The sequence below is a fragment of the Amphiura filiformis genome, chromosome 1 (genome assembly GCF_039555335.1).
Source record: "Amphiura filiformis chromosome 1, Afil_fr2py, whole genome shotgun sequence".
NCBI classification, from domain to species: domain Eukaryota; kingdom Metazoa; phylum Echinodermata; class Ophiuroidea; order Amphilepidida; family Amphiuridae; genus Amphiura; species Amphiura filiformis.
Genome location: NC_092628.1, coordinates 44,116,534 through 44,404,891, shown reverse-complemented (window position 1 = coordinate 44,404,891; position 288,358 = coordinate 44,116,534). Strand labels below are relative to the sequence as shown.

Here is a 288,358-nt window from a genome sequence, read left to right as displayed (position 1 = left end):
AAGTGTTGGATTTGGTCTTAATTAAATTGATTTGATCTTTGTCAAGAATTTTGACCCCAAATATTTTTGTTAAAAAATGATGAAATTACAACTTTCAGGAGTTATATAGTTTTGTGGCTTGGCAGATCAATCATCACATTAGTTTTCATAAATAGATAAATATCAGGTTCAACTGTTCCGGGTACTTTATTTGTTTTGCCTTGAAACATAATTAATTAGCATTAATGCAAATTAGCTAATTATGCAATTATACAAATTAGAGGGCTTTGACCAAGTTTCAAGGCAAAAATATGCAAAATAAAAGTACCCTGAACATTTATGCATGGATTTTTAGGAAAATATTGGCAAAAATTACATATTAATGAGACTTTACCGTCATTTGAGCTCACTAACTACATTGATTATTGATAAAAACAATAAGATACAAAGAAAATATAAATTGATGTATTATGAAAACCGTATGTCCGATTTGCTTCAAACAAAAGGCACATTGATCAATGTACTTTGCCCTACTCAATTAATTTATTGAAAACATGCTCAGAGCATTTCCTCTGAGTTTGAATGAATTTAAACCACTTAGTCTCACCCTGTAACATTGAAAATTGCAATAACACGATTTCTTTGTGGCTTTTGGTTCCACCTTGATAGAAATATAAAGCAACATAATAAAGTAGTCTAAGAAATTGCTCGTATTTCTTCCTCTATCAGCCAACTTATGACGTACAATTTCAACACATACCAGAAAAAATATTTTGTCACCTGTTCAATTTTTATATTATTTTTCGTCTTTTATCAAATATTTGATGTCATCAATACTTCCATACATGCTATATATGTTAACATTCATTGCTGTGAGGAATTGTTCAATTGTTAGATGAGAATATGTGTAATTTGATCAAATCTAGTTCAGAATGCAACTTTATTTTAAGAAAAGTATCTCAAAAGGTGGCAGGTGGTATCAAACTGAGGTGATCAAATCTTACGGTTTATTCTGAAAATCCCAACCTAGCACAGAGAAAAAATTGGTGTAAAAACTTGTTCAAAAAGTTCAGACTGTTGTTTAAAAGTATTAACAGTTGTTAAATGGGTGAACTAAACAACTCAACAGGTAAACTGAAAACTAAAGATTGTGCAGTTCATCTGGGTTTTTTTTGGGGGGGGGGGGTGAAAAATAATGTGAAAGAAAAAGACCTAAACATTTTAAACCATTTAGTTCTTTTAACACCGTAACATTGAAAATTGCAATAACACGATTCCTTTGTGGCTTTTGGTTCCAACTTGATAGAAATATAAAGCAACATAATAAAGTAGTCTAAAAAATTGCTCGTATTTCTTCCTCTATCAGCTAACTTATGACGTACAATTTCAACACATACCAAAAAAAATATTTTGTCACCTGTTCAATTTTTATATTATTTTTTGTCTTTTATCAAATATTTGATGTCATCAATACTTCCATACATGCTATGTATATTAACATTCATTGCTGTGAGGAATTGCTCAATTGTTAGATGAGAATATGTGTAATTTGATCAAATCTAGTTCAGAATGCGACTTTATTTTAAGAAAAGTATCTCAAAAGGTGGCAGGTGGTATCAAACTGAGGTGATCAAATCTAAGATTTATTCTGAAAATCCCAACCTAGCAGAGAGAAAATGGTTTCAAAAGTTATTTTAAAAAGGTTTACTGTTGTTTCAAAGTACACTGCAAAATTTCCTGGCTAACACTTTTTTTAACACTTCAATATGTTTATTTCCATACTTAACACAAGTATAAGAGGCATTGTTTATGATTAACACTACAATGCATTTACAGGGGTATTTTTCATATCAATTATTAACACACCAGCATATATATTGTTGATATTCGCTGACGTAGTGCATGTTAGTATCCATTGGTTACTGGTTCAAACCTAAGCTCATACACCTATTCCAAATTATACCATAAACGTTTGCCTAATGGCGCACTTGGGCTCCTTTGCCTTGGAGTAAATTTCATGTATAAATAGAAAGCTCCCTCCTCTAAAAATCTCAACAAGAATTAAAGGTATGTGCCCTTATTTGCTGGTGGGATTTTTATGGGAGGCCTAGGCACTTTTAGTTTGTGTCTAAAAATTCCAGTTATGTCAAGGGAGCCTATAGGTCAACTGACATTGCGTACAAATTGTGCCCTTATTTGCTGGTGGGATTTTTATGGGAGGCCTACACTGCAAATAATGTTGGTCAAAAAATGACCAACAGTTTGGTCTATATACAACACATGAAACAGTTGGTCAAAATTTGACCAACAAGAGTTGTACAAAAATTATGACCAACAGTTGGTTTACAAAAACTTGCTCAAATATTGGGCAAAGTATTTACCCAACACAGTTGGGCAATTTGTTTTACCAATTATTGTTCAAAATTTGAACAAACTCTTGGGCATTTTTACACGGTATTGGTTTATATGTTGGTTTATTTTTGCATAACTGTTAAGCAAAATATTTGACCAACATAGTTGGGTAAATATTTTCACTAATTGTTGGGCAATATTTAATAAAACTGTTGGGCAAATAGTTGATTGTACCAATTGTTGGACAAAATTTGATTAAACTGTTGGGCATTTTACACATTATTGGTTCATATGTTGGTTTATTTTTTGCTTAATTATTAAGCAAAATATTTGCCAAATTAGTTGGGCAAATATTTTTCAATTGTGAGGTGAGTTTTCTCTAAATTAATTATAAATACATACAATATTACACGGTGTTACTTGCCTCATTTCATTCTGACCACTGTGTATGAAAAAATACTGAGAAATTTAGTGAAGTTATTTTCAAATACTTGATTGATTAATAAAAACTGATACGTAAGCTTATTAACTGCTCAGTACAGACTGCCATCATGCATGCATGGCTATGCGTGCATATCACGAGTGTCTGACTCGTACATGTCGTAAAACAACTCTGCCAGCACCCATGTCATCCGCCATTTTACGATAAGATCGAAAATGTGCTTTCCAGAACCGAACCGCGCGAATGTTGACCAACTGCTGTTCAATGAAAAGACAACAGTGCGCATGATCGAAAACTTTGCTCAACATTTTACATCTTTTTGCCCAACAACTTGTAATTCACGCAATTTACTACAAAGTTGCCCAACTGATGTGATTTATTTTGCACAACAGTCGTATATAAATTACGTGGCCAAAAACTTAACCAACTTTACTCCTCTCGTAGTAAAATAAAGATAAATAAATGGTCAAAATGAGAGGTTGCCCAATAAGAATTTAGATTTAACTATTATTGGGCAAGCCGTGACCAACAAATAAGTAAAAGAGTTTGCCCAACCAAATAGGTAGAAAGATTTGACCAACTTTTTTGCAGTGTAGGCACTTTTAGTTTGTGTCTAAAATTCCAGTTATGTCAAGGGAGCCTATAGGTCAACTGACATTGCTTACAAATTTTGCTCATTAATTAAAAATGGTGATATTAGCTCCAGCGTTGGGTAATATTTGTCCTTTTTTGTGGTGTATTTATGCTTGTTGAACATTTCTTCAAGCAGTATAAGGCCAATGTTTTTCATGGAACATTTCAAATTGCTCCTTTAATGTGTTGACTGATTGACTGTAGCTGACAAGTGGAACAATGTTAATTCAGAATAACATTTCTTGGAGCTTCTTGGTCTTCACTGTTTAAGGTGGGTCGGAGGGCGCATGACCTAATGGTGTTCGGACTCAAATATTGAGACAAATAACAGAAAGAGTGGTATGGGTTTCATATGGAAGATAAAGGTGTCATTTCTACCCTATGTGCACAATTTTGTTTTCAGGAGGGGGAAAATGCCCAAAACTTTGTTTTAGTATATATATTATTGGCCTTAACTCAAGAAACTACGGTACAAGACCTGATGAAATATAGAAATATAAATGCAATAAATTGGCTTTCTTGGTTCATTTCTTCTTCCTCTTCTTCCTTATTAGTGCTGGCCTTCATATGTATGAGTATTACGCACTGCGTACAGCAGCCCTCGAATTAAGGATCTGAAGGGGCACAGCAACTTTTTTAGGGCCAAGTTGAAATTTGCCTTGGATTTTCACTGAAAAGGCAAGGCAGCACGGCAGTTTGTAATATTTCAAGAGGGCATCATGGCAACTGTTGAAAATTTGAGGAGGACATCAAGACAATTTCTCAAAAGTGAAGAAAACACACACAAACATAGATAGATGATTTTATAATGAAGGGGCAGGGTTGGGGCACCGACGGCAACTTCATTAGAGGGCACGGCAAGTGACTGCCTTGGGTAAAGGACATTACGGCAGTGGGGATGGGCACCCACGGCAAAATGCCATGGGTGCCGTGGGTTAATTCGAGGGCTGGCGTACAGACAAGCTGTACTTATTTTTACTCTGGAACCTAGAGTAGATGAGTGTATTTTTGAAGTACAGTCAACAGTACCAGGATGATCCCCTGCTTTTTCAAATAGCCTGTGACATTCTTTAACGTGCCATACTGCAGTTACTGTCCGTTTTCCTATACACAATACACAGTGCTCTCACCATTGACGTGTGACCTCAACAAATGATGTATGTTGGGAGAATGGACACTTGCCTAGTTAACATCACTGTGTGAAAAATAACCAGCCAATATTTTATTTATTCTCCAAAACTTCTAGCAAATATATTTTTCTAACATGACCTAAAATTACAGCTAGGTTAGATGTTCAGAAATGGTCGCACTTTTGTAAAATATGAGTGAGGGCAAGGCATAGCTAGCCAACTCCCAGTGTTAATTGAATGGAGATTTGACCGAAAATATTGGTATCGGACCGCTCACTTCTGAAGGATGCCACAAAAAAACGGTAAAAGCTACATTTAAATTATTCTAAATAGGTTCTAGAAAATAAAGTTTTGTAACATGTCCTAAATTTTTAGCTAATTTAGATGTTTGGAGAGGGTCGCACTTTTGTGTTTTAGGAAGGATATGTAAACGACAGATAACACCAAAAATATGAAGACATTATTTCCAAACAGTGTTAAGTCAACAATCATTATGTTGCTCATTTTGAAGAATGCTGGTAAACAAAAAGCAGGTCTTTGTCTCATTTCGTGAACAATGGTACACATACCATTGTTTCCTTTCGTTTCCTTTATAATCGGTTACCCAACTGAAGCTGTAATACCAGCTTTATTGCGATGTCGCACATTGAAAACAGACACTTGTACACAACCAGAGAAGATCTGATTTAATCAGTTGAGCTGCTTCAATGAGTGTTATCTTGGTTTAATAGCTTTTAATGGGGTTTAAGTCCTGCAAAGGTCGAGATGAATTCTACTGTAGACATGACTGCATCATGCCCTCTGAAGCACTAAGCAAGACAGTATAGAGTGAAGTGCCTTGCTCAAGGACACAAAGAGCCAGCTGAGCTCAGGCGGACCTCGGATTCGAACCCGTGACCCTTGGATTCACAGTCCAACGCCTTAATCGCTAGGCCACACTCCCCTCCTCAAAGACCAATGTATATTAAGAAGTACACTACAGTTTTTTAGTTAATGGCTTAAACGGGCCATCTGGCTCACCTTAATTCACTTTAATACATTGTTTTAATGAACAACCACAAGATCAGTGAGATGTTAATAAATAAACATGCTTATCAACGTAATGAATGTTACCTGTATAGACATCATATGTTGCATTTTTTGCTGTGCATCTCAGATGCATCAGAACTTTTTAGGTTATACTTGCCTGTTGCTCGTTTAAGGGATGGGGTGTGAACTTTTGGAGAGTATTTATTCAGGTATTTATTGTGGGACATTAGAGCACATCAAACATATCGTATTTATTGTGGGACATTAGAGCACATCAAACATATCAAATTGCATTCTGATACGAAGAATGTCCTTCTGATATCAAATAATTTTGATTTTTGAAATTGAATGTAATACACATTTTATGGCAAATGATTAAAATTGATATTTAACAGTACTAAAGTAAACTTTATAAATCTGATGATTTATACTTAAAGTGTATGTAGGTGGGATGAAAAGCCGATGATCAATTGAAAATTTTGACCTTTCGTATTGAAGATATGGATTTTTCCCAAAACACCAAAACAAAAATAGGTCTTTTTGGGAAAAAAATCCATATCTTCAATATGAAAGGTCAAAATTTTCAATTGATCATCGGCTTTTCCTCCCAGCTACATACACTTTAAGAATATATCATTAGATTTATAAAATTTACTCAGTTCGAGGACTGTTATATATCAAAATGTGAAAAATATCAAATTTTAATAATTTGTCATAAAATTTGTATTATATCGTGAATTTCAAAAAATGAAAATTATTTGATATCAGAAAGACATTCTTCGTATTCAGAATGCAATTCGATGTCTGATGTGCTCTCATGTCCACAAAAAATACTGTCGAAAATGCTCATTCCAGACCCCTTAATAAGGCTGGAGCTGATTACATACTCTTCTGCTTAGTATGGTAGGCCAAGAGAGACTAATTGACCTATTTATGCTCATTGATCAATTCTTAGAGCAGTTTGGCAAAAAAGGCTATTCCAGTTAAAATCTAAAATCCATACACTCCCTATGAAAGACATAACCTTCATCTTCTGCACAGGGGTGTAGATTTTAAATGGCATCACCAATTCATGGAACTCCATTTGAAATTCACACTCCTTGTGTGGAAGATTAAGGTCATGTCTTCCATAGGCAGGTGACAGGGGGCGTATGCATTTCAACTGGAACAGTCCAGCAATTTTGTATAGAATATAGTTTTCTGCGTGCCCCTTTGCATATGTATTACCCAGTTTCATCAACTGATCAATGAATTAAGCATTTACTAAAGAATTTTGAGAAGCATTAATCATTTATTTAAATAAGTTTATCTGTATTGGTAAAACATTTGATTTCAGTAGCAATAAGAACAGGAAACTGGTGGGAAGACAGAAAAAAAAACCAGATGGAGGGATGACATCATTATGATGTATACCGGATGACGTGGAGCAGACAAGACCCAACATAACAATCAGCAAGGTAAAGTATTACTCCATCCATGGATGGATCAACACAGGATTGGCAAAGTAAAGGTTTTGGAAAGAAGATTTGTATAATGATTTAATTGAGAAAAATAGCAGTGGTATATCAAAGACACAGTGCCGGTGTAAGCCTGCTTAATGCTCTGAATGCTAGCCATAGGCTTCAACATAAGAAGTCAAAGTTTTGAGATATTTTCTCAAAATATCAAGAGTTATCTTAAGAACCACTGAATCAATACTAGGCTTGTTTGTACTCATTTTAATGCATTTTTCATGCTGATTTCAAATATGGTGACAAAAATTTATATTTCTGAAATTTCCGAATTAACAAAAATGTAAAACTTGTCGTCTGCAGTCGACACCTGCATGGTGAGAGTTAAACTTTTTATATAAAAATATAGTAACAGTAGCCATGAACACTACTGAATGAAATGACAGTCATGTGCAAGGTTAATGCTGTTTTTAAAAAGATGCTAATATACAAGTCAGTCTGATCCGTTAATTTCTTCGAGTAGCATAATGTTAAAGCTTACAATACAGGGAATTTGTATGCAGCCATAATTCAACATGAAAATTTGCAATCTATCTTCACACAGTAACAGGTCTAACATAACTTGTACGCAAATCTCTAAAAGCACGGAAATCTTGTCAACCCACTCAAACTTGAATTATCAGATAAACTTATTCAGCATTTATACTTCTTATCATAGAATTTTGTACCTTATAACAAAGACACTTCTTGTTTTATATATGATGATTAAATTCACATGCATGTCTAATACAATGGTATAGCTGTGGGTGTATTTCTGCAATGTGCAGAGAGATTTAGTGGAATTTGTTACTTTTGAAAGATGATAATTGAAGCCACATATCGTACTTGTTCAGCAATTTGTGTAAGAATCTGTGATTTCTATTTTTCTAGGTAAAAAAAGTGTGACACATTCAAGGTAATTGTGTCAGTCTTTTTTCGAAAAAAAAAAAGACAAAGAAAAAAAAAGAATACATAGAAAATCTGTAAAGATACAGTGAAAATGGATGATTTTTACTTCCAGAAGGTACACTCCCTGGGCTCCCCAGAATAGCCATTGGTCAATCAACATTTTTTGGACTGCCTCTCTTTGAAAACCAGGATCTTTATCAAGTGAAAAAGTTCATTACAAAATAGTGAATTATTCATTCTTCAAAGAGCAATATTAAGGACCACTCCAAAAAGAGAATGTCCCTTTCCCTTATATCATACCTACAAATAGTGGAAATTTCATTCTTTTGGAGTGAAAAATAACTATACATATGTGTTGAAGTGCAATTTTACCGTATGCCGGCAACGACTTTGCGTAAATGCATTGATTTGAAATCTGCCATTGTGAAATCCAACATATCATTACTCTCAACTCTCAATCTTGTTATTTTACCTTCTTTGATCTACCTTGATTGTTCTAATGGCACTAACCAAAATGTTTTTCAGTACTTGGTAGTGCAAATGGCCATTTTCTAAACATTACTAGCATGAAATGACAGTCATGTGATTTACAAGGTTAATGCTGTTTTTAAAAAGATGCTAATAAACAAGTCTGATCCATTAATTTCTTTGAGTAGCATAATGTTAAAGCTTACAATACAGGGAATTTGTATGCAGCCATAATTTAACATGAAAATTTGCAATCTATCTTTACACAGTAACAGGTCTAACATAACTTGTACACAAATCTCTAAAAGCACGGAAATCTTGTCAACCCACTCAAACTTGAATTATCAGATAAACTTATTCAACATTTATACTTCTTATCACAGAATTTTGTACCTTATAACAAAGACACTTCTTGTTTTATATATGATGAGTAAATTCACATGCATGTCTAATACAATGGTATAGCTGTGGGTGTATTTCTGCAATGTGCAGAGAGATTTAGTGAAATGTGTTACTTTGAAAGATGATAATTGAAGCCACATATCGTACTTGTTCTGCAATTTGTGGAAAGAATCTGTGCTTTTTTATTTTAAAAGTGTGGCACATTCAAAGTAATTGTCCAGGAAAATTACATACACCCAATATCATGATGACTGATATTTGTTGTAATTCTGTTGAAGTCAAACCTTTTATTTTAATAGCATTTTTTTTATATCACTAAGGATATCATTACAGACAGTAGCAGATCCAGAGGCTTTCCCCCACCAGTCTAAGAAAGGGGAAAAAGGAAAAAAGATTTTTAAAATCTGTTCAGATACATTGAGAATTTGATCTTCTTACTTGTAACATTTTTTCAACTTTCAGGAGGTATCCCACTTGGGCTCCCCAGAATGGCCACCATATGGTTCAACCAACATATTTTGAACCCCCTTCAAAAACTGCATTTGCCTGATTACCGCAATATGGTGAACAACATATGTGACCCGGCAGCACAAACGAGCCGTAAATTCCCTAAATTGTATTCTGTGTTATGGTGTAAAATGTGTACGAAGGTCGTATTCATCGATAACTTAAGCTGGCCCGACATCCGTCTTATTTTGATAGTCAAAAACTAATCAATAATCCTATTGTTGAAGTGGATAATAAGCTTCTACCTTAGATGGCTGGCTATAGAACTATTAATAGCTCTGGTCTTTGTTTGCTTTTGCTAAATCCTGTTCAAGTGGTGGGTTACCAGGCATTGTATTTTGTACAGGTATGCATAACCAACAATTAACAATGAGAGAACTTTCTTAAACCTTGTTGACTTGGGGATGATTTGAAATGACCGCCAATTATTACTGTTTGATATATATTGCCAGCAATGTGGAAAAAGAGACACACGTAAAAACATAAAAAGCTATAATTTTGTTGAAGGAGCAAAGTTTAACAAACCATAACCCGCTTCTGGATATCGTTTGAAGTCAAATGATATACCATTTTTAAGTTTATGATGTTTATTTTTAAACACGAAATAAAACAAAATTGACCGGGGAGGAATTTACGGCTCATTCGCCGTGGGACGGTCACATATTAGAATGAAGGTATGCAAAAATCAACAGGGTTCTCCTTTAACAAGCAGGCACAGATCCAGAAAGGTAATTTGCTGGGGTGGAAGAGTAATTGACGGGGATTAGCACTGGTAATTCTAGGGAACCCAAGGGGGGTTCCTTCCCTCTGAGGTGGAAAATTACAATTGCCCCTGCTTTCTGACTACCGTATCTCAGATGCAACCGTCATTGCAACCCTCTCAGCGGTGGTAATTCTGGGGGAGGGCAGGGGGTTCCCTGTGCGGGATGGAAAAAGGGTCAAACCTACCAGTTTTCTGGATATCTCAGATCTCATCACCAAACTCATGATCAACCACTCAATTATGGCGGTGTACCTCCTTATCCCTCTCCTACATGCTCTCCCTCTTGCTTCTTCTTCAGTCAAAATTAATAGGTAAATTTTCACGGGAAAATTTTCTGGACATGTGAGCATTAGCATTATGGAATGTGACCCCGAGCACAGCGGGTGGCCTACCAATGTATTTGAATAGGAAGAATTCCTCCTTTGATGCAAAATAAGTTACTTGTCGCAAGTTAATAATATTATGGTAAGAGTTTCCGTAGATAAATATTTTTTTTAGGTAGATATTTTTAATGATATTGTGAAGAAATTAAATTTGCATGAATTTCTACCGAAATTGAGAATTACTAAGACTTGAATAGCGAGGTCACCGCCGTGGGTCAGGGATCAGGCTAGAGGTTACACTCACATTGAAACGCATTGGTCATGTGTCCAGAAAATTTTCCCGTGAAAATATACCTGTTGACTGTTCTTTGCTCTTCTTTCTTCTCCCTTCTCTCTCTTCTCATCTCACTCTTCCTCTTTTTTGTTGCTGAGTTTGCCGGGTCTGCTTGCCCTTATTGCCCCCCCCCAATCCGTGCCTGACAAGTGTACAAGTTTTTAATTGACAATCATAATAAGCAGTGCACATATATAATCTGAAACTGATGGGTCAATTTGACAGAGGAAATAAAGTGACCTTATATAATTTCCTGAACAGATTCAGTAACCTCTGTACTAGGTTCATGTTTGTGGCACTCTTTTATAGAGAAGAACATGTTTAATAATCAATTCTGAGGTTCATTAAATTAAATTTGGTTGAGCATTCCTGAAAAGTGATATGAAGCTAAGTGGGCAATTTTGCCTAATTTTCCCTGATGATACCCCTAGAAATTAAATTTACCATTTTGCTAACACATAAGCACATTTCGGTTTAAATTACACTGACCAAGTTGCCAGAATGAAAAACTGTTGCTGAAATATAAATGACAGTGGACCAGTTGCTGAAATATAAATGACACTGGAACAATTTGCCGAAATATAAATGACACTGGACCAAGTTGCTGAAATTTAAATGACACTGGACCATGTTGCCAAAATTTAAATGACACTGGACCAAGTTGCCAAAATTTAAATGACACTGGACCAAGTTGCCAAAATTTAAATGACACTGGACCAAGTTGCCGAAATTTAATTGATACTGGACCAAGTTGCCGAAAATGAAAATGACACTGGACCAAGTTGCGAAATTTAGATGACACCCAGCAAACACAAAAACGCTTTTAAAACGTTTTAAATAAGTTATATTTTGGCTTTTGGTTTAGGTAAAAACGTTTTAATAACATTAAAATGTCGGGTTATATAAAGGTCATGATAATGTTTTAAAACGTTTTGTATGAAAACACACTACAGCAATATTTTAAAATGTTTTCAAAAAAAGTTATTGTAAACAATTTTTGCAAACATTTTTGCCAAATATTGTGTCAATACTTAAATAACATTATGTTAAAATATTTGAACCCAGCAAACACAGAAATGTTCTTAAAATGTTTTTTAATACCTTTAAATAACATTTAAATGTCGGATTATATAAAGGTTATGAAAACGTTTTAAGGCGTCATTGAAAATATTTTGGGCAAACATTTTTCGCATAAAATATTTTTTCAACCCCAAAATAACATTCTGTTTAGAATGTTTTGTATCAAGTTTTCAAGAATGTTTTTGGAATGTTATTAAAACGTTTTTATACCCTTTATATAACCCGACATTTAAACGTTTTCAGTAAAACATTTTTGTTTGCTGAGTAGTAGATTATCAAAAAATATTTTTTAAGATTATAAAACGTTTTATACTCTTAATATACCCTTTATATAACCCGACATTTTAACGTTTTCTGACAACCTTTCATAACCTTTTGCGAATGACGTCGAAACTGGACCAAATTGCCGAAAATATAAATGACAATGGACCAAGTTGCCGAAATATAAATGACACTGGACCAAATTGCCGAAATGTAAATGAAACTGGACCAAGTTGCCGAAACGTAAATGACACTGGACCAAGTTGCCGAAACATAAATGACACTGGACCAAGTTGCCGAAATATAAATGACACTGGACCAAGTTGCCAAAATATAAATGACACTGGACCAAGTTGCCAAAATATAAATGACACTGGACCAAGTTGCCGAAACGTAAATGACACTGGACCAACCCAGCAAACACAAAACATTTTAGATATCATTCAAAGGCTATTAAAAGTTGTCAGAAAACGTTTTAAATGTCTTTTAACCACCTTGAATTTAAAGACTCGGAAAGACACACACACAACACAAAATAAATAGATATTTGCTTTCATTTATTTTTCTACTGCACATTCAAACATATCATTTTTGCATTACAAAGATAAAACCATATTATTTCAAAGCTTATTTTCCCCTTATATATTATCATCCTCAAATGATAGATAATTACTTGTGTCCCATGATCTTGTGTTGTGGGATTTTATTAAAAATCTCAGATTTTGTCACAAATACAACACCTGTGTAAAAATAAGGGCAAATGTAAAAATGAGTGCATAACTTGAATTTTGGGGTTTATCAACCATCTAATAGCATAAGTCCCTCAGTAGGGCCCCTCACTAATTGAGATGTCATTCACCTGTTCCATTTTGGCCACCTACCCAGTCCCCTATTTCCCAGGGTTTTGTTGTTAATAGTTGCAGGCAGGAAAGGCTACTCCTGATTTCAATCACAAAGTTATTGAGATATGCTGAAAATGGACTTATCTGGTTTTTGACCACTCAGAATCAATGCATTTGACAAAGCCATAAAAATTGTTGTGTTGCCCTTAACATGAAAATTTTGGATTGGTCGTGAGGATTTTAATTTTAAACTGCAAAAGCGAGAAAGCAAATTTTTGGCTGCATTTTCTATTCAGGTTGGTTTCAGCAACAAATCTAATAAACGTTTGATCAGATGTTGACTTTTTTTAAACTTCATTTAATTTTCTTATATCTAAAAATAAAACAAAAAATGCAAATAATAATAATAATAATGGAGCGTATTTATACCGCGCAAAAGCAAACATGGGTCAGACCAGCAAAACCAATACAGCAATTTTTGAGGGCCTGATCTTTTGCATAGGGCTACTGATGAAATACAATACAACAGTATTGAAGTTTTGGTACCACAGCAATGCCCATAACAACAAATACCGTAAAACAATATCTCCACCAAACATGTCAAATCTGTAGCATTTAAAGGGTGCACCAAATTGAAGGGCAATGTCCCTTGCCTATGCTTTTTACAAGAATTTGTAGCAAATGTTACAATTGGGGTGGGTTTTCCTGTATGTATAAGCCTAAACCACATTGGCATCAACAATCCTACTTTATACGGAAGTTACTGAGCTCTGGAGTGAGTTTGTGTCAAACCCCATCCACGTGGGTGTACAATAATTGTATACAATTTGTGACAGTATTAATGTGGCATAAAGGTAACAAACTGACTAAATTTTTGAGTAATAGTGGGTATGTATTGAAAGTGGCACAAAACTTATTATATTAAAATCACACACTACCCCTTTAAATATCAATGCAATAATTTTACTTCAGTCCCATTAAGCTCAAACTTCCACTTCGCAAGACCTTGAGACTTTCATAGGGATTAAACATGTACAAGTTTATATCCTGTCTGACTGCAGAATTCCACACCCTATATGCTGAGTGAGAGATCTGTCAATTTTTGACATTGAACTGTAGAAAGTGATACTTGGTATACCTTTGACTTTGAGTGTGGGCTTTATTTTTCTCAATATCTAAAAGGGCATTTTGTGATCCACAGCATCATCCCCCCACTTTTCTAAAAAAAAGTTGAGATTAATTCGTTTATCAAAAATATTGTGAAATTTGAATTAAGTTCTGGTACACCAGAACGAAATTACAACACATTGTCTACGGAGCAGTATAATACACAATATAATGCCTAAATCGGAATCAACTGAATTTTTTAGAATAAGCTTTTTTCATGGCTATATGCTGAATAAAAATTCCCTTTAAAAGGGAAAGCCAGCCTCAATGTAGAAGAGGTCTTGTAATTAGTTTTGGTCAATGTGAAAGGCATTTTTAGGATCACGCTTACATCTACATGACAGTCCACCAAACCATCAACGATGAGAACATGCACACTGAAACAGCAGGAAACATTAATTCCTAATCTCATGTCAACTCTTTTAATTCATTACATGTACTCCAAATTGTTCTGGTCTGTTTGTTTTGTTGTTTATTTATTTCAACTTTCTTTATACAGGGTAGCTCCTTCAGTGTAAAAGCACTGCTATTCTTGGAGGCCCTGTTGTTGTTGTTGTTGTTGTTGTCGTTGTTTTTTTTGTCTTTTCAGCTTTTTACCCACGATATCTCAATTTCCAATTTTGTAATACCAGAACTTAGGAACTCAATATCTTCGCTTAGGAATGTCCGATTTCACTGCTTTCGATATATACACTGCCGGTTTGAGTTAACTTACATGTACATTTAATTTTAAAATAACTTAATTAATTCGCAATGTATAGTTTAAGCCTACTATATTATAATAGATAGTGGCCAGCACATTTATAAAGGACTGGTTACTCACTACAATCTTCACTCTTAAACTGTGTTTTTCTGAATGTGCTGATCATGTTGATTGCTAGTCGGAAACTCCCATGAAGCTATGGACATGGCATCTTACATACTCCATTCTATAACAGTCTGCCTAGTGCCTTGTGTGTTTTCTCTTCAATCATTTTGTTGAATGTAATTTTATGAATCAAATAGTTATGTGTCATTTTATTTATAATAAAGAAGTTATTAAATTAATAAAGTAAGACAATTTATTTATCTATAAGTGCATGTCAAATGGGGTACATTGTTCAATACTATATGCATAAATTATGCCCATATTATAGCTAGGCCCTAAAAACTTTATTTTGCATCGGATTTTTCCGTTGAAAAGACAAAACTGATGTTTATGATAGCAACCATTTCATCAATAACATTTTGAGTCATTTTTATCCATAAAACGACACAGGATATGATAGATAACTACTTTCACATCAATATGGTCCATATGATCACAGATTGTTGAGAATCTGTGATATGATCCGGGGATATGATGAAGATTTTGATTCTATAGATCTGTTATCAACATGATATCACGCTGTTCAGTGGTCAAGGAGTAAGGACCCCGGTCAAGGACACTGATATGACATCATAGGTGATGTCAGATTTTCTTCTGCTGACCATATGATGCTATATATATTAACTATTATTGTTACATTTAGGCCTTTAAACTTTTAAAGTCATAATTAATTAGTTCAAACATAACTTTGGTAATACTCACTCGTTTTTCGTTCGTTGAAACGGCAAAACATACTTACTTTTCCTAACAAATCGAATTAAAATATTTTTAAAATAATTTAACCACAAAAAGTAATCAAAAAAAATCATTCCAATACCACTAAAATATAATCTCTTGAGTAAACTGACCCTAAACCTGAAACAGGTACCAGCCCCGAATGGGCTGGCGAAAATTACATAAAAAGAGGATGCTAGGATCACAAAATACTCCTTTAAGCACAAATAACACCAGCTCAGGTACTACTCCAGCTCACCTTAAGGGGGTACTACACCCCTGTGGTAAATTTGTTACTATTTTTGTATTTTTCTCAAAAAATAATAACACACTGGTAACAAAAGTTATGTATATTATTGAGGCAAGGAATCCAATTACTACACTGAAATGTCAGTGATTCAAGACAAGCGGTTCGTTATTTATGATAAGAAATGAGGTACATCCTATCGGTACCTTATTTCTTATCATAAATAATGAACCGCTTGACTTGGGTCACTGAAATTCCAGTGTAGTAATTGGATTCCTTGCCCCAATAATATACATAAATTTTGTTACCACTGTCTTATTAGGTTTTGAGAAATATGCAAAAATAGACACAAATTTATCGAGGGGTGTAGTACCCCCTTAAGGCACAGAAAATTACTTAACATGAATAACATGAAACAATAACATCATATGACATGGGGACAAGAACTTACACTATATACACCTTCCGCAGAGTTATCTCTGGGAGTTCTGGCAAATATCAACTATCAAGCTTCAAAATTGATTCCAAAACTGATTGCAAATGTCCAGAAAGTGCATTGAAACTTTTGGAATACACAATCTTGTTTGACACATATCGACTGCTTGGAACACAAAAATGTTAACTGCTAAGACTGCTTACATAACTGCCTATGTTTAACCTTAGCAGTTACACTTTTTGTGCTCCAAAGTCCAAACAGTGCATATAAGAATAGACCTACATAGGAAAACGTACTGTCTTCTGAACATGTTGAAAATAATATATCCTTTTAGGATGCCAACTCTGTGTTGTTGTTGTTTTTCAAAATTGCATGATACCTTTGCTCATTGACCCATTTATTTTTCTGGTTAAACTCCAGGCATGAAAATAAAAATTAGTAAAAATAATAAATGTGAATCAAAATTAAATATTTTTTGTGAAAGAGATAACAAGAGTTATGGACTAGAGGAACTTATTTTCGGAATGAAGACTATTTTGAATAGCACCCTGATTTTCTTTTAATTTGTTTGTACATCAGCAGTAAGGAAATGCGCATTCACTGCCCCATTTATTTTCTTGTGCATAAAAATAAAAATTGCACAAAAATAAGATTATAAATCAAATTTTGAAATATGAAAATATTTTGTCTGAGCTAATAAACAGGAAATTAAGCGATGCCCTGGATGGTTTCGATAAAACTGCTGATTTCCAGACATCAAGTTGATAGCAAGTTGTCAGGCCTAAGTCCAAGATTTCAGCTAAAATAACTGAATTTTAAAAAGGACATCCCACCTGCAGCCCATTCATCACACAAGCATGGCAGGAAGTAGTGAGATTTTGCCCTTTTTGAATGACTTGGGAAGAAAGCCAATTTTTGATGCATTTATAAAATATACATGTGATTTAGTTTCCTTGAAATTCATGGCAAAAATAGTAACAAAAAGACTTTATACGGTGCCTTATCCCAAAGCCTCAAGCGCCTAACACAATCATGAGCAAATCTAGAAATATATTAGCAAGAAAATATTTTCAAATAAGTAAAAATGACATACATCACAAATATTGCATTACCTATATACGAGAGATTAGAGAAACTAAATTTTAAAAAGGTGATCATTAATTAGCGCACCCAAATGTAAAGATTAAAAAGTACTTTAGATTAACTCGAAGATTCTGTATTAAAAAAACAGAATAATGAACAAAATTAAAACCATTATTTTTGTCATTCCTGCTGATATATTTTTGACAGCGTTTATAAATACACAATATGATTAAAGTAAAAATGTAAGATATTATTATAACTCATATGCCTTTAACTTAGATAAATCTAAGATAAGTTTAAGGATAGTTAACAATGATTTTTAGATTTTAAAAAACCCTATGATTCCATTGTCTAAATGGCTTATGTTAAAACTATAATAGCTTTTACAAAGGTTAATGTACTTTAATACATTTATCTTAAATGTTAAATACATAAACTAACAAGTAACATGATAAACATTTGAATATTTTATGCTACAGACTAAGCTGTATATTTTGATGTTACTAATAAAAAAATTATTCGATACCGTGGCTTACTTTTTTTTTTTTCAAAAATGAGGTCATTGCAGTTTACTCATAATTTCTGCAGATATATATTTGATACAAATGTTTATAAATAGCAATTACATCTTATAAAAAATTATACTTTAAATTCATATGCCTCCAAGATAAGTTTCTAATGATAGTTAATAATAATTTAAATCAAAACTGTGTGATTCCATTGTTTTAATGGCATCTTTTAAGACTATTTTTAACACTTAACAGTATTTTAATGACAATCAAAAAATAATTTTAAATCACTTATTTCCATTTATTGTGCCTGTCATCTAACCATCTTCTTATACCATTTTTAAGCGCACCACTATATTTTTAATCAGTCGGCACCGTCAAAGCGACACATCCGCTCATTTAAGCCTCACATCAAAATGTCGCTATACCAACGGTTTCAAGACACATGCTAAGTTTTCATCATCAGCGATTGTGTACTTCAAATTAACTCCGATGTAGTCTTATTCCAGTTTATAGCAGCGATGGAATTTGCGCAGCATGCTAATTTCCTTTTGCGAGAGTTTGTGATTCATGCAGAGTAGAATCGCGTCCTTTGATCTCATTAACAGGTTCGAACAGCCCTGGGACAATAGCGCATGTATTCTCTATACAGGCGCAAAGATCTACGCAAATCTTTTGCCCAAAAGGCTTGAAATTTCAATCAAATTTCAATTTCCCAATAAAACAACTTGATGTACAAACACATAGGAGATGTTGTGAGCACAACTTGTTACTTATACACAGTAAAACAGGATATTTTTGTGCCGTAAATTTTTTTGCGCATCAGCAATCAAAGATGTCTGTCTCTGATTTTAATCTTGCTAATTCCTGAATTACAGCAGACCTACATTTTAGATGGTGTATTTTCCCATGAGCAATTTTGCATTACTATAAAGATGTATTAAAAGCACAACAATTAATGTGGCGTGAAATATTCCATTTTCACATCTTTTTTTACATTTTTTACATTATTATAATTTCACACCTGTGTGATTTCTTATAAATTTACTTATTAAACTTGATTATTTTGTATGGCTTATTTTGATTATCATACTTTATATTTTTTAACAATAAAATGTTTTGTTTGAAATTTTGCACCAGCTGGGATGTGTACAAAAGCATAAAATAAGGAAACAAAAAAGTTGACTTAAGCAGCAGATTACTATCTGACTGTCAATGTGTATATCTGTGCACTTCAACAAGTATTTAAGTGACATGTGCCCTGCTTGACTTTAGTTTCAGACAGAGAAATGTGCCACCATTTTCATGAAAAAAATATCCTCGGAATACTGATTTTGTTTCTTAAACTTAATTCACCAGCGAAGTGTTATCCAATCATCACTATGTCAACGTGATCATGCTTTAGAGTCCTGAACCATGATCAAAATGATCGCTATACAAAGTCTACCACATGTATATCATTCCAAAATAGAACAATCTTGTTACCAAAGGAGTTACGTAACCACTTCGCTGGTGAATAGCATGGCAAAATGTTGTTATATACCCAGCAAACACAAACACAAATTTAAAACGTTTATTCAAAACGTTTTAATAACATTTAAATGTTGGGTTATATAAAGATCATTAATACATTTTTAAAACGCTTTTGTAAAATATTTTGGGCAAACATTTTTACAAAATATTTTGTCAACAGTTTAAACATTCAAATGCGATGCAAAACCTTTTAACAGAACGTTATTGATTTGAACTATTGACAAAATATATTTCAATAACGTTTTTTATAACGTATTCATGATCTTAATATTATCCGACATTTAAATGTTATTAAAACATTTTGAATAAACATTTTAAGAATATTTTTGTGTTTGCTGGGGTGATTGCCTAGTTCGATTGACTTATATTAGCTATTATATTCACTATACATTCAGTGGAGTTGAATGTATCATTTCACTATGGCAAAGCTGATATGATCAATTTCATATATCTTGGTGATTGAAACAACATAAAGCATTTCAATATTTATTACATGATACATATTTACAAAAATAAGAAATTTTAGATTTAATGATGATTTACACTCAAATAACAGAGATAAACATCCAGACAGATAGTCTGGCAGAGACTCAGACAGATTTGCAAAAAAATCCCATCATATTCACCAAAGCTTGAAATAAATGTGGAAGTTTGACAAGATTTTCCAGTTCCTATGTCTGCATAATTTTCATTGTGAAAATGTGCTTTATCATGTTTATTTATTTGAAAAATGCAACACAAGTCTGTTTGTAAGGACCAGTATCAGCCTGTAGCAACTTCTGGTAGCAAAGAAGACAACCTATGGGCTAAATGGGCTATTCCAGTTGAAATCCTTACACCCTCTATGAAAGACATGACCTTAATCTCCAACACAGGGGTGTAGATTTCAAATGGAGTCACCCATTCAGGTAACTTCATTTGAAATTCACACTCCCTGTGTGGAAGATTAAGGTCATGTCTTCCATTAGGGGTATATGGATTTCAACCAGAAGAGCCAATAGTTAGTGCCAGGTTGTAGTTGACATGCGCTTTCATTTCGTAAAAAAAAAGCCCACAATTTTATTAAAAAACATCAGCTTACATGTGTAAGCCATGGCATCAGGGATCCTCTTATATTGTAGCAAATGTTTAATATCACAGGGAAATTGTGTGTGTGTGTAAGGGGAAGGGTTGCATTCTTCCCATTTCACCTTCTTATTTTGCATACACATTTCTTCATTAATGTTCTTTTTTTTTGTGATACCAGGTTTTGAAAGGATATATCATACTTTTGGTACCCATGATGAATTTTGAATTGCAACAGATATTTGAACCGCAATTTGCAATGGTGCACCAGACTTTCATAAAGAAAGGATAAAATAGGGTCTGAGAGATCATACCACCAATCAGTGGTGGTGCCAGGGAGGGGGAAATGCCCCCAGTCAGAGCTCCTGCCCTCCCTTTTTCCCCCAGTAAAAACCCAGAATTACTCAAATTTCCACTTTTTACAGCAATTTTGCGAAAAATTTGTTGCCCCCCCCCCACCCCTGAAATTCACTTTGCCCCCACGAAAAAATTCCTGGTGCTGCCACTGCAACCAATCTGACTGAAATTTTATTTTTTAAAGCGCAGTGATTTATAGTGCACTACGCACGGGCACAATGCTTAGACGTTGATCCACAAGCCTCAGCACACTTTCTGACCACTACAGCCCACATCATTCCATAAACCATTTAACAACAACACAGGAACTTTGCAGCTTCAAGAGCGCACACCCTAGACATTACACAAATAACCTTCGCAAATCAGCTCCCCAAGTTTCATACTGGTTATACAAGAGACAATTAGCAGTAAGTTCTTTGTCTAGGGGGATTTCAAGCTAACACGAGAGTATATACTAACCACCAGGGTTCAAATCAGTGGCGTAGCCAGTGGGGGAAGTCTAGGGGCCAGTGTCCCCCCAGCGCTTTGCCATGGCCATCGGTAGAGCGGAAGGCGTTGGTGAAAAAAAAAGGTTAACAAAAGACTATTTTTTACCCAGGGTGACAGAAAAAAAGGGGAGAATTATAAAAAAATGATGAAAAATTGAAAAAAATGTTTTGTTTTTATGTTGGTACCGCTTATAATCCTTTTTTTTTTTTTTTTTTTTTTTTTTTTGCTGTTCACTTTTTCCACCACAGTCGAATGCCTAATCGATTGAACTTGACTGCTAATAACAACATTGTTTCCATTTGCAGAACCACGCCTTTTGATCTAAATGTTGTTTTTTTTGTTTTGTTCATCCAAAGCCAGGCAAAACCCAATTGCAATGGAAGAATAAAAGTTTGGAATAAAGGCTTATGTACCATACGGTACATCAGTCACTTGCATATAAACCACCATTTAACTTAAAAAAATGATAGGTACACCCATACACTGAACATGTTTGTAATCACTTAAATAGATTTTCTTTCCCAACTTCATGGCCATGACAAGTTACAATTTTGAAATCCTCTCTAATCTGTGTATAAGATTTTAAGACTTTTATTCTCTGGGTGCAGTTTCCAGCTGACATGCACCATCCATAGGTTAATGCCCTATGCTTACAGCATTACCCATAGCACTGTGAACACATAATGCGGAAGCTGTGTGATGCTAAGTAGATGACAAGTTATTTTTGAAACATCTTTATTCGTATAAAAATACTTCATATTGGGTGAACATAAACTATTTGGGTTTTAAATTATGGTTTTAGTTTCCAAAACAATCATTGTCTGATACATGTATACTCACAAAATTGAATAAATTTGAGAGTATATTAAGGGAGGTCTAATGAGCGTGAACCTGGTTTGGATGCAGAGGGAGTGTGCCTGTAACAGACACAGCCACCAGAAAAGGACCAGCTCAGATCATGGCCAAATAAGTTTGCAGTCCAGAAATTTCATTTTTCTCAGCCTTGCAAAAAATAGGCAGAGGTGGGAATCGAACCGGGACCTCGGTGTTGTAAAACCTACTGCGTTACCACTGAGCCAACTGACAATCAGCTATGAGAAGTTTGATAGTAATCCTTGATATTGCTGAATAGAATAAATCAATACTGATAGGTCTATTTATCTAATGCGATGTTATTCAAATTGGCCTATAAACTAGGAATATAATGTGAAATGACTATCAATCGATCAATCAATCATGTTGTCAAGTTATCAACAATCAATAATAAACCGACGTAGGCCTATCATGGAATATTACTAACTAGGCCTACTAACTAATATACCAAATAAATAAAATAAATAAATAAGTCAGTAAATAAATAAATAGGCATAGGCCTAAATAAATAAATAAATACATAATGCAGAATGCAGTTAGTATTTTAGTTGCAAAATTCAAACATTCTATTCACACATTCTATTATAATTTTCTGCTATACACGCAAAGGACCTGTGCCTTTAATATGTCGCGCCTAATCAATAATGAGTCTTTCACCATGCTCACACACCATGTTAAACTATTGTATCCCTGCAAGTATTATACTGACCAAGTCCTAACACCTCAGTGAAATGGATGCTATAACGTACCCAATCAAGCGAACATATCAAGGTCATATCAGGGCGTTATACAAAGAATGGTCAAAGGTCAACGTTTCCAAAGAAGTATAGTAATAGATGTAGACACAAGCTTTCGTGCGGGAAACATAAACACATAGTCGTCAGTTGTGTGGTTTTTATGAGATTTGATACGGCGCTGAAGTCTATTGGCTGTCCCAAAATCAGTACCAGACCCGGTTTCCAGACGGCAATGTGTGTGTTGTTACAAGGAATGCAAACTCATTTTATCAATGAGTGAACCACATAGAGGAATCGACATCTATCGTGAGCCAATCTGCATTCTGTTGCCTGCAAAAGCCGACGATCAGGTAAAAATTCTAAAAGCAGCGTGACTAGATATTTGCGTTAATTTCATGATACGTGTAAAACGCATTGAACACGCCACATTGCAGTCACAAAATATATAATATTATTCCATCACCCAATCGAATGTTAACGTAGGTATGTGGAAAAGAACTGCAATAACAATAACAAACTATGTGCCCAAAGAGTTGTCTTTGGCATGTCGCTTTTTGAAATATGACCAAAAATATCAAATTTTGGAAAAACGCCCCAAAATTTAAAACAAACACGAACCTTCCAAAATAAATATATATTAGCACTTTCGGTATTGCCCAGTCACTACCTGCCGCTGTGATTTGAGGTAACTCATTGCTTCCCCTCTCCAGATACCGGAACTTCAAGGTCGCTCATACCCCAGCCCTTAAGAGTATGGTTATGTATTATAACATCAGATCACAAATTCTTTTATATACATCCATTGGGCTATTCCATTTAAAATCCACACTACCCCTGTGGAAGATTTATCTAATGTCTTCCACAAAGGGAGTATGAGTTTTGAATAGAATAGATAAATGGGTAACTTCCATTTGAAATACTCACTCCAGTTGTGGAAAATATAGGTAAAGCCATAACACAAGGGGAGTATGAGTTTCAAAATGATTAACCCTGGTCAATTACATTTGAAAAACATACTCCCTCTATGGAAGATATTTCCAGAATCTTCCACAGGGGGTGTGTAGATTTCAACTGGAATAGCCCAATTGACTCAGATATTAAATCTCACTGAAAAAGTCACATTTCATTCAAATTTTTATATTCCTCTAAACTTGAGCAGAATTAAATACATAAAAATTATATTTTTGTTGGTAACAGGCATATGTACAAATTTACAAACAAAGCAAACAAAAATGATTGAACATGTTTCTGCACACAAATGAATTGTGAAGAGTTTTGAAATATGCATTACACAACTATTATATACAAGTGCGCCAGAAATTTGGTGTCATTTTTTAAATCAGAGAACAGCATTAGCTTCTCTTTTGATGATCACTGATGTATGTAAGTGCGCCCTTCAACACACTTCCTGTCTGCAAGCTGTAATGACAGTGCCCATCTGGTCATGTGAGCATTAAATAAATTGTCTTTTATAAAATAGCCTAAGCTTGCTGGTAATGCTTTAGGAAGTCAGCCATTTTGAATGTTGTTATGCATGGCTGCCAAAAAGAATAGGGGTCTACCTGTTGCTTTGTGGGTAGATCATAAATCAAGTACCGTATTCGTTCCAATAAACGCCCATACCCCAATAAGTGCCCACCCAAGGTATTTTCAATTTGCTAAACACACTTAAAACTACGGGGTCAAAAAAATGACCCAAACGGGGTCATTTTTGACCCCAGCATAGTTATCAACTAAACACCATACCACTAACGGGGTCATTTTGACCCTATTGGTCGGGTCATTGCAATGACTACGTATTTGGGTCAAATAGTAACCCCATGGGGGTCAAAATATTACCACATTTCGGGGTCAAATGAAATGACCCCTTCAACAGGGTTGCCTTATTGGGTTACTTAATGACCTCATTTCGGGGGCAAATGAAATGACCCATTTGAAAGGGTTGTTTTATAGGGTTACTCAATAACCACATTTAGGGGTTGTTTGGATTTTTTAGTAGGCCTATGGTCATGCTGGTCCCACCAGGACATAAGTGTGTTTCTGCACAGAGAAAGCATTACATAAACAGCAAACTGCAAAATGCATCTGTGTATCACACTCACACACAGTCAGTCATCGCCTATGACAGTTCACGTATTATAAGCTTACATGATATAAGCTTATAACAACTGCAGCCAAGACACCAGCCACGACAGCATGAAATTGGAATGAATCTGCGTGCATAGACAAGGGTCTATGCATCCTTGCAGTCTCACTTTTCAACTAACTTTTCATATTCCATCATGCAGACAAGCACACACGACAATCCGCTGAGCTGCACAATCAGAACAAATATGGCGCTGATGTGACCACGTGAGCCGATGCACACCGTGTGTGCAAATAGTTCCGAAATGCAAGTCATTTTAAAGTTGACAAATTGGGTAACTTCGGTCAAAAAATTAGGTTTATTTATTAATCAACAAACATTAATTGCAGCTCATGTTTAAACTCATTTATGAATTGAGATTTTCAAAGCGGAAGATTGAAACTGATATCAATGCGCGACGGTATCGGCAAAATGACCACTAAGTTTTTGACCACGTTCCTCGTGGCTAAAATGACCTCGTGAATGTGGTCAAATTAAAACAGTACAACCCCTTGAAGGGTCAAAACAACCCCAAACGTGGTCAATTCAAAATGACCACGGAAAATATAACCCCGTAGTTTTTAGTGTGAAGGGTACCATTAATGTTGAAGTGACTGATAGATGTTGATACAGTGAAATAGCTTGAGGATTTGAAGTCCTGTGTAAACTTGCAATACATTTACTGCATCAGAAAAGCTACTAGAGGGTCTCGGGACCCTATTATAAGACTTCATGGGCTCTTCGTCCATTTTTCCTCCATTTTGAATAGGCTAGTATTGACAAATGCTTGATCATTTTACATTAAAAAAATTGTGTGTTTTTGGACAGATATTAAATGGAAATACTTCTCATTTTTAATCAAATATGCATTTAATTAATGAAATGAGTGAAAAACAAATATAAAATGTCCTTGATACTGTCCAAATTTAAGGTTTCTTCTAAAAAAAGGGTGATGAAAAAAAACACCCCGACCCAAGATTTCTGATTTTTGGGTCGGTCTTTGAGGGCAACCAAACTTTTTTTTTTGCCTAACGTAGGTCTCCAATAAACGGCCCTTACAAAAAAATTAGGTAAACCAGGTAAAAAATAAGCACCTACCCAAAATGACTTTATAAAGCGCCCTGGGCACTTATTGGAATGAATATGGTATATACAATTTAATAACATTTGTTTCTGCCACTTGTGAATTACAATTTTTGTGCAAAATCTGTAGTTCTTCACTTTTTCAACAAATTGTATAATAACACACAGGATGCACTCTAATTTTACACAACCACACACTGGAAATGAAGTTTGATGGGTAGTACAGGTGAGGCATTCCACTCCATGGGGACATGTAATGATGCATGCACAGGATCTCATCTCCTGTTTAATTTACTGTAAGGCTAGCTTCAGACTCCATATTGTACGTACAATATTGTATGTACAATACTTTTCGTGACGTCAAAAATTATTGCACGTGCAATAAATATACGTGCTACGACTAGTTGAATCAGATTAAATAACGCGCTATAACCCTGACGGTTCATTGTTTGCTAAATCCAGCGAGGACACCAGAAAATCTATGCAAGATAAATTTCTACTGCTGCTGATGAAAAAACCTAGAGTGCGTTTAGAGTTTTTTACTGCACTTTACCAGTAGGCCTAATAAATTCATAAAAAAATAAAAATCAAATAAAGATTTAGGGTGAATGTTTTTAATCACTGCTCATCTGATCCACTTTCCCAGGAAACTAAAAACCGATACTCCTTAGTTTTTCCCTGACTTTCCAGACATAATTATGAGTAAACATCAAATTTAATGTTTACAAAACAATAAAATATATATACATTCGTTTGCATTTTGTACATAAATATTAATATTAATAATGTACAAACATTAAAAAAGGGGGCCTAAGAGTATGTAAATTTTTAATCATATACTAATTCCGCCATGCCCAAACATATTTTATATAATATGAAATACCCAAATTCCAATCAAAAATAAAAACAAATTTGTTATCAAATACACTAGGCCTATGTTGTATTACAGGAATTTAATAGATGGTGCATTTTAATAAATAAATAGATTAACACGGGTAATTAACGATAAATATTTGGCAATACCGGATTTACCACAGAGCCAGTGGATAAAGAAATCAATTACAATTAAAACAAATTAAATGAGAAAATGAAAGCAAGGACATTTTGGTGTTCAAAGTTCCGGTTCAAAGTATTGTTTTAGAATGCGAAGGAGTCCTAAATGTTATCCTGGCCCAGGACACTGATTAATGTAAATTCGACCCATAGTTATTTTATCTCCTTTTGCCACCATTCAACCTGTTCAATGTGATTTGTGCCTATTTTTAATACAATTCCGAAATCTGACGTATCAACGTTGTATCGGTCCACAAACTATGATCCGAGACTATTTCATTTGACACGGTTGTATGGATTTCAAAAGATCGGTCCTATAATAGATATCGATTAGAGAATTACAGCATGAGGCTTTGAGGATGCCGTAAACCTCTTGACAATCAACCAATCAGAGAGACATATTTCAGATATATGTTTGTATAATTGAAACTCCTTCAACTCTGAAATATATATTTCAAGTAATCTCGTTTCACGTTTATGGATGTATTGGGATGATCATAAGTACAGCGCGGATTCAGGGGGGCCCGGGTCTGAGGCCCCCTCCTCCCAAAAAAAAAGAGGAAAGGAGAGAAGCGAAGAGAAAGAGGAGAAAAGGAGAAAAAAAGAAGAAAAAAGGGAGAAAAGGAGAAGGGAAAAGGTTAAATTGCACGTATAGTAGGCCCATGCCTAAATCGCAGTCGGGTCAGTCTATATAGGTATGTGATTATTTTGCTTGAAGGCGGGTCCTCTGCCTAAAAGCATGTGAAAATACAGCGGGCCCACCGATATGTAGGGCCCGTCACATTTTGTCACCAAAGTCAGTAGGCCTATTAAGACGGACTCGAGCCGACTTCAATTCAACACCATGCATGCTTTAATTGCGAATCTCAAGTCTTAGGCCTATAAAGTGTCAGTGTTACATTTAAAATTTTACAAACCTTTTTTTGTTTTAAAACGCATAATGATAGTGTAAAAATGGTCCACCAAATGGCTTCAATTAGGTCTTCATTTTGCAAAAGTTTCTCACTTCTGAGGGGGCATATCCCCTCAGACACCCTCATGTTCGCAAATTTTCGGCCTTTTGAAACATAAAATTTTTACAATAAATAGTGCAAAATAGTCCACCAAATGGCTTCAATAGGCCTTCATTTTACAAATTTTTCTCACTTCTGGGGGAACATCCCCTCAGACACCCCCTCGTCTTTAACTTTATTGGTACATAATTATAAAGCAATAATTCACACAATAAAAGTCAAAACTTGTCCACACTAATGGCTTCAATTGGGCTGTTTTTCTCAAATTTTAGGCTTTTTCAAACCAAAATTTTACACAATAATAGTGACAAAATGGTCCACCAAATGGCTTCAAATGGGTCTACATTTTCCAAAAGTTTCTAACTTCTGAGGGGGCACATCCCCCTCAGACACCTCGTCGGCATAAGCGCTCCGGGATAGCCACTTGCATGCCATTACTTACATTTCTTTTTTCAAAATTGGGCCCCCCCCCCCTCTGACTGCTCTGGATCCGCCACTGCATAAGTAGGTCTATAACATACACCATCATAACATGCCTCAACGATATCAACATGTAAAAAGCTGTTGCAAATTCATAACACAACGTGTTATAATGTATAATGTTATATGCCAAAACTTTAAAAAACAATAAAAATATCGGTATCAATCAAATCAAAACCAGAATAAATACATAGGCCTACAAATGATACTTAAGAAACTGACTAAATCAATATATGACTAAATGTCGGTATAAATGAATCGCTAAATCAATTAATCAATCAGTAATCAATCAATCAATCAATCAATCAACCAATAAATAAATAAATAAATAAATAAATAAATAAATAAATAAATAAATAAATAAATAAATAAATAAATAAATAAATAAATAAATAAACAAATAGGCCTAAATAAATAAATCTATAAATAAATAAATAAAAACTGAATGTGCCATTTATATTATTATTACAATTTTAATATTATTATTAGTAGTAGTATTAATAGGCCTTTTAATATTAAGTACAGTTGAATACAAGAAGACATAAAAAGATGTTCATCATTCCGTGCACGAACCTTCACTAAATTTACCACTCTTAGAAATTTGGCAACTCCGTATCAATTAAGCAACCAATGATTGTAGCAAAATATATATTTTCCCGGTACATACTATTTATTGCACGTGTAATACTTTTTGACGTCACGAAAAGTATTGTACATACAATATTGCACGTACAATACGAAGTCTGAAGCGCGCTTAACACATTAGCATACAATACTCTATTATGACCCATTGTTAGATGTATATTTTTACAAAAATAGCGATTGGAATTCAGATAAATATTTTTTCATTTTCCATTAGTAAACAGTATGACAATATTGGGGGAAGGGGTATGACCAGCCAGGGCCCCTGGATCTGGCATGATGGGGGGCCTGTGGCTAAGTGAAGCAAATGCCCAAAGTTAACTCATTAGTCTTTTTTAGAGAACCACTTCAGTGGAAAAAATGCTTTCCCTCCTAATAAAAAAAAAGAGATATTCCAATTGAAATCCATACACCTTAGTGGAAGACATGAACTTAATCTACTACACAGGGGGTGTAGATGTCAAATGGAGTCAACCATTCAGGTAACCCCATTTGAAATTCCCACTCCCTGTATGGAAGATTAAGGTCATGTCTTCCACAGAGCTTGTATGTATTTCAACTGGAATAGCCCAATAGGGCATAGGTCCTCATCTTATATTATAAGTCTCATCTGGATCAACCTCCTCTTTCTTACATCTTCTCTGGTTTGCATCTATCCTCCGGGCCTGGACCAGATCTTGGCAGCCTTGTTACTGTTAGTATGAGTAGAAGCATGTTCCATATAGAACAATTAATAAGAAACATATACTTCACATCTCTTAATTTGAAGATGAATTTAATGAAAAATAAATAAATAAACATTCACATAAAAAAAACCAGAAATAAACCCAAACCTAAGCAATTATTTTCACAACTAACATTTTTCCTGCTCTCTTTCTGCACATCAACCTACTATTTGCTAATCTTATACCCATTTCACAAAATATGTTACATCGGAATGAATCCCTGATCCGGGATGACAATGTGCTTTCTCAGGATTTTCGAACACATTTATGATTTTCCCATCAGCCTTAGGGTAAGTCTATGTGGTTAAGTGGTTGTTCACATGAAGGTATTTGGATTTACATCGATCTAGACTGATGCCCCAATCCTGATTAAGTCAGTATGCCTAGCAGGGTAGTACAATAGTGTTACATCATAGGGGGGATTTGAAATGGATGAACCAAGTTGGGCACATCAGTACTTGAATATAAAATGTAAACATTCCAGAGGAAAATTTCCTCAATGGCTAGTATCACTACATGTATTATACTCAGTACCCCCACCCAGTGGCAGCACCAGGATTTTTTTTTTTGTTTCATTGGGGGGGGGCAAAGTGAATTTCAGGGGGGGGCACAAACGTTTGTGGACAATTGCCGCAAAAAGTGGAAATTCACATAATTTGGGGCGTTTTGCCTCAAAACTGGGGGGGGGCAAAGTGGGGAAAGAATATTTGCCCCCCCCATAGTCACACTGCCCCCACCCCTGCCATACCTTTGGAAAAGATGCCAAGTCAAAATTTCAAGATTTTCAAGTTACCCCACTTGACAAGCATTGAATTTTTTTTTAGACATGAGCCAGGGGTGGATCCAGGATTGTCAATTATGAGCGGTGGGAGTACAGATGCCAGAATTGGCTGAAATCAGGTAGATTTTGAATCATTTTTCTTGATTTTAGCTTAGTTTCCTACGTTTTTTTTTTTTTGAATTTTAGGTGGGCGTTGTCGGGGGCACAATGTTACAATTGGCTGAAATTGAGCTGATTTGGCATGATTTTTCTTGCTTTTGGCGTAATTTCCTTTATTTTGGGGGCAACTTTACAGGGGCATATGTCGGGGAGCACAAATGCTATACAATTGTCTCAAATTGTTCTGATTTGGGATGATTTTCTTGATTTTGGTTTAATTTCCAATGTTTTTGGGAATATTAGGGGGATGTATGCCGGATTTTCTCCTATATGGATTCACCCCTGTGAGCACACATCAAAATGGTGCACGAATTTGGTGAATTTGCTCTAAATTGGTGAATAATATGTTAAATTTGACAGTTTTACTTTTTTTTTTCATTTTTTTTACATTTTTGTCTATTTTTCACAACACCCTCCAAGACCTTCACTTCTTACCAATTGCCATCTTTTTATGGGGTTTCAAATTACCAATAGCCAGGGCAACAGCAAAGGTAAAAAATACAATATAGGAGCTGACATTGACATCTAAAGGTTGGCCAAAATTTTGTGTCAAATTTGGTATGAAGTTAAATAGGAAACAGACATATTACTCAAACAAAAGTGGGGCAGCCATCGCATCCCCTTCTGCCCTATATGCAGCCCGCAGGCTACCACATCCCTGTTACTTCCTGACTTGAGTACCTATGCCTGAGTTCCCTCCCAGTGTACATCCATGGCTTAATCAGATCAAAGTGTGCCCTCAGAGTTTTGGAAGGGGGTCCACATCCACACACGAGTAACCTAAACCAATCTAGATCTGAAGTGCCCTATAGATATAGGATTAGCTCCGGCAATGTTACGTCCTATATGCGTGCATGTCAGGACCTGCTTGTATTGGTGCCTGACTCTGAACTTGAATTACTGTACGAGGCACAATGCATCACAAGAGTATGAATTTGCGATACTGATGTTGCGAATATGTTCCCACAATGCAATGCACATCCCTATAGGTTTTTCCTATTACACCACTTTGAGAACAATGTAGCAAGAGGGTTATTGAAATTGACAAAAATTAAAAGACTCTACTACAGAAATTATCATAAAAAGGATTGAATATTTCAACAACAAAATGTATCTTTCCCTCAACATAGCCTTTAAATTTAAAAGTCAATCTTTAAAAGTCAATACGGTGCATTCAGGCTCCTTTGACATAAATGCGTAAGGCAAAGGTGCCCAAGTGCGCCATTAGGCAAATCTTTACATTATATTATGTGAATGACATCATCTGCAAAATTCATCGGCCAAATTTCATATAAAATGCCCAAAAACCCAATGCATTGTGGTCTAGCGTCAACTCCTCCTCCGCTATTTGTAGGTCGATAGCGGGTGATGTATTATAAGGCTTTTGTGTAGGATTACAATAGATTCAACAATGTCATTCTTGTCCATTATTTCTTTTCATGTACCGCTATTTATAGCATCAACGACAGGTGGCAGTGTGGGGCTAATAGTTTACAAATGGGGGTAAAAAGATATGGTATTAACCTGTTTTGGAAACCATAATCCTTTCCTACCAACACGGTAACCTGTAGCCTATTTACAGGTTAGGACAAGATAAGATGATGGCATTTTCAGTAAGAAAACTTCAACCCTCTTCACTGCTACATCTTTATATTTATCTCATTAGCTGTAAAGGGTCTTTCATGTACCGTTCATCTCAAATCTAAGTGCAGACATGATCTGCAGTAAGTCTGCACTTGTACGCATGAAGGAAGTGAACTGACTATGATATTCAACATCCAAACAGTGCGAGGGCCAATCTAGCACCACTTCCGGGCTCTGTTGATTGATAGTGCAGTGTACTGTCCACAAAAGCATGCTTCAAGCTCGGTCTAGCCCTATGGGCTGGCCTCAGTTCACATTCGTCAAGTCTGTGAGGGTCACAGACTGTGGCTTATCAGGAGTTAACACCAGTGGCGTAGCCAGCCAGCACTTTTTCAGAGGGGGGGGGGCAAGACAAATTTTAAGGGGGGCACCTTTTGGCGACAAAATCAGTTAATGTTACAAATGCACACATAGCGCACGCAAAATTTTGCCATATTGAAGCTAAACTGGTGAAATATGGTACAGAAAGGGAATAAATTTGCGCGAGTGGCACTTTTTAGGTTAAAATGGCAACATATAATGTCAATTTGGTCAGAAACACAAAAAAGTCTCAAATGTCGGGGCGGCCACCATCCCACAAGGGGGGCAAGAGGGGGAAGACTTTTCACAGGGGGCAGCTGCCCCCCCCCCCCTTGGCTACACCACTGGTTAACACCCTGCTCTTTCAAAACTGACTGTGAGTTACATAATTATGTATACAGGCATGGCTCTCAGTACAAGAAACCAGTGGCTTGACATCCCCTGCAAAGGACAGATTCTTCTCATCCAATTTTTAATGTATCATGGTGAGAGTGTTGTTACTTATAGATTTAATAGATGTGAATACTTGAATACTTTATATATCCTAATAAGTGGCCCTAACAAGATTGAATTTGACATCATGCAATAGAAGAACTAATGCTACTAGAACCAAGCCCTCTACACATAACATCAAGCAACAATAATGATAACTGACATGCTACATGTTAGTATTATCTTTCAGAGTCAAACAAAGTTTTGGTATAAATATGTCTCTGCACCTGTCACAGTTGATGTATAAATGCTATGGTAACAAATGACTATTTACTTGCCTCACCAAATCAAGATGCACATTAATGATCTGCATGCTGGCCATAGGCTTCAACATAAAAAGTCCTAGTTTTGAGATATTTTCTCACAATATCAAGAGCTATCTCAAGAACCAGAGAACCCATAATAGGCTTGTTTGTACTCATTTTAATGCATTTTTCATGATGATTCCAAATATGGTCATGAAAATTAATAATTATGAAATTTTTGAATTTGTAAAAAAAAAATTGAAATTTGTCATCTGCAGTCGACACCCGCGTGGTTAACACATATGTATATCTGTCAATGACACAAACGTTTGTGGACAAATTAGATATTATTGTATGCATAAAAACAAATACAGTAAATAAAACTATTACCTTCCTAATTGCCTAGCGAAATCTAACCACAATTGATGCTATACGTTACAAAATACGTATTCTAGTTTCCCCAACCTACCCTAATTCTCTCTCATCTCTTGTTGAGCGTCTTTCGACATCATCCGTAAGATTACCATACACAATGGAACCCAGGTGTTCACGCATCCCTTGCCAATGAGACGCAAGACATTATCACATTGTTATAAGATGTATTATCCAAGTTGGACATCCGGTGTCGTCGTGTGCATGTGGGTGGTGATGCCATTAGGCTGTTACGTCTGTTGCACTTACACCACCTGTAAGTTACAAAAGAGGAAACATTACACTAATTATAATTGATGTGGGTTTAAGTGAGACCTTCAGATGTTTCAAGTTGCATCATTTATTATACAAACAAAATTTATGGTATGAAACATAAGAAATATTAACATGTTAATGCAAATAAAGGCATCATACATATTTTGCTATCTACTGAAGATAGCATTAATGCTTCCTTCACTATGGTGCATAAATGTATCAAAATAACATCCCACTTTTTGCTCAAGACGCATAAATGCGCTAATGGCATAAGTTCATGGTAGCCATCTTGGATATGGGAGTGAAGGAAAGCATGTATTACAATAGAATTACTTCATAAACATTTCATATGATTATTCATCATGAATAGTATTAAAATTCACCTCCCTGCACATCCAAGATGGCCGCTCATGTCATGGCGGCCATCTTGGTTGTATGGGGAAGTGAATATTCCTATTTATGAGTTGTGCACAAGAAGCCATCATTAATATACATCTTGCTATCTACTGAAGATAGCAGTAACACTTTATTCGCTTTGGTGCATAAATGCACCAACAAATAAATCCTACTTCTTGCTCAAGGCGCATAAATGCGCCATTGGCACAAGCTGAGAGAAAACATGCACTACAATTTAATTCATAAACATTTCAAATGGTTATTCCTTATAAAAAAATTTAGATTAACCTTCACTGCACATCCAAGATGGCTGCTCATGTCATGGCGGCCACTTTGGATGTGCAGAGAAGTGAATATTCCTACTTGTGAGTTGTGCACAAGAAGCCATCATTAATATACATCTTGATATCTACTGAAGATAGCATTTGTGTCATCATGCACATCTTTATATCTGCCAAGGACCTATTTCTGTGACGTGGCTTGAAAGTTTATTATTTTGAAATTGCCATCATAATAATGTTCACAATGATGAAGATGATGCCAATGGCAATGATGATGACATTGTTTTAAGTTGCATAATTTATTACTGGAGCAATTTGTATGGTATGAAACAAAAAAAACCACCATGTTGACAAAAATAGCAAAGAGCAGTATGATGGGTGCAGATGAAGATGAAGATGAAGATGAAGATGAAGATGAAGATGAAGATAATGATGAAGATGAAGATGAAGATGATGCTGATGACGAAGATGAAGATGAAGATGATGATAAAGATGAAGATGAAGATGGAGATGGAGATGGAGATGATGAAGGTGAAGATGAGGATGAGGATGAGGATGAGGATGAAGATGAAGGTGAAGATGAAGATGAAAATGAAGATGAAGATGATGATATCCATGATGATAAAGATGAAGATGAAGAAGATAAAGGTGAAGATGAAAATGAAAATTGAAGAAGAAGATGAAGATGAAAATGAAAATGAAAATGAAAATGAAAATGAAAATGAAGATGACGATGATCATAATGATGAAAGTGAAGATGCTGAATTTGCAAATATCAAATATCTTTAGCAAAAATCAAATCACTTTTCTTCCTTTTTTAAAATTAATTCTGATCCAAAATAATATTCATAAGTGCACAATACAAGCATTAAATGCTACACCACCCAAGGGACCAGATGGTTTCCAATGAATACCTCTCTACAACCTACAACTAGAAATTTAAAAAAATTACACAAAAATTTACATCCAGACAGAAACAAAAGAATAAATGAAGAGAAACAGGACCAAATGTATCTGGTAGTAATAAAAAGATGCAGTATCATTAATGCCATAATGATTAAACATCCCCGTTAATTAAAGACCACGCTTCAGCAGGTCAATTAAGCACGCATGCCACGTCCACCTTGACGAGTAGTTTCCATAGTAGAAATGTACATGGAAATAGTCCCAGCAGGGTCAGTGTTATAAATCTATGATTAGCTTGCCATGGGTAAAGCGTCCGTCCGATATAATGACTATTTGTGTCGCCTTAAGGGGTGCATGGCTAGGTGTGATCTGTTATTGTGTTAGACGAATACTAATCAGGTTGTTATGATTGACTTCAAACATAATCAGTGCTTGGAGCGAGTTTTGTCTCTCTCTCTCTCTCTCCGTTCTGTAAATTTTCTGCCGTTCTCTCAATTCTTCTTATCAATCTCTATTTTCCTTCTACTTTCGTAACTTCTTTCTGTTTCCTTTCCTAATTTGAATTTCTTGTCTGTCTGGGTGTCTGTCTGTCTGTGGGGGTGGGGGTGTCTGTCTGTCTGTCTGTCTGTCTCTCTCTCTCTTATTTCCTCTTACCTCTTCCATTGCTTCATTCCTTTTTCCCATTCCTTACGTTATTCATTACCTCCCTCTTTGTCAAAAATTCATTTTTCTGCGAAAGTTGTTTTGGGCTTAAGCTTATAAATTGAGTAATATTTTTAAATTCTTTCACTCTTGCTAACAAAGAAATAACTTGAACAGATTAATTCAGCAATTTTCAGGATTTTGTGAATAGTTGCTAACAATTCAATGCTACTCATCAATGTTTATAATACCCGCAGATTGACACTGAGTTATGGCAAGGTCGGTCAATGATATTTTGCATTCACCCTGGCATACTCAAAAGTGCATTTTAATTTCAATTATTTTAAGAGGAGAAAGTTTTCATAATCAGCCTAAAATCCATTGTCAGTTATTGTAATTATACTGCAAATATAAAGCACATGACTTAAATTTGTGAAATAATTTTAACTTATCACAAAATATTGCGCTTCTCCACATTTGTGAAAATAAACCTTGCAACAAACAAAAGTGTTTGCAAAATTCAGTGGCAGATTGTTGAGTTGATAGGCCTTTTATTCTGACATTGGCTGCTGCAACGATCAATGTACTTGCTTCTAACCACAGTGTCATCGGTTCGATTCTTGGCATAGTAATAAGTCAGCATGGTTGCTGAACCAGACCTCTTCACATGTCCCTTTCACATCTCATCCAGTTTTCTTTGTTACGTTGTCAGGTGTGTGCCCAGCAGGTTGCTTTAGGTGTTTCATTCCTCCCCAGATTCACACCAAAAACAAGAAAAATTTGTATTTTTAGGCACATTCAATTGCTCAGTAATGCCAAGTATACTTCCACCTCCCCGTGGTGACAGAAAGTGTGAAACTTAAATAGGGTTACCTGAATGGGTGACTCCATTTGAAATCTACACTCCCTCTGTGGAAGAGTAAGATCATGTCTTCCATTGGGGTTGTATGGATGCCCATTACATCATTCCTTACAACAGCATTTTGACTCATCTCAGATAAAGGCAATGAAAAAAAAAATCAAAAAATGTAAAAAAATGTCAAATTTTTTCAGGTTTTTCAAGCTTTTGGTGAATTTTTAAGGGAAAAAATCATGACCAACAGACCCCACTTGACAAGTCCGTACAGTTGTGGTTTTTTTTTCCTAACACATGACCCTATTAAAATCTTAGCTCTACCACTGGTATCATCTGTCTGTGTTGCTTGCATCAGCATCTCTATGTAAGCCCTCCAACCTGCTTGCATCAGCATCTCTATGTAAGCCCTCCAACCTGGATTTGAAGAGGAACATATTGTCACCTACTCCCCTATGCAATTCTTTGCACTCGTTGGTTGTAATTCAGTATGATGGCCCATGTCAAAACAGTCACATATGATGGACGCATGAGAGTTGCCAACGATATGTGATGCAGTCATGCTATATGAGTCTGATGTCGATCAAAATCAAAATTCAGTTTTCAATGTCATTACATGAGCCAGACTTTATTTTGCTGAAAACCACATCATAATTAAGCTTACGGTTCCAAAGATATGGCCATTTTAGTGTTGCTCAGAACAATGAAATACAAAGGAAGTTGAATACTATTATTGGCTTTATCTCAAAATTAATATTCCCGACATCCGACTCATTTTGTTTGATCACTTCACATATTCACCAGCAAGAAAATGTTTGGTATCTGCTCACAGTGTGGCTATCAGTACCTATTCACTCTATGACTTTGTTTGGGACTGTGAGGAGTTGGTATGTGTAAAGGCTGCTGTGACACAAACTTTCCAGTGCTGAGGTGTAGCAAGAGTCTCTGGGGCCCATGGTGCAGGCCCTTTTAACATCTCCTCAGCCCTATCCCAAACCCATTTCATTTTTGTTTTTGCTCAGGCCCTGAACCCTCTGGGCCCCTGGACTTTGTCCACCCTGTCCAACCGCTCCCTATGTCCCTGTTTAGATGGCATCTACAGTGCATGCAGTTTAACCCTTTTTAATGTTGTCATTCGTAACTGTAATTTCACTAATTTGAACATGACTATATTATATTGCTATATCCAATGCTAGAAGTTGTTAAAAGTAAGTAGTGTTGCTTGATTTGAATCATGATTTTTGTTTTAAAAAATATCCTTGATTTAAATTTTTACTATATTTGATAAATGTAAGTCAATTTCTTTCTTAAATTGACTGTTTTACTGCATTCTTAATGCCTCTACATATGATGTCATTTTATATATTGCTAAAAATTCATCTTCAAGGTGCAAAATTCAACAGGTTTTTTCCCATAATTTTACCAAATTTTGTCTTTGAAATTTTCACATGTAATTGTAAAAACATGTTTTGATTTTTTTCTAAATACCTGATAGGATTGTGCATATATCTAGCATTCCACTGGTCTCTTTTGATTTTATCATGGGGTATAGCAGTTCTTGGAATTAAAACATTGATTTAAATAAAAATTTTAAAAAGCTGATTTGTTACAAAATAAGAAGCTGATTTGTTACAAAATAAGAAATAAAAAAGCAGCCCTGATTAAACAGGTAATTAACATTAACAGTATTAAACAAGAAATCACTCTAAGGGCCATTACATTTCAATATTTTCATGATTATAGATAGCAATAAAATAACTAATGATAAATTGCATTCAATATTCTACACATTCTTATAGAATCATTAATCATTTTCAAGGGCTTTAAAAATGTTTATTGAAAAATAGAAGCGATGAGTAAATCAAAATGTGCATAGAGAATGTGTCCTTGACTCTCTTCAGGGTGTGGTGATTAATTAATGCTATCAGCAGTAGATAGCAATAAAATAATAGTATAGGTAAATTGACAGAAAGTAAACTCAATTTATTAAATGATTATTGCATAATCTGAGCACTGTCTGGTGTATTAAAGTAGTCAATAGTTGAGAAAAATAATGTTACTCTGTATTGTTTTACCAGGTAACTTCAAATTCAAGACATTCTTATCTAAAGACTATTTTGTAGCTATATAATGTTCATTTTGCTGTTAACATTGCAGGTAAATACCTTCAATAGCAACAGATATTACGTATTCAATTAAAATTAGCTTAAATCTAGTTTAACATAACCTGAGATGGTCAGCAATGCCTTCATAATATCATGTGGGAGCTACTCAACTTAGCAACTTCTTTGTTTTCCTCACGTTACCAGGGTAATTTAAACATCTGGTATACATAGCCTATCCATATGCACTAAGATTGTAAAATGCCACAGCATGCTATACCTTATACTTGGGTTGGCACTTACCAGTTCATTGGCAGTACTCAATGTATATATTTTGTTGCAGTCCAAGTTTTTGACATCACACAATTGAAAATGTTGGGTACAAGCCACCGCAATAGAAGTAGGAATGCGTCAAAATCTGGTCTAATATGTAGATACAAGGAAAAAAGAGAAGAAAAATTAAAAATGAAAATGACATGGAGTTTCAGATCTGGAGAACTTGGGTAGTGCCAGTCTTTTTGCACTTTGGGTTGGGGGTGAGTATGTACAAAACTTTTGCATTCCAAAAAGGTGTTCAGTTTTTCATAAACTAGAAAAAAATAGGGGCCTACCAATTTTATAAAGTGAAGCAAGCCATATATTTTTTGAGTAGACCCCACCTTTCAAAATCAATTGGGATTTCTAATGATAACAAAGATTTATATAAGTCCATTTCTAATCCCAATAAAAGCACTGACCATCGTGAAACATTTCCAACAGGCATAAGTTGCTACTACAACATAGACTCAAGTGGAACATGAGGCCAAAATGAGCCAGTGTTGCACTTACAGTGTATTCTAGTAGATAGCCAAATTGAAGACTAAGCTTCATCACAAAACTTGTGGAAGTTAGCTTGAGTACAAGCTTCAGACCCTTTTGAATACTTATGATAGTTAACTTGAATACAAGCTTCAGACATTTTTGAATACTTACGATGGTTAACATGAATACAACATTTTTGAACACTTTTAATTAGCTTGAATTGAATACTTATGGTGAATATAAGTTGCAGACACTTTTGAATACTTGTGGTATAGTTTAACTGACACTTTTCTTAACCTCCTCAAAACTCATCGTATTTGATCAAGGAGACATCTATCTCTATTATTTGAATGAAACTTGCATTATTGATGTTGCAACATGGTGAATCTGCAGGATATCTGCACCATGAACTTGTTTTTACACATTTCCTGTTTCTACTTCATGTGATGTGAAAACATAACTGTATAGAGGATTTGTGGCATTCTTTGCAGTAAACTTGGAAAACATTTGGTCCCCTAAATGAGAAGGTACTAAAATTGATTGACACACTATTGGCAAACTTGTCTAAATACTTCCATCGCACCCATACACATGCAGAAACAATCTGACGATTGTTGGACCTACAGCAGCATATAAGGTATTAATGGTCGTCCCCAGATGGCACTGCAACAGACATTGACAGCTTTGGGATCGAATGAGGTGATGATGAATGCCACTTGACCTACCTTCCATGACATCAGCAACTTCCTCTATGCTCAGCTATGTCTGAGATTGTGTTGGTCCTTATCAAGGCCTCAGCTCACCCCTGATGTGACTGCAAAAAAGGTCAAAGGTTAAGGATGGGTGTTGATAACTTTGTTGATGGTTTGCCGTCATAATTTACTAATGAGTGTTAGATTGATTGGAGTATGGTGATAGTTGTTCAGACAGAACTAAACCAATACCTTCTATATATCATCTGAATGAAGAGATTTATATATGTTGGGAATAGACCTCAAATGTACTGAGTTTTTAAAACGGGTCAACAACACTCACTTTTTGAACCAAATATTTCAGAGAAACCATTCTCCATCATCAGTGGTGTAATGCTGTTGGTAGATTGACTGATGATTCTGTAGTGTTTCTAAATGTGACAATGTCCTTTTTGTCTTTTGTGATGGTATTTCTAGAAGAGAATCATTAGCTCAAGCTTTGTATGTTACAATTTTGCCCGTTTTCTTTTTTAATCACCCTTGGTTGGTAATTACACTCACTATCATATCCAGATTATTCTCAGGACTTTGTTTCCCAGTTACAAAATCTTAAACTTGTTGAAGTGGAAGTCTTAACATCTTATGATGTGACCAATCTGTTCACCAGTGTTCCGGTCGATGATGGTGCTTTGGAAATAGTAACAAATAATTGGTTGATAAAGACAAAAGCTGGACAAAAAGAACAGATCTCAATAAAACAGAAATAATCAAGCTCCTCAAATTATACCAACCAGTGGCGTACTGTGGCCACTCCTACTCTGGGGGCTGAAGAAAATTCAATTTTGCCGCCCCTTCCTCAACAGCCTGAAAAGGTTGACCCAATTTTTTTTCGGTGGTTTGAAAAAGTGAAGAGCAATAAAAAAAAAAGGATTATAGGCGCTAGCGCCCTAAAAGCAACACATTTTGATGTATAGCACCATTTTTTCACAATTTTTTATACTTTTTTCCGCCCTATTTTCTTTACTTCTTCTTTTGCCACCCCTTCTTCTTCCGCCGCCCCTTCGTTTTGGCCGCCCTCTGCTTTTACCCAGGGAGCTCGTGCCCCCAAAGCCCCCCAAAATGTGCATGCCAACACGATCATGGATGCGTAATGGGCTTCCAGTTCAGCCCGATCATCACCAACTTATACATGCAATGTTTTGAAAACATAGTGCTAACACCCAATACTGACCCCCCTCCCCAAGATTTTGGCTTGGTTATGTGGATGATACCTTTGTGGTAATCAATAAAGAGAAAGTCCAGCAATTCACTGACCATGTTAACAGTCAAAATGAGCATGGAATCTTCAACAGGGGGAGTGTGAAATTTAAATGGAATCTTCCATTCCCACACACATCCTGTCCAAGAAAATGATGGTTTGTAATTTTGATATTATAGTGTCCATAGTTGTGACAAGACTCCGATTGATTACAGAAAACCATACCACAATTCTGATTATATACAAAATAGATGACATTTTTACATGTCTGGTATGAAACAACAATTTCATCCATGGAATGAAAAGAACATATTAAATTACATGATGTCTAAAAAAAATGAGGATGGCAGTCCCAGATATGTTGTCCGAAGATATGGGTAGTGGACACCATGCAGAGTAAATATTCATGTGAAACTTTTGTTTTTATTTGTGTGAAACACTTTTTTTTAAACTTTCAAATGACTTTTGACCTCAGTGACCTTGAACACCACCACATCAAAGTTCCCATGCATAATGCAGCTGTGGTTCAAGTTTGGCTGCAACTGGATTTGAACTGTTCATGTCAGACCAGATTTTGTATTTTCAGCCTATTTACATGTTGACCTCAAATAACCTTTGACTCCTACCCCCCACCCCCACTTTTTAGATCCTTGAGCGCCGTCCTGGCTAAAAAAAAATTTGGGTCTACAATTTACAAAATATTTCCGTCGGCAAAACATGCTGTACACCCCCCGAATCATATTGGTCTAGCGACGCCCCTGAGTATATGACCTTGAACAACACAAGTATAAGGGATTTCATAGTGCAGCTATGACCCAAGTTTGGTTGCAATATTAAGATTTGAACTGTTCATATGAGACCAAATTTTAACAAAAAGCCTTACACAATCTTGTTCTCAAAATACTGGCTCTCAAAAACCAAGGCTTTAAAAAGTGCTGAATATGTGACAACATCTGATATTTGTTAAAAATAAATATCGGGATTTCAATCAATAATATTCGCTGATACATACATCAAACTCTGCAACCAGGATCATTATTGTACCAAAAATAAGAAACATCTCTTTAAAATGCTTGGGGTGTGGTAGTTTTGAGATGAATCAAATTTTTTGGAGGTCTTGAGGAGGCAATCTGAATTTCTTAAAGCCATATTATAACATTTTCAAACAAAATAGATTAGCATTTCTTTGCCACAAAATGTTAGCTTTTACTGTCAGATATATCCCTTTTATTTTTGAGCGAACAACTACGGCAAAGCAAAGAAAATGGGAATGGCTTTTATGTCGCCAATCGAACCACTCCTTCGGTCATGTTGTGGTACGACTCTTTGTTGTGTATATCACCGTCCCGCACGCCATGTGCGTACTGTGTGTTATGAACATTGTGTATGCGTTCGACTAATAATTCTATCGTAATAATAAAGCGCCGGTTCCGGTGTTTTATTCAAAATCTCGGATTTTGACAAAACTACAGCACCTAGAGTCTTGATTTTTGCAGGGTATATTGCTTTAATAAAGTACAATTTAATCGTGTAAAAAAAAGAATTTGGAAAATTCAGTTGAGGGCGTCCTTCCTCAGCAAATGTTATAATATGGCTTTAATTGAACCACAAGGAGGAATGTTAAGTTTTTTAACAATTAACATTTTATCCATTTAAAAATGGAGAAAAGGGGAAAAACAAGGGAGCACAAGGGAGGAGCGCAAAATTTATTGTTGATTTCTTGTTTGTCAAAACTCCCACTCCCCCTGCCATAAATATTGAATGGTCCACACGAACAATACATAATGCAATTTGATTTAATTACAAAATTGTTACTATTACGAAATGACCTGAAAAAAGAGAGAACTGTTTTTTTTCTAAATATAATTTTCAAATAATATATCAAGAAAACTCAAAATTCATTTCATATTAAGCCTAGTATTATAGAGATTACCGGTGATTTATCGCTTCTGTCTTTTAAATACTATACATTTCCACCAGAATATTTCTAATGGGAAAACAATTTACCTACTGATAAAAATGTGTTAATCCTTTAATTTTTTTGTAATCTTCAATTTCCCCCATGAATAAAGATTCATCATATATATACAATCTAAGTTTTTTCCTGATCATATTTTAGTAATATTGAAACATGAATGTTAAAACCTATCCATATAAATCCCAGAATTATGTTCCAGTCCCTATATACAATGACTCACATTGTTATTATCAAGCATACGTATCTAGCAACAGTTTTTACACATAGTCCACAAGGGGCTTCCATAAACCGACCTAGCTTTCTCGTGACTACGCCAGACTGAACGCTTCGATTTTGATCGCTACAGGGTTCGCTGGGAGTGGGCGACAATTTTTCTTCAATTACCATGGCAATTTGTTTGTACTAATTGGCATTCACAACTATTGTTCGAAGGATCCAATATGGGTTGGGAAGCGGGCTGGCTTGAAGGCTATCATCAAATTTACATCGGTTACTTTTTTTTTCATTCTTTGTTTTCTTCATTGTTTATGTTTGGCAATTATCCCATTACTTACTAGTCTTTGTCACAGACCCAGATCTGTATAATCCATGAAAGTGAGAGCTAATGCACATGAGAAGTCTACTTACTGTGGAGGAATTTGGTACTAAATTGGTGCGAAAGTACCAGGAACAAGTCCTGGAAAGAGCATGTTGAGTAGGGAATTGGGTTCTTTAAGACCCAGATCTGCATAATTCATGAAACTGAGAGCTAACATACATGAGAAGTTCAAAAGTTTCAAAAAATAATCAAAATTCTGTTCTACATAGGCCTACATGAGAAGTTCAAAAGTTAAAAAAAATAATCAAAATTTCTTTCTGCAGAAGTCCCACAAGGGTTAGAAACTGGGCTCTTATCAGGCATCTTTATACATGTGCATATTTTTTTTTTTTTTTTTTTTGGGGGGGCTTTTGGGGCGAGCCCCAGGGTAAAAGCAGGGCGGCCAAAAGAAAGGCGGCCAAAAAGAATTAGGGCGGCAAAAAGAATTAGGGCGGCAAAAAGAATTAGTAAATAAAAAGTAGAAAAAATTGTGAAAAAATTGTGAAAAAATACCATACATCTAAATGTGTTGCTTTTAGGCGCTAGCGCCTATAAACCTTTTTTTTTTTCTTTTTTTTTTTGCTCTTCACTGTGTTCAAACCACCGAAAAAAAAAATTGGGTCAACCTTTTCGGGCTGTTGAGGAAGGAGCGGCAAAATTTAATTTTCTTCAGCCCCCGGGGTAGGAGCGGCCACTGTACGCCACTGTTATAGGTCCTTCTCTCTGCTTTAGGTCAGTCGTGCAACCAAGTGGGCAGCTTCCCCTGTGTGAAGCCAGAGGAGAAAAGGGGGAAGCTGCCCCTGTAAGAAGTCTTGCCCTCCTTGTCCCCCTGTAGGAAGTTGGCCACCCTGATAGTTAAGATTGTTAGGCCTTTTATGTACTTTTTAGCCCATTTGTGACCATTTTTATCAAATTTGTCCCCCTTAAGTTGCCTTTCCCCCATACCTATGAAAAAAGTCCTGGAATGGACCCATTGCTGATAGTACCTCAGAAATGTTCAGGCAAACATGTGTTGTGATTTGTTTCTTTGAGTTGTTCAAAATGCTATTTACATAGCCTAATTTTGTTTTTTTCATTTCAAGTGTACATGTAAATTTAATAAAAGTCCTTCAACATAAGATATCGTGGAAAAGGCTTGCCAAAAAAAAAGAAAGAAAAAAAAAAGAACATGAACAAACTTGTACTCACAAGAAAATGTTCAATTGTCATCGGTAGACTTCTCTCATTGAAAACTATATAAGCTGTGCAGGAAAACTGATACAGCATGCACTTAATGCAAATACCCAAGTGGTGAGTCTCACATTGAATAAATCCTCGATATGTGATACCTGAAAGATTGGCAGGATATTCTTCCCAATCTTGTTGATTTTTTGATGTCTAAAATACACATGAAACATGTAGATTTAGTTGCGATAGTTTATGATATGCCCTAGTTATTAGTGCCCTTAGTCACCCATTCTATTTATTGCTACATGTAGTTTATTTTCAGAGACTAGGGCATAGTGAGAAGAAATACATGTACAAGAGGTGCATCTGGTAGTGAGAGAAAAGAGGAAGTGAGAAGATAGGACAGATTCAGAGATGCATATTGGTTGGTAGATAAAGATCAGTTGAAATATAGGAAGATGTGAGGCAAATAAAGAGATAGGTAGGCAGAAAAGACTAGAGTAAGAGAGAGAGAGAGAGAGAAAGTGTGTGTGAAAAAGAGAGATGGAACAAGAGAAGATAGGACATACTTTTTAGCCCATTTGTGACCATTTTCGTCAATTCCCCCCCTTGAAAGTTGCCTTTCCTCCTCCTCTGAAAAAGTCCTAGCTAGGCCACTGCAGATTGTGCCTCAGAAACATTCAGGCAAGCAAGTGTTGTGATTTTTTCTCTGAGTTGTTCAAAAATTTATTTACATAGCCTTTTTTTTTTTTTCATTTCGAATTACATGTAATAGAAGTCCTTCAACATTAGATATCATGGAAAAGGCTTGCCAAAAAAAAAAAAAAAAAAAAAAAGAACCTGAACAAACTTGTGCTAACAAGAAAATGTTCAATTGTCATCGGTAGACTTCTCTCATTGAAAACTATAAGCTGTGCAGGAAAACTGATACAGCATGCACTTAATGCAAATACCCAAGTGGTGAGTCCCACATTGAATAAATCCTCGATATGTGATACCTGAAAGATTGGCAGGATATTCTTTCCAATCTTGTTGATTTTTTGATGTCTAAAATACACCTGAAACATGTAGATTTAGTTGAGATAGTTTATGATATGCCCTAGTTATTAGTGCCCTTAGTCACCCATTCTATTTATTGCTACATGTAGTTTATTTTCAGAGACTAGGGCATTGAGAGAAGAAATACATTAAGAGGTGCATCTGGTAGTTAGAGAAAAGAGAAAGTGAGTTTCAGAGATGCATATCGGTAGATATAGATAAAGATCAATTGAAATATAGGAAGATGTGATGTGACTAAAGCGATAGATAGGGTGAAAAAGACTGGAGTAAGAGAGAGAGAAAGTGTGTGTGAGAAAGAGAGATGGAACAAGAGAAGATAGGACATACTTTTTAGCCCATTTGTGACCATTTTAGTCAATTTCCCCCCTTGAAAGTTGCCTTTCCTCCTCCTCTGAAAAAGTCCTAGCTAGGCCACTGCAGATTGTGCCTCAGAAACATTCAGGCAAGCAAGTGTTGTGATTTTTTCTCTGAGTTGTTCAAAAATTTATTTACATAGCCTTTTTTTTTCATTTCGAATTACATGTAATAGAAGTCCTTCAACATTAGATATCATGGAAAAGGCTTGCCAAAAAAAAAAGAAAAAAAAAAGAACATGAACAAACTTGTGCTCACAAGAAAATGTTCAATTGTCATCGGTAGACTTCTCTCATTGAAAACTATAAGCTCTGCAGGAAAACTGATACAGCATGCACTTAATGCTAATACCCAAGTGGTGAGTCCCACATTGAATAAATCCTCGATATGTGATACCTGAAAGATTGGCAGGATATTCTTTCCAATCTTGTTGATTTTTTGATGTCTAAAATACACATGAAACATGTAGATTTAGTTGAGATAGTTTATGATATGCCCTAGTTATTAGTGCCCTTAGTCACCCATTCTATTTATTGCTACATGTAGTTTATTTTCAGAGACTAGGGCATTGAGAGAAGAAATACATTAAGAGGTGCATCTGATAGTGAGAGAAAAGAGGAAGTGAGAAGATAGGACAGTTTCAGAGATGCATATCGGTAGATAGATAAAGATCAGTTGAAATATAGGAAGATGTGATGTGACTAAAACAATAGATAGGGTGAAAAAGACTGGAGTAAGAGAGAGAGAAAGTGTGTGTGAGAAAGAGAGATGGAACAAGAGAAGATAGGACATACTTTTTAGCCCATTTGTGACCATTTTCGTCAATTCCCCCCCTTGAAAGTTGCCTTTCCTCCTCCTCTGAAAAGGTCCTAGCTAGGCCACTGCAGATTGTGCCTCAGAAACATTCAGGCAAGCAAGTGTTGTGATTTTTTCTCTGAGTTGTTCTAAAATTTATTTACATAGCCTTTTTTTTTTTTTTCGAATTACATGTATTCTGAATAGAAGTCCTTCAACATTAGATATCATGAAAAAGGCTTGTAAAAAAAAAAAAAAGAACATGAACAAACTTGTACTCACAAGAAAATGTTCAATTGTCATCGGTAGACTTCTCTCATTGAAAACTATAAGCTCTGCAGGAAAACTGATACAGCATGCACTTAATGCTAATACCCAAGTGGTGAGTCCCACATTGAATAAATCCTCGATATGTGATACCTGAAAGATTGACAGGATATTCTTCCCAATCTTGTTGATTTTTGATGTCTAAAATACACATGAAACATGTAGATTTAGTTGCGATAGTTTATGATATGCCCCAGTTATTAGTGCCCTTAGTCACCCATTCTATTTATTGCTACATGTAGTTTATTTTAAGAGACTAGGGCATAGTGAGAAGAAATACATGTACAAGAGGTGCATCTGATAGTGAGAGAAAAGAGGAAGTGAGAAGATAGGACAGTTTCAGAGATGCATATCGGTAGATATAGATAAAGATCAGTTGAATTATAGGAAGATGTGATGTGGATAAAGAGATAAATAGATGGAAAAGACTAGAGTAAGAGAGAGAGAGTGTGTGTGTGTAAGAAAGAGATGGAACAAGGAAAATGGAGGTATGGATCAAGAGACTGAAACAAAGTGATGCAAATTACAGTAGCATGATTGATGTATTGATTAATGCATAAATTGATGTATTGATTGATGTATCAATTAATGCATCAATTAATGTAGCAATAGATGCATGAATGCATGATTGATTGATTGATTGATTGATTGATTGATTGATTGTCAATTGATCAATTGATTGGTTGGTTGGTTAGTTAGTTGGTTGGTTGGTTGGTTGGTAGATTGATTGTTGATTGATTGATTAATTTTCTAACAGAACATTGATTGATTGATTGGTTGATTCTTTGCTCACCTACTGATTAAGTGCCAAATTGATTGACTGAATAACGGAGAGCCGTCACCATATAGAGAAAGAGGGAGGGAAAAGATAAGAGTAAGAGAGTTGAGTGAGATAATAAAGAATAGAGAGCAGATGAAGACAACTAATAAATCCTTGTTTGACATTGCTATTTACAGCCTGCGAGCCAATCAAGACATTGCCCATGCAATAATCAACAAATACCTTCCACCTTGCACTGAGATCCTCAGATATAACTGATAGAGACATCTGACCTCATTTTGGACACACATACACACACCTACTGACATCATGCCTCAAGCGTCGCTCTAAGGAAAACCATCAAATCGCAATCAGTTCCCCGGTTACTCGTTGGGCCTAATTTGTATTCAACCGATCATATTGGCTCTCGCAGGTGACGCTGTACAGAGGGTAAGAGTGTTTAAGCTTCTAACTGGTCCATAACAATGCCTTTCACCCGGTCCTAGTTCTTCCCTCTTCTCGCTGACACCAACCTACATTGTTAAGAACTTCAAAACTAGGACCTCTCTGAATGCGCAATCTTCTACAACTTCTTTTCAGCTTATTTTGCACCTTTTGGCTTTAATTTTGCTGTTGCTAGAAGTCAAATAATCATGCTAGTACTTTTTCATGCTCCCTCCAATTTGTCACAAAGGTAACTTGTTTTCTTATTAACTTCAGTACTATAGCTGTATTTAATACTTCAGCGCTGAGTGACGAGCGATTTGTATTTTGGTCAATGAGGTAGCAGGCTTTTCCCAATGCAGCAAAAAGCACACTACCTCATTGGCTAGGAAGCAGTCGCTTGTCGTTCAGCGATGGAGTATAAATTTAGCTTACGTCACAAAATCAAAATCATGACAAATTTCCAGGATTGACACTTAATCAATAAGTGCTGTTTTTTGTATTGACAAATAAGAGGAAATGCAAATAAGGAGGAACAAAAGGAAGATGCTACAGGGAAAAGGAAGAAAGGGAAGAGATAATTGAGGATGTTGCTATTTGATGACTTAATTTGTATCGAATAAAACAGGTTTAGTGTAAATAAACACCAAAAGGAGTGAATCAGGGTAGAAAAATGTTGAAATGCCAAAATTCCGATAAAATCCATGTTTTTTAGTGAGTTTTCCACAAATCACGCACTCTGTGAGTCCCTCGTTTAAACCCACTTCAATCACATGTCATTTGCTGGGTTTTTATTTGCAACCAACCCTTACCAATCAACCAATGAAAGAAGTTGAACATAGATGTAGTCTTGAAATCATACTTGGTAATTGATTCATTGTCTATCAGATGCTTGAATGTAACTTGAATTCTCAAGGCTTTTGAAATTGCGATATAACTGTTTACAAAAGCATGTTGAAATTGCTCTGATCACGTCTCAACTTCATACATATACATATATATATACAATTGTGTGTGTACAGGAAAGAATTAGGTCTACAATAGAAATACAATGGCTGCTCTGTGTATACACTCTAAAAAGCATGGATCCAATTTGATCTGGTTCAGAATCACAAAATTAAGTTCATCAGGAATGTCAGTTCAAATTATAGTTTAAAGCAGGGGTTCTCAATACATGTAGGTGGCCTGTGGGCCAGACCTGTCCCGCAGGCCAGATCCAGCCTGTTGATGTGGCCCAGATCCAGCCCCTGATGATTGTGGCCCAGATTCAGCCCCCTGATGATTGTGGCCCTCTCTTAGCCTTTGATGTAATGGCAAACAGTTGAGAACAGTCTTATATTTTTGCACTTTTTACCTTCTCCATTGAGCATGCTATCTACTGGGCTACTCCAGTTGAAATCTATCATACACCCCCTAAGAAACACATGACCTTAATCTTCCACACTGGGAGTGTGAATTTCAAATGGGGTTACTTGAATGGGTGCTTCCATTTGAAATTTGCACCCCCTGTGTGGGAAATCAAGGTCATGTCTATAAGGGGAGAGTGGATTTTAAATGGAATAGCCCAGCTATTTTTATATCCATCAGATTTTCTTTCTTTCCCTTTTTGCCAATTTTTTGCCAACCCACAAAATTGGCCACCCTAGATGGTGGATTAATTCACCTCAATGGTTACAGCAGCACTGTTGTGCTGTAAGAATGATACAATTTCCTTAAGGTAGCTATAATTTTTTCAGAAATATATGTCTTTTTTGTCAAACATGAGGACATTTTAGCCAGACATTGGGAATGAATCATAGGAATATGCTATAGTTTGTTTCAAAGAAAACAGAAATGTGCAAATATGGAACTCTGTATCAGTATTAAGGACTCTGGTAACAATGTTTGCACAGTATTTTTTGTGAGACATGTAAGCACATCAGACATAGAATTGCATTCTGAATACGAGGAATGTCCTTCTGATATCAAATAATTTTGATTTTTTGAAATTGGCGATATAATACAAATTTTATGGCAAACTATTAAATATTGATATTTTGTTTATTTTTCATATTTAACAGTCCTCAAAGTAAAATTTACAAATCTAATGATACGTACTTAAAGTGTATATAGCTGGGAGGAAAACTCAACAATCAAAATTTTGACATTTAGCATTGAAGATTTTTTTTGGAAAAAATCTAGAACTTCAATTTCCAAATGATTGTCAGCTTTTCCTCCCAGCTACATACACTTTGAGTACATATCATTAGATCTATAAAGTTTACTTCAAGGACTGTTTCATATCAAAATATCAATTTTTAATCATTTGCCATAAAATGTGTATTATATCGCAAATATCAAAAAATCAAACGTTGCTACCAGAGCCCTTAACTAAATATACATGTACTTTGTTAAGAAAAGTGTCAAATTTGACTTGACCTACTTATGGTATGAGGGAGTTATCAGATTTCCTCAGAGGGAAATATTAAGCCTTGATATTAAAGGTCCTTTCCTCCCATCGACACCTGCAAGAAATGTGAACCTCTTTTATAGGGACATTGTGGATGGCAATAGAGCCCGGTGACGCAAATTGTTATCTTCAATGGCCTGAAACTTCCCCATGATGTCAACAGCGGGTGGGGGGGGCAAACACACCCACCCCTAACAAAAATGTGGTATTTGGGCCCACCCCTCCTTGCAGTTGTAGAGCTGTTTTTATGTGACTTTTGTGTCTAAAACTATATGTGATTTGTTTTTGCTTTTCCCTTGCTGGCAGATCAAATAGAAAAACTCACCTCCTTCATTTTGGGCTAAAATAGTCTGAAATTGAAGATTTTTCATTTGTTCATGTCCTAGTAAATCTAGAATAAAATATGCTCGTCCTCCCTTGGGTTTTAAAGTTTCCGCTGCCACTAGTGGACAGAACCAGACTGCGGGGTTGACATTAGTTTTTTTTAGCGCACCCATTTTTTTTCTCCTTTTCAGCTGAAACTTCATTTTTTCTCTTCTTTTTTTTATAGTTTTTTGCTGTAAAATCATGAAATTCTGAGAAATACTTTAAAAACATTTACTTGATTGATTTGTGTCAAATTTATTTGTAAAAAAAATGCATTCCGGATTCATTTTTCAAACTGCATGGGCTTTGAGACATAACTATTTTTTATCCTTACTTTTGTATTTTTAGTCACAATTATACTGATTCCTATCCTGCCATAAACAAATGACCTAAGCTTTTTTTATTTACAGCTACTTGTAACCCAATACAACAATATTTTAGAAATAAGTCAGGTGATCCCTTTTCTTCTGATTTTCAATATTTAGCTCAAGCACAGTGGAATTTTACCCGAACCTTTATTTGAAAATCCAGATCTTCCATTATTTTCGATATCAATTTCATCATATAAATTGAAGTTCATTCACGTCATCTCTAGCTTAAAAGAACCATTACTTCTTACATAATGCACAGTTGTTATTAAAGGAAAGGTCTGGCTCCATTCTGTTAATGACACTGCCCGTCACTAGGATCCACAACATGCTCATCTATCAGGGCACAGTTCTTTAACCCCAATACATTTGTGCATGCATTGAATGACCTTTGAAAATTTGGGTACAAAAACTCATACTCTGCAACTTGAGGTCAAATTTTGTTCTATGATTGTTTAATTGAGGTTATTGAACTATGCAATTGGGATGAGGACATTATGTAGTCCATAGCCCGTGTATTCTTATTTACTTTCTCATCTTTGAGACTGAATCCTTGTAACCCGATATTCAATGGTAGGTATACGCACAAGCTATCCTTTTCTATGAGAATATCGATGGGGTTGGACATTTTTATGAAATTTTTTAAAATCATCAGAATTTATCTCTTTTATAGCCTTAATTGAAAACTACATGAAAAATGCGTTAAAATGAGTACAAACATGCCTGGTATTGGTTCAGCAGTTTTTAAGATTTGTCTTCAATTTGTAAGAAATCTAGTAACGTTTTCTTGATTTTGTACGTTCGATACAGTGATACTCTGTGATAAATAAGTACTCAGCTCAGTCCAGCAGACTAAAAAAAAATGGGCTATTCAAGAAAAATCCAAATACCCCCTCTGGAAGACATGACCTTAATCTTCTACACAGAGAGTGTGAATTTCAAATGGGGATTACCGGAATTGAGTGACTCCATTTGATATCTACACCCCCTGTGTGAGAGATTAAGGTCATGTCTTCCATAGGGGATGTATGGATTTCCACTGGAATAGCCAAATACAGCTGCTCCCAGTAAAACTCTTCTCATTTGTAACTAATACTGTAAAAGTCAATATTTTCGCGAGAAGATATTTTCGCGATTTTGAAGATTTTGTCAATTGCGCGAGAATTAAATTTCGCGGTTTTGATATTGATACAATAGAAACCTAATGCAGAAGGTTATTTTCACGAGTTTTTATTTTCGCAATTTTATGTCCACTCGCGAAATTCGCGAAAATAAAAACCTCGCAAAAATGTCTACTTTTACAGTAGTCAGGAAACACACACTATGGAGATAATTTGGAGGCTTTTGTCTTAAGCTGAATACACACATGAGTTACCGATGACTAGCGATTTGATTTTTGACCAATAAAATGGATAATTTTTTTTCAATGTAAAGAGCAATAATCCTGGTCATTGGGGTAAGATCTCAACTGCTCATTTGCACTACGTCGCTAGGCAGGGGAAAAAATCTCCTATGTGTTATTGGCCCCTGAACATGTTTAAAGCAAAACCTCCTACATGTATGTAACCTGTTGGCAGTTTTGTTTTAAACATGTTCAGGGGCCACAAGCACATAGGAGGTTTTTCCTGCCCAACGATGATTCTTGCATTTTTCTATGCATAGTGTATACAAAATATCAGGGCTGTGGCAAGTGTGACAGCAGGCAGGGACAGCCATGACCACACCAAGAGTAATTTTGTATGGATTTCTTTATTACATCATATCAATTTTGACAGAAACCTCGATTCCTGATGGTCATCCACAATATTTCTGATCTTATACGGCTCCGCAAAACAGCAACAGGACAGGTCAAACCTCATTTTGGCCACCCCAATTCCTCATATCCACTCCATTATTTTGACCTTACTATACAGCTTTGCAAAACATGCAAGATGCAGGCAGTCCAATTATTTCTTTTTATATGTGTGATCATTATAAGGTTACATGTTCCCAGCAAAACACAAAAACGTTTTAAAAACGTTTAAAATTGGTTATATTTTGGCTTTTGGTTTAGGTAAAAACATTTTAATAACATTAAAATGTTGGGTTATATAAAGGTCATAAAAATGTTTTAAAATGTTTTGTATGAAAACACACTGCATGCAAGAATATTTCTAAAATGTTTTCAAAATGTTATTGTAAACTAATTTTGCAAACATTTTTTGCCAAATATTTTGTCAACACTTAAATAACATTATGTTAAAATATTTGCACCCAGTAAACACAGAAATGTTCTTAAAATGTGTTTTCAAAACGTTTTAATAACATTTAAATGTCAGGTTATATAAAAGTCCTGAAAACGTTTTTAAAGCGTTATTGCAAATATTTTGGGCAAACATTTTTCATAAAATATTTTTTCAACCCCAAAATAACATTCTGTTTAGAATGTTTTGTATCAAGTTTTCAAAAATGTTTTTGGAATGTTATTAAAATGTTTTTATACCCTTTATATAACCCGACATTTTTACGTTTTCTGTAAAACATTTTGTGTTTGCTGGCAGTAGATTATCATAAAATGTTTATTAATGTTATAAAAATGTTTTATACCCTTAATATACCCTTTATATAACCCGACATTTAAACGTTTTCTGACAACCTTTTATAACCTTTTGCGAATGATGCCAAAAACGTTTTGTGTTTGCTGGGTTGTTGTGGATATCTCATACCGATGAACAACAATTAGCTATAAACAGTCCCTTTGCATTGTAGTAACTCTAGAGGGCCACATTTGCATTTTTTACAAATGTTACAAAAATCTGTAAACCTTATCTGCTATGAACTCCAGACAATTTATTTTTCAGATATCCTGTCCAGTATGGAAAAAAAACATTCAATTTCAATCCTTTCCCACAAATCTAGTAATGTGTATAAGAAATTTTGTCTGAAACACACTGTAAAGCAACTTTGCAGACTTCACATGGTGAACATCATCCTTCTTAAGTAAATTGCTAAAATACCCATAACACATCGCATCGTGACGGCAGTCTCAGTCAGTCACGATCATCGTCGTGGTAACACAGACATAATTACCAAGATTAATTTCATGCCCTACTTGTCCTGTATCCTTCTCCTTATTTAACAGGGTGTAACAAAAAGGTCTTTTTTTTCAATCAGGGTGTTACAAAATCAAATTAATTTCTTAATTAATGTTCAGGGTGTCGCAGAAAAATATATTTCCTAAGCCGATGCGAAATACTACTTTAACTCTTTATGGTGCTGCTACAATTTAAAACTTAGGATCACCCTATATCAAATTAAATCTTCTTTAATGACCGATATTCACCAATTTTTGGATCACCCTATACCAAAATGACTTCTTCTATACAATATGAGTGTTTCAAATTAAATTAACCATGCTAACCACTTACATTTAACAATAAACAACAGAAATAAACCAATCTATATACTAATTTAAGATCACCCTGTTCTAGAAATGGCTCGGTTACATTCAAGAGGATGATTAATGCGATTCAAATGGCTAAGGATTTTGTTTCATACAAAATTCATGATATTTAAACATTTTTACCAAAAAATAAAATATTCTCCAAAGAACCGTTGAGTCCAATATAGGGATATTTGTATTAATATGAATGCATTTTACATTGATAACTTCAAAATTATCATACAATGTAAAATTTGTATCCTTTATTAAAAAAATTGTGTCAAATTTGTGATCCTGTCGCTAGCAGACAGCACTTTTTATATCTGCATTAGAGGGTTATTCGGGCTATCCCATTCAGAACCACTTGGGATAGGATTTGATCATTTCCTGTATAAAGTATGCCTAAATTCACTAAACAAGCAATGGGCTATTCCAGTTGAAATCCATACACCCTCTATGGAAGACATGACCTTAATGTTCCACACAGGGAGTGTGAATTTCAAAAAGGGGTTATCTGAATGGATGACTCCATTTGCAATCTATACTCCCTGTGTGGAAGATTAAGGTCATGTTTTCAACAGGGGGTGTATGGATTTCAACTGGAATAGCCCGATGTGATCGTGCACTGGTATGACATGAATCTACTGTAAAAGTGGTTATTTTTGCAGGTGTAAATTTTTGCGCTTTGCCGATTTTAAACCATTTCACTCGTTTTTAAATTCGCAATTTTGAGTTTTCTTACATAGACCTATACATAAAAAGAACATATTTGTGTGTGTTTTATTTTCGCGGGAGCTGCATTGAGCGCGAAGAGTGTGAAAATTAATGTACCGTGAAAATTTCCACTTTTACAGTACATGGTGAATGATGAAATTGTGGCCAAAACTGTAAGGATGCACTTGCAAACATGTACATGCACTAACACTTATGTGTATGGAAACAAGGTAAAAAAGAAGAGATACAAGTACTGAAATTGAATCCTTATATTTAATTTAATGGATTTTAGCAAAATGTGTCAAGTTCCAATTTCTGCTCTGTTAAGAATAACAGAACTCTACATGGCAGAAAAAAATGGGTTTCCATTTAAAAAAAAGTTGTGAAAATAGCATAAGTCATGCAAAATTTAGTAAGCAGATGGATGCAATGATGCGATGTGATGCTCACTTTTTATAAACAAATACGACCAAAAATCCCACAATTTATTTATGCAATATTTCTTGCTGAGATTTTATATAAACCCAGAAAATTTCTCACACAAGCCTAACATATTTTTGTACAATGTTGTGCAATGCGTCAACTTTGTGTATCCCATTTTGGCTGAATATATTTTGTGCAAAACATCTATATAGTTTCTTGATTTGTTTGTAGTACCAATTGTGAAATTTTCAAAGAAAAACATGTGATGGATATGGATTGCCTCAAATATCTCCTCAAATTTGCTAAAAGTACCCCCAACCCCAATCACCAACATTCACCCAAGATTACACTAAATTTTCCTCAAATTTATTAAACCTCCCTAATAATGCCCCCCCGAAGACCAGTTTTTCAAAAAGCTGCTCAAAAAAGCTTTACTTTTTCAAAACTCCTTAATAAAATAATTTCTGGTTACAGACCCTCTTTTTTGCTCTTTCCTCAAAATGAATATACTTTGATATGTAACGCATATTGCTTTATTGCATCATATATGTGACACAATCTGATCCATTCAGCCCAAAGTCAGAATTTATTTTACAATTATTTATTACCAATACTAACCTGCTCACTACTTATTCTGATGTTGAAATCTGTAAATCCCTGGCATATATAATTGCAAAGTTAAAGAGGAAGCCCCGCTAGAGCAGTTCTCCTGGGGTGAACCAAACCTGCCTTGTTCTCAAATTAATCAGTGATAAGGATATCTTTAAATTTCACAGGTGCTAATTAATGCAATAACATCAATTAGCACCTGTCAAATTCAGAAATATCCTTGTAACTGATTAATTTGATAACCAGGCAGGTTTGGTTCACCCAGAAGAATTGCTCTGGCAGGGCTTCCTCTTTAAGAACTTCTTATATTTTTGTGTGTCTTTATTGTTTCCCCTTATATTTGCCCATAGTTCAATTTCAAAGTTGCCAACTTCGGTCTGACTGGATCAGACCATGTCACATAGGTCCTATCATTGCTATATGTTACACTATACCGGGTTTGTTAAAACCAGTGCTAACATGCATGCTCTGATCCCTGAAGAATAGTGCCTTTTCATGCGCTACATTCACCCACACATACACAAATTACACACGTATACACATTGGACTATTCCAGTTGAGACCCACACCCCCTATGGAAGACATGACCATAATCTCCCACACAGGGGGTGTAGATTTTCAACAGGAATCACCCATTCTGGTAACCCATTTGAGGTCGACACTCCCTGTGTGGGACTTTTAAGATTATGTCTTCCACAGGGGGTTATGGATTTCAACAGGAATAGCCCATTTTATGGCTTTCATGCTTTATTTGCATACGACCTGCGGTGGTGATTAATATTCTAACAGACGTGAGTTTATACGCAGCCTCTTTTATTAATGCTAGCGCACAGGGATTAATTTCTCGGGATTATACATTTTTAATCGCTTGCTAATTTACACCTCCATGATTCTACCAAGCACACTGTTCATTCCCAGTGTGTAATACTGATACTCCCACTCATATACAATGTTCAACATCACTACATTTCCAAAGCTTTCAAACCCGGGGGAACTCACCCTCAAAATAGATATGCCCATTCAATCGAAAAACTTTGTTCCAAGAATGAGGCATGCACAGTAGCCAGCAAGGCATTGTCCCCCTGACAAAAAATAAAAGAGAAAATCAGGAAGGCAAAGGAAAAGAAAAGGATAAAGGAGCTTGTTTTCCCCCAAAATTCACCCCAATTATGGGCAAAATAGTATAAAATACCAAAATTTTGCGGGCTGCTCACACATATTGTCCCGATAAATCCACTTTTGAAAGCCTGAAGACTTTATATGTACAATGTCTCTTAAAAACCTGGCACATGTATATATTCCACCGATAATACAGGTTGAAAATGATACAACCAGGAATAAACTCATTAATATTCATAAATATCAAATAACCTGACACAAAACTATACAGTACAAGAAGTGATCATAGTTTATATCATCCTGGCAAATAAGAAGTTAATCAGTTATTGCATGCTATGTAGGCTTTAGAATGGATTAATGGAATTTCTGACAATATATGCAAATAAGCTCATTAATATTCATAAATATAAAAATAACTTCACATAAACCTATACAGCACAAGAGGTGATCATAGACACAAAAGCCTATACAGCACAAGAGGTGATCATAGTCTATCATCCTACCAAATAAGAAGTTAATCGGTTATTGCATGCTATGCAGGCTTTATAATGGATTAATGGAATTTCCGGCAAAATATGCAAATAAGCTCATTAATATTCATAAATATAAAATAACTTCACATAAAACTATACAGCACAGGAAGTGATTGTACTCTCATTCTAGCAAGTTATAAGTTAATTGGTTATTGTGTGTAGGCTGAAGAGTGGACTAATGGAATGTCAAGCAAAATATGCAAATAAGCTCATTAATATTCATAAGTATGCAAACAACTTCAAACAAACCTATACAGCATATAGGGTTATCATACTCTAGCTGAAGCAAGAGCACACTAAAATTTGGAAACAAATTCTTCAAAATCTTTTTGCATTCACAACCCAGCTGAAGACTGGAGGTTTCAGTCGAAACGTTGGTTCGTCCGTCAAAAATAGGTATGTCTGCATGGTTGACCCTTCCCCATGTTGAAAATCTTCCTAAGCCATTGCTTTACCTGTTAGGCTGTCAAGCAACTGTACAACAGATATAAGAGATTAAAAATCATTGGATTGTAAAATTAAACATTTCAAATTTACGGTAAACTCGTATCAAAATACTACCAGAATAAAAACAAATGACACATTTACATCCCAGGAGGAGAGGTATGTTCACAGATGATGGTCAGATTATTTGCTTAGGTATCAAATTATGTGATGCTGTGATGTCATCTAGCAACATGATACATTTGTTGACCAAACTCATGTTGTATAGAGTAGAAAATGCTGGATGGGAAGCCCACAGATTAAAACTAAAAAATGTTAGTCAATACGGGCCTGTTTCTCAAAGCATGGCTAGTGGTCAGGCTTCCTAAGCCATCAGGCTTAAGCTCCATTAAGTCCTATATACCAGTGCTTACAATTTCACATTGCATCATCTAGAAAGATAAATCAATAAAATGAATCCACATTGGTAGTGGTAGCCTGCTGTCTTAGGAAGCCTGACCACTGCTTTGAGAAATCGGACCTACATGTTTATCTTTAGGCCTATATACCACGTGTAATACACAGCTGAGTTTTCTCTAACATGATATTTCATGGTTTGAAAAGAACTGAAGTGTAAAAGCCCTCAATGTTAAGAATTATTATATGCACAACTGATTTGTCTACTTTCAAAATATACTTTTGACCTAAATATGAACATTAAACAATGATACAATATTAAGACCCGTATAGTCAGGGGAGGGGCAAAATGGGCACCCACTAAGGTTCAAAACATTCTCTCAAATCTGCCCAAAAATACCACAAAAACTTCAGCCCCAAATCACCAATATTAGCTCAATATTAGATCACCCAAATTTTCCCCCAAATTCACCAAAATCCTCCCCGAATCCAATGAGATCATATTTTTTTTCCAAGATAAATCTAACAAGTGAATCAATAGGAAAGACTACAAAAGATTTTAATCTTTTGTTTTTGAATTTCTTAAAAGAAATTCAAAAACAAAACACTCAGAAATTTAAAAAAAAATGTAATCCTTAAGTAAGTTATTGATGGGCTTGATGTTACTGTTGAATACATTCACATGCAGCCGGATTTCAAATACTGCTGGAAATTAACAAGAATGAAAATTTGAATTTTTTCAACCTAATTGTCTTTATACAGCAAACATGCATAGACAGAACTACAACATACCCAAATTATAACAAACTTACTAAAAACGTAGCATTTGCCCAAAATTGCACTTCATAGATGAACATGTTGAATTCTGATTTTTTATTCAATCTTTTTCCAAAAACAGCCTTACTTTAGTACCTTTTAAGTCTATATGTAAAGAGTTAGCAAATGCATTAAATATATATAGACTGCTGCAAGTTGTTTTGTCAAAATAAATCGTCAGACGATTAGGATGCACTGTGTGTTGACTCGGAACGCCACGTGATGCGAATTCAACAGTCATGTTAATAAACTATTCACACACTGTGAATGAATGCAACAGTTATTTTATTCCTGTCACAGAAAGAGAGAGAAAGAGAGAGTGGGTGAAAGAGAGAGTGGTTTAATTCTGCATCTCTGCGTGTCAAAGGGATAGAAAGAAAGAGTAAAGTAGAATGCAGACTTTTTATTAGAAGTAAAATATTTGATGTAACATATAGTATCTATTGCCATTCTATTTCCAGTAATGTTTAAGTTCTAACGAATGTTTGATGACGTAAAATCGATAATATATTTCTAACAGATATTATACGCAACATATTATCGATTTTACGTCATCAAACATTCGTTAGAACTTAAACATTACTGGAAATAGAATGGGACTAGATAAAATAACGTAGATATGTAACATCAAATATTATACGTCTAATACTCGGAGTCTGCATACTGCTTAAGAGAGGGTAAGAGAGAGAACAGAAAGATTTAAAGAGGAATAAAGAAAGAGAGGGAGAGGGGGAAGAGAGAGAAGTAGCTATAGAAATTTGCATGGGGGCTTGTTATATAGAAGAACCAAGGCAGTTAGAGATAGACAGTAGTGGCACCATGAATTCTTTCTCTGGGGGAAATGGGGAAAAGTGACATTTTTTATATAGCAAAAATCAGAATATTTTCCTACATTTTGGTAATTTTGGCCCTTGATATCGGTTTTCCATGACTGGGGGAGGATGCAAACTGGGGGGGGGGGATAGAAAAGTGCTTTGGAGGAATTACCACTACAGACAAAGCCTTTAAAATATACATTAATCATCATTACCCTAATTCTTCAGCATGTATTTAAAATTAATGTTGAATTTTAGAGCTATAGGATTGTAAGGTATTTGGGTTGAAATATTTAAGACTAAAAAGATTAAGAGCGACATTTAGAGATGGCAATGAAATGTAAATCAGAGAAAAATGGATGGAAAATGGACTAGAAAAGCTATAGAGAAATAGAGGCAGGGAGAAGAGTGGGGAGTAATTGAACGAGAGGCAGAAAATGAGAGAGAGGATGAGCGAGACAAATTTAGTCTCTTTTTATTTTGATGGGAGCTTTGCAATTTCCTCTCACCTAAGACATATATTTGAAACAGTGGTGTGTACATCACAAAAGGACATAAATTATATAACCTTCAGAGCATCACACACCTCCTTCTACCTTGGTTTATGTTCTTTTTACTCTATACACCAACTACATACTAATGTGATGTGATCAAGCAAAAATCATTATGAAGTCAGAAACATTCAATTTTCAGTTTCTAATAGGATTGTAAACATCATTTGCAAAGCTACATTTTAAAGAAAACCCCATTGAATTCGGAAAACTAGTTCAAAAGATATGAGCAGTTGAAGAGTTTCCAAAACAATAGGAAACAAAAGGAAATGCTTCCTTTGTTTGGCTATATCTCAAAATCAATATTTCCGACTTCTGACTGATTTTACTTGATTACATCACAAATGATGTAGGGGAGACCGGGGCGTGTCCGCCCTATTTTCTTCAATCTCGCCTAGAGAGGTCAATTCTCATGCTAGAAGGCTATATGTTTTACATTATTAAGCTGTATACTATAGCTAAATACTACCACATTTGTAAGGACATTGAGCTTTCAGTAACGGCAGGAGAATGGAAAATAAAAATCACGATGACAGGGCGGACTTGCCCCGTGCTGGGGCAAGTCCGCCCCTATGGTGGGGTAAGTTCGCCCTGATAAAAAGAAAAGGTTATAATATTGCAAAACAATTATAAATTTAATTCAAACGTTTAGTAAATGCTATATTAGGCACTTACTCTCTTCCAAAGAGTCTACTAAATTTAATGGAGGGGTATAATGTAAGCTAATAAATGTAGGAGTCCAAAATAAGCAAAACCTTTATTTACAACTTCGGCATTTATGGTTTTGGGGCATAAACGGTGGTATGAGTAATACTGATAAAACTTAACTTTAAAAAATATGCTTGCATGTAGTTTTACCTTTCTTAAAGGTATTATTATCAATATCTTGCATAATACGCCGATTTGAAGAATCCGCCCCGGGAGTCCGTCTGGGGAAAACACAGGGCGGACTTGCCCCTTCACATACAGGGCGGACTTGCCCTAACGGTACTTTTTTTCTTTACCTCGTGTTATGCCTACTAAACACAATATGTCGATCTTTTAATTGCATAATATGTTGGGCAAAATGTTCCCCTTCCAAATAAATATAAGAACGAAACCCGTTTCTGTAAGGTCTTGAGATTATTACAATATTACTAATTCTAAAAATGTAAACTTCCTTGACTCAAAAACGTTTTTTGATGATAATTTCTGTGGCGAGATGTGTCGGACTGTCTTGTTTTCTTGGGTACTTAGCTATGACGTGTGGCAGCTAATTACATCATCATTGTACTTTTCCAGCAGTCACGAGATCAGAAACATGGGGTGGGCGGACTTGCCCCGAGGGCGGACTTACCCCGGTCTCCCCTATCCATTAAACGACTGAATGTTAATACACACACTTTTACTATAAAAAATAGGACTCTCATTTTGACATACAGAAATTCAAACCCCTTTCCTGCAGATGGAGAATGCCAAAAGCATGTTAATTTTTTTTTCAATTTTTAGAAAAGTTTATCAAAATCAAATTTTATCTATATCATGGATCATTCATATTTTTAAAAAGTTCATCAAAATCAAGTTTTATATACATGGATCGAAAATAAGTCAAAACATCCCTAGTCATTGGTTCAGTACCTAAGTTTTTAAACAAAGAAATATGGTGAAATATTCTCATAATTTGGTTGCAACTTGTACTTATAATAAATTCATTTTTGAAGCAACATTGTAATTCTAAACTAACTATATCTTAAATTTCTGAAGTAATAATTGCATATCCATATTTTTCTATGCTATAGGCCGAATAAAGATGGAAGAACTCGTAATAAAAAGGAAAGTATCAGTTTTAAAAAGTATGTTAAAGACATGCCCTTTTGTCATGCATAGCTCAAGTTATTATAACCCTTGTACAAAAGAAATATTTTTTGTGTAGTATAAATTTTCAATGCTTTCCATGCACTTCAAATCTATCTCACGATTAACACCATACAAATAATTTTGTGAATAAGTCCTGTATACATGGTGTAAAACATTCGCAATAATCTGTTTTAATCATAATTATATATAAACAGTTCTAATCTTCCAGTTTTGGGAAAAACAATTTGCGTGAAAAATTACGAGTTAAAGCGGTATATCGAATGTGACAAAATCAGAGTAAAGGTAAATGGCGGTGTCAAGTATGCTTAAGAAATTTGCCTATAATACGTCTATCTATGAAGTCTGAGATTTGAGAAGAAAAGATATGCATATGGGTGGGTGTGTAATGCATTTTAATATCTTGCAATCTAGATGAAGTCAAAATATTAAAAAATTTAAACAGAATTTTCTAGGATAGATTTTAAATTTTAGCACAGTGATTTAAGAGGTTGCACTTACATCGATGAATTAGCATGGATGAAAGAATTTGTCTGGGTGTCTGTTTGTTTGTATTGCTATATTTTTACCCCTATTTTGTACTAAAAGTTATAATTTAGAAATTGGATCGAAAAACTATCACTATTTTCACAATTTTAAGAACATTTTTAAGAAACTACTCCTATTTTGGCATTTCAAGAACACTATTTTTTATTTTTAGTATTTTCTTGTTGATAAATATATCCCTGATATCGTGAACATTAAGGTCAATATGCCCAAAAGATTTAGACCGGGTCTAAAGTTAGACTTGGTCTAAGTCCTGGTCTAAACTCTTTAGAATTTGTTAGCTACTATCGGAAGGAAATAATAGTAAAGGACCATTCCTAATGGAACTAAATTCCACTTTGACAAGGTCTAACTTTAGACCCAGTCTAACTCTTTTGTGCATAAGGACCTAAATGTTACATTATTCCATAACATGGGTAAAAAAATAGATGTGAAATGGGTGAAAGCTGTTTTTTTCCTCCATATTTTAATTCAAGTGGGCTAACATGTTCTCCTTCCCTTGTATCAAAATTTACATGTAGTAATTCTGTTCAACTGTACCATGACTGTACAAATCACAGATATAAATAAGCTGACAACATATATGCTAGTGCATGGTTATTAAAATGTTTGTGATCCGTAAATATGACCTATTTTTGGACACCCTGTATACAACATTCTGTCATTTTCACGATGCATGCTAGGAGCAATTGAATGTTTGTTAGTTGTAAATATCACTATAGATTTATATGTCAAACTCTGTCAAAACTGACCAAATTTCATGGATGGTTGATTGTTTTTGTCATCTTCAGAAGTAAACTGGACTATGCAATCGATGCTGACCAGCAGCAAAATGAGAATGAATGTGTTTGTATGTTATTGTTATACTTCAGGTGGTACTGACCAGATTGGCTAAACTCTGGTGGTTTTTTTAAATGTTTAACTTTATCAAAACTAGTTGTCATTGACACACACCGACATCGCCTGGTTAATAATTACATTGTACAGCAGAGACACTAAAATCAATACCTGGGATCGATACACATGAATGTGCTATGCACGATTTGATATTCAGGCGATAAATCTTTGGATACCGGGGTAAAAATGATGAATATCTCCGTAATTTTTTATTCTAAAGAAGCCATATTTTATGCTTTCACTTCAAGGATATGATAGTCGTTAGCTTGCGTATTGAGAAAGAATTGTGCGTATTGAGCTCAAAAACTGACAAAAATTCGGATTTTATATGTGCCTATAGCGCAGCGTAGGCCACTCATGGAGGCAGTCTAAAAGCAGATGACCTCATGGGGTATACCATGTTCACTGACGGTACAGAGGTCAGTCACCAGGCTATTGTCAATAGCCTTAGTCGGATGTCCCTCGGCCCATTATGCTTCTCAAAACTATTAAACAGGTCAAAACAAAATGGCCATGCGTGGCTGTGGATTCAACCTACCATGGCAATTTCTGCCATGAAGATATCGGGGCGATGACACTGTGTGACATGCCAAATGTTGATATTTTGAAAATTACACACTTCCTGGCACAGCAATGTAGTTTTGTTCAGGGTAAAATAAAACCAAATGCGACCCAATGAAGCAAAACAATGACACTGAGACGTATCTAAGGGGTTGAGCGAGAGAGTGCATGTACCAGATGGTTTGGAGCAACATTACGTGGAGAGTGCCTTCAAATTTTGAAGCAAAAACCAAAATCACTGGTCATATATATTCATCATCCTAATCTTTCACCTGTTTTAACCAGTCAATAGCACAATAGCACCAAGCCCTGTTGTACTATTGGGCCATTCCATTCAAAATCCACACCACTCTTGTGGAAGATTTAGGTAATGGTAAAGTCTTTAACAGAGGGAGTATGAGTTTTGAATACAACAGACAATTGGTTAACTTGTATTTGAAATACTCACTCCAGGGGGAGTGTGGGTTTCAAAATAATTTAACCCTGACCAATTACATTTGAAAAACATACTCCCTCTATGGGAGCTATTTCCAATATCTTCCACAGCGGTAGTGTGGATTCTAAATGGAATAACCCATTGACTGGTTAAAACAGGTGAAAGATCGGGATAATGAATTTAAGTGACCTGTGATTTGTTTTTTTCACATGTCTTTCTGCTTCAATTTCTTGAGGCACTGTCCACATAATGAAAAAATCCCCTAAATGCAGCAAAGAGGTGTTAAAAATGTCTAAAACCCCGATGTACAGGGGAATTGCCCCTTCCCCAGCTGATGGGCATGATTGCGTCCTGGATACACCTTATTTGGACAATGTCACCAAAGTTGTTTTCAGTTATGAGCTGATTTAAAATTCAAGTCTTTGTTGTTGTTTTGTGCAAGTGTCAATTGCAGACGACAAGTTTGCAAATTTGTTGAAAAATTTTAGAATGTTAGAATTGTAAATTTTCATAACCATATTTGGAATCATCATGAAAAATGCATTAAAATGAGTACAAACAAGCCTAGTATTGGTTCAGTGGTTCTTGATATTTTGAAGAAATATCTCAAAACTTGGACTTTTGTGCTGAATTAGCCTTTGTCCAGCACCTAGAGTAATTAATACCCAGTGTTTTCAACTATAACATGTCACATTTTGATGGGATTTAGAGCTGATTAAAAGTTCTTGCCCATGATGCACAAATCTGAAGAAAAAAAATTGTCACCACACTCATTTTGCTTCATTGGGTTACATATAATATGAAAATGATAACAGCCAATGTAAAATTATCAAGACAATTTTTAGAATAAAACAGAATAAAACAGAAAAACAAAATGACACCTACTGTACCTACTGATCACTGATTCCTATTAACCCGATATAGTCCATGCACACATCATCATGTTTGATGTTTGGTTGATTTGGTTGGCAGATTGGAGATTCAATGTAGCCTAAGTCAATAGTCCTGCCAGTCTTGGGATTTAGGTATTTTGACATGATGATGTAAATAAGACTTGCACAAGATGGCACTGAAAAAATACCTGATGCTTGTATCTTTAAAGGAAACTTGCCAAAGAAGTTCTGATAGCAGGTAGTGGCTGCTGCAAGGGGGTAATGAGAGGCACTTGCCTTCCTCCACCAATTGTGGGCTTCCCTCCCTTGGTTTCCTCCTCTTAAACAAAAAAATCCCACCATTTGGGGCAAAAAAATGCAATTAAAAAAACCCTTTTTCTCGCCCATATTTCACTTTGCCCCATCCTCATCCTACCTCCCCCACCCCCACCCAATCCACCTTGTTCTCCCAGTGAAACTACTGATAGCATGTCTTTCAGGTGTTGGGTAAACAAGATTGTCCCAGCAAACACAAAAGCGTTTTCGACATCATTCGCAAAAAGGTTATAAAGGTTGTCAGAAAAGCGTTTAAATGTCGGGTTATATAAAGGGTATATTAAGAGTATAAAAGCGTTTTCATAACCTTAAAAACAATTTGTGATAATCTACTGCTCAGCAAACAAAAATATTTTACAGAAAACGTTTAAATGTCGGGTTATATAAACAGGGGCGGATTTAGAGGCGGGCGCACCTGGCGCGCGCCCCTCTATTTTTTGCAGATCGGCGCCTGACTCTGTGTATTTTTGCAGAGCGGCGCCTGACTTTGTGTGGGCGCCGAACCACGGCGGCGGCGGCGGTGGCTCGGCGCCCCCTCTATTGAAAATTCCTGGATCCGCCCCTGATAAAGGGTATAAAACGTTTTAATAACATTCCAAAAACATTCTTGAAAACCTGATACAAAACATTCTAAACAGAATGTTATTTTGGGAATGAAAAAATATTTTGCGAAAAATGTTTGCCCAAAATATTTTCTATAACGTTTAAAAACGTTTTCATGACCTTTATATAACCCGACATTTAAATGTTATTAAAAGGTTTTGAAAAAACATTTTAAGAACATTTCTGTGTTTGCTGGGTTCAAACATTTTAAGATAATGTTATTTAAGCATTGACACAATATTTGGCAAAAATGTTTGCAAAAATAGTTTACAATAACATTTTTTGAAAACATTCAAAAAATATTGTTGTAGTGTGTTTTCATACAAACCGTTTTAAAAGCGTTTTCATGACCTTTATATAACCCGACATTTTAATGTTATTAAAAGCGTTTTTACCTAAACCAAAAGCCAAAATATAACTTATTTAAAACGTTTTTAAAAGCGTTTTTTGTGTTTACTGGGTTGTGCCCAAATCATTATTTAGTATTTATTAATATTTTGTACCTCTGATATTCCTATTTTACAAAAATAATAATTTTAAATAAGATTTTTCACAATACCCTGAATTAACATCTGATTATCTGCAGGTGTGTCCGAAACCTCCGACTACAGTGAACAGGTATATCACCTTAAACACTATTGTTATCATGACATGTCTGAAATGTGACTGATTATATCATTTTTATTATTCTTACAGATCAAGTAATACAGCCAGATGTCATTTCAGATATTGAATAAAAGTTGATCAAATCACACATTGTTCTATTTCCACTGGCATAACCAATGGAGGACACAATTACCCCAGATCCCCGAGTACTGTGAGTATATACTCAATGACCTAGCTGTCACAGTATGGGGGATGGGGTTCTCGACAACTGGCCCATGATGATGATGATGATGATGATGATAGTGCAGCATGATTGTAAAATCTATTCAAGACATATTAATGCACAATTTCCATCAAATTCTAATTTTGTTATTCTTAATTCAAAATGCTGAAATAATATTAGTAATAACCAGAAAGGTTTCTGTCAATTTTAAGCCAAAATAACAAGGTAAGGTGAAAAAAGAGTCACTGGATATTTTGCCCATTTAACATGGAGTTAATAATAATAATAATAATAATAAAAACCCGCTTATATAGCGCTTTCAGTCCGAAGACCTCAAAGCGCTTTACAAAACAAACAACAAAATGTAAAACATCTACAGATCTCCAAGCAGCAGCAGAAACACAACGAGCAACCGGAGAGCTGGTTGATGGAGATCTGTAGAACTACAACAAAATATCTTAAACTACAACAAAATATAGCACCAACATAATTAAGCATAGGCATCAAAACCAATAACAAAATTGCACAAAATAGGTACTACAAAAGTCTACAAACCTCCAAAGAACACATAAACGAGAGCCCAAAACCAAAAAGGCAGGTTCATGGAGATCTGTAGACAGCAATAAATACCAACTATATATCTTAAACTACAGCATATTATAAAAACAACATTCAAGCAAAACATCATAAGTCCCAAACGAGAAAGTCAGAAACACACGAACAAAAGATGATTAGATTTTCCAGCCGTGAATATTGAGTTTGAAGAGATGAGTTTTGAGGACACGTTTGAATGAGTCAACAGAGTTAGATTTCTTGATATGGTCTGGAAGATTGTTCCACAGTGAAGGAGCAGCGTGGCAGAATGCTCTTGAGCCATATGATACCGTAGACCAGTTCTTAGTTGGAGGTTGCAGAAGATTCTGCGTACTTGATCTGAGTCCACGGTGACCAGGAGAGTAAGTTGTTAGAAGCTCAGTGAGATAAGCAGGTGCCAGACCGTTCAGCGCTTTAAATGTCAACAGCAGTATCTTGAAGATGGCGCTTCTTAACTGTCAGCCAGTGCAAATCGTCAAGAACAAGTGATATACTATCATATTTTCTGACCTTGGCAACGAGTCTGGCAGCTGTGTTTTGTACCCGCGGCAATTTCATTATTTGCGAGTCAGGAAGGCCGTAGAGCAACGAATTGCAACTGGCCAACCGAGACGTCATAAACGCGAGAACAAGACGCTCGGTGGTAGGTTGAGCAAGGCATGGACGGATCTGACCAATCTTCCTGATGGCGATGGTAGCAGATCTACAGTTCTTGGAATATTTGTCTGTGGCATTCTAAACCCGATTTTTTCCAGGCTCTCTCACATTGACGTTTCTTCTGCTTGGCAGCTTGAAGAGAAGGAGTAAACCAAGGTGCGTTTGGGCGAAGAGTGATTTCACGCCTTACTTCAGGAGCATGTTTGTCAACAAGATCACGCAGTGTGGTGTCATATTGTTCAGCAAGATAGTCAGGATCATTTTCTTTGTCAGAGAACAAAGAAGATTCACGCAGCTCAGTTCTAAACTGATCGAAGTCAACTTCACGGTAGTTACGCACTTTAAAGACATGCTTTGAAGTTAATGGTCGAGTGATGTCCAAATTGCAAGAAACAGATGGCAGGCCCTTGTGAACAACCACATTAGATACAACGTTATCAGATCCACACGAGATCACAAGATCTAATATGTGACCTCCGATATGCGTGGGTTCCTTGACGTGTTGGACAAGATCAGCAGAGGCTAGCAAATCTCGAAATCCTTCAGCTTCAGCGATCAGTCAAGTCATCCATGTGGAAGTTAAAATCACCTATGAAGGTAACAGGCGTCTTTCCAGTAGAATTCATCTCAAGAAGGGTGGAGAATTCTGAGAAGAATGTCGAAGCAGTAGCTTTGTTCTTTTTGGATTTATGTGGTCTATAGATTGTGACAAGTCTAACTGATTTCATGCCAGAAGAGACGGACATGTACATATACTGGAAGGATTGAAACTGTTGAATGTCATGTTGGAAAACTGAAAAGCCCTTCCGTGAGAAGGACACAGACACCGCCTCCAGTACGCCCAACTCTTGGACTGTGGATCAAATCAAAGTCAGGGAGGGTGTTTTTTAGATCGGCAATTTTCTTATTATCGCGTTCATCTCCCCTGAGCCAAGATTCAGTTATTGTCAATATGTCGATTTTATTACCAATGACAAAATCACAAATAGAGCCAATTTTCTTACTCATCGAGAGGGCATTCCAAGTAGCAAGATTGCATTCGAAAGATTTGTATGGTGTCTGTCTATTTACGTTGACGAGGTTCTTGTTTATAAGTTTATCTTTGTACATTAAACTTTTCATTGAGGCAGAAAGTGGTTTATATGGTTGAAAATCACTTTCACTTGATCGAACAGTGACGCGAACAGGGATTTGGCGCTGTTTATTTCGCCCCGCGCGACAACCCCGTTGTGTTTTCTAAGGAGGTCTTAATGTTCGAATACGTCATTATATCGAAATTTCTCTGTTAACCTGGCAAACACATTTTGACCGAGTCCATTTAGATTGGACATGTGTAAACATTACAAATATGCAAAATAATCAGGTTTGAAAAAAAAAAAATTACATTAACCAATTTCATATAGTGAGATCGTACTTGGCTTTGAGTAAGCATTGATGCTTCAAACAAACCAAGAAGCTATTTTTCCCCTTGTAAATTTATTGCTTGTCAGATTTTGAAACCAAATAAAGTCTCTTTGTAGGTAACTATAAAACAAACTTTGATGACATTAAACCAGTCCACTTTTTGGTTTGCTACATCCAAAAATGTTAGTCATTTGGATAAAAAGTTTTGTGTGGGCGTGTATGTGTAGGGGTCCACTTTTTTCAAATCCGCAACTCCCTCCTAAATATATCTTGTATACATCAAAATGCTTCACAAATGTTTTCATCAGCAAACAAATTAAATGAAAGAAAAGCAGAAGAAAAATATGGGCAAGTTCAAACTTTCAGATAGAAAAAAAGTAAAATTTACTAATATTCTAAATTGTCGCAAAACACCGATTATTTAACCCAAAACCCCCCTCCCAATCACTATTATCCATTGATTCAATTTCTCAATCTTCTACTTGTTGTTGTTATTTTTCTCTCATTTTAAATAAATCAATATTGATAACCCACCTGTTGTTTCAATTGTCTAGTGTTTATGTCAAAATGCCAATTATTTTCAACGATTTTGTTATAATGTTACCATATTTGGGGTATTTTATTTAGCAATGAAGGTTAAAATCAATGATATGCATTGATTAAATGTGGCATGATTATATTGTGGAAAGATTACATCGGTATTTTACACTTACAAATGGCATTAATTTGTCACATTATGACATTAAAAACAGTTTATGATATTGATGTTAGTTTTCAATTTACTGAATTAATTACCACATGCCAGATTGTTTTTATTCTTGGTGATCCACACTTATTCACTATTAGTTTTATGATTGGTTCGTCTCCATATACACACACCCCTACATGTATTTGCTAGCAAAGAGGGAGCTTGTCCTGATTTTCTGCACTGAGACGTTGAGCTGTTTACACAAATTATACACAATTTTGTTGGGTTTTAATCTATCAACTGGGGACTGATTTTTATATCAACAAACTTTTTTAAGCTGTTTGCAGTCACTTATACATGTCAGATAAATGGGGACAGTCCCCCGTTGCAGTATTACCGGTATATGTCCACGGTTGGAATGTTAAATTTCATATTAATGTCCGAGTTTGCCGGCAAACACATACACACCCCCACACTTCTACTTGTAAACATTAACAACTATGGACATCTACCCACTCTGTTGAATTTTACTATCCAACTGTGGACAAGTTTTTTGACCAAATTTATTTCCGTGTTCCGATTGTGTGGAAAGTGCCATGCAGTTTTGCCGTCTCTCTCTATCATGTCATCCGCCGCCTGGAAAAATGATAGCTTCGGACTCTAGCCTCGAATGCGTAACTATCATGTGCAAATAAAAATTCTTGAGTATATAGCCTAAGTAACCAGTGGAACTTCATAATAGCATCAAATGCAGTACACTAAACTCACTCAATCACTTATCAGCAACTTTCAATAATCAATCTTTAAAAGGGAGTCTCCGGCAACCATAAAGTTATGCCTTATTTTTTTAGGCTTTCCGTATTTCGTCAAATAGTCGCCCCCCCCTCAAATAAACGCCCCCATCACTTTTTTCAACCAAGATGTTTCAAAAATTCCGATATTTCCATGCTATCTTGTGTAGTAAGCTTACCAAGTTGCTCACATGGTTGATAATAGCAGCAATAAATGGCGAAAATCTGCATCGGCAACCCGGAAGTGAACCAAAAGTCAGTGTCAAAAGTTCATAGTTCGTCATTTTAGCGTGACGTTTAAGCTTACCTAATGATTTTAACGGGAATTGTCGTGCTAAAAATGACCTCTAATAAACGCCCCCCTTGGGAAAATGTAACGCCCCCGGGGGAGTTTATTTGACGAAATACGGTATATGTTAGCAAAATAATTATCAACCACGAATCACATGGTTTATTTATATTAAGTTATTAACTTATAAAACAGTAGACTCTCAACATGCGATATTTAAGTGCAATGACGTAATGGTTATTTGTGCTCAATTGTTGTCAGCCTTCATTGTATTACTGGGATGTCATTGCACTCGACAATTTCTGTGCCCGGGAATTTTGAATATCGCGTTTTGAGAGACTGATGATTTTATTCATTTTTATGGTCATTATGAGTTTGTTTTAAATAAATCACATGATTCGTGCTTGATAATAATTTTTCTTACATATAAGGCATAATGTTCTGATTGCCGAAGATTTCCTTTAATTGCCCATTAATCACGAATCATTTTCATTTAATTAATAAAATATGAGAAGTGAGTTAAGTAGTTCCATGGATACATGTACCTTTAATTGTTAAAAAAATGATCAAATATGTCACTTTTTAGTCAATTTTTAAATCGAAATTCATCATCAATTAGTCCCAGTTTTCAAAGGTGTTTCTCTGATAGCATATCAGTAAGGAAAATCCATTTTAATAACAAGGACTTAACCCAGTTCTTAAAGGCTCTTTATTATACACATCTTATTCATAATTCTATTAATTCTATTAATTTTAGTATAGAATAATTAATAAAATAGATCAAATGTCAATTTTGTAAAGCTTTTGGTTAAACTGGTCATATTATGAGTCTACATTTTCAAGATTTTGTTGATATATAATATATATTAGCTGAATGTTTTATACCCCTTGTAATTAAAAGAAATTAAAATTTATAGAAGTAACTTAAAACTTCAAATATAACCTGGTTTTTAATAATGAGAATAATCAAATGATATTAATTCATATGTTAATATACTGTTTGTATAACTTCTTAATCCATTTTCTTTATGATTTCTATCGAGAAGCAATTTAAAAAAAACTGCTTTAGTTAGAGAAATATATGGCACTGAAATCCTTTGTAAAATGACATTGCTTTGGAGCTACAGTTTAACCAAAATGCTCTTGTATACTCATACTGGGTCATAAAATCACATAATATTTGCATTGCATTATGGGAAGACCTCCAATCTACCATTGGTATGGGTTGTAGACATCGGGGAAGACATTTCTTGCACATCCCTCCTCAGAAGCTTCATTAATGTATTTTAACCCTCTCCGAGTAACAAAATAATTTGACAAAAATGTCAGAATTTCCATATTCTGCGACTATCAATGGAATTTCCATGAAATACATTCATGAGTACAAACATGACTCAGGGTTGCCAAACCTGTGATTTGGTAGCCCAATTGGGTGACTTTTGAAGATTTTCCCCACAACCTTTTGATCATTTCTCTTCTCATAGAAACCAATGGTTAAGACAAAAATTGGGTGACTTTTCAACATTGGCTCCCGCGACTTCTGATAGTTTCCTGTCCCATAGTATAAACAATGGTTAGAGATAAATTGGGTGACTTTTTTTATTTTATGACCCTGCAATTTGGGCTGAAATTTGTTGGCAACCCTGACATGACTCCGCAGTAATATTTAAATTGTAGGAAGGATAATTGGAATTCAATGAGTTTTGTACCTGAGGCTGTGTGCAATGTGTTAAAGTGTAAGTTTAAAATCAGAAGTAGGCCCAATTCAGGTTAAATCAATATTTTGATCAATTAATGAGCATCCGCTGTACACGCATGCAGGCATTCTTACAGCCGGGGAAGGGCGTGACTTGGGTTTTTACATTGCATTCTCTAATCCTACAGCCACTATCATGACAAAGTTTTTAACTTCTTAATAATTTTCTTTGTTTTTCCATTCATGTGTTTTGATCAATATACACTCTAAAAACAAGCGTTAATGTATTGAGCAACACTTGTTTAACAAATTTTTTTTTTTGAATGTTTTATTATGCTTTCTCTCCCACCAGCCCCAAGTACAGGTGATTAAAAAAAGTGAAAAAAAACCCACTTGTTTAACAATTGCTACCTTGATTACATATTATTCCATTAAAATTTAAACACTTAATACTTTTAGAACCAAATTTAACATAAACATGTTAAATTTGTAACACTTATGTTAAACTTTCACATAATTTAATGCGTACGAATGATAATAATTTTAACACTTAATTCCATAATAATTCCAACAAAATTCTAAAATATCCAAATTGAATGTTTCCTGTAACAACTGAAGAGTTCATTGACCTCCTTGATCCCATAACAGGAAAAATAGGCTGTTCCATTTGAAATCCATACACCCTGTGTGGAAAAAAAATTACCTTAATCTTCCACACAAGGAGGAGTTTCAAATGGGATTCCCTGGATGGATGACTCCATTTGAAATCTACACTCCCTGTGTGGGAGATTAAGGTCATGTCTTCCACAAGGGGTGTATGGATTTCAAATTGAATAGCCCAAATCTGACCTTTCTTCTGTCCAGAATAAAAACAACATTGTCATTTCTATTTCTCTCTCACAAGATATCTGAGGATCAATTCATTATAACCTGTTTCAATCTCAATCCTGATGCTCACACTTTGGCAACACAAGTGGGATTTTAAGTCAAATGATTCAATTTCCGTATTTTTGTTTACCTTCGTTTCACAGGTCACATGTCTTGGGACACAAAAATTTTTGTCAACCGATTTCTTTCAATTTTATTGTGTTAGATTTGATCAAAATAGAAGTGATTTCATAACAGTGTAAAAAATTTGAAAAAAAGGTATATTTTTAGCCAATTTGACCCAAAAATGGAAAAAAAATTGCAAAAAGTTCCTTGAAATTGACCGAAATAGGCGGTTATTTTGAATTTTGGTAACAATCATGTGCATTGCCCTTGAATGCAAAGTTGAACTACTGCAGATTTTTTCTGATCAAATTACTTATTTGGGCTACTTGTTCTATTTGCAAAGTAGTCGGGTAAACATCACTTGCAATGACAATGTTAACAATTTCAGCTTTGCTCATCTTGGCAATTCCCCAAGTACACGACTGAGTTATCATTGTTATTTGTCTCGTTTGAAGAAGTTCTCTAAATTGACAATTTCAAACACATTTCATCTCATAACATCAACCTTATTTACTTTATATTTTTGGACAAACTGCAAGTAAGTTCAACAAATCTCTTAACTCAGTGGTCAGCTATATATAGCCTTAGTAACAAGCCGTTGAAAACAAGATTGTATAACTTGATGTAGTACTAGTTTCTTTCTATGCTTTTCCCCCATAAAAAGTATAGCATATTTGTAATATCAATGTATCCAGACTGTGACAAAGTCTATTCAAAGCAGCTGAGTACATACATGTGTCAAGATTCATTATGATTTCATCCATTTTAGACTCGTCTTCTTGTCACCGAAAAAAATCTCTTGTCACAGAAAATGACCAGTAGATATGTGATGATCATTGTTCAGACACGACTATACATGTTTTCATTAATTTGAACAGATCTAAGATCTGCACTGATCTCAGAATTTCATTTTTTCATGTAAGGAGACGCTAAATTGATGAGATATAGGACCTGTTTCTTTCTGTTGCTCGGTCACTGACCACTGTACTGATTGTAAAAGTCTTTTAATGGTCAGTGACTGCATGAGAAACAAAATACTGGTCCTATTATGGTGTTTTACGTATACTTAGAGATTTATGAGCAGAATGTGTATAATTTTGGTGTAAAAAGTAATTTCTAATATGTGACCGTACACCATGAATGAGCCGTAAAGTCGGCTCCCTGTCAATTTTGTTTTATTTCGTGTTTAGAAAATATATATCATAAGCTTTAAAATGGTATTTGACTTCAATTGATATCCAGAAGCTGGGTTATGGTTTGTTGAAATTTGCTCCTTCAACAAAATGGTACCTTATTTCTGTTCTATACATGTGTCTCTTTTTCCACATTGCTGGTAATAAATATCAAACAGTCATAATTGGTGGTCATTTCAAATCATCCCCAAGTCAACGAGGTTCAGGAATGTCCTCTTATTGTTAATTGTTGGTTATATATACCTAGACAAAATACAATGCTTTCTAACACCACATGAACAGCCAAAGCAAACAAAGACTAGAGCTATTTAAGAATTCTATTGACATAGGTTGAAGCTTATTATCCTTTTCAACAATAGGATTATTGATTGGTTTAAAAGGTGAATGACTGGCACTACCAAATTGAGATACATGTAGCACCAAATTGAGGTACCTATGAATACAACCTTCATGAACATTTTACACTGTAACTCAGAATACAATTTAGGACATTTACGGCTCATTCATGGTGTACGGTCTCATATAATATTTAACACAGGTGTTTACTAAATGTGTGCATATTTAAACATAGAAGGACAAGTAAAGTAATATTAAAATAAAACAGTTAAAAAAAGAATTTACATAATAAGAAAATTCACCATTTAATATTTGAATTAAATAAACAAATTTCACAAATTATAAGACAATTAAAGATTTAAAACACACTAAAAATTGATATAGGAAGAAATGTTAAAGTATAATTAATGATCAAGTATTCTAGCCATTTTTGTCTCTCGTTCTCTATATCTCTCTCATTTACTTGAGGAGTGTTTTGTTTCATTATGCTAGAGGAAAAGGCTATAATAATAGTCTTTTCAAATAAATTTTATGGATTTTATGTAACATTATTCCAATTTCAAAGACAAATACATCTGATTTGACTGAAACAATAGAAATAAACTGATATTCCTATGTTTGTAAACTTATCTATATTTACCAAAATGTCAGTTCATCTTTTACAAAAATAGAAATGATTGGCACTGTTTTAAATACTTCCTCAGTTGGCTGTTCCACTGGAAATCCATACACCCCCTATGGAAGACATATCCTTAATCTCCCACACAGGGAGTATAGATTTCAAATGAAGTCACATTCGGGTTATCCCATTTGAAATTCACACTCCCTGTGTGGAAGATTAAGGTTGTGCCTTCCATAGGGGGTGTATGGATTTCAACTGGAATACCCACATTTCTCTCATTGTTTGTTTTACAATCATATACTTGAACAAAAAGATAAAAGCAGCAACAACAAACTCACAGTTTAATAAATTTGTAGCCGAACTTTGATTTTATTATTTTTACATAAATGCATATCTGGTATCAATTTGTATAATCCTAGGTTTTATACATCATCATAGTCACGCATAATTCAACGATGCATAATATCAACATAATGTAAACAATGACTGGGATTTTGACAACTGAGTATTAATCACAATCCCCAGATGGCATTGTTTCTTAATATTCCTATGACAAGTATACATCATGTGCAGTCTGGAGTGAGAATACTCCATATGATAGGGATATCAAATACATATGCTTGATCTGTGCAGGTGGATATTGCAAATTTTATACTGATTTCGAACACAATTTGGATTATTTTCTTTTCCTCCTACTTGTAACCAAGATTTGCATATTTACAGAAAACGTTGACTCTTATTCTCATGTTTTTGATACATCAATATACCATGCAATTGTCATCACTCAAACAAAAGGAGGGTATACAATGACACTCTGGGTTGAATTACGAACCCATATAATCTCATTCTCCTACCACAGTTTAACCTTCTATATCGAAAAGTATGTTGGAAAGTACCCCCCTTGATTTGTGCTAGATGATGCTGTAATACCAAAATGCAAATAAAATTATATAATATAATGTAAAATACATGGGTCATTGAACTGTGGCATCTGAGATGATGTAGCGCTATTATACCACATGTTGATCATTCATTATCCTTAAAAGGGATATTACAATAAAAAAATAGGCCAAGTATGTATGGAAATTCATGATTCACTACAAATCTCTTCATACAAATATGTATGTAGGTACCATAAGCCGGTTATGAAAATTGACACAAAAATGAGATTAAGCCGTAGTTTTAGGATGTATTAGTGTTATCTGTACCCATGATTTGTCAAAATATAGGTCACATGATACTAATGTAGAAAACAAAATGTCCCAGGAGCACCAAAATACAATGCAATTGAATTTCTCCTCATATGAGCAAAATTACATTCTGTGTACATTTCAAGTCTTAAAAATCGCTGAATAACAGTGGCGTAGCTAGGAGTTGTGGTGCTTGGGGCAATGATGCATAATCGTGCCCTCCACCCATTTTCAAAAGCATCCAAAAGCATCGCGTGAGGAGTGCCTGAAAATTTGCACAAACACCACTTTAATTAATTTTGGTTATAATGAAGTTGAATTTTAGTCTTAAATTGATCTTTCAAATGACTATTTGTGCTGCAATGCATGTATACACACACACAAAAATGTTGAATTTGTTGGAGGCGAGCAGAATCGATGCTGAATGGCCAATTCGGTGCTCCCCTAAGACGGCGTCCAGGGTGCATACCCACTTGTCCCCCCTAGCTACACCACTGCTTAATAATATTATGGTGAATATTAGCTTTATGTGTTGAGATAAGAAGTCTAGTACTAAAACTGTAGCAAGGGGGTGTGGGGTGACCACCAAAAAAAAAAAAAAGTCCACTTTTTTCTCAAAAATGTTGAAAATTGGCCCATATTTGAAGGGAAAATTCACAAAAGGTATGCTTTTTTCGGGAACTTGATGTTGACATTAGCATTTTTTTAAGGACAAATTCACCGAAGTCCACATTTAGCCCCCCCCCCCCAATCCTGGCTATGGGCCTTGCTATTACAGTATACTACAGGAACAATGCTGCTTTGATCAACACCTATTTGTCCAAACTGGGCATATTTTAACACAAAACAAAAGATAATTCACAGCATACTTGATGTTTTCAAAGGTACTGAAAAATAGATGGGTAAAAGAGATGAAATATTCATGACAAGGAAATGGCAAGACCATCTGTCACTTTGAATGCAGTGTTGCCAAAACTGTCATCATTGCTCTTCTCAAAATGCCCATGATGGACGATGGGACAATACGTTAATAAGGACATAACTCTTCATATTTTGTTTCAATGCTGCAAAAGTGTTCTTCCGGCCCCTGATATGATGATGAAAAATCCACCAAGTACCCAACTATATCATTGGATTACTTCAAGCAACAATTTCACCTGATATAGCAAAAAAGTATATAGAAAGGAGCCCAAATGAGTGATAAACAAGAGTATTGGCAACATTTTTGGAATCAGTATATAACCATGTTCAGATGGACAAGAAATCTTGAAGGTTTTGACCCTGAGAAGTTACATTTTTTATTCCTTGAAGTACATGTACATAATGGTTCTATGGTGTTAGCTGCTGCTACCCCTGAGTCAGTGATGAGTGAATATTCTCAACCTCGGAGTGGACTCGGGGGTGAATTCACTGTAAATGGTGAGACACCTAAGATGAATGAGCTCATTGATCTTGGACGGTGATTGCCATTCGGACATTGAGATTTGTGACGTGTCATGTCAAAAGCAGACACTTTTGGGCAGGATCGTAAATGGAGAAATAGCCAAAAATCTGCTCGCTGGTGATTTTTTCACAATTTAGGTTTGTTGCAAATTTGTGATGCTATTAATGTTGAAAATATTCTCTGATAGTTTCAAACCAGAATATAACTGGCATCTTGTATTTTTTGAGACATTTTTCAAGGTAATTCCTACTCTCAACATTGTCAATAATATATTTAAAGGCCGATATCTCAATTTCGAATTTTATAATACCATAACTTACAAACTCAATATCTTAGCTTAGGAATGTCCGATTTCATTGGGGAAAACAGCGTTGTGAAGCAAAATATCTCTATATTTAAGATATGTAAAAACCTCAAAATTGATAACCTGCCCAAAAGTGTCTGCTTTTGACATGACACGTCACATTTGTTTTAAAGTATGGTGTTTTTCCTGAATGCAGAGACTGACATTCAGAGATTCACATACTGTTTACACTGTTTTGGCAAATCTTGTTAAAGTTTAGCCTTTATGAGAAGTACTTAATCTCCAAGTTCACTTTGAGTGCAAACCTTGGGTCTGAATATCTGAGCGAAACCTCAAAGTTTCACAACCTCCTAGGTTAGAGCTTCAATGTGGACACCACTAATGTAGTCAAGTCTAGTTGGGATGTCCATTTATATCCCAAGGTCCTCCTGGATTGAGGTTGATGAAAATGTCTTCATTTGGATGGCTTCCATTATATTTTCATGATGAAGTGGTGTAAAATTTGATGAATATCATTAACTATATTCTTTATTCCTTGAACATGTAAAATAAAAGCTGCAATAAAGGCTGTATATTGTGAATCTTGGTATTATTAGAATCAATGGAATAAATAAAACTAAAATGGCACATTTAAGCACAGCCTACATATTATAGTTAATGATCTGCATGCTATTGCTAGTCATAGCTTCAACATAAAAAGTCCAAGTTTTGAGATATTTTCTCAAAATATCAAGAGCTATCTTAAGAACCACTGAACCAATACTAGGCTTGTTTGTACTCATTTTAATGCATTTTTCATGCTGATTCCAAAATATGGTCATGAAAATTTTACAATTCTGAATTTTTGTAAATAAATAAAATGGGTACTTGTCGTCTGCAGTTGACACCCTTGGGGAGAGAGTTCATCATGAAATGTATTAGCCAATCAAGTATATGCAAATCAAACTGGGTAATTTTAAGTATACAATGTGGTTGTTCAGACCTAAAATTTATTCCAATTTCAACAGAGACAACTCTTGATCAAAAAATTGTGTAGATAATCCCAAATTTGGGACCGTCTTAAGTTCCCTCAGCGTATTAACATAGTACATTGACCAGCAGGCTGATGTCCCATGTTGATTTACCATATTCTCAAGTACCCTATTTAAAATGTATACTGTTATAAAAATAGCCTCGTATAAATATTACATGTACCAAAGCTTGCAACCTAAAGACTTTAAGGAAGGTGCCGTTTCTTATCGACAACAAAAAATTTATAATTTTTTAATACTTACTCAAGAATCACTGACCCAAGTGTATTTATACTTTATTTGAAAACATTTTTATGTACATTTAAAATATGGCCATGAAAATCTAATATTAGGATATTTTCTTAAAAATTTTGTACAAATTTTGAATATCCATCTAGAGAAGATTAATACAGAAACTACAACCTGCAGTCTCTTACACATCACTCTCCACTCAAGATATGTTGTTATTTCAATGGTATAGATGAAGATGAGGATGAGTAAGAGTTGCTCAAGTGGGCTTTCCTGAATTCTAAAGTTACATATGTGACACATGTCAGAATCGGAACTTATCTTCCCTTACAAAAACCCGCTGTGCTTGGAATATGTTTAGAGCATCTTAATTTTAACAACATCATGCCTTAACAATATTAACCACCTCTATGCTGAGATGCAGAATCATTTGGTATATCAAAAAAATCTGTGAAAGCATATCAAGGATTATTAGTTAACTCTACATGGAAAAGAAATGAAATGAGACAAACATGCCTAATTCTATAGATATAGGTTAGACATTTTTCAATTAGAAAATTTGTTAAGATTTTTTGTAATAATATGTAAAGACCCATGTATGCATTACAATATTGTTTATGCTCTGCTTCAACATTCAAGTTTTAATACAAGAACTATCTTAAGAACCACTGAATCAATATGAGGCTTGTTTGTACTTATTTTAATGCATTTCTCATACCGATTCCAAATATGGTCATGGAAATTGACAATTTCTTAATTTGAAACTTCTGCATGGAGAGTGTTAAATTAACACTATCATCATTGCTTATATATATAAATCATCTTTATTCAACATAAAGAAAAACACATATAAAGCCCAGCTCTACTGCAACCCATTCCGGTTGCAGGCAAGGCAGGACAAAAAAATCCTGCTTCAAAGTAGATGGTTTCTATAATTATTTCCTATTAAATCCAAAATAAATATTAATTTTGTGTGTTTTTGCTTTTTTTCTTGAAAATGTTATATTGTAATGAGAAGAAAACCAATTAAATAGTATCATTTTTTTAATTAACTCACTGTATAGAGCACTACTTACTAAGCCTTTAAATCTGAACATTATTGTCAACTCGATCTGTGCTCTGTAAAAAAATATATCAAAATTGAAATTTTGGAATTTGACAATAATATTTAAAATCTACAAAATTCATTCAAATTCAGAATCAACATGTATGTTACTCTGCTGGTTTGGAGGAAAAATTATATATCAGAGCTCATATTTGGCAATTGTTTGTTTGGAATTGAAAGTGGTAAATGACTTGGGGAAATTGTCATATGGCTGTAACTTTATTGCTAGGGCATAACAATTGTCAGTTTGCACCATTTGAATAAAAAAACAACTAAATTATAAGACTTGAATACTTACCTGTTTAAATATAACTGGGTTAGTTACAAATTATTGCGGGCAAATTGAAAAGCACAAGCAATTTCCAATTGGCAAGTTGATAAAAACAAGTTAAGGCCATCCCAGCAAACACAAAACGTTTTCGACATCATTCGCAAAAGGTTATAAAAGGTTGTCAGAAAACGTTTAAATGTCGGGTTATATAAAGGGTATATTAAGAGTATAAAACGTTTTCAAAACCTTAAAAAACATTTTTTGATAATCTACTGCTCAGCAAACAAAAATGCTGGGTTCAAACATTTTAACATAATGTTATTTAAGTATTGACACAATATTTGGCAAAAATGTTTGTAAAAATAGTTTACAATAACATTTTTGAAAACATTAAAAAATATTGTTGTAGTGTGTTTTCATACAAAACGTTTTAAAACGTTATCATGACCTTTTTAATGTTATTAAAACGTTTTTACCTAAACCAAAAGCCAAAATATAACTTATTTAAAACGTTTTTAAAACGTTTTTGTGTTTGCTGGGATGTTATATACAAGTATTTGCTCCCCAGGATTTGCACTTTCCATGTCTTGCTATAGCTTGTAATTTCTTCATCCTGTACAGTGCTACTGAGTTGGATTCAGATTAAAGAGTTGTGGACTTAAATCTAAATCTGGATCAAAGCTATGGATTTAACATAATCCATGTTAAAAAGTTACGTTCTGAACTAATTCAGATTATAAACAAGCCATGGATCCAACTGGATTAAAAAATGCTGCATATCTTATCTGATCCGGTATACAGATACTTAATCCTTTGCATGGATCAGTCACCATGCTCCCAAAATGAAGTTCTCCCTGCAAATCAGGGGCGTAGCCGGCTTTTTTGGTCCGGGGGGAGGGGGGCAAAATAAAATTTTTGAGGCACAGACAAAAAAAATTACAGTTACATCATACAATACATAGATACTGTATGTCTTTGAGCTTTAAAAAAGCCGTTATTGGGACTATGTGCGTGCGTAGTGCACAAAAATGTGGTATTTTACACTATTTTTGCCCATTATCAGGATTGAAGGGGCTTTATCTTTACAATGTGGGCAAGTAACGTGCAAAAATTTGTATTTTACACTATTTTGGCCCATGATCGGGCTGAATTTTGGTAGAAAAGGGCTCCTTGCCCCTTTTCTTTTCCTTTGCCCTCCTGATATGATTTTCTCTTTTATTTTTTTTTTTTTTTTTTTGTCAGAGGGGCACTTTTTTCTTTCATTTTTGTCAGGGAGGCACTCTGCCCCCTGGTTATGCTACTGCTGCAAATGCCATCCCAAAAAATGCATTTTTGTGTTTTAAGCATAATTATGACAAGTGTAGGCACACGCAACACACATTTTAGGGGTAGAACCTCATTTTACGATGAACATGCAAAGGGTTAATAAAAAGCCAACAATCTTACATGATCCAGATTTACCATGATAGCTACGCCATGTAGATACTACCTTTCACCATGATGAGAAGCTACTGGTGGTTAGTAGTAAAAACAAATTTCACTTTTCGGTATCATTAATTTGCCAAATTTCCTTTACAATCTTAGACAGGAAATTATCAGCAGTTATGCAAAAATGCATTTTCATGATTAAATTTGACACAACTTACACACACCTCAAAAACTTGTTCCTCCTTAAAGATTTGACCTTGCTTGCTGCAAATTTATCTTATTTTCTGAGGTAGAAAATTAAATTGAATCAATTCTGTTAATTTCCTTTTAATTGTGGCATTGATCTGTACTTTCTTGAAAGTAACAAAAATGGTAATTCCTGTATTTTTGCATACTTCTTTTTTTAATTGTCAAATATTGAATTAATTCATTTCAAAGAAAGCTACTGTAATTCAAAGCATATGTTAATAATTTATTTCAAATTGAAACAGTACACTGCAAAAATTGTGTCTTACCTGAGGACACTATTCAATTTTTAAGACGCGACTTTGAAGCCACTTTTTAGCCATGTCCTTATGCAAGTCATGTCTTGCATGGAGACATGGCTTGTGGAAAGACAGGACTTTGAGCTATGTCCTTATCCAAGACATGACTAGCTACAAGACATCAACAAAGTATGTAGCCAGCCTTAAGTCATGTCCTAATTATAAGAGCAGAATGGGACATGTCTTACTTCATGTCCTAATTAAAGATATATGATCGAATAAGTGACTTCTAACAAGTCACTAACTCTTCGAGTTGTGTCTTATCGCAATTTCATATGTCTCTAAACTAGCCATGACTCATATGCATAAAGTCATGACTAACCACAAGACATGTGCATGGTTATGATATGTGACTTGCACAGAGACACTAAATTAAGACATGTCTACTGAGGACATGTCTCCATGCTAGACACAATTTTTGCAGTGTACACATATGAGTTTAAAATCAATTAAAGGCTTAAAATATTGGTACCAAATCAAAAATAAAGGTTTTACTTGGTTACTTGTTTGGCTTTCTTACAACTTAAATAAGAAATTTTGAATGAAAAGAATAGAACAGAACAACTTACATGTAAATGACTTTTAGATTTCAAATAATTTATAGCTTGTATGTTTGCATTAGAAAACAGGTTACTAAGCAAGCTAATAGCACTTTGAAGTGACAATGGAATTTTAACAGATGAACATTTATCTCAATTTCAAATTTGCCGCCTTTGACCTCCATGGACCGTCACATAACCTGATATTATTAAAAAGTATTGATTAAAGGGGCATTTCGTGATCCACAGCATCATCCTCCCACTTTTCTCAAAAAAAGTTGAGATTTTTATATCACTGGAAACCTCTGGCTACATAATATTTATGTACAAAAAATTTCTTGCAGATTAATTCTTTTAGCAAAGATATCGTGAAATTTGAATTTCGTTCTGGTATACCAGAACAAAATTACAACACATTGTCTATAGAGCAGTATAATACACATAATCATGCATAACTCGCAAACGCAAAACCGGAATCAACTGAAATTTTTGGAATAAGCTTTTTTCGTGGATATCTACTGAAAAATGTCATAAAAAGAGGATGCTAGGATCACGAAATACTCCTTTAAAACCAAAACGTATTTATAAAATGTTTATAATGTTTTAAGAACATTTTTATGTTTGCTGTGTTTACTCCACATATCATTTTAGGGTTTCATGAAAATTTTAATTTTTGTTATGTTTTTCTTTATTTTTTGAAAGCCTAAAATGAATGCGATATGAGGGGTTGATAGTAAGCCTAATATATCTCATCATTCTCTCACCAAATATGTTAGATCACAGATAAGATTTGATGTTTGCTTTCTGATAAAATTAATTTGTCTATTTTTTTTAAATGAAAATCTAGAAACACTCATAACTTGAAATAGAAACACTTTATTTCAAAAAGCTGACTACAGAATTTTTTACAATTTAGTTACATTTTATATGACACCAGTATACAAGACATTGCAAACGATTAACATTAGCGCCTTTTTAAAGATATTTATTGCAGTATCATACCCACAACAAACAAACAAATGTAAGAGAATCAAACACACAACAGCAGCAAAATATAAAACCAAAAACAGTTGCAGGTCTCAATCCTGGATTCCTAATAGATAATGTCAGTTATAAAATGAAGCACCATGGCATTCAAAGAGCTAATTACACTGTAAGGTGTCAGAGTAATGTGTACTAACTGGACGGAGTAGAAAACAAGACGTGAGAGCGTCGATATTCCCGTCAATATTCCTCTGTTTGATGCGGGGGTGGGTACGACGACGCATATAATGCATACTGAATAGTGTATGTAAACTAAACTCATGTTGAGTGTTAAAATAGTGTTGCCAGATGCAACTAACTCTATGAGAAGTGTTGCCAGATGCTCTACTAGTTGCATCTTATAAAGGAAGTTGTGTTGCTTTTAAAATATACAATTTTGGAATTTCAACATATTGGCTGCCTTCGATTACAGCTTTTGCAGACCAATTTGTGACAAATTTGTTGTGTGAAAGTGTTTGATATTAATACATAATATATTGGTATTTAGAAATAAAAAGATTGAATTGCCAACAAATGGAAAATAAAGATAAAAGTAAGAATATATTGGGCTATTCCATATAAAATCCACATTACCCCTGTGGAAGATTTTGGAAATATCTCATACAGGGGGAGTAAGAATTTCAAATGGAATGGCCACATTAGCAGCTCCATTTGAAACTCACCCTCCCTCTGAGGAAGATTCAGGTTGAATCTTTCTCAGAGGGTGTATGAAATTTATATGGAGCTGCTGAATGTGTACATTCCATTTGAAATTCATACTCCCCCTGTGGAAGATATTTCTAAAATCTTCCACAGGGGTAGTGTGGATTTTATATGGAATAGCCCAATGAACACACCATTAACCCATCTTCAGTGAATTGGTATTGTTATCGGATATGATGTCAAAATACAAGTAATTCTGATCCACCAAAAGATACCCTGTTTTCAAAAAGGCATGCAGATTAAATGTTATTTAATTGTTACACAGGCACTTTTACAAAATGGAAGAAAAAAGTCTCTCTTTGGTAAAGATGTAGACCCGATAATGCCTTCTTTATTATCTAAAATATCCAGACTAAGTAATCAAAGTAATTACGTGTGGGAAAATCCATTTTAAGATCTAGCAAACATGTTTTTAGACTTTTTTTTAATGAATTATGACCTTATATTGAACCCCTAATGAAAATGAAAATGAAAACTTGTATAGTGCTGGTAGCTGCCAATAAATGACACTCTTGGCGCTTTGCAAAAACAACTAAAATATGATGGTTTGAAAATATCTCAAAAACGATATTAGCGATATCTGACTCCATTCCCCTTGATCATGTCACAAATATGGCCTATACCAGTGGTATAACTAGGGGGTAAGGGAGAGCATGTGCCCTAGGCACCATCTTAAGGGGGGCCAAACCAGCCAACTCAATGCCCCCCAGATCAATTTGACAATAGAGGTTATCCACTTCTTCCTCATTCAAACCAATTCAATACACGACCTCAGAGTTACCTGCATGACTTTGGGGGGTTAGTTTGAAACAGTCATGGTTGCACAGGCAGGTACTTCTTTTGAAAGTCCTAAACAAGGTATAGCAGTCGTTGATAGGATATGCAGCTTATAGAACATGGATACCCTCTATTCTGCACCCCTACCAAGCAGTGAAAGTCACAATGTTCATGCGCTTCTCACACATTCCAACATAACTAGTCATTTGAAAGACCGTTTTAAGACCAAAATTCAATTTGATTATAATGAAACTAGTAGTATTTGTGCAAATGTTCCTACAAATGTTTTAGGAATTGAGAGGGGGCGCCATCCTCTATCCTATTCCCAAAGCACTACAATCCTTAGCTATGCCACTGAAGCCTACCAATTACCAAAAGTAATAAAGATATGATAAAATAATTGATTAATTCTGTATAAAGCCTAATATCTGCCATTGTTATTCTTTAAGTAGGAACTCACCATTTTTAAGTTTTGATACTGAAACTTTGTGCTAATCCATTAAGCATTTTAAAGTAATTAAAATTACTTTCAATTGTCAATGTCAAATTTATTTTCCTTATTTTACAGGAATAAGATACACAATAAAATACAAAAGTGATTTTATAAAGAAAAAATTGATTATAAAATCTATTAAGTCATTAAAATACATGTAATATTTGGGTAAAATTGATTAATTCTAATAAATTTTATACCGAAACCCAATATGTCTCTGTTAATCTTTACAACACAAATGATAAGTATTTAGCAAGTAAAACAATTTGATTAAATTCAATCAATTTTAAAACCTACTATCAGTAATAGATATGATAATTTTGGTAAAATTTATCAAATTTTGGTAAAAAATGTGTAATCTTGTTTCATTTTATGTGAAGTTTTCAACTGAGTTATTCTCTTAATGTCAAACCCCACCTTCCCTATTACTTAAGCAGCATATACCACTTAGTGAAGCAATTTAACACACACAAAATCAATATTTGAAACCTAATGTGTCATAAAATACAGACTTAATATTAAATGTCCCCGTATTTCCATTGTTTTTCTTAGCAACACCGTATAGCTTGAAATGAAGATGGTCATCAGCATTGGGCAATTCCAGTTGAAATCCTTACACCCCTTATGGAAGACATTTCCTTAATCTTCCACACAGGGAGTGTGAATTTCAAATGGGGTTACCTGAATGGGTGATTCCATTTGAAATCTACACTCCCTGTGTGGGAGATTAAGGTCATGTCTTCAATAGGGGGTGTATGGATTTCAACTGGAATAACCCATTTTGGAGCAGACGACACTGAATGGGCTACTCCATTTGAAATCTACACCCCCTGTGTGGGAGATTAAGGTCATGTCTGACATACAGGGTGTATGGATTTCAACAGGAACAGCCAACTGACGCTCTCGCACCCAGCTAATTGAGGGTAGTTTAAAAGAATCTTCAGTGAAGCGAATAAGATAGATGTTCCGTGATAATCTAACAAACTGTTGACGCGATACTTACGTATTAATGCTTATTGTAAGCCAACGCTTTGCTGCAATGGGCAAAAGTGACCATTGGCTGAAGACATAAATCATTTGGATGTATTTATTAGATAAAGATGTCATGAAATTCAAAAGCTGCCATGTACATTATTTTGCCTCTTTTGGTATAATTATTATATTTATAAACCAACTTATTAACAAAAATTTCCCTAGAATGAGCTTCAATGCATTCCACATTTTTCCCAGGTCTGAATTTAACTTTGTTTCACAATTCCATGGCAAGTTTCTTGGGGGCATGCTGGGAGAATTCCCCCAGTCAGAAGTCTTTCCCCCAGTTTCCCCCAGTAAAAACCAAAAATTATGAAATATTCCACTTTTTGTAACAATTTTGCACAAAATTTGTTAATTCCCCCCATGAAATTCACTCCCCCCAAAAAAATATTCTTGGCTCCACCACTGCCAAAACAGCCATTACCACACAGACCAGCTCGATCCACTGGGCAGAAATTCAACCAAAATTATACATCTTCTTTTGGTCTGTTTAACACCAACATACATCTTTGCCCCCCTCACCAACAACTGACCCCTGATACGCAACTTTAAGTATTTTAGTCTGATGAAGCAACAGCGTATCATGTACAAAATGTAAAAGACATTTGTGCAGGTATTGAAATTCAATGCATGAAATACAAGGTAGCAATATTTTTCCTAAACAGATACATAATTGTGATGCGATCAAGCTATCAATGAGTCTGATGTCGATCAAAATCATAATTTAGTTTTCAATTTCATTACATGAGCCATTCTCAGAGCTTTGTTTTACAAAAATCCCCATCATAATTAGACTTATGGTTCTAGAGATATCATCATTTTAGTGTTGTTTAGAACAATCAAATACAAAGGAAGTTGAATACTATTGTTGCCTATATCTCAAAATCAATATTTCCGACATCCGACTCATTTTGCTTGATGGCATCACAATTATTTAATAATAATAGTGCACTGTTACATGCTTGTGGAAAAATAATTTTTTTTTTATAGAAAAAGGTAGTATCTGTCACTTACCATCCTGATAAAATACTTTCTTCTTCCATGATTGCCCTGATAAATGTTGAGTTCATTCACCAGGTCCATTACATTATACAAACCACCTGAACAAAATAACAAAATTAGCATAAATTTAAAATAAAATTTTACAATTTCACCAAAATGTCAGCATTTTAATTTCATTATTGATCATTTGATCCATGCAGATGCTCATTGGACTCTTCCAGTTAAAAACCATACACCCCCTGTAGAAGACATAACCTTAATCTCCCACACAGGAGGTGTCGATTTAAAATGGAGTCATCCATTCAGGTAACCCCATTTGAAATTTATACTCCCAATGTGGAAGATTACAGTCATATCTTCCACAGGGGGTGTGTGGATTTCAACCGGAATAGCTAAATTTGCAGGTGAGGAGTGCAGACAATTATACAATTATATTCAGATTTTTCAGCATCATTTTCTACCCTTATATTTCTTTTACATCATCATATAAACAGATAATTTAATTTTCCATTGTTTGTGTATTTGCATTTCCAGAATCCAATAATTTAATAACTCCCCAGCAAACACAAAATGTTTTTGATATCATTTGCAAAAGGTTAGAAAAGGTTGCCTGAAAATGTTTAAATGGTGGGTTATATAATAAAGGATATATAAAGGGTATAAAATATTTTCATAACATTTAAAAACTTTTTTTTTTATTCCCTGTACTTGGGACTGGTGGGGGAAAATGGCACACAACAAAGATATAAGCCACAAAAAATTTCCTGTAAAAAGCATGAAAATGCCCAAAACATTTATTGATAACCTGCTACAGATATTCAAACATAATGTTATTTAAGTGTTGACAAAATATTTGGCAAAAAATGTTTGCAAAAAATATTTTACAATAACATTTTAAAAACATTCAAAAAATATTATTGTAGTGTGTTTTCTTACAAAACCTTTTTAAATGTTTCCAAGACCTTTATATAACCCAACAGTTAATGTTATTAAAACATTTTCACCTAAACCCCTTAACCAAAACCCTTAAATATAACATGTTTAAAACATTTTCAAAACATTTTTGTGTTTGCTGGGTCAGTAGTTCCGGTTTAAAAAAAATTAATTTCATATGTTAAAAGGGCATTTCGTGATCCACAGCCTCATCCCCCCCACTTTTCTCAAAAAAGGTTGAGATTTTTATACCACTGGAAACCTCTGGCTACATAATGTTTATGTACCAAAAATTTCTTGCAGATTATTTCGTTTAGCAAAAATATCATCAAATTTTAATTTCGTTCTGGTATACCAGAACGAAATTACAACAGTGGCCTATGGAGCAGTGTAATACACATAATCATGCATAACTCGCATAAACGCAAAATCGGAATCAACTGAAATTTTGGGAATAAGCTTTTTTCGTGGATATCTAATGAAAAATGTCATAAAAAGTGGATGTTAGGATCATGAAATCCTCCTTTAACAGGCACTATCAGTGGTTTGTTAAATCACAAAATATTAACTAGAATTACACAGTTCATAACTAAGGTGACCCCACAGCAGGGGCATATAGCCAAGGAGGCAGGGGGGCAAACTAACTGCCCCCACAAAAAAAAATAGGGATTGCAAAGAGTAAAGTGTCCTTAAAATGACTAAAAATGGTACAAAAAAGTGACACATGGGGACAAAAATTTGGCTTTGTCCCCTCACACTAAAATTTCTCGCTTTACAGTAATAATTAAACTGGCAAAAAAAATCAGGTTATTTATTATTTTTGTTATACTATATGTTTTTTAATCACTGACTATGAACCTGGAATTTTTCTGGCAACTATGGCATAGTTTTTTGAATCCTGGTTGCAACCAGGTCCTAAATTGCCAAAGGCCCAAAAAGTCCCCTTATTTCCATTTTCGAAGCTAGCGAGAGAAAAAATAGGGTTTCTTATGCCTTTTTGGTCAAAAAAGGTCCAAATTTTGAAAAAAAGGCCACTTTTTCCAAATCCGCCCCCCTAGCCCCAAAAGGTCAAAATTTTGAAACAAAAGTCCACTTTTTCAAAATCAGCCCCAATAAATCCTGGTTACGGGCCTGGTTGCAACACTGTCTTCTTATTCTTCCCTGTCAATTTTTTCAAAAATGTTAGGAAAAATTTATATGGATCGAGCTTTGCAGACTTATTCAATTTCAAATATATTTACACTTTAGCGAGGATACCTAATAGTGCATACAAGGGCCGTTAACAGGCCAGAATTTCAAATGGTCAGTCTATGTGTGGACATGACTAGAATGACCAAACAGATCAAATCCTATACTGATCCATAGTGAATGAAACATGTGACATTTGCAGTGACGGTATTTGTTCTGTTTGGACATCGAAGACACTCATAGATCATGGGTTGCTGCAGCACACTTTATTCACACAATTGGGCTAAAAAAGTCACCATGTCAGTCAACTTTTGTTGCAAGAGTTTTCTTTAGGGATTTTCTTTTATTTTACCAATTTTCACAGCTTCTTGAGTGTCAGAGAAGCTGGGGTGAAATTTATGAGACAATATTCTAAAATATATCTTAAAGAGGAAGCCCTGCCAGAGCAGTTCATCTGGGGTAAACCAAACCTGCCTTGTTATTAAATTAATCAGTGACAAGGTTATCTCTGAATTTGATAAACATCAACTAGCACTTTTCAAAATCAGATATAACCTTGTCACTGATTAATTTGATAACCAGGCAGGTGTGGTTCACCCCAGAATAAACTGCTCTGGTGGGGCTTCCTGTTTAAACGGGCAGTATATGCTTCCCTGTACTAAGTTGCTGCATTACCGTTGTGTAAAATAATGGGGCTGTTGTTTGTTAAAACCCTGGGAACACTGGCAATGGAGGTAGAGGATACTTTAAAATCCATGTAAATCTATGACACCTAACCGTCTTAATCTTATGTATTCGCATCTACCAGGTGGCTTTAGTCGCCGGTGTACAGAATGGTTCCACACAGCAATAACATGGCCACATATTACATGGAAGTTCATAGACACCTATACACACCTTCTAGAAGAATTATACGAGAATCTCTCCCCTGGATTGTAATTTTCAAGTGTTTCAGTACTACTTTGTTGATTGGATTACTGTGTAGAGGAAATGTAGCTAATCTAGTGAGAAATCATTTCTACATCATTAAAACGCACCCAGGATTTTGGGTGGTTTTTTTTCATGGAAATACTGGCAATTGGGCTATATGAGTGATGCCCACTTCTGCCTTAAAATGGTGGTTGCAGCACATTTGGGCCCTAAAATGGTGGCAACTCTGCCCACCAACCCTTTGTCCCATTCGGCACCGGGTACCATTTATCTTTTTTTAGATTTGATAAACAAGAATGATTCGAGGTTTTTCCGCTTTTTTCATTTTGTCCTTTTCTATGACTTAATTTTGTCTGTACAATATTTGCATGGCTCAATTTGTCCACTTGTTTTGATCCACTGAATCTTACATGTAGGAAAAGGATGTTTAAACACCTTAATGTCCATAAACGTGGTTTCTAGTCAAATATTCACAGTGCAGCCGCTCTGCTCTTCCAGGTAAATATGTAATATCTGGTTTGTTAGTTACTGTTAGATACAGTATTTTACTTATGTAGTAGCCTATCTACTATGTTACTTACTACCAGATACTGCTGTTTACTTCAACTGAGGCAGACTGATTCAAATATTTGCCTCCTAAATGAAAAAACTGTGTCTGCTACACTAAAAACAAGGTAAAGGACAAACGTGCATTCACAGGCCGGAGTCCGAGGGAGAGGACTCTATACATCAGGGCCGTAGCAAGTGGGGCGGCCAGGGATGCCATGGCCACCCCACTTGTTGAGAAATTTGTTATGTTTTTCTTTATATCTTTATTTTAATGTGGGCATATATTTGTAATTTGGCCGCCCCACATTTGTGATGGCCGCCCCACGTTTTTCAACCTTGCTACGGCCCTGATTCACAGGCCGGAGTCCATGGGAGACGACTCTATACATAAATGACCATACGGTATGCTCTCCCAGAAAGACCCATTTTGGACCACACATCTCCGAAAGACCCCTAAATGTTACCAAAACAGAATGGTAAAAGTCCCTTGAATGTAGCACTACTTTCGGGTTACGTTGCTATTAGTATACTATCCAGAAAGGTTACGCGTTTGGTTGAATCGATTGCTCACGCCACACGCTCATTATGTCCGTGAGAGCCACAAACTGCGGCTACTTTGGATGTTGAAAATTTTAGCTCTTAAATTTCTTGTTTTTATGAGGTAATTTTCATCCAGAAACCAAGAAAAGGTAATAAAGACCCCTGATTTTGACCGTTTGCAGCACCGAAAGACCCCTTTTTACCGGTATGATGTCAGCTCCCAAAGACCCATCATCTCCCAATTCTGGGGCGAACATAGACCTACCCACCAAAAGAATGCATGATGTGCCTCCCTGGGGTCAGAGTGCCCATCTCTCTTTCAAAGCGATTGGGCCAGGCTCCGCCATGTAATGTTGGTGGGGTACACCTCCTCCACAGCAAGTCGGTTACCTTCCCAGCATTGAATAAAACCAGTATCCATTTGTACATCTGGGTGGAGAGAGGTAATAGGGGTGTATAAGCCTTGCCTAAGTGTATAACACATTGATGCTGCAGGGACTTGAACTCATGATCTCATGCTACCTCTCTAGCTTATAGATGAATCCAATTTCACACATTCCTACACCTCAATGGCAGCCATAGCCGTGACGGGGACCCAGCTATCTCACCTAAAATGTGAAATGATGCGACCTTGAAGGGTATTTTAAACTGCATTCTATCACCCGTGTTACACATAGACAAAAGAATGATGACAGTTTACAACACAAAAGAATCTAACATCAAATTTTAAGCAGGTTTAATCCACCCAATTGGGCACTCATAACACCCGTTTGGTGCATGCAGGGACCCGATAATGGCCGACCAAATCCTGACCATGACTTGGCTTGTTGGATTCGTCTATAAGTCTTTGACCACTGCACCTCCAAGCCCCGAAAAAAAAAAAACACACAGAGAGTTTAAAGAGCTATGTGATATAAATTAATAAGAAATGAACCTATAAAAAGTCAGTAAATATAGAACAATACAAGGACAAGACAAGTAAAGACGCAGTTCCAGGAAGTCCTTCAAAAGAACTCCTGACCCAAAAAACAAAACTAGTGAGCGTATAGGAAAAGACTAGATATGAGTTGACAAAGCAATTTGAAGAGTGGAATTAAAGTAGGTCAAAGAAGAAAGTAGAAAAGAAATGAGAAATTTGAGACAAGGCTAACTCGAAACAAGTAAAAAGACCGTATCTAGTGTGTTAAAGGAGGATTTCGTGATCCTATCATTCTCTTTTTATGACATTTGTCAGTAGATATCCACAAAAAAAACTTATTCCCAAAATTTCAGTTGATTCCGATTTTGCTTTTGTGAGTTATGCATGAATATGTGAATTTAATGCTCCATAGACCACTGTTGTAATTTCGATCTGGTATACCAGAACGAAATTCAAATTTGACAATATTTTTGCTAAACGAGTTAATCTGCAAGACATTTTTGGTACATAAACAGAAGTTTCCAGTGGTATGAAAATCTCAAAAAAAAAAAAAAAAAGTGGGGGATGAGGCTGTGGATCACGAAATGCCCTTTTAGTATAGACCTACTGTTGTATTTCACTTTGGAGGCAAATAGACTCAAAACTATATGCATCTCAAATAAAAAGACAGTAACCTACTACACACTTTACCATTTAGATACAACATTTTTACTCTGAGGGTAAACTATTCAAACATACCTGCCTCCTTAGTAAGAAGACAGTATCCAATATGTCATTCATTTACAGATATTGCCTTTTTACTTTGGGAGGGAAGCATTAATGCTCTGCGTGCTAGCCATGCGCTTCAACGGACAAAGTTCAAGTTTTGAAATATTTTCTCAAAATATCAAGAGCTATCTTAAGAACTACGGTACCAATACTAGGCTTGTTTGTACTCATTTTAATGCATTTTTCATGCTGATTCCAAATACGGTCATGAAAATTTAAATTTCTGAAATGTTGTGAATTTTTAAAAATATTTTGAAACATGTCGTCTGCAGTAGACACCCGCATGAAGAGAATTAAGTTCCTACATATTGTACTTACTGTCAGAGAGGACTATGAGTTGGTAAACTGATTACAACATCAGCATGTATGTTCAGTCAAACATTGAGGGGTAGGCCTGATTTGTACAAATATTTTGCCATTGCAGCATTGAAGAAAACATTTATTGATAAAAAAATGTATGGCCTTTTCAATGGTACAATAACATTCATTTAATTTTTTTTTAATTACTCAACATATTTATTGATGTCAATGATGCATGTTATGATTTCATCCCATCCCATCAGACGATGGTGGACTACATTATTCACTGTGGCAACAGCCAATATCGTAAACAAAACAGACAATATGACGGCAACACTGCCTGGACATTGGACGCCGAGTTGTGTTTATTGGCCCGTTACAGAAAAAAAATGCACAAAATATATTTCTCAGTGAATGTATAAATTTTCACATAAAAATAAATATTTTTGGATTCAAAATAAATGTGAAGAAAAAAAAAATTATAGCTGGGAGTGAGCGGGACTCGATCTCGGGACCCTATGCACCGCAGGCGAGACCCGTTACCATTAGACCAAGCGAACCGTGATACACAATGGGGGAAATTTTAGGTATATATCATAAACATACCGTGCGTTATTCATACAAAACATTCAAAAAACAGTACTTACAATGAGGTTCACTGGCGAACCTCAACGGATTTAGACTGATAAAATAGTGCTTAATAACATACGTACAGTTTTGGAATAATTTGAGACATTTTTGTGTTTACGTGTAAAACCAATGACAACGTCCAAATTCAGCCAATCTTGGCGGCCCCCCCTGCCATCCCATTATACTTTCCATAATTATTACATTTCACCAGACCAGACCCATAAAAATCCTTTTCTTAAAACATGAGAATTGTTGGCTACATCCATAATCAACATTTCACTGCCACCTTATTAATCAATCTAGATGAGGAGATTAATTAAAATATTTATTCATTTTTTGCTTATTCATTCATTCATTTGATTATATTTCTTTGATCAGTTGCCAATGATTCCCCAAGAATGCATACTCACAAGATCAAATTACCATTCGCATACCTCCTGATTTCACTTTGTTGTCCTCCCCCTTGCCCCCCCCCCCCCCCCAAAAAATAATTCCTTATACTGATGTCATTGTCCTATGAACTCCCAAAATACATATTACCTAACTATCCATTTGAAAACAACACTATATTTTTCACCCTATATTTGCATGTTAACATTATATGAACTCCCAAAATGCACTATTATAGGTGTTTAATCATTTAATCTTTAATTACAAACAACCTTTGATAATTACTGAAACCAAGATTTATCACATCATAATATGATCGTATAAGGTATAGATCTTCTTTGTATCACACTTGATATGTAGTATAGCGGCATGCAATTAATGAGTTACAAGTATAGGGATTAATACAACCCCAAGATACATTGCAGATTAGAAGTATATAGTTGAACAAAAAAGCAATTTCATGAGTAAAGTCAATTTAATTTCATATTTGTTACTCAAGTGCACACTGTTTCAGAAAAAAACAACCAGATTTCATATTTGGTTTTTTGTTTGTGTATTTTTTTTCTATTTTGTCATCATAAGTCATGCCTAAATTTATAGGACACATCAGCTTACAACTATTTTTGTTTTGTTAACTTTCATTTAAAAGCAGATATATAAACTGCACGGAAGATAGTGTCATTTATACCGAAGATAGTATATCTTGAGTGCTATCTACTGAAGATAGCACCAGTGTGAATCCACAATATATAAAGATTGGTCCTATTGACTGAGGAAAGCAATTAAGCAAACATGTTCACAGTATCCAAGGATTGGTGCTACCTACTGAAGATAATAGCATTGGATATTGGTGCACATTATTTGTAACAACTGCAACAATTGTTACAACATCTTCAGAACATATTCACAATGTATGAGGATATTTGCTATCTACTGAAGATAACACTTTCTGATCCTGTGGTCTGTATGCAGGACAGGAAGAACGATGCTTCTGCAGATGGTATCAACACATATACACAATGTATGAGAATTGGTGCTATCTACTGAAGATTCATTATGTGAGGATTGGCAGTTTTTAGCGAAGAAAGCTTTGGTACACGTTCACAATTAATATACAAGGATTGATGCTATATACTGAACTGTCTTAACTGTAGTCTGTAAACACTTGTTTTCTTCTGAAGATAAATGATAAAGGTACAAATAAAATGATACCTCATATTCACCAAGTTTGAAGATATCTGCTGTATAGCATTGGCTATTGATGTACATTAACTACAAGATAGTATTTGTACATGTTTAAAATATTTTTATGCTATCTACTGAAGATAGCATTGTTAGAATGTTATAATATTATCTTCACTTTGTTAAGGACAGGCGGATTGCATGATGTTACCTTCTGAAGATGGCATATATTCATGATGATCAAATACAAATTGCTGCTGTCTACTGAATATAGCATTGGCTATTGACGTACATGAACTATAAGAGAGTATTTGTACATGTTTAAAATGTTTTGAAATTATGCTATCTACTGAAGATAGCAACTCGGATGAGTCACGAAAATTTCTGAATGAGTTTTAATTTTGCTTGTGTGAATTAGTTTTAAGAAGTTCAAAATAATTATAGCATTTTAAGATTATTACTTTCAATATGTTGAAGGATAGGCAGATTGAATGATGTTACCTTCTTAAGATGGCATATTATTCATGATGATTGAATAAAAATTGGTGTTGTCTACTGAAGGTGAACAGAAATTGCTGCTATCTGTGGAAGATAGTTCGCAATGCATGCTGGGAATGATTTACCAAAGGTGTGATTAGATGTGATAGTTAACATAAATGAGCCTATTATGACATGGATAAATTATACATAATCCCACATAACCATTCTGAAATTACCATTTCATCACTATCTATTTATGTAGGGTGATGTTATTATTGGTTTTATTAGGCATAAATCAGTGAATTGTGATGGAATCATTTCAAAAATTCATTTCTTCACATGAAAAACTGGGAAATAAATATTACACAATTCATTGAGATGCATCATCAATTTTTCCTTCAACAATGTGCATAACATAAAATTTGAGTCATTATTATATGGTAATAAAGAGAATAGAGGGACAAGGATATTGAAACAATTTGTCGAAGTTGAACATCTGATTAAAGGAGTATTTTGTGATCCTAGCATCCTCTTTTATAACAATTTTCAGTAGATATCCACAAAAAATGTTATTCCCAAAATTTCAGTTGATTTCAAATTATGCATGGTTATGGGTATTACGCTGCTCCATAGGCCACTTATGTGTTCTTATTTTTTTCTGGTGTACCAGAACGAAATACAAATTTAACGATATTTTTGCTAAATGAATTAAATATTTTGGCAACACTTAAATAACTAGAATAGTTTACAGTATGTTTTCACAAAAATGTTTTTGAATGTTATAAGAAAATGTTTATCCCTTTATATATAACCTGACATTTAAACTTTTTCTTGCAACCTTTTCTAACATTTTGCTAATAATGTCGAAAAACGGTTTTGTGTTTTTTGGGTTATATTCATATATATATATACAGCCAGAATTAATGACCATTTTATATTTCCTATATAAAATAACAGTTTGTTTTGCAGCCAATGTATATTTTTAATAAAAGTTCTTGGAATTATTTCCCTACAAAATTAAGTGCTTTTGTAGTCATATTTAAAAACAGTCTTAATTTAAGTGCACTGTATCCTATACATATAACTGACTGTATGGTCATATAAATGAACCAGGTTTATTGAATGAGAAATAAAAATAGACGGAGACTTGATTTAGTGCTACCACTAACACCATGCTTCCTATGAATAATAAATGATGATATCAAATCGACACCTGAAACTGGTTTGCAAGCTTTTGCATATAAATAACAACACACCAAACATACCATGTTGTTAGTGAAACAAATTCATGTCATCTATAGCTGCTTTTAGTTCAATGTTGTGCTTCACATCAAACATCCAAGCAGAGTAGGGTTGTAGTATTAAAGGTTGAAAATATTGGGGCAGGCATCAACAATTGGGATGACCAAAATATTCTTCAACAAACTGATATGACATCTGAACGAAAAATATAAATATTATTTATAAATTGACCTCCCACCCGTTGTGTGTAAGGTACTAAAATAAAAGGTGGTGTACGGAACTAAAATGGTGCTTTGTTCAGTACCCTTTTGGTGCAAATATCCAAACAGTTCTTAGAAATAATGCATTCGAATAAGGCCTAAAAAAGAAAATTGTTTGATTGGCGTAACATAAAAAAAATTAGGGTAGGTCGGTCGGCAATTTTTCTTTAAAAAAAAATTTTTTTACACACATTTTAAGAGGTAAATTGTGTATGATAAAGACCTTGGAACTTTAGGGTCGGTCGGGTTACGCCAATCAAACAATTTTCTTTTTTAGGCCTAAGTCCAAACATTGCAAGTACTGGTCTAGCAGTTCTTGTGATAGACCTTTGTGTGAAGATTTTAAATTTGTAGCTAAGTACTTATTAGCAGTTATTGTGACTGGTCCTCATATTTTGTGAAGATTTTTTATTTATTGTCTTTACTTTTATAATGATAAAAAAAGCTAATACAAACCATATAGTAGTCATGATCTATGATTGATCACTTTTGGCTATGATTGTCCTTTGAGGTCTCTCTACTGCAAAAATGTTTTCCAAAACAAGTCTTCCTTTTCGGTGCATAATTTGCATTTATATACATATAATCACAGCTAAGATAACAAATAATACTGACCTTTTAAACGATGAAAACAACAACATCAAATTTGTTTAAAGATGGTAAAATAAGTAATATTAAGTCAAAACACTAAAAATAACATTTTGTTATTACAGTTCTTAGTTTTACACCCACAAACAACAGTGTTTTAATGCTCTGCATACTAACCATAGGATAGAACATTAAATGTCACAAGTTTTGAGATATTTTCTTAAAATATCAAGACCTATCTCAAGAACCACTGAACCAATACTAGGCTTGTTTGTACTCATTTTAATGAATTTTCCATGTTGATACCAAATATGGTATTGAAAATTTACAATTCTGATATTTTTGATTTTTTACACAAATTTTGAAACTTGTCGGCTGCAGTCGACACCAGCGTGGAAAGCATTAACAAACCTTGCAAAATACTACACAATAACAGTTCATTTACCATTTGCAAATGCACACAACCTGAACAAACATATAAACAAAACAACAGTCTTAATACTCATAATAACAAATTCTTATCTTTTTTCATTTCAGAGTTAAAAATACCCGCAATAATTCAGCAACCGGTATTATTCAACAGTGTGTGGGTAATACCTTAGTGAATAGCAAATGTGAAAATCCATTATTTAATAAAAAGAGAATCAGTGATTCAAAAAAGAGAAAAAAAAAACTGCATTAGCAAACAAAATTGAACATAAAATGACATTTGAAGTCAACCTTGGAAAAGAGAGAAAAAGGTATTGATTTATCAGTTGGTTTGCATGGACTGACTGACGTAAGATCTACTATGCTGATGGCACTACGATTTGATAAGGTAATTTTCAAATGTAATAAATTGATTTGACCATCCGAAGAGTACTATTGCATTAAGCCAAGACTAGGTCTGTTTGTTCGCTTCTCATTGAATTTTTTTTCCCGTCAAAATGTATTGAGAAATGTGTAAATGCTGTTGATTTTTTACATGTTTAAGGAACAAAAATAAGCATTTGTTTGCTATTTAAACAAAAATAAACAAGTTGACTGCTAATGTATTGTTAGGATGTGCTTTATTTTTAAACTATACCCAAAAAATGTCTCCACATTTTAAGATTAATCTGTAAAATCATGGCCTGTGTTAAGGACCACTGATATAATACTAGTAATGCTAGTACTAAAAATTTGAACACAGTTTGATGTCATGCCAATTCTAAATAAGGCAATTAACTCTCTCCATGTGGGTGTCCACTGCAGACAACAAGTTTCAATTTTTTTTTAATTCAAAAATTTCAGAATTGTACATGTTCATAACCATATTTGGAATCAGCATGAAAAATGTATTAAAATGAGTACAAACAAGCCTAGTATTGGTTCAGTGGTTTTTGAGATAGCTCTTGATATTTTGGGAAAATATCTCAAAAGTTGCTTTTTTTATATTGAAGGTTATGGCTAGCATGCAGAGCATTAAAACAATATACACATATATTGTGATTGGCCCAGAGAGATGGTTAAATCAGTCTCATCGATGTTACAAACCTTTATATTTAGTATGTGTACGGTTGTAGAATAGCGTAAAACAACCAATAGCCAATCAGAGACATGAAACAAAGTCGGGGACAAAATTAACTGTTCTGGTTGAAATATATACACCCTCCTATGGAAAACATGACCTTAATCTTCCACACAGGGAGTGTGAATTTGGGTTACCTGAACTGGTGACTCCGTTTGAAATCTACACTCCCTGTGTGGGAGACTAAATCCATGTCTTCCATAGAGGGTGTATGGATTTCAACTGGAATAGCCCGCATGACTTGGGTGAGAAGAGAGATGTATTGGAAAGGTCACCAATGTTGCTACTTAAGGTGTGTGTGTTGTCATTGTTGTCGTTGTCAGTGAGGGATTCTTATCGTCATGGTTATCACTAGTTTTAATCTTAGTCGTCGCTAGTTTCCTGCTTGAGTGGTTACAATCGTGACGGAGTCGTTTAAGCGCACATTTTTGGTTGCTTGATTTGCATGTCTGTTGATGGGAAATGTTGATTGGCTGTCTGTGTGGGATTTTTTTTTACCAATTTGTTAATATTAATTCCAAAATGGTCAGATTTGTGCATTAAAATGAAGAATTTCTTACCAAATTTTTGCAACATCTTTTGTAATAAATATTGGATTTAATAAATTCAAAGTTGCCTAATGTTGCAATGCTAAACCAATATCTCAAAGAGTCTTGAAAATAATGTTTAACCCCCTAAGCACTACCTGCCAATCTGACATTGCCTCTGATTGGTAAATTAAATGATATCTTCAATTTAATCACCAATCAGAATGGAGCTTTGCAAATAATTCACCCCAAATTTTTTGCGTGGTGAAATTATTCTAACAATGTTGCTGATTGGGCCAATTGGTAATAAAAACTTCTTTTTGACCAATCGGCAGGTAGTTCTCATAGGGTTAAAAGTGAACACATAGACAAAAGTGTTTAGATCAATTTTAAACCAATTCTCACCTGAGAGTTATTCGCCAATGACTTTGTACCTTGTGAAGAAGAAATAATTATGTTATTTTATCTTCTAATCAATGTGTTGAATTCAATGATGATATTCCATCATTATTTTAAATGTCATCTCTTTCATGCATGTCTTCATTCAAATGCCACAAATAAACTTGAATCAATGAGATATTTCATTTCCCTTCGGTCACTTATCATGCTTATCACACTGTGAAGTTTATTGACAGTGTTAAAGGCCCACGTTAGTTTTAACAACTTATTACAAATAAATGTTTTTTTATCTACTGAAGATAGCATCGGTACATGTACACAATATATACGAGTATATATAGAAATTAATGCTATCTACTGAAAATAGTAGAAGTTTAATGCTATCTATTGAAGATATCATTAGTACATGCTCAGAATATATGGGCATTAATAATGCTAATCTACAGACTGAAGATAGCATAATGCTATCTACTGAAGATAGCATCAGTACATGCTCACAATATAGGGAAATTAATACTATCTACTGAAGAAAGCATTGGTACATGTTCACAATATATAGAAATTAATGCTATCTACTGAAGACAGCATTAGTACATATATGAAATATATGTTATTTACTGAAAACATTATTAGTACATCTTCACAATGCATGAAATTTGATGCTATCTACAGAAGATAGCAATGGCATTCATGTTCACAATGTATGGGAATTAATGCTATCTGCAGAAGATAGCATTGGTACATTTCAAAAAGCATGGGCATATTATGCAGATTGCATTGGGTTATAGGCCTATTCTCAGATGCATGAATAGGCGCTATCTTCTGCAAATAACAGTGGGAACAATTTATAACATTAAAAATCTGTTCAGCTTCAATAGATGCATTAAAGTTTAAGTGTTCAATAAAAACATTGTGACCATTTTGCATGTTAGGATCATAAGCTTAAAACACATCCTGAAATATTAAAAAGAATAGAATTTGTTATTTCAATGGATAGTGTCCCATCACAGCGTCCTTTAATAAGAATTTATTTATCATAACCTCCTGAGCACTACCTGCCGATCTAACATTGCCTCTGATTGGTCAATTACATGATATTTTCACTTTAATCACCAATCAGAATGGAGCTTTGCAAATAATTCACCACAATTTTTTGCGTGGTGAAATTATTCTAACAATGTTGCTGATTGGGCCAATTGATAATGAAAACTTCTTTTTCGCCAATGGACAGGTAGTTCTCATGGGTTTAAACATGACGTTCAAGCGTAACTGTCTGAACATGATACATGTCTCATCATAATGTGGTTTATTTAAAAGTTTAATCTCATCATGACTTGCTCAAAATGTCATTAATCAAATCATAATTGCATGTTTTTGTATTTCTTACAGTGACAACTCAAAATCACAGAGATATATTCTTTATGCTGATTGTGGTCACTTTTGTTTAACAAAAATATTTAATTTTTAATTACTTCAGGTCTTTAACCTGTTCCCTGTCATATCAAATTAAGATTTCTTTCCTTAAAGTTATGGCTATTTATTTAAGCAAATGTCTTTTCCTGATCAAAACTATCCCTAACTTCATCTAAGATTTTTTCTTCTAAAGGGGCAGGGAAGAATCCACATTTTGGTTGGGGTAAAGTGCATCTCATTTGGGCAATTATTGATATCAGAATGGGTATTCGCCGTCGTAGTGTGACGTCAAAATCATATTTGATATCAGAAGGATATTCCTCATATTCAGAATGCAATTTGGTGTATCTGATTTGCTCTTAGGTTCCAAAAAACACTGTGCAAACATTGCTATCAGAGCCCTTAAAATGTATGGATAAATTAAATGTAGTGGAGTATAAGAAGCCAAAACTGTTGAATCAACAGGATTTGCCCTAAAGACCCTTAACATACGCATGTATGTATGTGTGTGCTCAATCTTTGAGGGCATACAGAAGATAGAAACAAACACAGGCAGTGGACACTCTGGCGAGTAGTTGTCAGGTATTTTGATTGAGAAATAATGACTAAATGTGACTATATGGCAAGTTCAGATAAAGTTTAGGTCAAATTCATTAAAGATTTGATCAATTTGTTTAATGTCGTCTCTTTGGGGGGTTTAGCGTCTCGTTTATTATTTGCAAACTCTGTATAAATGTCGTGATGTAGCATGCACAGGCAGAATTTGAACGTAGTTTTTTCGTATCTACATGGGCATCAGTGACAGCTACAATGAATTGTAAGCTTACTCCTTTGGCCTTTGCACGTCACATTATTTCATCTTATCTCTCTCTTTCACACACATTCTCTCTTGCACTGTTTTTTCCTTCTTCTCTCTCTTTCTCTTCATATCTCACTCTCTCTCTGTCTCTCCTTCTCTGTCCCTTCTCTTCAACTCCTTCACCTCCAGTGGTGGCACTACAAGTGGGGTGGTTTTCCCGCCAAATGATCCCCCCATCCCAAGTGAGGCAAGGTGCTTTTTGGGATTGGGGCAAGATTTGACCCAAAATTGTAAAAAAAAGGCCAAACAAATTGAAATATCATGATGGCAGGCATCCCACAGGAGGCATCAGAAAGGAGGGGCAACAATATGTTCCACTGCCCCACCCCACCTCCACGGCTATGCTACTGCAGGCTTCCTGATTTATGCTAAAACAAAATGCCAATCTATAAAGGCGATGAGACACCAGATACCAAACTCAAAAGATTTCCCTCCTAAACATATCAGATGTGTTTTCAAAGATAAGCATTTTTCCAAAACAATACAAAATTGATAGACTTGAACATATCCATCATAATATACCAAAATACTCCATTGTTTTTAGATCAGTGACTCATAGATTTCAATGGATTTCAATGACTAGAAAAGATTTACCAAAGATCTGGTGAAATGGTTGTATTTTTATATTATGTGTTACAGCAACCAATCAGATATATCCATCCATGCTGCAAACAGCCATCATCTATTATTGACAGTGCTTGACAATGGCGCCAACATGGTGTCTCATGATTGACAGTTGATGATGTTAAGATTTCTTATCAGCTGTTGCTATGGTATCTGACACCTGTTATGATGAGAGTAGTTGCTGGTTATGGAATGTTAATTGTTGCAAAGTTTACCCAAGTATGTTGCTACATTAATTGCTACGTAAGTGATGATTGAGTGACAGGTGCTAGGATACATATTGGAATGTTTATTAAACATATGCATTTATGTTGCAAAGTTGATTGACTACATTATGGAATGTGATGTGTTCCCCAGGATGTGTTTTATTCAAATTAGCCAGTGCTTCAACACCTGTTAGCTTAGAATGGGGAACCTTGGTATTTCAGGAATGTCAAGTGATGAATTAGTATTTCATATGCAGATGAAGCAACCCTTGTAAAGTAAACACAAGTTACACAAAAGAGGACAGCACATAATTAACATGCTCAAATTGTTAACATTTTTGCCAAAGATATACAATTTATTATGGAAAGTGTACAATGGTATTAAATTATTGTTCATACTTGTGGTGTGTATAGTTTGCTCTTCTGATATGGACCAATTTTTATTGCAAATGATTCCCCATGCTTTAGAAACTACTTTAAAAAAAAATATATAAGAAAAACAATATTTTGGAGCAAAAATACACCATGCATTATAATTACATTTGCAGGAAGGGCACTTCAGGATTAAATTAAAATAAAAGGGGAAATCCTCCATGGAATATAGCCTGTTCCACAATCTGGAAATCTGACAAAAATCAAATGGATGAAAACTGTGTGGGAGTATGTTAGAGCTTAAAAAATGTTGAACTTGGTAAAAGTATGCCTACGGCACTCGGTCTAGTGCCTTTGGTACCCACTGCTATAGCTGTGTTCATTAAGAATCATGATGGTCTTTATAAAAGACTGGTTAAATATCACATTAATCATGGTTTAATGATCTATGGTTTAATTACCAGGCTACATAGATAAAACATAGTGACCTTCACTCATAACATTATATTAAAACATAATGAAAATGACCCAGTTAATTAACCTTCAGATTAAAACTAAAACATTACATGTGTCTGATGAAATGAAGATAGATGAGATACTTGTCAGGAAAATAAATTTGTCACTTTTTAAATTTGATTTTATTGGCTACAATTAAATCAAACCGGACTCATGGTTTGTGATATAAAATATATTTCACATTGCTGTAAGGCATGCCAACAAATACATAACTTAATAAGAAAAACCTTTTTGTTGTTTATTCATAGAAATAACAAGTATTTAACATTCTTGTGGTTATATTTCAAATCAGCAGCATTGAAATCCCGGATTGAAATCTGATTAAAAATAATTATTTCAACAATTTGTCTCCTCTAGCACTTGTGCTGGTGCCAATTGAAGTTATTAAATCGAAACAATTTAAAATAATTACAAACTGAAACATATGAATCAACAAATAAGCACACAACATGTATAGGCCTAGTAATAGGTATTTAGATATGGTTTTGTAGGCCTATTTTGATAAATTCCTATTAAAAATGTCTTGTGGGTTAAACTTACAAACATGTCCTAATGTAAATGGAGACAACCCAATTTGAACATATTAACAACAACATATATGATAAAATAATATGTTTTTATAGTGGTGACATGGAGTCTTGATATACTCAGATTTTGTAGCTTTTGTCTACAATTTAATGATAAATTATTAGCATTAATTTTCGTCTAATGTTTATTGTTGACTATGTGGAAGCAATAAATATATTTATACCACTCTCTTATCATGTCCATCTTTACATAGTTTTAATTGCATAAGAAACAAAACACTAATATTCTCTTTAGTAGACAGCCCCACCACTCAGTAGATAGCACCAATACTCATATTGTGAATAAATACCAAAAATATATTTAGTAGACAGACAGCATCCACCCTTCAGTAGATAGCACTAATATTCACTATGTGAATATATATATGCTATCTTCAGTAGATAGCACAAATACTCATACATTGTGAATATATACCAATGTTTTCTTCAGTAGATAGCACCAAATAGTCATTGTTTTGATTAATTGATTGATTGATTGATTGATTTACATTTTATTTATACAAAGTAGCCTCATCAGCACTTGTGCTACTCTCCCTGAGGGCTCTGTTACATTACAAAAATTTTCAATAATAATATTTTACAGCAACACACATTTTTACAAAAGTTATATTAAAACATTATTTTTATAAGTAATATCATCGATTAAACATAATAAATTGTGCACTGATGAAATGAAAGTTATACAAGAGACATATATTCTGTTTGAAAATGTTCATTGACATGGATGAAACTTTTTACTATAAAATCTGCTGGTAGAATGTTCCACGTATTAACAGCATGGTAATTAAATGTAATTAATTGTGAGTCTATACCAATGCTATATCTTACATAACTGTTAATAACCTACAGACCACTGATGTAATGGCATATACAGCCCTTAAAGTTATATATTTTATGTTTAAATATTGTGAGTTGTCATGATTGTTGTTGTTGCTGCTAATGTTATTTAATTGTATGTTTATTGTCTTTCTACCTAGGGATAAAGTCCTTGGCATGATGTACAATACAAAAAAAACATTAAAAACACCAAGGTACGGAAATACTCTTGAAATGTATAAAGCAATAATACTTAAAGCCAAACCCGCTCATATAATTGACAGGCTGGTTAGCAATTTTATCCTTGTATTAAATTGTTGCAATATCTGATAGCTTTTTAATGCAATTAGTGACAACGACCGATGCCACCTACCATCACTTTTTTTATTCATTTAACAAACACTTTTATATTTGTTAAGATACATTAAAAAAACATCCTTGTATTTTCGCACACAAATAACGTAATGTCGAGATTTATTTAATTAAATGTTGTAGAGTGTGACATCTACCTAAACATAGGAACAAAAACCAATTGATTTTTGTCTATTCTTTTCTTTCTTCCGTTGAAAACGGATCCTTTTAACCACAAATGTACTTTATCTCCCGCAGTGCGTTGTAAAAAAAGCAAGGGATGTTTTTGCATCAATAGGGATGGCTTTAGATAAATTGCATTTACTTCCAATAGCTTCCCAATGCAGCTTTTTGTTCATTTTTAACCCATTTCATGCTAATTCCATATACATAAATAAGTTAAAAAAATTGTATTTCCCAATATTGAAAATACTTGACATCTTGAGGATTACAAATTGTAATAAAGATATAAAATATATTACATGAGTACCAACATGCAGAGTTTTGGGTTGGTTTATCATGCTTTCCAAGTAATGTCACCATTTGTGCTTGATGACATTATGTTCTGCTGTTGTACATGGTTAACATTTTTACACAGACACAGAGTTTACACAACAGGTTGTTGATATTAGTGCGTGAAAGATCATAGTTTTATACTTTTATATAGAATAAAAACATGCTGAATTGGCATCAAATGACTCCTTTGGTGTACCTTTTTGTTCAGATGTTCAGCATTATACAACAAGTATGAACATTTTAAAATTAAAACTACTAAATCTTTTAATATTATAGGAAACTAATTTGCATAATTAATTGCAATGAAATATTCAGTAGACAGCAACAAATCTTCATTATATTGTGAGTGTATATCATTGTTATCTTCAGTAGATAGCACAAATCCTTATAGGTTGTGGACATGCATTAATGCTATCTTTAGAAGATAGCACAAACACTGGTAGCTTGTGAATATCATTAATGCTATCTTTATAGATAGCACAAACCCTGGTAGCTTGTGAACATGCATTAATGCTATCTTCAGTAGATAGCACAAATCCTGGTAGCTTGTGGACATGTGTTAATGCTATCTTCAGTAGATAGCACAAATCCTGGTAGCTTGTGGACATGCATTAATGCTATCTTCAGTAGATAGCACAAATCCTGGTAGCTTTTGGACATGCATTAATGCGATCTTCAGTAGATAGCACATGTCAGTTTCCATACACTTTACCAATGCTATCTTCAGACAGCACATTATATTGTCAACATAATGTTATCTTCAGAAGATAACATGTATAGTAATTATTAAGAACCTCTTCCGGATGACTTACTTAAAAGCACCCAGGACTAAGTTGGTAAAACATATATAGTATTATTTCTATCTGACCACACACTGGTCCCTTTAGCCTGGCTTTGATGTGATGTGATTGTGATGTAACATTGCCAAGTCAAAAGAATGTTCAACTTCTACAAGTACAAGTGAGATGATAAACTTTGATAAAATCAATCTAATAATGCTATAACGTCTAGCGATAATGATTGGTGGTTGGTTACACAGTGTCTGAAGGGATGATGCATTTATAATCAATATTAATTTTCTCCCCATTAAGCAAAATGAATGTATGTTGCTGAAACTGATTTTGAGATCAAAACCAAAAGAAGCATTCAACTTCTTTTAAGGCTGGTTCAAAGTGAATATTCAAGGCGTAATATTCGCTCGAATACGCTTTTGGGCGCCAAAATATACGCTGACTTCGAATATAAAACTATGAACCGGAGAAAGATATATTTCTACAATTCACAGCGGTGCCCGACTGTTAACAAGTATTGCCCGTTGACCAAGGTAAGCAAAATTTAGAGAATTTCTTTAACGAAGTTAATAAAATCATAATAGGTAAACTCCATTTAACTATTGTCATGATTTAATTTCTGTATAAATGGGTCTAAATAGGAGCAGTGGCGTAACCAGTGGGGGGCCGGGAGTGCAAGCTGCCCCGGACACAAAAACCCTGGAAGAAGAGTCAAAAATTGGGAAGGGGAAAGAGAAAGGGAAAGAAGAGAAAAAGGGAAGGAGAAGAGAAAAGGGAAAGAAAGAGGGAAGAGAAAGGGGAAAGAAGAAAAGAAAAAGAGGGAAGAAAAGGGAGAAGAGGGTAGGGGGAAGAGAAAAGGGGAAGGGACTCAAGGGAGAAGAGAAAAGGGAAAGAAAGAGAGAAGAAGATCTATAGGCCTACTACTTTCATTGTGAAATTTGTTCTCTGAAACACTGATATTTTCTAATATGCCAAAAACCAGGAGCTTCATGGCGCTCAGCCCCCTTGACCCCGCCTGGGCTTTGCCCCTGGACCCCACCGACTCCACCCGTTTAACGCTTCAAGGCAAGCGAGCTTTTCTCGAACATAAATACTAAAACTTTTGATCAGAAATTGGGAAATTTTTCAATCTTGCCCCGGAAGGTCAGGTCTGGTTACGCCCTGAGAGTCAAAAAAGATTTGCTTTTCGGGCATTTACGACCTGCCTGTAACCGGCGCGGAGGTTGACCCATGCCTTCTTGCAGGTTTCAACTGCAAAGCAAATCAAGAAATGAATGAGGCAATAGATAAATAAATAAATAAATAAGTCAATAAATAAGTCAATAAATACATAAATAATTAATTAATTAAATAAATAAATAAATAAATAAATAAATAAATAAATAAATAAATAAATAAATAAATAAATAAATAAATAAATAAATAAATAAATAAATAAATAAATAAATAAATAAATAAATAAATAAATAATTAAATAAATAAATAAATAAATAAATAAATAAATAAATAAATAAATAAATAAATATCATAAGATATGATTGAAGCGCCGACAAATATGACAGCCCTCACAAGTGTTATATATGAGACCACTAACGGTGACCCACCAAATATATATCTGTCGAGTTCAACAAAATTCAACTCCCACAAATATATTTCCGTAAATACTTTTTTCATTGGCTGATATCCACTTGAGATCGGTATCATCAAAGTAGTATTGCTCTCATTTCATGATTCATTGAGCAATCAATTTTGGCATTCGATCAAATACGCGTCAAAAGATAAAAGTCTCGTTCGAACTTGTGTAGGCCTACATTTCTAGGGCCTAAGTGTGTTTTAATGCCTGATTCACAAATTATAGAAATAAACAAGAATTTTTTTTTAAAGAACACGCAATGATAGGGTACCAACGCTCGTGGTTTTGGTTGTTCTGCATAGTTTATGAAGATATTCATTGCAAAGCGCTATACATCCATTCCTATACATGTTACTTATTTTGCCCTCTTAATTATTAATTATAATTATGAATTTGACTGAACGCATTACATTTTTTTTCCGCCCAAAATAACATCGTTTATAGGTGCCCAAATAAACGTCAAGAATTCCGCTAGTGCGGAAAAGATGACAAAAATGGGTGAACCTCCGTGGCAAACGCATTTTTATATCAATAACCAATGATTTACCACCCCCAGACCCTCACACATCCTCTGCAGGGGCAGATGCATATGGGGACCTAGAACTGGGGCCAAACATTATTTATGTAAAACCGGGGTCAGAGGATGATTTAAGGAAGTCCCATCATGCACTGCAAACGTGTTATCACTAGAGTTTCAACTGCCACTTTACTTTTCAAATCCCATTGAATTCTGTGCAAAAGATGTTGTTTAAGAATATTGTGCGTGTGTCATTATTACTTGGTCGATTTCAGAACAAAAGTGATGTATGCATAAAGGATAATTCACCTTCTGTAGGTAACATAAAATGTGAAATCGGCTAGCATTATTGTAAATATATCAGTCCAAATTCAAATTTAACCATGCCCGTCAATGCAATGTGCGAGCAGTGGTGTCATGTTCACTCACACAGCTGTGCTAACCGCAGAAGTGCTTAAATCACCCTCTGAACCGGGGTGGAGGCATAAATCTGAATTTGGAGTTGGACTTTTTTCCTGCATCAGTCGATTTAAATAGAGCTACGTTAATATGGAAACATTCACTTGTACATTTAGGTTATGTTTGTAGGCCTAAGCCTAAATATCATAATTTACTTTATACATGTACCATCACTACAGCATTGGAATGCTATTGCCTGCCAGGCATTTTCCTTTTCCTGGACGTTTTAATAGTCCCTTACTTTCATATCATATAAAAATGGGTACGCTTTTACCGCACTAATAAGGGGCACACCACTAAATCAATGCGCCATTTGTTCCGTAAAATACAGAAACTATTTGAGGTAGTTTGGGCTGGTCTTTAGACTTATTAATCAGAAAGAGTGGCGAATTAAATAGCTTAAATAAAAGTGGAAAGCCTATACATAAATTCGTCGCATTTTTACAAAAAAAAGTCGATTTTTATAATTATTGAGAAAATAGGTCCGCTGAATTAAAAAATGGCAGAATCGGGTTTGCAGTCTTGAGAGCATGTCAAAATCATTGGGGATTTTTGAAATCATCGTTCATCGAACGATATTCAGGTGACCTCGAGCCTTTCATATAAATCAATAGTATCTCGCTATCAGTTGAGCGATATTTAATCCGATCCAACTCATATTTTATTCGTTGTCGTATATATTTTGACGTCACAAAAGTATTTCGTCGAATATTCGCCTTCGAATATTCACTATGAACCGACCCTTAGAGTTTTTAATGTTTTTAGCCATATGGAAATTACCATATCTCATGAACCATAAAATTTGATATCATATTAGCATGTTAGAATATGTATGATGGTAAATAATATTACATAAAAATATTACAATTTTATTTGTCTGGACAAGGTACCCTTTAGTTTGATTACATCAAATTTATTAATGTTCTAATGTGAATGACCTGCAGTGCAATGCACTCAAAACCACAAGGCCTCAGCAATCTTATGATTGGTAGAGATTTTATTAATTTATCATTTAGGAGTTGACAGCAATGCACTTTTTTACCAGCCTAACGGCTAGAGTCTGGTAATTTTGGTAAAATGTGTGTAGTTGTTCTTGAAATAGCCTATAAGATGATTTCACTCTTATTACAAAACAGATGGGTGTACAACTGATGTCTTTTTCCATAATTGTGTTTTCACCTTATAGATGATTGCATGTTGGTGTTATTCACCTGTAGAATATCTGAACGTGTCACAAACAAACCCGTATCCTAATGTAACCAGTGGTGTGCGCAAAGGGGAGGGGCTGGGGGAACGGTAAGGGGAATTGAGACCCCCCCCCTCACTTTTGACAACCTGCGGACACCACTGAATGTACAAGTATGGTAGCTGAGTACAGTTTAATTGTGTCCATAGCTTCTATTTTTAAAATAATGGTCAGTTGTGCCCATTTTTGTTGTAGGGGCAGGGCAGCATAAAAATTAAATCAACAGTATCGGATCCAGGGAGGGGTGGAAGGGGTGCCAGCCACCCCCCCCCCCCCATGTATGGAAATAGGGAAAATCATTTCTGAACAGGGTTTCACATCACAAGTCCAATTTACCACAAAGCTGTAAAGGAATATAATGTGGTGTGATCTAGCAAAATCAGTCTAAAATCAAACATATTTAATTTCAGTTTCTTATAGGATTGTGAAAGGCATTTGCAAAGCTACATTTTGCAGAAAACCCCACTGAAATTGGACAATTTAGTTCAAAATATATGAGCAGTTAACGATTTTCAAAAAAACCAATAGGAAACAAAAGGGAGTATTTCCTTATATATTATGATGTCACCCACACTAAGCTTAAATCCACATGGCAGCTATTTCTGACAGTTTAGTGTCATACGAGATAGTGAGAATACCCGGCTATACAAAATCCTTCTCATTGAATTATCGTACTTTTGCAAAAATAGAAATCAACTGATGATATACCGTAACCTTTTTGTTATTCAGAGATTTGTAAAAAAAGAATGTTTTGACTGTAAGGTGATAATTCAATCAATAATAGTGACATAACGGGGGAAAGTACAATGTGATGATTTGCATACATTTTCATGCACACGTTTCTTGAAATTCAAAGCCTTAAAACAAAGTTCAGATGTAAAAACCAATATCCATTTTTCTTGATTTAAGATATATAGGTAAATATAATTGATCAGATGTAAAGAACATAAAACAAAAAAAATTTTAAATTGGTTTTTTTTTTTAAAGTAGGGTATCAATTAAAAGCTAGCATATAGGGCAGATGTTGGTCTTACTTAACTCTCTCCACGCAGGTGTCGACTGTATAGACGACAAATTAAAAAAAAAATCATAAATTTCAGAATTGCATATTTGCATGATCATATTTGGAATCAGCATGAAAAATGCATTAAAATGAGTACAAACAAGCCTAGTATTGGTTCAGTGGTTCTTTGAATAGCTTTTGATATTAAGAGAAAATATCAAAACTTGGGCTTTTTATATTAAAGCCTATGGCTAGCATGCAGAGCATTAATACAAAAAGTTTGAAAATGGTATTTATTTATTTTTGCATCTGAATCTTTAAATCTTGTCTGAAAAATTGTTTAACTAATATTATGCATATTGTATTGATTTAAACGCATTTGGCATGTAATTCCCAAATATGGTCATAAATATGCCAAATTTGTTCAATATTTGAAACTTTAAAATTGTAGACTTTGTGAATAAAATTGTGGTTATGCTTTTGAGTATATGTATGAGCAAAATGGAATCTTAGTTTGAAGTGTTATTGCTTTTATTCAATAATGCAAAAAGATTTCATCCTAAAATAAACCGATGTACATTATACTTAAGAGGTCAATAACTGCGCATAACATTTTGCTTTTGAACCGAAGGACAAGGTCCACAGCAAAATGTTTAGATATTTGCAATGCACAACAAATAAACGATGCAAAGTTATTAATTCATCTGTCATTTTTTTAACTCAACAAGTTACAAAATAACATGATTTTATTCTATAAAATTGGTAAAAACATTCTGCCCTTCAAAAAATGGAACAGGCTAAATAAAATGGGTATCTTCATTAATAGGTGGCAGAAATGCTGCAATGAGCAGCTTTATTTTTCAAATTAGTTTGTGGACCAAAAAGCATGACCCGGCACCCACCATAACCAGTGGCGTAGCCAGTGGAGCTGGGGGGGCAAATTGCCCCTTCAACAGAAAAAAATTTGGCTTTTCCCCCTCACCTAAAAGGCTGGCAATGCTGCTGACCCTAACTAAACGCACTCCACAACTGGAACAAGTCAGCAGGACCTAATGGCACCCATGTTCTGTTTGTATCCCTGATTTCCAAGTATTTTGCTCATCTGCAATAAATTAAAGAAGTTTGAGCCAAACTGTATAGATATTTACATGCCTCAGCACTATACAATGTATGCACATTTGCCAGTAATTGCATGAGTTAACCCCAATGTAAACAGAGCACTTAGCTACAAATTAGAGTGCAAAGAAAATTAGTGTACCTTGCCGAAAAGTGTAGCAACATTTCATGATCTAATAATGTTCTTGCTAGCCCAATCTGGTAAATGTAAAGGGCTTGATCATTTTAAAAATGTCCCAGAAAAATGTAAATGAAGCATTGTAAGTTTACGCTTAATTTGGTGCGTTAATTTTCTATCCCAATGTTGTGTGTTTCCTTGTTTGGTGCATGTGTATTTGGGTACATCTTTGTTTGATTAAGGGCTGGGGTATGAACGTTTGGACAGTATTTATTGTGGGACATTAGAGCACATCAGACATATCGAATTGCATTCTGAATATGAAGAATGTCCTTCTGATATCAAATAATTTTGATTTTTTGAAATTCGCAATGTAATATGGCAAATGATTAAAAATTGATATTTTTGATATTTAACAGTACTCGAAGTAAACTTTATAAATCTGATGATTTATTCTTAAAGTGTATGTAGGTGGGATGAAAAGCCGACAATCAATTGAAAATTTTGATCTTTCGTATTGAAATTTTTTTTCACAAAAACACCAAAAACAATTAGGTCTTTTGGGGAAAAAATCCATATCTTCAATATGAAAGGTCAAAATTTTCAATTGATCGTCGGCTTTTCCTCCCAGCTACATACACTTTAAGAATATATCATTAAATTTATAAAATTTACTTCGAGGACTGTTATATCTCAAAAATGTGAAAAATATCAAATTTGTCATAAAATTTGTATTATATCGTGAATTTCATATCAGAAAGACATTCTTCAGTATTCAGAATGCAATTTGATATGTCTGATGTGCTCTCATGTCCCACAAAAATACTGTCGAAACGCAAAACGCTCACTCCAGATCCCTTAAACCAATTAGAGAATCCCTGGGAACAGTAGATGATTACCAGAATGATTATAAAACTATCAAATATGTTCCTGTCCCTTTTTTCTGAAAGATTTATCATGACTACTGGGATGGGATGATAATCAGCTCCGACTTCACATGTGAGTGAGCTCTACATCAATGGATGCTCCTAAGATGTACATCAATGTGAACTACTCTTGTGTGCGCAGATGACATCATGCTCCACATGCACAAGACATTGTGCCGCATGTGCTCTCTACATGCACACACACACCCCAACTCACACCCCCTCCCGCTTGAGTGACCGACTGGGGACACACATTCAAAAAAATTCCAACTGGGGACTTTTTTGTGCGAAATTCCACACATCTGGGGCTTTTGATGTGTGTACAATCGGGGACCTACCCCTACTTGAAGGAAGTCTCCAGTTGTGATAATGCCATTTTTGGCCTTTTCAGCCATAGAGGAAGGAAGGAAGGAAGGAAGAAAGGAAGAAAGGAAGAAAGGAAGAAAGGAAGAAAGGAAGAAAGAAAGAAAGAAAGAAAGAAAAAAAGACACAGACACAAAGACAGACAGACAGACAGACACAAAGACATACAGACACACAGACACAAAGACAGACAGACACACAGACACAAAGACAGACAGACACAAAGACAGACACAAAGACACAAAGACAGACAGACACAAAGATACAAAGACAGACAGACACAAAGACAGACACACAGAGCAAGAAAGAAAGACAGACAGACAGACAGACACACAGACAGACAGACACACACACAGACAGAAAGAGCAAGAAAGAAAGACAGACAGAAGGAAAGAAAGAAAGAAAGAAAAAAAAAGAAATAAAGAAGTTGAAGAGAGCCAAATTGTGCACAAAATACCCTATTAATCGCATATATCTACAGGATGAAGTATTCATCTGTGATTTCAAGTGTCAGTCCAATCTGCCCGGAATAATCACCAATCAAAATTATCTCGTCTCTTGAACATGACAACTATTATGTATGATTTTCTTGGTTTCTGACACACGCTGTCTCACCAGGTTTGATTCGCAAAGGCCAGTTGTTGCCTACAGTCACAAAAACATCCTTTTGGTACCGTTTTCAATAAAATCTGACAATACCGGTTTCCTTGGAGCCATTTGATTGTTGCCTATATGACCCATTGTATGAAGAGACCACGGGTGATAGATGTTGAAATCTAGAGACGTATTCAGCCACTGTCGGCCAGCCGGGGGTATCGTGACAATCACAACTGGCAACTCACAACTGGCAACTCCATCTGATGTATGAGCACCAAATGGATGTAAGTGCAAATATAGATATTCTAGTTGCCATATGGACTATTTTAGAATATTTCTCTGAAACCTATAAACACAATGCTAATAACGGGCTATTCCAGTTGTAATCCACACTCCCCATGTGGAAGATTTTGGAAATATCTTCCACAGGGGGAGTATGAATTTCAAATGGAATTAGCACATTAGGCAGTTCCATTTGAATTTCATACACCCTCTGAAAAAGAATCAACATGAACCTTCCACTGAGTGAGGATGAGTTTCAAATGGAACTGCTAATGTGTTAATTCCATTTGAAATTCATGCTCCCTCTGTGGAAGATATTTCCAAAATGCTGGCCTTAACCTTTAATGTATTAGCCATAATTTGAATCCTAATCTGAAATTATTCCAGATACCCAATTCTTAATCCAATGTTCCAAGTGCAGATTACAATAAATATCTTAATAATGTCATTACAAGCCTTCTTAATCTACAAATCTTTTTTTTAGAAACAAGGGGAATGACTCTCTAGATTCCTAAGATTAAACGTTAATAAAGGGCAAATCCAAGCTTATATTACAAATTCTTAATCCAAAAGATTAACATTCAAATAATCTGAAAATAAATCTTACTTTGGATTAGCCTTGTACTAAAATAGAAGCAAATCATTATTTGAGCTATAAGTAAATGAATGTGCAAATACTTGACAATTTTGATTTATGTACGGATTTATAAGTTCATAATAATTTGATTTTAAACATTCAAAACTTTCAAATGAAAATCAACAAGTAACATCTGGTTTTGGTAAAAGAAATCCTTTCCTGATTTATGGCTAATATTTTAACATTGATAAATTTTAATTGGTTATAAAATTCATATTGTCAATCACTGACCTGACAGTTTCATCCATCACCAAAATTGTGCTTTTTCCTGGATGGTGTACATCTTCCTTCAGAAGTATGTCAATCCAACAGTAACTCTATCCACACAGGTGTCAACTGAAGACAACAAGTTTCAATTTTTTTTAATTCACAAATTTTAAAATGGTAAAATTTCATGACCATATTTGGTATCGGCATAAAAGATGCATTAAAATGAGTACAAACAAGCCTAGTATTGGTTCAATGGTTCTTAAGATAGCTCTTGATATTTTGAGAAAATATCACAAAATTTGGGACTTTTTATGACAAAGATTATGGCTAGCATGCAGAGCAATAATGACTGGTCACCAACTGGGTAGTTGGATCATCTGTCACCATCATATTGAATATATCGCTCATTCTACAAAATCCGGTGCCTATAGCCTTTTTACCATTCTTTGGTCCACAAACACTTTGTCGAGCATTTAGGGCATCAAATATGTTGTTTTTCTGGTCGAACTCATCGAGATCTACATGGCCATATAGTTTTCCTTACTTTGAATACTTTTTTCAGCCTGATTAACCCTGCTTTCATGCTACTTCAAGAACCACTACCTCATGCTTAAATAAAACACAAAGTTGAAAATACACAAAGCAGCTATTACTGATGACTACAATAAATGAGTGGTAGATTAAACAATTAAACAGAATGCAAGAATGATGTAAGTGCCTCTTTATTTCATTGTCATTTACAACATTCTTGCATGCATTCTCCTTACAATCTATGCTGTGAAAGTAAATGATTTTACTTACAGCAGTGTTTACTTTCTTAAATAAATAGATACATCCTTTCTACCTTATAACATCCCAACTCACAGTTACCGTTTTGAAAGTTGAAACGTTGGATTGTGTCAAAAGATAAATTTGGCTCAAGAAAGCCTCAGGAATTGATTCAAAACATACACTTGAGAATAAAATTGATTTGAACTTAGATTCACCTTTAGATTCATATATATTTGTATTTGTATTTTCATTTTTACTTTTTTACAGGAAGCCAAAGAGCCATAAGGGGAAATTGTAATTTTATTCAAAACTATGATACAATGAACTCTAGTGGTCATCAAAGCCAACTGTTTTGGGTTGTGGTTCATTAACCTTGGTTGGTTTGATCATTAATGCTCTGCGTGCTAGTCATAAGCTTCAACATAAAAAGACCAAGTTTTGAGAAATTTTCTTAAAATAACAAGAGCTATCTTAAGAATCACTGAACCAATACTAGGCTTGTTTGTACTCATTTTAATGCATTTTTCATGCTGATTTCAAATATGGTCATGACAATTTACAATTCTGAAATTTTTGAAAAATTCAAATAAAATTTGAAACTTATCGTTTGCAGTCGACACCCGTGTGGAGAGAGTTAATATACAAGGAAGGGACTTGACAATATAACCTGATTTGTTTTTAATGAGAGAGAGTGAGCCATTTGATTTATTACAAATTTGATAATATGTCATTTTTTAAAAGTTCAAAAAATCTTCTAATACAATACTATGGACAAAATAAAATTACAATGAATTAATATTTGTGTCGGTTTATAGAGCAAGGCTGAGGATTGGTGCTACAGGTGTTAACCAACAGCAACATTGGGAAAGCCATAATGTCATGTAAGGATTTGTGCTATCTTCAGTAGATAGCACCATGTCTATGTTTAATTATGTAAGGATTTATGCTATCTTTAGTAGATAGCACCATGGCTATGTTTTATTATGTAAGGATTTGTGTTTTCTTCAGTAGATAGCACCATGGCTATGTTTCTTCAAGATAAAATTGGTAAGTCTCCTGGTCTCTGTTTGACATTTAAATAGATTCAAAGTGCCAGGAATGTTCCCAGCAAATTATCAGTCCCAAATACACAAACAAATGGATGGATTTGGCTCAACCACACATGACAAAATCCAACCATGGAGTGAGTATAAATTGTAGGTATAAAGTCAATGGATTCTTCAAAATGACACTTTTGTTCAAATAACCTCTGAATTTGGTACTTTTGATAATCACAATAAGGTAAAATTCTGACTTATAACGAGGGACTCTGATAATAATGGATCAGTCTTAGCTTCTTGTCTGAGCACAAACATATCTAGTAAATACCAGTTAGATATTTTTAGAATAAATCTAAGAATTCAGTGATTCGTAAGTGAAAAAATCTATTCTTATAATTAAAATGCAATATCACTATGACATTGATCGATGCACAAGTTTTAGTATGGTCACCAGACAACAAACAAGTATTAATAGCTGTGCCTGTTAAGCAAGTGCATGTAATTTTGACATAAATCTTGAAATTTGTTGTACAGTACTATGTCTTCAAAGGAGTACATGAATTCAAAGCAGGGTGTATGACGTTGATTGATATGCAAGTCTTGGGTCGGCCGTCTCTACGTCGCTGCCTATTATGCCTGGTTTCCTCTCCATGCCGTAGCACCACTATCCAATCCGTCATGTGCCATCTCAACAATGACGACACTGGTGCCGCTAACCAAAACCCAACCACTGGTTGCTATGACGATATAAAAGTAGCTATTTATGGCGATGTTTGATTACGGGACCTGTTACCGTCCATGCGTGCCGCCATGTCAATTATAAACAACATGAGATAAGCTTAAATAAAAAAATGTCACTCTTTATACTAAAAAGTAAAACCCAGATATTTTGTAACATTTGGTTGTTCACATTAGAAGGTCAAAACATAGCTTGGTAACGTACGTGATTTGTTTAAGTGTCGTTGTTAGTTACTATAGAACTTACACAAGTGCTGCGAATCTCGTGTGAAATCAAGGCTTGTTGTTGCTTTCATGTCGGTATGATGGCGCATATGGCGGTGTATTATTGTCTGAGGGAGACATATGCAGACAGGAAATGAAGTATTGCATATGCGGTATTGTTAAGGGCAAGAGGTCCTTTGTCATTCATCTTGGGTAGAAATTTAAGGATGTTTTCGTTAACAGTTCTAATTATCATGAGTATCTTATATGTGACACGATCTAGTCCATGGAGGCCAAAGGCGGCAAATTTTGAAATTGAGATAAAGGCAAATATATGGAGAAAACAAAAAATAAAATACATAAGAGAATACACATCAAAAAACTTCATAACTTTAGAATCAAGTGTGCTAGACCTTTGGTGTTTTCAGTATATGATAGCCTAATGTTTGTATAAGGTAATAATTATAGTAACTCAATTTTCCAAAAATGCTTTCTTTTGGCCCCCATGGAGCAGATCATGATACATGTATCAACTACTTTATTTGAGACTGCATAAAGTGATACTGCATTGTATAAAACTATATTTTGACAATGTAGGAGGGTCTGTGGCAGAACAAAACTAGTCTATATCCCCAGTGGCGTAGCCAGGATTTTGGAACCGAGGGGGCACAATTTGTAAATGTACCGACGGAAATATTTTTTGCCAACGGAAGTTGTGAATGGTAGCCCAAAAATATTTTTCAATGGTTTGAAAAAGTAAAGAGCAAAAAAAAAAAATTAAAAAAAAGGATATCAGGCGCTAGCAACCAAAAACCAGTAAAATATTAGTTCTTTTATCACCCAAAGTTTTTTTTCACCAACACCTTCCGTCTCACCGACGGCCTCACATGAACCAACGGCCATCATGAGCGGGGCACTGCCCCCCACTGGCTACGCCACTGTATATCCCCAGTTCCCCCCCCCCACCGTCAATACTAAAAATAACTGACAATTCCACTAGTTTGTGCATCATTTTAGACATATTTGTACATTTGTGCCTCCACAATTAATTTCCCCATCCCATGCTTCCTGAAACAAATCATGGTGCCAACACTAATTAGATGAGTGCTATCTACTGAAGATAGTAAGATGAGTGCTATCTACTGAAGATAGTAAGATGAGTGCTATCTACTGAAGATAGTAAGATGAGTACTATCTACTGAAAATATTAAGATGAGTGCTATCTACTGAAGATAGTAAGATGAGTGCTATCTACTGAAGATAGTAAGATAAGTGCTATCTACTGAAGATAGTTAGATGAGTGCTATCTACTGAAGATGATATGAGAGTTATCAACTAAAGATAGCTTTGGTACATTTTCACAAAAGGCAATTCCAGTTGAAATCCATACACCACCTATGGAAGACTCCATTTGAAATCTACACCCCCCTGTGTGGGAGATTAAGGTCACAATCTTCCACAGGGGTGTATGGATTTCAACTGGAATAATGCTATCTACAGTCTGAAGATAGCAGTGATACATATTCACACAGTATATGACAACAGGTGCTATCTACTGAAGATAGCATCAGGAATTTTGTAACCATATGGATTTAGGATTTTATTGGTGAATTCTTTAAAATGTATTGTTTGTTATACGCTGGCGAAGTTACGTAATTAATTGGATTAACTACCATAGCAATAGGTCAAAACTATTTTGTACATATTGCGCTGCACTACAAGCAGGTTGAACTAATCACCTGTGTATGTCTGCAATCATAGATTGAATACAATACTGGTCTTGTCAAAGATACTAATCTTACAGGTGCAAGTGATCAGCATGATATGGTTCAATGCAGAGGTACCGTGTGAACGTATCAGTGCAGCATGGTATATTCAAAAATCATTTTGACCTATTGCTATGTAGTAAATCCGATTATTACTTAACTTCGCCAGCGTATACACTGAAAATAGCATTAGAACATACTATTGGTGCTATCTATTGCACATTGTATTGATCAATTTTATATATTTATTTATTTAATCTCTTTATGGAGGATATATAACTACACTCAGTGTCTATTCCATGCAGGCCCTCATGTAAACTTAATCATGTATTATTGATACTATACAAATATTTATCTCAAAAAATATACAAAAAAAAGCAATGGAAATTAAAATAAAATATTGAACAGCTTACAACATAAATATGCAACTTTGAAAACTGACTCTGATTACATACACTCTAAAAATAAGTGGTTAAAGTGGTTGAGTGCATATTTTGACTATGTAGAACATGGTTAAAATTTTGACCACAATTATTGGTTAAAATGGTTGTTTTTTAACCATGCAGTGGTTAAAAATAACCACATTGGATAAAATGGATATTATGTTGCGTAAAATGGTTATTTTTAACCGCTGTGTGGTTGAACAATAACCCTTCAAATTGTAACCATGGTCTACATAGTCAACTATGAACCTAACCACATATTTTTAAGAGTGTAATTAGAGTAAAATCCTGACTTAAACTTTCTTAAAGGCCCATTCAGTGATTTGCTCATCATCATCATCATCATCATCGGGAGGATTGTAAAAATTGCAAAATTCTGGTTTGGGCACATTTGTTACTGTCATAGATGTGCTAACATAACCAGCTAGTGATTTTAACACGGCTAGTGGTTTTAACATGGCTTTCAGCTTAAAAGCTGAAAGTTGTGTATATTAAAGACAATAGAAGACATTTTACACAAATCTGTAATTTCTATACTTAAGTAGAGAAATTAGCTACATGTATTTAAATGGGGCTTCAATTGTGTCTTGTCAATACTGTTGTTTTCTTTGTTTGTTGCCAAATTTTTTATTTCAAAAATACCTATGACAATTTGAATGACTTATCCTTTACTTTTAGGCAATTTATAAACAATTTTAACGTTTATACAAGTGGATATGTAGTGTTGAAGTTAATACTCTTTAATAATTTTAATGTTGTTACACTTATGCTACACAATTTTGGAGGACACCCTTTAAAAAGTGGCAACAAATTTAGGCTGTTGGTACATTTGCAATGTTGTGCCCAGCTGGTATAGCAGTCAAGTTAGCTCAATCGATAAGGCGTTCGACTATGGTGCGAGAGGTTGCGAGTTCGAACCCTGGTGGTGCCTAGTATGCTCTCGTGGAAAAATTGAGTAAGCTTGAAATTCCCTTGGACAAGGAACTCACTGCTAATTTGTCTCGTTGTAACCCGTACGAAACTCCTGATCCTGGTTGCGATGGTTATTTGTGGAATGTCTAGGGTGTGCGCTCTTGAAGCTGCAAAGTCCCTGATTTGTTGTTTAATGGTTTATGGAATGATGTGGGGCCATAGTGGTCAGCGACAACCTGTAAAGTTTTTTTTTCTTGAATTGATGGCTATGACAATTGCCCCCCCCCCCCAAGAAAAAAAATTCTTAGTACCATGTACTACTGCTTTTAGATAGATTTGGACATGCTTTGGGAACCCATGTCTTGAGTCCTAATCATGTGCCCTTATCATGAAATTGGGATGTACAACATTCTTGACATTTACATTACAAAACCTGTGATACAGAACTTTTTAAAATCCTTTTTTGGTCCAGGTACACAGTGGTGATTATCGATCGCATAGAAGAGGTGAGCTTTCTGCCCCTTATAAGCGCTGATGACCATTGGATCAACTGTTTTGCTGACCATTGATCAGCAAATCAGTATCACTGTTCACCACTTCTACACTACAAGATTTTTATTGGGCCTTCCTACACAGGTACACCATCGCCAAGGTACATGACTGGTCACACACAGAGTACCTGTATAGTATACAGTACCACTGCTGCTACTGCACAGGACACACCAACAGTGGTACTGCACTGGTACTACACTGGTACTCCCCTGGTACTGCACAGTACCAGTTAAGTACCTGGGCAATGGTGTACATGTGCAGGCAGCCCAACAGTAGGGTGGGCCAAAAAACACTTTTTTTCTCGGATCGACTTGGAACTCTCGGAGAATTTTACTGGGGTACATACTAGTATTGTGCTGAAATATCAGTAATATCAGACATGTTTAAGCCCAGGCAGTAGATTTTCACAAAATCCCTACTTTTTTGCTATTTCTTACTGTATAACTCTATATAGAGAAATCAGTAGAAACAATCTGGGGAAAGTAGGCATTCAGATGCCATCCTAACCAAAATTAAACACTTTGGTTAGTTTGTTTGGACCCTCTAGAACCTCACCAAATAGCAGGCAGTCTCCAATTGGTTACCATTATTTTTGCTAAAGACACGCATGTAAGTCAAATATTAATGATATTTGAGTTGCTATATTAAGGGGTAGGGGTAGCATTATGGAGAATTTCTCCAGTTCTACTCAGTCAAATTTCCCAAATGCGGTATTGTTGCATAGATATTAACTGCAGCATTGCCAAAAATAAATGCTATATGATTTTCGGTTATCCATGTTTTGACCAGAGGTCAAAAGGTCAAACAGTCTTGAAAATTACTACAAATCAGGCGTCATATGACCCTTTAACCCCTGGTCATGTCAGAGATGCTCTAAATTCATATCTCATGTATTGTTTGTACTTTTGCAGTTCATATCTACCCAACAAGACCAAAATTGTGAAAGTTGACTCAGTGGAACTGGGGAAATGCTCCATAATGCTACCCCTACCCCTTAATTTAGCAACTCAAATATCACCAATATTTAACTAAATACAGGTCTTTAGCAAAAAATAATGGTAACCAATTGGAGACTGCTTGCTATTTGGTGATGTTCTGGAGAGTCTAAACAAACTACCAAAATTGTTTAATAGTGGCTATGATGTCATCTCAATGCCTACTTTTCCCAGGTTGTTTCTACTGATTTCTCTATATAGAGTTATACAGTAAGAAATAGTGAATAAGTAGAGATTTTGTGCAAATCTACTGCCTGGGCGAAACATGCTCCGATCTTACTGATATTTATGCACAATAGTAGTATGTACCCTGGTAAAATTCTCCGAGAGTTCCAAGTCGATCCGTGAAAAAAGGTGTTTTTGGCCCACCCTACCCAACACGCAGCACATACCACGCAAGAATTACAAATTTACTTTATATACAGCTCAAACAAAACTGTTAAGATCAAAGACATCATCTCAAAGACAGATTAGTGACATATATTCACCCACAGAGACAACAAATGGCTCAAAGTAGACTACATTTGGCGTGGATGTTAAGAATGGTGTCGCCTCCTGAGATGCCAGTCTCAAAATAGGAAGTCATTAGTCTGTATACTACACAGTATAATTAAACTAGATTTATAACATAATTGAGCTACTTGTTGCTCAAGTTCATTTTCAGATGTGGCTTAAATAATGTTGGGATTTCTTTTGTGATCGATTGTTTTCATGAACATAACACATGTCATAACTCGGCTACATTGAGTTCAATCTTTTTGGGACTTTGTCACAATATAGTATTGAAAAGGGATGAGAATGATCTTGAGAGAAAGGACAAATTGTTTTTCGGGACAAAATGTCTCATCTTGTTTGACTGATTTTGTGTGATCGTTATAGTTTCAGCTGTTCTTACTGGCCCACGATAAACATGATCAGAGTTGCCAAGTACCATTTTTATGCACCCAAAAACATCACTTTCAAATGCTAATAAGTCAGGTTCAAATTTGCGGTTCTAAGAGTGGTAAAGGGCCCATGATGGGAACAGAGTTGCCATGTACATATCTTATACACTTGATTGTACTTGTTGCTTATCAGGCTAAAATAAAAGAGGTTAGTGTTCACCCTTACCCTTGTTTCTACACCTCCTACAAGACTGTTGGGCTATTCCAGTTAAAATCCACACACCCCCTGTGGAATATTTTGGAGTTATCTTCAACAGGGGGAGTATGGATTTCAAATGGAATGAACACATTAGCAGCTCCATTTTAAACTCACCCTCCCTCTGTGAAGGATGATTCAGGTTGAATCTTTCTCAGAGGGTGTATAAAATTCAAACGGATCTGCCATATGTGTTCATTTCATTTGATATTCATACTCCCTCTGTGGAAGATATTTCCAATATCTTCCACAGAGGTAGTGTGGATTTTAAATGGAATAGCACATTTGCATATATAATAATAACCAAAATCACCCAAAATGCTCGGTATAGGACTATTTCACAACAGAACAAATTTGAACACTCAAGTATTTTTAAATTGATGTACAATATCCTTCGCTGTGGCAACTCCTGTGGGTGATTTTCTCCTTAATCTTTGTTTGGTTATCTTAATGCTCTGCATGCTTGCCATGCGCTTACACGGAAAAAGTTGAAGTTTTGAAATATTTTTTCAAAATATCAAGAGCTATCTTAAGAACTACTGAACCAATACTAGACTTGTTTGTACTCATTTTAATGCATTTTTCATGCTGATTCCAAATATGGTCATGAAAATTTATATTTCTGAAATGTTTGAATTTTTAAATTTTTTTTGAAACATGTCGTCTGCAGTCGACACCCGTGTGAAGAGAGTTAAGGTTGTTATACGCACTGAAATTGATACTGAATCTGGTTGGATGATAGAATCAATTATTGACAATAACAGTTCACTGAATCTAAAGTAGGGTAGAGGTGACCAGGAAATTGAATTTGAGCATTCTGTGTTGAATTTGTTAATGATTTATTTTTAGCTAAATCCGTCAGCACTACAGGGTGTTCCCCCTTTTCTTTTCTGTTCCTATTATACCTTTTACTTCCTCCTTGATTCTCTGATACTCTCTTCTCTTTTTTCATCTTTTCAGTTTTATTTCACTTTCTCTGCATCTCTCTCTCCCAGGATCTCTCTCCTTCCTGTGCTGCTCTCATCAGCACTTCTCTCATCTTTGCTGCTTTCATCTTCACTTACCGTAAAAACACAATAGTTAGCATAATGTGCTCACTGTAGAGCACTTTTGAAAACATGAAACTGTACCAAAGTCCAGCGCTTTACCAACTGAGCTAATGGGCTTGAGATACACATTTGAAGGTCTACTTGTTTGTATATAACTATGTGTATCAATGATTTGCTCAAAACCCTTTAAACTTTTGTGGATGGGGCTCTTCATGTTTCTCCGTTTTAAAAGCGCTCAATAGTAAGCACATATGCTAATTATTGAGTTTTTACGGTATTCTCTTTTATTTCTTCCTCCATTATACCCATCTCTATTATATATCTTCATCTGTTGGGGGTTTCTCTCTCCTTCTTATCTTTTCTTATCCCTTCCTATATCCTCATCTCATCTCATCTCATCATCCTTTATACATTCACTCTCATTTCTGCAGGGGTTAGATTTTTGAGTAATTCTAGTTACTTTGACTCAGTATCCAAGTGTGCTGGGAGTCATTACTTTGAAATTTAAACCCGCAGAAATAAGAGGGCACCTGCCCTATTGTGCTTCTTTTATCTGTTGTTCATTAATTCATTCCTTCTTCTTGCTTTCTTTCTTTCATTCATTCATTCATTGCTTTCTGCTGCAATTTGTTTCAGTCTTCCTTTCCTTTTTTCTTTCCCTCTTCCCTACCTTTCTTCTTTTTATCCTTCGTCTGTTTGTTCCTTCACATCATCTCTCTTTCCAATTCATCATTTCCATTTCTCCATCCCTCCCATACTCTCCTCTAAAGCTCCCCTCTCGCATCACATTTCCAACGTTCTCCTATTTCATCCTTCCTTGTTTGTTTTCAATATCTTCTATCCTTTATGAAGCAAAATAATGACCAAAATAAAACAAAATAACAAAAAACGGCAAATCCCCGCTAATGACTGACCTGGTTCTGGCTCATCACAGGGCACTCAGAACTGGGTCACTTTACAGCAGACAGTTAATTTAAATTTGAGACTAAGTTCTTGTGATTTTGTGTAAAATTGTCGCCCTATTCATTTCAAGCTTATTAGTTCCACTCTGCGGCAGTTAATTTGTCTCTATGAGTGTATATACTCAAATATGACATTTTCATCTTCGGAATTTTTATGTTTTGTGAAGCGAGAACGTAAATGATCCATAAATGTATGACTAGGAATCCTGGCATCAACCGCATGAGAAGCTATGATTAGGGAACTCAGATGATTAGGCCATTTCTAGGCTCTAATGCTGATGTATTTGGACATGACAAGCTGTAACTATTTCATTATTCATTAAGCTTTACAAGCTGCGGGTATATACAAACTGTTGCTGTGCCCTTCACAGTTGTTCTTTTCAACAAGCAAGAGAAAAAAGTAGTGAATAAACAAACAAAGAAACAGACAAATAACTCTTTTTGTCAGAAACGGTCCACTTATTTTGCCAAGTGTTTGAAAGAGTGACTCCCCCACATTTAACAACTTGAGAGCTTTTTGATTATAAATAAATAACTTAAAATGTGTGGCTTAAAGATGCATTACGTGATTTTAGCATCTTCATTTTATGGTATGGTTCAATAGATATCCACCAAAAAAAATCCAAAATTTCAGTTGATTCGGTTACTGCATTTGCAAGTTACACATGATTGCCCATACAACAGTGCCCTTTAATTTCTGTCTGTCATCAGGCAGAAAACACTTATTGGACAATGTCTTTGTCTAATGACCGGGTCAGCATGATAGGCTATGCACATAAACATTATGTAGTCGGATTTTTCTGATGATATGAAAACCTCAACTTTTTTTGGAGTATGTGTGGGAATGAGGCTGTTGATCACAAAATGCCCCTTTAACTGACTCAGCTGGCAATCCAAGTCAAGGATAACAATACATTTCCTTTGGTTTGATTAATTATTCACAAAAATCAAGAAACTTATTGATTAGTCTGCTGCTAAGAAAGAGACTACTAAAGTTATTTTCAATAAACTTCCGTGGTCCGAGCTGTGCGCCAAGCGTCTACGAGCGTACACACACAAAAAATAAGCAATCACGTTGATTGGCTGATCAACGCACTTGACAACAAGTCGGTTGACCCATTGGTTGTCTGTTCGGGCGTAGTAGTAGGCGACCTTGTCACTTTTACGCGATCGCAATTCACCAACGCTGCACCCGACCACTAAAGCAATAAAAAACAACTTTATTTGAAAGTTTATGCCTGGAATCCCATAGGAGAATGGTGATTGTTTCATTAACAAAATTAATAGGTTGGAAATGTTGATATTAACTAAAAAGCTCCTAAAAATCATGTGATTCAGTTGATAAAATTGATATTAAATATTTATAAGTTAGTAATACATGGACTGCATTCAAGTACAGTTTTGGTTATAGGGTACACACTTATAAGCATTCCAGACTTACTGAAAATGAAAAGCTTACTTTTCAAATGTAATTTTTGTGGGTTTCTCAGTTTTTCAGGTCAAGTATTTTATTTATGTCAATCAGTGGCAGCACCAGGTCAACCCTACTTGGTCTCCTTCCTCCTACTCTCCTTCAGTCAACAAAAGAAATCTGGGTTATGTCAATTTGGGGGCAAAAATATCAAATTTTAAAAACGTTTTCAGATTTCCCCATTCACTTTTCCCTCCCACAACCCTCATCATCACAAGTGTGTAGGCCGGTTTTCTTGGTCGAGCAAATAGAAGGAACAAATTCCCAGTTAGGCGATGCAAAAAGAAAACCTTGTTCTACCGACCCGATCGACCCAGATTTTGAACAAATTAGGGGAAAAAAATTTCCTGTACAAATGAATGCCATCCCAAATTTCGGAAATTTCAGGAACAAAATTTTTTTAAATTTCCTCAAATTGCAAATTATTTACAGATTTTTGTGATTTTTTGGGTCATTAAAAAAAAAAAAAAAAAAAAAAAAGGCCGACCGACCGACCGAAAATGGGCTCCTTTGCCCATTTCTTTTCCTTTACTCTCCCAATTTTCTCTTTCACTCTTTGTTAGGGGGTACCTTTCTCTTTCATTTTTTGTCAGGGAGGGCACTCTGTCCACCTCCACTGCTGGCTATGCTACTGCACCACTACCAATTTTTTGTGCCACCACTCTTGAAGTTCAAGGTCAAATTAAGTAATAAAATGTGGCAAACAATGATTCATTAATTTGGTTGGAAAAAAATATAGCTTTTGAACCGTAAAACTACATAGAAAATCATTAACATCCTTATATGCTGTCACATTGTTGTTATGCAAACAATGTGACACACAAATTACTAGGGGTCAACAGTGGCATCATTTATAACATCGGCGCCACTTCTTTTGAAAACTCGTGTTTATTACAACTCTGGTCGTTTTTGTAATGATGCTATGGAAGTTGTTTGACTTCTTCATGCAGGTATAGTGTGCAGTTGTGTGATTAATGAAGGGACTTGATTAAGATGGAGCTTCGTGGGATGGGTTAATACTTTTTAGCTCTTCCACAAACCATAGAAATATTGGGGTGTTTTTTTTATCTGTCTCCTTCTTTCCTTCCTTCTCTCCTCCCTCCCTTTTTCTTGTTACATATAGCATATGAAGTAGTGTGCCATCAGCAGTAGGTAACAGATGAAGTAGTGTGCTATCAGCAGTATAGATAGATGAAGTAGTGTGCTATCAGCAGTAGATAACAGTGAAGTATTGTGCTATCAGCAGTAGATAGCAGGTGAAGTAGTGCACTATGGCCGTATAGATAGCAGATGAAGTAGTGGGCTATCAGCAGTAGATAGCAGATGAAGTTGTGTGCTATGAGCAGTTAATAGTAGATGAAGTAGTGTTATCAGCAGTAGATAGCAAATGAAGTAGTGTGCTATCAGTAGTAGATAGTAGATGAAGTAGTGTGCTATCAGCAGTAGATAGCAGATGAAGTAGTGCACTATCAGCAGTAGATAGATAGCAGATGAACACAATTGATAAAAATTATCTACAACAAAAAGATTAAGCCACTATATTGCATATTACTGCTAATATTATCCAAACACTTAATTATTACACACATTTGTATTTGGTAAGATCTCAAGAATGTCATATACCTCATAGGTCTAAAAATATTGGTCTGAAAGTGAAAATTACTCTCTTGGAGCAGTTGAGTAAAATAAGTGATAGTCATATTATGCAGAGAAAACCCATCATAGTGGCATATCTGTTACACCCAGTATGTTCCATTTAAAGTTTAAAGTAGTTTACACAAAACTTTACATAAGCATATCTTATGTGAATAAAATATACTTTAGACACAACCCCATTTAACACACTACTAACCGCATGTCATAAGCCTGTATATAAGTACGCTATTACCAATATTAAATAAATGAGTAATGCTCTGGATTGCGCATCACAATTTTCTTCAACTAAAACTTCATTGTGTTGACTATTTTACCCATAAATACACAATCCCCTATTGTTGACTCATTGTTTCCACTTGACTCAGAGTATTTATTCATCACACAAAAGCCATCTTATCTACATTAGTTTCTTATATTAATTTGTACTAAAACTGATGATATTACTTCCACTTTATGCTCAATATTACCATGGCAACAGGTGAGAAACAAACTTGGAAGTATATTCCAAAAGTAGAGAACATTAGTCAGTTAATTATGTTCACCAATGTGCTTTGTACGCTCTAAAGGAGTAATTGTGGAAAAACACATGATTTTTGCATGAGGAAAAATGTCTTTTGTGGAATATAAAGAATAGAACCGTACTAATATCATGATTAAATATAATCAATATTATTATCTTGAACATGACTAAAGACAATGATTCATTTCAGAAATGAGGTGTTATGTATAGTTGACTTCACTATAATGAGACACAATAGTACACTTATTTGCAGTTGTAGAGTCATTATTGTGTACTACAGTGCAGCTGCTGCGACTGAAGTCAGAAAAATATAATTGTTGCTCTTTTTTGTCGCAGTGAAGTAAAATGAGTCAAACGTCAAGAAATTATGATTTTTGAGAAAGCAAATTAAGTTGCATTTTATTGCTTTCAGCGACATAAAAAAAATTGTTTTTTCAGGAATCATACACATAATTTTGATGAAGTTTTCAGCATATTGTTGACTAATTTAAGGACAAGAAATGTTACTAGAATGAAAAAATGAATCTACATACCTCATTTTGCTTGATTGAATTATATAAGAAAACTGCAATATTCAGATATGGATTATGAGTTTATTATACATTCCATGGCTTCTGACACATGTGCTAGCCAGGCCTGTACCCAGGGGTGCAACGCACCCCCTAAATTTGAAAAAGTATACAAAAAGTCCAAAAATTCAGAATTTAGCGAAGCGTAGCAGAAAAAACTTTTTTTCCGGCTTTTTGGACAAAAAAGGTCCAAATTTTATCTACTTTTCACAAAATTGCCCCCCATGGAAAAAGGTCCACGTTTTCAAAATCAGCACCCCCTCAAATGAAATCCTGTGTACGGGTGTCAGAGTGGTGTAATTTGATATTTAACGCTATTTAATAGTAATTGAATAGATAATTGAGTAAGTAAATAAATGACTAATAATAAAAAAGAAAACAAACAATTCAAAAATAAGAAAAGGAAGAAAGAAGAAAGAAAGAAAGAAAGATAAAGAAAGAAAGAAAGAAAGAAAGAAAGAAAGAAAGAAAGAAAGAAAGAAAGAAAGAAAGAAAGAAAGAAAAAGAAAGAAAGAAAGAAAGAAAGAAAGAAAGAAAGAAAGAAAGAAGAGAACAAAAAAGAGAAAGAAAGAAAGAAAGAAAGAAAGAAAGAAAAAAGGAAGAAAGAAAGAAAGAAAGAAAGAGAGAGAGAAAGAAAGAAAGAAAGAAAGAAAGAAAGAAAGAAAGAAAGAAAGAAAGAAAGAAAGAAAGAAAGAAAGAAAAGAAAAGAAAGAAAACAAGAACAAAATAAAGAAACAACCAAAGAAACAAAGAAATAAACATAAAACAAAGACTTAAATAATAATAATAATAAATAACAATGCTAAAGGGTGTTTTTTAAATATCTGAAATAAAGTGATTCACATGTGAAAACAAATATCCATTTGTAAAAAGCAAGCTACTTCAAACTTCAGATCAGAAAAACAATGGGCTATTGTTGGCCATCAATGATGACAATGGAAATAATGATAATGGACATTTAATAAATATTTTATGATTTGTAATTACAAACATATGTCAGCGATATGAAGGCTTATTCTAAAACTTGTTGAAGGGAACATTCAATTATTCAACACAAATAGCATAACACTGCATTCATAAATATGAATTTGTAATCTGAAAATTGAATGATAATTCAAAATCTCAAGGGCATGCATTTTACATTGAAATAAAGCAATTCACAATGCAAATGCTAAAAATATCTATTTATATAGATGGGTCTATAAATGAAATTCAATTTCATACTGCTGTTAGGGTGGTTATGGTCACTGGAGGTGCAAAACACAAGCGACAAAGAATAAGTCTTTACAATAAAACCCATGAATGAACGTTTTCTCTACTATTCAGGGGGGGGGGGGGTACTCAGTACAAATGTCAATACAGGTGTGTGCTGCAGATATGGGTCTCATCTTCAGAAACCTGGTATAACAATGGCCACTTTTTTGTCTATTTCCAAAAAATACCTCATTATAACCTAATTAGAGCTTAAATTTCAACTTTTTTTCAATGTTTCTAAACATATCACAAAATTCTGTTAAATTTGGACACAAATCAGGGCCGCAGGTATCAAAATGGGTCAAAGTTTATTGGGACATTAGTATAAATATGTAGGACCTGTCAATCAAATCTGACCATTATCAATAGAGAAATCAAAAATGGAAACCAAAATCATTGTTACACAGAATCAGTGTTAGAAATAAGTCAAAATTATCTAAGGCCATTTGGGTCCTCAGGGTGGAAAATGAATGGACTCTCATCAACTTGTAAGGGTCCAAACTCAAATTAATTCAGGCCTTCATCAATTTTTACAGACCTGGAATTCTAAAATTGTCATATAATGTTTAAAAAGTTCAACCTATGAATTTAGTATTATAGGTTATTCACTGAAAGTGTTGGAAATAAGGCTGAAATTTAAAGGACCCATTTCAGCCTTTAGGTCTGAAAATCAATAGGCCCTCACAGTCATTTGGCCCAAGGACCCATCTTATTTCAAACCCTGCTAAGACTTCGTTAAGGGATCTGGAATGAGCGTTTCGACAGTATTTTTTGTGGGACATGAGAACACATCAGACATATCAACTTGCATTCTGAATACGAAGAATGTCTTTCTGATATAAAATAATTTTCATTTTTTGAAATTCACGATATAATACAAATTTTATGACAAATCATTAAAATTTGATATTTTTCACATTTTTGATATATAACAGTCCTCAAAGTAAATTTTATAAATCTAATGATATATTCTTAAAGTGTATGTAGCTGGGAGGAAAAGCCGACGATCAATTGAAAATTTTGACCTTTCATATTGAAGATATTGAGTTTTTCCCAAAAAGACCTATTTGTTTTTGGTGTTTTGGGAAAAAAATCCATATCTTCAATACGAAAGGTCAAAATTTTCAATTGATCGTCGGCTTTTCATCCCACCTACATAGACTTTAAATATAAATTATCAGATTTGTAAAGTTTACTTCGAGTACTGTTAAATATCAAAAATAACAATTTTTAATAATTTGCCATAAAATGTGTATTACATTGCGATTTTCAAAAAATCAAAATTATTTGATATCAGAAGGACATTCTTCGTATTCAGAATGCAATTCGATATGTCTGATGTGCTCTCGTGTCCCACAAAAATACTGTCGAAATGCTCAAAACGCTCATTCCAGATCCCTTAAACAAATGTAAATATCAACCAAGATACCACCATGATGATTGCCACTGTCACTACCATCAACACCACCAACAATTGCTATGTCATTATCCTCACCAACACGTTTTTCACAGCTAGTCAAAAGAAAATGTCAAATTATGTACACACTCAAGTCAACTATATTTAGAGTAATAAACCTAAACAAAACTGGCTTCCAAATCAATGAAAATAACAAGAGAATACATTGCAAAACACCTTCTTGATGGTGTAAGTGATTTGTGTATTGTCATAAAACATAGTAATCGTGTTTGGCTAACCCCGGTATGAGGCTGAGTTTTCTTTGCATCAATTCGCCCGTGAAATTTAGTTTTACACTACACTGGATAGGATTGCCATGATGCACTGGAAGCGTGGAGAGACTCAGTTTCAATAAATATTGTTATTTTTATGAAAAGTGAGCTTAATGAAAGGTTTATTATATCACCGCTTTTTATTGATACACATGATGATTTTGTTGTCTCTATATTTTGATAAAACTGACATTTTAGCGATTGATATGGTGATATGATCATAGTTGAGTGTCATTTTTGATTAAAAATCACTTAAATGTCTTTAAATATGATGTGAAAGATTTTCCTTAATATTAAATTTTGCTATAGATGGTTATGTAGTTTCATGCCAGTAATATTAAAGAAAAGATGGAATTTGATTGGCTTATAGACTGAAGTATAGAAATGGTGGCTCCCTTTAGTAAATTGGATAGTCTAGACTAGATTGGGCTATTCCATTTAAAATCCACTCTACCCCTGTGGAAGATTTTGGAAATAGGTTCCACAGGGGGAGTATGAATTTCAAATGGAATTAGCACATTATGCAGCTCTATTTCATTTCCATACGCCCTCTGAGAAAGATTCAACATGAATCTTCCACAGAGGGAGGATGAATTTCAAATAGAGTTAGTTAATGTGCTAAATCCATTATAAATTCATACTCCCTCTGTGGAAGATATTTCCAAAATCTTCTACAGGGGTAGTGGGGATTTTAAATGGAATAGCCCATTAGATGTACATGTATGCATGTGAAATTATAGTGCGCATGTGTTAGGGGGAAGGGGGTAAATGGGTGTGGGGTGCATTGGTATGTGGGTGTACATCAGTGGGAAAATAATAAAGACTATTCTACTGAATTTTCAGGAAATCTACTGAAGATAGTAAAATTTGTTAAAATTTGAAATGATTAATGCTATCTACTGAAGATAATGATGGCCGTTACAGCAGTGTGACAGATATGATATCCAATCTAGACATTGAACCCTTGGTTAACCGTAGGAAAATTGATAGGCTCACTAATTTCCAAAAGGCACGGGTGGGTCTCCTTGCAATCCCAGTACAAAAACTACTTCGCCCGGTCACTCGGTTCTCACACCCCTCAAATATCAATAGCTACATACCAGTTCAAGCCAATAAAGACTGTTTTCTGAACTCATTTATTCCGATAATGACAAGAGACTGGAATTCACTACCTCAACACATCACCAGCATCAACGACAGCAACCTCTTCAAGCAAGCAATAACAAACCTCTACCTCAAATAACTCATCTCATCATAGCGCACCACCAACCCTATCCGCGTTACCCCTTCACAAAGGGGAGTTGGATAGAAAACCTACAAGACAAGATTACTGTGACACTGTCCAAACTAGAATAACCAATGGAACCTGCTGAAGATGGTTAAATTTATGAACTAGAATAATGGTGTACATGCCTGAAGAAAGCTAAAAGCTAACTGAATTAGAACTTCTAATGCTATGAGAAAAGCTGAGTGTGTGCCACTACATTTACAATGCTATCTGAAGATAGAGATAAATATATTTAAATGGGATTCCATTTGTTATCTATAAAGCTGCCTTTTGAAGAAATAACCAATTTTATTTATCAATGATATTATATAGTTAAAAAAATAAAAATTATTTGATACCATGAGACATTCTTCGTATTCAGAATGCAATTCGATATGTCTGATGTGCTCTCATGTCCCAAAAAAAATACTGTCGAAACGCTCATTCCAGATCCCTTAAAGATAACAATAAAATTTAGCATATTATAACTAGCTATCAACTGAAGATAGCATAACAGGCATCATGCACATCCTCCTATCTACCACCAAATATAGCATTTAATTTATAATTACACATCTTGCTATCTACTGAAGAAAGCATTTAGTATCTTAAGATGGCATTAAAGTTATCAAGCATATCTTACTATATACTGAAGATAGCAATAAATATATATTATGCATCTCCTGCTAACTACTAAAGATTGTTATCTACTGACTATAGCATTGAAGAAATTATGCACACTTGCTATCTACCGAAGATAGCATTACAGGTACTATGCACATCCTCCTATCTACCACCGAATATAGCATTAAATTTATCATTACACATCTTGCTCTCTGCTGAAGAAAACATTTTGTATCTGAAGATAGCATTCAAGTTCTTTGAACTTAAAGTTATCAGGCACATCTTGGTATCTACTGAAGATAGCATTATATTTATCATGCACATATTGCTATCTATATACTAAAGATTGTTATCTATTGAAGAAAGCATTTAAGCCATTATACATACTTGCTATCTACTGAAGATAGTATCAAAGCCACCATATGTATCTTTATCTATACTGAATATAACATTATATTTATCATTACACATCTTGTATCTGAAGATAGCATTAAAGTTATCAGGCACATATTACTATATACTGACGATAGCAATACATTTATCATGCACATATACTAAAGACTGATACCTACTGAAGAGAGCATTAAAGTCATCATGTATACACCATGCTCTCTACCGAAGAAAGCATTACACAGTTAGCATTTAGCATGTACATCTTATTATCTACTGAAGATAGCATTAAAACCATCATATGTATCTTGATATCTACTGAAGATAGTATTCAAGTCACCGTGTACATCTTGCTATCTACTGAAGATAACACCAAAGGAATCATATGCATCTTGCTATCTTGTCTACTGAAGATAGCATTAAATGTATCATGCATATTGCTATCTACTGAAGCACTAAATTTATTATGCATCTTGCTATCTACAGAAGATAGCATTAAATATTTCATGTCTATAGTATTATCTTCTGAAGATAACTTTTGTGCTATCTACTGAGGATCTCTTGAACCATATCTAATTCCATGACAGAAAATGTAAATATTTAAAATTGCTAATACAATAATGTTCACAATGATGACAATGATGATGATGATGATGATGATGATGATATAAATGATGATGATGATCATCATCATCATCATGGTCTACACTTGTCTCATCATCATCATGGTCTACACTTGTCTTGTCTTGTGTTCTTTTTTTAAACCTTGTTCACATAAAATGATCATACATATGCAATGTTACTTTAAGTCCTCACTAAAAATAAATAAATAAAAAACAATTTCTTTGACAAAAATACACCAACCCAGCAAACACAAAACGTTTTTAAAATGTTTTAAACGGGTTATATTTTGGGCTTTTGGTTTTGGTAAAACGTTTTAATAACATTAAATGTCAGGTTATATAAAGGTCATGAAAACGTTTTAAAACGTTCTGTATGAAAACACACTATACAAAAATATTTCTTAAATGGTTTCAAAATGTTATTGAAAAATATTTTCTGCAAACATTTTTTGCCAAATATTTTGTCAACACTTAAATGATGATATATTAGAATGTTTGCAGTAAGTTATCAAAAATGTTTTTGAATGCTATGAAAACATTTTATACTCTTTATATAACCCAACATTTAAACGTTTTCTGGCAACCTTTTCTAACCTTTTGCGAATGATGTCGAAAACATTTTGTGTTCGCTGGGTAACAATCATAAACCATTTGAATTTCAAGTCAAACTCATCTTCAAATCAATTCAGCAATAAAAAGTTGACGCAACTCATCATCTTACCATTGATTTGACATTGAGTAGGTTACTGACACTGCATGTGAGGACTAATTCAAAATGATTCATGAATAACAAAAATATATACAAATGTCAGTTCAATGAACATAAGTACAGAATAACACCTAGACATAAAGCAACAACCTTGGTCAATGGCCATAGACATGATATCTACCCACCATAAATAGTTGTCAAATTAAAGATGCTCAATTACACACAATTCAAACTAATTTGTCGCAAGTTAGTTACCAGACAGACAATACTAACACTTTAGTATAATCCAGCTTCCTTGGACCAAAGATGACCAAATGGATCTTAAGTTTAATTTTATCAGTTGTAACAAGTTCATTTGTAAGAGAGTTGTTACAGGGTCCACAGGGCATATGCAAGGGGGTAAATGGGCTTTCTACTTTTCTACCAGTGGGAATTTGTTTCTAGCTTCCTTTACCAATTCAATGCAGACTTGAAATGGAGCTGCGAAATGTGTCATTTTGTTTAATAAAATTGCAAATGCAGTGAATGTACTTGTACTTCATAATTTCCCATGGTATGACCAATAATCTTGATGACGCTAATCAAATTGACGATTAACAGTCTGGTCATCACACTTTTCAGCCAATCTGTGGGTCAAAATGACCACAGATGTTTGAGAGGCTTTTTCCTGTATATACCATACAGTACTCGTATGTCTAGAATAGCAATATGGTGGGTGCCTACCAGCATCTAAAGTCTGCACAAGAAGTAACGCAGCTGTTATAAATATGCCTATAACTTCAGAACTAATAATTATTTTCACAATATTTTAACATAAAAAGAAGGATAATTTATTTACGCATATTTTGATACCCAATTTGTCCAGTTTTGTTCAATATTAACAATACAGCAGTGTTTTGAAACAAAGATACCCGAATTTAAAAGTTGCAGCTATTTGTATTGATTTGAAGTAAAGCGCGAAGATAATGACGTGCGTTACGTGATACAGTGCTGGCATAATAACCATTGATCACTGTAAACTGCAACTTTTAAATTCGGGTTGTTAATGTTGGACAGCATTTGACAAATGGGCTATCAAAATGAGCGTAAATAAATCATCCTTCTCTCTATGTTGAAATATTATGAAAACAACTATTAGTTCTGAAGCTATAGGCGTATGTATAACAACTGCGTTACTTTTTGTGCAGACTTTATATCAAACCTGTGTTTTGACACTGGATAGGTCAATGACTCTGCCATTGTTTGGTGTATAGGACTAATTTAAGATGATTCATGGAAAATGTCTTCTTCAAAATGTCAATAAAGTGAAGATAAGAACAAAATAATACATACAAATAATCAACAGCCTTGGCCAAGGTTATATAATATAAAATCTATCTATATATGCAATATATTATTTGACTGGCATACTGATTATTACTGATTAAATGTTAACAAAACATCACCCATCAGAAAATGATGATCTTGAAGGGTGTTAAATTTGAACTTATGCATTATATACTTTCCACAATAATGTATGAGTCCCACCCTAAGTAATGCAAGTCTTTTCTGTTACAAGTGAACTAATTGGTATTTATCTAGTCTCACTCAGGGAGTGTACTTCTTGGAGGTAACAAATCACTGGTGGTGTCACCTCAGGGGCATGATTATACATCATTCCCTAGTCAGTACAAAAATCACTAAAAATTAATTCCAATTTTCAGATTGTTGCTCATCCTCTTCAGACATTCAATATTCCGCTAAATGACCCCTGCAGATTTTAATAATGGGTGTCACTGCAGCCACAAATCCAGGCTTATCAAACTTGGACCATGAATTGGACTGTAGGGTACATCCCGTTAGTCCGAACCACCACTGGGTTCGAATTTTAAGCTTACCTAATGTTAACCCTAATGCTAACCTTGAACCTATCCCTATCCCTAAACCTAACCCTTACCCTAACCCTAAAAATTTGGACTAGCGGTGGTTCAGACTGATGGTGTTTCGGATTGACGGGGAGACCCCGGACTGTATATGGTCTTGTGAAATGAAGAGGTCAGTGTCTTTAGGGAATTAAGTTTATTCATCCCACTCTATTTATGCACTTAAAATATTAATTGACCTCAATTGTCTCTAGGTGCCTTACAATGCTTAAGGCTGACATTTCATCTAGTTTAGTTACAACCCCAAGTGCCTAGGGCTGACATTTCTTTCAGTGGCAAGGTGTGAAAACTGGATCATCATTTCCATTCATTTATTTTTTATATGGAGCTGTGATAGAATACCCAGTTCTTATCCTTTGATTAAAACTGAAGAGTCAGAAATTTATGAGGTGTTTTATTACTATCCTATGCCTCCTTACATTAGTTCATTTTTTATGCAACACTGTCCCTTTTTATTTATTTGAAAATAAACTGACACATACATGCCATGCATCAATCATTTTCAACTGTTATTTTGGTGTTAAGCTGAATTTATACTACATCACTGAGTGATAACGATTGTTTTTATGTCTTATTTTGTTGCATTTGGAAAAGTGAGCTACCTTATTGGTTAAATACCAATCGCCTGTCGCTCAGTGACGGAAGTATAAATTCACTGAGCTTTAACGTGTTATGCTATACCCCAAAAAGTAAACCTACATGTCGTATCTGACTATCTGCTATGCTATTTACTTGCTAATACTCTATTTTGTATTATTAGATGTCTTATAAGGCCTGCTTATTTAGGCCTTCTCGTACAAAGGATTTTGATGAATTGATGAGGGTGCATGATTTCTTTTCTTTTCTTTTTTTTGCAATGCAAAATCTATATATTGCTAGCAGTTGTTATCCTATTTTGGTGCATATTAGGAAAACAACTAAGTACTTTTTATTTTAAGGATCTGATGGGTAGAACACTGCAACTCCAGAAAATAATGCAGAGGCGGATGGGGTCAATAACCCAAAAATATTTTATACCTTCATGTAATGTTTAATAATAGGCATTTTAAAACTCCAGTTAGCAAAATAACCCTTTCTCTATATACTTTTCAAGAAAACTCAAAATCACCAACCACAATTGTATATCAAGTATAACATACGAGTGTCTGCTATATAAGCACTTTTTCTTCCCTTCACTTATCTTCATTTCTCTATGTGAGATTATTGTTCCTTGCCCTTCTTCATCTGATGACAAGGCCTATTTCTTTCCCTTCCTTATCTTTCCTTCCTCTGGGGATCTTCCTACCCATAACCTCTTCCTCTTCATCCCCCGGCATTGTGCTATTCCAGATGAGATCCATACACCCCCTATGAAAGACATGATCTTATTTTTCCACACAGGGAGTGTGAATTTCCAATGAGGTTACCTGAATGGGTGACTCAATTTGAAATCTACACCCCCTGTGTTGGAGATTAAGGTAATGTCCTACACAGGGGGTGTATGGATTTCAACTGGAATAGCCATTTCCCCCTGTGCCTGTCCTCCTCATCTGATGGGATAAGATGTTACTAGATTTGACACAACACACTTTAAGGTGACAAACTCTATGTCTACCTTTCCATCATTGACTGACTGGTAAAATTGGAAAAGAACTGGTGACAAAATCATCTTGACAGGATGTTCTAGAAACATTACTTTTCATTTAATGAAGGAAATTGTGTAAAATGGTGGTGAGATGTGGAAGGAGGGGGGGAAATGGGTAAAGGGTGGTGTGCTTGAGGAGGGTAGAATTATATGCATGATATAGGGAAGGGAAGATGTCAACTTTGACAAGTAGCAAACTTGGTGCAAATAGTGAGGAATTTAGAATGACATCTGGGTTTTACACACAAGTGATGTTGATGCAGATTGAAGTGGGACAAGATGATCCAGATTTGGTACTGGATGATACATTGAGCATAATGGAGTATGCTATTGAAGAAAGATGAGGGGACGTATTATTCATTCATATTCATTCATTCATTCATTCATATTTATTTCCATAAAAATCAAAGACATTACAAAAAAATATATAAAAACACGGTACATATGGAGGAAAAGGCTGGAAGACCAAAAGGTCTGAAAGTTAGCCTTTCCTGAAATCAAATGAAATTAACAAAATAAATCAACATTACATAACATAACCAAAAGACAAGGGAAGGGGAGGGGGGTGCTCACGAAAAAGATTAATTATATTTAGAGATCAGTTTTGTTTTGAATTGATTACGGAAATGTTTAACAGATTTTGAAGCTTTCAGATTTTTATCTAAAGAATTCCAAAGAAAGGGACCTCTTGTACGTATAGCATGATCAGAAAAGACTTTCTTATTTTTGGTTAGATTTAGGTCATTTACATATCGTGTCTTGTAGTTATGTATGTCAGAACGTTTGGTAAAATAATTATCAAATGAACAGGGCAGCTCATTTATAGAGTGCCTGTACATGAATGTACCTAATTCCAGTGTGTACATATCTTCAACTTTTAATATGTTATAATTAGCAAACAATGGCACTGTGTGGTCTCTATAGTGAACGTTTGCCACCGTTCTAATAGCCCATTTTTGAATTTTTACAATTTTATTTAAGTAAGTTTTACATGTATTTCCCCATAAAAGTACTCCATAATTCAAATAAGGCAATATTAACGTACAATAAAGTGTAAATAAAATACGACTTGGAACAAAATGTTTCAATTTATTCATGACACCGACATTTCTTGAAATTGTTCTAGATACGCAATCTATGTGACATTTCCAAGTGAGACATTCGTCTATTAGTACACCAAGGAATTTAGTTTGATGCACTCTTTCTAAAGCCGTGTGATCTAGTGTGATTTGCAGGTCTTGATTCATCGATGTCATTTTGGGTGTGCCAAGTATCATGTAATTTGTTTTGGTAGCATTAATTGACAATTTATTAGCTTTAAACCAATTGCTTACTTCCTTTAACTCTTCATTAACAAGGTTTGTCTGGCGTTCTACGTTTTTATGGGAGTATAAAATGGTGGTATCATCTGCAAAAAGGACTCTAATTCGAGTACTTTAGATGCATTAGTTATATCATTAACATAGAGTATAAATAGAAGTGGCCCCAGGATTGATCCTTGTGGAACACCACATATAATATCGTGTGATTCTGATTCATAAGAATTATAATAAACATATTGTTTTCTGTTACTTAGATAATTTCTGAACCATTCTAACACAATACCACGAAAGCCATAGTGTTCTAATTTATGTAAGAGTATGTTATGATCGATTGTATCAAAGGCTTTTGATAAGTCCAGAAATATTCCAATAGTTGTTTCGTTTCTTTCAACTGCTGCAGTAACTTTGTCTACCATTTGCTCTATAGCCATAAAGGTGGAATGTTTTGACCGAAAAGCCAAATTGTTTGGGGTTAAGGATTTGCTTATTGTCAATGTAATCCGTACATCTGTTAAAAACCAACCTTTCAAGAATTTTTGAAAAACACGGTAGGAGAGAAACTGGACGATAGTTTGAGAATGCCCGGCATCATCTTTTTTGTATAATGGTATGACTTTTGCTATTTTTAATTTATCAGGAACAATCCCAGTAGATATAGACAAATTAAATATCATATTAAGAGGTTTGGCAATTTCATTACACACTTTTTTAATGATTAGATTGCCAATATTGTCATGGCCTCCACCTTTGTTTATGTCGAATTTATCAATTATTTTTACAATATCGGATTCAACAATAGGCTTCATATACATATTACTGGTCTTGTTTTCATTGAGATAAGCGAAATATTGCTTTCCTGTGTTTTGGATATTTGATGCAAGCTTAGGGCCTACGTTTACGAAAAACTCATTGAACTGATTTGATATTTCTTTAGGATTGGTAATAGAACTGCGATCTTCAGCTTTAAATTTGCTCTGTGCAGATTGTTTCTTTCCTCGTCCAATAATATTATTAATTGTTTTCCATGTTTGCTTCATATTATTTTTAGCATGCTCAAACTTGGTAAAGAAGTATTTGCTTTTTGATTTTCGAATAAGCATTTGCAACTTATTTTTATATGTTTTGAATATTTGAAATTGTTTGTCGTTTGGAGATTGAATGTATTGTTTATATAACCTATTCTTTTTGTTAATACTTTTTAACAATCCCTTCGTAATCCATGGCGATATTGGTTCTTTTCTTCTATTACCAGTACATTTCTTTAACGGAATACATTCGTAAGTAAAAGCGTATTAAAGGTGTCAATGAATTTATTATAGTCATCATTTGCATCAATATTATCAAGAATTTCACCCCATTTAACGTCGGATAGTTTTGTTTTAAATTTATCAATATTCTTATTATTATGATTTCTTTTATATATAACGTCTTTCGTTTTACACTTTTGATTTTCTACTTGAGGTTGGTTGATAAAGTAGTTGGAAAGTGGTCACTTATGTCAGTAATCATAATTGTTGATTTGATAATATTGTCATTATTTGTAAGGATATTATCAATAATTGTAGCAGTTGATTCTGTGATTCTTGTTGGTTTATAAATAGTAGGTATTAATGAATAGGAGTAAAGAAGTTCAAGGTAATCATGAGTAGGTCTGTCACTGTCTACTTTAAGTAAATCGATGTTAAAATCACCCATAATATAAATATGTTTTTTATCCAAAGTTAACTTCTTTAAAATAGGGTCAATGTCTGTAATGAAATTATCGATTGAAGTGTGTGCTCTATATAATACTCCCACTAACACATTCTGATTAAATTTACATTCAATTTCAATAAAACAAGATTCAAAATTTGAATTGGCATGACAAAGATCTTTTCTGAGTTTATACTTTACTTTATCAGAAACATACATGCAGACACCACCCTTTTCCCGACCAGTCCTGTTCATATATTCCAAATTGTATCCAGGAATATTAAAATAATCATGAGGTTTATCTTTCAAATGAGTCTCGGAAATACCAATTACACTGAAATTTTGGTCCAATGTATTTAAACAATTTTTGAGTTTTTCGAAATTTTTTGACACGCTTCTGATATTGGCATTTAGTATATTAAATTTTCCACGACTTGCATCAGCATACTTCATTTTATCTGTGCAAACTAATGCTAATAACACATTTCACAAATAGAAAAAAGAAGGACATAAGAACAACAACAACAAATTTAAATTAAAAAAAAAATACAGGCCCATCATTCTAACAGGTGTCAAAATTACTCCACTAAAACTTCAAAAAGGAACAATTTATTATGAAGTGAGTGATTAAAAAATGTGATTTGCCATCAATTTAGAGCAGCCTTTATTAGTTGCCCTCTTTACAAAGACTATAATAAAGTTCTGATTAAACGCTAGGCATGTTCACACAGATGGCATTTTACTTAACTCTCTCCACGCGGGTGTCGACTGCAGATGACAAATAAAAAAAATAAATAAAAAAATCAGAATTGTAATTTTTCATTACCACATTTGGAATCAGGATGAAAAATGCAAGAAAATGAGTACAAACAAGCCTAGTATTGGTTCAGTGGTTCTTAAAATAGCTCTTAACATTTTCAGAAAATATCTCAAAACTTGGATTCTTTATGTTGAACGCTTTGGCTAGCATACAGAGCATAAGCAACACGGTTCTTGAGCATAAACTTGGGAAATGCCTTAATACTCTGCGTGCTAGCCATAAACTTCAACATAAAAAGTCCAAGTTTTGAGATGTCTTCTCAAAATATCAAGAGCTATCTTAAGAACCACTGAACCAATACTGGGCTTGTTTGTACTCATTTTAATGCATTTTTCATGCTAATTCCAAATATTGTCATGAAAATTTACATTTCTGAAATTTTTGAATTTTTTTAAAACTTGTCGTCTGCAGTCGACACCCGCGTGAAGAGAGTTAAGGATTGAAATATGTAAGTTTGTCCCCAAATTTATCCCCAAACTTACACCCAAGAACATGTGGGGAATTTGCCTTACCCAGAGTCGTCCAATTTTCCTCCAGTGCTACTGCCATGTGAGAAGCCCTTTTGCGATTCTCAAGTGCTGAGCTTAACCTATGACCTTGGTTTAATTATATTTAATGTGGTTCAATTTGGTACGCCACTATTATAGATAGGTCACAGTAAGCTTCCGTCTTACTGGGGGGCAAGGGACATGTGAACTAAGGGGAGCCAAAATGCCATGTTAAAAAAAATAGGGTCAAATTGCGTTGACAATTTTTTGTTCCCTACCCTTCCCACTTTTTAAATTCTCAAGCGCACTTGGCAAAAATTTGATTACAAGTTTGGGCGCAATTCTGTATCCTTGACCCGGGCGCCAGAATCCTTAGCTATGCCACTGTTTAATTCCAAAGCTTATGTCATCAGACATTGCTAAAATTGAGGATTACAGTATTCAATGGAGGTCATGTGGACACATAGACTATGCCATAGTCGATTTTTGATAAATAAACATATGTTATTAATCGAAATAATACTTATATCTATGACATCAAAATACTAATAAATGGTTATGAAAACGTTTATTATAATTATATTAGTGACAGTAACAGTAAACTATACGTAGGCTTATATTATTGAATGCAACATATTATAATGGCATAATTATAATGGCACTTCAATACTGAACAATTTTATTAATCGCGAGTTAAAAATTCGACTATGTACATTGCCTTTTTAACAGGACTTTGACCGGGGACTTAGTCCCTAACACACACTGTCAATCATACTTGTTTATCAATCCAATTTAACCGCAGGCACAAAGCGTGGATGTTACAAGACGCGCTCATGAACCTAGTACACAAGCTTACACAAAGCGCTGCATAGTTGTGTACGATGTACTCATCAATGGTAATGGTACGTGCTCGGAGGATTTAAACCATAACGAGATCTGGGTGACCAATCACAAGCCAGATCCATTTAAAGATGCATTACATCATGGCCAATTTTAGTTAGGCCAGAAATTGGCCTAACTCTCCATAGAGTCCTGTGTTAAGAATTTTAACCGCAAGTCAAAGTAAGTAGTCCACTTGGGAAGCTAGTAAACAGAGGGAGTACGGTGACTGAAAAGATCAGATGTGAAATTCTATCAATTGCACACAATTAATACAAATCGGAGTTTTATGCTTAAATGTAATAGCCAAAGTATACAAAATGGGCAAGTGGACTACGGAGAAGTCTAGTGGACACACAGTCCGGGATTGACTTAGGAATAGAAGTTATCCGTGTTCTATAAGGTGCATATCCTATCAGCGACTGCTATACCTTGTTTAGGAATTTCAAAAGAAGTACCTGCATGTGCAACCATGACTGTTTCAAAATAGCCCGCCAAAGTCATGCAGGTAACTCCGAGGTCGTGCATTGAATTGATTTGAATGAGGAATACTATGGGAACCAGTGCCTTTTGTTAGAAGTCACACATGAGTAATGTGGATAACCTCTATTACAATTCTCAAGTACACCGATTCTCAAGAATTTTACAACCATCTGAATATACCTTCTGTCAATATGTTTATAAGATGCAAAATGAAATATAACAAAAGTTTCCTTCATTTACATTACAACGGATATTGTAAATTGACAATTTAATTGGCTGCCACATCATCACCTCATATTGAATACAATACATAGACAAAGGGTTAAATAAGCCCTGTTGATGACAGGTTGCACTGATTGACTAAAAGTACCCCCATCATTACACCATCTAAAATATCTATCTAATATTACATCACGTAACACAAGATGTTTAGCACTCATCAAATGAACAACACATTTTGTTAAATACCATCCTTAGGCAAAATATAGAAAAGCAGTATGGAGTTGAAATAAAGCGGAGATAAAAAATCCTCTTTAACAGTCCTCGCAGGCAACTCAAGGATGGAATCTTCCAAATAGGATTGCGATCGGGGTATAGAAAAAGCGATTTCAACTCCTCTTCTGTATTTGCCCGTATCATGCTGATTGGATTTACTGTGAAAACTAGCAACGTCAATTACACGGGGCAAGAAAAAGAAGTCGTCATTGTCGTTAAGTAGCGTGAAAAGTATTGGTACGCCCTCGTGTACGTTGCTGTATGATTTAATCAAATATAACATTTATATGAGTAAACCATGAACATATAGAAGGGAATTATGAAATGCATTGACTTTATTAATCACTGGACTGAATATTATAAAAACGAGGCCTGTCTTTCAACTCCACAAGAGGATTTCAGAAGATAAAGCTTTCATCGGTTGCAGCAAGTCATCCCCATACTCATAAATCTGCCATAGGCTAGTGTGTATCCAGCATCTTTTGATAATATTACTGTGACTTGTCGTAAATGGAGGTTACATTAAATGTACCTATGAGGCAAGTCGCATCAAAGAAAAAAAAATGGTTCAATTATACCATCCAAAATGTTGATCATGCTCTCACTCTTGTTGTCCTGGTTTGTGATTTTTACATATATTTTGATGTCCATGTTTGTATGTTTTTTCCATTCTTCCAGTCTTTTTTCGCCCTATTTTGTAATACTTTTCTCAGTCTTTTCTTCGCTATAGGTTTCTCCCTTTTCTTGATTATTTCTCTCCTTTAACCTTGCCTTCTTTATTTTCACCTGTCTTTCTGTATGATGTCTGTCTGTCTGTCTCTCTGTATGACCTTTCTCTCTCTCTCCTCCATTCTCCGTGACTCATCTCTTTCTGTCTATCCTCTCTCTCTTAGTCTTGAGAACAATGTTATACTTGATAATGCCCCAGCGGGGGGGGGGGGGGCTTTTATGAAAATTTTTATCAAAAATACCGTAAACATTTGCCTAATGGGAATGGCGCACATGGCTCCTTTGTCATAGGGTAAATGTCACATACAAATAGCTCCCTCCTCTGAAAATCCCAACAAGAATTAACGCTATGTGCCCTTATTTGTTAATTAGACTTCATACACTCCTATATGAAAGCAGCCAATCAGAAAAGCGGTTAGAAAAATACGAAACATGCATTGATTGTGTATATTGTGCACTCCGCATACTACGCGCAGTGTTTCACGCGCGTTCGCGTCGCGTTGGATTGATTCATTTTTCGGGCGGGTTGATGCATTATATTTGTTACTATTTTCTAACATTTTGAGTGATAATACGTTTTAAATACAGAAAAATAACGTGTTTTATCTGGGGCTCGTGCATTAGACGCATCAACATCAGCGCGCGTGCATTATTTTGTCTAATTTCTCTCCCAACAAGTAATATGCGTTCATTAACCTATAATTATATGGGATGAGACTTCAAATCTTTTCGGTACATAGGGCCACATATCCAAGGATTTTAGTTAAAATATGTCCATATTAGTACACAGGAGTTGTGCAATCAGAGGAATCTGGTCCTGTATACATTCGATGTAGAAGATCTAGTCTATAGTCATAAGATGTGACAGGGATGGGGTAAGGAGGACAGCCCCCTGCAAAAAAATACACATTAACAAGAATTTTCTCCCTCCGACTGACCAAGTTACTGTCCCGTCTACACCGAAGAGGAGTCTGGTCCTGTACATTAATGCTTTAGATATAAAGTCAAACACAGCTAAGTAGTAACCATGTAGGAGGCTTCAGTAAATTGAAAGTGAAATAGAAAAACAATGCAGAGTGCAGGTCCTTTTAAGGACTTGATTGATTTGATTAGTTTAAAATCAAGTTCTTAGATGGGGCCAACATTTATGCCCTACAGTGTATATGGCGGGTAAACATCTTCACATAGCTTGTGTGCTACTTAGATGCATAGTTCAACTGCATTATATCATGCTGTCTACAGTCTATTACTTTTGATCGGGAAAATGTTATTCTTGGTAAAGAAAAACTCAACTTAAAAGAGTTGATTTTGCTTAGTGCAAGTTGTTAGGTATACCAATGACTTGCGGATTGACCAATAGCCTCAAAGCATGAAGTTGGTATATAAAATGTTCAACATAGTAATTTCAAGACCTACATTTTATTTGTCTAACCCTGTTTCAATGTTATAACTATATTTACATTGCAAAGTAGTTATCTTTGATGTCAAATAAAATTTTAAAAACATGTTTTTTTCCTCTCCACTTTGAAATCTACCATAATCAGGCCAAAGGAGACAATTTTGACAAATGAATTATATTGATCATCATTAACTTTGCTCAGTAACCAAGGGTGATATTGTTGAAACCAGGGCCGGATTTACCTTTTTGGGGGCCCTGGGCCAGGCCAAAATTTGAAGGTCCCCAAATTCACTGTGCATGAGGAAGGCATGTGCACTCAAGTGCCAAGTTTTGGTTTATGTATAAGATCGACAGTGGCGGTAGGTCTGTCGGCAGGAGCAGTACAATTTAGTGGGAGACGAGCATAGATTTTACTATTACATTTGCATGTGAAGCATGCAAAAAATGTTAAATTTCAGACTATGTTAGAACAAAATGAAGGTGAATTTTGTTATATAAAGGGCCAGTGCGTGCTTCTCACACAAAATTGTGCTATTTTACTCTATTTTTGTCCAAAACAAGGTGTTTTGGGGGCTAAACAGGAAGATGCACAGAGTAATTTTTTGGGGCCCAAAAAGTTCAAGATAAAAAGCAGTTATTTACATTGTGCTATGCTCAGACATAAAACCACAAGCTTCAGCACACTTTACAAGGCATGTTTATGTTCATTAGAATACATTTATCTGTGGAATAACATTTTTAATCCATCAATTGAAAACCACATTTAACCCCTGCAAAATAATGGTTTGGTCCCATTGGCATGTTTTTGTTTACCATAGCTATTGTGGTTTGGCCAATTGGAAGGCGGACTGCCATATTTTGCATTCGATTATTTTTCATGCTGTCATTGCTTTGTCACATTTCAACAAGACAAGTTGCGTTTTGAATTTTTTTTCTTATTTTCATCTGTGGTTAATTTCCAACTATGATACTGAAAATGTTCAATTTGAGAATTGTTTTTAAAGATCATAATAATTGGTGAAAGGTACAATTTGTAAATAAAGTAAATTATATTTAAGTTCTTGAAAATAGTCAAAACTTTGTGATTGGTTTTTAATTTAAGTGGGTTTCGTTTTTTGAAATTTTGAAATCTGTTGACCCAATCGACATCAATCCAGAAAAATTTAGATGGCTGCTTTTATTAATAGCACTAAAACTGATATTGTTGATTTATATAAAAGCAACTGGTGATTTATTTCTTATTAGAAATCTAGCAAATTCAATTCTGAACAAAACAAAAATCTATACAATTCTTTGAAGCCAATTCTATTGCATGTAACCATAGAAAGCGACTTAACAATATGAATCTAATCATTCACAAAATATATCTATTTTGGAAATTAGATTTTATTAATTCAATTGAGCAGGAAATTTGATGGTAGTGTCATTGAGAATTGATATTTTATTTTGCATTGAATTTGTCTGGTTACTAATCTAATATGAAAGGGTAGCAACATGGAACATATTAATCCACATTGAAGTGGGTCTATATTTGATGTGCTCAGGTGGAATAGGCCCAGATATTTTATTTTGCATTGAATTTGTCTGGTTACTAATCTAATATGAAAGGGTAGCCACATGGAACATATTAATCCACATTGAAGTGGGTCTATATTTGATTTGATCAGGTGGAATAGGCTAATCTAATATGAAAGGGTAGCAACATGAAACATATTAATCCATATTGAAGTCGGTTTATATATATTATTTTGATGTGATCAGGTGGAATAAGTCCAGATGTTTAAGTATGGTTTGCATGGGTAGGGATATGCCTCAGAGAATTTCAAAGTGGACAAGATCGATGTTTATACTACGAAAATTAGACCCATTTTTATACCTGAAGCATAAGTTTTTGATATTTGTGCTAAAGCTTGTGAAAATTGTGTGATGTGATTGCGCTAAATGAGTGTTTGTCGCTAATATTATTTTTGAGATAGAGCCAATAATTACTGCTCAACTTCTTTTGTATTTTATTGTTCATGAACTGGAGGCAAACTGCCCTCCCCCCACAAAAAATGTTCAGGGATAAAATAGGGACAGCAAAGAGTAAAATGTCATTAAAATTACTGGGCAAAAAATTGACAAATGGGGCCCCCCCCCCCCAGAAAAAATCCTCGTTCTGCCACTATGTATGCCCCACACAAGTCATTCTTAAAATTGTCCCCTGGCACAGATTGATCTGAATTTGGATAGCCCAGATTAATCTTGATACAAGAATACCATGTGGACAGTAGATAGCACCAAAGTCTTCCAACCTTTATGGTTCAAATTGAATGAAATATTGTCTATGACTACAAATTGTACGCCAATACAATGCTGTATATTAAGGGTGAAAACAGGGTTGTTCTAACTGGGATATTTTAGACATTGTTTTATATTCCTTCTTTAAAAGTAATGATGATAAGTGCATAAAAGTATACATTTTCAGAAAGGAAGCGATGCAAGAATCTAAACTCTTGTGATGGTTAAAACCCCCTTTTCTCAACATGGACTGCTGTCAAAAAGTGCAATATTTGAAGTTAAGTTATTTGATAATATTTGAAATGAGTATGAATGCATTTTGAGCAATTCTAGTAATTCTTTAGATACCCAGCAAACACAAAACGTTTTTGACATCATTCGCAAAAGGTTATAAAAGGTTGTCAGAAAACGTTTAAATGTCGGGTTATATAAAGGGTATATTAAGAGTATAAAACGTTTTATAACCTTAAAAAACATTTTTTGATAATCTACTGCTCAGCAAACAAAAATGTTTTACAGAAAACCTTTAAATGTCAGGTTATATAAAGGGTATAAAAACGTTTTAATAACATTCCAAAAACATTCTTGAAAACTTGATACAAAACATTCTAAACAGAATGTTATTTTGGAGTTGAAAAAATAATTTTCGGAAAAAATGTTTGCCCAAAATATTTTCAATAACGTTTTAAAACGCGTTTTCATGACCTTTATATAACCCGACATTTAAATGTTATTAAAAGGTTTTGAAAAAACATTTTAAGAACATTTCTGTGTTTGCTGGGTTCAAATATTTTAACATAATGTTATTTAGTATTGACACAATATTTTGGCAAAAATGTTTGCAAAAATAGTTTACAATAACATTTTTGAAAACATTTAAAAATATTGTTGTAGTGTGTTTTCATACAAAACGTTTTAAAACGTTATCATGACCTTTACATAACCCGACATTTTAATGTTATTAAAACGTTTTTAGCTAAACCAAAAACCAAAATATAACTTATTTAAAACGTTTTTAAAACATTTTTGTGTTTGCTGGGTAGACATCAGGATATGGTACAGATGATAGTATTTATACGTTAATAATTTATGATTGGCTGCTATATATAGGAGAAAATGAATTAACTCTCTTCACGTGGGAGTCGACTGCAGACGACAAGTTTAAAAAAAAATTGTAAAAATTCAAACATTTCAGAATTATAAATTTTCATGACCATATTTGGAATCAGCATGAAAAATGCATTAAAATGAGTACAAACAAGCCTAGTATTGGTTCAGTAGTTCTTAAGATAGCTCTTGATATTTTGAGAAAATATTTCAAAACTTAAACTTTTTCCGTTGAAGCGCATGGCTAGCACGCAGAGCACTAAACAATGCACAGAGTGATATCCATTGCACAGGCTTGGAATGTTTGGTGTGAAATAGAAGAGTTTTGTTACACTATCTTCTGTAATAAATAGTGTTACAAAATATGTAAAGTTTTATACTATGCTACTATTATTTCATTGAAACCAAAAATATCAGGCCTAGTAAGTGTTTTTTACGATGTGTTTATTATTGTCATTTTATTATGAAAATCTACAATTTATAAATCCATGTGTGCTATCTACCTAAGATGACTTCATCAATGAGTGCTATCTACTACATAAGGTGACTTCATCAATGAGTGCTATCTACCTAAGATGACTTTATCAATGGGTGCTATCTACCTAAGATGACTTCATCAATGAGTGCTATCTACATAAGATGACTTCATCAATGAATGCTATCTACCGAAGATGACTTCATCAATAAGTGCTATCTATCTAAAATGACTTCATCAATGACTGCTATCTACTTGAGATGACTTCGTCAATGAGTGCTATCTCCCTAAGATGACTTCATCAATGAGTGCTACCTATCTAAGATGACTTCATCAATGAGTGCTATCTACCTAAGATGACTTCATCAATGAGTGCTATCTACATAAGATGACTTCATCAATGAGTGCTATCTACCTAAGATGACTTCATCAATGAGTGCTACCTACCTAAGATGACTTCATCAATGAGTGCTATCTACCTAAGATGACTTCATCAATGAGTGCTATCTACCTAAGATGATTTCATCAATGAGTGCTATCTACCTAAGATGATCTCATCAATGAGTACTACCTATCTAAGATGACTTCATCAATGAGTGCTATCTACCTAAGATGACTTCATCAACGAGTGCTATCTACATAAGATGACTTCATCAATGAGTGCTATCTACCTAAGATGAATTCATCAATGAGTGTTATCTACCTAAGATGACTTCATCAGTGAGTGCTACGGTACCTGCCTAAGAACTTAAACAATGAGTGCTATCTACCTAAGATGACTTCATCAATGAGTGCTATCTACCTAAGATAACTTCATCAACAAGTGCTATCTACCTAAGATAACTTTATCAATGAGTACTAACAACCTAAGATGACTTCATCAATGAGTGCTATCTACTTAAGATGACTTCATCCATGAGTGCTATCTACCTAAGATGACTTCATCAATGAGTGCTATCTACACAAGATGACTTCATCAATGAGTGCTATCTACTTAAGATGACTTCATCAATGAGTGCTATCTACACAAGATGACTTCATCAATGACTGCTATCTATCTAATATGACTTCATCAATGAGTGCTATCTACTTAAGATGACTTCATCAATGAGTGCTATCTACACAAGATGACTTCATCAATGACTGCTATCGTGTTTTTTACGATGTGTTTATTATTGTCATTTTATTATGAAAATCTACAATTTATAAATCCATGTGTGCTATCTACCTAAGATGACTTCATCAATGAGTGCTATCTACTACATAAGGTGACTTCATCAATGAGTGCTATCTACCTAAGATGACTTTATCAATGGGTGCTATCTACCTAAGATGACTTCATCAATGAGTGCTATCTACATAAGATGACTTCATCGATGAGTGCTATCTACCTAAGATGACTTCATCAATGAGTGCTATCTACATAAGATGACTTCATCAATGAGTGCTATCTACCTAAGATGATTTCATCAATGAGTGCTATCTACCTAAGATGACTTCATCAATGACTGCTATCTACTTGAGCTGACTTCATCCATGAGTGCTATCTACCTAAGATGACTTTATCAATGAGTGCTATCTCCCTAAGATGACTTTGTCAATGAGTGCTATCTACCTAATATGACTTCATCAATGGGTGCTATCTATCTAAGATGAATTCATCAATGAGTGTTATCTACCTAAGATGACTTCATCAGTGAGTGCTACGGTACCTGCCTAAGATGACTTCATCAATGAGTGTTATCTACCCATGCTGATTTCATCAATGAGTGCTATCTACATAAGATGACTTCATCCATGAGTGCTATCTACCTAAGATGACTTCATCAAGGAGTACTGTCAATCTGAGATGACTTCACCACTTAGTGTTATTTATTTATACATTTATTACTTCATCACAAAGTGGATGCTTTCTATATAACTGATGATTTCATCAGTGGTCAATGCATACCTAAAATGATTTCATCAATGAATGCTACATACCAAAGATGACTTCATCAGTATAACCTACCTTAGATGACCTTGGATTTGTAATCATTCTACAATAATTTAATTAATAAGTACTATAACTACTGACCGTGTCACTGGGAACTATAATAAATATGAGATGTCTAAAATAAATCTATAAGTGTATGCTATTTATTCCTAATTACTTCTAACATTGTTAATGAATTGAATCAATTAATATCTATTTAAATATCAATGACATTGATGAATAGACACTGCATGATTGTTGACCAAATTGAGTTAATTAAAATCAAAATTGTTGCCAATTTCTTTTTACAAATCATCACTTTGTTACCTACACTTGTCACACATAATACACAAACACACAGGTCGTTCAAACTTTTGTACCATCAAAAGAGCCACTATATCTGCCAGGAAACAGCTCCTTAATACCTTAATCATAAAAGAACAAAAGCACTTGGATCAGCCTATCATGTTCTATAATTGTCTCGGTTACCATAGCGACCAGTCTGACTTGTGGCGGCCATTTGCTAAATTGGATCTTATGATAAAGTGTGCTAGGTTTATGGGTTTCCATATTACAAGTGTCAAATCGGATTATGAATCGGAGACATGAAGCTGTACTATACTATAATGCATTCAATTATCGGGAAAAGTAGAGGGAAACCAGTCTAATGTTTGCAAACATGTTACCGTGCGACGGATTCACCCTTTTTTCTACCCCATCCATAAAGACGCGGATTTACATTTTTGTAACGACTTGAAAACGTGGTCATCTTTTCATAGAAATTGAATGCGGATTTGGTTGTTCCAATCACAGACCCTGGGCATCACGAAATAAAGCAAAAAGATGTGATTAAACATAAAAATCTGATCTGATGAATAGCGTGGCTGTTTGCAATACAATTGTGCGATTAAATTCATCTTCGAGTTTTGAATGGGATCTGTCAGAGAAACAAGTGGAAAATTGTTATTTCTGTTTGAAATTAATCAAAGTTGAGAGTTTGAAATCCACGCACATCATGTAATTTTGTTACATGTTCTTTATTACAGATATTTTTAGTGATGAAGGTAGACATATTTGGTGTAAAAAACATGCAAAGTGCAAGGAATATAGGTAAATAGGATATAGAAGATAGAGTGACATTTAGGCAAATTTTGATTCACTTTTATACTTTTGATTTATATATATAATGTGCCATTGTGTATAAGTTCTACTCCCAATTCTAGAAAATTTCAGTACTACATCTTTTAAAGTATAAAATTATTACTAGATTACTAGATGAATCATATAATAGCTCAATCCAATAAAAAATTCCATTTCATCAGTTTTTAGGAACAACAAAAACACCAGCATTTTAAGGGTATTTTTTGTATGCTAGAACAATCACCACCAAAGACTTTTTGGTCTAGGCATTCTATATGTTGGTAAAGGAAAACAAAATATTTTACAAAAACCAAAGAAAATGTTTAAATGTCTGGTTATATAAAGGGTATAAAACATTTTAATACATTCAGAAAACATTTTTGAAAGCTCAGTGCAAAACATTCTAACATAATGCTGTTAAACGCTGACAAAATATTTTGCCAAAATGTTTGCAAAAATATATTGCAATATAACATTATGACATTATTTTTAAAAATGTTGTTGTAGTGGGTTTTTTTAATAATTATAAACCATTCATATAAAACATTAAAAAATATGTCCTGATCTTTATATAACCCAACATTTAAATGTTATTGAGCATTTTTGTCCAAAACCAGATAACATGTTTATTGGGTTCATATTCTAATTTAGAACATATTATTCAAACAGATACTAAAGTGTGAAATTAAGAGTAACATTTTAGCTTATAAACATGATATTGAATGCTAAGACTTATATCAAGTCTATGAATTTAGTGACTCTTATTGTTACAAAACATGCAAAATAAGTGTTTTTGATCCTTTTTTGTCTACAAATTGAACGAAAGTAAAATGCTAAGTTGAATAACCTGTTAGGTCAAACTAACAGATTAGGTTTTAGCTAGGTTTCATTATGTTAATTCACTCAAATTGGTTCTGTATTTTTCTGACATCAGAAATAGATGATACTGTGTAACATTTTCAGATTTAGGTAGTCTGAGTCTTCATTTATTATTAGGCCTATTACTTCTTCATTTTGAATACTTGAAGTGAATTTTTTCCCCTATAAGTGCGTTATACCCAGAAGAGTAATTTCATTACTGTGTACATGCATGGAGAGACATAGATGGAGAAGGAGAGCGCGAGAGAAGAGAGAGTTAGAGAGACTCAGGGGAAAGAGAGAGAGAGAGAGAGAGAGAGTAGAGAGCGGGAGAGAGAGACTGCGAAGAGAGAGGGAGAGAGAATATGAAAACCACTGGTAACAGTCTGATATATATTAATAAAACAATCTATCAGTTTTTAACAAACAAAGTTGTTGAAATTTTTATTAACAATTTATTTTGAGACCCCCAAAAGGATCCAACCTTTACAATAATTATTTCAATAATAAGTCAAGCATGCCTGACACAGTGGAACATGCTCTTACATAAATCCCCTAATGGCATAAATGTTGCTAATTGCCTGAGTTGATAGAAATGTCATTTTTTATAACAAGAAGTCTTTTGGGGAAACACATTATTACATAACTCACATATATCGCTACAAGTTTCACTATTCAGAATTATATGGCAGAAGGGATGTATACCAGGAACCGCTAGACCAATTATGGGTATATTGGTACTTATTCTAAAGCCTCTATATTATGTAGATGTCAAATTATGACAGATATTTTAAGGTGATGGGACATATCACATATCTCAAAAACTGCTATACCAATTGGTATTGTTTATTGGAGACATTTAGAATATTCACTGTCGTAGTGCACGTTACAATATGACCGTTGCCAGATCAACTGGATCAGGCTTTCTTTGTTGCGAACCACTGATCGAAATGATCACAACACAAAGCCTATGGCATATCAAAATTCGGAACAGGCGTATGAGCCCAGGCTTGGAGCAGTAACCAATGGTTACTAACGTGCACTACGACAGTGAGTTGTAAGATTCTGATTCAGTGCTGATTTTGTTGTTGGGCCACTTTGACCATTTATTGAGATTTTTGGTCCTGGGATTTGGCAAAAAATGTCAATATGGTTAAAATTGGACAGAAGATCTCTTTTTTCCTTTTTCTTTCTGGAAGACTTTGCGCCAATTTTAGAAATTCTTGCACCGATCACATGCCATATGGCCTTAGTGGCGACACTGCTCCGATACATTAAGAATATATAGAATAGATGCATTGAACATGAGGTATAGCCTACATTATATCATAATGCATTGATCATAAGGAAGAAAGGTATATACGCCCTAGTTTGGACCATCCCATCCCTCCCATTGCCCCCAATCCTATCATAACTCTTTAAGTTTACAAGTGTTTAATTAAAAAAGAATGACCAAATTACACACCAAATGCAAGAAATTGTAAGTGCTTTGATATTATTATGCACTTCCAACCATCATGCAATTCAACTCATTACAAGTGTTGCCTGCCCTCCCTCACTGCCCCCCTCACGTAAGTCTGCAATAGTCAAGCCACTGGCTAAAAGCAATATACATTAGTCTATATTCCTGAAATGTTTATGACGGTTTCAGTTTCCTATGTTCATGTCTGTGTCTGGCAGATCATACAAATAAATTTTACTTTATAGGAACTTTTAGAACTTGATCCGAAATCATATTTGTTGGCATGTATTGCAGACAGCCAGAGATTCATATGGTCTGAGATATGTTCATGCATATTACTCACTTGTTAACATTTGGAAGCATTCCGAAGCACAAAATATTCTGGTTGAAATCCATACACCCCCTATGGAAGACATGACTTTAATCTTCCACACAGGGATTGTGAATTTTATGTAGTTACCTGTAGGCCTATGGGTGACTCTGTTTGAAATCTACACCCCTGTGTGGGAGATTAAGGTCACGTCTTCCAGAGGGTGTATGGATTTCAACCGCAACAGCCAATTTGTGATTCAGCATGAATAAGAGTTTCGTATGTGAACATACATTTTGGGATGTTTCATATTTTTTGTGATAGAACAGGTTTCCCATATCTGAGTTAAGGTTTCTCTGTTGTTCTTCCTGATATTGTGTGTTTTTGACAGTGAAAACCTTACCTAAAAGAAATAAATGATCAGCATCAACAATAACATCAACAATAACAACAACAACAGCAGCAACAATGACAATTATAGTAAACAAAAATAACACACATAAACTCTAGAAAGAAACACTGTCATGGACCTATCGCCCAGTTCCTGTTATCTATACCTCCTTTTCAGTGGTGACACAGTGCTAGTGGGGATGGGACATGGGGAGAAATGCCCCCAGGCAGATCTAATGCCCCAGATACCCCCAGTAAAACTTCAAATTACAACTATTTCCACCATTTGATTTTTGCCCTCCCCAAAAATAAACCCCCCCCCCCCCACATACACACACACCTGATGCCTGCCGTAAAAAATTCTGGTGCCTCCACTGCTCCTTTTAATAGAAAATATCATATTTCTTGTACTTATCTCTTAATTTGTTATTGTTTTCACTTTTCTAATTATTCTTAATCTGATGATCCACAATCCAAGTAATGAATAATACATGATAAGAATACTTTGCAATTTACTCACAATCTCTAGTTAAATTTCTAAATTTTCAATTATTAACAAATAATACATCCGTTTTGCTAATACTTTGTAAATCTCATTGAATCTTAGTTAAAATCTTTGGCATTCTAAATCCAAACACTTCAAAATCTAAAGACGTCTATATTCTTCAGGATACATTATCTTCTATGGTATCTCTTGTTACATTATTTACCGAGGCCAATAAAGTCGCACCACGTTCCATCGTACTGGAGCCGTCCGACCACAGCTCTAATTTGTCTTTCTCTTCAACTTTTAAGATATTTCAACAAACCGCCAATTACTTCGCGTATGTTTTGTCTCAGTTTTATTTAAACGAGCACGCTTTCCATTTCTAATGTTGGCGCCGGGTTACCAATGCATTTGTCAGGTACTTGTCGTTCAAACTCCGTCGGTGACGACAGTTTTCTTAAGACGGGTAATTGGTAAAATCTTTGGAATCTAGGCTCATAAATTGGCCATGTTTCCGCCAATGTGACTTTAATGTATAAATGTCAACAGGTTGAGGTTACATAAGGCCAAATCTATTATATCATTTGTTTCTTGTTGTCAAAAGATTCTGATAGTAAATTAAGAAATTGGCCAGCTTAAAACAGTTTAAGGGCTGGGGTATGAACGTTTGGACAGTATTTATTGTGGGACATTAGAGCACATAAGACATATCGAATTGCATTCTGAATACGAAGAATGTCATTCTGATATCAAATAATTTTGATTTTTGAAATTCGCAATTTAATACACATTTTATGGCAAATCATTAAAATTAATATTTTTGATATTTAACAGTACTTGAAGTAAACTTTATAAATCTGATGATTTATACTTAAAGTGTATGTAGGTGGGATGAAAAGCCGACGATCAATTGAAAATTTTGACCTTTCAGATTGAAGATATGGATTTGTTTTTCCCAAAACACCAAAAAATTAGGTCTTTTGGGGAAAAAATCCATTCTTCAATATGAAAGGTCAAAATTTTCAATTGACCGTCGGCTTTTCCTCCTGCTACATACACTTTAAGAATATGTCATTAGATTTATATAATTTACTTCGAGGACTGTTATATATCAAAATTTGAAAAATATCAAATTTTTATAATTTGTCATAAAATTTGTATTATATTGTGATTTTCAAAAATGAAAATTATTTGATATCAGAAAGACATGCTTCAGTATTCAGAATGCAATTCGATAGATCTGAGGTGCTCTCATGTCCCACAAAAAATACTGTCGAAACGCAATAAACGCTCATTTTAGATCCCTTAAGTAGGTGCAATTTGTTTTGTGTTTTTGTATTGTAATGTCATTGTACTCAGCAGATCTTTATGGTGCCAATTTTAATGAAGATGGTGACAGTAATAATGATGATGATACTGAAGATAAGTGAAAGATAGAATTAAATTTATCATGCATATCTACTAAAGATAGGCTAGCATTAAAGCCACCATGCATATTTTACTCTAAAGATATCACTAAAGCATTTTGTTATCTACTGAAGATAGCATTAAAGCTATCATGCACATAATTTTGCTATCTACTGAAGATAGCATTACGACCAACATACACATTTTGCTATCTACTGTAGATAGTATTTGTACCATCAGGCACATCATCTTGCTATCTACTGATGATAGCATTAAATCTATCAAGCATATCTTACTATCTCCTGAAGATGGCATTTGTGTCATCATACACATCTTGCTATCTACTGAAGATATCATTAATGTCACCATGCATGTTTTTTTCTACCTTAAGATACCATTGTGTTTTTCTAGCTATCTACTGAAGATAGCATTAAAGCTATAATGCACATCATTTTGCTATCTACTAAAGGTAACATTGCAACCACCATGCACATTTTGCTATCTACTGAAGATAGCATTAAAGCCATTATGTCTATCTATTTACTGAAGATAGCATTTATGCCATCATGCACATCATCTTGCTATCTACTGATGATAGCATTACATCTATCAATCATATCTTACTATACTGAAGACAGCATTTGTACACACATTGCTATCTACTAAATGTAGCATTTAAAGTATCCCACATATCTTGCTATCTATTGAAGACAGCAGTCAGTGGCGGCACCAGGAATTTTTTTCGAACCCCCCGTAACACCACCGCTGAGAGCAGTAATACTGAATATGATATTTGTGCTATCATGAAGATCTACTAATGTTACTTATGTATTATGTTTATGATACTTATATCGATGAAATGACAATGATGATGATGACAATGATGATGATGATGATGACAATAAAGACACTAATGGTAAATTATCATGGACATGATCTTCATCTCTTCCAACTTTTCCTCCTTCTCCTCCTGCCGAATGATGATGATCATCATTATCACTTACCACTCTCATCACACTCACTTTTATCATATAGTTACTGTATCATTTCTTTTCAATGATTCGTCACTAAGCTAATAAAACAGAAATTAACGTCCCAACATGATATTATCATGGTTTCTACTCGAAAACCACCATTTCATTGACTAATACACCAACAACCTTCTTCAATTTCTGGGCCATTGTAATTAAGAACTCGTGCAGACGCTCTAATGACAATGAGGAAACTGGATCCCTACGACCGGCTGACGGAACAACGAGAACCCATAAAAACCAACGGTATTGGAAGCCAACCAACAGATGCCTATGTGTGTATGTATACCAATGGTAAACTAATCATGCAGCAATTAGCCTCGCACTTATCATGATATCAAATATTTAGCATAGAAAATGACGCATCAATTATTCATAATACCGCGATGATCAATTAGACCTAGAATAGTATACATACCTGTGCCGGCATGCGCGTGCACATGCAAACACACACACAGCTGATTATGAGGTCAAGGGCACGGTTTGCTCATGATATAAAGTCGATATTTCATGCCTAATTTGGTCAAGATTACTATTATCGCCCTAAGACTTATGAATAATTTTGATGTGAGGAAGCGTATATAGGGTGACACATGTAGACTGAGCCATTTTATTTATTTGATTTCAGAACTAATTGGTTAGGTATACATTGAGCTGTTATTGTAGTTTTCGGAATAAGTTCTAAATTAGACCGACTTTCACATTTTTGTTAAAATTATAAATACTTCAACTAATTCTTTCACAAATAGATATAGCAACATTTTTATGAATTATTTCAAATTTGATAATTAGAACATTGACATGAAATATAGAATCACAATTTCAAAATCTGTAGGTCTAGAGCATGTGTTGCTTTACTGCCTATTTAGTATCTTAGCCACCCATCCACCTGTCATTTTGAACTGGCAGTTTGCTCCAGGACAGGCAAAATTAAATGCTTGGGACATTTACTAAATTACAAAAATAATTCTTGAAATGTTCAGTAAGCTCACAACAAGACCAGACTAACAAACCAAAAATATCACAATAGCTATTTGAACTGACTAAGCCCCTAAAAGGGGCAGAGGTCTGGTTTATGTTTTCAGGGTCAAATTTGGATGGGCAGTTTTGGTGAAAATGATGGGCATGTATCCCATCTTGGCTAAGACGCTACTGCCCAAACTACATCAAAAGCGCACAACTAACACTGTCTATTTTAAGATAAGGCCACACTTTTAAGAAATTGGGGACAATAAATTCGAGCATGCTCTTACTTTTTATAAAAATTTGACAGAGCTTCCAAAATGGTGTTGTATTTCTGAAACACCAAGTTATTTTTGGAGCTGCCGTGAGATGTGTGGCATACAGGGTGGTCTAGTTGAAAATCTTCTGCAAAAGCTTATTCGACTCTGTGGATGGGTCTTTGCAATAGGTGTCCTCATCTTAATACCTTCAACTTTCAGAAAGTGTAAGTTTTGAAGTGTTGCAGGCATTATGATAGATCAACTTTCTTCAAAATCAAAATCAAAATCAATCAAATTTATTTCCATGTCATATTACAAACATAAACATTATACATATAAGTCAGTACATTGGTTAAATTATATTATGTTAATGAAGAATTAAAAAAAAATAGTACAAGTTATTCTGTTATCATGACATGGAGGAGCTGCTCGAAAGGCCAAAAGGCCAGCAGTGAACGACCCCCTTACTTACGCTACGTTACGTTACATTACCTTACATTACATTGTAAATTAATCTTCTTCATCGATCTACTCATATCTGAGTATTCATGATCTTTCTGGTGAAGTTTCTCCACTCATACGGTCTTGCGCTTTGGTGTAATAGGTGTAAATTGATAGTTTAATTAAAGAAATAATCCCATCTGTCCACCTGAGTCTTTGCCTTCCTCTGCTTCTTTTCCCCTCAACTTTTCCTCTCTGCTTCGTTTCCCCTCAACTTTTCCTCTTCTCCTCTCTTCCCCTCCCCTCCCTCTCAACTTTTCCTCTCTTCTCCTCCCCTTCCTCTCCTCATCTCTCCTCTCCTCCCTCCCTCTCAACTTTTCCTCTCCTATCCTCCCCTCCCTCTCTCCTTCTCTCCTCTCTCCTTCATCCCTCATCTCTCCTCTCCTCCCTTCCCTCTCAACTTTTCCTCTGCTCTGCTCTCCTCCCTCACCCTCTCCTTTCCTCTCTCCTCTATGGTGCAGCAATCAAAGACTGCGACTCATAATCGCAAGGTAGCTTGAGGTTGTGGTTCGAATCCCAGCAGCATCAATGAGTTGTGCACTTAGGCAAGGCTTTTAACCCCACATAGGTGTACAAATGGGGATGATCTTTATTCAATACCGGCAAGGTAACAGACTCACTGTGGAGGAAGTTTAGTGATCCCCTTACAGCAGCATTCATGAAGGAGTCTGGCCCAATTATTTTGAAAGAGAGGTGAGCACACCGGCCTGTGAAGACGGTTCATCCCCCTTACCTTTACTGTAAGCATAATATGCATTCATCTCATTTTAAGAAAACCAAAATTGGTATAGCTATATTTATTTGTAGCATCTATCGAAGTACAAGTATTTCTAAATTTACAGAACAGAGAATGAACACAAACAATTGTGAAATTTAAACTACAAAAATCGTATCCCTTGCCATGGGGCTACATAATATTAATTTCATAGCCATTTTGAAACCAAAAACGATACCAGAATGACTGATTTCTGTATGTTCACATAATTTATCTCCACCGTCATAGACACCCTGTATATATTCACATGCAGACAGAGTGATGCGTTGTATTACAAATTTGGACAAACCTGACCCAAGACGACACTTGACACAGTCGCTAGTCGGCACTTACTTTTTCTCCCCAAATTACACCGTGATTAAAATTCACGCACTTCCAATCGCATTTTTCATCTTGCGCGACCTGTCCAATACCATGGGTTGCCTGTAGCAGACGTGATATATGGTCGCCCACAGGCAAGGCTACTTGTATAGCAGATTTAATTTTCAAATATGAAAGAGGAATAGAAAATTCAAGCATGTGTGTGTTGATGGTGGTAAAAGCACTGACATCTTTCTCAATAGAATTTGGTTTTTCTGTACAAATAGTGTCATCTTTGTATAAATGTTTCAGCATAGAGCGTAAAATGAAAGCGGATGGTTTTAATTTGTTGTTGAGATGGAATATTTCAGCTTATGTTGTATCTTACTATAATTCACCAGAATCTGTCCATCTGTCTGTTTGTCTGTCCGCCTCTTTTCTCGGAGACTGGGGGTCGCACATTCCTCAAACTTGGTGGGTGGGTGCAGCTTGGAATGAGGAAGAACCAGTTTATATTTTTAAGGTCAAAGGTCAGCGACGGGGTCAAGGCCAATTGAAGTCTAATTTCAAACATGTTAAATGGCTAATCAATCTGTCCATCTGTCCATCTGTCTGTTTGTCTGTCCGCCTCTTTTCTCGGAGACTGGGGGTCGCACATTCCTCAAACTTGGTGGGTGGGTGCAGCTTGGAATGAGGAAGAACCAGTTTATATTTTTTAAGGTCAAAGGTCAGCGACGGGGTCAAGGCCAATTGAAGTCTAATTTCAAACATGTTAAATGGCTAATCTAGCCATGCCATTGTGTTGACCTTGGACTATCAAGCAAAAGTTTTTACGGTGACCTTTTCGCCAGACCTACGGTTAAGAGGTCATAGGTAAAAAAAGTCAACATTTCAAATTGCCCCTATGGAGCTCAAACTTGGTGGGTGGGTGAACCTTGGACTAACAAACAAAAGTTTCCATGGTGACTTTTCGCCAGACCTACGGTTAAGAGGTCATAGACCAAAAAAGGTCAACATTTAACTATCAAAGTGGTTACGTAACCGCTGACCCTGAGCCACGTTGGCACAGCAACCAGATCACGCTACAGCAAACATGGCGGCGACCAACTATGGACTCGTTGTGTTCTTTGCTGATTATCCCAAAGCTATTCGTCGCGGTGAAATCGCATTGAAATCAAACCATCTAGTGAGTTTTAAGTTCGACAACAATACTGGTAAATTTCTTGGTACAGTACAGGCTAGCCAGCGAAACAAAAACTACAAAGTAGAGGTAATTATTTCGCGATTTTTTATTGTAAAATTCGTCCGTACTCACTGTGTACTTTGTATAGGCGTCAGTCTTCCGAATTCTGCTACCCTATTTTTACGTAAGCGACGCTTGCTGTAGGTTCATAATTTCATTTCGTGAGAAGAAACCATTGATTGTAATGATTAACTTTACTGAAATATTGACACAAATTGTAAAATGAATGTGGTGATTTCGCCTGGCATCGTTGTAAAAGGGTCGGCATTGTCATTGCTTTGTGTTGTCTTCCATGTGATCATGATACGGGCGCGTTTGTGCGTGGTCGTGGTTGATACTGCGGAACCAGTGTTGCCATATCGTACTCAAAGTGCGCTAATAGCTGCACGGGCCGAATACTCCAGGGTAGCCAACTTCCGTGATGTACGCCTGATTGGGCGCACATTATATATTGTGATGGTACATAAACATTTGGTTGCTTCAAAATTAAATATGCCTTTATGAAAAATAGGATTATTAATTATTGTAGCCCAGCCTGTTTTTATATTATTATTTTCCACCATTACACTAATAGATTGGTTGACTTAAAAAGGAATTTTTTGTTTTGTTTTTTTCTGCAAAATGGTTTTTGTTCCACAAGCTTTTTATTCCAACATATTTTTATTTTCAAAGTGCATTATTAGAATGGAGGTTTTAATTCGAAAGAAATTTCTAAGACAATCATATGATCCGCAGTCTTTCAAAAGGTTAATAGGCCAAAAATCTATTCAGGCTAAACGTTTTCAGATTACATCGAACAAATATCTTTAGGATTAAAAACCTGTATTAAATAATATTGCACTTTGGATTAACCGTTCGAAAAGGAAAAAAACACCAAAATCCATATGGACTTTCCTATTTCTTTCTCTCTCAACAATTTAATAAAAAATATAAATTTCAGAACAGAAACAGGAACTTCTCCCATAATATGGAATTATTCCTTCCCTTAATTGTATTCTTTTTTGTTTCAGGTTGACTTGAATGATGACGGCACTGTGTGTGGAGCCAGGTGTGAATGTGCTAGAGGGATGCACAAATGCCATCACATGGGAGCTGTACTCCTTCATGGCATTAAGTCTGTGTCATCAACAGACAAACTCTGCACATGGAACAGACAGGCAGTAGTCGACTCAGTCCGCACAGTTGATGAGATATTCCCACCCACCAGGCCGTTCAACCCCCTACAACGCCAACCCAACCAGGAAGACAGGAACTTCTATCGAGCGAAACTGAAATTAGATGGTGTCACATGTGGAATGCGATGGTTGCTTGCACCAGAGCCCAAAAGTGCTCAGCTACCAGCCCCAACTGTTGATATGATTCTCGGCAGCCCGCGGTTTCTTCGCTCTCCAGATCAAGGTGGCTGCTTTCTGGATATGATCGAAGTGACACCAGAGCAGATTGCAGCAGTGGAGCAGGAGACACGGGGACAACGGGACAACCGCTGTGGGGATGTTCCGCAAAGGACGGATCACCGCAAGCAATTGCGGGCCGGGTATTGCAAATGTAGATTCCGGAAGACAGCCATCCAAGTCGCTCCTGAAATCTCTCCTAGGAGAGTATGACCTCTCAGGACTGAAAGCCATACAATATGGCATACATCATGAGGGTGTAGCTATCAAAGCCTATGAAGATGTGTGCGGTAATCAGGTAGCAGACTGTGGTCTGTTTTTGCACCGCAGCGGTTTGCTCGGTGCATCCCCTGATGGTATCATCAGCACCAATACCCTCATAGAGGTGAAATGCCCTATGAAGGCGAAGGACATGACAATCGATGAGGCTATTGACAACATAAAGGATTTTTTTATAATGCGGAACTCGCAAGGTGGAAGGGTAATGGCTACCAATAGTCAAGGAAGACGTTACCAGCATCAGGTTCAGGGGCAACTAGCATTGTCGGGTCGAGAGTTATGCCACTTCGTAGTTTGGACCCCGAAGGACATGGCGATTGTTCAGGTGGACAAGGATCCAAGTTGGGCAGCCAACATTCCCAAGTTGATGGACTTTCATGTTCAACATATTGTCCCCATTTAGTAAATCCCCGGAGTAAATCCAACTTCAAGTATCAGGCAAGAGAATGATAACAAATTAAACACCCTCAAAAATGTTTAGCTTTGTGGTTTGATTGAATAGCTTCTTTCAATTAATCATTATTTCATTAAATCATTATTTTGGTATGAACAATAAACTGCACATTTTGAGTCCTTTCTAATTTGTAATCATTCATTTGACATGTGTACCCTTCACAGTATGTACATTATTTTGTAGGCTTACCATGTGGATTGAACTTCAGATAAATAATATAAAATATTTCACTTCTGCAAAATTCTGACATTTATTGTACCATTTACAGCTCACGCATAATACTTCAACACTCTTAAGTATACCAATGAAACTTGCAAGATGAACTATGTATATACTTAGCTTTGTAACATGTTGAATTTTCAGCCATATTTGCTCTCAATTTGGAATATTTCAGCTACACTGTATTATAAATTATGCTGCCCATTGTACCTACCAAGAGTTCACTGTTTGTTTGAAAAGAAATGTTTATTATTATAATATGAGAGAACATCAGTCTTTCAGAGGAAATATTGCATAGATAATAATGTAAACAACACATTGATATCAATCAAAATGGCTTCTAGATCAATATTTGGCCTAATAAAGAATAATACTATAGCTCTTGAACATGTGAGTTTAAATGTGATTCATAAATTCATAAACAAAGTTTTGAATTTAATTATGTGAAACTTTTTCCAGTTATAAATCACAAGAATAACAGAAACACAAGTCTTCGATAATTAATGTTTTGTTCTTGTTATTTTAAACAGAAACTGATTTTTCACAAGAGGCAGCTATGTAATTTTGCATTATCCATGGCATTTCCAAACAACAAAAACAGATAGCTGCCTGATTTGTAAATTATGATGAATCTCTATTGAAATTAACAAATGACAAGGAGCAGCCATTACATTTCATTCTCAATAAGCAAATACTAATTAATAGCTGCCACATTCTGTATCTCTTGATTTTGAATTTAAAGGCAAAAGAAAATGAAAAAAAAAATAATAATAATAATAGTACTTCAAGTGTAAGAAGATGATTTTGAATTCAAGATATTTAAAGAACTTTCTTGATCATGATCTAGATCAGACAAAGCTAATCCAAACTTCCAGCAGTCTCCTGCAAAATGGGATTCTGCAAATTTACAAGTGTGGCGATACTTTGAATATGGATGATGCAAATTGACGTAGATGACCATCAATAAATGTGAGAATGGCGTAATCCTTGATCCTGCCGATGGCTCTCTCAACATGTATTCTTGCCTTTGCGATCTTGACAGTGAATTTTGCCTCGCATTCAGTGAATTGAGGTTTCATAAGAAAGGGGGCAAATTCAATGACACACCCTGTGGCATATCATCAAGGATGAGGAAGCCTTTATCAGCAAGAACAAGGTCGCCTGGAACGAGCTGGCTAAGAACTCCACAATGTTGTACGATGGCTTTGTCTGATCTGGATCCTGGATACAAATTTGAAACGTATGTTATGACGCCATTTGGGGCTACACCTACTAGAGCCTTAAAAGTATTCCTTGACTTATAATTGGAAAAGGTTTCTTTCTGGACAGACATGTCATCCCGCACTTGAGCACACTGGACCTCTGTGCAATCCAAAACAATTCTGCAATTAGAGAAGTTGTGAAAAGATCCTGGTAGGCAGAGTTGATTTTTTGCCACTGATGGAATCTGGTTTCCCATCATGCCATTTACCAGGATCTCATTCAGCACACAGATCCAGGTGCTCACAATGTTGGAGACAGTACTGTCACTAATATTAAATCTTAGGCCTAAATCAATATATGACAGGTTCAACCGTGAACTTCATCAATGTGAGGAAAAGTTGATCCTGTCGTGAAATGGTCACAACATTCCAGCCCGTGGAAATTGATGGGAAATCTGCTGCATACAGCATGTAGGGCTAAGAATGCGGTAGGACTAAGACCTGTGTAATGTCTTATAAGTTTCTCATCCTCTTTAACCTGCTCATAAGACAGTCTTCTTTGCACCAACTGTTGCTCTAATTTCTTCAGATCTTCTGCGAGTCGAAGATTCTCCGTCTTGAGCAAGACCAGGTCCATGTCCTGTTTTGACATGCCTTCAGGCGAGAATGGCTCTAGGCTTGTGAAGTCGGCCATTGGGGATGATGAGCAGCTTGCTGAGCCCGAGGGTGGTTGATTAGTAGGCGTACTAGTAACTGTGCTTGGTTTGTTACTTGAGGGTGTGGAGCCCGGTGTGGAGAAGTGAAGCTTCCTCTTTCTGTCAGTCTTGCTGTTAAGAATAATGTTAGAAAACAAACTTTGTAAACATATAAGTCTGGACACATTAAAAAAAGAAGGGTAAAACAACATACACGTAGTAGTCATTACACCGAGTTAGTGCATTATAAACCGAAAAGAGCAAGGTACACCAAAAGTGACATCTTGGCCTAAAAGTGACATCTTGGCCTAAATCGAGGTCTCCAGATTTTGAAAGTAACAAGAAATTGAAATGCAAAATGGCCTCTAGCTCAAATTTGTTACTTACAACAATATTGCATTAACAAGGTAAATGTTGTGTTCATTAACTTCATTTCATGTGTGTCTCACTATTAAATTATTGTTTTACTATGTTAAATTCAATCATAGTCCTGTGTATTTATTTCTTTATCCTTTGAGGCTTCACTTAAATTTTACATTAACCACCAAAATTGCCAAGTCTAACAAAACCTGCTGATTGTCGGTATTGAAAGTAAAATACACATACCATTTTTCTTCTCTGACTCTCAAACTGCATAACCTTCTTTTTATTACGCTCAAATATTGTTGGGTATAGGAATTCTTTCCCTTTCTTATGGATGCCATCTTTAAAATGGCAGCTGCACAGTCTGTCACTCCCGACTTAGGATCACGGTCCTCTCGCCTACAAATTAAGAGAGAAAAGAGACATTGAATCAAAATGGATTATATTTTTCAAATAAGACCAAATTAAATAAATTGTTTGTATCAAAGCCCACACACTCATTAGTATTTGGCTGCTCATTAAATGTCCCAAAAATCCCATTTTTCTTTTTCTTTTTTTAAATTTTTTCAAAATTGCCAAAAATACTGAAAATATTCCCGAACTTTTTTTTTTTACATTAAAACGACATTTGAAAAAAAAAATGGAAAAAACATTTGGGAAAAAATTCAAATTAAAAAAATTGCATTCCGCATAAGGTTTTGAAGAATTGGTGGGCTTTGAGACAACAATTAATTTAATTTGGCCTAAGTGTTGAAGTGTTCAAGATTAAAGAGACATGATTGAAGAAAACTTTATTAAAAGAATGAGAAAAAAAATTGCCGCATTTTAGAAAGAGGTGAAATCAGAAAACAATTTTTAAAAATCATGAAAATAATAATAATAATAAATAAATAAATTTATTTATTTTAATCCGACTGTCACTGCATGGAGGATGTGTACTGTTTAAATAAACATTTGTGTTGTTCCTATATGCAGGTGAAAATTAATAATCATGAAAAATATAGGCCTATATAGTTCCTCACAACATTGAATTTCCTATTTATCACTCCCATTTTGAGTTTCATTCATAAAATCAAAACAAGAAAAAAAGATTGTGAAAGGTGTAATTTTCACCAAAATTAAATAAACAATCTTTCTTTCTTTAAATAACATTTTTTGCACCTCAAAAGTTTAAATTCAATATTTACAAATACAAACATATCACAAGAAATGAAAATAATATACAATTAATCTGGAATTTTCGTCTTTTGTACGATGAAAATAAAAGTACACTAAATTATTGCCGCAAAAGAAGAGGTTTTGCATATTTATGATGTGAAATATGTTACGCTGACTATGATTGGTCGGAAAAGACGACCTGGTCACCGTTCAGCCAATCAGAACGAGCGACGCACGCAGTGCACGTGGACAATAAGCCCGCGAACCTAACGTGCCTGACTGACTTCCTACTTCCGCATGGAGTCCCGGCTCGCTCGCCCAGCGGAAAAGGCCGCTATGTTTACATTTTTTAATCGTTCATTATTCAGAAACTACTGATCAGAAACAATAACGATTTAAAATATACAATTTGGAACTATATTCCTGGAATATCTCTTAGTTTGTACGCCGAACACAGCCGGTAAGATATCCTAAATTGGACGAATATTCGGCCACTTTTTTGCCATTGCAATCACACACACACATGAAGTAAGCTTATCGATGAAATTCTCAACATACCTGCTCATATTTTTCCATATATTGTACGCTTTTCTGTGTTTGACATCACTTGGAAAACCAAACATTGAGCATTCCATTCCTTCATTATTATGATTGCAGCCATGAGCGAAACATACGACCATGTTGAAGAGAGATTTTTAGAAGATTATTTCGAGTTGTCTTCGCGATGATTTTTCACTACTGCTGCACAATGCGAGATCTGGTTGTCATGCAGGCAGCGTGATCAGTCGTTAGGGGAAGGGCGCCGCTCAGGGTCATCGTTGCGTAACACTTTGATAGTGAAATATGGAGCTCAAACTTGGTGTGTGGGTGAACCTTGGACTAACAAATAAAAGTTTCTATTGTGACCTTTTCGTCAGACCTAAGGTATAGAGGTCATAGGTCAAAAATGGTACAAATTTCAAGTTGCCCCTATGGAGCTCAAACTTGGTGGGTGGGTGGACCTTGGACTAACAAACAAAAGTTTCCATAGTGACCTTTTTGTCAGACCTATGGTTAAGAGGTCATAGGTCAAAAAATGTCACATTGCTCATATGGAGCTCAAACTTGGTGGGTGGGTGGACCTTGGACTAACAAACAAAAGTTTCCATAGTGACCTTTTTGTCAGACCTATGGTTAAGAGGTCATAGGTCAAAAAATGTCACATTGCTCATATGGAGCTCAAACTTGGTGGGTGAGTGGACCTTGGACTAACAAACAATGGTTTCCATGGTGACATTTTTGTCAGGCCTATGGTTAAGAGGTCATAGGTCAAAAAAAATTTAAATTGCTCATATGGAGCTCAAACTTGATGAGTGGGTGTAACTTTTGCCAAAGAAGCTTAGGTTTGCATTCATTAGGTCATCCGTGGTCTACGGTCGGGTCAAATTTCAAATTGAGGACGAAAGTCAGGTTAAATTGCAAAAGCTGAAATTTAATTGAGCTCACTGTGAGGAAAGTGATCCCAGCCAAAGGACACACCCTGATTTTGAGATCTGTAAAAGCCAATAACCAAGACAGCCGAGAACCGCGAAATACGGGTAACCGCCTAGTGATCTTAATTTATCCATGTTAAGTCACACCAGAGGGCAGTTTGGGCTATTCCGCATGAAATACTTCACCCCATGGAAGACATCAGACCTTAAATCTTCCACATAGGGAGTATGAATTTCAAATGGGGTTACCTGAATGGATGACTCCATTTGAAATCTATACCCCCTGTGTGGGAGATTAAAGTCATGTCTTCTACAGGGGGTGTAAGGATTTCAACTGGAATAGTCCATTGTATTCAAAGTTTGATTGAGATTTTTGGTATAAATGCAACTAAATATTGGGAGTTTTGGTTTAATTTGTTTTGGTTAAATTTTATTAATTCGGAAATCTTTCATAATTAATAACTTAACCCTTAATCCTGAACTCTATAATTGTTTGAAAAAGGGGAATTATTTCATAAATCTGTGCAATGAATGACATATCTAACTGCAAATTGATTATGTGACTTTTTTAATTGAATAGTATTTAAACCATTCAAATTAAATATTTAACCTTTTGATCGAATTTGATTCATTCAGAAATCTTTCATAATTAATAACTTAACCCATAATCCTAAACTTTATAACCATTTGAAGTAAGGGAATGATTTCATTAATCTTTGCAATGAATGACATATCTAAGCGCAAATTGATTATGTGACTTTTTCATTAGATATTAATTTAAACCATTAAAATTCAATTTTTAACCTTTTGATTGAATATTCAAATGTTTAATTGAATATTTAATCTGTTCTGATTCAAATTTTTAATTAAATATTCAAATTTGTTATATTGAATATTTAAATCTTTCATAATTAATACCTTAACCCATAATCCTAAACTCAATAATGGCTTGAATTAAGGGAATTATTTCATAAATCTTTTCATAAAATTTTATTTAAATATTTAAATTCGTTATATTGAATATTCAAATCATTTAATTAAATTTAATTAAATAGCAACTGAATAATTTAAGATGATAATCCTTTAATTAAAGAGACTACATTCACCCTAATCCCAAATGAAATCCTAAATCCCAGTCGTAAATCTAAAACAAATATTAATCATGGGACTAGATTTAAGCAATAAATACCAAGGATTTCACAAATCACACAATTCCTTTTCAACATAATGGAAAATGTATTGTTTCAGCTTTAATCATTGATTGATTACATATCCCTCCCCTGCAGTTTACCGTCATTTCCAATTTCTTAACCAAATGATTTCATTCAAGAAACCAAAGCATTCCGATTTCAAATTAAAATATATTACTTGCGACATTATTGTATCATTATTTTGTCTGCAGCGCTCTAAGCTGAAATTAATTTGTTTTCCCAAATTTCTGCATACTATAAGTACAATAAGTCACATTATCACACAATTTGTTCAACACATCACATCTATCACAAATTAAGCTGCAAAATTGATTCAATGTCACACACAACTTTAATACCAGCGGAAAATGGACGTATTGGCATGAATAATGTATAGCTGCCTTATGCAAAATTACTAGTTTTTATAACACAAATAGTTTAAATTAAGCATATGATAGTGAAATTATGCATACAGCAGCTATTATGTATCGTAGCAAATACGCTTTACTGTAAGTCACAATATGACATAGTTTCTTGTCTAGCATGAGAATATTAACAAATTAATAATAGCAATGATGGATAGGTATTGAGTCAGGAAAACATGTTGGTTATTTTTTGTGAGTTTTAATCTGTAGGAAATTAAAGGTACATATAAAGATGACATTCTCAACTTGACTAATAACACACTGGACATGATAACACTGCTATAGTGTAGTGTGACCAAAATAGCTGCCTTAATCAATACATTTAGGAAAGCAAGTGCTATATACTTTTTCACAAAACTTCTGTGAATTTGATGAAAATACATTAATTTGTCAAATATTGACTCATGCACCACTCTAAAAACATAATATAGGCCTATTTAGGAAAGACTTAAGCTTACCTGTAGTTTCTTCTGGCATGGCTCTAGAGAGGAGGGGGGGGGGCATACAGCTTCAGAAATGATGTTAATTGCAAAGTGGTCCTGAAAAACAATAGACATTATACCAATTAGTAATTATTTTAGTGGGTTCGCTATCGGACAAGTTTGGAACTGTCCAGCTTTCGTCAGGAGTAGCTCTGACTTCTTCAGGATAAAGTACCTGAGACATGTAGACTGTCCCTTGCCAACTGATGGCTTTGAAAAGAGCTGTGGTGGCTCTAAAAAGAGCTGTTGACTAAAGACAGCTCCTTGTCAACAGAGAATAAGCACAACTTGCCTATCTGCTGATGCAACTGCAGAGAGTTTGCAACAAAGTAGGTTGCCCCAGCATATATCTTTATGTGATTATTAAATAAATAGTCTGTCCTTTGCCTATGAGGTCAGTGATCATACAGACTGACGTCAGATGATCATTTGAACTAACATCTTTAACATGCTACCAAACCCTTACGTTTGGTCTAATTTTGTATCAAATGAATTGATGTAGGTCAATTTGTCTTTTTGTATCTTTATATTATGGGAATAAAATGATGAATTAAAACACTTCCCTTTCTAAGTGGTAGAGCACAGTGGCATAGTGGTTTTAGATTTTGCTTTTATATAACAGCATCCATGGTGCTAATTGGGTCAAATATGGCCAACCTTTACCTTTATAATTTGGTTCATCACTTTGAACTATTAACTTCATTATGATCATATGGGAGCATATACTGTTGAACTTCATTTTAATCACTAACAGTGAACATGTCACACTCAGTTTCAAAGCTTTTTCACCTAAATTTATAAGTAAGAAAATATACAAAAATCAATTCAGTGCAATCAATAGATTTGTATCAGTAGATTTAAAAAAGAAGCACATTCAATACAGGTTCAGTATCATCTGAAGTGCTAACAGAAATTAGTCTGGAAAAAACAAAGAAAATTGAGGACTATTAATTTATGAGATGTGGTATTCCAACCAGTTTGAATAGCACAAGACTTAATTTTAATCAAAAAACTAGAAAAAAAAGGAAACTCGGCTCTCCATCTCACAGCGGTCAAGCTTACCACAAACCAATAAACATTACAACAACAAGTCAATCTGAAACCCAAAATGAAATTGCCGTCTATACCTTGGACCAAAATGAAATTGCCGTCTCCAAAGAAAATTTGGACATTTCCTTCTTGTTTAATAAATGACCCTGTGGCACTTAAGAGTCCAGCGGCACGCAGTAATATCTAGTATGTCAACATGGACTGTGGACAGATCAAGAAATCGCTGCTATCCCAGCATTCATTGCAGCAATCAATCATAGGTATGGGGGAAGTGGGTTAACTGTGCAGAGGTTTTGAGCAGTGGCATAACCAAGGGGGGTGCAAAGCAGGTGCGTATCCAGGGAGGGGCGAAGGGGGCGCGCGCCCCCCAGGTAAAAAAAAAAAAGAGAAAGGGAGAAAGGGAAGGGGAAAAAGGGGAAGGAAGAGAAGAGAGAAGAAGAAAGAGGCGAAAGAGAGAAGAAGAAGAGAGAGAGAGAGAGAAGGGGCAAACATCGTATAGCATATATATAATAGTAGGCCTATATATGCTACTGCATGTGATTTTATAAGGGATTGTATCAAAACACTATTTAGGCCTATGCCTATTATTATGCAAATTGAGTTATCGGGCTCTTTTTTTGTTGTTGAAAGCAATAATGTAAACAGTGTAAAAATGATGGACCAAATTGGCCTCAATTCGATCTTCATTCTGTCAAATTTTCCCAACTTCTGAGACACCCCCTCAAACACCCCCTTGCGTATCGGGATAAACAACTCGGTGCCCGTTTTTGCAATTGTATTAGAAGCTTGTATGTTTTAGGCAATAATAATAGGGCTACAGTAATAGTAATTAATGTAAGCCTAACTTTTTCTTACTAAAATTGTACACAATATTGTCAAAATTGCCCACCAAAATGGCTTCAATTAGGCCTTCATTTTGCAAAATTTATAAAGCAAAATGTATACAATAGTGAAATGAATTGGGCCGTCATTTCACAAATTTTTGACTATTTCAAACTAAAATCTTACATGATAATAGTGCCAAAATGGTTCACCAAATGGCTTCAATTAGGTCTTCATTTTGTAAAAGTTTCTCACTTTCTCAGACACCCCCCTGCTTCGCGCAAGCGCTCCGGGATGTCCGCTTCGCGGCCATATCATGGCTTTGACAACATCGCATTTGCGCCCCCGGTCTACAAATTGCTGGATATACGCGCCTGCCAAGCAGGGGAAGCTGCCCCTGTGAGAAGTCTTTCCCCCCTGTGGGATGCTGGTGCCCAAGATTTTTAGGCCTTTTTGTATTTTTTGACCATTATCGGTAAAGTGTACCCCTTAAAAGTTGTCTTGCACCCCCCACCCTTTGCCCACCCTCTGAAAAAAGTGCTGGCTATGCCACTGGGTTTGAGCCCCGGCCATTCCCATATTTGGCTTGATGCATATTTTGTCTGTAGCCAGGCTTGTTATTTTAGGTTCTTCTACTTCAACTTTATTATTTCATTTTCATAATTTAGATTAGAATGACATCAAATGGGCAAAATTAGATTATAGAGGAAAAGGCTGCAAGGCCAATGAGGTTGCATCTGCAGGTTTTATCCTGCTTCTAAGACTGGCCTTTCATACAGATTGAGGGTTTCAACAGGTTCACCATCAGACAAGTATAAGCTTAGGAACCGGGGGATGGGGGGGGGGGGCAAGGGGCTCAGCCCCACAATTATTTTGGTACAGGGGCTTAAATACCCTTCAGCCCAAAAATAATTCAATGTGAAGTAAAAAAAAAATGTGAAAAAATACTGGAGAATGAGTGTTTTTTACATTTTAAACCTATTTTTGCACATTTTCTGACTCTGAGAGGGGGGACTCCCTCAGACACCCCCTTCCCACAATGAGTCATCAACAAAATTTAGCTTGGTCAGCTTCCTCAATGTTGAAAATCTGCCTACGCAACTGACCAGGCTTAGCTCTGACTTTTTCAGGACAAAACTGTCAGAAGCTCTGCATGTAGACTGGCCCTTGTCTATAAAGTATTATTGTGGGCTGCCCCTTGCCCATAATATATATAGTATATTGGCCCTTATCTTCTGAAGAAATGGCTCTGAAATGAGCCTATAACCATTGTGGTAGGTACCCTTGAATACATGTAGGCCTACCTGTTGCAATTTGTATACTTTCTTCCCTGAGTATTGTCTTATTAAATCAGTCTCCTGAAATGATTATGTAAAAGGTATTTTTCAACTTATTTTTATTCAATATTATTTTTCAATCCAACAGCGTAACAATTGTAACCTTATTGCTTGTTATTGGATTTCCATCAGGGGAGCCTCTTTAATTTATCAGGTGCAGAATTTGGCACCACTGACTTATCCCATTTCTGCAATGCATTATGGGAAGTCAAGACATCACCCCCTGGATAGTGAGCATTGCAATGACAAGACACTAACTCCACACATACAGTGGGGGCAGACGATGGGTGCAGACGACATCCTAACATTATCCTTAAAGTCTCTCAAAAATTTCAATATTTTCTACTATATTTCATATAATATCTATGAACATATGATATAATGTATTCATGGTACTAATATCCCCAGTATTGGTTCAGTGTTACTTGAGTTAGTTATTAGTATTTTATGCAAGAATTATAGACACAGGTGATTTTGATGACCATTGCTATATTGTGAACAAAAATTAGTTGAATTATATGAATATATTACAACTAATTTAAGAACCTCCATACCTCTTCAATTTTATTAACTGTTGTTTTATAATATTCTTTAAAAATAGAACCTTTCAAAAACCAAAATCTGAACAAATTGATGGAGAAAAACATTCATCCATTACGACAAGTCATGATAGTCGTGGGTGTGTGGGTGGTTGAGTTAAAAATTGGTTAAAAGCCGATATTTTTTTGTCTTTGGATATTTAATTTAGTTGCTAGGATGTACAACACGAATGTCTGTATGGGGCTACATCATTAGGGCAGCATGATAAATCATCTTTGACGGACGGACCCACACGACCGGTGATTTCTCACGTGATTCAGCTAAATAAGCTTCATTTTCGTGCTTTCTTTGATAAGGATTTTTCATTATACAAATCACAAAAGAATTTATCTTGTAATGACCTGTGGCAATCCTATTCTTAAAAAATGGGAAAATATATAGATTAAAATCTAAAATGGGTCATTTTTACCTGAAAACCTTGAGATATGGAGTGTAGCATATCGTACATATTGTCCAGTACACATGTACCTCTGCTCAGGTATGTTTTTCCTTTATGAATAATAAAAAAGGACCAAATTTTAATCAGATTTATGTGTTGAATTCCTGATGTTAAGTTTGAAACAAAGATTTATTACATAAAAATCCTTTTATAATCTACCAAATCTTTTTAAAAATGTGCTAGAGTGAACTTGATTTAAGGGTACACGATGTATTGTTGGTCGAAGCAGCCATTTTCATTATCCTAATCAATATAGGCCTATTATTGCAAAATAACACTTTGATGTTTTGCAATAGTTCATTCTACAAATCATATACTTTGAAAACTTGCTTGATTTTTGTTAATGAGTTATGTACGTTTTACAAAAGTGTTGCTGTTTCAGCCCTCTTTACAACATAACTCATGAACCACAAGACCTACAAAACTATATCTGTGATATTTTAATTCTTCTACACACTCGCTATGAAATGATCAATGCAATTTTTGTCAAAGCTCACTACCATTTGCAAGATGCTGTGAACTACCAAATTGCAACAGTTTAAAATAATTGCCAATCTTACATTATCACTTGATTTAAATTTATGGTCGATATCAGTCATCTATGTGAACACCTGAAACTAGAATGTGTAGGAATTGCATAAAGTGTCTGCATGATTGCTTGGATGTGAGCACATGTGATGTTACCTTTTCATCTTGGACAAGTATACCTTCAACAGGTCCTGTTCCAGTATCAACGTAGAAGTAGAAGTAGAAAAGTGAAAGATAAGGCAATCACATTATCATTAGGTATTTTTTCATGTAAAATAAATTGGCAAAAAGGAAAATAATGGCAGTGTTGATAAATTCAATTGCATGCAGCTACAAGTGTCCTTATTGACTGACTCCTCCAACATTGATTAAAATGTGACATGTGTATTTGACCCTTAATAGACCCTGTTCAGTTTATCACTTGCGGGGTATATTAGTACGGCTATATTCTTTACAAAAATGCAAAAATATGATTTTCAATGATTTTAAATTTTTTTTTATCCGATTTAGCGATAGCGCTTTTTAAGAACAAAAATGCACCATTTAATTTACAACAAATGTGATGCGATCAACAAAATCAGTCGGAACTCGTAAATATTGATTTTGAGATATAGCCACACAAAGGAAATATTTTCTTTTGTTTCCTCTTGTTTTGGAATTTCTTTAATTGCTCATATCTTTGAAACTGGTTGTTCAATTTCAATGGGGTTTTCTGTCAAATCCAGCTTTGTAAATAGTTTTACTATCCTTTAAGAAACTGAAAATTTAATGTTTCCAAGTTCCGACTGATTTTGCTTGATCGCATCACAAATACGTGTTTGCTACAAAAGTAGATTTTTTATTTGTCATCTTGAAAATAACACAATTGCATAATCTCTTACTCCTCATAAAAGTGCAAGTTACCACTCAAGACATATAGATTGCTCAGTGCCAGAAGTGGGTAAGTGCAATAGCTGCCATGTGTAGGTGCCATGTGTAGATGAGTACAATATACTGTGTGTAAATTGTCAAATGTTCACAAGGCAGCTATTGCACTTACCCACTTCTGGCACTGAGCAGTCGATATGTACCCATATGATGTATGTATGTTGTTTTGGATATGATAAAAGTACTTCTGCATGTGAGAATTTTTCACCTGATATTGCACTTATTGCAGTCAATTTAAAATGTGAACTTTAAAATAAGCATGTGAAAATATTTTTGACCAATGGGTTTTTATGTGTAACTTTTTGAAACCATGAACACAAGAAACCATTCAGAAAAGTTAAAATAAAATCATGAAAATCACAGCACAATAAATCAATACTTTATTTATTTTGCTGCAAAACAACCGTTTACCATACATTTTCTATGAATTCTATGCTATTTTCAGCCGATATCTTTATGCAACTGGCCGCCCACATGTTATGCAACATGTATCTCAGCGCTTCTTTATTACGTGTAATATTGTAAGATATACCATAAAATCTAGGCGAGTACCCGCTAGTTCGAAGGACCGCTAGTCCGAAGGTTCGCTTGTCCGAAGGTTCGCTAGTCCAACACGTATTTCAATGGAGGACGGACGGTTGCTAGTCCGAATTTGCAAAAAGGTTCGCTAGTCCGAAAAAAAAGGTTCGCTAGTCCGAAGGTTCGCTAGTCCGAAGGTTCGCTAGTCCGAAGGTTCGCTAGTCTGAATTTATTAAAAGGTTCGCTAGTCCGAATTGTTAATCAGGTTCGCTAATCCGAATCAAAAAAAGGTGCGCTAGTCCGAATTTTATATAAGGTTCGCTAGTCCGAATGATAAAATAAGGCCCGCTAGTCCGAATTCTAAATAAGGTCCGCTAGTCTTCTTTCTTTCTTTCTTTCTTTCTTTCTTTCTTTCTTTCTTTCTTTCTTTCTTTCTTTCTTTCTTTCTTTCTTTCTTTCTTTCTTTCTTTCTTTCTTTCTTTCTTTCTTTCTTTCTTTCTTTCTTTCTTTCTTTCTTTCTTTCTTTCTTTCTTTCTTTCTTTCTTTCTTTCTTTCTTTCTTCCTTCCTTCCTTTCTTTCTTTCTTTCTTTCTTTCTTTCTTTCTTTCTTTCTTTCTTTCTTTCTTTCTTTTTTCTTTCTTTCTTTTTTCTTTCTTTCTTTCTTTCTTAAATTCAGACAAGCGGACCTTATTTAAAATTCGGACTAGCGAACCTTATTTATAATTCATGCTAGCGAACCCTTAATCAAATTCGAATTAGCGGACATGATTTTAAATTCGGACTAGCGAACCTTATATATAATTCGGACTAGCGAGCCTTATTTAAAATTCGGACTAGCTTAACCTTGTTAAAAATTCGGACTAGCGGACCTTATTTACAATTCGGAATAGAGAACCTTCGGACTAGCGAACCTTCGGACTAGCGAACCTTCGGATTAGCGAACCTTCGGACTAGCGAACCTTCGGACTGGCGGGCCTTCGGACTAGCGGGCTGTAACCAAAATCTATACCTGCGGTATATCATCTAATCTTCCTAATCGGAGAAAAAAATGATAATTTATATACTCAATGTTAACTCAAGCAGAAAAACAATCATTTGATAAATTCAAATCTAATTTCATCTTATGAAAAGTGACAAAGTCAATAACATCAATAGCTGCTCTCTGATTCAATAAAGTGAAAATAAATAGCTGCCTTATGAATGAAATATGAAGAGGTGAGGTCAGTATATTGCTTTTGGGTTTCAAAATAATAGAGTAGATGAGTTATGACAGCACATATTTACATTCAGAAAGCCCTCTGTTGTTTATTGTTTTTGGGTGTTTTTTTCGCTGAAACCCAACTTTTGATACCCTTGTTGTTTTAATTGTGATAATTTTGAAACATGACTCGTTTTTATACCAAAACTGACCAAAAAGGGAGCTTTTGTTATTCCAGAAACTCATATTTGTGGCACATCCTATATGTGAGCAGATCTGATCCAATCAGTCTGAAGTCAGCAATAATGAAACTGAGATATAGGCAAAAAGTGAGGAGAAAATACAATAAAAACATAAGAAAATGGAAGGTTCCTAACTTTGCAGAAACCTGGGGATTCAACATCAGTAAGTATAGTGTAGGTACTGAGCAGGTTAGTAATGGTAGTAACTAATTTTTTAACATTTCTGACTTTGGCCTGAGTGGATCAGATTGGCTCACATATGGTCATACCCCCACCCCTGTGAAAATTCCTGCCTAATCAATAATCACCAAGTAGGTCTAAAAAGGGAATTTAACCCTGGGATTATAGATTTCTAGTTGGAAGTGTTATTATAAATGAGCCAGATGGAGAAAATTCAATATATTTGACTAATTTTTACCCCATCATAAATTTTTAACTTTTCATCCAAAAAAGATAACAAAAAACTAACATGTTTTATGTTATGCATGTGTGTCGACTACAAATGCTTAACCATGCAGCCATTGCTGTTTGCCTAATTTCCACATCCCCAGCCATTTCTGACTGCCAATTTTAGCCTTGAAATGACACACCAAAGAAAACTCCCCATCTATTACATGCAATTAATGGCTTTTTTTTCTTTCTTTGTCTATAAGTGAGAAAAAATCAATGAGTACATCTGCCAATTGTAGTAAATACTCAAAATGATTGGTTGATAATCCGCATATAAAGCGAGAGCCGTGGTATTTGCTAGTTGGTGTGGTATTCTTGAAGCGAGCATTTTCTAACATTTATATGGCTCAATCTGCACTTTTTATTATTTTTTCCATTGATTTAATATGTTTTAAATAAAAACAGAGTAGTCAAACAAAATAGCTGGCCTATGCACTATCACATTATTTCCATAGCCTGAATTACCGGTATTGTGAAAGAACTTATGAAAAGTGCAAGGATCTGCATAATTTTCACACACCTTTTTGCTATTTTGTCAATAACAAGAAGTTGTTGGTTTTCATATCAAATAAGGTATTTGTTACTTTTATGAAGTGAAATTATGGACATTCTTTAACCAAATCAGTCAACTACACCCACAAAATCTATTCCCTTTAATTAAGAAAGCATTAATAGTTAAAGAAAAGGAATAGGATTTACCAGGTGTGATTTAAGGGTACTTTATATATCATCTTGCATGCTATTTATCATGTCATGATCCTGTTAAGGGTCACTCAAATGTACCCAACAAATCACTATATAAACCTCTCCCTGTGGAGAAGATAGCCTCCCCTGGGGTAGAGTGAAAGTTCCTCTAAGTGAATAGATGTAGATGTAACTTCAACAGGCTATTCCAGTCGATATCCATACACCCCCTATGGAAGACATAACCTTAATCTCCCACACAAGGAGTATAAATTTCAAATGTGGTTACTTGAACGGATGAATCCATTTGAAATTCACACCCCCTGTGTGGAAGATTAAGGTCATGTCTTCCATAGGGGGGTGTATGGGTTTCAACCGGAATAGCCTAATATACAACACCTTTTTGATATAAGATCCTTGTCATCTACTATTTCAGTAATTGGTTCTTGATGGTATAATGTTCTTCACTCCCACCTTAGCCATCCCTAAACACTTTGTCTATGAACTCCTTGCGATATACATATTCTGCATTGTGCTTACTATTAGTCCTAAGAACCACTTAACCATTACTAGGCTTGTTTGTACTCATTTGGAAGCATTTTGTATAAACATCTTAACTGTAGTCATTAAAAAGCAACTTTTTGGTATTTTTTTAATAATAATGTAAAATTTTGGCTATTTTTTTAATAGAGTAATTGTACAAGAATGGGTTAACTCTCTTCGCGCGGATGTCGACTGCAGACGACATGTTAACAAAATTGTTAAAAATTCAAAAATTTCATAAATTTTCATGACAATATTTGGCATCAGCTTGAAAAATGCATTAAAATGAGTACAAACAAGCCTAGTATTGGTTCAGAAGTTCTTACGATAGCTCTTGATATTTTGAGAAAATATTTCAAAACTTCAACTTTTTCCGTTGAAGCGCATGGCTAGCATGGAGAGCATTAAGCTTCCTGGGAGTCATAAATGCCTAAATTAATTTAACATGAGGACTCCCATTAACCCACTTACTTGTCTACATTACCGAGATTGTATGGATGAAAAACACTGCAGGAAAAGAAGTGTCACAAAAGGTAACAGGTAAACTTGTTGCTGCATGCCAAATGTCAAACATATGTCACTGGCATGCATATCATATATGGGGTGTGGGGTGTGCGTGTGGATTTGTATGAGTAGATTATGTATGCTATCTACTGAAGATAGCTAAGTGCATTCAAATGTATAACTCTTTGTTGAGGTGGGTGTGTGACATCTATATGAGTAGGTTATGTATGCTATCTACTGAAGATAGCTACACTCTCAGAACATTGGTTAAAATTTTAACCAACCATGTATTTACAGGTGAACAGCCCAACAGTTGGTTATATTGTTAACCAACCTGGGTTGGTTAACAATATAACCACAGGTTGGTTAAAAACATTGACCAACTACTGGTTAACATTACGGTAACCAACCAGTTGGGCAAAGCATGTTGGGCAAAATATAACCAATAGTTGGTTAAACACTATGAATGGGAAGTTCATTTCATTGTTCATATTTTAACCAATTGGAGACATTTGAAGGTAGGCAATTATATTATAAACATTTTATCGGGTAATACACTTAGTTTAAGTGTGTGCGAGGCCAGATTGTGAACAAGACTTACGATGCTTTATCGACGACAGCTTAAGCTTATCGGTTGTGGTGGTAGCTGTCGTCGATAAAGCATCGTAAGTCTTGCTCACAGTCTCGGCCTCGCACACACTTAAACTAAGTGTTATACCCGATGAAATGATATACATTATAATATAATTTCCTATACCTTCAAATGTCTTCAACAGATCTTGAAGACCCCGATCCACAGCTTTGCAGTAACCCACTCATATCGGCCATCTTGTTTTCTGAAATGCATTTTTGCCCAACACAATGACCAATCACAGTTCGCAAAGGAACACCATGTGACCATGGTTGGGCAAAACCATACTTTGCCCAACTTTATTGGCGGGAAAAGGATGTTTTTTATCAAGGTTGGTTAACTTTTAACCAACATTGTGTAAATACCATATTGACAGGTTTGACCAACCATGTATTAAACTGTATTTTGCCCAACTTCAAGAATCTTAACCATTGTTGGGCATTTTTTAACCAACTGTTTTCTGCCCAATCATTTTTTATCCAATGTTCTGAGAGTGTAAGTGCATTCAAGTTTAGAACTGTTTGTTGAGGTGGGTGTGTGTACATGCATCTGTATGAGCAGCAGGTTACATGCTATCTACTGAAGATAGCCAATTGCGTTCACATTTAGAACTGTTTGTTGGGATGGGAGTGTGTATCAAGCATTTGTATAAGAAGACTATGTATGCTATCTATTGAAGATAGCTAAGTACATTTAAATTTAGAACTGTTTTGGGTTGGGTGTGTGTACATGCATCTGTATGAGTAGATTATGTATGCTATCTACTGAAGATAGCCAATTGCGTTCAAATTCTGAACTGTTTATTGGGGTGGGTGTGTGAACATGCATCTGTATGAACAGGTTATATGCTATCTACTGAAGATAGCCAAATACATACAAACTTATAACTGTTTGTTGGTGTTTGTGGGGTGTGTGTACATGCATCTGTATAAGTAGACTACATATGCTATCTACTGAAGATAACTAATTAAATTCAAATTTAGAAGTGTTTGTTGGGATGGGTGTGTACTTGCATCTGTACGAGTAGATTATGCATGCTATCTACTGAAGATAACCAATTCCATTCAAATTTACAACTGTTTGTTGGTAGGGATATGTGCATCTCTATGAGCAGGTTACATGCTATCTACTGAAGACAGCTAATTGCATTCACATTTAGAACTGTTTTGGGGATGGGTGTGTACATGCATCTATATGAGTAGGTTATGCATGCTATCTACTGAAGATTGCCAATTACATTCAAATTTAGAATTGTTTGTTAGGATGGGTGTTTACATGCATTTATATGGGTAAGTTAAGGTATGCTATCTACTGAAGATAACCAAGTACATTCTAATTTAGAACTGCTAATGCTATTTCCTGAAAATATCTATAAAGTTTCAAACCATCTCAAAAGTTCAGTATTCCAAACTGCTCTCTAGCATTAAACAAGCTCATGAAAAAGACAGAACTTCACTTACATCAGAATAAGAAAATCCAGCATTATATCTACAGATGAAACATATTCATATTTTATTCATTGCAATTGTTCTAATCCCTAAGCTAAACCCAGCATGATAGTGGTATCTGATTACATCAATATGGTATTAATATTACAAGAGTGTCATCTTGCTGCGTCTAGTTAAACCTACATAAAACATACCTCAGCCACAGACTATTTACCTGTCAAAACAAGCTCAACAGATATCGTCTTCGCTAATAGAATTATTACTATCATTTTTCATTTAGTCTTCAAATTCCAACACCCTGTACGCATAAACCCTTGTGATCTTCTCAATTTTTTTTCCTAAACTCCTTTCTATTTTATCCAACCTGACAGCCCTTATTGTGTAGATGGCGTTGTTTTGACGTTCCCAGACACGATTCACTGCGTCGGTGTCGGCCAAAAAAGCCCACGAGCTACGGTGTTGTGTTACAGGCCTTACTCGTGTGTTCACTGTACGCCTGACGGAGACCCGCTTATTTTAAGAGGCACTTAGGACCTCTACTTCACTTTCCCTATCCCATCAATTTCTCGTCTAATGGCAGAGGTTTATTTCAGTAATGGCTTGCCCATCTCCAATTCTAAAACGTTAATGGAAGACAAAAGCTCCATACGGTGCGCTCCCTTGGTAGTCCAACGCCATTTACAAGCGACCATTTTACCGGAGAAAAAAAAACCCTCTTGTTGAAATTTGATATACTGCTTGCAAATTCTGTGACGAGACGGACGGAATGGTTACTTTCATACGAGTGGTGTTTTATATGTTTTGACTAATATGTTATATGAGGGTATGAATATGTATACATTTCATTTTATACCCATCAGGATAGCCCACAAAACCGCCAGTCTATTTCTATTTGGAGAGTGTGGGGCTTAAAGTGGATACAGTTACTGTAAAATGATACAGGTATAGCCTATTGTGTATGGTAGGGCAGTCTGTGATGAACAAAATATGCTAAGTAAGAGAGGTGTATCTTAGTTAATTGACATAATCAAAATAATTGCAGTAAAGGGAGCCTAAGTATAATCGGAAAGCCATTACTTGAACTAATTCTAAGTAGTATCAATGGCACTGTGTACAGGTGTATCATGTCATGTGACTGCGATGCAAACTTGACAAAGTATGCATACAGTTCTTACTCTTATATATACTTGGATGATGATTAAAAATATATGAGAATTAAAAAGGAATTGTGAGGTTAAATGTTAAAGATTAACATAATTTTATATAAGCTCAAACGAAACCTATTTTGAGAGTTAAGAGAGTCATTTTTTACTAGATTCAAGAAATCATTTTCAGGTTTTGAATTAAAACAGAAAATACATAGCTTGAATAGTCAATCTAAGGGTCAACGGCCAAATTCAAAACAATATTTCTGTCCAAAACAGGAGTGTATTTGACAAAAAAGGCTACAAGTTTTCTCTGTTATCTATTTTGTACAGCTTTTATACAAAAAGATTTTTTGTAGAGGTAAAGGAGCGATTGTTATTTACGACAGGGGGGAATGGGCATTTTGAGGGGGGAATGCGAAATATTTTTTGGGTCTTGAAATTTTTCGTTGTACCAGGAGGGGGATTGTTAAGTTTTAAATGGAGAAATTCGGGAAAACAAGGGGGAATCTGAAAATTAATTTTGAGCGGATGTGAGGGGGAACACAAATTTTTTCCAAAACGCCCATTCCCCTCTGCCGTAAATAACGACCAGTCCCTTATGTACTCCATCTTCTAAGCTCCTCTTAGCTAATCTCCTGATATATAGAAATAATCCGCATTTCAAATAAAAAAGTAATCTAGGCTAAAACAATAGCATTGTCTAGGCATAAATTATACAACAATGCACCTTTTTATAGTTGGTGGTGCTATTCCAGTTTCTGGTTGAAGCAGTTTTACATGCATTTACTACTGAATATACCATACTTGTTGCCATTTTTGTTGTTCTTAATCAAAACCAGTCGGTTGAAAATCTTCCAGAAGAACTGCAAAATGTATCAAAATAGATGTAATAGTTACTCAATTATTGCATTTTCTGACAAAATAAGAGACTGTTATCAAAATTTACCATCCTCAGACAAAAAAATGGTTTAACATTATTGTTATCTGTGATTTTAATCAGACTTTGAAAAAAAATGGATGCAAATGCCTAACACTGCCTCTAGATTTGTACAATACATGTGCACAGCATGATAGCTGTCATGAAATATCAGTGATAAAAGCCACTTTTCCTAGTCTATCTCCCCTGGGTGGATCTCCCCATGGTGGTGCATAAAGAAGGCGGCTAGGCTTACATAGCCATATTATGCATAGCCCATGAAGCAATTCTAACCCGTATATTGCACAAGTCAAGTGCCATCAGCCGACTTGAAATTTTACAAAAAATTGTAAAAAATGTCAGAATTTTATTTTTTTGATGATCATATTTATAGTATCCATGAAAATGCATTTAATTAAGTGCAAACATGCCTAGTATTGGATCAGTGGTTTTTGAGATAGATTATGAAATGTTTGGGGAAGAGTCTTGACATTTTGTATTGCTTGGATGCAAAGTCTGTATGTAATAGCAAATGCTGTAACTTCATGCTTTTTGAAACACATTTAAGGGCCAGTGCATTTCTGAGTGTGGGACAGGTCTATAGGGATGGGGACATAATATCGCAAGAAAAACAGAAGTGAATGAGATTTCAAAAACCTGTATATTTTGAAAATGACTTTTGACATAGATTACACAATTTGATATTAATATTGATGAGAGAATGTATGTGAGATATTAGTTTGCGAGACATGTTCCACATAATATTGGATGTAAAATAATGTTGTGTTGTTTTCTGGATTAATAATGTTAAACCTTATACTATATCTTACTGATAGCAAAGAAAGTTTAAAACTGAGAGAGCCTATATTATCTACTAGTGGTTCAGAGAGCCTACATCTACTAGAGCTTAATCTACTGAAGATAGCTAATATGGTAAAAATATAGATAATCAATGCTATCTACTGAAGTTAGTTAATATGGTAAAAATAGAAATAATCAATGCTATCTACTGGATATAGCTAATGTGTTAAATTAGAAGTAATCAATTGCTATCTACTGAAGATAGCAAAATATGTTAAAAATATGAATAACCAATTGCTATCTACTGACTATAGAAAAAAATATGTTAAAAATAGAAATAAGCAATTGCTATCTACTGAAGATAGCAAAATATGTTAAAAATAGGAATAACCAATGCTATCTACTGACTATAGAAAACAAAATAGGCCTATGTTAAAAATAGAAATAACCAATGTTATCTACTGAAGATAGCAGAATAATATGTTGTTCAAAATAGAAATACCTAATGCTGTCTACTGAAGATAGCAAAATATGTTTAAAATAGAAATAGCAATTGCTATCTACTGAAGACAGTTAAATATGTTCAGAATATAAAAAAAATACACACATTATGCCCAATGCAATCTACTGAAGGAGAAGTGAGATGGTTATCCATCCCACACATTGTAAAAGAATCACAGTTTTACTTACTTTGTGCTTTTGATAAATATCATTAAATTGCAATTATCAAATCAGTTTTCTTTGGCTATCAAGTAAAACAGAGATACAAAAGTCATAAAAAGGCTATAAAAGGGCTAATCATGTTAAAAAGTTATAAAAAGGCTAACCATGTTAAAAAGTACCAACCAGAAAAAAGACCTTAGAGAAATTATTCTGAAAATTTATATATCTTTCTTAGGAGAGTTGTAACACCAATAGACCATCTCTGTTTACCAGGTCTCCCAAATGCGCAAAGTCCCAGACACGCAAGCCTTGGCATTCACATATGCTAGAGTTGCTAATCCACACTACTGGTGACTGCTCACACACAAATGACACCTAAGATGCTATTGTCACAAATATCTTAACTATTCCACAGGATTTGAGTGCCTCAAGAGCACCATTTTATGTGCAGACATTTTCATAGGATCTTGCCTGCTTAATAGTGTGCATGGAGGAAAAAATATTACAGTTTTAGAGAAATAAAAGTTGCACAGCTGTATTATTGTAAAAAAAATGTTTGTTTGGTTTAAACCTCTGTGGGCTCTGGCACTGCTAATTTTTGCCCATCAAACTTTAGCTACTTCTGAGTTCTGTACCTACATTGGTTACTCCTTGTCATGGGTTCAATGTGTCTGCCTATGTGCATGCATACTGCATAGTGATTTCATCACTTGTTCCAGTGCACTTTTATACACATACTATACTGTTCGTCACTGTTGTTTTTGCAGGGTAACACTTCGGTGGGTTGTGGAATTGGTAATTTTTGGTTATCAAATTTTACATACTTCTATGCCTATATTGTGGTTTGTTGTCCCCCTCTCTGCATACCGTTGTGTGTTTCACTCACAGAGGAGAGAGAAAACAGAGAGTGTACCACCAGTCAAAGTCCCAGTGTATTGTATACGGTGAGTTCTCGCATATTCATGAGGGCCAATTGTTCGATCATGCCGTGTCAAACAATCATGCCAGCGCCAGCGCTGCGTGCCTTCGCGTATATGCGATAGAGCGTTGCGTGCTTTTCGCGATTACGCAATAGACCATGAAAATACGCGGTAATTGCGTAGCAGTCTCGCCTGTCGCATTTCATGGAACAATCCGCCCTCTTTATCGGATGATGCGGAGACTTTGACTGGTGGTACTACGGCCGGGCTCTGTTTTCTCTCTCCTCTGTGGTTTTACTTGTTTCCAACATCAAGTTGGTGTTACTTGCTCTCTTGTCAGATGTATTTGATGGCTGATGCAAATTGATAGAGTAATTCTTTGTAACATATTGTCTGCTAAGAAGTGTGATACTATCTGGTCAACTTCAATGATGAACTATGGATATTGGCTTTAGTTAACATGCATTACAGCAGCATATGCAAATGGACTCTCACATATGGATTACTCGTGCTGGTTTATGGAAAATCACAAGTTATCCCCCAAAACACAGAATGTTTTACAGAAAAGGTTTACATATGAAATACAATGTTTTAATAACATTCTAAAATGTTGTTAGAAATTTGCTGCTAAACATTCTAACATGATCTTATTTAAGTGTTAGTAAAATACTTTGCAAAAAAGTTTGCCAACAATATTTACAATAACATTTTGACCACATTTTTATGGAAGTGGTTGAAGTGTTTTTTATGTAAAATAAAAATGTTTTTTTAAATGTTAAATATGTTAGTAAATTGTGAATGTTAGTATGTATTTTGGTTATTTAAATGTCAGGTTATATAAAGGTCATGAAACAAATTCATAATGTTTTTCTACAAAAAGACACTACAAAGAAAGACATTGTAAAAATGTTGTCAAAATGTTATTGTAAAGCATATTTGGCAAACATGTTTGCAAAATATTCTTTCACCACTTAAATAACATGATGTTAGTATGTTTTGAAGTAAGTTTTGACAAATTAATGTTTTTGAATGTTATTAAAATATTTTATAACTTTTATGTACCCTTTAAATTATACAACCCAACATTTAAACATTTGTGATGCGATCAAGCAAAATCAGTCGGAAATCTTGATTTTGAGATATAGCCAAATAAAGGAAATTTACTTTTGTTTCCTGTTGTTTTGGAAACGCTTTGATTACTCATATCTTTGGAACTGGTTGTTCAATCTCAATGGGGTTATCTGGAAAATGCAGCTTTGTAAATGTTTTTTACTATCCTGTAAGAAACTGAAAATTTAATATCTCCAAGTTTCGACTGATTTTGCTTGATCGCATCACATTTTATGCTTGCTGGGATGATGGTGGTAGTGCTTTGTAATCACTGGTCATTAGCCCTCATGAATATTCATCATACATTTTTGACAGATGGACATTAACCTTGTGTTCAACTTAGTGTATTCACCTCTTCTTAATTATAATACATATTTTTTAATCCTGTGTGTCAGATGGTTGTTAAGGGATCTAAAATGAGCGTTTATTGTGTTTCGACAGTATTTTTGTGGGACATGAGAGCACCTCGGACCTATCGATTGCATTCTGAATCTGTAAGCATGTCTTTCTGATATCAAATAATTTTCATTTTTGAAAATCACAATATAATACAAATTTTATGACAAATTATAAAAATTTGATATTTTTCAAATTTTTGATATATAACAGTCCTCAAGTAAATTATATAAATCTAATGATATATTCTTAAAGTGTATGTAGTAGGAGGAAAAGCCGACGGTCAATTGAAAATTTTGACCTTTCATATTGAAGATATGGATTTTTTCCCCAAAAAGACCTAATTTTTTTGGTGTTTTGGGAAAAAAATCCATATCTTCAATACTGAAAAGGTCAAAATTTTCAATTGATCGTCGGCTTTTCATCCCACCTACATACACTTTAAGTATAAATCATCAGATTTATAAAGTTTACTTCAAGTACTGTTAAATATCAAAAATATCAATTTTTAATGATTTGCCATAAAATGTGTATTCAATTGCGTAATTTCAAAAATCAAAATTATTTGATATCAGAATGACATTCTTCGTATTCAGAATGCAATTCGATATGTCTGATGTGCTCTGATGTCCTAAAATAAATACTGTCCAAACGTTCATACCCCAGCCCTTAAGGAGTTCAGGATAATATTCTAAGGTCCGCATACAGAAAACAAGTTAGACCAGGTCTAACATCAGACCTGGCCTAACCATGGAAGTTAGAATTAGGGAGAAACGCTTTTACTCAGGTTCCTTTCCTCCTTTATTCTTAGCAAAGGCCGAAAGTTTAAACTACAGCCATCTAAATATTAAGCTACATGTATTTGCCCTTTTACAGGATCTACAATAATATAAATAAATTACAAAAATACCAACAAATTGTTCTCCTTAGGACTAGTCTCCATAGAATGTAGACCCGGTCCAACTAGTTTTGTGCATACGTACCTAAGGGTCTTTCTATGAAACATTCTGAAGGGTATGTTCTTTATTTTTATAGGGATATAAAGTATAGTAATTTAATTTTGACACTCAAATCATAACACCAACATATAGTGTGTCATGGAATATTTAAGTTGTGATTAAAAAAAACACCTAACCCTCCCAGCAAAGGGTGTATTACCAGAGTAAGCTACCTTTAATAACATGTTACAATGTTTTGCAGTAAGTTTTCCAAAATGTTATTAAGGTTTTATACCCTTTACGTGCCCTTGTTATAACCTATACCTTTTATATAACCTGACATTTAAATGCTTTCTTTACAACATTTTGTGTTTGCTGGGTTCAGAGGGGACAAATGCTTGTTGCAGAGGAGAAATAGTGTCCCAGTCAGACTCTTTGGTTTCATTTCTGGTACAAACATGCCTAGCTTTGACCCAGTGATTCTTCAATTAGTAGATCTATATGTATGTCAGGCTAGCCTTTATGATAGAAAATGATGAGAACAAAATATATAGGTCTAGTATTGGTTTAAGGTAGAGTCCGAAGTTAACCGTTTTCTAAAATCCATTTTCCGTGTTGTAATCCGTGTTGTAAAATTTGTAAATCCATGTTTTATGAATAAAGCTTAAAATGTATAAACAATGATTATGAATGATATTAATGTCACAATAAAGTGTTCAATATCGCGATCAATATGCTCTCATTGTATAATAATAGGCCGACTGTTACGATGTTTGGATGGATCATAGGGGGTTCATGCCTTGAATACACCTTTATTTCGGTATTATTAAACAGTATTTTTTATCAAAAAATTCATGCACACAACTCAAGATTGTTTTTAACATTTATTTCTCTTATCTTTTAACAATATTTGTCACGTCATACAAAAATGTCATTTTCTGTGTTGTACCTCCGATTCCGTGATTTTTTACCGTTTTCCGTAAAATGGAAAACTTTGGACTTTAGTTTAAGGACTCCTTATATCATATCTGAACAACAGTTCTTAGAATTTGCAGTGAATCTCAGTGAATGTAATGATTTATTTGTGGTTTACAGTTGAATACAAACCCTTAACCCTATGGGCACTAACAACTATTTTGATTGGTTACAAAGAGGACTCTATTATGTATTGGGCCAATCAGAGATGTGGTAAGAATAGTCAATTTGATTTGAGGGATTCACTTAAAAATCTAAAAGCTCTACCTTGATTGGTTACTCAGATGATCATATGTTTACAGATAACCAATCAGAGACACTGTAAGAAAAACAGTAGTGCCCATGGAGTTAATAATTATACAGCTGTATGTACTGTAGGCCTACACGATGTATCTATATGATGTATTACATCGGAAATTGGCCGACCATTTATAATTATTACTCACATATTAAATAGACCTGCAGCTGGGTGATTCAGTATTGTGGCTAAGGGAAAGACCTCCGGAGTGATGTACTTGTGGTCAATGTTTTCTATATGTTTATCATATCAGTCTACTGAGGCAAATTGATGTTAGTTGGACTCAATGTTTGGTTGCTATGGTTTCTTCTACCAAAGTGTCCGGTTATAAACTATTTAAGGAATATAGTTTGATTTTATATCCCATATTGATTCATTTGAGAGACTCATTACACAGAAATAAGTTATGCTAATATCCAGGGCCACTATTTGCCTTTCACATTTTTTCTTAATGTATCCCCTCATCTTTTTTGCTTCAATTTTCACAGTAGACCCTCATGCCATACATGTGTAAAGGTACGTAGGGATAGATGACCTGACCAAATGATTTACTTCTGACACAGAATGTCCAAAAGCAAAAAGCATCCCTGAGAATAGCTGTAGTCAGGGCCACTTCAAAAACACCACCACCACCAAGTGGTAATATCCTGGGTAATAGCCAGAACTAACCACCCTGCACCGCTGACATGGAGGCTCATTCAATGCTCACACTCATCATCCTTCGGCTGTGGAGCAGGCAACTACTACAAGTTTCCTCCAGCTTCATCGGTCTTGAGCCATTGCTGATAGTTGATCACACTGCATGCTTACACTACATACTCGTAATTTGTGGGACAATATGATTGGTGGGTCCTGGACTAAGTCTACCCTGAGAAATGGGTCAGAATGCCTCCAAAACAATTTGAAATGCTTAATTTCACACATGCCCTTGAAATTCATCATTTTAAATGGTTTCCTTTTTTCTGTTGCTAACGATCCTCAGCAACTTATTGCGTTTAACACAAGATCAGGTCATGCCTTCATCTGTGTAAGTTCTATGTATATGTGCTGTGATCAAGCTATAAGTCATTTGTCGTGAATATTGATTTTGAGATACAGCTAATAATAGAATTCCACTTTCTTTGTATTTTATTGTTTTGAACAACATTAAAGTGGATGTATCTCTGGAATCATAAGTCCAATTGTCATGAGATTTTCAGTACAATAAAGCTCTGACAAGGTTACATACAATGAAATTGAAAAATAAATGTTGATATTGACAGACAAATGACTCATTTGGTCTGGTTGCATCACATTATGTCAATATATAATTGAAGTGTATTTATAAACAAAATGTAAGTGAGGACATTATTCTATACTATATGTACAATGTGAGGACATTAAAAAAAATGTGTTTCTATGGTGTCAAAGTCACTGGGCTTTCTTGCCCTGCAGGGCCTTTCTATATTGGAACTCATTTGGAGTGTTTAGTCATCATATGGGAGTCTCCGGCCTCGAGCCTGCCGGACATGCTGCCTTGATGCTTTTTGTTGATACTGGGCTAAACACTCTAGGTGAGTGCCAGTATAGAAGGGCCCGCAGGGCAAGAATACACAGTGACCTTGACACTATAGAATATGCTTCTTAGATGTATCCATATTTCACAGTTAGTGGTTCTTTGTAGCCCTGCAGGGCAATCTAGTTGAATATCCATATTTAGCGGTTAGTATGTATGTATGTATGTTAGTGTTTTAAGGGCCCTTGTGGGATCCAGCGGCGAAGTGCCGGTGTGGGTCGAGGAGTACAAAAATTGTTTAAACCTATTGCTACGGTAGTTAATCCTATTACATCATGGCAAATACATTTTAAGTCACTGTGTCTTGCAAAACTTTATTTAATGTCTTTCTGACTGTAGCTTCAAGTTTTCAAAAACAAAGTTGCCAAGAATGTATTAAGTACCCACGCTTTCAAGACATAATGGTGTTAATATGTTACTGTGTTACTAGTATAATACATTGTTAATGGCCTTGATCTGTGCCAGGCACAGAGGTAAATCTAACAAACTGCTTCAGGGCTATACATTTGCTTGGAAATTGAGCCAAGGGTACATATTGTTGCATTTCTCGGGGCATGTCTGCAGCATACAAACAAACAGTGGCATAGCCATGTTTTTGAAACAGGGGGGCACAAAGTCGTGAATGTGCCCGACAGCAATCTATTTTGCTGACTAAAATTGTAAATTGTTGACCCCATTTGTTTTTGCCCAGAGCACTCACAAATCAAGGGGGTGGAAATCAACAAAAAATTTCCAGAATTTTTGTAAACATTTGAATAGCAATATCAGTCCTGCAATGTGTCAAAATTTTGTTAATTTTGAATGTAAACAGGCAACAGTGAAGAAGAACACTGCAGATTCTGGCAACATGTGGTATGTTTTTTCCCCTGCACAACAGGTACACATTGTTGAGGGACTGTCATGTACTGACGACCTAAGATGTACTGACGGTCCGAGATGAGCGGGGGGAAACAGCCCCCACTGGCTTAGCCACTGCAAATAAACACATAAACAAATAAAAACAAAACAAAAGGCGTGGAGGAGTAGGGCTTAAGTTTATATTAAAGCCATATTGTATAAAACGTATTGTATTTTATAAAACATTAGCTTTTACTGTATGTCCCCTTTTAATTTTTGAGTCGAACAACTGAGGTAAAGCAAAGAAAATGGGAATTTACTACCAGCGCCGATGTTGCAAATGCATGTCACTCCGTCTGCACGCCTTTGATGTGTATATCCCGCACAACATGCATGTTCTGTGACTCTGTGTTATGAATATTGTGTACACATTTGACTAATATTTCCATCGTAATAATTAAACAACCGTTCCTGCATTTTATTCAAAATCTCAGCACCTAAAGTCTTGATTTTTGGAGGGTATGTTAGTTTAATAAAGTACATTACCATCGTGTAAGAAACAGATTTTTTTTTAAATTGAGGGCGTCCTCCTCAGCAAATGTTACAATATCGCTTTATGGGGTACCTTAGGTTTTGAAAGACATTCATTAGGTTTCACTGCCTGAAGAGAATTGAACACAACTTGAATTCCCTCCTGGGGTTAGTATCTGTCAATGAGTTGACCAGATCACCATGCTGTCATTATAGCTAGAGATTGTATATGACACACATGGGTCAATGAGCTACATAAAAATGACCTTGTGTGGTATTCAGTTCCCAGGGAGTGAGTTTTGCAATTTGTGGTTGAATGTTGATCCCTCACTACAAGAGTTATTACTGTCGATTTGGTTGAAAAAGGAGGTGAGAAGTGAACAATTCTGTTCAGGCAGTGAAGCCTAATGTTTATTTTTCAAATTTCACAATAGCAGTATGAAAATAACCATATACTATATAAAGCACGATATGTTTTGTGGGTGACAAGTTTGCAAGTGACATGGATTTGCGAAACACATGTCGATAAAAAATGATGGGTCTTTTTCAAGTGTGAACATTTTACACCACAAAAATCATTGTGCTTTACTGTACATATTTTTGTCAAAATTCTAAAATTGTGTAATATATTGACATCTCAGTTCAATATATCTTGCAGCTCTACATGTCAAAATATGACAAATAAAATATTTTGCATTTTTTTGCCCTCCAACAACCATGTCAGCCCAGAACCTACAGATATGTTAAGTAAAATATTTGAAATCATTGACGGATTTCCTCTAAGATTAATGTGGCTGTTTTATTTTTAAATATTTGTCTGAAAATATACAGAGCAAGAGCATGTTTATACTGAGCACCTCACATTCACTTTCACCGCATTTTTAATCCTGTCACTGTCATCGGCGTTGTTTCTACTGCCCTGTAAATGCAGGGTAGCAATCAGATTCACTACTCACATATTTAGTGGGGAGGATGAAGTCCAAAAATATTTTTTGTGACTTTCAAGGTCAGGTTTTGCCTGCTTGCGCTATATTGTTTAGGCTAACTTCCTGTGCAGGCCCGCATTTGCAGGATTTCATTTGGGGGTGCTGATTTTGAAAAAGTGGACCTTTTTCCAAGGGGGGGCGCAATTTTGTGAAAAGTGGACAAAATTTGGACCTTTTTTGTCCAAAAAAGCCTAAAACACCTGATTTTTTTGCTTGTTGCGCTCGCAAATTACGAAATTTTGGGACTTTTTGTATATTTTTCCAAATTTGGGAGGGGGGTGCGTCGCACCCCCCCTGCGTACGGGCCTGTTCCTGTGTTACCTGTAAAATCGTCACCTGAACTGTTTCTACTGTGAAGGTTACCGTGTACTGTATTCACCCCTATTAACCACCTCAGAAGGTGGTTGACGGTGAGGTTCACTCACATCACCCCGCATTCACCTTCACCCAATCTACTTCTACTGGGGCTGTCTGTTACCGTGTATTCCTCGCATCACCCCGAATTAACTAGATTTCACCGCTCACAGTTTGCTCGGTAGAAACACACTGATAGATCCCACCAAAAAAAGTGTTTAAGGGATCTGGAATGAGCGTTTTGAGCATTTCGACATTTTTTTTTAATTTCTCGATTTAATACAAATTTTATGAAAACTTATTAAAATTTGATATTTTTCACATTTTTGATATATAACAGTCCTCGAAGTAAATTTTATAAATCTAATGATATATTCTTAAAGTGTATGTAGCTGGGAGGAAAAGCAGGCGATCAATTGAAAATTTTGACCTTTCATATTGAAGATATGGATTTTTCCCCAAAAGACCTAATTTTTTTGTTGGTGTTTTGGGAAAAAAAATCCATATCTTCAATACGAAAGGTCACAATTTTCAATTGATCGTCGGCTTTTCCTCCCAGCTACATACACTTTAAGAATATATCATCAGATTTATAAAGTTTACTTCGAGTACTGTTAAATATCAAAAATATAAATTTTTAATCATTTGCCATAAAATATGTATTACATTGCGAATTTCAAAAAATCAAAATTATTTAATATCAGAAGGACATTCTTCGTATTCAGAATGCAATTCGATATGTCTGATGTGCTCTAATGTCCCACAATAAATACTGTCCAAATGTTCATACCCCATCCCTTAAGGTAAGAACTTGAAGGCAGTGTGGGTAAGCCAAATCGCATGAAGATGTATATACACTACTAGATTTTGGTTTTCACAGGTCTTTGAGCAATTTAATGCTATCAAAATGGATGTGACCTTGTCTAGTGTTGGTTCAGGAAAAATCTTAAAATAGAATTAGAATTTAGAGAGCCATTTCTTTGCATTGTGAAATCTGTAAACATGTCTGACATTGTAATTTGCTGCCTGCTGCCAGTGGCGTAGCCTACACTTTTTCAGAGGGTGGGCAAAAGGGGGAAAGACAAGTTTTAAGGGGGGTAAATTTTGATGAAAACTGTCCAAAAATACAAAAAAAGGCATAACAATCTAAATAGTCCTATCAGGGCAGCTAGCATCCACCGGGGAGGAGGAGGGGGGAAGGGCAAGACTTCTCATGGGAAGGGGGAAGCAGCTCCCCGGCTACACCACTGCCTGCTGCAGAAGTTGGTCTGTTTGATGCATAAGAGATTTTATCAGTGTTTACACCAAACATGCTAAACTTCACTAAATAGATTCATCAGGTTTGTAGATATATGCAGTAAAATAATTTTCTTTTGCACAAAACCAAAATATTTTACTCACTTGACGGTTTCGCCTATCATGGTCGATAGGCATCATCAGAATGATGTAGGATGATCCTTACTTCCGGTAGGTAGCCTCTCCTGGCATCATCCTACATCATTCTGATGATGCCTATCGACCATGATAGGCGAAACCGTCAAGTGAGTAAAATATTTTGGTTTTGTGTAAAAGAAAATTATTTTAATGCTAAACTTCATATATTCCCCTTAATTTGGCCAATGACTGTATTAACTGCTCCTATAATCTTTAATAACATGGAGAATTCAGGTTGACTTGTTTTATCTCACTATACATTTGACTCATCATTGAGTATGCCGAGTAGATGGTAATATTCACAGGTCTTCCAGCACTTCTAAACACATCCATTCATGTATGAATATGACCTTGTTTTACTGTATAGTGATACATTTGTGCATAAAACCCAGAAAAATTTGTGTAAAACTAACAGGAATAATCTTATAATAGTAGTTTTGATCAGTGGCTTAGTGTGAGTCATCCTATTGAGGGGGCACCAACCATGATGGGGGGGGGGGGGGTGCTTCCAAATGAACATGAACCTGTGAATATCAAAACCAGTGGCATAGAGTCATAGAGGCACAGTGGGCATTTGGGGAGCCCCCTCCCCATCAGGCCCAGTGCCCCTGACAACCATGCACAAAAAACATCAACATCATTTTACCAAACTTGAGGAAAACCATAGTACCATCTGCCTAAATTCTACTTCTGAATCTGAAGTCGCTGCTGGCAAAAATATCTCAAGGATACCACAAACCAACTTGCGCAGTGGTTGGATGGCAGCAATTATATATTTGGTTTGAGGTGATGAGCTAAATTTGTTTTGAAAGCATTCAGGTCAGGGCTCTCAGCAATGGATGGAGGAAGCTGCATGGTTCCAGCTAACAATGGTTGATGGGAAGAAAGACTTCTGGTAGATGGTGGTCTTACATCTTGGCTGAACAAATTTGTGTCCCCTCGATGACCTAGTGGTGTGCTCTATGTAGTTGTCTAATGAGCCCATTATCCATTTTATAAAGAGTTGTCAACTTCTTTGCTTACAGTCTTGACTGGAGAGTGTCCCAATCAAGCTCCCGAAGTAGGTTGGTAACAATACCTTTCTCACGGGTATACACTTTCTTGCAGAATCTTGCTGCTTGACGTTGGATTATCTCAAGAGCGTAGATGTTCTTCTGCAAGTAGGGGTCCCACACAGCTATTCCATATTTCAGGAGAGGTCGAACCAGGGCTGTATAGGCAGTGACCTGAACCTTTTCAGGACAGCTCCACAAATTTCTCCTAATAACACCAAGGATCTGATTGGCTTTACTTGGTATTATTGGGGTACTGAAGGATAATTGAGCTCCTTACCCAAATTATTGAGTATGCTGAGCCCCCTCCCACAACTCCCCCCCCCCTCCCCACATTCCTGATATTTGTCAAACCATTTTTTGGTTCAATGGTTCTTATGATTAGCCTTGCATCTTTCTGAAGAAATTTGCAATTTCAGGATTCATATGCATGAGGGAAACTCAATTGTCTTGTTGACATGGAACATGGCAGTAGATTAGCTATTCACAAGTCCATGGGCAATTCCAATTCATTGATCTGTGTTTTAATGTGACCTTGTCTGTCGGAGACTTACATAATATTAAACATCTTTCCACAGCCCAGGCGACAGGTCGAATAACCGTACCAAATTCAAGTGTTGAAAATGTTACATTTTTAATCACAATCTGAAAATGCACAAAACACATTATGCATATTTTTTGTCAAATAGGGAGTCCATTTCTTCTTTCATGGTATGACTGACTTTTTTGTGCAAAATATAGGAATTTCAGGCTTTGATCACCCAGTTTATGTAGTCCTCTCCAGATGACCCCTTTTGTGTCTCAAAAGTACACTACAAGATTCCTATTGGAGCCACCTGCATAGGTACACAGTTGCCAAGGTTCTTGGCGCCAAGGTTCTTGACTGGTACTGTGCAGTACCAGTGTAGTACCAGTGCAGTACCACTGCGGTGGGTCATGTGCAGGAGCAGTATTGGTACTATGTAGGTACTCTGCATGTACCAGTCATGTACCTTTAACCATTGTGTATACGCGCGCGACATCAATCGTCTGCATAGGACCTTGTGGAGAATATTATGCGCTGGACAGTTAGCAGTATACTTAATTTGTAAAAGGAATTCTGCAAAAAATTATACAAAAAAATGCTTTATTATGCAATAATGCTGTGAATTGTGGCAAAAAGATACCTGCAGCTATTTAGACGCATGCATAATTTTAAAAAAAGTTGAAAATAATGAATATGGCAAAAATCAGCTGTTGTAAACATTCCAATTGTGTGGTATTTTTAAAGGCAAAGTTAGTAATTTAAATACCATGCTGTAATATCTTGTTAAGCAGAGATTTGTTGAAAAATGTATCTTTTAAAAGTGTTGCGAATCTAATTGCAAGATTTAATCATTGGCCTAAATGTTTGACTTCAAAGCCAAAAATAAGAACATAAGAAAACAAAATGGGGTCAATTGATCTGAGTGTAATAACAAACAAATGAGCAGTATTTCTGATTTCATCCAATCTCAATGAGTCACATTAAACATACAATGAATAATACACATCCACTTCATGCAACATCTACACACACAAAAGAGTACTTTATTTGCAACATATGTTAAAGTAAGCGTAAAGACTGTGTTACAGTAATGGTATATTTATGCTGCTTTTGAGAAAAAAATTAGACCTAGATTCTTGTAGTGAATGCTTGGGATTTTGTTGTTTCATTGATGTTTTATACAAAATCAATGTTGTTAAGTAGCATATGTCTCTGTTGTCCTGTGTTGGCCTAGTTTCTTATTTTATTTTTACTTTCATTGATACACTTGTTAAACAACGACAGCAAAATGAAGAAATAAAAAGTGTATACATGATTTTCCAGTTGCTTCTTTAATGTGTACAAATTGAGTTACAGTCGAGTTACGGTTCTTTCTCTGATTTGGTAGGCAAATCAATAAATATTCTTAATTCAGTGATGGAAAATGTTCTGTTATTGGCATTTTAAAGAGCAAGGTTTTTATCTTATCTTGGGTTAAAAAATGGTTTATTTTAGCAGTTGTAAACATTTTAATTGTAAGGTAATTTCAAATTCAATTTTACCAAGTAAAGGTTTTGATGTGAACTAAGATGACAAACAAATCAGTAACTTGTATACCATATACTATAGGATTTAGTTAAAACTGTACCTTTGAAAAGTGTTGCGAATCTAACTGCAAGAATTATTGGCCTAATTGTTTGACCTCAAAGCCAAAAATAAGAACATGAGAAAACAAAATGGGCTCAATTGATCCGAGTATAATAACAAACAAATGAGCAGTATTTCTGATTTCATCCAATCTCAATGAGTCATATTAAACATACAATGAATAATACACATCCACTTCATGCAACATCCACACACAAAAAGAGTACTTTATTTGCAACATATGTTTAAGTAAGCGTAAAGACTGTGTTACAGTAATGGTATATTTATGCTGCTTTTGAGAAAAAAATTAGACCTAGATTCTTGTAGTGAATGCTTGGGATTTTGTTGTTTCATTGATGTTTTATACAAAATCAATGTTGTTAAGTAGCATATGTCTCTGTTGTCCTGTGTTGGCCTAGTTTCTTATTTTATTTTCACTTTCATTGCTACACTTGTTAGACAACAACAGCAAAATGAAGAAATAAAAAGTGTATTCATGATTTTCCAGTTGCTTCTTTAATGTGTACAAATTGAGTTACAGTCGAGTTACGGTTCTTTCCCTGATTTGGTAAGCAACTCAATATTTTTAATTCAGTGATGGAAAATGTTCTGTTATTTTGTCTTGTATATGAAGCGTAATGTCTGTGATGTGCCCTGAGTAATTTGATTTAATTTAATTATTTAACTTTGTTTACAAGCTGAAAGTATTTCATGAGATGGGAAACCCCCTTGTACGTGCAAGATAATGGTGTGGAAAGTCGTTTTGGAATTCCCCCAAATTATTGTAAACAAAGTCAGAGCTATGTTTGGAACTTGGAAAGCCCCATGCAGTTCATTATTGCACCATCAGGAAAACCCCCCAGGAAGTGATGTAATGTGAATGTGTATAAGTAATCTTGGGAAATCCCAAGATTGCAGCAATGTTGTGAAAATGTGATTGAAGTAATGGTTTATTAAAAGTGCTCTTCCTCATCAAAGGATTAAAAGTTCTTCTGTCAAATTGCTGGAGTTTGCTGGGTTTGTGAAGGCCACGCATCTGTCAAAAAACAGCGGAGCTGTGTTAAAGAAACCTGTTCCCTGGAAAAAGAGTGATTGGTGAAAGAAACACCATTTTTGAAGAAAGCAGCGCAAGGAGATATATTTAAGAAGAAAGCAGCGCAAGGAGATATATTTGTCGAGATAGCAGCTAAAGGAGATTGGAGGAAGCATCATCATTTTCGTATGAGGATTTTATACGCAAGGATTTATAAATGCAAGTGTACTATGGACTTCGCTGATTTTCGTGAGGACAAGTGAATAAGGATATATTACATCAGTCGTCCAGAACATTGCAAGAACTCTAGGATCACCAACAAGAAGACAGCTGGTTAAGTACTGATATAGTAAAACTGTCATTGTGTGATTTTATTGTATATGCGATATTGTTAGTATATGTACCAATCATACTCTGGTTTCAATTAAAGACTTAGATTATGTTAGCTTAATCAAACAGTGTATTTGTTTTGTGCATTCGTGTGAGTTCGGGAAAAAGGTGATTTTGGCCTTGAGTCAAGTACGACTCGTAACAAAATTGGGGCTCGTCCGGGAAAAAGATGTGATGTGCCCTGAGTAATTTGATTTAATTTAATTATTTAACTTTGTTTACAAGCTGAAAGTATTTCATGAGATGGGAACCCCCCTTGTTTGTGAAGGCCACGCATCTGTCAAGAAACAGTGGAGCTGTGTTAAAGAAACCGGTTCCCTGGAAAAAGAGTGATTGGTGAAAGAAACACCATTTTTGGAGAAAGCAGCGCAAGGAGATATATTTGAGGAGAAAGCAGCGCAAGGAGTTGTGGAGATAACAGCGCAAAGGAGATTGGAGAAAGCATCATCATTTTCGGATGAGGATTTTATACGCATGGATTTATAAGCGCAAGTGTACACTGGACTTCGTGAGGACAAGCGAATAAGGATATATTACATCAGTCGTCCAGAACATTGCAAGAACTCTAGGATCACCAACAAGAAGACAGCTGGTTAAGTACTGATATAGTAAAACTGTCATTGTGTGATTTTATTGTATATGCGATATTGTTAGTATATGTACCAATCATACTCTGGTTTCAATTAAAGACTTAGATTATGTTAGCTTAATCAAACAGTGTATTTGTTTTGTGCATTCGTGTGAGTTCGGGAAAAAGGTGATTTTGGCCTTGAGTCAAGACGAATCACTCTTTTTCCAGGGAACCGGTTTCTTTAACACAGCTCCACTGTTTCTTGACAGATGCGTGGCCTTCACAAACCCAGCAAACTCCAGCAATTTGACAGAAGAACTTTTAATCCTTTGATGAGGAAGAGCACTTTTGTGTGCTCGCTGTCTTCTTCGTTGCTGTATTAAAATTAGCTCAATTATTGGCTATATAAACTGGTTAAAATGTACTTCTTTTTGAAGCACGAAGACCATCACACACATGTGGAGTTTTCAATCTCCCATGGCATTCTGTAACGTCCCAACAAAAGTCTCCAGCTTTTTATATCAGTACTCATGCAAAAAAACCATCATCTATTAATAAACCATTACTTCAATCACATTTTCACAACATTGCTGCAATCTTGGGATTTCCCAAGATTAATTATACACATTCACATTACATCACTTCCTGGGGGTTTTCCTGATGGTGCAACAATGAACTGGGGCGTTCCAAGTTCCAAACATAGATCTGACTTTGTTTACAATAATTTGGGGGAATTCCAAAATACAAGGGGGTTTCCCATCTCATGAAATACTTTCAGCTTGTAAACAAAGTTAAATAAATAAATTAAATCAAATTACTCAGGGCACATCACATCCTCCCCCTTAAAAGAAGAAAGTTCGAATGTAATGAAAACTTTCTTAAATATTTTCTTCCTTTACATCAACTTTAACCTATTATCAACTTTGAGTGTTTAACTCATCATACACAGTGACTACTTGTCACACACAACTTCCCTTTTAAAGGAAATCTTTGTTTGTCAGTTTTTTTTATGCAATTCTGGACAGGGCATCAGCCATTACATTGTCTTTTCCCTTAATATGTTTGATGTCCAGATTGTACTCTTGCAAGGTCAAACTCCACCTCACCAGTCTTTGGTTTTTGTTCTTCATCCTGTTGATGAAGGTGAGGGATTGTGATCTGTGAAAACAAGCACAGGGTATACTGTGGTACCCAAATACACATCAAAATGTAGCAATGCTAATAGCAATGCTAGACACTCCTTCTCAATTGTGGAGTAATTTCTCTGGTGCTTGTTGAATTTCCTTGAAAAGAAACAAATGGGGTGATCTATTTGATCTTCACCCTCTTGCATCACAACACCTCCACAGCCTATGTCACTGGCATCAACAGTCAACTTGAACTGCTTCTGAAAATCAGGTGCAGTAAGCACTGGTGAACTCATGAGTATAGATTTGACTTTGTGAAAAGCATTTTCACACTGTTCTGACCAAATGAATTTTGCATCTTTCTTTAACAAATCAGTCAAAGGACTTGCTATCTCTGAAAAGTTTGGACAGAACTTTCTATAGTAGCCAACCATTCCTAGAAATCTCATGAGTGCCTTCTTGTTTACAGGTGTGGGGTATTGCTCAATTGCTTCAACTTTGGCTTTGATAGGCTTTACCTGACCTTGACCTACAACATATCCCAAGTATGTGACTGTGGCATGGCAAAACTCACTTTTTACCAGGTTGACTGTCAATTGTACTTCTGACAGCTTCTCAAACAATTGATGGAGTTGTTCCATGTGTTGTTCCCAAGTTTGAATGTAAACAATCAAATCATCTACATACGCTTCACATCCCTCTATGTCTGCCACAATTTGGTTCACCATTCTCTGAAATGTTGCTGGGGCGTTTTTCAAACCGAATGGCATAACTTTGTATTGGTAAAGACCAAATGGTGTCCAAAAAGCAGAAATCTCTTTGGCACGGTCTGTGAGTGGAACCTGCCAGTACCCTTTCAAATTTGCTAACAAATTTTGCATTCCCAATTTTGTCTATGCAATCATCAATTCTTGGAATTGGAGTACAGTCTGTCTTTGAATGAACATTTGCAGCTCTCATGTCTGCGACCAATCGGTATGAACCATCAGTCTTGGGAACAAGTATACACGGTGAACTCCATTCACTACTACTTGGTTCTATGATATCATTGTCTAGCATGTAATTGATCTCATTTTTGAGATGTTCCATTTTCAATGGATTGACTCTGTAAGGATGCTGCTTGATTGGTTTTGTATCACCAACATCTACATCATGAAATGCAGCATTTGTTCTACTTGGCGTATCAGGAAATATATTGTCAAATTTGTGAATCAAATTTGCAATTTGACTTTGTTGATCTTGAGAAAGATGACCTAACTTTGAGTCCAAATTAGTGAGCACATCAGAATTGTTCAACTTTACATTATACTCCTTGTGCTCCAGCTCTTTATCCTGGTCAAATGTAACATCAGAATTGTCATCTTTACTCTTGTCTACATTGGCGATTTTGTCTACATCGGCATGTTTGTCTACATTATCAGCATGTTTTACTGTACACACAGGTTTTGGAATGCCACTGTCACTTCTTTCAACATACTCTTTGAGCATATTTATGTGGCATAACTGCCTGCTCTTGCGTCTACCAGGAGTCTTGATAATATAATCTACTTCACCCACTTTTGACTCTACCTCACATGGGCCATGATATCTGGCTTGTAATGGGTGTCCTGGAATTGGAAATAGTACTAGAACTTTGTCACCTGGTTTGAACACTCTCTCTTTGGCATGTTGATCATACCATTGTTTCATTTTGGCCTGACCCTGTTTCAAGTTTTCTTTGGCGATATCAGTTGCTCTGTTAAGCCTATGCTTAAAATTGGAGACATAATCCAATAAATTGATATCTGATTTCTCATTGAGCCACTTTCTTTCAACAACTTTAAGGGCCAGCACTGTGTGTCCAAACACTAACTCAAAGGACTAAATCCTAAAGTTTCCTGAACAGCTTCCCTTGCAGCAAACAACAACAAGTGTACTCCCTCATCCCAGTCCCTCTGAAATTCCAAACAATATGTCCTGATCATGTTTTTCAATGTTTGGTGGAACCTTTCTAGTGCACCTTGTGATTCTGGATGGTATGCACTTGAGGTATACTGTTCTATACCTAATTGATACATGACCTGCTGGAATACTCCAGAAGTAAAGTTTGATCCTTGGTCTGACTGTATGGACTTGGGGAGCCCCACAAATGTGAAGAACTTGGTTAAAGCTTTCACTATTGTCACTGCTTTAATATTTCTCAAGGGTATGGCTTCAGGAAAGCGTGTTGACGCCGCACATAATTGTCAGAAGGTATTGATTACCTGACTTAGTCTTTGGGAGGGGGCCTACACAATCAATAATAACCCTACTAAATGGTTCATCAAAGGCTGGAATTGGCTTTAATGGAGCAGGAGGTATTTTCTGATTTGGCTTCCCTACTACTTGGCATATGTGACATGTTTTGCAATATTCAGAAACATCTTTTCTGAGAGTGGGCCACCAGAAATGTCTCAGAATTCTTTCATGAGTTTTCTTAACACCCAAATGCCCTGCCATGGGACTATCATGTGCTATGTTAATTACTTCAGTGTGGTAGACTTTTGGTACCACAATTTGGTGCACTACCTTCCACTCTTCATCGGCAGGTACATCAAGGGGGCGCCATTTTCTCATTAGCACACCATCTTGTTTGTAAAAACAGACGGAATTTTGTTCTGCTTCTTCTAGGGTCAATGCCCTTTGATTGATCTCTTTGAGTTCTGGGTCATTTTGTTGCTCCAGAATTAGCTTGTCATGACTTAATGGGTCTCTTAATGTTTCCCCAATTTGTTCATGCTCAGAGGCTGTGTCATTTTGAGGGGTATTTTTATCCCCAGGAGAAGGAAGTTTATCTTCTTTCTCATTCAACTGTGACACAAATGTGTCTTCCAAATTGTAGCCTAAGTCATCAATTTGGTTGTCCTCAATTGTTTCTAATGAGGCCTTCTTACTCATTGCCTGTGTCACTGCACATGCAGGAAATATCTCCTCTTCCTCACTATTATCATCCTGTATACAGGGCTTATCTGTGACTATTGGGTCAGGAAAAACCTTCCCCCCTGCCAGATCATTTCCTAGCAACATGGACACTCCCTTGACTGGCAATTCATGTCTAACTCCTATGGTTACAGGACCAGAAACTAAGTCAGATTTCAAGTTAATTTTGTGGAGAGGTACACTAATTATTTCCATCCCAATACCCTGGATCAAAGCATTACCTGCTGAACTATCCTCATTAAAGGGCAAAGTTCCTTCCAGAATCATAGACCGTGCACAACACGTATCTCGCACAATCTTAATGGGCTTTGGACTACCATTATCACCAAGTGATACCACTCCCTCTAACACAAATGGTTCAAATTCTTCACACACCTTGTCTGTCTCACTTCCCTTTTGTGGGAATTCTTGTTTCTTGATTTGACTGACTTGTTTCTTTGACACAAGTGACACTGCACATCCTACAGTATTACTAGCAGTTTGCTGCTGTTTTTGTTCGTCTTGTCTGCCTTTTAAGAAATAACACTGGGTCATCGTATGCCCTGGTCTCTTACAATGAGTACAAGTTACTTTGGCTTTAAATTCAGTCCCAAATTTTGCTCTGTGACCTGAACTCCCTGGGGTCCCTCTACCACCAGCACTATGCTGTGAATTAGACTGAGGTTTCACTTCTTGTGTACCACCCTGATTTGCTCTAGGTTGATTATGGCTGAACCTGTTTGAATAACTTCTGTTATGACTAAATCTACTCGCATTCAATTTGTGAGTTAAACCATAGTCGTCCGCCATTGTCGACGCTTCGTTTAGCGTCTTAATTTTGCTAGCGCTTTCATCCAAATGGGTTTTAATGTCAACGTGGACACATTTCTTGAACTCTTCTATAAGAACTAATTGCTTAAGTTGGCGAAATCATCTTTGACTTCTTTTGACCCAAGCCACCTGTCAAACATTTGTTCTTTTACTCTAGCAAATTCTACATGGGTTTGATCTGCTTGCTTTCTTGAATCTCTGAACTTTTGTCTGTATGCTTCAGGCACCAGTTCATAGACCTTAAGGACTGCCTGTTTGACTTCTTCATAATCATTACACTTCTCTATTGGTAGAGCTGAGTAAGTTTCCCTGGCCTTCCCCACAAAACTACTTTGTAACAGTAGGGTCCAATGCTCTGGAGGCCATTTCAAATTTGTAGCTACCTTTTCAAAATGTTGAAAGTACTCGTCAACTTCTTTCTCTTTGAATTTAGGCACAAGCTTTACATACTTTGTAACATCAAACCCTGACTTTGAGGAGAAACTTGATGAGTATTTGTCACCTAGCTTTGCTAACTTCTCTTGTTCAAACTTGTACTTTTCCTCAATTTCTCTTTCTTTCAAATGTGCTTCCAAATTGAGCTTTGCTTGCCTGTCCTTTTCTTCCATTTCTAGTTTTGCTAACTTTTCCTTTTCTTCCATTTCCAATTTTTGTTTTTCAAGTTCCAATTTTGCTACCTTTTCCTTTTCTTCTGTTTCTAATTTTTGGTGCTCAAGCGCCATCTTTTCTTGGCGTGCTTTTGTCTTCCATTGCTAGTTTTTGTTTTTCAATGTCTAGCCGTTCTTGTTTTTCTTTATTTTCATTCTCTAACTTGATCATTTCCAGTTTTTCTTTTTGGTCCATTTCTATTTTCTTTTGGTCCATTTCCATTATCTTTTGGTCCATTTCCATTTTCCTCAATTCTAATTGAATTTCCAACTCTTTCAACTTAAATGCTGAATCCCCACCAATTTCTACTTCAAGTTTCTCTTCCAAATAGGATTCATCAAAATATCTTCCCCGACCAAAACATCAATCAAGGCATTTTGATTATTTGCTTTCTTGTAGCTTGCTTAACTTTCAAGTCATAATGTTTGGCAAATGCTAATAAATCAGGCTTCTTCAACTTATCAAATTTCTCCCAATCTATAGTTTCAAGAAACTCTTCTGCTTTGAACTCTGCCATACTGTACTTTCACTTTCAAGACTCAGTATATTAATGTTAACCTTTTTTTTACAGTGTATTTCCCGGACGACGAGCCCCCAATTTTTTTTTTTTTTGTACTTGACTCAAGGCCAAAATCACCTTTTATCCGAATTCACACGAATGCACAACACAAATACACTGTTTATTTAAGCTAACAAAATCTAAGTCTTTAATTGAAAACAGAGTATGATTGGTACATAGAATAACAATATCGCATATACAATAAAATCACACAATGACAGTTTTACTCTATCACATGTCAAAGACATGCAAAGCTTGGTACACAACCATAATAATGACAGCAACAATTGTATATTTGGCCTGTGTCGTTTTGTTCTGTTCAGTTTAATTAACTTTTATTTGTTGTTTTATTTTCTTGTTTGAATACTTGTTGATGAATTTCAAAATCATCAATGACATAAGGAGAAGAAACATTACCAAAAATAGTAAAATCAACAGATGAAAAAGAGGAAAATCCTGAAAAAAAAGAAGAAGGCGCAGAATAATAAAGGTGTAAAAAAGATGTACAAAAGAAGGAGGAGGACTAAAGATGAGGACAAACAAGCATAGGAAGAAGCGGGAGAAGATAGCATAAAAAGTAACATGAGAAAAAAGACAGGCTGTTGTCCGTAACATGATCAATACACAAATCTTCCTTTTTGTTATAAAGAAAACACACTTTTTCCTATATCATCATATACTTTGCCATATCACTTGTCTTTTATTGCTATTCTAATGCTTATTTCCAAGGTTAAAACACTGGGAAATGAAAAAGAAACTAAACACTTAATGTATATAGTTTCTTGAATTGCAGCAATCACTGAAACAATACGATTACATTTGAAATTCAACGCCTACATTTCAGCCATATCTTGTTATCAGTCATAGAGACAAATGTCTTATTTTGATTCAACCACATCCCCATTTAACCCAAATATAACATCACACATCCAGGTTTAGCGTAGAAAATAAAATCAGCCTCAATCTTCTCTACACAGTTCATTAATCTATTCAATCATGTAATAATATAATTGATATCCTGATTAAGAGGGTTGAGGCTTTTACATAACCTCAGCTAACAAGTTCACCCTACACATAATATCCTTAAACTTGTAATATACATGTAGCACTATAATCTAAAGCAATCCAATCTATAAGGACACAGTTCTTTAACCTTAATATGCTTGTACACTGTAAGAATGACCTATGAATATTTTGGGGACAAAAACTCATACTCTACAACTTCAGGTCAACTTTTAATCTATGAAGGTTATTGAACTCTGGCATTCAAATTGAGGCTATTTTCCGTATAGCGTAGGCTGCCTAGCTATGTATAATCCATAGTAAACTCTACATGATGGTGTCAAAAAAACATGTTTTTGTTCTTTTCCTCATTTTTTGCAAGGCTTAACCCAAAAATGCAGTATTAGTGACAAAGCCTCCATGTGATTAATGCAACATGCAGCACTGTGAGTTTAATTATGTAAAAAATACAAACCTTATTACACATATAAGAGTTAAAGAAACAATTATCGAAATTCCAAGCATGTTTGTACTTGTATGAGAATTTTAGTACATTGTAAATATGATTTATAAAACCTACAAACAATCAAGCAATATTTTTGTTTTTCCAATTGTAAAATTTTTGGCATAATTGCTTACATTTCAGCATAGGCAAGGTTGGGAAAAAAAGACAAAAGCTTAAAGAAAATTTCAAATTAAATCCACTGCAAATGTATTTAACCTAAATATTGGAATCATAAATTTGATATACTTGGTATAGTTTTATCAACGGAATTTGAAACTACATGAAGTGATATTTTATAAAGAATTGGGTATCTGGTAATAATTTATTCCCTTTTTTTCTTTTTTAAGGTAAGGTAAAATATAACAAAATTTTGAATTCTTTCAGAGATGGAATTATTGTTTATTTTGGAATACTATAAAAAGGCATAGCCTACATATAAATGATAGGAAAATACAGTACTATAAGCTATATCTCAATGTGATTAATACCAGTAGTCTACATGATATAATTATTTGATCTCATTGTCCCAATATATGATTAGAAACTCAACATTCATATTTTAAAATCTACATTTGATGATCTATATATCGTGTATATAGCCATAGTTATGGTAAATATATCATTATTATGTCAAGCCTGTTAATGGCACAGTGAAACTAATCATGTAGCATTAACCATGGAAATCCATTCTAAAACACTTGAGAAAGTTCCTGTAATCTTATTGGTTCTTAGCTGTGTGATATGACACGATATGCGAGTCAAAGTGATATGCGTACACGCTATTTGAACCAACCAGAGGCATAAAAACAGTGGTGATTGATTCAAAGTCCTAGGTAAGGGACCGTTCACAAACACTTGTGGGGGGCCTGATGCCAAAACAATTTTATCACGAAAATTTTTCGCCCCCCCTTTTCAGATCTCCAAAATTTCAGGGCCCCAACTTTTTGACATGAAAAATTATTGGTCAACCCATAGAAGAGCATATAAACTCAATTTTCCCAGGAAAATTTGTGGTCATTTTTTCAGGCCCCCCTTATTGCATCAGGCCCCCCTAACAAGTGTTTTTGAACGGTCCCTTAAATTCCTTGTAAAATTTAGGATTGAATTTGTTTAAAATTTGGTATGCTAATGATGAATATTTTTAATTCAATTGTAGTGTTTAAGAATGAGAATAAAGGTATTGTTTTTAGCTGCTGCCGTGCATCTATCATCTCATATAACACGGGCGACACCATTATTTTTATTATAAGAGTGACGCATGGGAAAGAAATGTTGGGGCATTCATAAGCCTAAATTTAATATAATTTGTGTATGTTCTTGGTCCCTATTTGTCAATTGTTCATCCTGATTTGAGTAATTTAATGACATTTTTTCCTTTTGCCATCCCCATTTTATCCCTGACAATTTCTGGGGTTAATTTGCTGCCCACCCCTGGTTACACCACTGGATGGAACCACCCTGTCTTAGCTTGGCATCTGAGGACAAAGTGCTAAATGAGGGCCAAGTCACAAAATGCAATTTATAAAGTAGTATTTTTGACTAACATACCTTTCATATCCACCAATATATATGCACTCAAATTGGCCATTTTAAATATCACATTTTTCAGAGAGTCAAATGTCAAAATTGAAATTTCCTGATTTTTGTTCTTTATTTTGCCAGATCACAATGATTGATCAGGTAACAGCATGTACTCTGATAATTGCTGATACAAAATCCACTGCAAATATATGTAACCTATATATGGGAAATGATTACCTTCAGCAGGACAAGAAAATCATCAATTTGATATAATGGTACTTTGAAAATCATTAGCCGTAATCCTATACTGAACATGCTGAATACTACAAAATACTACATGCTAGATGCCTTCCCTTCAGCACTGGCACACAGTGGTTGCACACCAAGGCGGGAGGGGGGGGGGTCATGGGCCAGTCAGAACTCATGCTTCTCAGTTTCCCCCTGTAAAATCCCAAAATTATGCAAATTTCCACTTTTTGTACCAATTATGCGCAAACTTTGTTGATTTTGCCCCCCTGAAATTCATTTTCCCCCTAATGCCCCCTCAAAAAATTCCTGGCACCACCACTGGCAGCACATAGGAGGGCAGGGTTACTATTGGTTAAATTGGCATACTTTAGAAAAGCTGAAAGTGGTCCTAAACAAGATCTATTGGTGGTAAAAAAAACCTTTTTATACACCGAATTGAAATATTATTAATTGAAAAGGCAATTTCTGTGCAATGGGACATTAAATTAGCTATTCCAGTTGAAATCCATACACCCCCTATGGAAGACATGACCTTAATTTTTCCAATCAGGGAATATGAATTCCAAATGAGGTTACTGGAATGGGTGATTCCATTTGAAATCTACACCCCTATGTTGGGAAATTAAGGTTACATCTTCCATAGGGGTGTAGAGATTTCAACTGGAATAGCCCAACTGGGGCCTGTGTATGTAATGTTCTTACTCCCCTTTAAACCAGGTCCTGCGGACCGTTATTCTGTTGACAACATACCTGTTATTGTATTGTGTAATGAGAAAAAAGAGCTTCTTATACTTACAGCCTTTTACCACTAAACTAAACCAATGACCCGCAAGCACAACTATAAGCCAAACCAAACATATACTGACACATTTGTGTCATCAAGACTTACTCAGATAATATCACACAGCCCTTACAATACCACTGACTCGGTCAATACCATGCTAAGAAAACAAACCAAGATAAACCCATTTTTGTCATAAAAATGTTACACATATTCAGCAGATGGTACGAAAAGCGGTTCTTGTACTTACATCCCATATATACACGCTCATAACAGAGCACTTTGCAACCTGTGATATTACCATAGATGGACACGCTAATGTTCATGGATAATTTTGTATGATTTTGTCTCTCTATTGATTTCTATTGGCTTCCATCAATTGCAATATCTATGCAAGACAATTGGCAGGATTTAGCAAATTTAATGCGTTCCTTTTTACGTACGGAGGTGTCTGTCCAGGGGGATAGCAGGAAATGAGACAGTTACTGCACGAGTATGGATTTTGATGGGAGAATTATATCCTAATCTGCTCACAAGCGTCATGCAACTCACAGGTTGACAAAAAAAATGATAGAATTGTTTAAAATGTCAGAATTGTCTCGTTTCATGACCATATTTGGAATCAGTATGAAAAATGCATTAAAATGAGTACAAACAAGCCTAGTATTGGTTCAGCGGTTCTTTACGCAGCTTTGGAGATAGCAAAAGCAAGTTTTATACTACGAAACTGACGTGTGTATGCAAAGTATTTGATTGCATAGCGTTCTATTTGGGTTCTTAGTTAAATATAAAGGAAGATTTGCATGAATAATCTTTTTTCTTGGTTCATAAAATTTTCATTTAAGAATCTTGTATGTGGAGAAATATGATATGAATAGGAGGTATAGAGGAAGGGAGAGTTGCTTAACTATTGTCTTTAGAATTGGTCTTGTTAATTATTTATAATTATATATAATATTAAAAAAATGCAGGTGGCAAATAGATTTCTCTGCTTGGCCAACAACTGTTGATATAGGTTAAATAACAGTATAAATAGAAATGAAAATGAAATGAGGAAATGATATCAGCAAATGGCAGTAAAGAAATAAAGAAGGAGGACAAAGTCAAAACGAAAAGGGAAGAAGGATAGAAATAATATAATGAATGTCAAAATATATTAAAATGCAAAATGAAGAAAGAAAGAAAGAAAGAAAGAAAGAAAGAAAGAAAGAAAGAAAAAGAAATAAACAAACAAACAAAAGAAACGAAGACAAACAGGCAAACACAGAGTAAGAAACAAACAAATAAGGAAAGAATGAAGAAACACAATATGCAAACAAACTTCAACAATATAAACAAATATTTATTTGAATATCAATCCATCGAGATCAAATTCAAAGTCACCAGACATGCTTTAATATTGTTGCTTGCTGCTAAGCAATTACTAACAACCAAATTCCCCCATCTACAATTCTGTTCCAAAACATGGCCAAAATAGTATCGAATAATTTCCCAAGAACAATAATAATAAGTCTAAATCTATACGCATTGGTATGTTTATTGTTTATTGTGAAGAATATTAGGGGGATGAAAGCAAATAAATGAAGGATATTTGACAGTGGGCTGCAGCTAATAGAATCTATATTGAGAAAGTACATTCAAGGGCAGATTGGTATTTCAACACATTGCACACAGTTATTGGTTTCATCATAATAAAGTCATAAAATGGTGTGATTTCTCCCCAAAATGCAATAATTCTCTCAAGAACCACTGAACCAATACTAGGCTTGTTTGTACTCATTTGAATGCATTTTTCATGTAGATTTCAAATATCATCATGGAAATGTGAATTTTTAAAATTTGTGACAATTTTATTTAAAATTCAGTGTTGAATGTCATGAATACTTGTAGCGTAAAGTGAGGGTTAATTTTGCATGCGTTGTGTAATTCGCCATTATTTTATTTCTCCTTGCATTGTACGGAGGAGATAGGATTCAGCTACCTGACTACCAGCATTGTGTATTGTATAGTATTAGGTTATGTCTATAGGATATGTCCTAGCTTGAATCTTTAGATATGGATTATTGACCAAATATTATTCGGGAGATATTTTATTTAAATATTTGTTATGCCAGTTACATTTAATAAGTTATAAACTTTCTCATTTTAAGATTATAATTTTTAATATTGATCGTGTTTTGTGATGGAATTCTCCAAGCACTTTATAACCTTGGAAAGGTAATAAATAAGGCTAAATAAGCTGAAGTTTGTTTCCTATAGATGGCTTGAAAACCAAAATGCAATATGTATGTTTTTATTTTTAGATTTTCTTATTACCGTATTCGTCCGAGTATAGTCCCACGTTCGAGTATAATCCCACCCCCATTTTTGAAAAATTTCAGAAATTGTGAAAAAAAAACATTTAAAAAAATTTTTTTTAAAGTTTATTTTTTCGGTTTTGGAGTGTCCCTGGACCTAGACCTAGATGCTAGGATCATTCATGGTTGACCTAAAAAAAAATTTAAAAATTTCAAGATATTTTGTATTTTAATATGAAAATTGATAATTTGTCTTCATGTCATACTCTATTAATGATTTCAAAATGAATTGAATTTGAATGCATTTTGAAATCATTAATAGAGTATGACATGAAAACAAAGTAATAATTTTCATATTAAAAATAAAATATCTTGAAATTTTTTAAATTTTTTTTTTAGGTCAACCATGAATGATCCTAGCATCTAGGTCTAGGTCCAGGGACACTCAAAACAGGAAAAAAATAAACTTTAAAAAAAATTCGAGTATAATCCCACCCCCCCAATTGTGAAAAATTTTCACATAAAAAACGGGTGGGACTATACTCGGACCAATACGGTACTTGTAGAGTCACAACTTATGGTAACATATGCTTTAAAGGAGTATTTCATAATCCTAGCATCCTCTTTTTATGACATTTTTCAGTAGATATCCACGAAAAAAGTTTATTCCCAAAATTTCTGTTAATCTCTGATTTTGCGATTGCGAGTTATGCATGATTATGTGTATTACATTGCTCTACTAACTATGTGTTGTAATTTTGTTCTGGTGTACCAGAACGTAATTCAAATTTCATGATATTTTTGCTAAACCAATTAATCTGCAAGAAATATTTGGTACATAAGCATTAGGCCAAAAAAAAAGGTTTGTCTCAAAGCTTTTTTCTCCTTTTTTTTCTCAAATTTTTTTTTTATTTAAAAAAACAAAACAAATTTCAGTTTTTTCCATTAATAATCGGCAAAAATCAGACTTTTTACTCAAAATACCATGAAAAAAGTCGGGAATAAATAAAAATTTTTAAATCGCATTTCACATTTGTTTTTAAATTTCTCGTGAGCTTTGAGACAAAGGTTTTTTTTTTTTTGGCCTTACATAGCCAGAGGTTTCCAGTGCTATATAAAACTCAACTTTTTTTGAGAAAAGTGGGGGGATGAGGCTGTGGATCATAAAGTGCCCTTTTAAGAAACATAATAGAATGATTTTCAAAGGCTTTATTGTTTTCATATTGCTTGTATAAAATCAGGATTATGAGAGAAAAAAAAATGTACAAGAAAAAGTCTTTTGCTTGAAAATATTTTATATTTCTGAACATGTCAAACAAAATGTGGCAAAATTGCGCACAGCCTATAAGAAACAAACTTGTTTTTATTTAGCCTAAAAGTGTTTGCATATTTATATTGATGACAAACAGGAAACCAAGGAAAATATTACCTATTTGCTTATTCTTACAATGTTTTTTATGGCAAAGTACTAAGCAAAATGTTATGAAACAGTTATGAAACAGTTATTACATATGCACATTGTTATAAAACATTCAGCGTGTGTTAAGAAGGTAATATGTGCCACAATCTGGTCCATGGGGCCAAAGGAGGCATTTTTAAAAATTGAGTTACTGTAATTATTACATTATACATACAATAGGCTATCATTTACTGAAAACACTAAGGGCGAGTTCCCGACAGGAGTCTTATTAAGCCGTAGTCTTAAGGTGGCCTTGAGGCTACTAAGCCTAGCCCGCTCTCGAAGCCCGAGTCTTAACTCTAGCCGGATTTCTTCAACGCAAATTCAACCTAGTCTTAGTGGCCTTGCAGGCTTAACGCTTGACAACCTCGCCCCTTTCAACCAGCGACTTAATAGTATAGGCTGTTGGAGGTAGATGTACATAAGCTGTGGTCCTCACGGTTTACCGTACTAACAAGGTTGCCGTCTCATTATCGCAATGTTCCCGGCGCAAAGATTAGCCTGGACCCGCGGTCTTGTGCTTGGGCTTATACCGTACACAACTTGATGCAAGAATATTGTGTCTGTTTTTGTGTCTTTTATGTATTATTTTATTTCCACTTGACTTTTTATGAGTCCAACTTGTATGAATGATACGTCTATGCTTCATACTCGTGAATTTTTTCTTGCATCCCAAAAAGGGTAAAACTGTAAGCCTAATGGAAAGGCATCTTTGATTCCCTACTGCTGATATCAGTCGTCTTCTCAGATCTCACATGAAGTTATCTGTTGGTACAATATTTATAATTATTTAAGTAGAAGATATAGCAATATTATATGCATCTTATCCGTAAATTCAGTTTTAATACTGCATGCATTATTGTTTCGTGTCAAATATTTACTATTATCTTTACCAATTTTGTCCTTCTTCTATAAACCTGGTAGGCCTATAATATAGGTACTCCAAAATAATATTGTAATAGGCCTACTTACGAAAAGTACGAGTATCAAACTATTAAGGCTTGGATAGGGACAGGTGGTATCACATAGGTCTTGATGATGATGATAATGATGATGATGATGATGATGATGATGATGATGATGATGATGATGATGATGATAATGATGATTATGATGATCATGATGATCATGATGATGATGAAAGAATTTAAAAATCATCATTCAAAATGAGTAGGTCTTATGATAGCAACAGTACTTAAAAAAATTCAACTAACTCAAATGAACACTAAAATAAAATGCTGTAATGTTCAACTAAATCGAACAATTACCCACAGTGGCGTAACTAGACATTTTCATTTGGGGATGGGGTGGGGGAAAGCGGGGGCAAACATAATAAATGAGGGGCAGGCATCGTTCATGCTGTTTGGGTTTGTAAGGGGTGGAGTGGGATCTGCTTGGAATGTGTCCCCGGCGTAGATTTATTTTTGACATGGGGGGAGGTGGGATTGAAAAAAAAAAATTATGGTACAAATGCAATATTTAAGCTATTAAAGCTGGTGGCATATAGGCCAATGGTACAAAAGTGGGATAAATGCAATTTATTTAACCTTAAAATTGAGTTTTTAAGGTTAAAATGACCAAATATGAGGTTAATTAATAACTCGAAGAAGTAGGCCTAATTTACCTTTTTCATGGTGGGGGGGGGGGGGCAAGAGCTCCTGCGCTCCCCCCCTCTAGTTACGCGACTGCTTACTCATGTTAATTGAAAGACCGTCAAAATATGAAAGATAAACTTTGCGTTACAATTTAAATAATTTGTAAATTGAAATAGACCAAGGCTTACGACCTAAGACCTGCTCTGAGGCAGGGCCAATAAAAGTCGCTGTAAGCCTGGTCTAACAGGCTTGCGTAGACTACGGCTACAGAAGACTGATTTCGAGAAATGCAAATTTTACTGAAGCCTGAGGCTAATCCTACAAGCCTGGCCCACGGGCTAACGAAGCCTCGAGGCTATGGTAGCCGTGCTTCGGGAAATGCGTTTTCAGTTAAGCCTGGTCTTACGACCTCTTAAGCCTTGAGGCTAGACAAGCCAATTGCTAAGCCACCCGTCGAGAAATTCGCCCTAAAGGTCTAAGCATACTTGGTTCTAAAGTTATGAAGTTCTTTGATGTCTATTTTCTTATGTATTTTATTGTTTTTTTACTCCATATTTTTACCTTATCTCAGTTTCAAATTTGCTGCCTTTGGCCCCCGTGGACCAGAACGTGTCACAAATACAAAACAAACAAACTTAGTTACTTTTCAATACCTTTTGTTTAACTCACCAATGTAATTGCAATGGAATTAAAATTGCATGATAGATAAACAATGTGCATGTTATGAAGATGATATGATATATTTACTATTCACCCACAGATTCTGAATTTAAAATAAAGGGAAGGGACTCAAGCAGGCTGAAATCAACTGTTATATATGCCACAAACTACAGGCTAATTTTAAACGAGTTTACAGATTTATCGGGGTTGTGCCCCCGAGCTCCACATTGAAGACACTTGTGCTATCTACTGAAGACAGTAAAAAACATGTTTCTGTGCCTTTCACCAAGCTCTCTGAAAACATCTCAAATAAACAAACATCTAATAGAATCACTCTAGCTTATCAAGCAAATATTGTGTGGAAAACCATACTTTTTAATCAACCATTTTTTAAATGTCATAATTGTTAACAAATAAGTAATATTGTAAAAGTAACCTAAATTACTTTTTGCCACCTTGCTTGATTCATGAAATATTCATTTTTTGAAAATATAATTGAAACATTAGTCCTTCGCAGTAAACCAGCTGTAATTGTTTTGTAACTAACTGTAAAGCTTATCAAAATGAGAAATGTGCAAAATAAAACACCATTTTGAACAAATTCACTCACTAATAACCTTGTAGTGTGATCCTGATTACCTAATATCACACCTAGAAAGTAATTAATATTTCATATTTGATACCGGTGAGGATATCAATTTGATAACTATTATATTCATCATTATTACAGATGTCAAAATGATAAACATAATATAAAATGAAATAAAATGAATGAAAGGGATAAGAGAGAGGGATGGGAAAGAGAGGAGAGGGACAGAGGAAAGAGAGAGACATAGAAAGTGAGTAAGAAAGGAGAGAGAGAAAGAGTGAGTAAGAGACAAATGTCAAGGGGAAAAAGAAAAGACAATGCCATATAGAGAAGGGAGAACACGAAAGGTTAGAATTCAATGTAAAAGAGTGAAAAACTCACTCCCCAAAAGAGTGATTCACTTATAAGACCACTCAAAAAAGAGTGAAATGTGTTTTTAACTTTAAAACCACTCAAAAAGTATGAAAACCACTCTAAAGAATGAATTTCAACTGTTCAAGGAGTTAATTGAAGGACAGCACATTTTTAGAGTTGCCCTTAAATTAACTCCTTGAAAGAGTTGAAATTCACTTTAGAGTGGTTTTCACTCTTTAGAGTGGTTTTCACTCTTTTAGAGTGGTTTTAAAGTTAAAAAAAACACATTTCACTCTTTTTTGAGTGGTCTTATAAGTGAATCACTCTTTTGGGGAGTGAGTTTTTCACTCTTTTACATTTAGACAGACAAGCAGGAGGGAAAAAGAGGCTTGTCTGTCAAACAATTTGAAAAAAAAAGCTAGGTGCTACATGTAGAGAGGAAGGAAAAGTAACAGCCTGTAATATATCCTCATCATATGGCATTAAGTACAAAGAAGTACTTTAACCCGTCTTTTGCATGACAGTGCTTCATCATGGGATTTTTGAATTGTACTTTTGCATGCAATTTCACATGAGAAATAAACTGCCATGATAACTGAATCTTATTTCCTAACCATATTGTGCAGACTATGAGAATACAAGACCTTATTGAATGTCAAGAATACTACATGGACCATATGTTAACTTGAAGCGTTTGTATTCACAAGGTGAATACATGGCATATACTTGTAAATGAAGTACATCCATTTTTGGTCATAGGCCTAAGTAAGATAAAAGATAAAAGTATTCAAAGGGGTCCATTAGCTATCATAATTTCAAAAGCATTGACAATTTATTTAATTATAACAACAAAGAATAGTAACTGTTAAAAACTTTAAGACGAACATTCTATATAATTATGTGCACTTCACATTGTACAAATTTCCCCAGTATTATAATTTGCAAATGTTCTTGTGCACGATTTGTACACAAGAATATTTGCAAATTATGAATTATGGACAGTCCTGATGAATTTATTTACGGGTTTCCCCAGTATTATATTGATATTGCAGTAGCGTAGCCAGCATTTTAGTGTGAAGGGGCAAAGCCAAATAATTTTCATTCCCATTTGTCAAATTTCTGTCCCATTTTAAGTCATTTAAAGGACACTTTACTCTTTGCAGTTCCCATATTATTATCCCTGATAATTTTCTGCAGTTCCCCACCCCCCTCCCCTGCTCCCCCTGGCTATGTCCCTGTGATATTGTACCAACAGCATGCAAATACTTTCTTAACCCTAACCCCCTCGGGGCTTTTTTGCGATGGGAAGGGAAAGAAGGAAGGAATAAATAGAGAAAACAAAGAAAGAAGTTATTTGCTCTGGGTAGGATTCGAACCCGAGACCCCTCGCATGCCAAGCACTGGGTCGGCGACACCTTGCCTATATATCACTTAGGGCGATTGCGTCATCACACCACGTGGGATGCATGCACGAACAGCGCATATATCAAGTAGTATTTTGTAGTACTTGGTCCTGTTAGGGTTAAGATCTGTGGTTGCATTACAGTTTTTCATTAGTTTAAATATGGTCAAAATATGGTCAAAAAGTGTTAACAATTACAGCTACCAACACCCTTGATGTAATGAGGTAACACTATGTGCTATTCCAGTTGAGTTCCACACCCTCTATGGAAGACATGGTCTTAACCCAGCAAACACAAAACGTTTTCGACATCATTCGCAAAAGGTTATAAAAGGTTGTCAGAAAACGTTTAAATGTCGTGTTATATAAAGGGTATATTAAGAGTATAAAACGTTTTCATAACCTTAAAAACTTTTTTGATAATCTACTGCTCAGCAAACAAAAAACGTTTTACAGAAAACGTTTAAATGTCGAAGTTATATAAAGGGTATAAAAACATTTTAATAACATTCCAAAAACATTCTTGAAAACTTGGTACAAAACATTCTAAACAAAATCTTATTTTATGGTTGAAAAAATATTTTTGCGAAAAATGTTTGCATAAAATATTTTCAATAACGTTTTAAAACGTTTTCATGACCTTTTATAACCCGACATTTAAATGTTATTAAAATGTTTTGAAAAAACATTTTAAGAACATTTCTGTGTTTGCTGGGTTCAAATATTTTAACATAATGTTATTTAAGTATTGACACAATATTTGGCAAAATGTTTGCAAAAATAGTTTACAATAACATTTTTTGAAAACATTTAAAAATATTGTTGTAGTGTGCCTACTTCGTGCAACTGTGTTTTCCATTGCCACTTATGGATGCGAGTCTTGGGCTATGACCAAGAATGATAGGAAAAGAGTAGATGCTTTTGAGATGTGGTGTTACAGGAGGCTTCTACAAGTGACATGGAAAGACAGGAGAACAAATTCCTGGATCCTCGACAAGATTGGTACAAGTCTAACCATCAGAAGCGGCATAATGGAGAGAAAGCTGAAGTACTTTGGCCATATTGTCAGGAAACATGGAGGTGTAGAAAAACAGATTTTGCAAGGGGCTATGGAAGGCAACGAGGAAGAGGACGTCCACCAACATCTTGGACTAATGACGTGAAGCTGGTTTCTAACCAGGGAATGCAAGGTGCAACGCACTTGGCATCAGATCGAGTGAGATGGCGTACTCTTGTGAAGACCACAGCAGCGCTACACAGCGCCACCTGACAGAGAGAGAGAGAGAGAGAGTGTGTTTTCATACCAAACGTTTTAAAACGTTATCATGACCTTTATATAACCCAACATTTTAATGTTATTAAAACGTTTTTACCTAAACCAAAAGCCAAAATATAACTTATTTAAAAGGTTTTTAAAACGTTTTTGTGTTTGCTGGGAATCTCTCAACCAGGGTGTAGATTTCAAATGGAATCACCCATTGAGGTAACCACATGCATTTGAAATTCACATGCCCTGTGTAGAAGATTAATGTTGTCTTCCATAGGGGGTGTATGGATTTCAATAGGAATAGCCTCATATACTTATATCCCAATTCCTGTGTCATATATTTGGTACAAGTAACAACATGAGAATTACAGAATCAAAAGACGAATCCAATTTCACACATTCCTACACCTCAATGGCAGCCATAGCCGCCACAGGGACCCAGCTATCTCACCTAAAATGTGAAATGATGCGGCCTTGAAGGGTATTTTAAACTGCATTCTATCACCCGTGTTACACATAGACAAAAGAATGATGACAGTTTACAACACAAAAGAATTTAACATAGAATTTTAAGTGGGTTTAATCCACCCAATTGGGCACTCACAACACCTGTTCGGTACATGCGGGGAACCAATAATGGCCGACCAAATCCTGACCATGACTTGGCTTGTTGGATTCGTCTATACTAGACACATTGGTACTTTCATTTGAATGTATATTGTATTATGTACTCATATGTATTAAACATGACAAACATCAAAACCCAAGGTGAAAAATGCCCAGACACAATATCAATGGGCTATTCCAGTTGAAATCCACACTGTGGAAGATTTTGGAAATACCTTTCTCAGGGGGAGTATGTGTTTCAAATGTAATTGGTCAGGTTTAATCATCTTGAAACCTATACTCCCCCTGTACTATGGCTTTACCTATATCTTCCACAATGGGAGTGAGTACTTCAAAAGGAAGTTACTCAACTGTCTATTCTATTTGAAACTCATACTCCCCTGTGGAAGATTTTAGGTAAATCTTCTATTGGGGTAGTGTGGATTTTAAATGCAATAGCCAACGTCAACACAGGTGGTAGCAAGACTGGGCACCCTTACACTCATGTGGATGTATTTTTTGTATAACCAATACTAGGCATGTTTGTACTCATTTCTGTTCAAAATTTGCAATACGCTTTCTTAACTTGTATAGAAATGTTAATCTTGACAGCCGTTATACCAGAGGCTGAGAGTTAAACACTCCGCTGCCCTACTTGCCCTGTCACATACTCTCTGTACGCATGATAGCGAGATTCATGAAAACAGAACAAAAGCGAAGAAAAGATGTCGCCAAGTACTTCCAATTTAGCCCAGAAATCCATGTCACTCATTGTGTCTAGTTTATCCACATGGCAATCTTTTAATCCGGAACAATATGGACCATTTTAATCCAGTTTAGAAGCAGGTGGAATGCATGGTGTATAAACACTGCCATATTATAACATCCATGATGCAGTCATGTCTACAGTAGAATTCATCTCGACCTTTGCAGGACTTAACCCCATTAAAAGCTATTAAACCAAAATAACACTCATTGAAACAGCTCAACTGATTAAATCGGATCTTCTCTGGCTGTGCACATGTGACTGTTTTCATGTGCGATATCGCAATAAAGTTTGTATTATAGCTTCAGTTGGGTAACCGATTATAAAGGAAACGAAGGAAACAATGGTATGTGTACTTTTGTTCACTTAAATGAGACAATGGCGTGCTTTTTGTAAACCAGCATTCTTGAAAATGAGCAACATAATGATTGTTGACTTAACACGGTTTGGAAATAATTTCTTCATATTTTTGGTGTTATCTGCCGTTTACATATCCTTCCAAAAACACAAAAGTACGACCCTCTCCAAACACCTAAATTAGCTAAAAATTTAGGACATGTTACAAAACTATATTGTCTAGAATTTTAGAAGAGTACTTTTAATATTGGCCGGTTATTTTTCACACAGCGATGCGTTAACTAGGCAATGTACTATTACCTATAACATTAACTAAAACACCAAAGTACGAATATTTCCAAACATCTAAATTAGCTAAAAATTTAGGACATGTTAAAAACTATATTTTCTAGAACTTTAGAAGAGTACTTTTAATATTGGCCGGTTATTTTTCACACAGCGACGTTAACTAGTCATATCCCCATACTTTTAACGTAGGGCTATTTGTAGAGGTCACACGTCAATGGGAAAGAGCACTGTGTATTGTGTATAGGAAAACGGACAGTAACTGCAGTATGCATCATTACATCATTGGAAATTAAACATCTTTACAAATATGCATCATTCTGGATCAGAAAGCATCATGATGATAGCCATGCAGGTTTTCTTGTTCGCTATATAACATGCAAGAGTCGTCTTCTTGCCAGTATGCGAGCAGGAGTGCAAGCCGGAAAAGAATCAACAGATGACGATTGTGACCGTGCAGCCATTTACCAATGCGATGTCAGGTGATGGAGTAGAGTAGGAAATTTGTGGGCAAAGTTATAGCTGCCTTATTACCGATTTTCAAGTTGATCTTTGATGAATTAATATTCTATGATATTAGTAAATGTGGCTTACTTACCATATTAAAGTTTAGATGATCAGATGCCATGATGAAGTAACATTCAGATCGTTTACATCATAAGAGGAAGAAGCATGTGTCGTTTCATAGACTTGTTTCACAGATATTCTTTGAAGTCTCTGGTCAGTTCCATCTAATTTATTTTTCTTTAATGACAGAGTCCAACATATTATGGTATCTATGTAGGAGAGTAAAATGATTACTATCATAGAGAAACATGTAAAGAGTTCTCAAAAAGAGTTTCAAAGGAAATATGTTTAACAACACAATTCTAAAGTATGAAGCTATTACAAAAGTTTAAAATATAAATTTTTTGAATAGATGATTCTAAGGATATATATGTTATAGTATACAGAGCATGCAACATGTGCATCATGGTATTATAGACAAATAAAGCTTTGCAAAATATACTTTAAAAATTCATCATAATTTCAAAATGTAAAATTGTCAACAGCATGGTATCAGTAAAAACTTTATCTTTGCAGCAAAATCTGAATTCATGAAAAATATATTTTACTGGAGCAAGTCATGTTACTGCCATGGGTTAGTGATTTTGAGATGATGGACTTAATACATAGGCATGCTAGTACTTGATGGTGATTTTATGATATGATTATCCTCCATAATTTGCTGCCATGTGTAAAAATCATCCAGGGCTATCTCTAAGCCTCTCCACAGGTGTTGACTGCAGGCGACAAGTTCCAAATTTTCTTTAAAAATGTAAAAATGTCAGAATTATACATTGTCATGACCATATTTGGAATCAGTGTGAAAGATGCATAAAAATAAGTACAAACAAGCTTAGTATTGGTACAGTGGTTCTTGAGATAGCTGTTAATATTTTGAGAAAATATCTCAAAACTTGGACTTTTTATGTTGAAGCCTATGGTTAGCATGCAGAGTATTAATAGCATAAGATACCACACACAGCAGCTTTTCATGTTTTTTTTTCTTGATCACTATAAAATCATGCATATTTCAAATCTTCAAAATATGCCAGTTTCTCATCCCGTGATTAATTTGAAATTCAAGTCTACACACATATTTTTCCAAATGCATTACTAAAGTACCAAATAATGCGTATACATACCACATTTTATCACATTTGTTTCTGCTTTTTTACATTGTTATTATAGACTACATTATGTCCCAATTCCACTACTTTTAGCGCAAAATGGATTTTTAACTCAAATATACGAAAGGTGTATTATCCCTCTATGAGCTTAGACTCATACATAAATGCCTGACATGTTCACTCAACAGGTTGAGAAAAGAGAAAATAAATCTTCATATAAAAACACCTACTTCAAGAACCACTGGAACAATACTAGGCCTGTTTGTGCTCATTTGAATGCAATTTATATACAGTTTCATACACGGTCATGAAAGTGCGCAATTTTTTCAAAGTAACAAATGAAGAGAGTCGTCTGCTCTCGATAGTCTGCAAAGTTGACACACTACAGCGGGTTAAAAATTGAAGGACCCATTTGGCTGTTCCGTGTGACCTGTCTTAACAGCTTGTCGAGAGCTCTTTCTGACATGATGTCACAACACATGAAAGCCGCGAGTCAAGATTACCATTTTTAGCCCTCAAAAATCTCACATTGACAACAATCGGTGGTGCTTGGAGAATTGGGGCGGTGTGTTCTCGATTCATGGTTTAATCATGTCACTTAACATCCCTATTGGTTAAATATTCAACTATGATCACTCATGTTATAGAAGTCCGAGTTCAGTGCATTGTGTATGTCTTTACAGTGACAAATGAACTTTGCATATTTTAGGTGTTAAATCTCATACCCATTCAATATATTTTGTATGCTTGTGAATTACAGACCAGTGAACTTAGTCACTTAACATGAGACTACTTTAAATTCATAGTCTACTTATCAGAATTAAACACTCCAATCTCCCAGAATCATAGTTCAATTATGTAATAACACTTACATGCTTATCATTATGACTGTTGCCTCCTAAATATCAAAGCATATCCCTAAATCAATATACAACATAAAGTTTAGAATACAGTGCGATGAACTTTGGCAGCAAAAATAAGGTTACGATGTTTAATTCACATCATCAGGTGCACTCTACCTTTGATTAGATGATAATAAAAGAAAACCCAAGAATTTTGAGATCAGAAAACAGCTTGCTTTCATGTATATTTACATATTATATACAAGTATTGAACATGTACTTCCATTACAGTTTCAAAGAATGAACAAAATTTGACAATTTTTTAACAAAAGTGCTCGAGTTGGAAAAAATCACCTTTAAAAGGTAAAGGAGCCTTTATACTTGAAAGCTTTTTGCAATTTTCTTCTATTATGTTATTAGCTATTTTTACACATTTCATAGAAGCTGGATGGATATTGTCAGGCTGCGATATATCTACAAAATGATCGTACTTTTCTTAGGCCAAAAAAAAAATTGTTTGGTTGCCCTTCCAAGACAAAAATTTGGAGGGTCGGTAGGTTTGATCTTTTTTTCCATGGGCTCTTCCTCCATTTTTAAAAGGCTATAGTATGGACAAATGCTTGAACTTTTAATGGTAAAACTGTGTGCATTTTTGGACTGAATTTAAATGGAAATACTTCTTGTTCTTAATCAAATGTGCATTAAATGTATAAAATGAGTGAATAACAAATATAAAATGTCCTTGATACTGTCAAAATTTGAGGTTTCTTTAAAAAAAAGGTAATTGAAAAAAAATTCCAATTTGTTTTAGTCGGTCACGGAGGGCAACCCAACATATTTTTTGTTGCCATAGCATGAATGGCTATTCCTTGAATTTCACTTAGGGCATGTGATATATTGATGTTTGTAGTCAAAAAAATGCTGTAAAAAATTAACGTAAGGTTTACGCTGATTGGTTGGTCCAAAATTAACAATTAACTTCCTGCTTCGATACTCTGCAAATCCTGGTTCAAAGCTACATTTGCTGGTAGGGCATTCCATATGCCTGCAGATTATGGGGGAAATGATCTTCTACTTGAGAGGGGTAATCACGGTAAACATGCACAAAAGGTGGGGAGTGAGGTGGTTCAGCTTTGACGGATCTATGCACATCTAGTCCATTTTATAAACCCATCTAATTTGGCCCTATTTGGGTTTGCCCTACCACCAATGGTGTAGCCAGGATTTTGGTGTAAAGGAGAAAAGCCAAATTTTTGTCCCCATTTAGGGGGAGAGGCCAGATTTTTGTCCCCATTTGTCATTTTGTGGTCCCATTTTTGGTCATTTTATGGACATTTTGCTCTTTGCCGTCCCCATTTTGTCACTGAAAATTTTCTGTGGAGGGAGGCACTTTACCCCCTGCCTACCACAACAACAAATGCTTTCAAACACCACTGCTTTTACTGTAACTTTCAACAACATGAACAATTATGCATTCAATACATAATAAAAGACAGTAAGGAAAATAAAACAGGCATACAATAACAAATAGCCTGTGAAAACAACATGTAAATCCTTTCTTCGCATTTCTAATAAAAGCGTCTCGTAATTCCCGCATTCTTTCCATTAAAGTCAATCTTGCATTGGGCATTAGCTCATCTTGTTTCTAAATCACAGGCAAAACTAACACTTGTTGCCAGTTGCCATGACAACTAACCTTGGATATGACTAATAGACTATAGTCTATGAGTAAGCATCTGTTTTGACTTGATGATTTGCAGACGACGCTGAAAACCACAAAGTTTACATTATGCTAAAATAATAACAATGGTCGTCTTATCCACAAATGCTGTGTATATTTGTACTTGTTCAAAAGCAGTTTTAACCCCATGAGAACTACCTGCCTATTGGTCAAAAAGAAGTTTTCATTATCAACTGGACCAATCAGCAACATTGTTAGAATATTTTCACCACACAAAAAATTGGGGTGAATTATTTGCAAAACTTCATGCTGATTGGTGATTAAAATGAAGATATCATGTAATTGACCAATCAGAGAGAATGTTAGATCGGCAGGTAGTGCACAGGGGGTTAAATTTAGTCCCATAAAAGGACATTTAAAAAAAAAAATTAAACGGCTCTACATCGTGTACACAAACAGAGGGTTAAATTCAACACATGAACAGCAGTATGTGAAATCATGCAACAGCTAATAAATATTCAATATTTTAGGCCTAAAATCACATGATTAGTCATGCAAAAACAATAAAATAGCATATGAATTGTTATGCATTAAATTATATGATTGTAATATTATCTAGCAACATTTTATGAGTGACGGTGTCACATGCACTTTTCAATATGATGAATGCAGTGTGTAATAATATGAATAATGATTAATTGATAAGCTTTTATTTCAATATATTTGTTTCCTATTTCAATGACCTTCCTTCCTTCTTTTTGTTCTTTCCACCCTTCTTCAAGTTCAGTGTTCTTTCTTTCTTTTCCTCTTATCTATTTCATGTTTTGCTCTTATTTTTTTAATTGCCTCAAGACATATAAATCTTGTTGTGATTGTTTATTGAGCTGAAATACACTTTACAAGTTTTGAGATATTCTCTTAAAATATCAAAAGCTATCTCAAGAACCACTGAACCAAATACCACTGAACCACATACTTAGCTATCTTCAGTAGATAGCACTATTTCAAACATAATTAGGCCTAACTATAGCTTCAGTAGCAAGAATTACATCTAAGGCCAAAAAAAAAAATTGTTTGTTTGTCCACGTCCGACCGACCGTGTACTCTGGTCCCAACCGTGTCTTTTTTTTTCTTTTTTTTAAAATTTGCGTTGAATGTGCTAGTAAAACAGTGGTTAGTATAAATTTAAAGAAATAAAATGTAAAGAAAATGAACAGTATAAAATGCAGAACCATCTCAAGAGTTAAACCAGTAAAGTGCTGTGTGTTTTGACTTATTTACCAGTCTTCAAATTGTCAGTTTCAAGTGCAATATCTGTAAAAAAAAAAAATTAAAAAAAATAAATCCGACCTACCGACCCAACTGTTTCATAAGCCTCTATGGACAAACAACCCTTTTTGTTTTTGGCCTAATTTGATAATAATATTAAGCATATCCACTACAAACATATTAGCTATCTTCAGTAGATAGCACTATTTAGAACATATTAGCTATCTTCAGTAGATAGCACTATTTAGATCATATTAGCTATCTTCAGTAGATAGCACTATTTTGAACATATTTATAGCTATATTCAGTAGATAGCACTATTTAGAACATATTAGCTATCTTCAGTAGATAGCACTATTTAGAACATATTTAGATATCTTTAGTAGATAGTAATATTTAGAACATATTTAGCTATCTTCAGTAGACAGCACTATTTAGAACATATTCATCTATATTTAGTAGATAGCACTGTTTTAAACATATTAACTATCTTCAGTAGATAGCACTATTTAGAACATATTTAGCTATCATCAATAGATAGCACTATTTAGAACATATCTAGCTATCTTCAGTAGATAGGCTAACATTATTTAGAACATATTCAGCTATCTTCCATAGATAGCACTATTTAGAACATATTTAGCTATCTTCAGTAGATATAGTTCAGCCCAATTTTACTGGGATATCTGTGTGCACAGCACAAGAACATTTTCAGTTTCATACTATTTGAAGTGAAAGTTTGTTGTTATCATGAGGGTTATTAACACCCTTAAAGTGTTTACAGAATGTGTGCATATTTAAACCGTAGGGGAGAGCGGGAGTGTTAGCCCTAGGGGTAGGTTCGCCACCCCTTGTTTCTCAGCACTACGACTAGCGGGGAATTTGGTGATGGCAAAATTAGGTGACAAAGGTCATTATAAACTTCTCATATTAGCTACGTGACATATAGGGACGTGTTCATCGAACTGCAGCCAAAACAAAAAATTTACTCCAAAACGTAACTTTTTCTTGCATTAATAATGTTGTATTATCATTGATACATAAATACAGATGGTTTTAATGGAAATCTGTATTGGGAACATATGGGATTTGTCAAAGATTAAATGCAGTTATAAACTCCTTATTCGATTTGTATTTTGCATACCCTTAAGAAAATACAAAAATGTGCACAAGGGGCACGTTAAGCCCTTTGAGGATGGGGCATGTTCGCCTATATCTTCCCAGGCGGACTTACCCCCCAAACTGAGGGCGGACCTGCCCCATCCGCGTATTATGCAAAATATTGATAATTATACCATTAAACAAGGTAAAACAACTCAAAAGCATGTTTTTAAAGTTATATGGTATCAGTTTTGCTCATACCACCGTTTATTTCCTAATCCATAATCTCCCGAAGTTGTAAACATGATACGTTTAAACTCACTTTGGACCCCTACATTTTACCCTGACCCGACCCCTGCAACAAATTTAGTGACTCCCCAGAAGAGAATGAATGCCCTGTATACCCTTGCTAAATGTTTGCATTGAATATGTTATTGTTATGCAATGTTTAAACCTTTTTTAGGGATTAGGGTGAACTTACCCCACCATATGGGCGAACCTGCCCCAATATGGGGCAAGTTCGCCACTTTGCAAAACTTTTTTGTTTGCTCTATCCTGTTGCTATTGTAAGCCCTATAGTTCTGGGATTGTGGCCGTATATATAGCTAAGACATAGGGCTTTCACATGGGCTAATCAGGTCATCCCTAACCTTAAAATTGACATCGCTAGGCTGGTCAGAAAAAAATAGGGCGAACACTCCCCGCTCTCCCCTACAGTTTTCTGTGAGTTTTCAGGGGGAACAATCATCCCATCAGACATGCCACTCACCTTCAGCGGACAACACTAACCATGTCCATTATGAACATACTTAGCTATCTCCAGTAGATAGCACTATTGCAGCTATCTTCAGTTGATAGCACTATTTAGAATATATCTAGCTATCTTGAATAGATAGCACTATTTAGAACATATTTAGCTATCTTGAATAGATAGCACTATTTAGAATATATCTAGCTATCTTGAAAAGATAGCACTATTTAGAACATATTTAGCTATCTTGAATAGATAGCACTATTTAGAACATATTTAGCTATCTTGAATAGATAGCACTATTTAGAATATATCTAGCTATCTTGAATAGATAGCACTATTTAGAACATATTTAGCTATCTTGAGTAGATAGCACTATTTAGAATATATCTAGCTATCTTGAATAGATAGCATTATATACTTCATTAATATGTTCTTGTTCATTGATTGGTTAAAAGTGGATCACATGACCAAAAATAGTTCTACCATCAGTACTCCTATCCGTAAATAGTACCTCTTAGCCGTAAATAGTATTTCCAATGTCCTGGATGAGCCGTATTAAAGTAGTACCTCCAAGCCGTAAATAGTACTTTTGACCATGCCTTCCGCGTGCGCGCATTCGATGCGACGGAACAGTTCACGCACGCGAAACTGCCATAGCGTGATTTCGCGCAGCTGTTATTGGTTAGCCCGAGTTTAGCCTATTCAATTTTTTTTGAAGGGCAAAATATAGGTTGTGCTTAAATTGGTCGTGCTGTTCACTCAGGATAGAAGCTGGAGAGTCAAAACGTCAAATAATTTTCATTTAACCAATCAATGAACAAAGAACATATTAATGAAGTATATAAAACAAATATATACTGCCTTTATTCGAAGTTCTGGTTAAAACTATGGTCCTCGTTGAGATCAATTAATACTATTTTCCTTGGGCTGCGCCCTCAGGAAAATAGTATATTGATCTCACCTCGGGTCCATAGTTTTAACCAGAGCCTCTCATGGCAGTATATATTTGTATACTATTTAGAACATATTTAGCTATCTTGAATAGATAGCACTATTTCGAACATATTTAGCTATCTTGAGTAGATAGCACTATTTAGAATATATTTAGCTATCTTGAGTAGATAGCACTATTTAGAACATATTTAGCTATCTTGAGTAGGCCTAGATACCACTATTTAGAATATATTTAGCTATCTTGAGTAGATAGCACTATTTAGAATATATCTAGCTATCTTGAATAGATAGCACTATTTAGAACATATTTAGCTATCTTGAGTAGATAGCACTATTTAGAATATATTTAGCTATCTTGAGTAGATAGCACTATTTAGAATATATCTAGCTATCTTGAGTAGATAGCACTATTTAGAACATATTTAGCTATCTTGAGTAGATACCACTATTTAGAATATATTTAGCTATCTTGAGTAGATAGCACTATTTAGAATATATCTAGCTACCTTGAGTAGATAGCACTATTTAGAATATATCTAGCTATCTTGAGTAGATAGCACTATTTAGAATATATCTAGCTATCTTGAGTAGATAGCACTATTTCGAACATATTAGCTATCTTGAATAGATAGCACTATTTAGAACAATTTAGCTATCTTGAGTAGATAGCACTATTTAGAACATATTTAGCTATCTTAAATAGATAGCAATATTTAGAACATATTTAGCTATCTTGAATAGATAGCACTATTTAGAATATATTTAGCTATCTTGAGTAGATAGCAATATCCTGTTTGCAATTGCCAAGTATCTTTCACATGAGCTATTTCATGAAACTTGGGGACACTATACTTGCAGTCCCTGTGGTGTGAATTTTGAGTCCTAGTCTTTAGTCACAGCTAAATAAAAACAATAAAATAATTAAAATTGAATACATTCATCTGGAAAATTTCACTGATTAAAAAACATACACACAAAAAAATAGCTGAAAATTGAAATTATCATGTAAATTTCCACACACTTTATACACAGGAACCTTTAGCATACCCTATATTTTAATAACACCGTTTATTAATCATACATATATCCAATGATAATAATAATAATAATACTCTTGATTATCTAATAGAACGATACACATTAGTGTCCACACACTGGTACGTAAACACAGCCCTTGCCTGAGTCAGTCAGTACAAGCAGTGTTAGTCACAATCACAAAAGCCTTGGCTTGTTATTAACGCTTAGGTAAATATCGCGCACGGACTCAACAATAAAACCGGCATGGATTCGGGCAAATTCACGGTGCTTACGGCCACAAATCGCTTCAATATCAATATTAAAGACACACTGACTGTTACGGCTTATTGTCCATCATGCGGATTAGCCTTCTATGTGCTGATATGGAGGGTAAAGGATGGATTGTAGATACAGTTTATACAATATTTATCTGGTATGGAATTGGGAAAATTTAGTGTGCAAAAACGGCTTTAACATCAATATTAAAGACACACTGAGTGTGCTTTAGCTTATTGTGAATCATAGAGTAACCTTTTCACTGCTAATACAGAGTACACATGCAGGTTGGAGTCAAAAGTCATGCAATTTGTAACTGGCATGAATTGAGCAAATTCATAGTGCTTATGGCTATGAATTGTTTCAATAAAGACACAGGCTGTGTTTTGGCTTTTTTGTCAATCAGACTGGTTTTTCTAATTGTTACTAATTGAAAATCGACATGGTGGAACTAAAATTTACTTTTAAAAACTGGTATGAATTGGGTAGATTTGCTAGTATGCATTGCCCCTAAATAGCCTCTCTATGGTTGCTTAGACACATTATGTTATCATGGTTTTTCTTCTGTCAAGCATGGTCCCTCTTTCCATTCAAGCACATAGATGTAGCGAAATTGTTACAACATTTTCAAACACTTTATTTAAAAATGTATTTTCTGACAATGTCATTTAACAATTAGATTAGATTAAATTTTATATTGCATTGATCAGTATAAATATTTTTTATTCTGATTTGGTTCATCTAATATTTTCCCCATTTTTTAAAATAAAGATTAATAAAGAAAAAATTTTACCAGCTCATAAGTTAAAACTGTCTACATTCTTTATTTCCAGATTTTTTCATTTCTCATTTGGAAGAATTTTCCAAAACTTGCAGAATCAAATTTTCTCCCAAAACAGGAATTATTGATTTTTTTGTTGCATTTATGAGTTTTATATAATGTAATATATGCAGGACATATGTCTTGTGCAAACCTAACTGGAGACACAAGGCATATTTGCCTGACTTGGAATATATTCTAAGTACATACATACGATGGCAATATAAATCAAACATTCAAAAGTCTAATAATGCTGTGCCTTAATTTGTAGCATGCTAACTACATACACTTAAAAAAAAAAACATCCACACACAAAGTGTTACATGTACGGACAAATGCAGTGTGAGTTTGTCTGAAACTGTTCACAAATTTGAATCAAATTTGTCAAATTGATATCACCGTGGCGATATGACGATGAGTCGTCCATCCTTGCCTCCTCATTGCAGCGTGAGGTATATGTGCACATGCTTGCGCGAGAACAGCCTTACAGGTAATAGGTATCTCTACGGTTGGATTGGCGTTACGACTGGTATGACAACTGGCGATAATGGCTAAGGAATAAGGGACATGGAAAAAGAGAAAGGACATGGAGAAAGTGAAATTGATAAAAGATGAAGATACAGAAAGGAGGGAGGGAGACAGAGAGGAGAGAGAGAGAGAGAGAGAGAGAGAGAGAGAGAGACAAAGAAAGCTATAGTGATGAGTATAGAATAAGATGTATTGTGAAGGAGAAGTAGAGATAGATGAAGATGAAGATGGAGATGGAACGAAAGACAGCAAGAGACGGAGAGATAAACATACAGAGACTGAAAGAGACAAAGTTAGGAACAGTGAGACACTATGGATACAGTGAGATAGAGAGATAAAAATGGAAGAGGAAGAGAAGAGAGAGAGAGAGAGAGAGAGAGGAGATAATTTTTTCTGGCCTTGGGCAATCCTTGGCCTTGGCCTATCACGGGCCAATAATCATCAGACGAGACGAATCATTCCTAACACTCATCTAAACAACGAACGCGACATTAACCCACTGTATGCAGGTGTCAAATTAGCAGATGACAACAGGCAGGGTCAAGTTCATTTAAAACCAATATTGTCAAAATGATGTTTAAAATTATATGTAAAAACACATACAAACAAGAACAAACACTCATACTTTTGGGTCAATGGTTCTTGAAATTATGTTACGTATTTGGAAAGAATACAGAAGAAAAATGACTTATTTTGTTGGACTATTGGATGAATCTGCTTGGATTATGCAACATGCAGAAGATTTTAACCCATTGTAGCAATGACAGGTCTAAAGACTTTGTCAAATGTCCAAATATTATATTTTGATGTCCATATCTTGCTACATTAAAACTGTCATAAAATGAGAACAAACATTCCTACTAATTGGCTCAATTTGTCTACAAAAAATTTATAAACAACTATTTGTTTTTGTGGTTTTTGTATAAGAAATCCTATAATAGCCCCATGCATGGGACTCTAATACACATTGATTTCAATTATAAATTGTGTTGTCGTATATTGGCTAGTGACAGTTATTGACTAGCTCAGAGTTGCCGTTTACAAACGCTTGCTTTCTATATATGATGTAAGCCAACGCATGCATTGGGGGGACAAAATTGTCATCCATGCTCTGCGTCGTCCTCCGACAGGAACAAAATCGTCCATGTTCGGGTTAAGCAGTTTCTTACAGCAGGTCAATTGGCTGTCATGTCTGCCGAATTTTGATAATATTTATGAACGAGGCAAAAATTGCCGTGAAGGAAGAGTATGTGATTGGAATATTATGTCACATATAAAAAGAGTGTCCCGAAAAGTGGACACTTGCTTATACTATAAGGAGCACAATATGGCTACCGACCGACGAAATTGTCTCATGTTTAAAGTCTCGGCATATTTTACACAGCAGATCAATGGTCTAGTCTGCTGAATATATTTATAATACTTTATATACAGAGAAATTGTTATATTGTGATGGATGTCTAGATGTGATCTGAATAATGCTACAACTTGTGTACAAGTATTAGGAATACAGAGTGTTGAAAATAACCGTGAGCTCTTGCCTTGCCTGAGGCATGTTAAATTGCCTTCCAAGAAGGATAGAAAGACAACAAAAAAATGTCACCCATGTTTATTAGCTTTTATCCTTGACAATTTCTGTTATAGAGCAATTGGATGTGTTATCTCTTATATTTTATACTTTTAGTTTTAGATAAATTTAGCTTTTTGTGCTGCTGAGATGTGGAAGGTGATAAGAAAATTGCCACAAACAAAATGATGTATATAAGTAGTGAAAGACCTTGAAATATTTTATAAATATCTACTTAAGTATAGAAATTCACTTTTAGATTTGGCCAAGCAACTGTTCACCCACATGAAGAAGCCCTGGTCCCTTCACATAATAACAACTTTTACTTTATACTGCTATAGCATGACGTTATCATGAATTCTGTACATCCATGACCAAGTTTACAGTAAACTCCTAAACTGATTGAAATTCTCCTAGTCAGTACTCTCTAAATGTAAAAGAGTAAAAAATTAGAGAATTTCAAAGATTACTTTATAAATTGATGGTAAAAATATGAGAGACGGCGGATTTTGCATGATTTTACCATGAAATGCAGGAAGCAGTGCACTAAAAACACCCCCTGGATTCGCTACTGAATCTAGCCTCTTGTGTAAAATGTCACATAACTTTTTGCTTTATTAAATTTTGTATTAAATTTTTATATTAAATTTTAAGTTTTGAATACTTTAGTAAAATGTTAATGCTGATAAACAAGTTTATAGTCAGCATGGATCACTTGCAAGTTAGTGCTTTTGTGAAAATACAAATTGTAATCTTAAATTTTAAAAAAGTACCTCAATGTTTTCCTGGCATAATCTTATGTGAAAGCTGCTGTATTTTGTCAATTTAGCAACAACCATAAAACCACACAAAACACCTCCCTCCCTCCTCATTTTTCCAAAAAGGTTGGGACTTAAAAAGAATTTGTAATTTTATGTGGCCTAAATAGCAGTGTACAATTCAGTGTCTCACATCATCCTAACCCTCCCCAGCCAGCAATTTACTAGGTCAATTCTTAATGTGGTTAGTCTAAGCTGTAAATGAACAGTACTAAGGTTTTAGTGTTGAGTTCTGCCTCGCTGCACCGGCATTATAGGTACCCCTGTTATAAGTACATTACTAATGCCACACCGGTTTCATGTCTATTTACTGATAACATTTACCAGTCGTGTAGCACTAACATCAAACCAACCGAGAATTTATATCTATGGCATAAAAGTCTGTGTGTTGCTAAATCTACGACGATAATATCGCATATTTCTTTGAATTTTAAAGCCTTTTTAAGAGTCACTGTCACAAAATTGCATATTTGTTCCTTTACATAATACTGTGCTATTGCTAAATAAACTAAGAATAAGTATAAATTCTCTGCAACGATATGGTAGTATCAAATTTTACGATTAACACTGCACAGGAACTATTCAACACATGAAGATGCATCTTCATAGATTTTTGTTGCTAAAAAAAGGCTTGTATTCAGAAGAAACTATATAAAGTGCCCACCAGATTTGAAGGCACTGATATACCAAAGCCATTTGTAGTCATCGTTCATGCCTTGCCATGCTCTCTCAGTACCAGTTTCTAGAACCATATCTACTGGCCGGACCTTCATCCACACTGCAGTTCACGTCTGGAATAGCCTACCAGATGGAATAGTCGGAAGACATTGGCGCACCATCCTTCAAGAGCAGAATGCATAAGCATCTTATTTCATATGTACTATATGTACTGTGCTATTGTTCACTCTAGCATTTTATATAAAAAAAAGGCTTTTTCATGTAGACTCTTCAATGGGTGTAAACATTAACATTTTATATAATGACTACTTCCTTTTGTGTAAAGGATGTGTTTAAATTATTAACATTTGAATACAAATAGTGTAAAATAGCATTAACAATCTAATATATTTATGTTAACAGGTGATAAAAGCATTTTTATTCAACATTCTCTCAAAATAGTGTGTTAATAATGCTGACATAAAAAGTGTTGCTCGAATAGTGTTTAAAAAAAAATATATATAAACACTATTTACAGTGTGTGTGACAATCAAATAATGGGAAGATATCTCACAGCATTTTATATCGGGCTAAATGGAATCTTTACTTTTTTTGCATATAACTCTCTTCACAGGGTGTCAACTAACGACAAGTTCCAAATTTTCTTTAAAAATTCAGCAATTTTAGAATTGTGTTTTTTCATGACCTTATTTGGATTCAGCATGAAAAATGCATTAAAATGAGTACAAACAAGCCCAGTATTGGTTTAGTGAATTGTGAGATAGCTCTTGATATTTTGAGAAAATGTCTCCAAACTTGCATTTTTTATGTTGAAGCCTACAGCCGGCAAGTGAAGCATTAATGATTCAAACCGTGAAGTTTTGATTTTATACTGATGTTCCTCTGTTTCTTAGAAAGGTTCTGTGGTGAACTCAACAACGGATGCAACTCAGATGCATCCACAGACAATAAGGATGGCAACGGTTTGTTTATGTCTGTGTGACTACTGCCAGAGAAGACGAGGAAGTATGCCATTTAATTACTTCTTCAGAAATCAGCTTCCTCAAACCTTAATCATTGTGCCCTTATGAATAGTAAAACCAATTGACACCGACCAAAATTGGTTCCTGATGTTGTGTGATCTTCAATCAAGAAAACTATATAGAAACATAGAGTTGGAAAAATGTTGTAAACCAACCAAATCAAAGTTGTTATAGATTTTAAACTAGCTTAATTTTCATGTCACACATTTTGAAATGGAAGACACAAACAGGTATGGAATTAGCAAATGGGCTATTCTGGTTGAAATCCATACACCCCCTGTGGAAGACATGACATCAAGCTTCCACACAGGGAGTGAGAAAGTCAAACGGGGTTACCAGAATGGGTGACTCCATTTGAAATCTACACCCCCTCTATGGGAGATTAAGGTCCTGTCTTCCACAGGGGGTATAGGGATTTCAACTGGAATAGCTTGATGGGTTGTACATAAGGTAGATGGGCTATTCCGGTTGAAATCCACACACCCCCGACGACATACCCTTAATCTTCCATGCAGGGAGTAAGAATGTCAAATGGGGTTACCTGAATGGGTGACTCCATCTGAAATCTACACCCCCTCTGTGGGATATTAAGGTCATGTCTTCCACAGGGGATGTGTGTATTTAAAGTGGAACAGCTTGATGTGTTGTACATAAGGAAAAAAAAAAAAAATTGTTTGTTTGTCCTCGACCGCCCGCACCTATTTTTACGCCCAGCGCCTACAACTTTTTTTTTTTTCTATTTTTTTTTTTTTTTTAACATTTTCCCCAAAACTGTAAGTTTTTGTTGGATTTTCTACCTTTCTACGACTTTTACGTCTTGATTTAGGCATTTTACGCAGACCATATCATACGTGTGGCCGCATGTCCAAACTCACTATACAAATCTATATTTCGTTGTGAACTTTGTACTTGGCGATCGTACTATTAAAAGAACTGAATTTATATCGTATAGCTAGCGTTGTTTGTGGACAAAAACGCAGGGTAAAAATGTGTAAATATACCGATTTTTAAAAAAAGTTAAAAAAAATGTACTAAATACATTGTATAAAAATATTTTTCATACATTTGAAATACATATTTGAATGATATATGTAATAGTTTTTTTTTTTTAAATATTTTCACGTGGTGATTTATATTGTCTGCATAACAACGTTCAAGTGATGCAGTCCAAACATGGCGACCTACGCAGTTTGAGTATGTGTTTTGCGCTAAAGGAAAGTGATTGTAGATCGCCTTGTAAGTGCCCCTATATCCCTAAATTTACGGGAATTATTTAATAATGTAATGTCAGATGTTCCGGCTACTGCTGATGATCAATTTACCGGCCTGGAGATAGCGGTGGGGGAGAAAAGAAATGGACCGTGGAGTACTGTTTCTCCTACTGAAACAGTGGCTACCATTGCCGATTTGTATGCTCTAAAAAAAAAAAAAAAAAAAAAAAAAAAAAAATCCGCCTACCGCTTTTCAATTTTCAAATGGTTGTGGAGGACAAACAAACAATTTTTTTTTTAGCCTAAGGTAGAAGTTAATATGGTAAAGGTGATACATACCAGATTGACCAACTCTATAATGGGAAAAACAGAAAATATCTTACATGTTACATTTTGCTTTGAAAAAGAATAAAGCAAAACATACAATTATTTATATAACATCTAAATATTTCTATATTTAGTTGATTCATGCCAATGGACTTTAATTCTGTGATGAATCTTAAATATTCTTTTCTGATAAGTCAAATTGTTTATTTTACTGTTTTTCTTTTAATATTTGAATGCAATTTTAAACCTGTAGTCATCTCAAGTGGACATCTCAAATAACAAGTCACAGCCATGCCACTGGCAAAAACTCAACACTTGGTGGCAGTAGTCCAGCTTAACAGACAATAAACTGCCAAGTTCCTCAACAAGTCACACTCTTTCCGCACACTGTCCTCGTACAATACCATGCAATATTCAGATTAGCATTAAACAAAAAACCTAGACCTACCACAAGAATTCAACTGATCAATTATTCCTGCATATTTAGGGAAGATTGGCACCGGTGTCGGGTATCAATTCTACCGGTCTTAGATATGTTTACCAGATGTTGAACATTAAGTCTAGGAGGTTTTTAAATACGCAAAGTGGTTTTCGCCAGGATCACATAACATTTCGATACACATACACATCAATGCATACCGGTCTTTAGTTTTTATCACACATAAGGTACGGCATATCACATATGCAATAAATCCAGCTTTAAATGAAATTAATGGCTATTTTAAGAACCACAGAATCAATATTCAGTATTTGCACATATCACTTGTATGATTTATGACAGTTGGGTTTAAATACCAAAAAATGGCTTTATGATTAATTTTTCATACACTTAGACATCAAAATGGTTATAGGATAATTGTTCACTTTCCAACAGTCAATAAATAAGAACATATTGCTCAATTGCTTGACAGTTATCTCAATGTACATGTTATGCACATTTGAATGGCTAATCGTCCATATTTAAGAAATGGTACTTGTTTAAGAATACACATAAAACATACAGACTGATGATTATGCATGTGTACACACAGACATGTCTAAAAATACAACAGGCAAACTTGAACATGTCATATTTTATCCATTATTGGATGAATTATTTAAATATCACAAATGGCTAGTCCAGTTTTAAACACATTTTATATACTATCTTCAGAAGATAGCATTGGTTAACCCAGTTTTGATCATATTTGCTATCTTTAGTAGACAGCATAAGCAATCCAGTTTTGAACATATGTTGGTATCTTCAGAAGACAGTAATGACAATCCAGTTTTGACATATTTGCTATCTTCAGTAGACAGCATTGGCAATCCAGTTTGAACATATTTTGTTATATCTTCAGTATAGACATCATTAGCAATTCAGGTTGAACATTTTAGCTATCTTCAGTAGACAGCAATGACAATCCAGTTTGAACATATTTTGCTATATCTTCAGTAGACAGCATCAGCAATACAGTTATGAACATATTTAGCTATCTTCAGTAGATACCAATGCTATCTACTGAAGATAGCAAACTATGTTCAAAACTGGATTACCATTACTGTCTTCTGACGATACAGCAAAATATGTTAAAAACTGGATTGTCAATGTTAATTTTAGCTGCTTAAGTTTGACTCTTGTCACTGTAAAATTAATTGCTTCCCAAAGTACATGTGTACAATAATTGTATACATTGAGTTATCAACCTTTTCTTCATTCCAGAAAAATATAGCACTAATTTTTTGGGATTAAAAAAAAAATTATACTCCTTTGCCAAGGGAAACATAGCCCAATCCTTATATATATTTGAATGGCTGATCGTCCATATTTAAGAAATGGTTTAAGAATACACTTGTTTAAGAATACAAATAAAACATACAGACTGAAGATAATGCATGTGTACACACAGTCATGTCTAAAAATACAACAGGCTGACTTGAACATGTTATACTCTATCCATTATTGAATGAATTGTTTAAATATCACAAATGGCTAGTCCAGTTTTGAACATATTTTACTATCTTCAGAAGATAGCATTGGTTAAACCAGTTTTGAACATATTTGTTATCTTCAGTAGACAGCAATGGCAATCCAGTTTGAACATATTTTGCTATATCTTCAGTAGATAGCATTAGCAATACAGTTTTGAATATATATCAAGTTTTGAACATATTTTGCTATCTGCAGTAGACAGCACTGGCAATACAGTTTAAACATATTTTGCCATATCTTCAGTAGATAGCATTAGCAATACAGTTTTGAGCATATTTAGCTATCTTAGATACCAATGCTATCTACTGAAGATAACAAAATATTATTCAAAACTGGATTGCCATTACTGTCTGAAGATATAGCAAAATATGTTAAAAACTGGATTGTCAATGTTAATTTTAGCTGCTTACGTTTGACTCTTGTCACTGTAAAATGAATTGCTTCCCAAAGTACATGTGTACAATATTGTATACATTGAGTTATCAACCTTTTCTTCATTCCAGAAAAATATAGCACTAATATTATCCTACTTTGCCAAGTGAAACATAGCCCAATCCTAATCCGTGTAGGTAGTTCTAACTGACAATAAAAGTCAAAAGTTAATATTTGGCCACATTAAGGAATTTAGGGCCAAAACCATGTGTTTTAGGCCTTTTTTTTTCTTTTTTTAATGCTGTGACAACTAAGCCCAAAGACATATACAAAAACTAATTTTAAGTTATATATGCATTCTAATTTTGGGAATTTTTCATAACCAGTTAACATATAGAATAAAAACAAAATAACATAAAATATATAAAATTATGAGCAAACTCTCATCCTGTACTCAAGATTTTGAATGCTTAGACTTGTGCCAATTCTTACAGTTTTGTGACTATAGTTGTGGCCCATTTCCCCTCAAATTGCAAAAATACTAACTAAATGATTAGGATTTAGTTATGTTTCATTTGGCAAAAGAAGATATCAGTTTTTTAATTCAAAAAAATTGGTGCTGTATTTTTCTGGAATCGAAAGTAGTTGTAAACATTCACCGGCAGAGACACACTCACCATTTAAATGTTTCACTTGACTCATACATTAGCAGTCTTGTAATGAATATATTAATTCAGATATGCAAATGAGTATGTATGTGGGTTTCAAAATTCAACACTGCGTGCTCATTAAAATGTAAATAATTAGATTGTTTTAAGCGTATTTCTATGTACACAAATAACACTTTATTTTACTGCTTGTGCTATTATTGTCATATAATACGCACCAAGTTCTCCTTGATTCTTTTGTGCAGACTAAAAAACATGGAAGTAAATATTTTAATATATTGAAATTATTTGATGTAATATTTTTATACAAAATCAAAGTTGGTTGGGTAAAGACTAAAACAACATAAAGTACATATTTTAATGATAATTAAATTGAATTCATTTTGTGAAATGTTTTTATACAAACTAAAGTTGTTTGAGTAAAGAGTAAAAAACAACATATACCACATATTTTAATATATTGAATTAATTTTTAATGCTTTTATATAAAATCAAAGCTGGTTGAATAAATCATTACAAGGTGTTATTTGACCTGATGTTGTTTGTGTCTGTTTGGCGAGGTTATAGAGAGTTTGCTTTATGGTTTGAAGGGAGTTTGTTGACATTGGGTTTAGGCAGGTCACAAAAAAATTTACCTTCCCCATCGGACGGGTAATATTCAAAAATTGGTTGACCGAAAATTACCCCTATTCCCGGCAACAATTGTTGACAAAGTCACACACTCGTCAAAGTATGCAGAATTTGGCAGTTTCATTTTTACGCAGTTCCTATACTTGTTCTCAGTTAAGTTGATATATAAATGAGTATTCATGAAAAGTACTAGGCCATCTGGAAACCCTGCTTTAAAATCACTAAAAATATACCAATGTGCATTTTTATGCATTTTAGATATCTAGCTGGCTACCAGTGGCACCTTAAATTTGTCTCTATATCATAGATATCTGACTGGTTATCAGTGGCACCTTAAAATTGTTATCATAGATATCTGGCTGGCTACCAGTGGCACCTTAAATTTGTCTCTATATCATAGATATCTGACTGGCTACCAGTGGCACCTTAAATTTGTCTCTATATCATAGATATCTGACTGGCTATCATGGAAAATCATTGTCTATTCCTGTGTAGTAGTCAAGTGTTCCTGAGATAGGAGCCATTGTATTAATATAATACATGCATATGGCATTGGATTTCATTGCTGGTCACAATTCAGACCATTTTACATGATTCTTGTGAATTGCTGCTCAGTGCATTGTACTTACTATACTTACTCAAAGCAACAATGGGCTATCCTATTTAAAACCCATACACCTTGTGTGGAAGACTTGGAAGATACGACCTTAATCTTTCATGCAGAGGGTGTATAGACTTCAAATGGAGTCACCCATTCATGTGTTTCAATTTGAAATACATACTCCTTGTGTAAAAGGTGCAATCAATTGATAGGGACAGTTTGCTTAGAATGGTGGTATGGGCTACCATGCATTTTTTCTTTATCCTTTTATCCTTTAATTGAAATGACCCACAATACTCTGTCTTTCCTGTAACAAATTTCTAGGAGGAGATATACCGTAGAAAAACAAGCATATATGCTCTAAATTAGTGGGCTTTTGACGAAAAAGACGAAAGGCAGATGCCCTCCACAAAACATAGACTAATCTATTGTAATACTTTTGTGGAGGGTGTCTGCCTTTTGTCTCTTTCATGCCATGCACGTATTGGGGGGGGGGGGCTTTGGGGGGCGCCAGCCCCCGGGTCAAAGCAGGGGACGGCAAAATCGAAGGTGCGGCGGGAAGAAGAAGGGGCGGAAAAAAGAGGGGCGGGGGAAGAAGAAGGGGCGGCAAAAAGAATTAGTAAAGAAAAAAGGGTGTAAAATGTGAAAAAATTGTACTATACATGAAAATGTGTTGCTTTTGCGGCGGTAGCGCCTATAAATCCTAAAATGTGATGCATTTCACCATTGTTTTCTTCCATGAGTAAATTGTTACCTGGTCCAATATATATACCGTATCCTATACTCCACCTGCACCCGAAACTTCTTAGTGATCATGCATATTTGCTATCTTCAGTAGACAGCATTGGCTCTTGCAAATGACAACCCAGTAAATGAATGATAAACATTTTGTGTAACATCTAATCATGACTCTGCATTATCAGTATCACATTTATGATGAATTTAAGCAAAATGATAAACCACTTGTTAGGAAGATATTTTAGAATTCAATATTCTGTTGCAATTTTTAGATTACAATTTGCTATAAAAATACATCAAATCCGACCTTTCAGCGCTTCATATATGGCAACATAAAAAAATCCAAAAAAAAAAAAATCAAACCAATTTGAGTAAAAAAAATGATCACAACTCAAATTGAACATTTCCTGACATATCGAGAGCTCAGTTCAACGTTGCTTTATTTAAATTTTTGGCAAAGAAAAAATTTGCTACCAACATTTACTGAAAATAACAAGCTTTTCAGCTATAACAAACACTTGCATCCAATTGCAAACCCAATAAGCCAAAAGACCAGTAAAACATAGCCTTACATGCAAAAAACAGTATTTTTTAAATGCAATTTTCTCAAAACGACCAAATTGAAGAAGATGAAGCAAATGCTGCACCGATCCCTTGGATATCATACCTGACCTCATTACACTATACCATACCAGCTAGCTAAATACAGCCCTTTTTGGAAGTATTTCATTATTCAAGAAAACTAATGAATTATTTATCCTGTACCTGGTCTTGATTTAGGACAAAGTAATTAGCTAAGGACCGAAGACAATGTTTAATATTCTGGTAGTTTCTTTGGAGTGCTCTACTTACTGATGACAGTTATATGAGTAATATAATACTGTAGCTTGTATACTCAACACTTTACCTGCCTTGCACATGTAGTGTAGTCCAAAATTTATCTCTCTCTTTTTTTTTCTTTCTTACAAATGTCAAATAATTGTAAATTTTACAATTTTATATTAAAAGTAACTTAACATTAGTACACACATGCTTCCCATCAAACACAAAACATTTACAACATTTTAAACATATCATATTTTGGGATTTGGTTTTGGTAAATTTTTTTAATACTATTAAATATCAGGTTTTTATCACATTAACACTATCCCTGCCAAATGCAACAGGTATCAAAGTGCTATTATATTTTTGATTAAAAAAGATCCTAATAAAAATCTGTATTGCAAATGAATAGTACAAACATGCCTAATAGTAGTTCTTAAGATAGGAACTGGCTATTCCAGTTGAAATCCATAACCCCTATGGAAGATATGACCTTAATCTTTCACACAGGTAGGGTGAATTTCAAATAGGGTTATCTGGATGGGTGACTCCATTTAAAATCGACGCCCCTGTGTGGGAGATTAGGGTTGTGACTTCCACAAGGGGTGTATGGATTATAACTGGAAGAGCCCTATTGAAGCAAAGCTCTTAGGATTTGGTGCATGTGTAAATTATCAGAAAGTTATTGCAGGTGCTATTGTGTATATTATGCTATCTTCTGAAGATAGCTCTATCTATGTTCAAAATACTGAAGATGCGAGCTTGATTTGCAATCCAAAATTGGTATCAATTACCACCTTTAGAAGATACTTTTTTATTATCTTGTAATCAAAATCTTAATTATGTAGGTAGACTATGTATTTTGAAATGAAATTATATGATTTTGAAATCAAATTAAGCGAAATATTAAACCATTCCTCATATATTATTCATTCTTCATTCCTAGAAAAACATGTTTACTTCAATTCAAGAATCAACTTTTTGGATCCGATTCAAAATCTAATCTAGGTACAAATTTATATCTAATCTGTGTAAAATTTTATTCAAAACAAGAAATTAACCATTGTATATCATCCATTCAAATTAATTTACCCTTCCTTTACTAAGAAATTTGATTTGTATACATTTGCTTTCAAAATGTACACCTCTTTTGTTATAATTATAAAAAAAACATCACATCTAAATATTTTAAGATGCAAATTATACATTTCTCGTTAGACAACCTATTCATGATTATTCTTCCTTCACAAACCTGTTTGATTTAGTTTAAATAAATGTGACCTTGCACGTCTTACTATTAGATGATCACCCACACACATGTGACCAAAATACCTGCTGTCTTACCGTCAAACTAACCGACCGGCTGGACGCTCACAACACACCGCATGCTGCTATATTTATATAAACCACAACGTCTATACACACATTCTTATATCACAGACGTAACTTGCGAGTATAAGATTGAGGTATATGTATATAAAAACAAACGCTGCCCTGTGTAATGTATATTAAAGGTAAAGGTGATGACAAAGTACTACTCATAAGCTGATGCCATCATGCACACTCTAAGAAATAAAGGTTCTAAATAGAACCCTTTTTTTGTCCTCTTAGGAAAACCCTCCCTCTTGAACCTCTAAAAAGGTTCTTTAATTTTGGAGAACCCTTAAAGGTTCTCTAAACAAAAAAAAATGGTTCTGTATCACATTTTTGGGGCCATTTTTGATGGTGTTGGAACCATTTTTAGTTCTATAGAGAACCTCTAAGGGTTCTCCTGAGAGGACAACTTTAAAACCTTTTTAGAACCTTCATTTCTTAGAGTGTGCAGAGCATTTATAGCTGCAGGCCTATCTCCTTTCCTTGGTGTTGATACCCTCAGAGGCTGAGACCATAATTATGGTCTCAGCTCAGAGGTTACTAGAGGGACCAATGTTTATACACAATTTTGACAAAAATGGGACCTATTTCTATGCCTTTAGCCCAGGTTTTAGGCCAAATTTAACAATTTTTCTCAAAATATTTGTATGTTTTGAAACATTTTGGTGCAGGATTGCCATGTTTTTTTCTTTAAAATCTTAAGACATCTTTGTATTGACATAGCCCAATTTAAAACCCATGCTTCGTAAGTCCAATTTTACATGCTGGAGGAAAACTGAAGTACCTGGTGAAAAGTCTGTGGGGGTGGAGATGGATCAGTAATCATACTCACACCTGGCACTACACTGCTGGGAATTGAACCCAAACTACAGCACATGGTGAGAGGCAAGTATATTGACCACTACGCCAACCTGTTCTGCTTAATTATATGGATGCAAGCACACGGTAATGTCATAGAACAGAGGCATTTGCATGACCTATCTTTACTGTTTTTCTGTCAAAACTGTATATTTTTAATTTCCTCATGTTAAACTATACCTCATTTTCTTATTCTAATAATCAAATGGTCACACATGAGATTTGGTTGTACAGTGAAGTCTAAGGTACATCAAAAAAATATGTGCGGCCATTTAAGGGATCTGGAATGAGTGTTTTGACAGTATTTTTTTATGGGACATGAGAGCACCTCAGACGTATCGAATTGCATTCTGAATACGAAGAATGTCTTTCTGATATCAAATAATTTTCATTTTTTTAAATTCACGATATAATACAAATTTGATCACAAATTATTAAAATTTGATATTTTTCACATTTTTGATATAAACAGTCCTCGGAGCAAATTTTATAAATCTAATCATATATTCTTAAAGTGTATGTAGCTGGGAGGAAAAGCCGACAATCAATTGAAAATTTTGACCTTTTATATTGAAGATATGGATTTTTTCCCCAAAAGACCTATTTTTTTTGGTGTTTTGTGAAAAAAATCCATATCTTTAATACGAAAGGTCAAAATTTTCAATTGATCGTCGGCTTTTCATCCTACCTACATACACTTTAAGTATAAATCATCAGATTTATAAAGTTTACTTCGAGTACTGTTAAATATCAAAAATATCAATTTTTAATAATTTGCCATAAAATGTGTATTACATTGCAAATTTCAAAAAATCAAAATTATTTGATATCAGAAGGACATTTTTCGTATTCAGAATGCAATTTGATATGTCTGATGTGCTCTAATGTCCCACAATAAATACTGTCCAAACGTTCATACCCCATCCCTTAAACATTACAATAAAAAAATAAGGCTGTTTTCCTGACTTGACTGAGAAGCAAAGTTATGCAATTTAAAGTGTGCTGGAGGAGCATGATCTATTGGTGTTTACAGTCAATATTGAGACAAATAAAGCTGACACACAAGAAGAACAGTGTGGGTTCTATAAAGGAGATTCCCATGCTTACTATAAGGGGTGCCATTTCTGCTGCTCCATGTGAATGATTTTTCTCAGGAGGAAGAAATGACCCTGTTTTTATATATTATTGGCCTAGCTTAACTCAAGAACCGCATGACATGTGGAAGCGCATGAATATCCATGTGTATATGGGAATATAAATGCACTTATTTGCTTCCTTGCCTTGTCTCCTATAAGATCAATGTATTAATGCTCTGCGTGCTAGCCATGCGCTCCAATGGAAAAAGTTCAAGTTTTGAAATATTTTCTTAAAATATCAAGAGCTATCTTAAGAACTGCTGAATCAATACTAGGCTTGTTTGTACTCATTTTAGTGCATTTTTCATGCCAATTCCAAATATGGTCATGAAAATTTACATTTCTGAAATTTTTGAATTTTTTTTGAATTTGTCGTTTGCAGTCGACACCCGCGTGAAGAGAGTTAATGACCAAAATATGAACTATCATCAGATGGTTAACTGCAACTGACCTACTTGTGTGCAAATTCATCCATTTTTGAGCAGTGACACATAATATGTTAAAAAGAAAACCTCTTAATATCATTTAAAAGCATGTTAATCCAAAGTGGCATATAGATAATGCATTTGTGGAATAACATCAAATGATCTGACCCTAAAAGCAGCCATAAACCTCTTACGCAGTTACGACCTTCTTACCATCAAACCGCTGCAATATTTACCCCCAAATGGGTTCAACGCTTACTTTAGGTCCGTGCTAATCTACTTAGATGTCCAATAAAAAATCAATAATCGCGATTACTCAAAAAAACTCTGTAACAGTGCTTAGTCTGCTAGTAATTGCTTATGATGTCCATGCCAACTAAGACTGCAGGCATGTTTTATGTGTCACAGTACATAATGATGCATCAATTTACACAGAGCATTTTGTATGCTCTATTTCTTGTATGTATGTTTTGTATTTTTGTACCCAAAATTAGTTTATAATAATACGGTTTGTTCAAATTCTTTCTTCTTTTTTCAAAAAAGAGAGCTTATTCAAAGCAAACAATAACATTATAAAGAGGTTGTTTACCTTAACATGATAATGTAAATCCTTTGAAATTTAGTTAAGTCCTTTCCTTTTGTGAGACAAAATATGTGACATTAACATCTAGGTTTGTATATTTTACAGGACAGATTTATGGACTGCTTCCCAGACAGAGTGACATAGTTATAGGATCTGCTCTTCCCTAATTTTCTATCTTCTGTTTCTACTCTTTTTACTTGCTATATTTTGGTTTATTAGTCAGAATTGGAAATTCTCTATACATATATTTTATTTTATTTATATCTTTTTAGAATGTTAATAAACACGGCATCATTACTTTTGATGCAACCTTGGACATAAAAAAAACAAATAAAGGGGTTCTAACCCTTTCAATCATCATTATGTTTATCCTTATCCTTATGATTATTATTGAATATGACATAGTAAAAGGTCAATTATTAGACCTATATCTGTATATTAATTGATAAAACATTTATAACTGAATAAGGTTATAATCATGAGTAAGTATTACTCAAATGTATACACATAGTCACATACAGCTGCATGCATGCATGTTACTTTTGAGATGAGTCTGACTCTGTTAATGCCATGAATAATATGCTAAATAAATATAAATTAAAAATTGATTAGACCAAAGAATGCCACATTAATGTGTAATAATTATATTCATGAGCAATCCCACGGATTAATGAGAATCATCAGGGTATAGTCAAGTCATCGTGAACAAGGTTAGCGTGATAATGAAATATTCAATGGTTAATTACAACAAATGTATATTCTGGGAGTAACAATTCACCCAGTTGGTAGACTCGCTAATTTTGAATGTTAGCTCTGATCTTGGTACTTTATTGTAGATATATTGGACATATTCAGCAGTTTAGCATTGAAGGGTAAATTTTGGACCTTCTTTACTTTTCATCAAACCTGTAAAGATGCACAGAATAATCAGCCAAATTTACTGTTTAAATTAATTTTGGATGGGAGGAAATATATTATTTAACTATCCAACATATGTATTCTTTTGATCATCTTACAGCAAAGCTATTTCAGTTTTAACATATTTAGCTAACTCTTCTAACGATATCATTGGAATTTTGAATATATAGCTATCGTCAGTAGATAGCATTGAATATATAGCTATCATCGGTAGATAGCATTGAATGTTTCTATTTTAGCTATCTTCAGTAGAAAGCATTGAATAACTATAACGTTGAACACATATAACTGTGTCTTCACCACTGTCAACTTCTATTTTGAAAATATTTAGATATTTTCAGTAGATAGCACCAAATGTTGCGATTTTGAAACATTTAACTGTCTTCAGTAGATAGCACTGGCTACTTCTATTTTGAATCTAATTAGCTATCTTCAGTAGATAGCATTGATTATTTCAATTTTTAACATACTTAGGTATCTTCTGAAGATAGCACTGACCACTTCCATTTGGAACTTAATTAGCTATCTTCTGAAGATAGCACCACATGTTTGATTTTGAACAAATATAGCTATCATCAGAAGATAGCATCAGGTATTACTAATATGAGCACACATTGCTATCTTCAGTACTGACCACTATTATTTGAACATATTAGCAATCTTCAGTAGATAGCATTGTATATTTCTATTTTTAACATAGTTAGCTATCTTCAGTAGATAACATTGTATATTTCTATTTTTAACATAGTTAGCAATCTTCAGTAGATAGCATTGTATATTTCAATTTTTAACATAGTTAGCTATCTTCAGTAGATAGCATTGTATATTTCTATTTTTAACATAGTTAGCTATCTTCAGTAGATAGCATTAATGAGTCTTTTTATTTTGAATACACATTAACTGTCTTCAGTAGATAGCACTGCCAGCATATTCATCTATCTACAGTAGATAGCATAGGGAGTATTACCTTCATGCCACCTGTACATAAAGTCAAACAAGAACCATTATAACCAGCTGTTATAATAATCAAATTTTATATACTGATATTCTATATATTCCGACTCTTTAAACTTGTTAACCCAAATCAAACAAATGCATTTTTCAAGCCACAGTAATAGAACGAAATGAATGTTGCATTATTTTATTACACACATCAAGTATAGAAACATATACCTTAATGCCACCTTTGCACAAATCAAACAAGAACCATTATAACCAGATGTTATAATAATCTCAAATTTATTCTATATATTCAGTCTCTTTAAACTTGTTAACCCAAATCAAACAAATGCATGTTTCAAGCCACAGTAATAGAATTAAATGAATGTTGCATTATTTTATTACACATATCAAGTATAGAAATACAGTAAGTTTTCACATAAAGAGTCGGCATGCCCAATGCCAATGTCGTAAAAATCCAATACAAGCACGCCTTTTAACCCTCCTCCGTAGGCAGGAAGTTTAAAACACCCCACATCATAATTAAATGTTCATATTCTACTCATTGTCTTCCTCCAACTTGTTAAAACAGGACATAATCTTATGCAGTGTTAAGTAAATGTACTTTTCAAACAGTCAGGAATAAAATTCAATACGAGTGTTTGGTGAATATGCATTATCAACGGAAGACTCCGAGCAATCCCATGATGCCTAGCGACAGACAACCAGAAAATTTACTAGTGTACAAATGTACACCAGTATCATCATACAGGTACATCATAATGTATTCAAAGTGGAATTAAATGAAATATTCTAGTGGCATAGTGTGAGTCATCATGGGGGGGGGGGGAGGCACTGAAACCAGGTCTGGTTGGAAGGGGCAATTTTCCTATGGGATTTTCAAATCAATTTGTGACACGTCCTCCCAATCCTGTGCCCCTATGATGCCACTGAAATATTCTAATAACAAAATGCCCCAAAAAGAGATGTTGTCCACTATCCTGCCTAATGCTCCTGAACAAGATGACTCACACAATACCTCATGGTACATTTCATGGGGAGGGTGCCATTTGCCTCCAATAATTAAGTTTAACCACCTTTAACCATGTCTTGCCCTTTAAAACTAAAAATTCTTTCTGAATCAAAATAATATTTTTTATGAATTTCAAAATTTGTGTGCTTTTTTTCGCCTCGCAATACCCCTACAAAAAACTCTTATGCTGCCACTGCACTTCCTTCTTTATTCCTCTTCTCCATGGTTAGGATATTGTGCTATATTACTCCATACATTATACCGTAGAATTCCATCTACAAGCATATATGCCGCTAAATTAGTTTTTTTTTGGACAAAAGACAGACCCCTCCACAAAAAATTATGGAGTTTGATCAACTTAATTCTGATATAGACCGCTGTAAAACATGCATTATTGTAAGACCCATTTATTGCAATGTTTTTGTGGAGGGCATCTGCTTTTCATCTCATTTGTCAAAAAAATAAAAAACAAAACCACTCATTTAGAGGCATACATGCTTGTTGAAGGAATACTGGAATACTATGGTATATTGAAAGCTTCCATTTCCGAGATACTACAATGATGGATTCTACTTTGTTTTCCATTAAAATTCATCCTATATCAGTAAACCACTATTCCTATCCCGCTCTCTCCTTTTTGACCCAATTTCATGGTATATACAGTTAAATTACCTTTTTTTAAATTCACGATCATTATTCATACATTATACTCGGAATTTGCGATGGAAAATAACAAAATTTGAATTGTCACAGTAATACCCAATCACATTATTGATAATGGACCAGGTGACCTATATAAATAACCTTTACCGATCTTTTACAATCCGTACATTAGATGTAATAATTGCCTTTTGTAATATACCACACGCTACATTAACACGCACTGCATTATGGGAATTCCGGCTTAACAACATTGTACTTAGGGGGTGGCGAGGATAATTTAATCATTCTATTGGACCGGGAGTTTCTGCGCTCCTTCAGGGGCCCTTCCTTAGTAATATAAAATGTCTGCAAAGAATCAGGATTGAGTGAGAAAATGTGTAGACAAAACAAAGACAAAAAAATACAAATAGGACTAATGGCGGAATGGAGGAGTCTCAGGAGAAATCAGTGTTAAGACTTTGTTGTGCATTGGTGAAAATTTAAGCAACGTGTCAGCATACTTGTAGATTATAAAAGATGAAGATTAATTTTAAGAATCTCTATATTATTCATTTATCTAGGACTTAAAAACCTTCACATCTGGTGGAAATATTGAGCTAAAATGCTGAAAATTTGTGACAAATTATATTACATCAATATTAGTATTGTGATTTTCCAACATGGACTAAAGGATAAGCATAGAATTTATAATAAAGAAATCAAAAAATCCTGAACTTGAATATCTAAAAACCTGTAGTACGAACCATTATTCAATTCACATTGGACTAGGCTTTGCACAAGGATTAATATTGAGTTCTAGAAAAATAGCAAATTTTGATTAAAAATTCCTAATAATTGTATTTAAGACCTTTCGAAAGACCCTCACAGGCACATCTATTTGAATATGGGATGTTAGTGTAAACAAAAAATACTTGTTAATTTTGATTTGAAAGAAATTCAAGAACATTGAGACTTTTAATATTACTGATATTTCAATTAAAATACCAAGAACTTTACTGATGTGGTGACGATAAGATCAAAATATTATTGTTGCCATGGTAATAGTGGTTTTACATGCAGATGTTTCTAAATGGATGATAATGTTAGCAAATTACACTACAACTTTTATTTTTCAATCATAAGTTTGTAAATTGTATGATTTTTTCAATTATTTTTTCAAATCTGAAAAATTATATTTATTATGTGGTGGGGAGGGGTAATTTTGTTTTTGGGGGCAACAATAACAAATTTGGGGTTTTTGATGGGGGCATCGGGGGTAGAGTTCCATGCCCCATACCGCCTGGTGCTGACACTGTACGCAAATATCATTAAAATAAGAATCTATGATGTACCTCTTTGAACCCTGAAAATGTTCCTTGAATCTAATAGCAACGACATTGTGACGTCTATCTAGGCAAGCATTTTTAAATAACAAAATATTTAAATTTAAATTTTATTAAAATAGGCAGGATGCAAGAACCAAGGGGTTAAGTACAGTGGTGGCAGTGGCGTAACTAGGGTTGGTAGCGCCGGGGCAAGAAACAAAATTTGCACACCTACACCCCCCCGCTAATATCTTAGACGCGGGCAATTCTTGAAACATTTGCAAATAAGGCCTACCACTAATTAATTTTGGTTACTAGAAGTTGAATATCGGTCTTAAAATGTTCTTTCAATAAGTTGATTTTGTGCTGAAATGCTCGTGAAGCACGCGAAAATGTTGACTTTCATCGCTTGGAGGGGCACAGAATCGATGCTGAATTGGTCAATTTGGCGCCCCCCTAAGGGTAGCGCCCGGGGCACATTGCCCCCCTCTTCCCCCGGTAGTTACGCTACTGAGTGGTGGGTGGGGGAAGAGTACCCTCTCAGTGGTAAGTATTATCAGGTAAAATTGGGATGGAAAGAATGAAATTTTATGTCAAAACAGTCTATTTATTTTAGACTCTCTTTAAGATTAATCAGGACAAATTTCTCCGGATTTCCCCCCACGGAATGACCAAGCTACAAGAATGCGGTAAATGCTTTTGTATTCAAACCTCATTTACACCCTTTTTCCATTCACCTAATAATAACCTTGAAATGTCTTCCCAATGGAAATTTGATTTGGTAGATGCACTTGAATGCAATCAAGTAAATGCATGAACATGAATAAAACTTAGTCTTAGTCTTATATCGTTTTTTTTGAGGAAACAGCATTCTGTATTTTTAAATGACTTTCTCTATTTTGATGCCACCTGATTCACCATAGGGCCAATTGTGTAAACTAACGAAGCCCGTACCCCCCAAATTTGCAAATTTAGTATTTAGTATACTAAAAGTCCCAAAATTTCAGAATTTGTGAGCCTAGCGAGCAAAAAATATCAGATTTTACGCTTTTTGGGACAAAAAAATGTCCACATTTTGGGAAGAAAGTCCACTATCACCCCCTGGATAAAAGTCCACTTTTGTCAAAATCAGCACCCCCCCCCTATGAAATCCTGCATACGGGTCTGAAACTAACTAATTCATCATTGTCCTTAAAGCAAATTTATCCATTTCATATCTCTATCATATTTGGTTGTGAAGTTATGATATTTAAAAATGCCTATTTTCTTATGTTCTCTGGTGGCATTTCTCCTATACATATTTGCTTATGCACATATTTTAAATGCAAAATTTTCAACTTGGGTCTGAGTGGAACATGTGACTAACATGTGTGCAAACAGCAGTGGCGGCGCACGGGGGGTTTGCCCCAAATATTTTTCTTGCCCCCCCACTTTTGAGGCAAACCTCCCAAAATCACGTAAATTTCCACTTTTTGCGGCAATTTTGCGGAAAATTTGCCAATTTTGCCCCCCTGAAATTCACTTTGCACCCCCCCCCAATGCCCCCCCAAAATAATTCCTGGTGCCGCCACTGGCAAACAGGTGCAGGTCTGGTTACAAATATTTCAAAAAAGTATCTAAAAAATATGCACACAATAGCCACATCTTTTTAAATCATGTTCATATTAAAAAATACAAATCTGAAAATCCTGTATGTATGATTAAAAACCTTAATGCCAGAAGAAAATTATTGTAACAATGTTTAAAATATGTGCAACAACTTAACAGAATAGTGGTTCTTTGGAATGCTGTTCTTTCTTAAGAAAACACTCCATATTTGGAAGAAAATATAATTAAATTTTGTATGGTAAAAACCAATATAGGTGGTTGAAACCCAGTGCAAGCAAGCACTCAGCCTTCTACCTACCTACCTACCATTCCTACAAACATAACCACAGAGTGCAAATTGAATGAAAATAATGCTCAGCGTCTTATGTTGGCAGTGTTCGGGTATGTGTATATTGGTCTGATTTCCCCCGAGGCCGATGTTCAAAGCAAATTCGTTTTTCGTCTCACTGAAGAAGAATCGGCACGTTAAACAGTCAACGGTGGGCGGTTTGATTCTAACTCGTAAATTGCAACATACGACCTTTTCTATTCTAGGGGAGGGGTTTTAAGTGAGTGACTGAAAAAAAAATATGTTGGAGATGAACACGATGAAAATGGTAGGAAGACGACATCACGAATGTTAGTCAAAAACAAGGTGTTTGGTGTGCAGTCAATAAAAAGTATCGGATGACGATCTTAACACGCGGCTAAATTTTCATTGGTTTTATATAACACAAAAGCCCACACGTCTGTTGGAGATTCGAGAAGACTTGTCGAATGTCCAGAACTACTTTGAATGTTAACAGCAAAATGGAGTTTTCAATGACACTAGCATTTGATACTTGAGATATGTGGGTACCGTGAGGGGGCATAGAGAATGTGAAGGAGGAGTAAATATTGTATAGGTCATGGTGGTGCTGAGAATTTTCATTTCAGACAGTTTGATGAATGTTCAATTCAAAAGTACTATTCATTTGTTAACCAACAATGTGGGCTTGATGCTTTGACTAGTGGTGTAGCCAGAGGGCAAGGGACAGCTTCCCCCATCCCCATGAGAAGTCTTGCCCCCTTGCCTCCCTGTGGGAAGCCTTTTTTGTAATTTTTAGCCCATTTTTGACCATTTTCGTCAAAGTTTTCCCCCTGAAATTTTGCTTTTCCCCCTTGTCCCCTCTGAAAGAGTTGTATCGCCGCCACTGGATATGATGATGCAGAACAAAAATGGGTAGTAACATGGATTGTAAAAGGGGTTTAATATATGGTAAATGTAATATAAGCATGTAGGGTAAATTGCATGACCTTAAGTGGTGTTTGCAATCAAATATTTAGACAAATAAAGCTGACACACAAGAGGAATGGTATGGTTTCTACACTTTTTAATATCAATACACTGATATTATAGGAAATGAGCCAAGAAAGCCAATAATCCCATTCATATTTCCATAAGTATTGCCATTCTTGAGTTAAGGCCAATGATATATCAAAACAAAAGTTTGGGGTATTCCGCCCCCCCCCCCCAAAAAAACACATTCACAACAGACAACTCTTATATCAACTCCTTTACAGAAACTACGCCATTTCTCTTTTGTAGCAGCTTTATTTGTCTTAATATTTGAGTGCAAATACCACTAGGTCATACACCCCTCTAACCCGCCTTAATACTCTACATGCTAGCCATAGGTTTCAACATAAAAAGTCCAAGTTTTGAGATATTTTCTCAAAATATCACAAGCTGTCTTAACCATTGAACCAATACTAGGCTTGTTTGTACTCATTTTAATGTATTTTTCATGCTGATTCCAAATATGGGCATGAAAATTTACAATTCTGAAAATTTTCGATTTTTTTTTAAATTGTCGTCTGCAGTCGACACCCGCGTGGAGAGAGTTAACAAATAGAAGCTGATATTTCTGTGCAAACTCATATTAGCATGCCATAGATTCAGTAGAGAAGCATGTGAATAATATTGGAATGGGAACTTTTCAATTTGAAAGTGTATGTAAGGCATGAAATTTAGGTTTAATGAAGCAAAGCATACATCAACACAACATCCACACATTGCGCTGTTCCAGTTAAAATCCACACTACCCTTGTGAAAGATTTTGGAAATGTCTTCCACAAGGGGATTATAAAGTTCAAATGAAATAAACATGTTAGGCAGCTCTATTTGAGTTTTATACACCCTCTGAGAAAGATTCAACCTGAATCTTCAACAGAGGGAGGATGAGTTTCAAATGGAGCTGCCTAAAGTGTTCATTCCAGCTGAAATTCATTCTCCCCCTGTGGAAGATAAATCCAAACTCTTCCACAGGGGTAGTGTGGATTTTAAAGGGAATAGCCCATTGCAATAGAGCGAGAAGGAAGGAGATAGAGAAAGGGAGAAAGAGAGAGGAGAGAAAAAATATTGAGAGAGAGAGCATGAGTGAAAGAAAGAGAGGGGGAGAGAAAGGGAGTGTGTGGGGGTGAGTGCATGAGAGAGAGGGAGAGAGCGAATTAGAAAGAGAGAAAGAAAGGAGGACAGAAAGAGAGACAACAAACATCTGGTTTTCATTACATACCTCACACTGTAAAACATAAGTACTAACATCCCAAATACTGGTTCACATGTTCTTGAAATTATCAAGAATCATTGTTGACATGCACACCAGCATGAAAGGTTTAATAAAGTAACACATTCACACATAGCTTTACACCGAGTGCGACATAAAACCCCAGGGTAACCACATGCTATCGACCATAAACATCTGGTTTTCATACATACCTCGCATCGCGATCCGTTGCCTGGTAACACAAACCTTTCTTGGGGAGTGCTTAACAGGTATCGATGGAGGTAGAAAATGACGAGGATGATGATGGGGATGATAAGGTTAGATCAAACTAAATTCTTTCTTCCTTGAAATGGTTTTATAGATCACACTGGGTGTCTATCTCCTTTTTTAGGGTTTCAATCTCGATGTTAAGGATTTTCACAATTTATCTGGTGAGGTTGAGACGTAAAGCAGATAAAGATAATTGCTTTTGGATGATCTTACAATGATGAACAAAAATTAGTTGTAAAAAATTCAGTTGTGCTGTTTAGAAGCTATATTTGTTAAGAATTTATATCAGCAAATCCAGATGAAAGTGATACACCAGAAGTTACATTTTGTAAAAGGCATACATGATGCAGCATAGATTTCTGGGGTTCTGGTTTTAGTGACAGTACAAGGGGCATAAAGTAAGTAAGGGCATGATTTTGGCTCTAGTTATTCTCAAGTTCTCAATAAAACACCTTAAAATTGTCAAACTCCCTACCAATAAATTATTTAACCCCCTGAGCACTACCTGCTGATCTAACATTGCCACGATTAGTCAATTACATGATATCTTCACTTTAATCACCAATCAGAATTGAGCTTTGCAAATAATTCACCCCAATTTTTTTGTGTGGTGAAATTATTCTAACAATGTTGCTGATTGGTCCAATTGATAATGAAAACTTCTTTTTGGCCAATCGGCAGGTAGTTCTCATGGGGTTAAAAGTAATCAAAACACACAAATTTACATGCTCATTTCGTTCCTCAAGCTCACGGTGCTTCTTATCATATGTTATATTTTGACTTTTTCATTTTTTAGAGTTAAACAAATTAATGAATTAGAATCTTCACTTATCATGCTTAGGCCAAGTAAAATAAATAGCATGTATATCATCCAGACTTTTTCCAAATTTGGTGAGGGAGGCCCTTATTTATTTGTTAATTTGTTACAAATTTACTATTCATTTCTGTGTAAAATTGCAATTGCAAAGGCTTTGTCAACACATCAAAAAATGTGGAGGCCCCTAATATTTTGATTATTTCCCCAAAGCCCTACCCCTAGCTTGACGAAAGTGTTTGCAATGTGTTTCTAAATGATAACCAAGATGTTTTTCTGTCATAACAATTTTAGAAACAAAGTAAGGGAACAACTATAAAGAAAAATAACAAAAATATTTGAAAATCTCCAAAAATTGGTGAGGGCGAGGATGATATACATGTTATATTTATTTTACTTGGCCTTATACAACTGTTTGTTTCTGGCTTCATCTCATAAATTGCAGTTTATTCTCACTTACTACATTTTCATGCATATTTATATCCAGTGCTTATTCAAAAAATAGTCAAAACTTTTGTTGTAAAATATCAAAAAGACAAATTTGTTGATAAAATAACACAAAAACAAAACTACAAAAAAAAGGACCATAACAAAAGAAAATATAATTGCGCATTCTGGGAGTCCCTACCTCTAATCAGTACACTTATCAATGTATGTGAAATTACTATATGTACGTAATGATGTAACACCAAAGAACCCGACTCCCTTCCATTAATGCGCTAATACTGGACGTTAATTTTTGATGCTAATGAATTTAACACATTGATCACTGATTACCTCCTCGTTATCCATTATTTCTGTTTGTGAAACAGAAAAGAGATTAAATCGTCTTGCCGTATTATTTGGAATTTGTTCAATTCTTATTTGAAATTTGTTTTTGTACTGAAATGTGAGATAAAACAATTGTGCTATTCTATTTGAAATCCATACACCCCCTGTGGAAGACATGACCTTAATCTCCTACACAGGGGTGTAGATTTTAAATGGAGTCACCCATTCAGGTGACCTTATTTGAAATTCACACTCCCTGTGTGAAAGATTAAGGTCATGTCTTCCATGGGGGTGATGAATTTCAAATAGAATAGCCCATTTAAAGGTGACATCCATAGATATAGCACCTTTTTACTATTATTCTTTTAATGTCATATTGTATAAATTAGACCTGATATGGATGTTTTATAGCTTTAGAAACTAAAACCATTTCATATGCACTATATATAAAAGTTAGTTTCCTTCAGAACCGTATTTCTTATGCAAAAAGCCCTCTGTTTAGACTTTCCTATTGTCTCTTCTTTTAGGCATGTCCTTGAACAATAACATGCAAAATTTGGAATGACATAAATTTAGCATAATAATTGGAGCAGTTCCTCTTCATAAATATTCTACATTTTTTTATTATATGCTAATGTAGTCTTCAACAATTTAATATTAAAAACCGCAAAGAAGCCTAAAATACTTCATTCCCAAAACGAAATTTATAAATTATTAAATGCTTAAGACATATTAACTCTCTTCACGCGGGTGTCGACTGCAGACGACAAGTTTCAAAAAAAATTTAAAAATTCAAAAATTTCAGAAATGTAAATTTTCATGACCATATTTGGAATCAGCATGAAAAATGCATTAAAATGAGTACAAACAAGCCTAGTATTGATTCAGTAGTTCTTAAGATAGTTCTTGATATTTTGAGAAAATATGTCAAAACTTGAACTTTTTCCATTGAAGCGCATGGCTAGCATGCAGAGCATTAAGCATCCAAATCAGATTGACATGATTCCCCCAATCAAACAACATGCACTATATCCCCATACTTTACTTCTTTCCTCCACTCATACGCCAAGTTTTGATTAAGTTCTTTGACACTACTCAAGCTAATCTTGGGAAGCATCCATTCACGCTTAATTTTTCTCCGCATTTAAAATGAAAACTGATATGTATTGAATGTCAATATTTTCACAATCTGTCACGATACCGGTTTTATTTTTGCTTCATCCTCACGATTTACATTATCCTGTCTGGATTTTGATTTATTAATTTTTGCGCATCAAAATATTTCTCATCTGTGACCAGACACTTTATATCCTGTTTATTCTATGATAAAATCAAAATTTTTGTGGATCCTTATTTTCACATACTTTATACAACTTTAATTTTTGGTACAAAATACAAAGTTATGATTATACTTTATATCTCATATCAACATAGGACATGTCAATTAACCTATTTTTGAATCAAGTTCAAAATTATTTGCAATAATTGAAAAAATGAAATTAAACTATGCAAAAAATCCTCTCACTGTTGACAAGTTCAATGGACTGAATCTCCTCAAATCCACTTGTAAGCTTCTTCTTTTGTTTTCTCATTTATTCATCTTTTTTCTGCAAACTCAATCAAATCAACTTATTCAGTATTGATTTTCATGCACAGGTGGAAGAGACCTCCCTTTTGAATATCAAAATATAAGCAAGGGGAAAGAAAATAAACATGGAAACAACATGTGTTTATAAAAAAATGCTTAAAGGTAATGTGTTAACTTGCTAAGGGTTTATTTGGTGGTACAGAAACTGGGATCAAAATTCTGCAGCTTAAAGATATGTTTAATCTAAATTTGCTGCTGGTAAATCAATCAGAATGCAATGAGATTTATTGTATAATATGTTTAAAATCAAAAACAAATGTTTTTGGTGTTCTACCCCTCCCAAGAAAAAAATATGCACATGGGGTAGAAATGACACCCGTTACATCATGCAAGCCTTGGGATCTCCTTTATGAAGAACCCATACCATTTTTCTTGTGTACCAGGTTTATTTGTCTCAATATTTGCATGCAAACACTACTAGGTTATACTCCCTTTAAACCCTCCTCAAATAACTGCCAATTTTAAACTAAAACATAAAAGAATTCTTTGTAGATCAATTGTATGGTATTCTGATTGCCCAAATCCTGGTTGTCTTTGCAATGAAATCTTATCAAAATCCTATATACACATGCGCATATTTTGGGGGGGGGGGCTTTGGGGGCGGCCAAAACGAATGGGCGGCAGAAGAAGAAGGGCAGCAAAAAGAGGGCGGCGGAAGAAGAAGGGGGGCAAAAAGGATCAGTAAAGAAAAAAGGGCGGAAACAATTTTGAAAAAGTATAAAAATTGTTGAAAAAATGTGTTGCTTTTAGGGCGCTTAGCAAGATATAATACTTTTTTTTTTTTTTTTTTTTTGCTCTTCACTTTTTCAAACCACCAAAAAAAAAAAAAGGGGTCAACCTTTTTGGGCTGTTGAGGAAGGGGCGGCAAAATTGAATTTTCTTCAGCCCCCCGGGGTAGGAGCGGCCACGGTATGCCACTGATACATGCATGCATGTTGTATGCTACATGCTTGTGCTCTCTAGGAAAAACAAAATTGACTGCAAACCTCCGCCAAAGCCTTTAACTCAAATTATTACAAAACCTACTTGCAACTTGTTTTGACCCACCGTAGACCACATTCTTGCATAGATACACAAGCATCATTCATCACACAACATCAATGTACTCTGAAAATGCTTGTCACTCAACACGTTTCATATATATGATATTAATTTATCATAGTTATGCATTTGAAGTTCGAGTTAATAACCATTTTGGCCTTTGTGAATCACATGCAACGCTTACAAGTAGCTAATGCTACTAATGTTACATAGCTAATGTCTGCAACGTGATATTTTGTTAGTAACAATTACTTGGAAGTAGCAGAAATGCTGAAAGGAGACAAAGTTACTTGTATTGCCAATAGCTGCTAGCTGGAGATGCAGACATGCTCAAGGCTATATGCAACTTGTGTTTTAAAGGTAGTAACTATTTTTAAGGAAAAGGCTATCATGCGGCTGCCTTATTTCCTCCGTATATATTACTTTTCATGTGTGCAACTCACTTCATTTTGTCATGCTATTTTTGTTTTTTGTTACAAAATGAGAGTTCTTTTATCTCAGATTTAGCAGGTGTACATGAATAAACTGTCAATTTAGAGGTATTTTCCAAATATATCTCACAGTGTCAATTCAGAATGTGAAAGAATGTGTGTTTGTATTGTGCAGTAACAACCACAACTTCAGCAGATAACATCTTCAGTAGATAGAATCATGCATATATTACTGACATACTATCAGTGGATAGTTTTATGTGCTATCATCAGTAGGCCTAGAGTGCAGGATTGAAATATTATCTTTATTAGATAGAATGATGAGTACTACATCTACAGTAGATGTCATGATAACATTCAGTAGATAGCCTGCACATAATATTGTTTGAATATTTTCTTTCATTTTTTCAGAGGAAAAAATCATTTATTCAAGTTTAAACAGAGGTAAATATTTAATCATACACATGATACGCAATGATATACATGATACACATGATATATATATTACAATCTATACATACAGAGAAACTCCCACACAGTACTATGCAAGTACAGAACCTCACAGCAATCAAGTAAAATCCACCCCACCACCATGCAGCATCTACTAAATCATGCAAAAAATTTTATTACTTAATATCCTACCTACCCCACACAGCTCTGAGGCAAATCCCACCCAACCACTACGAGGCTCCACCCCTACACAGCGCTATGCAAAAATCTCTCTGCATTTTTTTTATCTACATCATGCTAAAAATGCTATATCTTCAGTAGAGAGCATGATGATCATAGTATTGAAACGCAATCTTCAGTAGATGTGATGTATACATACATCTTATTGTACAATCTTCCGTAGGTAGCATGTGTATTTTATTAAAATTCATTCTTCAATGCTAACTTCAGTAGATAGCATGATCACCATATTCTTGAAACACAATTTTTAGCAGATAGCAAGATGTAAATTTTCTTGAATTGCAACTTTGACAGCATGATTTGCATATTCTTGAAATGCTATCTTCAATAGATTGCATGTGTATAATTATTGAAATGCTATCTTCAGTAGATAGCATGTGTACAATTATTGAAAAGCTATCTTCAATAGATAGCATATGTATTGAAATGCTATCTTCAGAAGATAGCATGTGTATATTATAGAAATGTTATTGTCAGTAGATAGCACAAGTATAATTTGGACATGCTATCTTCAGTAGATAGCACAAGTATAATCTGTAAAATGCTATCTTCAGTAGATATCACAATGAGTATAATTCATGAATTATTGAAATGCTACCTTCAGTTGATTGCATTCATATAATTTTTGAAATGCTATCTTCAGTAGATAGCATTTGTGTAATCATTAAAAGCTATCTTCGGTAGATGGCATATGTATATCATTGAAATGCTATCTTCAGTAGATAACATGTGTATAATTCTTCAAATGATATCATCAGTAGATAGCATGGGTATAATTTTTGAAATGCTATCTTCAGTAGATATCATGTGCATAATCAATAAAATGCTTTTGTCAGTAGATAGCACAATCAGTATATTATCGAAGTGCCATATTCAGTAGATAGCATGTGTATTGTTCTTGAAATGTTACTTCAGTAGAGAACATTATGAGTATTAATTTTTAAATGCTATCTCTAGTAGATATCATATGTATAATCTGTAAAATGCTATCTTTAGTAGATAGCACAATGAGTACAATTCATGAATGATTGAAATGCTACCTTCAGTAGATAGCATTATGTGTGTAATTCTTGAAATGCTATCTTCAGTAGATACCATGTTTATAATTTGTAAAATGTTATCATGATGATGCTATCTTCAGTAGATAGCATGATGATGCTATCTTCAGTAGATAGCATGCTGGGCATAATCATGATTTAAAGGTTGAACCCAAGAACGATATGATAGATCAATGGCTGCCACCAATGAAGTTTGAAATTAAGGTGGCCCAAACAAGAAAGCTTTATAAATAATAAAGGTCTGTAAATACAAAGAACATGCAAATAAGGTCATTAATGCTCATAAATGTGCAAATAATATGACACAAACTATACAGTACATGAGGTGATCATGCTCTATCACCCTACCAAGTTAGAAATTGATCGGTTATTGTGTGTACTGTAAGCTGCATAATGGATTAACAATCTTGCTTCAGCCTGACCGGATGAACAGCCGACCAACCATTCTTGTCATAGTATAATGTTACCTCAGCACAACACACTTTTGTGGAGGCCAAAAAGTGAGAATTTTATGATTTTGGAAATTCATTATTTATCAAACAATATTGTACACACATGATGTATTAAAGAATACAACTGTTGCAAGTTCTAGCACACTACCCTAAACCCACAACATGCACATATTTGGGAGGGAGGGGCTTTGGGGTGCGAGTCCCCGGGGTAAAAGCAGGGGGCAGCAAAAAAGAAGGGACGATGGAAGATGAATTAATAAAGAAAAAAGGGTGAGACAGAATGGGTGTCAAGATTATTAATTTAAAAGGGCGGAAAATTATGTAAAACTAATGTAACTATACTTCCAACAGGGCCACAGGTCGAGGCGGTAGTTGTAATGGGGGGGCAACACGTCTAATTCTTTATTTAAAAAAATTTTCTGCACAAGACTACATATAAATAGACACAATGTTTTATACAAAGAGCAGCTACCCACCATAATCCTTCACTCGAATAATTTCTTCAATTCTCGCAAAAAGGACTTTATCATCCAGGCCCTGCAAAGAATCATGAAATTCTAACTGTTTTGCAACGATACAATGTAAGTAGTAATACCTCATAATGGAAACAGGAAGAAAGAAAAGGAAAAAACACAAGTAATTGAAATAGTTGACTGACCCTTAATGACCCTCCATTAGACCAGCATGTGATAGCTGTCAAACTCTATCCTGCGCAGTCGTATCTGCAAAATCTTCATCATCCTTGTCTTCCAAAAGTATTTGCGTCCATTATTTGAGTTTGAAATAAAGCGGATTTTGAATAAGAATCAACTTCATCCTAAGATGTTTTAACAAGAGGGTGTTATATTTCTTTATATCTCCGCTGATTCTGCTTCTTTTTTAAGGGATATTTGAATTTTCTTAGGTTTTGTTGTTGTTTGATATTTGACAATTTGTTTAAATATTTTTTTTTAACTTGTAAATCCTTTTGAACAAAAAAATACAAAACCCTCCTGCCCAAGGCTGGTGGAATTAAGTGAACTTATTAAGAAGAAAAAAAGCCAGTTACAAAGATTTTAATCTTGCTCTGTTATAGATGCAATGAACTGTTAATGGGACCAATCTAACATGTTTTCAACCAAATGGTGCCATTAAGGATTAAATCGGCTGTTGTTGTTGTTGTTATTAACCTCATGTATACTGCTTCCTGATTGGCCACAAGAAGGCTACATATGATTTATTGAGCCAATCAGCAACAAGGTAAGAATCAGTTTTACAGCTGAATAGGATTGAGCTAAAATATTTAGAAGCTGTATTTTAATTGGTTATTCAGATCAAAATATTGTGAAATTAACCAATCAGCAATGTTGTAAGATCAGCAGTAATTCTCAGGCTGTTAGGATATTTTTTCAAGATTCACTGCAGCAGTGTGAAAAGCACCAGTGGCATAGCTAGGGGCATGGCAAAGGAAGGCAGCTACCTCTTGTACTTTTTAACCAATTTATGACTAACTTTCATCAAATTCTGCCCCCCCGAAAGTTGCCTTGTCCCCTTTGCCCTCTCCCCTCGAAAAAGTCCTGGCTAAGAACCACTGAATAGCATAGATCCTGTCAATTTCTTTCCAGAATCAGTGGTGAAAAGTAACTCATGTATCTCTTTTTGTGAAAGTGCTAAAAATTGAAACATTTGCACGCTTATGTTGAAACGGTCATGGATCTTAACTCTATCCACGTGGGTGTCGACTGCAGGGGACAAGTTTTTTAAAAAATTCAAAACTCAAAAATTTCATAAATGTAAATTTTCATGAGCATATTTGGAATCAGCATGAAAAATGCATTAAAATGAGTACAAACAAGCCTAGTATTGGTTCAGTAGTTCTTATGATAGCTCTCGATATTTTGAGAAATTATTTCAAAACTTGAACCTTTTCTGTTGAAGCGCATGGCTAGCAGGCAGAGCATTAAGATGTGTTACTATATCATGCAGGGGTGTAGCCAGCTTTCTTGGTCGGGGGGGGCAAAATAAAATTTTTGGGCAAAAAAAAAAAAAAAAATTGCAGTTGCATCATACAATACATAGAGACTGTATGCCTTTGAGCTCCCCAAAAAAGGCCTTATTTGGATGATATGCGCGTGTAGCGCGAAAAAAAATGGTATTTTACACTATTTTTGCCCATTATCTGGCTGAAAAGGGCTTTATTGTTATAATGTGCGTGCGTAGCGTGGAAAATTTTGTATTTTACACTATTTTGGCCCTGACTTTTTTGCTAGAAAAGGGGCTCCTTGCCCTTTTTCTTTTCCTTTGCCCTCCTGATTTTCTCTTTCATTTTTTTTTTGTCAGAGGGGCACTTTTCTCTTTCATTTTTTTGTCAGGGGGGGGGGGCACTCTGCCCTACCTGCCCCACCGGCGGCTACGCTACTGATATCATGATATGAAAAGAAACTAGATAAACATTTTATTTCTTTCAATACTGCTGTTTACATTTTATCTCAATTAAAAATGCACATATTTATCAAAGAAAAGGAAGGAAACTAGCTGGTAGTCCATAAGTCAAAACCTCTCGTGTTTCAAATTTATACTTCTTTGAAATTAAAAAAAAATATAATTGCAATTTTCAATGTACAAAAATAGCCCTTGCCCAAGATGTAAGTGAAGAAAGTTTGTATATAGCAGGTAATTTGGACAAGACATGTAAATGAATCCTGCAATATTCTATAGACACTCTAGGTCAGTCTTTAATCAATACCTTTTATGTCTCAAATGAATGTCACCTTCAAATGTGTCCATGAAATAGATAGGTGACATATTGGCCGTACCTCAAAAATAGCTTTTATCTTAGACTGCTGAACTACACCTGAAAGGGATGTATAAAATGAATATAATGCAAATTAACAAATATATCTTTTTATAGAAAATGTTTTCAATTGCCTATTCTGAAACTTCCTAGAATTGTTAAACAAGACAACAGTAGCCAGTATTGTGACATTGTAATGCATAGGCTTCATTTTTTTTTATATAGAAATTACTCACACTTGGGTGAGTGAATGTCTGATTGCAAACTATGTGTTGTTCGTTCATTGATTGGATCTTATTGGCTACTGAAGAAACATTAAATCTTTGTGAAAAAAAAAACTTTTCTACTGAAGAAACATAGTTTTTAAAACTTTGTGACAACAAAAGTTTTTTAACATTCATATTTGAGCTGGCTAAGAATCTGTTCAAATTCTGGAACCAACACCATTTTAATTGTAATTACTTCTTTACAAGATTTGATAATTCATCACTATCATAAAAACTGGTGACCCCCTGTCAAAAAAAAAAAAAAAAAAAAGAGAAAAATGAAATTGGAGAAAAGTGAAGAGTAATGCCTTTAGCTGTGTGCATGTGATTTTGACAAAATTAATCTCATAATTGACCATTTCAGCTTTAAAAAAGCAAATTTAGGCGCGCTTAGGCGCAAATCTTAGTTCACCAAGAAATTTGCGCCCCTGGTTGCTGAAGTTCTGTATAAGCACCTGATATCCCATCATGCATTACCCCAGGCACTTCTAGTATGTAGGCCTATGTGTTCATTGTCTATCTTACTGTTGGGCACTGTAGCGGCACCATAAAAAAAGTTGGAAGGCGGCATTGGGAGGTAAAGTGAATTTCGGTGGGGGGGGGGGGCAAACATCAAAAAAGCCGCAAAAAGTGGAAATGTTCACAATTTGGGTTTTTTTTACTGGTGGGTTCTGACTGGGGCATTTCCCCCACCACCTTGTCAATGCTGCCCAACCAGTGGTGGAACCACAAGGTGGTGGGGGAAATGCCCCAGTCAGAATCAAAATGGGTTTGAAAGTGTGCACCATAACATGACTCATGTCTAGAATTTTTAAGAAGTATCTTAACAAAAAAAACTGTAAATGTTATTTTTTGAACTTGAACAATAGGGCATATTATTAATCCACTTTTACTTAGGCCTTTACAATGGACTGAACCAAATAATTTACAATAGGTACATTGTTATAATATGTCTGTCTTAGTGAGAAGTATGTTCAACCATCATTAGGAACACCAATGAATGGCTGGCATAACAAACCCCAGGCCATCATTGTGGGATCAGTAGTACAATTGTATGCTATTGTCTTTTTTCAAGTGTAATTCTATTACTTTGGTTTTTAAAGAATTGAATATACACATTGAGAGAACATATCTGATGTAGGACTGTTTTGAAGGTCAATACCAATTTGAGGTGACTGAAAATGAAAGCAGGTATGCAAACAAACAAACAAACAAACAAACAAACATCTAATCAATTGAATCAATACATATTGCTACAACAACAACAATACTTAATGGTGGTGCTACAGGAGTAGGGACATGGGGCATTTGCCTGTCCAAAACTTTGGTTTTCCCCCTGGTTTCTCCCCAAGCAGAACAAAAAATCACCCAAAATCCCATTTTTAGGCAATTTTCCCATGTATCTGATATAAAAAATTCTGGTGCTGTTACAAAATGATACATACTGACAACACTACCAACTCTAACAACAATAACACACATTAACAAGAACAAAATGTTAAAAATATGTAATATTTAAATATGTATTAGCAATAGATACCAGCCTTTTGACAATGTCAAAACATCTAAAGATATACATAGGCCTACATCATTTATATGACCATGAGGCTCCTTTTTTTTCAGGAATTACAAAGTGCCCAGAATGTTGCAAAACATAGTCCAATTCAATAATGAACAAGAAATGAATATGAACAAAAGTGACATATTAGCGAACACATTTGCAAAAGTTTCTTAATTGTCCAAGTGAAATTACAAACATTTGATTTGATTTTTTTTAAAGTTCTGACAATATTAAAACTCATAAACTTGTCAAAATATGAGAGAATTTAGGAAAATACATTGTATTGAAACAAAAGTGAATAACTAGAAATACTGACATGAAATCAAATAATATAAAATAATTTTTTTTAATGAAAATCTAAATAAAATATAATTTAAAAAAGGAAGTAAAATGAACATCCCATTAATGACCGCAAAAATCAATTTTGTGAGCAATTAGATTTACATCATGAAGAGTGTAACATTCACCAAATCCAGTTCAATCCATAACCTATCATCCATCGCCGCAATTTCTCAATCAGAATATTTAATGACGAGCCCTTTTGTCTTCTCGCAAATAATTAACTAAGTTAATTAGGCTATAATGAAAGATAGTAGAAATGCGACTACATCGTTAATTGTGTCTGGCTAGCCCCAAGGCAGGCAGGAGAGTGGGATGGATGTGAGACCACAGGATTATAATACCAGTTGTACAATTGATACATAACAGATTTGATGCAGAAGTGGTACAATCGGCTAATAATCATCCAAATCAAACAGATTCCATTGAAAAAAGAACCATTTTGTTTATATATATTTCTTAGAAGACAAAAAAAGAAAACCCTGTTCTACCAGCCCGACCAACCCAGATTTTCCAAAATTAGGGAAAAGTTGTTCCTGTACAAATAAATGCCAACCCAAATTTCCAAAATATCAGGAACAAATTGTTTTGTTTGTATTTCCGCAAATTGTAAAATATAACAGATTTTGTTGATTTTGTGAAGAAAAAAAGGACTGCCGATCAACCCTACTTGAAAGGTCCATCCGGCCGCAGGACAAGGTTTTTTTATCGCCTTTTCAATGAGATAAACACTTAGATGGGACCATATGATGAGACTTTTAATTGTTTGTAGAAAGTGGCAACGTGGTTTGCAACACAATCAACATCCTAGAAACCAAACAGCCAACAAAAAATATTGGATATTAAGTTGAAGTGATAGACAACAGGGACTGCCTTTTGAGAGGAGTGCTTTTGAGAGGAGTGAGAGCAATCACTTCTCAACAGCTCTTCTTAAGTTGCATTTGCAAGAGCGATTTATAGCTCCTCTAGATGACTAGTTAAATTCTTTATGCTTTAATGGCCACAGGTGCAAACAGCTCTTCTAAAGCTCTTCTTGAAGAGACCAGAAGAGCATTCTACAGCTCTTTTCTCATTTTCAAATGGCAGTCCCTGAGACAATGAGAACATGTCTTTCTTTAATTAATCATATCTATCATATTTTAAATTTATTTGCAATTATGAATTTCCCCTTTCTCATTATCATGCTATTTCATACACATGTTTTACCTTTGGCCTATTTCATTATAAAAATATGTCGGTTGAAACTGATCAACAAGAGAAAAAAAACATAAATATTTAATGGGCATCTATGTGCTTGAATACTTCATAAATAAAATCCAACAAACATGTTAATAAAACCAAATATCATCTACTCATAAATTGAACATTTAACACTGCACTGGTTTATAGTACTCTATACTTTTGAATTTTAAAACCACTTTCGTTATGTACACTAATTTGAATTGTAAATTATTTCGCCACTAATTAAACATTTAATCAAATCAATATTTGCTTTAAATAAGATTACTACAAGAATACAAATTGCTTGATGGTCAGTATTGGTCAGTACACACACTAATAGAATTATGTCACAAATTGACCATGGTGCTATAATCTGAATAAATATTTACATTGTCATCATTTTAACCCAATGTTGCTAGTGATGCATGTATTTCGGTTATAAAAATACTGGATTTGTTATCATAAAAATCCACAGTAGTATAAGAAAAATATATATATATTATAATAGTCCAGGAAAGGCCTACTTAGTTATTGGCCTATTGAATAGCCCTGTTATGCTGTGGGTTCAGGGGTAAAAGGTAGAAGTTCCAAAAGTTCATTCCAGAAAAATAACGAATGAAAGCTTTAAAAATAAAGGGTGTTCAAGCATAAAAACTCTCACTCTTATTCACTGAATTTGAGCTTACTAATTTCTCTGCTGAAGCTATACATGTAATTATTTGTAGAGGACAAACAAATTTTACCATAAGAAGGGCTTTGGATGAAAGACAGATAACAACAAAAAATATTATCATCATTTTAAACATCTATTTATGCATTTGCTTTTCTTTTTTCTGTGCTTTAACAGCAGGGGTGCTTTAACAGCAGGGGTTGATCCAGGATGGTCAGTTTAGGGATAGGAGTTGTAGAGACTACAATTGGCTAAAATGGGCTGATTTTGCATGATTTTGATCAATTTTAAGGGCAGTACCCCTGTGCCCCCTTATCTGCCCCTTAACAAGCGCAGCATCCCTATTGACCATTGGCCAGGAGAAGGAATGTACAGCCAGTTTCCCACACCCCCTGGAATTCTAACTGGTTGGATTCAAGTGCAAGCATTCATTTATTTAGGAAATTACATAACAATTACACAAAAATAAAATAAAGACAAAAGCAAACAAAAACCACAACACACCGGTCTAAAGCTTCCAAATGCAGCCTTATATAACTGCAATTTATATAACTGCAATTTAAATCAATGTAATTTAAATAAATACAATCGGCAATGAATGCTAATACTACTTACTATTTAAAACTAACATTGAACACAGACCTTGGTGTTAATTAAATCAAATGGCTTTGTCTAAAATGTACAATAAATGTTTTCAATTATTTGCGTTTATTACCAGTACAATGGTAGATTGGCTTGAAGCAATTTATGTAACTTAAATGTATACAGGTTCAATTACGGGTATTATACTGGCAATTAAAGAATGCTATCCCATGATGCAATGTGAATTAGGCTATTCCATTTAAAATCCACACTACCCATGTGGAAGATTTTGGAAATATCTTCCACAGAGGAGTATGAATTTTAAATGGAATGACCACATTAGCAGCTCCATTTGAAACTCATCCTCCTTCAGTGGAAGATTCAGGTTAAATCTTTCTCAGAGGATGTATGAAACTCAAATGGAGCTGCCTAACATGTTCATTATATTTGAAAAACATACTCCCCCTGTGGAAGATATTTCTGAAATCTTTCACAGGGGGAATGTGGATTTTAAATGGAATAGCCCATTACAACAGAATGGTAGAAAACATATAGCCTTCCAGGGTTTATTCATGAAAGTACAAAATATCATTTTGAGATGCTTCCTTGAAACAGCGAAATAATTTAAATTCATAGAACTACTTTATTTAGTCTTTAGACAAGTGCTGTGTTTTGAAGTGATGTGTTACAAATGTGCTCAATTAGTTTCATTAGCATGTTGTTGTTTACCAGCAAAGAAATGCATTATGGGAGCACACTCAAACAAACCCTGTTTTACAGCTGTGTAGGCAGCGTTAGATAATCCCACTAAAATAATTTTGTTAATTTAACAAGGATTTGGTCGTGGTTCTATAATGAGCAGTATGATGCCAATGGACCAATATTAAGGAATAGAAGGGCCTCTTAACGGTTATTGATTTCTATTTTCAGAAGTTTGGTGTTGGTATTATATAGGGCCAAACTGTAAAAATTTATTAGTTTCATGGTATCGTTCAGGCAATATTTAAACAATACTAGATTCAATTTTCAGTCCCGTGTCATTGACTCCATTTGCACTGAGATACATCCTATACACATCTCCAGTGCAAGTGACTTCAAAAAACAAAATTTTATCAGGTTTAGCTAGTCAAATTTTGTGTTTAATATAATTATTTTGTCCTTGATAATAATAAAACACTCGGTTGAAACAAAATCAAGGATCTAATGCCTTCCAAAAATGCAAAAATTACGTCAAATTTTTGCCAAATTCTGCACTTGTTTGAAAGGTTCAGAATTTGCATCGGCAATAAAAATATCAGATCTTTGAGAACAAAAACACAGAATTACATCTTTACTTATGTACTATAGGCAAAAGTAGCAATTGCCATACAATAAAAAAACAGAACATTCAAAGTCAACTTGTCAAAATATTGAAGAAAATGTACTCCATAAGATGTGTCCCATTCAACCATGTGGATGCTGAGAGTATGATTTTCAAGATTTGACATGACTAAATAGGAGTTTTGTCTATCTGTAAAGGATTTTAATTAATTAACAAGTAACATGTTGCTATGTATACACTTTGATGGCTGCAATGCTACCTTCAGTAGATAGCAAGATGCATATGGTGACTTGAATGCTATCTTCAGTAGAAAGCAAGATGCATTATGTTTACTTGAATGCTATCTTCAGTAGATATGAAAATGCACATGATGGCTTTAAATGCTATCTTCAGTAGAAAGCAAGATGCATATGGTGACTTGAATGCTATCTTCAGTAGATAGGAAAATGCACATGATGGCTTTAATGCTATATCTTTGGTAGAAAGCAAGATGCATATGGTGACTTGAATGCTATTAGGTAACAAGATATATATGCTGGATTTAATGTTATCTTCAGTAGATAGCAAGATGCATATGTTTACATTTTGATGCTATCTTCAGTAGATAACAAAATGCATATGATGGATGTAATGCTATCTTCAGTACATAGCAAGATGCATACACTTGCTTTAATGTTATCTTCAGTATAAAAAAGTGCACATGTCTTTATGCTATCTCCAGTAGATAGCAAGATACATATGATGACTCTGATGGTATCTTCAGTAGATTGCAATTGCATATTCCAAGTATATTGTTTTTTAAGGAATCTGCAGAGCCTGTGCTTCTGCAAGTTTGACCACTTTTTATTTATTTTTACAAGCTAGGGAAGCATTATCATTCAAAAACAATATTTACACACACACCAAAAAAAAAAATCTTCAGTGAAACAAGTTTTATTTCATGGATAGTTGCTCATGTGACAAAATGAATAACCAAAAACCTGTTACAAATAAAATAAAAAAAGCATATCAAAAATGGTTATAATAAATCTTCCAACCCAAACCACTGCTGTGTATGCCAGTCTGTGTTAAACCATGCAAATGGATGCAACTGAATATCATTAAAGCATCGTCACCCACTATATCAACCATACTGCGATGTGATTGGTTCATTCAGAATTGCTGGAACTACTTTCACTGGAGTCACTTACTGTTTTCATTCATTCATAATATATATGTATAGATAGTGTTGCATAATTGATATTCTCTTCCTTATCTTCCTCCCCCGTCTTACTCTGTCTATCTGTGTGTCATTCTGTCTGTCCATCTGATTATTCCTTCTCTGTGTGTATGGGTGTCTCTCACCTCTTTCAATATCTCTCTGTTTATCCTTTCTCTCTCACTCTCTCAATTTTCTCTCTTCCTTAGTACATATCTTGGAATATTTTTCAAATGTTTTTTTTCAAATGAAAATAACCAATTTATGATAAAAACTGAGCAGAATAAATTTGCTTGACCTTTCAATGTGTTCAACCTCTTTCAATCTCATCTCTGTTTGTGATAACTTTTTCTGCCCACCTCTCTCTCTATATATATATACACATATCCCTTCTCTTTCTCCCTTCTTTCTCTCCCTTCTCTCTCTTCCCGTGTATATTTCTTGGAATATTGTTCTTAAAATAACCTTTTTTAATGCAAATGATCAATTTATGATAAAAAACTGAGCTGAAAAGGTCTTATTGACCTTTCAAGGTGTTAAATTTGTTTCAAAAGGATATTTTTAACAAATGACCTTCTGTATGGGATTTGGTTGTTAAATTTTAAATATGGCCTGTCTCTCTATTCAAATTTGACAAGAATACAATATTTCATCTTAAAGTCAAAGAGTATTGCAGTAAAAAAATAAATGAAAAAAAGACAGAAAGACATTCTAATAAAATTGATGAAACATCCTTTATCTTTACATAACCTCCACTCCATGAAAACCTGAAACACAATTTTTTTAAAATACATATTATGATGCATATCCTAAAGAAATATATGGCATTTTGAAAAAAGAGGGTCTAAGGCAACTGCAAATAGATTTCAGTATTACAATGTTATAGTCATGCACCTATTTGTATTATTAAGGCAAGTGGAATGGCTGGAGCCATAATTTTCAAATTTTAGCCATTCCAGTTTTATAGCCATTTAACTAAAAAAACTGCAGTGTACTTTTTAATATTATTAATACCCTGATCTTATAGGAAATGAGTCAAGGAAGCCAGTAATTGCATAGGTCTTGCGGATCTTGAGTTTAGGCCAATAATATATCAAAACAAAAAGTTTGGGGCATTTTTCCCTCCCAAGAAAAATCATGCACATGGGGTGGAAATGACACTCCTTATATCAAGCCTTACAAAATCCTTTATAGAAACCATACTATCCCTCTTGTGTGTCAGCTTTATTTGTTTCTATATTTGAGTGTAAACACTGTTAGGTCATGCTCCCTCCAATCCACCTATATATGTGACATGATCAAGGGGAATGAGTCACATGTCGACCCTGGTCGAAAATGAGTTTTACATTTGTTTCTAAAGAGGCCATTTAGAGCTTTCAGAAACTGAAAACCCCATGTTAACACGTCTTTGCTTTGCGAAGTTACGCCAATTTATCAATCGATGAAAACAATATAAAACAAGATAATTTTAATACTTTCTTTGCCAATATCTCAAAATCAATA

General features: G+C 34.9%; 2 protein-coding genes across 2 annotated transcripts; one reads left to right on the top strand and one right to left on the bottom strand.

Moving 5' to 3' along the window:
* The first annotated feature begins 171,723 nt into the window (after window positions 1–171,723).
* LOC140160703 (uncharacterized) lies at window positions 171,724–173,538 on the top strand. The gene is made up of 2 exons (XM_072183995.1): window positions 171,724–171,961; window positions 172,945–173,538. Exons 1-2 carry the CDS (start codon window positions 171,785–171,787, stop codon window positions 173,536–173,538), a joined length of 771 nt encoding a protein of 256 aa, XP_072040096.1. The 5' UTR covers window positions 171,724–171,784.
* A 482-nt stretch (window positions 173,539–174,020) lies between these two features.
* LOC140160693 (uncharacterized) lies at window positions 174,021–176,173 on the bottom strand. The gene is made up of 2 exons (XM_072183984.1): window positions 176,049–176,173; window positions 174,021–175,857 (listed from the first exon to the last, which is right to left on the bottom strand). The coding sequence occupies exons 1-2, from the start codon at window positions 176,171–176,173 to the stop codon at window positions 175,353–175,355; spliced, it is 630 nt and encodes a 209-aa protein (XP_072040085.1). The 3' UTR covers window positions 174,021–175,352.
* Window positions 176,174–288,358: the final 112,185 nt, after the last annotated feature.

Bases quoted from the DNA above. Each gene is read 5' to 3' on its own strand.
- LOC140160693 (XM_072183984.1), bottom strand. From the start codon at position 176,173: ATGGCCGACTTCACAAGCCTAGAGCCATTCTCGCCTGAAGGCATGTCA. The intron at 175,858-176,048 runs GTTGGTGCAAAG...ACATTGATGAAG, and splicing joins CTGAAGAAATTAGAGCAACA to TTCACGGTTGAACCTGTCAT.
- LOC140160703 (XM_072183995.1), top strand. From the start codon at position 171,785: ATGGCGGCGACCAACTATGGACTCGTTGTGTTCTTTGCTGATTATCCC. The intron at 171,962-172,944 runs GTAATTATTTCG...TTTTTGTTTCAG, and splicing joins ACAAAAACTACAAAGTAGAG to GTTGACTTGAATGATGACGG.